Raw genomic sequence first — 288,358 nt, forward strand, 5'->3', positions numbered from 1 at the left:
CTTGCTTGAGGAGAGATGGTATTCAAAAAGATACTGCCAAGACTGATGTCAAAGAGCGTACTGCCTATGTTTTCTTTTAGGAGTTTTATGATTTCAGGTCTTACATTGAAGTCTTTAATCAATTTTGAGTTAATTTGTGTGTATGGTGTAAGATAATGGTCTACTTTCATTTTTTTGCACGTGGCTGTCCAGTTTTCCCAATGCCATTTGTTGAAGAGACTTCCCTTTCTCCATTGTATCTTCTTAGCTCCTTTGTCAAAGATTAGCTGTTCATAGATGTGTGGGTATACTTCTGGGCTCTCAATTCTGTTGCATTGATCTGTGTGTCTGTTTTTGTGCCAGTACCACGCTGTTTTGGTTACTGTAGCTTTGTAGTATATTTTGAAATCAGGGAGTCTGATACTTCTAGCTTTGTTCTTTTTTCTCAGAATTCCTTTGGCTATTCAGGGTCTTTTATTGTTCCATATAAATTTTAAGATTCTTTGTTCTATTTCTGTGAAAAATCTCATTGGGACTTTAATAGGGATTGCATTGAATCTGTAGATTGCTTTAAGTAATATGGACATTTTAACTATGTTTATTCGTACAAGCCATGAGCATGGAATATCTTCCCATATTTTTAATGTCTTCTTCAATTTCATTCAATAATGTCTTATAGTTTTCAGTGTATAGGTCTTTCACCTCAGTTAAATTTATTCCTGGGTATTTTATTCTTATTGTGTGATTGAAAATGGGATTGTATTCTTGATTTTTCTTTCTGTTGGTTCATTGTTAGTGTATAGAAATGCAACTGATTTTTGTACATTGATTTCATACCCTGAAACTTTACTGTATTTGTTAATAATTTCTAATAGTTTTTTGGTGGATTCTTTAGGGTTTTCTATATACAGAATAATGTCATCTGCAAATACTGAGTTTTACTTCTTCCTTTCCAGTTTGGATCTCTTTTATTTCCTTTTCTTGCCTAATTGCTCGGGCTAGGACTTCCAATACTATGTTGAATAATAGGGGTAAGAGTGGGCATCTTTGTCGTGTTCCTGTTCTCAGAGGAACAGCTTTCAGTCTTTCACCATTGAATGTGATGTTGGCCGTGGGTTTGTCACAAATGGCCTTTATTATGTTGAGATACTTTCCTTCTATACTCATTTTGTTTAGAGTTTTTATCATAAATGGATGTTAGATCTTGTCAAATGCTTTCTCTGCATCTATTGAGATGATCATGTGGTTTTTATTCCTCATTTTGTTAATGTGGTGTATGACATTGATTGATTGTCGGATGTTGAACCATCCCTGTGTCCCTGATATAAATCCCACTTGATCATGGTGTATGATCCTTTTACTGTATTGTTGTATTTGATTTGCTAACATTTTGTTGCAGATTTTTGCATCTATGTTCATTAGTGATATTGGCTTGTAATTTTCCTTTTTTTGTGTTGTCATTGTCTGGTTTTGCTATCAGGGTAATGTTGGTCTCATAAGATGAGTTAGGAAGCATCCTGTACTCTTCAATTTTTTGGAAGAGTTTGAGAAGGATAAGTATTAAATCTTTGAATGTTTGGTAGATTTCACTAGAGAAGCCATCTGGTCCTGGAATTTTGTTTTTTTTTTGGGAGGTTTTTGATTACTGTTTCAATCTCTTTACTTGTGATTGGTCTATTCAGATTCTCTATTTCTTCTTGATTCCATTTTGGGAGATTGTATGATTCTAAGAATTTATCCATTTCTTCTAGGTAATCCAATTTGTTGGCATACAGCTTTTTATAGTATCCTCTTATAATCCTTTGTATTTCTGTGGTATCTGTTGTAATTTCTTCTCTTTTCTTTCTGATTTTATTTATTTGAGCCTTCTCACTTTTTTTCTTAATGAATCTGGGTAAGGGTTTGTCCATTTTGTTTATCTTTTCAGAGAATCAGCTCTTAGTTTCATTGAGCCTTTCTATTGTTTTTTAGTCTCTATTTCATTTATTTCTGTTCTGATTTTTACTATTTCCTTCCTTCTACTAACTTTGTGCTTTGTTCTTCTTTTTCTAGTTCTTTCAGGTATAGTGTTAGATTGTTTATTTGAGATTTTTCTTGTTTCTTGAGGCAGGCCTGTATTGCTCTAAACTTCCCTCTTAGTACCGCTTTCGCTGTATACCATAAGTTTTGGTATGTTGTGTTTTCATTTTCATTTGTCTCCAGGTATTTTTTGATTTCTTCATTGATCCAGTAGCTGTTCAGTAGCATGCTGTTTAGTCTCCACATATTTGTGACTTTTCCAGGTTTCTTCTTTTAGTTGATTTCTAGTTTCACACCATTGTGGTCAGAAAAGATGCTTGATATGATTTCAATCTTCTTAAGTTTATTGAGGCTTGTTTTGTTTCCCAACATGTGGTCTATCTTTGAGAATGTTCCATGTGCACTTGAGAAGAATGTGTATTCTGCTGCTTTTAGATGGAATGTTCTCTATATATCTATTAAATCCATCTGGTCTAGTGTTTCATTTAAGGCTGTTTCCTTGTTGATTTTCTGTCTGTACGATCTATCCATTGATGTAAGTGGGGTGTTAAAGTCCTCTAGTATTATTGTGTTGCTGTCAATCTCTCCCTTTAGGTCTGTTAACAGTTGCTTTGTATACTTTGATGCTCCTGTGTTAGGTGCTTGTATATTAATAAGTGTTATGTCTTCTTGGTGGAACATCCCTTTTATCATTATATAATGTCCCTCTTTGTCTCTTGATAACTTTTTTGGCTTGGAGTCTCTTTTGTCTGATATAAGTTTGGCTATACCCACTTTCTTGTGCTTGCCATTTTCTTGGATTTTCATCTTCCATCCCTTCACTCTGAGCCTATAGTTGTCTTTAGAGCTGAGATGGATCTCCTGGAGGCTGCATATTGTTGGCTCTTATTTTTTAATTCATTCAGCCACTCTATGTCTTTTGATTGGTGAATGCAATCTATTTACAATTAGAGTAAATATTGATACATGAGGGCTTAATAATGCCTTTTTATCTTTTGTTTTCTGGTTGTTCTATATTTCCATTATTTCTTTTTCCTTGTATTTCTGTCTGCCAATTCAGTTTGGTTGTTTTCTGTGACAGTTTCCTCTTTATTTATGATTTGTGACTCGGCTCGGATTTATTGTTTTGTGGTTACCATGAGGTTTGTATAAAAGATCTCATAGATTAGATAGTCCTTTTTCTGCTGATAATATCTTATCTCCATTAGCCTCTTCCCCTTGTTTTTGTTGTCACAAATTATCCTTATGTTGTGAGTTTGTGACCAAATTGAAATGGTTATAGTTATTTTTGATGCTTTCTTTACCTTTAGCCTTTCTATTATAATTAAGTGTTTACTAACTTATTCTGATATAGAGTTGCAATTTTCTTATTCTGTCTGTATATTTGTCACCTTGCTCAAAGCTTTGTAAACCATGCCTTTTTGTTTCAGGTAGGAGGGCTCCTTTCAACATTTCTTATAAGGCAGGTCTAGTGATGAAGAACTCCCTCAGCTTTTGTTTGTCTGGGAAAGCTTTTATTTCTCCTTCATATCTGAAGGATAACTTTGCTGGATAGAGTATTCTTGGCTGATAGTTTTTGTCTTTCAATATTTTGAATATATCATTCCACTCTCTCCTCGCCTGCAGAGTTTCTGCTGAGACATCTGCTGACAGCCTGATGAGCATTCCTTTGTAAGTTATTTTCTTCTCTCTGGCGCCCCTCAATATTCTTTCTTTGTCATTGACTTTTGACAGTTTTAATATAATATGTCTTGGAGAAGGTCTTTTTCCGTTGAGATAATTAGGGGTTCTATCAGCTTCATATATTTGTATATCTAGTTCCTTACCCAGGTTTGGGAAGTTCTAAGCTATCATTTCTTTGAATAAGCTCTCTACTCCTTTCTCCCTCTCATCTCCTTTTGGGATACCCATTATCCTTATGTTGCTTTTTCTAATTGTCAGATATTTTTCATAGAATTTCTTCATTTTTAAAAAATCTTAGTTCTCTCCTCTTCCCACTTGAATCATTTGTAGATTTCTATTTTTGAGCTCATGAATTCTCTCTTCCATATGGTCAGCTCTATTTTCAGTGCTTTCTACTTTATTTTTCGTCTCATTAATTGTGTTCTTCATCTCTAGAATTTTTTTTTTTTTTAAGAGTTTCAATCCCTTTGGTGTAATGCTCTTTCTGTTCATTGATTTTATTCCTGAGTTCATTGAACTGTCTTTCTGTTGTAATTCATTGAGTTTCTTTATGACAGCTATTTTGAATTCTTTGTCAGTTAGATTGCATTCTTCTGTGACTTCAAGTTTGGTTTCTGCAGAGTTGTCATTTTCTTTGTATTCTGCAATGTTACTGTAATTCATGGTATTTAATAAACTGATCCTCTGCTGGCACATTTGTGATAGTAACCACCTTTCTTATTTGGGTAAGGCTTTTGTTACTTTGGTTCTGAGCTACTTCTGGTTGTATTTGAGAGCCTGCACTTTTCACCCTTCACTGCCTCTGCTAAAGGCATGATCAGTGCCTTCCTTCTGCCACTTGTGCCTCTGGGGTTGCTGGTGCCTTGCTGCTTAGATGTTGATGCAGTCACCACTGTGGTCACCAGGCTGCAAGCACTTCTGCTGCTTCTGGGGTCACCTGGTTCTCATGTTCCTCTACTGGCTATCTGTGGGCTCTCCATAAGCTCAAGTGTTGCTGCCCCATGCACCACCTGCGCCACTGTTTCCAGGTTGTCTGGGGGTGCTGGCAGCACCACTGCTGGAAGTGCTCAGTTCATGGATGTCACTGTTGCTGCCAGGGGCCCATGGTCTTGTATGCCGCACCTAATGCTGGTAGAGCTGGTGTCAAGGATGCTGTCACTGGGGGCCAAATCATGGGTTCTGCTATGGTTCCTGAAGCTTCAGGCCACAGGTACCACCTGCCATGGCCAGGGGGGAGCAGGGGCTAAGCCGCAAATGAGTGTCGTTTCTGCTCGTGCAGTCCCTGGTCGCTGGTGTGCACCGGGGTACCCTGATACCCCAGGTCAGGGGTCCCCTTCTCAGCCAGGAGAATATGAATTTTGGATACTGTTCTCACTGCTGGAAAGACTAGTGCCACTGCTGGAGGAGGCAGAGGGGGCTGGGTCAGTGGCTCCACTTTGTGTCCTGAATCCTCAGGACATGTGTGCCAACCGTCACTGCTGCTGGCGGGAAGGAGCTAAGCCGCAAGTGCTGTGTCTGCTCCTGCAGCCTCTGTTCACTGGTTTGTGCACCAGTGTAAGGATTGTGCTTTGGATCACTGTGCTTGGAGGGAGGGAGAGGGCTGCTCCCCAGTTCCACTGCCTCCCAGAGGTCTAGTTCACCCATCTTCAGATATATAGACGCAGGGATCTCTTTGGTGTTCTAGTGTGCTGTGTAGGAAGTCCACTGTTGATCAATGGAAGTACGACTAGTTGTAACTTAGAGGGGAGAGACGAAGGGAACAAATCACTCCACCATGATGCTGATATCACTCTCTCAGCCCATATTTTAATTGGGTTATTATTTTTTGTTATTGAGTTGTATGAGTTCCTTATATATTTTGGAGATAAACCCCTTATCAGATATATGGTTGCAAATATTATCTCTCAATCTGTAGGTTGCCTTTTCACTCTGTTGATTGTTTCCTTTGCTTGGCAGAACTTTTTAGTTTGACATAGTCCCACTTGTTTATTTTTGCTTTTGTTGCCTGTGCTTTTGGTGTAATATCCATGAAATCATTACCAAGACCAATGTCATGAAGCTTCTCCCCTATGTTTTATTCTAGGAGTTTTACATTTTCAGGTTTCTCATTTAAGTCTTTAATCCATTTTGAGTTGATTTTTGTGTACGGTGTATAAGATACAGGTCCAACTTCATGCTGTTACATGCGGATATTCAGTTTTCCCAACACTAAGTAGTTGAAGAGACTATCTTTTCCCTATTGTGTATTCTTGGCACCCTTGTTGAAAATTAGTTGACCATGTATGTGTGAATTTATTTCTGGGCTTTTTATTCTGTTCCATTGGTTTATATGTCCTTTTATGCCAGTACTATATTGTTTTGATGATTGTATGTTCAGAATATATTTTGAAATCAGGAAGTGTGATGCTTCCAGTTTTGTTCTTTCTTAGAGTCGATTTGGCTATTTGTGGTCTTTTGTGGTTTCATATGAATTGTAGAAGTGCCTTTTCTATTTCTGTAAAATATGTCTTTGGAATTTTGGAAGGGATTGCAATGAATCTGTAGATTGCTTTGAGTAGTATGAAATTTTAATATTGTCTTCCAATCCATTAACATGAGATGTCTTTCCATTTGTTTGTGTCTTATGTAAGTTATTTCATCAAAGTTCTTGGTTTTCAGTTCATAAATCTTTCTCCTCCTTAGTTAAGTGTATTCCTAAGTATTTTATTATTTTTGGTACTATTTTAAATGGGATTGTTTTCCTAATTTCCTTTTCAGATGGTTCATTGTTAGTGTATAGAAACACAACTGATTTTTGTATGTTGATTTTGTATCCTGGAACCCTACTGAATTAATTTATTAGTCATAATAGTTTTTTTCATGATGTCTTGGGGTTTTCTATGTATAATATCATGTCATCTGCAAAAAGGGATAATTTTACTTTTTTCTTTCCAATTTGGATGCCTTTTATTTCTTTTTCTTGTCTAATTGCTCTGTCTAGGACTTCCAGTACTATGTTAAATAGAAGTGATGAGAGTGGGCGTCCTTGCCTTGTTCCTGATTTTAGCAGAAAAGCTTTCCGTTTTCCACCATTGAGTATATTAGCTGTGTGCTTTTCATATATGGTCTTTATTATGTTGAGGTATTTTCCTTCCATTCCTTGTTTGTTGCGTTTTTATTGTGAATGGATGTTGAATTTGATCAAATGTTTTTTCTGCATCTATTGAGATGATCATGTGATTTTTATCCTTTATTCTTATAATGTGATATATCACTTAATTGATTTTCATATATTGGACCATTGTTGCATCTCAGGGATAAATCCCACTTGGTTGTGGTGTATGATTCTTTTAATGTGCTGTTGGATTCAGTTTGCTAGTATTTTGTTGAGGATTTTTGCATCTATATTCATCAGAGATATTGGCCTATAGTTTTCTTTTCTTGTGGTGTCTTTGTCTGGCTTTGGTATTAGAATAACGCTGACCTCATAAAATGAACTTGGAAGGGTTACTTATCAATTTTTGGGAAAAGTTTGAGAAAGGTTGGCATTAATTTTCTTTAAATGTTTCATAGAACTCACCAGTGAGGGCATATGGTCCTAGACTTTTCTTTGTTGGGAGGTTTTTGATTACTGATTCAATCTCCTTAGTAGTTATGGGTCTGTTTAGGCTTTCTATTTCTTTATGACTTTGTTTTGGTAGGTCCTACGTTTCTAGGAATTTATCCATTTCTTCTGGGTTACCCAGTTTCTTGGTGGATAACTGTTCACAGTAGTCTCTTATGATCCTTTTTATTTCTGTCATCAGTTGTAATATCTCCTTTCATTTCTGATTTTGAGTTTTCTTTTTCTAGTCTAGCTAAGAGTTTCTTGATTTTGTTTACCTTTTCAAAAAACCAACTCCTAGTTTTTCTATTTTTTAATTTTCTAATTAGTTTATTTCTGCTCCCTGTTACTTCCTTCCTTCTCCTAACTTTGGGCTTGGTTTGTTCTTTTTCTAGCTTGTTGAGATGTAAAGTTAGGTTGTTTATTTGAGATCTTCTTTTTTAACGTATGCACTTATTGCTATGAATTTCCCTCTTATTATGTAAGTTTTGATATGTTACTGTTTCGTTTGCATTTGTCTCCAGGTATTTTCTAATTTCCTTTTTAATTTCCCCTTTGACCCAATGGTTGTTCAAGAGTGTGCTGTTTAATCTCCACATTTTTGTGAAGTTTCCAGTTTCCCTTCTGCTATTATTTTCTAGTTTCATTCCATTGTGGTAGGAAAAGATACTTAGTATAATTTCAATCTCTTAAATTTGTTGAGACTTGTTTTGTGACCTGACATGTGATTTATTTAGCCTAATTCCATTATCTCCCACGGGAAAAATAGGCAGAGATATTAAGCAACTTGGCTGAGATCACACAATTAATTAGAGGTCACACAATTACCAGAAATTGACACCTAACGCAATGCTCTTCCCACTGACCACACTGGCTTTGTGTTTTCTAATTTCAGCCATGTTGATTCAGGCACAATTCATCATGAAACCTTTACTTTCTAAAGCAGATTTCATTCTAAAGATTTAGGAATATAAGCAGACAATCAAATCCATTAAAAGATATAACTACCATCAATTGGTCCAGGTAAATAAGGAGTTCTCATCCAACGAAAATGTTGGTTGGCTGCAGGGACTTGACATTTGGCTAGTTTATTGAATTTCATAGAATAGATTATAGCATTTTAAATGAGCTTTTACTCTCACTCTATACAAGCAACTAACAGGAGAACCAGTTAAGCATCCTGATGCTTTCCATCAGCAACACAGGGTGATACTCCAGCTTGATATCCATCCAATCCAAGAGGTGCACTGTTCCAAGCGAATAACCTAATTCTAATAAACAGACTAGGACTTGGAGACTATCAGAAATAAATTAAATGCATTTAAAACTGAGAAACATCTACCAACTGAAAGCGTGGTGCATAACTGTCAACAGTCTTATCCTGAAATATATAGTCACAAGTATATTTGCTATGTATTTCTTTTCATAAAATAATGTTATCATTACATGGTCATCAGCATAAAACATATTAAAATGCTTTAAGTCATAGAGGCTGTGATACAGAGCTGTGCACAAGCAATGATAGTATATTTCTTCAAAGATTAGGGTTTAGAACTACATGAATAGCAATGGGCTATTGGGTTCATGCTCATTTGTTTTATTTAAAATAAAAGTAATTTTGAGAATGTGTGACAATAAGTTCACAATGGTTAAAGCCTACAAATTATAGCACTCCCCAAGAATTTAAAATATATGGCAAAAAAGGGAGTCTGTGGCCACATAAATTTGGGATGTACTAGATTATTTCCAAAGGTTATAAGTTTATATGGCCTTTTTGTGCAGAACATTTTCTGGGACTTAAGATTTAAAGGTGACACTTTGGGAAATGTCCTACAGGGGAACAATATAAACCACTATCATTTACTGAGCACTTATTATGCACCATCATGCATGTGTATGTTACCTTCGCATCTATAAGGAGTAGAAGCACCATTATCACTTATATTTTATACATGAGGAAATACTTGCCCATCCATTTAACCCAACGGCTCTAAATAGAGGAACATTTCCAGACTGTATGCAGAAATCAACCTCTGGAATTGAAAAAGGTCCCAAGTTTTATTAGAAATATGTCACTAGATGGTAGGAATCCAAAGCCTGTGAAATATGCTGTGATGACACCCAGTTTGCTGATCCACAGCATTTCCATCATGTTAAATAACAATTTTGAGAACTCAGCAAGCTCCCAGAATTATATATAAATTTCATCTTTAACCCTGAACTTGCACTGCAGAGGCATACAATCGATAGAATTGTTTAGTTGAAGAAGAATTTCTCAAGCATGGAACATGGATAACCTGCAGAGTCCTCTAGATTGTCCGAAGTGTAAACTCCTGGAGAGACCTAGAAACTAGAGCATTATCACTGGCCTCTGTAGATGCGGCTAAGGAATCTGCATTTTAAGCAAACACCTCAGGGCACTCTGCTGTAAGCTCAAGTTCGAACGTGGAATTAGGCCAGAAAGAGTCCATTATATCTCTTTTAACTAATAAGAATAACCTTAATATTCTTCAACTAGAACCAGTTCAGAAGACAAAAGAAGGAATAGTCCATTTGGGCATTCCAATGCATGTCCCATTATTGGCAGTGAGTTCAGGGGAATTCAAAAGTTTGACAACAGTTTTCTCAGGTTTACAGCTTTGGCAGCCATAACCACCAGGGTCTCATTTTGCCAGCCACAGACACATTTTGTGCTCTGGGAGAGAGGACTTCCTTCCGCAGCTGTTGACTGAGAAACCCACTAAAGACGCACAAGTCATAATTTTTCCCTCTGTTCCCAAAGGCACATTTCAAAACTTATATAAAACAGTCTTCATAATTAAATAACTAGAAGTAAGACCAGAATAAAATTAAGTCAAAATTAAAAACTCCCTTACGTTTTAGGAAGTATACCTCCAAATATACAGTGTTTATCTCTGGGTGATGGGATTATCAATAACTTTTATTCTTTATACTTCCCAGGTTTTAAATTTTTTACAGTGGCCCTCTATTGGTTTTTATTTTGATTATGAAAGAGTTTTAATTTACAAAAGTACTTTTTAAAGAAAGTGGATTTTGAGGCCTCAGAAAAGCATTCTAATCTTTCATAGCATCAATTCTATTCTTTCAGAAATAGCATTCTATTTTACATTTTCACCCTAATAATGCAAAACAGGCAGTCGAAGGGCTGGTCTGGTGGTGTAGCGGTTAAGTTCGTGCATTCTGCTTCAGTGGTCGGGAATTCACAGGTTCGGATCCCCAGTGTGGACCTACACACCACTCATCAAGCCATGCTGTGGCGGCGTCCCATGTAAAGTAGAGGAAGATGGGTACAGATGTTAGCCCAGGGCCAATCTTCCTCAGCAAAAAGAGGAGGGTTGGCATCAGATGTTAGCTCAGGGCTAGTCTTCCTCTCTCTCTCTCTCTCTCTCACACACACACACACACACACACACACACATAGCAGTCGACTCTTAAGAACGTGAGGTTGTCTTCTAATCTTTTTAGCAGGCTTATGCGTATGTTCTCTTGATCCAATGGCAAGTGCAAGTGTGAGAGAAAGGAATGAGCTAAAAATGTAAGACTTTGGAAAACATCTCAAGGTAAGCAAAAATGAGAGGATCCTGAATATTTTCATCTGAAGGACTAAGAAAGATTATGACACTGCGTTTCAATTCTAAGATGCAAATTTTTCACAATCTAACATCTCTGAATTTAGGATGTTATCTTTTTGTTAAATAAGTTTTGAGATATAATTCACATACCATCAGTCACCCTTTTAAAGTGTACAATTCAGTGGCTTTTCATGCAACCACCATGACCATATACATTTAGAACATTTTTGTGTAATCATGAAAGTAATCATGTAGTAATCACTCTTTATATCCTCTCTCTCCTCAACATCTAGCAACCACTAATCTACTTTCTGTCTCTGTGAATTTGCCTCTGACATACAATATGTGACCTTTTGTGTCTGGCTTCTTTCACTTAGCATGTTTTCAAAGTTCATCCATGTCACAGTACATATCATTACTTCATTTTTATAGCTAAATGATATTCCATTATATGGATATATTTTGTATTATCCATTCATCAGTTGATGGACTTTTGGGTTGTTTCTACTTTTTTGGCTACTGTGAATGCTGCTGCTATGAAGATTCATGTACAAGTTTTTGTGTGAACATGCTTTCAACTCTCTTGGGTACGTACGTAGGAGTGGCAACACTGGGTCACATGGTAACTGTATATTTTTCCCTTTGAGGAACCGTCAAACAGTCCCAAAGCAGCTGCCCCATTTTAAAATACCACCAACAGCATATGAGGGTTCTAATTTTTCAACACTTTGCCAACACTTGTTATTGTATTTCTTTTGACTTTAGCCATCCTAGTGGGTATAAAGTAATACCTCATGGCTTTAACTTGCATTTCTCTAATGGTTAATGATGCTGAGCATCTTTCTGTGTGCTTATTTGTATATTTTCTTTGGAAAAATGTTTTCAAATCTTTTGACCACTTTTTAAGTGGATTGTCTTTTTATTGGTGAGTTATGAGAGTTTTTTACATATTCTGGATAAAAGTCCCTTATCAGATATATGATTCCCAAATATTTTCTCCCATTTTGTGGGTTGTCTTTTTACTATCTTGACCATGTCCTTTGATGCACAAAACATTTTAATTTTGATGAGTCCAATTTACCTATTTTTTCTCTTATTGCTTGTTTTTTGGTGTTGTATTTAAGAAATCATTGACTTATCCAAGATCACAAAGATTTACTCTATATTTTCTTATAAGAGTTCCATAGTTTTAGCTCTTTGATCCATTTTTTGCACTTCATTCTTTTGCATGTGGATATCTAGTTGTTCCCAGCTCCATTAGTTGAAAACACTGTTCTTTCCCTATCGAACAGTCTTGGCATCTTTGTTGAATGGGACGTATCTTACAATTGTAACTGGTTATATTTTTCTATAACGTCTCTTAGAATTTATGGCATCTTAGATTCAATAAAGCACAGAACACAACTTCTGAAATAAAAGCCTATATAAATGTGCATTTTCCTTTTTTTTGGAAATAAAAAATTAATTTCCCTCAACAATATTAAGAATCCTTGAATATCAACGTGATGAGAAAAAAAGCTGTCATAAATACATACTTTTTCTTACGAAAGATATTAGTTTAAGGCTTGAAGGCTTACACACAATCTCTCGTTAAAAGCGAACAAAGACTGTCATAAAAGTAGCAATATGTCTATAGCGATCAGGAAGAAAATCCATTAATTCTACAAGCCAGGTTAAATTCTCCTGTATGTTAGATTTGACAGTGATGTAATGTTACAAGAAGTAGTAATATAAACACCAATGGAATTTATTTAATTAAAAAACTAAGGAGATTTTCAGAATCTACATTTAAATATGTATTGTGCAGAATATAAAACAATAATAAAGTCAACTGTTTGGGATTAACTAGGAAGTTTGAGAAATGCAAAAATCAAGCATACTTTTGTATCAACTCCCTACTGAATGTCCAGATGAACACCGTGACAACTACGTTTGAGAAAAGAACTCACAAACATACTGAGATCCATTTAATAGTTTTTGAAGATTTTCCCTGTAAAATGGCTTGTATTTCCACAGATACAATAGTGAAGAAATAAACTTTTCAATTTGACATGAAATATAAAAGAACAGTTTTACAAATATATTCATAAAATTTACTGCTCATAACACTATACATGGTAAATATGACCACCCCCTTAACTTATAGACTATTTAATACAGAGAAGCACTCTGTCATCTCAGCTGAAAAGAAAACAGACTTCCCTTTCCAGTTGTTTAGAAACAGTTAAATAGAACTGGAAAAATATTTGTTTTTCCCCCATCTTCCTCTAGGGATTCTTCACGAGGAGGAAAACTGACTTGAGAGGAAATAAGTTTTACTAAAAAGAAATACTGAAACTTCTTTTGTTTTACTGCTTCAGTAATGCTTACATTCCTTTAACAGATCCTGGAGCACCTCACCGGCCTTTGCCTGGGTCATAAAGAAATGATAACAGAGCTGCGGTCTGCGTCCAGCACTGAAGGAGGACCTTCACCCCCGCAGCCCAGGAAGGCTGATCAACCCGGGGACAGGAGATCGACAGCCAAGGGAACGGAGCTGGATCTGCCTTAAAATCAAGGTTCTGTGGTTTGTCTACCAGAAATTCCACTGTTACGAGGCAGGATTGCATGAAGGTAACTAGTTTGTAGCCAGCATTAACAATGGTGTGATCATACATCCTTTCATGCAAATCCAAAGAACAGAATGGCTTTAAAAAAGAAAAGAAGTTGATCAAAATCATAGAACTGCAGGTAACAATTCTGTAACCTGTGTTACACTTCAAGGAGAAAACGTGCTCCTCTTAAACTCTCAAAAGTGCCCAAATAACAATACTGAGCTCCCAAATAACAGGAGTTTTTTTTTTTGTAAGCAAAAATAAAGCATTGAAGCTTTATGAAGAGTTCTCCTCAACTTTCCTAATACAGTATATGTAATAACTTAAAATAATTTCCCTATTATTACTGGAAATAAATTCTACTACAATCACGTGTATGCCATTTCCTGGCATATTTCTGCATCCAGGTTCATTAGTCTCCTTAATGGAGCCCATCATTTTTCCAATGGCTTTCTCCTTTCTTTAAACCCTAACCCTGAAATTCTATAACCAGCTATATCACGTGGCTTCCCTGAGGCACAAAGGTACCAAACTCTATAATTACTACTGAGGAATGATAAATATGCTATTTATATTAAAAGCTTTTAATTCTTTTGGGCCATAGTTGGGGGGGGGGGGGACAACCCAGAAAACCTAATACTTACTCTGTAGTGTGAACTGTAGCCCTTTTTGCAAAAAGCAGAACCAAATAAGGGAAATGTTAAGAGTTGCAGCATGCATGACCCAGCAGCACCGAATATTAATAATAAAAAAATTCCAGACTAGAAAAATATTCAGAGTTGTATCCCATCCACTCTGAATCATTTTTTTTCTGTAGTAAACTGACGTAAACAACTGAAAAAAATAATATCTATGGGAATACATCACTGGGGCCTTACTTCTGGAAACCTATTCACAAAAGGCATTTTGGTCAGGCCACGATCAGCGTAACTGGTCGGCATCTTCCTATGTACACCCCTGGGGGAGTGGGACGCACCCTGTAATGGGATGGCAAGCAAGACATAAAAACAGAAGTGACCTTTAGAAGTTACCTTTTCTGAACTTATTACTCTATTTTGGTGAGCTCGAGTTCTTTATTCTCACAAACTAAATTGCTCTCAACTCTGAAAAAGAAATCTCATTAGCCAAAATTATAAGGAGATCTTACTAGAAGTGGCCAAGGTGAGCGTGGTTTCCTTTTTGCAGACTTGCCACCTCTCTGTGGCTCCTTAGGCAGGGCGGGAGGGACCTCACCTGGAAGTCAAATAACAAGATGTGGCGTGGATAGAGGGCGGTTCACTGTTACCCCTTCCAAGAGCTTGGAATTTTATTACCCAAATTTCAACTTACACTTAGCTATCTGAGTTTACTAAAAGTCAGAAACTTTTCAGGTTGGAAGATAACTTTATTTTTGGGCATATTTTGCATGCAGAATTACTAGATTTATGTATAGTTCTTGAAATGGAAGATTATATCAGAGCATAACTTTCTGGAAAAAAATTTTTTTGATAGGTAAAATCCAGCCATTCTGTATGCAAGACCCTTTACCTTACAGGATGTTTTTAGGGTATCAAGATTCCTCAAACCACCTTCTACCCATATAGCAAGAAAAGGGACCGTGTGCCTCCTTTATCATTTTGTGGAGCCCAAAGAATCATAAGTGAAAAGACACACTCTATCAGTGAAAGCCAATCATTGGAGTCTCTGGCTAAATCACAGCCATTCGATATATTACTCTAGGCAATTCCATTTTTCTCTTTCATTTTTTGTCTGCAGGTAGAGTAAGCTATACAAGTTGAGTAAGCTATCGATAAGAGGGCTGTTGTTGGATTTTCACACCACTTAAAAATTACCAAAACAAAAACGCCTCATCCTAAACAATTCTCTCCACTAAAAAGTAAAGCTATTTTAAAACTGAGAGGCTGAACTTCTTATATATAAACTCAAATTAAGCAGCAGTATTCCAGAGTAATACATCTTACTACTTTAAGGAAATGGACATTCAAAATGGGTTATAACAATTGCAAACAGGCAAAATATTTGCCAGTAGGCAAAACATGGATATACCAATTCAAGTATGGATCTAGTATATTAGAATCATATAAATTATATATGTTTACAAAGGTTAAAAAAGTGTAGCACGAATCTGCAATGGTCAATTTACGAGGATGTTAGCTTAGATAAATACTTGCTGCATGTGGCAGGAATCTATGTCAGCTGAGCCAGCTCTGTCAGTCTCAAGTCCAAGGATCCTGACACTCTGGGAGCAGTGACACTACTGGTACCCAGCAGAGAAAGAGCATCCAAGAATTATTATTCAAAATGAAACGAAACTAACAGAGAGGGATGGCAAAGCTCATATGAAATTCTGATTTAATTATTCCTCAGTAAACACTCATTTGCTCTCTTGAAATCAGGAATTTCAAATTATATCTGCAGATGTACCACTTGGCGTTGTGTATATCTAATGATCACATTTAAATTTAGTTTGATTTGCAAACATTTTCAAAACTTGCAGGGCTCCATAAGCTGCACAGGAAGGTGACAGATGGCAGAAAGGGAGTAACAAAAACCACTCTATCATTGTGATATGTTGCTTTTAGGCTCACAGAATTTTGGCTTTCTTAAGGAAGAAAAAAAAACTTATGAAAACCCAACAAGTGGTTTTAAAAAGTAAAATCTTATTTTTAATCACTCTTTCTTACACAACTCACTAAGCAAATAAACTTGATATTATGTACCTAGGCCATGTTTACTGCTGCAATAATCACCCTCAGTTAAAGAATTTTTAAAAGTTGCTGCATTTTAATCAACCAAACAGTTCTGGCTATCTATGCAAGATGAGTATCAGGGACAGACCATATCAGGCAGAAAGGCAGACTAAAAAACTACGGAAAATTCTCTGTTTGAAATGCCAAGGTATTCAATGAATGTGTGTATAAAGTAATTAAATTCCACCGAAGTTAAAAAAAGAAAACATGACAACATAAGAATATTCTCTCTCCAAAAAAGAAAAATAAATCAGAAAAAAGCCCCAGATTTCAAAACCACCACTTGTGCCTAAAGGTCTCCTGTCCACCACCAACATTTTGTGGAGCCCCTTTGGTATCGGTCAGATTCTAGCCTGTATCAAGTATTTCCAGACACCGAGTGTCTTCCTCTCAACACCCACACCATGCAGCAAGGAAGGGTGCACATTAAGAGCCAACAACTTTTGAATAAATTTCTTCTACATTTGTAAAATATGATTTAAAGTCTTGTCCAAGTCTACAAAGGAAAAGACTTGTTTAAAAACCCAAGGTTAAAATAAAAGCATGGCATTTTAAATCCAATTATTACAAAGATAGTATGGTTTAATCAAGCAGACTTCAATGACGATGCCACTGTTTGGAGCATGCAACACACCACTGGTATCTGTTAAATTCCTGGCATGTTTCATCATCGTGTCCCCTCTTTTTTCCCAGCCTCAGGTTCCCCTCCCCTTAATAAACAGCATTATAAAAAGGTAAAATCTAGAGTTAGTGGTAAAATCTTCACAGTAACCTGTTAATAAAGTCATAAACGGCTGTCAAGGGCATCAGTCAACTGGACCTTGGAAAATTAATTTGATGCAGTTCTGTTCCCCAGCCAGCTGTGTGGCACAGAAAGGGCAGGCAGCGTGAAATGCGTGAGTTCCATGAGGCAGCGGAATCTGAGACCAGTATTTTGCAGACTTCTCCGAGCACACATGTCCACAAGGGGTGAACGCGTGAGTTGGAGGTCCTGCGTCTACGTAAAACCCGGCCTCGCAGCCGAGCCAGAGAGGGACGTAGGGGCCCACAGTCCTGCACATGGGACACTCCCTCTCGTTGGCCTCCGTGTCGCTCCGGTGGCCCCAGTTGTGGTGGCCGTGCACGTGGCCGCAGCTGAGGTAGGCCCAGGGCTGCTTTTCCTCTACCACCTCCTTCCTGCTGATGCTGGGGAAGGCCAGGGTGTTGAGCCCCACGGGGCACTGCGGCCGGGCGGCGTTGATCTCCTGCCGCAGGGCTTCTATGTGTTTCTGAGTTGGGGCCTGAAAGAGGCCGTCTGCCGTTCTCCAGAGGAGCGTGGCCCCGCACAGGTCGATGAGGGAGCCGTCCTGCAGGACGTTGGTCTCACTTTCCACCTACAACAAGTTTGATAAATATGCCTTAACAGCAAAATTCAGCAAATCACTCTAACATCCTTTCCTCTCGAGATAAACAAAAGCCGTCTTTGAAGTAAACACAGGGAGGCAGTTTATCTCACTACAAACAGGTCTGGGGAATAACTCATCCTCCCTGAGCCTCAGTGTCCTCATCTGGACGTGGCATATAACACACACAGGCCACATGCACAACCTAAGCACAACACACAAGCTTCACGTGTGTAATTAATGCAGTGGTTACTTTAACGAACACAAATCTCCTCACGTTTTTTTTTTCCTCCTTAAGTCAATAACACAATTACTCTTTGATCTCATAACAGATAGCAGAGGTCCTACCAGTCCATCCAGGGAAGGCTCATACCCATCTCGACCAGAGCCAATCCAGTACTGCAGTGGTCCAAACGACTGCTGGGGACCCTGAGCTTCAGACAATCTATCTTTTATCCTGCACTCCTAAGGTCTGGAGCAGAGTGCTCACCGTGAGCCCTCATATTCAAAAGGACAGCTGTGCTCTGACCAGGTGCTGACGAGACTGAGGAACGCTGACAAGCAGCGCAGTCAGACAGGGTCAGCATGTGCTCTGAGCCCTTGGGGCAACAAGACCAACGAAACCTCTCCCCACCCCGAGAGCCTCGTTCTTTAGAGTGGGAGGCAGACGTGCTCGAGGTGGCAGCCAGTGATGGTCACAGAGAGCTGTAAGTGCTGTGCGAGGCCATGTCACCACAGCGGCTGAGAGCACGGACTCCGGAGCCAACTGCTGGGGTTGGATCCTGGCTCCATCACTGACTAGCTCTGTGACCTCGGGCAGTTACTTAAGCTCCCTGTGCCTCAGATTCCCCATCTACAAAATGCAGATAGGGGGATTGCGAGGGTTAAATAAGTTAATACAAATAAAGTTCTTAGAACAATAGCTGGCAAGCAGTAAGCACTATGTAAGCATTTGCTACTGTTACTCTGATGATGATAGAAGGTCAAGAAATGGTTTTCAAAAGGGTTTTCCTTGAACGGAGATTTGAAAAAGATGCTGTCAGGAGTCAGTGGGTGCGAGATAAGAGAGCAGAAAGAGGCACGGAAAGGCCACACAGCACGAGCATCGAGGGAACAACACGGGGTGTAACTAGGCTCAACAGACAGCTGAATGGAGCTGGAGGGAGCACAGGGCGTGCTGGGGCGGGACACCATACCCGGGCTGGAGAGGTCAGCCGGCCTCCTATGCCCCACGGTGGTCAATACAGAGTTCTAGGCAGCTATAAAAGAACAGATCTGCCCTTCCCAAAGGTCCCTTCTAGAAGCGTGGAGGATGGACTGGATGGGTACAAGACTAGAAGTGGGGAGACAGTGGGAGCTCCCTTTCCAGGCAAAGAGGGCGGGGTCATCTCCACAAAGAGAATGTCAGTGGCAACAGAAAGAGGCACAGCTATCAAACATTGAGGAGTTAGATGCAACAGCCCTTAGCTCTGCATTTAGGAAGAAAAACTTTTACATTTCTGCTTTACTGTCTAGGTAGAATGTGGCTTTCCACGGACAGGGAATCTAGAAGAAATGACAGATTTTGGGGAAAAGACAGTAACTTCAGTTTTGGGAGTGTGGAGTCTGAGGGCCATGCAGAGTGCCTGCCGCGGGATGCGTAAGAGCCTCGTGCACTGCAGCGTGGGACACAGCTGGCTTGGGAAAGCACATCTGGATTTATCAGCATCTGGGAGAAGCCCCAGGAGCGAATGACACTGCACAGGCAGGGTCCTTAGGAGTCAGAGAGGACCAAGGACAGAGGCAGGGGCATCCCACCGAGGCTGGGGCAGAGGCAAAGAACCATATAAAGGGAGAGACAGGTACGGGAAGAACAGAAATTTTGTCGTTCTCTGACTCCAAGGGCTTTGCTGGCTCTCCACTGCCCTCAGGATGAAGCCCAAACTTCTTGACAAGCTTCAAGCATCATCTGCGGTGCGGCCGCCCCACTCCCTCCTGCAGGTGCAGCTCCGGCCTCTGTTACGGTGACCCAGGGCTGCCCCGGCAGCGGCGCAGAGTTCCAGTCTATGAATGCGTTCAGTTTGACTGCCCCCAGGCACGTGCATGAGCGACCTCAGCCTAGAATTCTCCATCACAGCACAGCCCACCCCCTGAGCAAACTCCTGCTCATCATCCAGGTCTCACTTGGACGTCACTTTGCCCTGAAGATTTGTCTGATGAAAAAAGAAGCCCCTCCCTAATAAGACAGTACCAAATATTAGTAGTTAGAAAAAGTTCAAGTCCCAACTAAAAGACAAGTCTTAATACCGTACAGGACGAACATGGTGACCCCTTTCAAATAAGCTTTTGTAAGCCTGCTGAAGCTCCCCATGCCCCAGCATGCCCCATGGTCTCCTCCCCTCTCCCTGTGCTCAGGAGCTCCCTTCCAGTGCTGACCACAGGGCATTCTCAGAGGAGCTCTCATCTCGGCACAGAACTGTGTCTGAGAGAATAATCCTGATGTGGTGAGAACCTGGGTTTGGTAGGGCCACGCTGCTGAACACCCCTTCTTTCCTCCTGCAAGGCAGTTCTTGGTAAACAATAACACCTTATCACAAATTTTGAGTCTATGGTCTTTTATTTTCCACATATTCTTGACCCCCATGTCTAAGATAGGTGTCCCTCCAAGGGACTCCTGTACCTTCTGGTACTTTCTCTATGACTGTGGTCAACACACAATATCCTAATGATTTGTTGCCTCGTCTGTGACCTTTTCCAGACGACATGGTTCCAGGGCAGAGCCATGGGCATCCTGTTCACTGCCGGAGCCCCAGCTCCCAGCCCTGGCTCCGTCGTAACAACTAACCAACTATGGACTGTTGCTGTGGACAGCACGGCTCCATCCTTACTTAGTTCCCACAACAATCCTATAAAACACGCACTAGTATTATTCCAATTAAACAGATGTGAAGCTAGGCAGAGAGAGAGCAAGTTACTGATTCAAGGCCACAGAGCTACTAAGTCGTGGCACCAGGACTTGGGCCTCCGGCCTGACTTCAGAACCATCCATATACAGTGGTGCTCAAAGAGCAGCCTGTTTTCCCTCGTAACTGTATTTCTTATGTGCTATCTCTATCTGTGCAGTTTTTCTCCAGAATACAGTGTGTGAGAGGCACCATGGTGAAGATACCACTGTGTAGAGGCAAGGGTTTAGATTTTACTTTTTAAATTATACCAAAAAAAAAAAAAGGTAAGGAGAAGGCACCAGGAAGGGACAGTGTTGTGGAAGAGACAGTGAAACAGAAGGGCCCTACACATCAGACAGCTGAGTGTCGCGGAGAGAATTAAACCCCACCCACCGTGCACACGCAGGTGACTTCACCTTGCATAACGCCCCGGCTTCCTCACCTGTGAGTGGCAGCAGCGTCCACGCCGCCTCACAGGGCTGCTTGAGTAACGCCCGGGCGGGAAGGAATGGCAAGCACCTGGCGGAGCCTGCACGCAGCAACACTATGCCTGCTTTTGTCATCTCACTGAGATAGGCAAGCAAATCAACTTCACTGAATTTACTTAATGTTAGACAAAGCCAATATAGTTTAATAGAACACCTCAAATATAATTTGATAAAATACTCAAGCGTCTACTAGAGCAATATCATAAATGTTACTGATATTATCATCAACTAGGTAAAGGAATAGGACACAAAATCCATCCACCCACTTATTTACTCAGGGGGTTAGGCTCCTGAAAAGACATTTCTCCCACATTTACTTCATTATGTTAATCAAGTACAAAGCACCAAGGTTCCCTAATTTGCTGTAATGATGAAAAAACACGGTGATTTGTTGTTAAAAACACATTAGTGTTCTGATTCACATGAAATGCTGAGTGTGGGACTGATCCAGAACCCTCTACCAGCACTGGCTCCACACTGAGGACAGAGGCGTCTACCACGGTCATGACAAACCACTTCTGGACTGCAAGTGGATCACTTGATTCTCCATATTCTTATACTAAATTGCAATGAAGACTACTGCCAGAGACTGTTTCCAAAGTCTAATCTCCAGATACACATAATTGATATCAAATGCTACCAGCAACTGCACAGGACCAAAGAGTCACACGCTGAAACAGAAACACAAAGAATCAGTAGGTTTTCATCTAGGACAGAGGCCAACTGTCCTCCAGGTTAACAAGAGGGGACTGCAGGGAGGACGGGTCCCTTCGTCCCCACAGCATCATTTCCTACAAGCCCGAGATCACACTGACGGAAACCCGGAGCCCTTCGTCACTGGCTGGGTCAGTCAGACACTATCAAACAGTACAGCACAGCTTTACGTCCATCTAAGGAGCTCTTAAAGGGACAGCCTCAAAATGAGTCTAGATTTAATACAACCCATTAATACGAGCTATTTTTGGAGTTGCTTCTTTTCAGGAGCATTGCAAGCTTCTCTGGCACACACAGCTGCCTGAGCTGGTCACTACACAGTCACCAGAGTGGGCAAGAAACTCATCCTGTGCTGTGCCCTCCTGGACAAACAAGCCCTTCCTGGACTCCAGCCTTTGCTTTATATTCACCCAGAGAGGCAGATGCTCTAGTGTGAGCCATCCCCGGTGACAGCCAGATGTGATTCCCCACAAGGCAGCCAGGAGTCCAGACTATCAATCAGGGGGACTTGAGTTTCAATCCCATCTGCTGCCACCTTCTAACTCTCTGGTGTTGGGCAATACTTAACTTCTCTATGCCACACCTTCCTCATCCATAAAGTGGAACGATTCCCCTTCCCTGCAAGGGCTACGGTGCAGATTCAATGAGCTAATGTCTCTGACATGTTAAGGCAGTGCCTGCACCCAGCAACCATTTCCTGACTTCTTCCTGTTGCTGTTATAACGATTAATAACCAGTTCGGCCAACCGAGGTCAGTTTTGTGTAAAATTATCAGATCATCACACAGAGAGTTATTTGGAAAAACTACTTTTGCATTCTCTTCCCTATTTATAATCTTTTGAAAAGTGTTTAAACAAAGTTTATTCAATTTGCTTGGCCTTTCTTAGAAAATGTTTCTCACACTAAAGCCTTTTGTCTTAACTTTCTATTTTAATTGTGCAGGATTAAACTCTGGCATAATGATTTGCACTAACCTCTCGAAAGATGGGTTTTTGAGGTAACATTATATAAATTTCAGATGGGTGGGGGCAATTACTAATGGGTATGGTTTTTGGGGAAGGGTAATGAAAATGGTCTAAAATTGATTGTGATGATGGTTGCACAACTCTGTGAATATACTAAAAGTCATTGAGTTGTTCACTGTAAGTGGGTGAATTGTATGCTATGCAAATTATATCTAAATAAAATTGTTAAAAAAAAAAAAAAAAAAGAAAATGCTTCTCAGTTTTACTCAGCTGTGATGCTACAAGACTGGGCTTGATTGTAAAATGCAGAAGCTATACCTGTAGCTGGATAATGGTGTAAAATAGAAATTAAAAAAAAAATTCCCTAAAATCAAACATCAATAGAGAATAACTAACCAGGTTAGTAAAACCCCATCTTTCTACATCTTAGAAATATATGGTTATCATCTTTCACTCTGAAAAATGTTAGATCACATCCTCTATTCCCTATATTTTTTCTATGGGGGTTTTGAAGAAAACATTTGTTCTCTCTTGTTCTAGCTTCTACCTAACAACTAATTAAAAGTACTGGAGTGGAAAGTTTACTAAGAACCTTTTGGTATTGGGCCACACAGCTATGGCAGGATCAGAGACCCAAAGCTCCCCATTTAAGGTATAACAATTATTCTCCATAGACGAGAGGGTTAAAAAACCAACTGCTTTAGGGCATTTGGGATAAGTAGTAATATTTATAGGAGAATATTCAACATACCAAGTCAATGCACTATGTGAATTATTCCAAGCAAAAGCTGTAACTATGATTTTAGTGAATTACACAGGAAATTATGTATTAATTTCTTACTACAAACTCAAGTGGGAAAAAAGCTAACTTAATTATCTCCACAAAGTCTAGTAAATAATTCTGCAATTCATAATTTTCACTGATTAGTCTTGGACCGCTCAGGATTTTTCCAAATTAGTAAAGTTTTATACTAAAAATAAGTTTATTCTTCTTAAAGTGAATTTAAGCAGAATTTTGTGGTGAAGTATATAATAAATTAGGCATGCTCTTAAGGTAGTTATGGAGCAAAAGATCATTTTCTTCCACTGTGGGAAAAGCTTGATCATTAAAGGAAATAAGGCCACATCCCTCTTACTTTCGGGGCTTGCAGAACTCCCCCTCTCCTGGGTCAGGTACACAGCACTCATACCTGCAGAAGGTTCTGAATTTCAGGGGAGGAGCCAGGTTTTGGCAGTTTGGTGCCTTTTCCAGAGTGAAGTCCACTCACCAGCTTTCCCCGCTGCTGGGCTGACCTGGTTTCTCGCAAGGTGTACACGTCTCCGCAGACGGAGATCTCACGCCAGACCCCAGGCTGGGACTCCTCAGTGAAGCCCCCTCGTGGGTGCATCACCAGCACGCCGTTGGTAGTGAGCCCATCCATGTGGCCGTCGGGGTTTTTCCATTTTGCTGCCTTTTCCTGGAGAGCATACCACAGAACAGAAAAAGCATGCTCATCCTTCAGTGCAAAATGAAGGCATTCTAGAATCTCTCTGAAATACTGGGTAGGGGCAGAGGGGAGGAAAGGGATGAATTTTCATTTTCTATTTAAAGCTAATAATCAGAAGGATAAAATACACAATTAGTCCAACGATATGAAAGAAGTGCTAAAGTGGATGAACGACTGATCACCGGCTACACGATATTTGTCTCGGGAGCTTAAATGCCCGGGCCTCTCTCTGAGAGTCTTTTTTAAAACCCTGGGTAACTCCAGGAATCTGGTATGTATTCTTCAGTTCTATTCATGCAGTGCTTTCATCCGATTATTTAAACATGCTTTATATGAACTCATTATCAGGGAAGCATGCAGAGGAAGAGGGAAAAAACAGAATTTTTATTAAACACACAAAATTCCAAAAAATGTTCAGTCAACAAGTTGTGGCCACTATGTTTTCACACAAATTGGTGTTTCTATCCTCAAAGGTGGGAAGGCACAAGCAACCCGATGCGCCGGCAGGACAGACACTCTCGCCCGCCTGCACCACAGCAACTTCTCTCCTTTCTTGGGGACAGAGCCAGATACTGTTCACGTGACTCAGGGGTAAATCCTGGTTCAGACTCAGTCCCGTTGCCGATGACTGGTTTAGGGGAGGACAGATGACTGAGCACTGGTCAATGAGACAGGGCTGAGTCTCCTGGGAGGCTTCCTGGAAAGGTTTCTCTGCTCTAAAAAGAGACGAGGCAGAAACGGTGCCTGACTGCCCCTTCAGCTGGAAGTTGTCGTGCAGCAGGAGGTGAGTGGCAGTGCAGGAGCCCCCTCCCACCCACGAGAAGACCTCGCCCTGGGGAAGCTGATGCACCAGAGAGGCAGAGAGCGAGACAGCAAGAACCTGGTTCCCCGGATGTCAGAGAACCCCCGAATTAACCACCCCCGCAGCTGACCTTCCTTGGCGATTCTTGTAACTGGGAGAATACATTTCTATTATTATTTAGGCCATTTTGAGTGTTTTTTTTTTTTTCCTGCAAAAATACCCTGATTCAAAAGGAACTATATTAAATCTGGATATCCACTAAAACTTTTGGGTTTCATTTACCTGGAAACCCTACAAAGGCAGAGACTTTTAATCTGTTTTGTTCTCTGTAATATGACATCTATAATACCCAATACAGAACACAGCAAACACCCAATAAAAATGTTTGAATGAACGAATGAATAACTAACATTTTCCTTTGAACCCTAATTTATCTAGATTTGACCATTTATTTTTCTCTCTGAAATAGACCCCCTTAAATCTACCATATATACATTATGTACAACGTTAATATATATACTTCAAAAAAGTAATTACTGTGCAAATCATAATATAGCAAATATAACAAATAATAAGCAATGACTTAACTATTGTCAGATTTTTAATAACAGCTTTTCAAACTGACCATCTGAAAACTAAAATCTCAAAACCTAACTGGAGGCACTGTGTGAAGCAAATTTTTTGGCCATAATTAAATGTTATACGTGATAACAATGGGTGTTTCTCTTGAAACAATGTACTTATTAATAGTACTTACTCCAAGAAATATGTTTTTGGAAGAGTCGAATCCGGCTGCAAATATCCGTGCCGTGTACGGCTCGTTCCGGTCACAGACGATCCTGCAGGCAAACCTGGAGATGGTGCTCTGTGTAATCTGCGCCTCGTCGTTGTTCTGACCGCCTGAAATTGTGTCTGTCACCACGAAGTCGATAGGGCTTTCTGTTGATCGGCCCACCTAAATAAATCAAATATATTTGTGATTCACTTGAAAAAGATCATGTCACCATATTTTGTTCACTCAGGTTCCCTTTAACATTCATTATCTCTGCTCTGAAGGTCAGAATTTAATTAACAATATTTTCATTTCTGCTCCTTTCTTGTTGAACTAAGGGAGATATTATGGTAACCAACCATCAGATTTTCAGTGTTAAGAGAAAAGCTCAATTTTCTGTTCTTGAGGAAAAGAGACCTTACCCCAAACAGACTTTATCTCTTGGATCAAGTAGAAACATTACTTTGACAGCAAACCTTGTTTTTTTTTGGTATTTCCAGGTGGAAAAAAGCAAGATTTTAAAGGAAGCCAACAAACAAAGGAGCTCCTGCCCTGACTCTTGCCCAGCTCCAGTGACTGGCTTCCCATGGAGTGAGTCCACCAGTGACTGAGAGCACAGAGGAGAAGAGCCCTAACCAGACAGAAACCACCGGGTGTACATGTGAACAACGTAAGCGCCATAACAAAGTTTGGGATGCAGTCAAACGAAAGATTCAAAAAGCTGGTCTTAACATTTCAATTTTGGATTTTAAAAAACTCTCTTGGAAAAGTCTAAAAAGTTGCCAATACTATTATATTGGCTTACTTTCCTTGGTAAGTTTAAATGCTGCCAGAAAGAAAACACATTATTAGGAAGATCTTGGAGTTCTGAGAAAGCTTTTCACATTCAATAAATCCAGATAAGACAAGGACTGCTCTGTCCTGTGAACTGGGAAGAGGGACGTATTTGTTTAGAAATAAGGAGGTCCTCAAGACAGAATATTAAAACGTTTACGGCATGATGTTCTGTAAATCTCTAACTAGAAAACAATGACAAACATATATGCCAGAGACTTCTCAAATTAAAATCATCTACATGTGAACTAAGCATTTCTCACTAAATATGATATTAATGTTCTCTCCTAACAACAGTGACTTGGATTCTGAAGCTGCCAATGGGAGGAACACACAGAGGCCCCAGATGTGTAGATATAAGGCCCCCAAAGTCAATTTCTCAGGTATCTTTAATCTGATCTCAAAATTCTATCTAGAACATAAGCAATGTAGTACATTTTTTATCCAAATGAATAAAAGTGGGAAAAAACATATATCTGTCTATCTTGTATAATTTAGCTCTGCTCGCTTCCTGGAACAATATTATTCAATTTCTTTTGTAAATCTCACATTCTCATGCATAGACTATCTTTGTAAAACCAACAGACAACAGACATCTATTTTCTCTTGTTTTTCACACCCTTAATTTCTTGTCCTAATGAAATGTGCCTGGAATAAACTCAATTGCTGGGTTCACTGAAGCTCATCAACTTGAATAGATGTATATTGCCTGAATGTATGCATTTCAGGTTTAGAAAACAAATAACTTGTTAAAAAATGCAACATGAAATCTAAATTACAGATATTATACAATCATATCATACATTTCATCTTTCTAAAGTTGCAGAATCCTCCCTCTGCCAGATTCATTTAAAAGCCAGGTGTATAATTCAGAAGCTCTACTGATTCAGACCACTCTAATTTTTTTAAAAAAGCTTTTTGTTTTCAGATTTACTCTCTTAGCTACTTTCAAGTATATAATACAGTATTATCAACTATAATCACATGGCATACATTAGACCCCCAGAAGTTATTCATCTTACAGCTAAAAGTTCGCACCCTCTGAACAACAACTCCCCACTTCCCCCACCCCTCAGCCTCAACAACCACCTTTCCTGTCTCTGTTTCTATGATTTACCTTTTTAGATTCCACATAGAAGTGATATCATATAGTATGTCTTTCTCTGACTTAATTTCATTTTAAAAAGCTTTTTTTTTAAATTAGAAAAGTAACAATTACTTATTGAAAAATATTTCACAAATACAGGAAAGTTTAAAGGAGAAAATAGAGGCTACTCCAAACTCAGGAACAAACCCATGTGGAACCTCTATTCCCATGAAGCCTACAAGTGAAATGTAAAAGTTCTAAAATTTCCTGGTCACCCACACAAAACCCTGTGCTCTCACAACGACACAGCCTCTGTCCTAATTGCTGTTGCCCGCCATGGAAGAGGGCAGAGACTTTTCAAGCTCTGTTATAAGCTCAAAGCTAAAACCATGCTCTGGCAGAATGTCACACAACTGCTCCTTGTCTAGAGAAATTACTCTTTTCTAGAAGGGCCACATTCTGAGTTCATCCCAATATATTAAATTAATGTCTTGATGAATTAACTGAAATTGAATGTAAAGCATGACATTTTATTCCAACTGGAACATAGTGCTAGGATCAATTATTCCATGTCATGATACTTATCTGACAGGTCATATAAGATTTGCTATCAATGCACTTCCATTTAAATCTAACCTGTAGAGTACCAGTATAATTTTACACTTTAGGACACAAACCTCATGTTGCTTTTGCCAGGAAAAAATCTAAGCCACTTTCCTACTGAAAACTTACCCAGTGTGGAAAACTTGGAGCCTGTTCTTTCTTTTGACTATTGGATCTACTCTACATTATTTTAAGGGCAGTCACGCAGACAAGGCAAGATGCTTCTGAATTTCCTCTGATTCTCATGTAGTGCTGATATTCGTACAACAGCCATAGGGAGAATTTTACTCCCTACTACTGTCAGTTAGACACAGCATCATTTGGCACTTTAAACTTTATATATATGAGACAAGTTTGGGTTTGCCTGGCTGTCAGCAGAAGTCAGTACGGGTAAGGTGGTACTGAAGTACCTGGAAGGCCTCCTTCACCTTTCCTGGGCCAATCCTGCCCACATCCCTGCATCTGTAACCTTACTGTCTGGCTTCCCTCATACGACAAGGATGAACTGTCGCTGCTCCTATCCCAGACCAATCTCTCCGGGGAAGCCTGAGGTCCCAATATTCTCCCCTTCCTAGGGATTCTGCTCCCGCTATCACCCCCTCTCTCCCAAACCATCGACTTCTCTCTTAATACCGGATCATGACCTCAGCTCTCAAACACATTCTGGAACCTCTCAAACTCTGTCACTTGGTGGTAAAGGACCAGTTTTTTGTCTGCTTGTTTTTTAAATTTTAGCTTGTCAGGAATACCTTTTAAAAACTACAATAAAAATGAGAATTATAAAAACAATCATCTGCTTGGATGTTGCAGGGGGGCCAAACTGCCATAAAAGTTTCCAAACGCCTCCTCTCAATTCCCACTCCCCTCATTCTGCACTGTGAACAGACATTTTGCTGCTCAGCTGAGCACTGTGTGAGCAGCACTCTTCTAGACTAGTCTCTCATCTTTAAAAACACTTTCCATTGCCTGCAAGCAACCCTCAAGCTACAGCCCCACTTCTCTGACTCACTTAACAGCAATACTTCTTGAAAAGCCTGTCACTAGTTACTACCTCCATTTCCTTACTCATCCCCTGAGCTTCCCTCCTCCACCCACTCCAGCCGAGCTGCCCTCCCCAAGGCTCTACTGAAACCACCGCTGGCTGAGGTTTCCAGGCTTACAATTAGCCAGCATGTCCTAGGGCATCCGTACCTAGTATAAAATCACGGAACCCTTCCAGGAGAGTTGGTAAATAGCCCCTTCCTTCCCTTTCCGTTCTCTCCCCTAGATAATCTCATCAAATCCCATTTATTAGACAAAAAGCCCTGATCTCTCCCCCAAGTTTCAGACTGGCACACCCAATCTCCACTTGATGTCTAATAAGCACCTCAAATGTAACACCATCCAAACAGAACCCAGATCCCCCTTTAACCCCTAGATTCCCTATGTCAATGAATGGCATCCTATCTGCTCAAGCTAAAAATCAACACCCAAGAATCATCCTTGATTCTTTACTTCCCTCCACACCCACGCTGAACCTCATGTAAATCCTTCAACTCTACCTCCAAACACATCTTCAGTCCTTCTCCTTTCCCCACCTTGGTTCCCATTACATCAACTCTTATTTGGATTGCATTACGACTGTAGCCTCCAAACTGGTCTCTCTGATTTCACACTTGCCTCCTAGATTCTTCTCCAGACAGTAACTGGAGATATCTTACAAAAATATAAATTAGATTATACCTCTCCCCTGCTTAAAATCCTCCAACAGCTTCCCAAAACTCCTACAATAAACCCAAACTGTCTACCTGGCTTACGGGCCCCACCCCTCTCAGCCTCTGCCTGCCTCTCCAGGCTCAATCTCACTTCACTTCCCTCCTCCATTCTGCTCCAGCCTGGGGCCTGTGTACTCGCTGCTCCCTCTGTCTGGAATGCTTGCTTTTTCGTGGTCTGTCTGCCTCCTCTAGAACATAGGCTCCATAAGAGGTAAGCCTGGCTGTCCATCCTCAGGACCTAGATGAGCATCTGACACATGGTAGGTGCTCCAGAAATGAAACTGATGAATAGAGGATTACGACAGCGAGCTTGGACTGTGAGACACACACACACACACACACACACACACACACAGACACATGGGCCATGTTTTAAGGAATAATAACTATTGAAAAAAATGTAGATTTTTTTAACACTTTTAACTGTAGATGCTATTTAAGATGCTAATTAATAGATGCTAATTAAGTGTTACCATCTAAAATGACTATCACCCAACTAAATTAAAAACCAACCAAACAAAACCCCCAAACATAAGGCACTGCAGCACCCATCCAGGTTTGAAGACTATGAAACCGAGAAATTAGAGGAAACAAGACCACCGAGCACTGGCTTCGGGACGTGGCCAACGTCCTACCCCCCGATCAGAAGTGGGACTTGGTAAGACACTTCATCTCTTCTTTTGGTTCTTTCATAAACTATTTAATCTTTATATTCTACTTTCACAATAGCTACACTCTTTTCTCTTTCTTTTCCTTACTTATCTCATTCTAGAAAATAATTACAAAAATCTTATTCTGATTATACTAACTCAGACTTTCTCACACTTAATCCATCCCTTAAATTCAGACCTAGTTTTTTTCCCTTGGGCAATAAAATGTCCAAGTTGTGAGCCTGCGGGGTCTGATTCCACCGTGGGAAAGGCAGCACGAGGCCCTTTTTTAGTTCCTTCTGATGTCTGCTTTTAAATGCTCAATTAGCCTAGAAATCACTTTAATAGGTAACGGCTAAAATGAACACTAAGGTCTATACTTGAAAAATATGAATGCTGCAGTGCTCTCTGCTCAGTGATTCCCGTCAGCTGTAGGTTTTGGACACAGAAACATGTTAAAATGAGGTAAAAATTAAAACAAACTTGATTTTTCAGGGCCTTCTAATTGTTGCTTATTCTACTCTGCTTAGAGTGATCTGGCATAATACTCCAACACGTCCAGTTAGTCTGCAAATGGAATTGGATTATTTTAGTAAAAATGATAAACATGTTATGTTTTAAGTCTATAAATTCTTGCTTGAATTATCACGCTTTATTTAAAGAAGTTGAGTTGGTACTTGTAGAGCATGTAGAACTCAGGAGATGTAAATCTTAATTCTGCCACTAATGCCTTTTCTGACCCTAGTTTAAGTTACTTTTCCTTTCAAAGACCCAGATTTCTCAGCTATGAAATTAAGGGGTTAGTATAATATAAATCAGTATTTCTCAGAGTGTGGTCTATGAACCTCTGAGGGTCCCTGAGACCTTTTCAAGGAGCCCATGAAGCCAAAATAGCTTCCACAGTAACACGAAGATGCCATCTGCCTTCTCCCTTCTGCTGACGTTTGCTCTGATGGCACTGAAGTGATGACATGCTTCAGCAGGAATCAAAGCAGTGTCACCAAACTGTACCAGTGGTCACTGCATTCTTCATTGCCTTGCACCTGCAGCTAAAAAAGTTAATGTCAATTTCACTTAAGTATGCTGTTGATAAAGCAATAAAAAATTATTAATTTTATTAAATCTTGAGTCTTTTAATATTCTGTGTGATGAAACGGGAATTATGCAGGAGGCACTTAGAAGTTCATAACAGTATAAAGGTTCCTCAAAAAATTAATAATAGGGACCGGTTCAGTGGTTAAGTTCCCGTGCTCTGCTTTGGCGGCGTGGGGTTCACCGGTGCGGATCCTGGGCGCGGACTTGCGCACCGCTCATCAAGCCATGCTGAGGCTGCGTCCCACATAGAGCAACCAGAAGGATGTACAACTATGACATGCAACTATCTACTGGGGCTTTGAGGAGGGAAGAAAAAGGAGGTAGATTCGCAACAGATGTCAGCTTAGGGCCAATCTTCCTCAAAAAAAAGATTACAAAAAAAAATGAATAATAAAACTACCATGTGATCCAGCAATCCTACTTCTGGGTATTTAAACGAACTGAAAAAAATCAGGATCTTGAAGCAAGGTCTGCCCGCCTCCCCCATGTTCACTGAAGCATTATTCACAATAGCCAAGATATGGAAACAATCCATCAAGGGATGAATAGATAAAGAAAATGTGGCCTATACATACAATGGAATATTATTCAGCTTTAAAAAGGAAGGAAATCCTGCAACATGCGACGACATGGATGAACCTAGAGGACATTATGCTAAGTGAAATATGCCAGTCACAGAAGGACAAAGAATGCACGATTCCAGTTATCTGAGATATCTAAAATAGTCAAACTCATAGAGTAGAACAGTGGCTGTCAGGGGCTGAGGGGAGAGGGAGTGGTTGTCCCAGTGGTATAAAGTGTCAGTTCAGCAAGAAGAAGACATTCTAGAGATCTGCTGTACAACAGTGTGCCAATCGTTGACAACACTCTACTGTGCACCTAATTTGTCAACAGGGTAGATTTCATGTTGCGTTCTTACCACAAAAAAAAACAGTTAATAACAGGTAGCTGAAAAAACCCAGCTAAATCTTTAATTCAACCTGCATTTGCAGAAATGAGAAGGAAGAAAGTGAACAATTTGAGCAGAATGTGACTGTACAATAGTGAAGAATACACTATTTATGTCACAGCATGTCACTAAAGAATACCACATGAAATTACAGGTGCCATCAAAGTAAGTCGTTGGTTTAAAGTGGTAAAAAATGCACCACCACCAACTGAAAATATTCTTGATTCACGTTTTTAGTATTGAGAATCCTCTCTCTCTATGTAAAATAGTAGCAAAAAATCTTATAAATTGAAGCTGTATAATTTTGGAAAGTACTAAAGAAAAGAAATTATGAAGAAGTCCCATAAAAATATTGACGACAAAGTATATGCATATACTTATTTAAAAGAGATTTTCTTGGCAGAATGAGAAGAAAAGATATTCAGAAGACTATATAATGAAATGTCATGGAGAGTACAACCACTGCTAATATTTTGTCTAAATGTGATGAATCTTACTTTTGAGTTCAAACTGGCACCTAAGTAACTATGTCTATATCTATGACTATGACTCTACCTATCTAGGATTGTTTAGTTTTTTTAAAAATAGTTAACGCATTCACATGGTTCAAAAATCAAAAAGTGTGAAATAGCTCCCTGCATACCACCTGCCAGTCCCCTTCCTCACAAAGGCAACTGCTTTATTAACATCTTGTTTATCCTTTTGGGGATTTTTAATGCATATAAGCATTATTTAAATTATTCAACAATACTAAGTTAATAATTAATCTACTATTTAGTATTTAATTTATTAACATTTAACATTAAGTAATCTTAATTGAATATAATACTATCAATGGCTCAATATATTTAATAATATTAATATTTAATTCATTAAATATGTTTGGAGCTCTTTTCGTGTCTGTACATAGAGCTTTTTCTTGTTCTGTTTTACAGCCTTGGACCCCTCAACTGGACAGCAGTACTCGAATTTACTGAACTGGTCCCCTACTAAAGGACATTTAGGTTGTTTGTGATCTTTTGCTATTAAGCAATGCTTCAAGCAATAACTTGCTACAAATGTCATTTTGCAGGTTATGTAGGTATCTCTGGGGTAAATCTCTGGGGAGAGAAGAGCTGAGTCAGAGAGGGTAGGCATTTTGTATTTTTCATAGGTATTTCCAAATTACTGCCCCACAGAGGTCACACCAATTCACAGGATATAGGCTAGTGTCTGCTTCCCCCACATCGCTGACAAAACCTTTTGGATTTCTGCCAACCTGATAAGTGAAAAATGATATCTCTGTGTGATTTCAATTCATATTTCTCTTTTTATAAGCAAGGGTCACCTTATTTTTTTATTTTCAAGAGCCATTTAGATCCTCTATATCATGATGTCAGTTTCTACGACACCTTTTTGGCATTTGTTTCAACATCATTTATTTAATACTTCAACTCTCCATCTAGAAATGCAAAGGCTCATCATTCCCAATTCATTTGCTTTTTTCCTTTATTAGCCTTAATTTTAATTTTATGTTGTTTCTAAAGTACCACATCTTGGATATATTAATTCTCTTCTTTTTAAATTAATTGATGATTTTTTTTCCTTTATTACTTCCTTCTGCTTTCTTTTGATGTATTTCTGGACTTTCTGTTGCATATCACTAAAACTATTTCTGAACCTATCCTATACTTTCTTAATTACTGTCAATTTCTGAAAGGAACGTTTTGAGATAAATGTTTAATTCCTTTATTTCCTTCCCTCTAAATAATGAAAGCACTTGAGGCTTTACATTTTCTTCTGAGTACGACGTCAGTCACATCTCATGAGTTTTGCTATATAATGTTTCCATAGTTATTTTTTTTTAAAGCCCATAATTGTAGTTTTGATGTCCTCTTTGACTCAAGTGTTATTTAGGAAGTATTTTGATCATGTTGGCTTTTAAAAGTGGCTGGCTATAAAAATTTTTATTCCTTATTATTAAAAGTTATTAAAGTCTGTTTTTATTGTATTGAGATCTGAGAATGCAGGCTTGATAACTTCTTTTTGTAATTTCAGAATTACATTTTCTCTTAGTCTTTAAAAAACCAAACAGAAATAATTTTTATATTATTCCCACCTCTTTCCCCTTGGACATCACCAAACACTACTGTGCTAGAAGTTCTGATTACATGTCAAAATATAGAATTGAAGGAAAAATGCACTGAAATTTCTATTAAAAAAGAAAGCTGTTACCTGAAACATATCCGTATCTTTGTCATGTGTATACTCGACCACCACAGTCTGATTCCTTGACAGAGTGTATGAAATACTGTGTTGACCTTTGCAGCTTATAGCCTAATAATAAAATAAAAATATAAAAAAAATTCATTAAAATTTCATTTCAACAACTTAACCACAATTCTGTTTGTAGTTAAGAGATATCATTCTACCAGCAAAACCCAACACAAGCTGGCATTTTCCTAATGATCAGACCCTGTCCCTGTGCTGTGCCCTGACTTACAGAGGAGCTAACAGTCACAATTCTGGTTTTACCGAATATTCTACCTTAATGTGAACAAAGTTTTATTTAAGTCAAATCAAAGTTAATTTACTAGTCCACAAGACTTGATTTAATCCTACTCCTGGAAAACCATATATTTTCTCCATGTTACCTTAACTCAGTGATAGAATTTTTAGACTAATATGATTTATTTAAAGTTTTAAAATTTATTTCACACTACAACAGTAAGTCAATAACATTGTACTATCATATTTTTTCCAAGTGATAGAGATAATAAGCATAGTAAGAGAATCATTGAAAAAAACCGTCGATGTTCTAAAAGGATTTCTGTATAATACGTCCTATTCTAACCAAGGATAATCATACATAAACTCTGTTCTACATCTCATTTAAATTTTGCATAAGGAGTTGCTTAGCCCAGATATTTATTGAATTAATAAATAAGGTAGCTAAGTTAGTTTTTTCTATTTCTAGACTAGACTAAAGCTAATTATCTTTTCCAAAGAATCTAGAAACCAGTAATACGATAGAAAATATTGTTATTTTCTCCATAATGCTATATTGGAACACATCTTAAGTTGTAGTCACATAGTTTTAACTTTTCAAATTAACAAAGAAGCTTATTTAAATTGTACTCCAAATTATTTCAATTACATTTTATCCATTCTACTTTAACCTAACTTATCTTCATTTCCATTCTTTTACATTAAGAATAATAAATAAAACTTGAATAAGCCTATCTATTAAACATTTATTGAATAGTGGCACTTAATGAAGACCAAGAAACCATTTGGAAGTAGCTGGACATATATAGCACATTAATGAAAATGCACTCTGAACCTTTGTATTTGACTAATATAATTGCTTAGAGCAATACATAGTACAACATTCCAAATCAATTTTGAAGTTTACCTGGTTAATCTCATGGTTATTTAATCATCTGCCCTGAGGAACTTCATGATTGAACTGATGTTTTGTTGCATGTGCCTCAACAAAGTACTAGAAATAATAATTTCGATATTTAATATGATTAGGAATGCAAAAAATACTTCTTAGATTACTCAACTCCATTGACAAATATAATCTTCAATGTTCATTGGTCTGCATCAGATAAATTCAATGGTATTGATATGTGACATTTTTTGAAAGCCAAATTAATTAAGAACTATTTTCAATTTAAGATAAACGGATGTTTATCTTTACATGTAAACAAAAAAATCCACTTTAAGAAAAATAATTTTATTAAACTCAAACTTATAAAACTAATAATCAAGGGTGATTATTTATAAAATAATTTATTTTAGGGTTCCTTAAAAAGTGTCTATTGCATTTAAAATATTCAGTTTACAGATACATCAACTCAAACACAACTTTCTCAGCACACACACATTACATAAAATAAGAATGTCCGTAGTTTCACAATTATCTGCAAAATACGGAGCTAAGTGTCATAACAGAACACCTTTTAAAAAGTTATACATTTTCATATGATGGTACCTTTTTAAGCACAGTGTTTCTCAAATTTCCACCAAAGTTGCCTTAAATAGAAGAAAGTTACCTGAACTCCCGGAGACATAGGGAGAGTGGCTCTAAAGTGAAGTTTCCCATGCTTAAAACATCTTATCTTGAAATTATTATAAATTTTGTGTTCTATTCCATAACATGCTGGCTAGTTTTAACATTTGAACATTTCCAAATTTGCTGGGAAATCGATGCCCCAGGAAGACTTGCTTAGTTCACCCCATGACCTATACAGCTCTGGGGGCCCCAGACACTTCCATGCCACTCTGGGAGGCACCAGAAACAGTCATTTTATGGGTCTGAAGTTGTTACTGGACCCAATTCTTCTAAGGTGCTTTATTTTAAAACTATCCTTGTGATTCAAACTATTAAAAGCCTATGCAACACATGAAAAAGGCTATTATTGATAGGGAAAGTGGTGCCAACCTGGGAACTGCCCACGAGAGAGGGGAATACAAGTTCCAGGCCATCCCCTGCCTGGCTACCCTCAACCGGGAAGAAAGCGCAGGGACTCAGAGGCCTGGAACCCTGATCCAGGACATCTTGAATGCTGAGCCCATTTAAAGAAAATTTACAATTTCAAACTTCTGCCAGTTTGTTATGTAGCTAAACGTGAATGGCCAGGGCAAATGCTTTTGGGTTAGGAAAACATTTTTTCTGAGACTTTTTGATTAAGGAAGTCCCTGCCAAGGGCTATGCTCTGGATGCCCCTGGATTTGAAGACGGGGAAGTGGGAAAAGAATTCTGCTGGGAGAAACAAGTCCCAGAGGCGGTGAGTGCTCTGCGCCAGCAGGCAATGCACCCTCTGCAGCAGGCACGGCCAAGGAACCTCAGAATTCCTGTGATGGCCACTCTAAGACGCTTCCAGTTCTGGCGGTGATTTCCCTGTATTAGTGCTAAGCCAGGAGGGGAGGCCAGTCTGTCAGGGGCCCTGAGTGCTGGTGCCCTGGGGCCCAAACAGGCTGCACCCACAGGGAGAAGCACGGTGATGAGCTGGCCCCAGAAGCCTGGATTTAAGCCAGGACTGGGATTTGGAGCAAACGGTGGCAGTCAAAACCAGGACAGCTCAGGCCACTACTGGGATCCTCAGAAATAAATGGACAGGTGTTACCTCCCTTGATTACATGAATTACATGATCTTGTTTGCAAACTGAAGTCTAGAGTAGAGCCAGATTTAGGTGGTTGGGGCAAGTTAAGAGGAGACTTTAACCTTGAAATCAATTTGTGCTTTCTTTCTGGCAAGTATAAGGCATTAAGCTTCTTTTTTGTTGGTTAGAAGTATCAATTTTTCAACAATACTTTTTAACATTTAAAATATGACTTTCAGAAATATAGCTTTTAGTAAATTATAGATTCACTGACTTGAGTCAATCATTTCAGGTATTTTGGAATAAAAATTTCGTCAAGGCACCAAGTTGTTTTGAGATCTCTTTCTGAAAAATGGGAAAGGAGAGTGGGTGAGGCCTTCTCTTCACACGCACTGTAATTTAGTTCAAACGCAATTACTGTAACACGATATGCCTTTACTACAACAATTCAACTTTGGAAACTAAGCGCTTTAAAATTGTAAGGAAAAACAGCCCACCAGCTTGCCTGGAAGACTACTGATTTCCTGTCTCCACTCTTCTACTGTGATGAGAAGGCAGGTTGCTGACTGCCCCTCACAACACTGTGCCAGCCTCAAGGGCAGGCCTGGCCTTATCTACTCTTCCCTCGCCAGCACCAAGGGAGAGGGCATGATGGACATTCAATGGCTGTCAGGTGAATGAAGGAACGGCTACACATACAAGATGAGACTTATAGCTTCTTTCCTCAGGTCTTCCCCTTCTCGCCTCTACTTTTCACTAGCAGAGGTATTAAAAGTGACATTCTCAGCTCAAATTTATTACAAGTGTGAATTTTATCAGGTTAAAAATATCACAATGAGGCAAGTACAGATTAGACCATTATGATTACAGATCTACAGAATAAAGGATTCCAACTTGATCCAGCTTAAGAAGTTAAGCACTACTCTGCAATTCCAGAGGCCCAAACCAGGCCCTTTGTGAGCCAAGACAGTTTCTTCTCAGCCGAGGATCTGTATTTTCTTAGTTTTACTCTACTTCTGTCTCGGGCTCAGCTCAGCTCACCATCCTGTACCGTTCAGGGGAACAGTTAGAACTGACTGTCCTGGTTCAACTTAAACTAAATGTCAGGGAGTCCTCTGAGCCTCCAGACTAGAGTGAACATGGTTCATAACGTTTACGGGATCTTCTTCCTTTTATAACCTGCATGCACGTACATAAAGGCACTCATAAAGATATATAGTATATAATGATACCAGGAAGGCAATCCTGCAAGATGCATAACAGGACGGATGCATATCTTCACGGCAGCCAAAGAGCTTTCATTCAAATTGTACAAGTATAAGGGAAATAATCAAATCTTTTATTTGTTAAGAAGCAGTGGGGTTAGCTCTCAATCTAAAAGGGAAAAAGCTCACTGAGAAACTAACTGGTTTCTAGAAAATATTAATTTATTATAGTTATGATTTTGCCCATTTAATTCAAGCTGTATAAGGGTGCTAAGCTGGCCTTTATCAACTGTGTAGGGACAGAAAATAGCACTCATCACCATGACAGACATCGTTAGTTACCTACCCACCGCCCTTCTCCCTGCTAGCTGAGCTGGCCTCCCATGAAGCAGCCTGAAAATGCCAATACTAGCTCTCTGGTCTCCTCTGAGGCTGCACATGAAGTCTGACCCGATCCTGACCAATGGCACTCAGGAGAAGTCTGGTGTGGAGCTCCTAGGGATAGGAGACATCAAGAGAGATTCTTTACTTTCTCTGTTAATAAGAAAGGAATGTGATGTTTGGAGTTGAGGTGGCCATCTCACAACATGAGAGGAGGCTCAAAAGACTCAAAGCAGCAGACTGAGCCCTGACATCTCTGTGTTGAACCAAATCTGGAACTACCTGTCTCCAGACTTGTGTGAGAAAAATGAGGGTTTTAGGCTGCTTTTGGTTGGGTATATTGTTACTTGCAGTCTAAAGCATCATTTTTTTCTTCTCCTGAGTTTTCTATTTCAGTCAATAGCACAACCATATTCCCAATCACTCAAACTTAAAAGCTTCATGTCATCTCTGAGCCCTCTTGTGCCACTACAAGTGGCATATACAATTAGCATTATTACCATCATACTTAATCTAATAGCAAATCAGAGCCAGGATCACGGATTTTATTTTATTAAGGCAAAAATCAAATACAAAGTAGAACAAACAATGTATAACATTTCACTTTTTCTTCTCAAAATACAAAGTAGTTGTTGGGCAATCAGTAATTACAAACCTGATTTATTCCCCAAACAAGTTTTAAAAAAATGAGTTTTACTCCTTTATAGCACATAACTTTCTTCTTTGGAGAACATTACATATAATCTAATTCATCTTCCCTTGAATCTGGGCTGCCCTTAATAACCTGCTGGACCAACAGAGCAGCTGAAGCGATATAAGGGACTTCAAGCTAGGTCAGAAGAAGCCTTGCAGCTTCCCCTTGCCACCCTCGAACACTAGCTCTTGGAGTTGTGAGCCGCCCTACAGGAAGCCTAACTACTTGGAGACCATCACACTACAAGAAGCCCAAGCTACAAGGAGAGGCCCTGGAAACTAAAATGCCATGTGGGGAGAGGGAGGCCATGGGAGAACCAAGACTCACATATGCGGAGCCACCTTGGAAATGGATCCTCCAGTTCCAGCTGCCCCAGCCTTTACTGTGTGGATCAGAGACAAACTGTACCCTTCCCAAATTCCTCACCCACGAAATTATGAACAAAATCAAATGCATTTTGCTAGGCCAATAAGTTTTGCAGTAGTTAGCTATACAACAAGACAACTGCACCAACCAGCTTTGAAGACCTACTGGTGCCAGAGCGTTTTGTCTGTTTTACGTGATGTATCACAGAGGACATTATGGCGAAGTGTGTGTTCACTTTACCTGCACCCCAGGGCACAGGACAGGTAGAGGCTGCACAGTCCCTTCACACAGAGCAGGGGCTGCGTGTCTAATGGAAGTTTCACGCGTGCCTGAATGCATGTTAAGAGGCTGTTTGTGGTCCGAGCAAATATATATTTTTACTGTGATAATATTCAGTTGTTGGATGACCGAGACGTGAAGAAAATTTTATATTAATATTTATAGATGAATATTTAAAAGGAATCTGTAAAGCATTCAAAGCATTTTCAGAGGAAGCAAAAGCCACCAAGTATGTCACATGGACAAATTTTAGTCTTTATACATTTGGAGCAGGAACAGAAGGAACACTAGGAAGACAGGAGAAGAAAATAATTAGTTACGTTAGAAGCTATAAAGCTAAACTTTGGTGGTTTCCCAGGGGGGCCTGCCTTACTAAACTGAGTCAGCCTCAGTTAAGGGAATGCAATATTTATGTGTGTGTGTGAATGTGAGTTTCAAATGAAATGAAATTCTTTCTCTTCAAATCCACATCTAATTTTTCCATTACAATGTCTTAGAAGCAAGTGACTCAAGAGTTTAATAATCCCTCTTGTCTAGACATCCTAGATGCTGACTATCTATCTAGACCGCAGTTACTGCTCCTGGGCCACATGGTGTCTGACTAAATCAAGTGGGTGTATTCTTGGAAACACCAGCACCCTGCATAGTTTCTCTCCTCTGTGAGTAAGTAGTTTCCTCTGTGAGTTTCCAACAAAACGTCTCAGGAAGAAGTCAGAGATGCTCTAATGGCACACTAGATGGGGACAGTCCTAGGAAATGTCCTGGATACTCGGGGAGCCAGCAACCTCTCTGTCTTTTGGGTTCTACCAAGAAACATAATATAAACTTGTGTTCTCAACAGCATTCTAAATATTTTATATCCAAAAATTGGCACTATTTATTTATTTGAGGTCATATTGATATATAACACTGTGTAAATTTTAGGTGTACATTAGTATATATCAATTTCTGGATAGACTGCATTGTGTTCACTATCAATAGTGTAGATTTTATCCATTACCATACATATGTGTCCCTTTATCCCTTTCACCCTCCCCGCACCCCCTTCTCATTGGTAACCACTAATCTGTTCTCCTTATCCATGTGTTTATCTTCCACATATGAGTGAAATCATGCGGTGTTTGTCTTTCTCCGTGTCTGGCTTATTTCACTTAACATAATATCCTCAAGGTCCATCCATGTTGTTGCAAGTGGGACCATTTTGTCTTTTCTTATGGCTGAGTAGTATTCCACTGTATATATATACCACATCTTCTTTATCCAATCATCCGTTGATGGGCACTTGGGTTGCTTCTACATCTTGGCTATTGTGAATGCTGCTGTGATGAACATAGGGGTGCATGGATCTCTTTGAATTGTTGATTTCATGTTCTTTGGAGAAATATCCAGTAGTGGGACAGCTGGATCATCTGATATTTCTATTTTTAATTTTTTGAGAAATTTCCATACTGTTTTCCACAGTGGCTGCACCAGTTTGCATTCCCACTAGCAGTGTATGAAGGTTCCCTTTTCTCCACATCCTCTCCAACGTTTGCTATTGCTTGTCTTATTAATTATAGCCATTCTGACAGGTGTAAGGTGATATCTCATTATAGTTTTGATTTGCATTTCCCTAATAATTAGTGATGCTGAACATCTTTTCAAGTGCCTGTTGGCCATCTGTATACCTTCTTTGGAAAAATGTCCATTCATATCCTCTGCCCATTTTTTGATTGGGTTGTTTGTTTTTTTTGTTGTTGAGTTGTATGAGTTCTTTATATATTTTGGAAATTAATCCCTTGTCAGATACATGATTTGCAAATATCTTCTCCCATTTGGTGGGTTGTCTTTTTATTTTGTTCATGGTTTCCTTTGCCTTGCAGAAGCTTTTTAGTCTGATGTAGTCTCATTTGTTTATTTTTTCTTTTGTTTCCCTTGCCTGAGCAGACGTTGAAACAGTAATCAAAAATATCCCAAAAAACAAAAATCCAGGACCAGATGGCTTCTCTGGTGAATTCTACCAAACAGTCAAAGATTTAATATCTATCCTTCTCAAACTATTCCGAAATATTGAAGAAGATGGGATGCTTCCTACTCATTCTACGAGGCCAACATTACCCTGATACCAAAACCAGACAAGGACAACAACAAAAAAAGGAAAATTACAGGCCAATATTGCTGATGAACATAGATGCAAAAATCTTGAACAAAATATTAGCAAATCAAATACAACAACAATACATTAAAAGGATCATACACCATGATCAAGTGAGATTTATTCCAGGGATGCAGGGATGGTTCAACATCCAAAAATCAATCAGTGTGATACACCACATTAACAAAACGAGGAATAAAAACCACATGATCATCTCAATAGATGCAGAGAAAGCATCTGACAAGATCTAACATCCATTTATGAGAAAAACTCTGAATAAAATGGGCACAGAAGGAAAGTACCTCAACATAATAAGGGCCACAGCTAACATCATACTTAACGGTGAAAAACTGAAAGCTATTCCTCTGAGAACAGGAATATGACAAGGATGCCCACTCTCGCCACTCTTATTCAACACAGTACAGGAAGTTCTGGCCAGAGCAATTAGGCAAGAAAAACAAATAAAAGGGATCCATATTGGAAAGGAAGAAGTAAAACTCTCAGTTTCTGAATGACATGATTCTATACATAGAAAACCCTAAAGAATCCACCAGAAAGCTAGAAATAATCAACAACTACAGCAAAGTTGCAGGGTACAAAATTAACATACAAAAATCAGTGGCATTTCTATACACTAGTAATGAACTAGCAGAAAGAGAAGTCAAGAATACAATCCCATTTACAGCTGCAACAAAAAGAATACAATATCTAGGAATAAATTTAACCAAGGAGGTAAAAGACCTATACACTGAAAACTATAACACATTATTGAAAGAAACTGAAGACATAAAGAAATGGAAAGACATTCCATGCTCATGGATTAGAAGAATAAACATAGTTAAAACATCCATATTACCTAAACCAATCTACAGATTCAATGCAATCCCAATCAGAATCCCAATGACATTCTTCACGGAAATAGAACAGAGAATCCTAAAATTTATATGGAACAACAAAAGACCCTGAATAGCCAAAGCAACTCTGAGAAAAAAGAACAAAGCTGGAGGTATCACAATCCCTGACTTCAAAATATACTACAAAGCTATAATAATTAAAAGACCACGGTACTGGTACAAAAACAGACACACAGATCAATGGGACATAGTTGAAAGCCCAGATGTAAAACCACATACCTACAGGTAGCTAATCTTTGACAAAGGAGCCAAGAACATACAATGGAAAAAGGGAAGTCTCTTCAATAAATGGTGCTGGGAAAACTGTACAGCCATGTGCAAAAGAATGCAAGTAGACCATGATCTTACATCATACACAAAAATTAACTCAAAATGGATTAAAGACTTGAATGTAAGACTTGAAACCATAAAAGAAAATATAGGCAGTATGTTCTTTGACATCGGTCTTAGCAGTATCTTTTAGGCACTCTTTTTATCCACTTTCCGGTTCTCTCTCAGAGGTAATTGTTCCAAGGGTAGGTGAAAATTTGTTGCATCCATGGGAGGAGGTGAGTTCAGAGTCCTACGCTGCCATCTTCCCAGCAAGGATCCTGGCATTCTTTAATAAGGTGTAGTAGAGTAAGTACAGGCTATCTGGCCAATTATCCTGCATGTTTTAGGCAAGTTTATTTTCAACCACTTTCACTGTTAATTCTAATCTGTAAATTAATATTTCAGCTCATCATCCAATTTAAATATATAGCTATGGAAAACTGTTGTAGAAAGGATCTGATAAAATGGAAAAATAACTACATTGACCTCTCACAGCTGTTCTGGTTACTAAATACAAGCATCCTGTGACAGAGTGTATTGCTACAGAAACATTTTAAGTGGTATGTAAAAAAAATAATGGAATCTGTTTTATAGCAGGACTGAATGAGGCCAATGAATCGAACCATTTCTGTTCAAAAACAACTTCTGATATTTATGTTTATGGTAGAAATGTGCACATTTATGAGCAAATGAATGAGTTTGCTGTGAGCTGTGCAGCAGCTTGGAAATAACTGCTGAATGATTTTATCACCTGGAGCACAGTGTACACACTGATGCTGGGACAGTGCGGGGAGGGGGGGTTCTAGAGGGCATCAGCATGTATGGGCCCATGATAGCCAGCCCATGAGGTCACTGGCATTGCATTGCCTCACTGCAACATCCACTGATGACCCAGCACACGCCTCAGCATCTGGCAGAAGAACAAATTCATGGCAGATGGTTGTCTCAATGTGACTACCTGATTTATCCTGCTGAGCTCCAAGTTTACACGTACTTTAGGAAAGGAGAATCAGACCACGTGTGGACACTGCAGAGATCAACTCGGCTAGTGAATTCTGATGCTGAGGAAACAACACATGGGACCCCAGGTTTGAATCCTAGTTCAGTCACTCACCAACTGTAACCAAATCACATAAGCTCTCTGAGTCTTCAGTTAGTACCTCTACAATTCATCAACAGAGGGAGTCAATGTCAGTAGCACTGCTTTCACTGTATTCAAAGCAAGGAACAATGTGTAGCATGGCGTTGTCTCTCCTCAGGTACAAAGCAGTACTTGGAGCACTACTTCACGACCCAAAGGGGTTTACCATCAGTTCCTGGTAGGCCATGACATACGCTTTGGAGAGATCACTCTTCTGTTTAGCTTTAAATATATGGTAGATATTGACTGTACTAATTAGAGATAATCCCTGTATGACAAACATGTTTTTCCAGAACTAATGACTTTTATGCCAAGCTGACAAGTATAATTAGGCAATAAACCCTCAATCAGTCTGGTTCAAATTGCTACAGGGAAGATGAGGTCTCTGCCATCCTTGTCAATTTACGTATAAAATATGTATGAGCACTATTTCTAAAGACAGGAGGTGGCTAGAGGAATTCATAATTTATTTTGCATGAACAAAATACTCTGTCTTTTCAAGGAGCCATAATTCAAACAAGTGCCAGAACCATGGCTACGATTAGAAAGTCACAAAATGCTAACCTGGATTTCATCAAAATCAACAGTATTTCACACAATAAATAAATCAAAATGATAAGCCTATTTGTTAGAGGCGATGACTTTGAACTTGGCATGGGGCCACTCCCACGCCCATCAGGGATCAGCTCGCTGAGCTATTCCATAAACCTTGGCAGAGAACCTACTGCATGCAGTGCTGGACAGGGCTGGGCAGCAGCAGTCAAGCAATCCAGCAAACACAGGTGCCACAGAGCGTCAGAACGTCTGAGGAGAACATGTTTCTAATTTGGAGTCACTCCTAATTACACTGAAGCTAGATCTGGTCGGTGGTACCAGTCACAAGAGATGCGCGACTCACATATAGTATGAAAAACGTGACACACTGAGGGCTGCAGTTGGAGAGTTGGGCAAGAACACCTTCAAGTGCCTTACAGAGATCTGTCCCCAGGAATTCTACTGAAAAGCTCCCTGAGGGCAAGAACTCCTGTGTTTTTAAATTAGCCTTCAATTCAGGCAGGATATTCATGGTTAACAGTACAGACTAGCTGAATTCCCCCTCCACCAATGACTGGCTGTGGGACTCTGGGCAAGTCAGGTAAGTGCTCCGTGACTCAGTTTTGTCATCTCACAAGTGCTGGTCCTGTGTCCAGGAAGGTCATTGCTGTCTGGGGGCAGAGATACTTCAGCTACTTCTACATCCACCCAATTTATCACAAAGGGCTGAACAAGTGAAGCTCAGATTCAAGTTTGCATAGATTATTTCATTGTACTTTTAAAGCTTTTTAAGCTTACTTAATGTGCAATCTCCTCTTTCAGTTATTTTATTTGTCTCATTTCTTTTGGAAAATAGAGATGAAGTGCAGTTTTTCCACATAGAAATGCTGCGACTAGGACACACGTCTACACACAAACATCTTCACATCATCAATCACATTTTGTGCATTAGTCACCATAAACGACAGTCTATTGCCAGCGGTGACTGTGAAAGAGCACACTTGAATGCAGACCCTGGAGCCATCTCCCCATGCTGGCTCTGCGTGGCGGCTCCCACGAAGCAGGAGAGCAGGAGGAAGGGGAGCGGTCCTCCAAGGACAAGGCAATCTCAACCCCACAAAGCAGATGTCAGAACTGCCAGCTACCCCAGGGCCTAACCCTGCAGCCAAGACCACTCCATGATCAGCTGCAGAAGGGTGGGGGCCACACTCATCTGGTAAGAGGTGGAGAAATTGACCTCCAACAAGTGCTTCTTCAAAACACAACATATTTGTGAAACGCCAAGTACTGGAGTGAAAATTAAAACAACGATGAGATTTCTCTTCATTGCACACCTTAAAATTAATAGAGAGAGAAACCTAACTGCAGTCTCACGTAAGAACAGGAGTTGGTCAGCTTTGTGGGGAGATGTTTAATTAGTCAATGGAGGGCCGGCCCTGTGGCTTGGTGGTTAAGTGCGCGCGCTGCGATGCTGGTGGCCCGGGTTCGGATCCCGGGTGCGCATCGAGGCACCGCTTCTCCGTTCATCCTGAGGCCGTGTCCCACATACAGCAACTAGAAGGATGTGCAGCTACGACATACAACTATCCACTGGGGCTTTGGGGGGAAAAAATAAAATAAAATCTTTAAAAAAAAAAAATTAGTCAATGGACAATGCTTTCAAGGACGCGTGCGAATCTGTCTGCCCCAACATCTAACATTTACTTATCTGAACATTTAAGTATTTGTATACATATGAGCTACACATAGTCACAGAAAACAAAGCTAACTGAAAGAATGAACTCTAATAAATATGAATTATAAATAAAAATAAAGCATCTTGCAAAATGACTAAGTTGAAAAAGTAAAATTCATTGTTCAATAATTCCGTTTACATACTTTAAAATAATGCATTTACTGGGTAAAACAAGGTATATCTTGTTTCTAAAGAGATCTTGATAAAAAATACACAGGTATCCACCGTAAACTGTGTGTTATAGTGAATCCATAGCAAACGCAAGCCCTAATTTGTTGCCATGAGCAGGCAAACCTCCAGATGCTATAAATTGAATCTGACATAAATCGATTTTATACTAAGATACACAAAGACCTGCCATATAATTATTTTAATATGTAGGCCAGTTTATCAGCTGTCAAAATGATCCCTTGAGTACTGAAGAATAAAAAGACTGAAAGTTTATCCTTGCTCAAAATAAAATACAAAACCCAATTGATTAATTATAGTGATAGAAGCAAAAGCGCTCATTTAAAAGAAGTAAAAAAATAGGAGAGGTTGTTTTCAAATTTTTCCCTCATTTTACTCGGATTTTTATTTTAAGGCTTGGCATAGATGTAAAATTTGTCCATCTGCTGAAGAATCTCATTTTCTTTATGGAATAAAACCAGTTTAATAAGGCCACATCATAGTTATATAGAAACATGAAAATATTTACTTTCAAAAGACAATATTTATCTTGGCAGTTGGTATTTTTAAGATGTTGAGCCTGCTGGAATCATGCAAGTTCCAATCCTAATACACAACATTTTGAGTAAGACAATGGCTGCCTTTCCTTGGAAGTACAAGGAAACACACATGTACCGAGCCCGTGTACCTGCCACCACCAGGCAAGCCGTTCGTAATGCTTTTGTAGAAGTTTGTATATATATTTGAATGTCACTCAAGCCTCATTCAACTGAACCTCTGAAAAGGGCCCTTATTATCCATGTGTCCTTGGCCATATTCTGATCTACTTCTTAACCGTAAAGCACTACAACTACCCTCAAGAGTTGTTGGAAAAACTTGATGATGTTTGTAAATTACCCAGAGTACAGTGCCCAACACGTAATAATTACTATATTCAGCTATTTTTATTACTAAAACATTCATAATCTCTATCAGATAATTTAATACTTAATTTTATATGGTCCTCGAGGTTCCTGATTGATTTGTAAGGCAAAGTGTATTTTTAATTACATAATATGTGCACAAAGTACCAAATGTTACCAGTGAACAGTGTGCTCCTTCTAATTCGCATCTTCATCACAGAAAAGGCCACTATCACTAGCTGCACGTGTATCCTTGCAGGGAGAATCTACGTCTGTGCTAGCACAGCACATACGTAAGAAATGATGTCACACTGTACAGTTGTGCTCTGCTTCTTTCACTTCACAATAGAACTTGTGGAACGGTCTGTATCACTTGGCTATTAGCACTGTCTCATTCTTTTGGATGTTTGGATGTAGCCCAATTTATCTAATCAATCTCTTTTTAAATTTATTTAATATAAAAATAAAAAAATTTTTCTATTTTACAAGCCAGGCTGGCTGCAAAGAATATCCATGTATTCATTTTGCATGTAGGGGGAAATATCTATAGGATAAATTTCTAGAAATAAAATTCCTGGATCAAATAGTATGTGTCCTTTTAATACTGAAAGTTATCATCAAACTAATTTTCACAGAAGTTATACCAATTTAAATTCTTACCAGATGTATATGAGAGTATGTTTCCCTACCCTCACCAACACAGGGAGTTAGTAAGTGTTATGGTCTGCCCCGCTTGGCATGTGAAAAATGATGTCATTGTGCTTTTAATTAGCATTTCTACTATCTTGGAGGAAGCTGAACTGTTTTAAAGTGCTTAAAAGGCATCTCTTTTTCTTTACAATGAACTGTTTACATCCTTTGCCCATTACTCTTCTGGGTTATTGGTCTTTTTCTTACTGATTTGTAAGTATTCTTTATATTTTAAAGAGATTACCCTCATTGTCTGTGATATGAGTTGCATATTCTCCCACTCATTTGGATTTTAACTGTATTTAAGGTGTTCTTTTGCCATGGAGACTTTTTTAGAAGTTTATACACTGAAATATCAGTATTTTTTTTTATGGTTTTCAGATTTTACTTCATAATTAGCAAGGCTTTCCTCTCTCCCCAATAAAGCTAAGAATTTTCCATTCTTTTCTAGTACATTTACGATTTTACTTTTTACGTTTAAAAATATTATTGAACACTTATCTGAACAGTCACGAGTGCTTGTTAAAAAAGATAATAGTTTCTGTTTTCAGCATATAAAGGTCATATTACACACAAGCCACACAAAATATGTTTCTCTTTTTCCTTGTATTTCCTGTACATATTGTTTAAAAAAAGTGATGCTGTTAATGGATGAATAAGCATAACTCTTAGACCTGCATCGGGTTGCACCCCTTTTCATTATACAGAACTCTTCTCTGACTTAATACTTACTTTTACCCTTAATTCAATCTTAATACTAGGATTGCAACTTCTACTTTTTTTGTTTGCATTTTGTTAGTATGCTCCATAATTTTACCCTCAATCTAAATCACTTTATTTTAGATGTATCTTATACACAGCCTGTAATTGTATTTTTTTTTTTGCTATGTGATTCAATTCTTTCAATGTATTAAGTTTAGAACACTTACATTTATTGGTAGGTAGAATATATAAGCTATACTTTCTGTTTGTATTGCTATTATTGTCTTTTATTAAAAACAGCTTTCCTGGCCGGCCCTGTGGCTTGGTGGTTAAGTGCGCGCGCTGCAATGCTGGTGGCCCGGGTTCGGATCCCGGGTGCGCATCGAGGCACCACTTCTCCGTCCATCCTGGGGCCGAGTCCCACATACAGCAACTAGAAGGATGTGCAGCTGTGACATGCAACTATCTACTGGGGCTTTGGGGGGAAAAAATTAAATAAATAAAATCTTTAAAAAAAAAAAAAACAAAACAGCTTTCCTGAGGTATAACTGAGACACAATAAACCACATCTATTTAAAATGTACAATTTGATAAGCTTTGACACGTTTATATACCTATGATATCATCATCATAATCAAAATTAGGCACATATCTATAACCCACAGAGGCTTCCTCACCATGCCCCTTTGTAATTCCTCCTTCCCTTCCAACCTCTTCCTCAGGCCCAGGCAGCCAATGATATGTTTTCTGTCACTATAGACTAGATTGCATTTTCTAGCATTTTATAGAAATGGAATCTTACACTATGTACTGTTGTTTTGGTCTGACTTCTTTTAACTAACATCTTATTTTGAGATTCACCTATATTGTCGCAGGTATCAGTAACAGTTCATTACTTTCATTGCTGAGTAGTATTCCCTTGTAAGATATGCCACAATTTGTTTATCCATTCATCTGCTGATGGACATCAGGTTTGTTCTAGTTACTGGCTATTGCAAATAAAGCTGCTTGAACATTTATGTACAAGTGTTTGTATGAACATGCTTTCATTTTTCCCAGGTAAATACCTAGGAGTGGAATAGCTGGACATATCGTAGATGTATAACATTTTAAGAAACTGACAAATTGTTTTCCAAATTGGCCATACCATTTTGCATTCCTTTTAGCAATGAATGTGAGTGCTATTTGCTCCATAGCCTGTCAACTCTTGGTATTGTCGTCTTTATTTCAGTCATCCTTATCAGTATGTAGTGGTATCTCATTGTGGGGTTTTTTTGTGTATGTGAAGAAGATCAGCCCTGAGCTAACAGCCATGCCAATCTTCCTCTTTTTGCTGAGGAAGACTGGCCCTGGGCTAACATCTGTGCCCATCTTCCTCTACTTTATACGGGACGCCGCCACAGCATGTCATGACAAGCTGTGCGCCAGTGTGCGTCCGGGATCGAACCTGGGCCGCCAGCAGCGGAGCGCGTGCACGTAACCGCTATGCCACGGGGCCAGCCCCTCATTGTGGTTTTTAATTTGTATTTCCCTAATGACTAAAGACATTGAGAATCTTTTTCTGTGCTAATTTGCCATCTGTATACCTTCTTTGGTGAAGTGTCTGTTCAAATCTTCTGCCCATTTTGAAAAACTAGGTTATTTTCTTGAGTTTTGAAAAGTATATATTATGAATATAAGTGCTTTATCATATATATGATTTGTAAATATTTTCTCAGTCTATAGCTCATCTTTTCATTCTCTGAACAATTTCTGTCAAAGAGCATAAGTTCTCAGTTTTTATGTTTAATTTATCAACTTATTCTCTTACAAATCATGATTTGGTTTTGTATCTAAGAAATCTTTGTCTAAACCAAAAATCACAAAGATTTTTCTCCTATGTTTCCTTATAGAAGTTACATACTTAGGTCTATGATCCATTTTGAGCTAATTTTTGTACACAATAAAAGGCATGGATCAAAGTTCATATTTCTGCATATGGCTATCCAAATGGTCCTGCACCATCTGTGTAAAAGGCTATCCTTCTTCAATTGAATTGCCTTAGCACCTTTGTTGAAAATCAGTTGTCCACATATGTGTGGTCTATTTCTGAACTCTATTCTGCTGATCTTTTTTTTTTTTTTTTTATTGATGTTTTAATGGTTTCTAACATTGTGAAATTTTGGGTTGTACATTTTTGTTTGTCCATCACCACATACATGACTCCCTTCACCCCTTGTGCCCACCCCCCCCCCCCCCCCCCCCCGCCCCTGGTAACCACAGTCCAGTTTTCTCTGCCCATGTGTTGGTTTATATTCCACATATGAGTGAGATCATACAGTGTTTGTCTTTCTCTTTCTGGCTTATTTCACTTAACATAATACGCTCCAGGCCCATCCATGTTGTTGCAAATGGGACGATTTTATCTTTTTTTATGGCTGAGTAGTATTCCATTGTATATATATACCACATTTTCTTAATCCAATCGTCAGTCGAGGGACACTTAGGTTGCTTCCACTTCTTGGCTATGGTGAATAATGCTGCAATGAACATAGGGGTGCATAAGCCTCTTTGGATTGTTGATTTCAGGTGCGTTGGATAGATTCCCAGTAGTGGGATGGCTGGATCATAGGGCATCTCTATTTTTAATTCTTTGAGGAATCTCCATACTGTTTTCCATAGAGGCTGCACCAATTTGCATTCCCACCAGCTGTGTATGAGGGTTCCTGTTTCTCCACATCCTCTCCAACATTTGTTGTTTTTTGTCTTGGTGATTATAGCCATTCTAACGGGCGTGAGGTGGTATCTTAGTGTTGTTTTGATCTGCATTTCCCTGATGATTAGTGATGTTGAGCATCTTTTCATGTGCCTATTGGCCATCTGTATATCTTCCTTGGAGAAGTGTCTGTTCATTTCCTCTGCCCATTTTTTGATCGGGTTGTTTGTTTTTTTCTTGTTCAGTTGTGTGAGTTCTTTATGTATTATGGAGATCAACCCCTTCTCAGATGTATGTTTTGCAAATATTCTCTCCCAGGTGGTTGGTTGGTTGTTCATCTTGATTCTGGGTTTCATTTGTCTTATAAAAGCTCTTTAATCTGATAAAGTCCCACTTGTTTATTTTTTCTTTAGTTTCCCTAGTCTGGGTAGGCATGTCATCCGAAAAGATTCCTTTAAAACCAATGTCAAATAGTGTGTTGCCTATATTTTCTTCTATGAGTTTTTATAGTTTCAGGTCTCACCTTCACGTCTTTGATCCATTTTGAGTTAATTTTTGTGAATGGCGATAGCACATGGTCCACTTTCATTCTTTTGCATGTGGCTGTCCAGTTTTCCCAACACCATTTATTGAAGAGACTTTCCTTTCTCCATTGCATGTTCTTAGCACCTTTGTCGAAAATTAGCTGTCCGTATATGTGTGGTTTTATTTCTGGGCTTTCAATTCTGTTCCATTGATCTGTGTGTCTGTTTTTGTACCAGTACCATGCTGTTTTGATTACTATTGCTTTGTAGTATGTCTTGAAGTCAGGAATTGTGATGCCTCCTGCTTTGTTCTTTTTCTTTAGGATTTCTTTAGCTATTCGGGGTCTTTTGTTGCCCCATATAAATTTTAGCATTCTTTTTTCTATTTCTGTGAAGAATGTCATTGGGATTCTGATTGGGATTGCATTGAATCTGTAGATTGCTTTAGGTAATACAGACATTTTAACTATGTTTATTCTTCCAATCCACGTGCATGGGATATCTTTCCATTTCTTTATGTCATCATGGATTTCCTTCAATAATGTCTTGTAGTTCTCATTGTATAGGTCCTTCACCTCCTTGGTAAGATTTATTCCTAGGTATTTTATTCTTTTTGATGCAATTGTAAATGGCATTATCTTTTTGAGCTCTCTGTTAGTTCATTATTAGCATATAGAAATGCAACTGATTTTTGTAGATTGATTTTGTACCCTGCAACTTTGCTGTAGTTGTTGATTGTTTCTAATAGTTTTCCAACAGATTCTTTAGGGTTTTCTATATATACAATCATGTCATCTGCAAATAGTGAGGGTTTCACTTCTTCGTTACCTATTTGGATTCCTTTTATTCCTTTTTCTTGCCTAATTGCTCTGGCCAAAACCTCCAGTACTATGTTGAACAGGAGCGGTGAGAGTGGGCAGCCCTGCCTCGTTCCTGTTCTCAGAGGAATGGCTTTCAGTCTTTCCCCGTTGAGTATGATGTTAGCTGTGGGTTTGTCATATATGGCCTTTATTATGTTGAGGTACTTTCCTTCTATTCCCATTTTATTGAGAGTTTTTATCATAAATGGATGTTGTATCTTGTCAAATGCCTTCTCTGCGTCTATTGAGATGATCATGTGGTTTTTATTCTTTGTTTTGTTGATGTGATGTATCACGTTGATTGATTTGCGGATGTTGAACCATCCCTGCGTCTCTGGTATAAATCCCACTTGATCATGGTGTATGATCTTTTCAATGTATTGTTGTATTCGGTTTGCCAATATTTTGTTGAGGATTTTTGCATCAATGTTCATCAGCGATATTGGCCTGTAATTTTCTTTCTTTGTATTGTCTTTGTCTGGTTTTGGTATCAGGGTGATGTTGGCCTCATAGAATGATTTAGGAAGTGTTCCATCTTCCTCTATTTTTTGGAATAGTTTGAGGAGGATGGGTATTAAATCTTCTTTGAATGTTTGGTAAAATTCACTGGAGAAGCCATCTGGTCCTGGACTTTTATTTTTCGGGAGGTTTTTGATTACTATTTCAATCTCTTTACTTGTTATTGGTCTATTCAGATTCTCCATTTCTTCTTGGTTCAATTTTGGGAGGTTGTATAAGTCTAAGAATTTATCCATTTCTTCTAGATTGTCCAATTTATTGGCATATAATTTCTCATAGTATTCTCTTATAATCCTCTGTATTTCCATGGTATCCGTTGTAATTTCTCCTCTTTCATTTCTAATTTTATTTACTTGAGCCTTTTCTCTTTTTTTCTTAGTAAGCCTGGCTAAGGGTTTGTCAATTTTGTTTATCTTCTCGAAGAACCAACTCTTTGTTTCATTAATCCTTTCTACTGTTTTTTTGGTCTCAATATCATTTATTTCTGCTCTGATTTTTATTATTTCTCTCCTTCTGCTGGCTTTGGGCTTTGTTTGTTCTTCTTTTTCTAGTTCTGTTAGGTGTAATTTAAGGTTGCCTATTAGGACTTTTTCTTGTTTGTTAAGGTGGGCTTGCATCGCTATGAGTTTCCCTCTCAGGACCGCTTTTGCTGCATCCCATATGGTTTGATATGGCATGTTATCATTTTCGTTTGTTTCCAGATAGTTTTTGATTTCTCCTTTAATTTCATCAATGATCCATTGGTTGTTCAGTAGCATGTTGTTTAATCTCTACATTTTTGTCACTTTCCCAGTTTTTTTTTCCTGGTTCATTTCCAGTTTCATAGCCTTATGGTCTGAAAAGATGCTTGTTATGATTTCAATCTTCTTAAATTTATTGAGGCTTGCTTTGTTTCCCAACATATGGTCTATCCTAGAGAATGTTCCATGCGCGCTTGAGAAGAATGTGTAGTCAGCTGTTTTTGGATGGAGTGCTCTGTATATGTCTACGAGGTCCATCTCGTCCAGTTTTTCATTTAAGTCTAATATTTCTTTATTAACCTTTTGTCTGGATGATCTATCCATTGCTGTAAGTGGGGTGTTAAGATCCCCTGCTATTATTGTGTTGTTGTTGATTTCTCCTTTTAGGTTTGTTAATAGTTGCTTTATGTACATTGGTGCTCCTATGTTGGGTGCATATATATTTATAAGTGGTATGTCTTCTTGATGTAGTGTCCCTTTTATCATTATATATTTCCCTTCTTTGTCTTTCTTAACCTGTTTTATCTTGAAGTCTACTTTGTCTGATATGAGTATGGCAACACCCGCTTTCTTTTGTTTGCCATTAGCTTGGAGTATTGTCTTCCATCCTTTCACTCTGAGCCTGTGCTTGTCTTTAGTGCTAAGATGTATTTCCTGAAGGCAGCATATTGTTGGGTCTTGCTTTTTAATCCATCCTGCCACTCTGTATCTTTTGATTGGAGAGTTCAATCCATTTACATTTAGGGTAATTATTGATATATGAGGGCTTAATGTTGCTGTTTTGTCACTTATTTTCTGGTTCTTTTGCATTTCCTTTGTTTCTTGTCCCCTTTGTTTCGGACTGCCAATTCAGTTTGGTTGTTCTGTCTTATGATTCTTCTAGTTTTCTCTTTGTTTATCATATGTGGTTTTGCTTTGATTATTTGTTTAGTGGTTACCTTGAGGTTTGGGCAAAAAATCTTGTGTATGAGATAGTCCATTATCTGATAGCCTCCTATTTCCTTATACTAAGTCAATTCAGTCACTTTCTCTTCCCCTTCTAAGTTGCTCTTGTTATACCTTATTCTATCTTGTGTTGTGGCTGTGTGTTTACAGTGATGAGGTTAAATTTATTTTTGGTGAATTTCTTCCTTTGATCTTTGAGTTTAGTATTTAAGTGGTTGCTAACCTATTCCGGTAAAGATCTACTATTTCTCTGATTTTGTCTACCTACTTTTCTCCTTCCTCCAAGCTTTGTGTTCCCCTTCTCTTCTTTTTTTCAGGCCTGAGGGCCTTCTTGAGTATTTCTTGTAGTGGGGATCTCGTGGCCATGAACTCCCTTAGCTTTTGTTTATCTGGGAGAGTTACTATTTCTCCATCATATTTGAAGGATATTTTTGCTGGATAGAGTATTCTTGGCTGAAAGTTTTTGTCCTTCAATATTTTGAATATATCATTCCAGTCTCTTCTAGCCTGAAAAGTTTCTGTTGAGAAATCCACTGAGAGCCTGATGGGAGTTCCTTTGTACGTTATTTTTTGTTTTTGTCTAGCTGCCCTTAATATTGTTTCTTTGTCGTTGACCCCGGCTAGCCTTACCACTAGGTGTCGTGGTGAAGGCCTTTGTCTGTTAATATATATAGGTGTCTCGTTGGCTTCGCTTACTGGTATTTCCTGCTCCTTCCCCAGATTTGGGACATTCTCAGCTATTATTTCCTTGAATAGGCTCTCTGTTCCTCTCTCCCTCTCCTCTCCCTCAGGAATACCTATAATTCTTATGTTACATTTTCTAATAGAGTCAGATATTTCTCGGAGTCTTTCTTCATTTCTTTTTAGTCTTAGTTCTCTCTCTTCTTCCATCTGGAGTATATCTGTATTCCTATCCTCTAAAGTACTAATTCTTTCCTCCATATTGTCAGCTCTGTTCTTTACAGATTCCAGATTCTCCTTTATCTCCTCCATTGTGTTCTTCATCTCCATCAGCACTGACTGGTTTTTCTTTATGATTTCAATCTCTTTTGTGAAGAAACTCCTAATCTCATTGAATTGTTTGTGTTGTCTCGTATTTCGTTGAGTGTTTTTATGATAGCTATTTTGAAATCTCTGTCATTTAGTTTATGGATTTCTGTGTCTTCGGGGTTGATTTCTGGGTGCTTGTCATTTTGTTTCTGGTCTGGTGATTTCATATATTTTTGCATTGTGGTTCCTGTGTTGGTTTTGTTTTTCCTCATCCTGGAAGTCTCTGGTTGCAATTTCCACCTGCCGCCACTGTCTGGTGGTAAAGGGCTGTGTAGTCTAAGCCCCCTGCGCTCTGCCCCGGTTTTTCTGCTGCGATCCGCAGTTTTGTTTTTTTTTTCCCCCCGCTGCTATCCACGGGTCCAGTCGTTTGATCAGGACTGCCTCGGATCGCTAGGTCTGGTCTGGTCTAGCTGCAGACTCCGGGTTGCGGGGAGGGGGGAGCTCTCTCTTTTGCCCTCTGGGTCCCTGCCGTGGGGGTCTTCTCGTTTGCCCCACTTTATCCGCTCTCTGGGGTGCTCAGATGTTGATGGTAGCCCTGTGGCTCCTCTGAGTCCTCTGTGCGGGAGTTTCCCACTGGCTGAGAGAGTCCGAAGAGCCACGGTTTCCCCGCTGAGGGCCGCCCCTCCCCCCTCTCTGGGAGCCGCGCGGACCCGGGATCGCTGATCTGATGGGGAGGGAGCGGAGTTCTCCTTACCTCTCCCCACTTCCTCCGGGGGCCCAGCACGTTCCGCTCTCAGATGTGCGGCAGTGTGGATCCCTTCGCTCTAGCTTTTCACTGTCTGGGATTCCGTTGTTGGTCTGTGGCTGTTGCTTTTGTTGTATCTTGTCGGGGAAAGAGTTCACGGGAAAGCTCACTCCGCCATGATGCTGACGTCACTCTCCCTGCTGATCTTTTTATATATCTTTACATCAACACCACACTGTCTTGATTATTGCAGCCTTAAAAAAGTCTTGAAGCTAGTTAGTGTGAGTATTGCAATTCTGTTCTTCTTTTTCAAAACTGTTTTGGCTTTTTTATGTTTTTGTAACATAAAAAGTTCACATGAAAGTGAACATCAATTTCTAGGGAAAAAAAAAGACTGCTGGAACTTTTATTAGGAGTGTGTTGAATTTGCAAATCAATTTTGGAAGAACTGACACCAATATTGAATTTTCTGATCTACAAACATGGTATATATCTCTTCATATTTTTAAAGATATGCTCTATCTCTCAGCAATGTTTTGTAGTTTTCAGTGTACAAGTCTTGCATGTCATTTTTAGATTCACTCCTAATATACAGCCGATTCTTGTTATCTGCTGTAGTTATGTTCTACAAAGTTGCTGCAAACGCTGAGTTAGTGAATACCTAGGGGAAATACAGGGTTAGGTTCCTGGCAGCCTCTGGTCACAATATTATTTTCAACAGATCAATACAAAAGTTGTTTTATGTGTGTTTCTGTTTCAAGACATCTTGTTTAATATACATTTCTTACAAAACTTGCTTACAGTATGAGAGCTGAAACAAAAAGGCAGAGTGTCGCAATGTTCAATCTCCACTGGCCAAATTTTTCACCAGTTGCTCATGCCCACAAATGACTGGGAAAGTGCCACGAGCACTGATTTTGGGGTTACAAATAAATTTTAGTGAGTAGGCTAATTTGCAAATATGGAATCTGCAAATAATGAGGATCAACTGTATTTTACATTTTTGATATAAGTGGCATTTTTTAAAAATTTCAATTTCTGAGCTTTTGTAGGGTCTTTTATAAAATCTTTCACATTATGGTCAGTGCTTTCTTTGCCTTATGTTCTGGATTTTATATGATTACTCAGAAGGATTCTATTTCTACTCTTGTGGTTACTTTTATGTATACGACATGGCTGCACTCATTTACTCTCCACTAAGAGCAATGATAAATGAGAATATTTTCATTTCCTCTCTGCCATTCTCCCACACACACTTTTAACTGACTTTACAATGTTTATTGCTGTTTTATTTTTACCATTAAATATATCTGTTTTAAATGATAGTTTTTGCCAGCAATCTATAAAATCTGAGGATATTAGCATGTGTACACTACCTCTTGCCTTTTCTCCTCTTCCTAGATCACTTTTTATTTATTATTTCTACATTGTTAGAATTTATAACATTTACACTCGGTTCTGTGGCAATAACTTTCTGTCTTAGTCACACAAAGTGAAGTCAATGCTCAGATGCCAGTCTCTTTGCCAAAGTTTCTCCACTCACTTCCTATTTGGCTGAAATATGTCTTCTGGTAATTTCTTCAGTAAGAGCTCCTAAAAATTCTATATCCTGAGTTCTTACATGTCCATCAATATTTGTTTGTTGGCTGCATAGTTATAAGAAATTTGGGGTAAGTAAAGAAATCTTGGGTCACTAGATTATGAAACCCTTGGGCAAAACAATCAGCACACCCAGCCTAGGGCAGTAACCTGTGAACAATCCCCAGGTGAAAGGAGGTGCTAGGAAAAAGGGATACAAGGCATTATACACAAAAATGCTTTCCTCTGTGCACATCCTATCTTAAAACTTTTACATTCTGGCTATATCTGGTAAGAATATCATCCAAAGAAATCAAGGATTGGGGCCGGCCTGGTGGCACACCCAGTTGGGTGCACACGCTCCGCTGCAGCAGCCCAGGGTTCGCCGGTTCAGATCCCGGGCGCCCACCAATGCACCGCTTGGCAAGCCATGCTGTGGCGGCATCCCATATAAAGTGGAGGAAGATGGGCACGGATGTTAGCCCAGGGCCGGTCCTCCTCAGCAAAAATAAAAAGAGGAGGATTGGCAGATGTTAGCACAGGGCTGATCTCCCTCACAAAAAAAAAAAAAAGAAAAAAAGAAAAGAAATCAAGGATATTATATAACACAAGAATCAAGTGGTGACGACAGCACTAGGACATGACGTGACAGTGGAAAGAAGGTCAGTTCAGGAGGAGGACACTTAGTTTGAGGCTCAATCCCAACACCAGCTAACTGAGTCCTTAGGCATGTTACTAAAACTGTACAGATGCGGTAAAGGAGGAAAGCAGTGGCACAGATATTAAGTGCCGTTTTCCACTATAAGAATACATTCTATGAATGGTGAAGAATTATCTTTATCATCCCATACCCAACCTCAGCTATTATTAAAATTAGTTTATATTCTTTGAAAATTAAGGGCTGAAAGACAAGAATAGGAGGTAAGGAACATCTCAGAGAAAATAGTCTGACATGAACAATGTGCAGATAATCCATTTACAGATAATAAAAAAATCAATGAGAAAGTAAAATGGTTTGATATTGAGTACACTGGGGATTTAGATCTGCTTTGGTTACTAAGTCAATCAGATTATTACTACTGATTAAAAGGTCTACCTAATGCAGTAGATAACACCATGTTTACTCCTTTGGTGAGGCTGTGGAACAAAAACTCTGAGAACTGCAGCTAAAAATGACCAGGGTCAATGTTGTGTGATTATCCTCGCTACCTAGCTAAAGGAAGACAAAGGAAAAGACACATTTGCCTTAGGACTCTGCCTGAGGATTGCTGCTTAAAATAAACCAGCCTCGCCTCAATATTTTTAGGGAAGAGAATATAAATAAATTCAGGAAATAAAATAAATGTATTGCTGTCCAGTGGATGAAGCCTGTGCTGAATGGTAACCCCTACAGAGGCCACCTATCAAAGCAACTTTTCAAGAATAAAACTATGTGACCAGAGCAGACAAGTCTCATGTATGGTACCTGGAAAGTCAACACTCTTCAGTCATATACTTATGTGTTAAATTTCATTAGATTAGTAATCTGCATGTATAAAATCCTCTGCTTGGATAAAACTCTAAAAATAAGAAACTCAAAACAGATTTATAAAATAAGATGAACATCTGCACCTTAATAACCAAATTAGTAATAATTTCTGCATATACAGAGCTTTCTCAAGGTAGAGTATTTTCACGTGTTATTTTACTTTATCATTTGGTGCACACAACAACCATGCTGTTGATACAATTATCCCCATTTTGTAAAATAAAGAAACTGACTTGGAAAGGATAAATGGTTTCCTTAGTGAATGGGCGAGTCTACACTGCACTGCATACTCTCTTCATTATACTTCATTGTCTTTTTACAAAAGAATTTCCAAGTTCGGGGGAGGGGATTTATATAAATTTTCATAACCATTTATAATTTATGAGATCATAGTTTTGGGAATCACCTGGAAAGCAATGTAGTTCAGTTGCCTATCAATTCCTCTTTCCATCCCTGAAAGGAAGAACCGTAAGAGGAGTGCGAGGACAGCCAGGCAAGCATGGCATCAGGCAAGTGAAATGGATAAGAAGGAGCTACGAGTCATCAAAATTGTCAGCTGGGGGAGAGCAATTAAGCAGGAGAAATCAGGAAGGCCAATGAATTTAAGCCATTGGTGCAATCACAGTATACACTTTAAAGTATTAACACAAGTTGAAATTGAGGCATATTATTCAGAAGTTTCTATAATCTCCTTAACAGCATACCATCCTTGCCAATACCATCCAGTCCAAAAAAGTGCCAAACGTTAATAACCTGGGAAGCTTTGTGCTGGGTAAAAACCTATTTCCCTGTAGCCAGAACATTCATGGAAAAAATAACATTCCAATCTCCATACAAGAGACCTTCATATATCTAAAGACAGCTGGTTTGCACCTCACCTCCAGTATTTCCTTCTGTTAGTGAAATATCTCCTATTTCTTCCAATTTTAGTCAAAATAGATGGCTTCAAATCCCTTTACTCTACTGGGTATCCTACTCTGAACACAGATCTGTTCATCTACATTTATTCTGAAGTCTCCATAACAGAACATCGCAATCTACATATGGGCAGACCAGAACAAGCAAACCATTCTGCTTGTATCACTTCAGTGTGAGACTGTGTTAGCTTCTTGAGGTACTCATCATACTATTGACTCCCAAGAGGATTACATCAAACCCTCAAATTTAGCTTATGAAAATCTGTTTTGCATGTACTTTACAAATCAGATTTATTCAAGTATATTTTACATTTAACAAAGTTCAACAATTTTAAGTACAAAATTTGACAAATGAATACAGTCATGTAACCATCTCTTCAATCAAGATACAGAATAGTTGCATCACCCCAAACAGTCGCCTCATGACTCTTGGCAGCCAGTCCCCCTCTTCCTTCCCAAGAAAACTTGATCTGCTTTCTGTCACTAAAGTTATGTCTTTTCTAAAACATCATATAAATGAAAACTTAATGTGCAGTCTTTTGTATTTGGCTTCTTTAAATTACCAAAATCTTCTGGGATTTATGTATAGGCAGGCTGTTCCTTTTCCTTTATTAGCAGTATGCCATTGGATAATTACCTTGTCTGAGAACAAAAAGTTTGACTTCTTTTTTTTCCCCCTCAAACGACATGCATTTTATTTCTTGTCCTTGCTATACCATACTGCTAGGACCTTCATCACAATGTTAAATAGAACCAGTGAAAGCAAACATTCCTTCCTTGTTCTCAATCTGAGGGAGAAGAGCAATCTTTTACCAGTAAGTACAGTTACCTGTAAATTTTTCATAGACACCCCTTATCAATCAGGAAGTTTCTTCTACTCCCAGTTTTCTGAGAGATTTCATCATGAATGACTGTTTAATTTATGAAATCCTTTTGTGTATCTATTGAGACAATCTATTGAGACAATCATATGGTTTTCTTTTTAGTCAGTAGGTATGATGAATTACATTGATTTTTGAATGATAGCCCACCTTGCATTCCCAGGATAAACAACACAAAAATCTTACAATTTCCTCCCTCCTGCTCTTGATGTTACTGTGAGACATTTTACCTCCATATATGTTATAAACCCCACACATAATTAACTGGTTAACGCAACATTAATAATCTTTTAGAGATCAAAAATAAAGAAGTGTCTTTTATATTTGCCCTCATTTTTACCACGTCTGGAGTACTTTGTGTAAATTCAGATTTCCATCTGGTATCTTTTTTCTTCTGCCTGAAAAACTTCAACATTTCTTGTTGTGCTGGTATGCTGGCAATCACTATTTTCAGCTTTGTTTGTTTGAAAGACATCTTTTATTTTCCTTTCATTTTTGAAAGATATTTATGCTAGGTACAGAATTCTAGGCGGATAGTCTCCCTTTTTGTCCCCCTCCTTCTGTCTTGCCCTTCCAGTACTTTAAAGATGTTGATCCATTGTCTTTCGGCTTGCAGCAATTCTATGTTTTGTCATTTGTATGTTCCCCTGTACATATTGCCTCTTTTTTCTCTGGATGCCTTCAAGATTTTCTATTTATTATTGCATTTCAGCAATTTGATTGTGATGTGTCTTACTGTGGTATTCCTTATATTTCTGCTCTTTGGGGTTCATTGAGCATTTCGGATCTTAGATTTATCGCTTTCATCAAATTTGGAAAAAATCTGGCCATTCTTTTCTTTCCTCCCCCCTCCCATTTTTCTAAGATGCCCATTAAACATAGTTGAGAGCACTCGATATTTTCCACAATTTGCTGTGGCTCTCTCAATTTTTTTCAGTTGTTTTCTTCTCTCTGCCTTAAATTGGATACTTTCTATTGCTATGTTTTCAAGTTCACTGATCTTTTCTTCTTCAGTTTCTAATCTGCTGTTACCTCAACTGGGGTATTTTCTCACTTCAGACATTTAATTTTTCACCTTTGGAAGTTTCAGTTGGGTCTTTTTTGTACTTTAATTTCTCAACATGTTTATGTTTTCCTCTATACTCCTGATCAATGGGATATATTTGTAGTAGTTGCTTTAATAGACTTCTTGTCTATTAATTCCATCTGTAATTTCTGGGTTTGTTTCTATTTAATTGATTTTCTCCCCCTCAGTATAGGTCGTATTTTCTGCTTTTCTGCATTTTTGGTAATTTTTTATTGGATGCTGGACACTGTTAACATTATGGTTTTGGGTGCTGGATTTCGTTAAGGGTGTTGGACTTATTCTGGCAGGCAGTCAAGTTATTTCGGGTCAGTTTTCTCTCTCAAGTCTTGATTTTAAGCTTTGTTAGAACAAGTCCAGAGCAGACTTTGATCTAGGGGTAATTTAGCCTCATTACCTAGCTGATTCTCTTCTGCAGACTCTACCCTATTTCCCTTGTATTATGAGGTCTTTCCAATCTGCAGGTGGAAACATAAACTAACCCCCAGCCCTTTCTGAGCCACAGAAATGGTCTGACCTGCTGCTTCCCAGTGGTTCTTTTCCCACCCTGGAGTCTCACTCCACACATGAGCAAAGCAAGACTCAGCCAAGGGCTCAAGGGGCAGCCCCTGCAGCTATTAGAGCTCTTTCTCCCTGTGAAGCCCCCTTATCTCTGGCATGCTCCTTCACAAATTCTAGCTGCCTCAACTGTAATCTCTAGCTCTTCAGCTCAGTGAGATCACAGGGCTATTTGGTTCCTCATCCCTGAGCTTGGGCCTGGAAACTGCCTTCAGGCCGTAAGATGGGGGGGCTTGCTCCTTACTTCCCTTCTCTAGGGATCACAGCCCTGAACTGCCTGTTGTTCAATGTCTGAAAACAGTTATTAATAATATATTTTGTCCAGTGTTCCATTTGTTTACAGCAGGGGGAAGGAGGGAATTTCTTTAGCAGTTAATTCTTCATGGGTAGAAACAGAACTCTGTTTTGCATACATTTAGAAAATCTCTGGGGTGGAGAGAAAGAGAGAGGGGGGAGGGAGAGAGACAGAATCCAGTACACTTGAAGTGATGACAATTTTAAACTTAGGCAATTCAACTTCTTGAATTATAACACTCAATAACATTAAACATTAAGTAGTACTGCAATCTAGTTCTCTCTAATCCTATTTTATTTTCTTCTGAGCACTTAATAAAAGCTGACATCTGTTTATTTTACTTGATTACTGTCTTTCTCCTAGCTCACATTAGAAAGTAAGCTCTGAGAGGGTAAGAATTTTTTCTATGTTGTTCATTGCTTTTATCTCCAGTACCTAGAACAGTCCTTGCCACACACATAGTACACAACCACTTTATGACACAATTGTGTACATCTATTCTTTGACTTGGTAGGTACCTCTCTCACAGTAGAAAACCCACTTATTTGTTATAAATCTAATTTTGGTTAGATAATATCCTATTTGCCCTCGATGTCTGCTATATATTATTAAAACAGGGCCCTGTAAATATGCAGGCAAATATTAAGAAAAATATAAACACTCAAATTCATATTTTGAAAGGAAAAACAACACTATATTCTTTAATGTTTGTCAAAGTAAATGACATGTAACAATACAAAGCATCCCATGTAGCTCTCCACACATCTGGCACCTTCTAGTAGCATACACCAGTATGAACCTGAAGATGGAAGGCTACATACAGAGGATAAATGTTGTCAAAAGTTGCCACTTTAAAAGGTATGACTTCTGTTAATCAGAGCATACGGGATGAAGGAGGAGAGACCTGTCTGAAATCTACCTGTGATAAAATCTTGTGTTATTTAAGAAGTTACAGGCTGGGTTAATGAGTGATTTCATTTATTCTATATATTACTTACTTCCCAAGAAGTTCTAAAGTTTTTTGCTTTCTAACCACATTTGTGTTAAATAAGAAAAGCAGATTCAGCCTCAACATAAAATCTTTGCTAAAAGATCCAGGGAGAAATTGAAGTTTATATATATTTTCAATCAGATTTCAATAAATGTTTTTTGGATACCCCCTTTCTCCAGAATTACACCTGGCTTCTGAAATTTCTAATTAATTTTTATTTTGAAGTGAATGATATTTTTTGTCTTACCAAACTAACTCCACCACGACTACCAATACACATAAAACGTTACAGGTTAGATCTGTTTTCACAAAAATAACGTTACGACTGTATTTTCTATGACATCTTTCCAAGCTCGTTGACTTGGCCAAGGACAGGACTGGACTGCAGTAATTTACGTACAACAGGTGCTCCAATAAAGACTTTGCCGGGCCGGCCCTGTGGCTTGGTGGTTAAGTGCGTGCTCTGCAATGCTGGTGGCCCGGGTTCGGATCCCGGGTGCGCATCAAGGCACCACTTCTCCCTCCATCCTGAGGCCGAGTCCCACATACAGCAACTAGAAGGATGTGCAGCTATGACATACAACTATCTACTGGGGCTTTGGGGGGAAAAATAAAATAAATAAAATCTTTAAAAAAAAAAAAAAAAAAAGACTTTGCCACATTAACGAATGCAGTGTTTGAATACCTTCGCTTTGGGCAATCTTACTTCAAAACAGGGCTGTGCTACCATTAACTATGGAAATAATGTTAAAGGCCTAAACACCTTTCTTCAAGTCTGGCTACCCTAACAGCACCCTTATTCCTTTGCTATGGCGACTATTTACTTGTCTATAAATTGTCAGCTCCTTACTGTCTCACTAGCACAATGTCGGGCACAGAGAGCACTCAGTGTTTGCCAAACAAATAAATCACTGAACTAGAATACCCTATCCTCTCAAGCATTCTAGATGCCTGAGATATTACCCTGTGTGATTCTCAAATAAAGTTAATTAAAAATTCTCAAAGCTCTACCTCATAATCCATTTATGCCTCACTATGAAAAAACCAGGAGAATAATGGTGCACAAAGCTTGGAGTCTCAACCTGCCATGTCAATCTAGACAGGAAAACAAGATGAATATGAAGTGGACAACTAAAATATCACACATGTGGCTAGCTACTCTTGATGTAGCAACCCCCAGAGCTTTAATGACTCTGTCTGATATGCTATGCTAGCTTTAAACATGAAATACATTAAAAATTTACACCTAATGGTCCCCATCATTTATGCTTAGAGGGCTCTTTCCAAGAGTTGTAGGTGTCAAAAACTTAGGTTTTGCCTAACAACTGCAGAGGCTGCAGGGGAAGGTGGGACTAAAGCAGGACGTGGAGTCAAACGGTGGTCACATTACAAGTCCACTACATATCAGCTCTGAGAACACAGACATGTCACTTAACCTCTCCGCATCACAACTTCTAGGGCTAACGATACCCACCTCAGAGAAGTGTTGCAAGTGTTAAACAGAGTGCCCAGTGGAAACTATTCCTACTTGACCCTAAGTCACTTAACCTGTATACTTTACAATGTTCTCAATCGCGAAGCATCAATAACTACCTACTTACCTTTCACGGTTTTTGTAGGAATGAAGCGAAATAAGAAAAACTTAATTTTTTGATAAAAGTGCTACACAAATATTATGCTATCTTCCTAGTAGGGTAATTCCATTTGCAAATGAAAAGAGGTACACTAAGGTTAAGAAGTACAAACATCAACTTCTGTTTCAGGAAGAGCGCCTCTGTAGGTGACCTTTCACAGGCCAGTGCGTCTGTCCCCCACTGTGAGGACTGTGGGCAACTGAGTGTTGGCTACTGATGGTTAGCAACTGAACCCTTTTCTGGGGAAGGTCCCTTGGACTATCTAGTTCAGAAATGGTGGGAAATGATGCTCTTCTCCCATGAGCAGCCTGCAGCCCACAACTGTGAAAAAAGGCCATGCCCCAGCCTCAAGGTAGGGCCACTATGGGGTCCCCTGCTTCAGAGCCCCTGGGAGATGAGGCTGAACCTAGACTTCAGCTAAGAGCACATATTCTTAGCTTCTTCCTTGGCTCTCTACTGCTCCCCTCACTTCCTTACTGTTTTCTTCTGACAGCAATTCCTCAATCAACCATTTATACAGGCTTTGCTTCTGCAGAACCTAATGTAAGAAACCACCAATATCTTCTAGTATTGACTCACCTAGGTAAAGTCTGACAACCATAGCAAATGGAAATGTTGCCAGGCTGGCCCAGGCTTTCATTAAGGCCTACCAGTACATCAGGACAGCGCTCCACAAGTCTAGCCAATGCTGGTAGCTACTGGAAATAAGCCAGAAGCCAAAGTTTGGGCAGAGCACATGGTATCACAGGTGGGGTAGGATACACCCTGCTTAGAGCATCCTCAGAAAGGAAGACAGATTTTCCAAAACCTGCAGGTGAAGGAGACTTTTGCCCCTTGGAGAATACCAGAGCACTCATACCTTACTTCCTACATGAAACACCTCTCTAGTCTGTTCACAGAAGTCAAACAAATCTCCCAGAAATGCTTTCCCTGCCTCAAAAGCATTTAAATGACATCAAGATTCCCATATCCACAGGGCCCGGAACAGCTGTTGACCACAGCAGGCACTCAATGACCTTTGGCTGAGTGAGCCAATGCACACATTCTAATGGGACAGAGCAGGAAGGGTCTCACTCCCCGCTGCTGTTTCCAGTCTCCACCCTCTCTGAACTCCTGCAAAACTGAACACACAGGCCCATATGCTGCCCCACATGATGTTTAAGTCTCTGGCGTGTGTCTATATATTGCCTCTTTCCACGACACACTTGGAGCCCCTGCTGTGTGCCTAGCGCCAAGATCAGGACTGAAGCTATCAACACTCAGTTAGGCATGGTTCTTGTCCCTGAGTTACTCACACAGGTCCTTGCACCTAAGAGATTGCTCCAGAAGGATTTGTTGAATTAAACTGACTGTGGCTTGGAAGAGTTGGATGACGATTCTGGGAGGAAGTGGTCTTTCAGTGGATGCTGAGGTAGCAGGATTTAGAAAGAACGAGGAAAAACGATGTCTTGGGGGAGGGGAAGGCATTCACAGCAATGGAGACAAGACTTGTAAATACGAATAACGAAGCACTGTGATGAGCGCTGATGGACAAATGTATAATGTAAGTAAATGATGCCAAACAAATAGGGGACAATTAACTGCCTGGGGGACTTGGGCTTACTTTTCTTTCCTCCCATTCCCACAGGTGCCTGGAATAGAGTAAATGCTCAATACTGTTTGAATTTTAGTAGATGTTAATTCCTTAAGCTTAGAATCCTCAAATGTGAATTTCTGCGAAGTAAAAGATACCCATATCAATCTTTTGAATCCAATAAACATTTCTGAGCATCAAATACTCCATCTCCCACAGCCAAGTTGCAGAACTACGACAGGGATGAATTGATGAAAGTACTCAGACCTGCATGGGAAAGGCCCAATAGAAGCATAAATACAGAAGTCAAGGCAACAATTGGGAGAGAAGGCTGTGCATTTCACCTTTGAATTGACACTTAATCATACTTATGAGGTATTCACTCAGAGGAAGACCCTCTTACAAAGTGGTGTGGTGAGCACAGACAACTAGCACATGACTGTCCTTCCCACAGGCACTTAACAAACTTCTGCAGGTTTGAAACAGCTAAGCCTCGGAATAGTAAGGAGCAGCAACAACGCTCTCAGGTCTCTGTTCCTAGCCCCAGCGAGAGTCATTCTCCTTCCTCTAGTCCTCTAACTGGCCTCCCGCTATCATCGATGCAAGCCCAAACTCCTGAGCTTGGCATTCGAGCCTCTCTGGGATTTGGCCTCACATGGCCCCTTTGGCCCAGTCTCCCAACGTGTGCCAGCCACATGCCTTCCCGCTCTTTCCAAAGCCTCCTGGCTCTTCCACATCTCTCCACCTCGGCCCACTGCTCAGCCTGGATGCCCCTTTCCACAATCACCCCTTAACAAAATGGCAAGCCCTGCTTAGAGGCCACCTCTTGCGTGAAGGTTTCCATGACTCTCTTGATGATCAGAATCAAGCACTCCCTTTTCTGGGCAGTTATTTTATTTCTCTGTGCCTCAATTCCTTCAACTAAAAAGTGGGAATAATGATCTGTATTCTGTCACTTCAGAGTTCTGAAAAGGTTCAAATGAGATGATGTATGTGATTCTAGTCTCTAAAATCTTAAAAAGTTGAAGAATGAATAAAAATGTACACAAAACTTAATATTCTCAGTTTACTATATTCAATGAAGCCACATATTTAGTTGGCTCATATGACATGCTCACTGCATACTAACAGCATAGTAGACACTGAAAATTATTTTTGTACTCCATTTCACCTTTTTTGGTTAAATCAACCCAATATTCTGAAAATATATTTTAACCGATATTAAATTTGATCTTGCTAAAAAATTTCCAAATGGAGCATCAACACCGATGCCAGTTATGTCACAGCTAGCCTAACAGAATCAAAATAGCACTCATACTTGGTGTGTGTGTGTGTGCAATAAAACTGAGGGCATTTTTAGACATTTTTCAGACATTTGCCAAACTATAGACATCTGTTGTTTATATTTCAAGTTTCCCCAAATATAGAGTAAAGCATCATCCTTCCAGACTGGGTAGCAAAGACTACTCACTTCCTCAACAAGATTCCATGAAGGCATCTGACAAGGTCTGTCATGACATTGCTGTACATACAATGGAGAAAATAATTCATACCTGGGTGAATGATTATGCCTAAAAGATCAGTTTCAACCTAACCGGAGCTCTCTGGTGGCAACTACAGGTTCTCTCCTAAACTCTGCTGAATTCAACCTTTTTAACCCATAATTTTCAAGATGTCAAGGAGGGTAGCTTGATCACAATAAAAAAATGAAGTAAAACCAAAGACAGTAAATCCACTGGATGACAGAGTCAAATCTATCCAACAGCAATATATCATAAACATAGGACAAATCTACCAGCACAAAATGTTTTTAAAGAGACAAATGTAAATTTGTATGAGTAGGCTCCGACAATCAAGTCTCATAAACAAAGATACGTATGTGGACAGACTGTTCCCTACACCATTATTTGTAATAGCATGAAAACAATCTAAATATCCATCAACGAAGAACAGCTCAATAAATTACCTGAATATAGTATACTTTAGCTATAAAAAGAAAAAAACTACAGTAGATTGAAACCAAATGACATGGAAGAATGACTACGATAAATTTTGGGTGACAAAAGCATGTTGAGGATATTATAAATAGACCGTCCCCATTCTTGTTTGTTTTTAAAGAATTCCACATACTTGTGTGTTTTCTTTTTTAATTTGGAACATCTAGACCATTGCATTTAATTCATTACAATTACTTACACATAGTTGTGTAAGTTGTGTTTTATTTACCTTCTTACTCTTTGTTTTCTATTTGTTCTACTTGCAATATATTCCTGTTTTAAGTAACTTTTTAAGCTTTATTTTGTATGCAGCAGTTTCTTTATTATTCTATGATTTCTTTTTATTCTAGATATTTTCTTCTGACCTATTTTTCATCATACTGATTCTCTCTCACCTGTCTCTAAACTGCTGTTAAGCTTATCTGTTCAGTTTTCTTTGTTTTTTGAAAAAAAATAAAAAATTTTATTAGCCTGATGTGGGGAAGGCCTATTTTTTCCTATTTTCAGTTTTATTGAGATATAATTGACATATAATATTGTGTAATTTTAAAGTGTACAACATGTTGATTTGATCATATATATATAGTGAAATAATTACCACAATAAGGTTAGTTAATATATCCATCACCTCACATAACTATTTTTTTTGTACTGAGAACATTTTAAGATCTACTCTCTTAGCAACTTTCAAGTATATAATGTTGTTAACTACAGTCACATGCTGTCTATTAGATCCCCAGAACTTATTCATCTTATAACTGGAAGTTTGTACCCTTTGATCAACACCTCCCTATTTCCCCCACCCCCTAGAAAACACCCTTCTGTTTCTATGAGCTTGGCTTTTTTTTAGATGGCACATATAAGTGATATTATACAGTATTTGTCTTTCTCTGTCTTATTTCACTTTGCATAACACCCTCAAGGTCCATCCATGTTGTTTCCTATTGCAGAATTTCCCTTTTTTATGACTGAATAATGTTCCCTTACATGTATATACCATTTCTTCTTTATCCATTCATCTGTCGATGGACACTTAGGTTGTTTCCACGTCTTCGCTATTGTGAATAATGCTGCACTGAACATGGGGGTGCAGATATCTCTTCAAGATTGTGATTTCATTTCCTTTGGATATATACCTAGAAGTTGGATTGCTGCATCATATGGTTGTTCTACTTGTAATCTTTTGTGGAACTTCCACACCGTTTTCCATAGTGGCTGCACCAATTTACATTTCCATCAGCAGTGCACAATGGCTCCCTCTTCTCCACATCCTCACCAACACTAGTTATCTCTTGTCTTTATGATAATAGCCATTCTAACAGGTGTGAGGTGATATCTCATTGTGGTTGTGATTTGCATTTCCCTGATATTAGTGATGTTGAGCACCTTTTCACGTACCTGTTGGCCATTTGTATGTCTTCTTTGGGAACATGTCTATTCAGTTCCCTCGCCTATTTTTTAATTGGATTATTAGTTTTTTTGCTATTGGGTTATATGACTTCCTCATATATTCTGGAGATTAACCCCTTATCTGATATGTGGTTTGCAAATGTTTGCTCCCATTTTGTAGGTTGCCTCTTCATTTTGTTGACTGTTTCTTCTGCTGTGCAGCAGCTTTTAGTTTGACGTAGTCCCACCTGTTTGCTTTTGTTGCTGTGCTTTGGTGTCATATCCAAAAAATTGTTGCCAAGATCCATGTCAAGGAGCTTTCCCCCATGTTTTCTTCTAGGAGTTTTATGGTTTCAGGTGTCACATTTAAGTCTTTAATCTACTTTATGTTATGCTTCTTACATAACAAAAAAATCATTCTAATCAATGCAGGTAGACCACAATTGTCCTGAAGAGCATCTGATGCAGAGCAACAGAGGGCCAGAACAGAGGAGGAGATGGGAAACAGACAGGAAGAAGGGTTGAAAGAAATGGAGCAATTTGCCCTAGAAATGATGTCTTAGTGGAGGATCAGTAGCTGACTTTAAATAATTAAACGACTATTAATTTAGAAGAAAATGTGACTTTTTTTCTGTTTGGCTTGGCTTTGATGGACAGACCCAAAACCAATATATTAAAGTTACAAGAAAGAGGAATCAGATTCAGGTACAAATATATAAACCTTATAAATAAGAGTCACAGCTGTTGAAAATGGAACTGAGCTGCCCAGCACTGGACCTGCCATCCTTCCCAAGCCATGGCAAGCTTCATGTCCTCTGCTCGCCCCACTAGGGAAAGATCCCAGAGAGAATGTGCCAGGTGTTCTGCAGAGATTTGTGCCTACTGAGGAAAGATGGACTAGATACTCCTCAAGTCCCCTGTCACTGTAAGATTTATAGGATCTATGACATTCAAAGGAGCTATCAAGTTCAAAAAATCAATTTAGTAAGTACTGATATTTTAATAAGTGAAATTGTCTGGCTATTTTCATTTTTATAGACGAAGAAATAGTTCCCAAAGGAAGAAAATTTGCCTTCACAGATCAAATAATACAGACTGAACACCAGACCAGGAGAATAATTCTCCAACCTCTAAGGCAGTACATCTCAAATTTTGCCAACTATCAGTTCACTTAATGGGCATATGGTACACATGCAGATGACTAATTGTAATCAGAAATTTTTATATACTCATACTTTTGGAATATCAATAAAACATAATATTTTAAAATTAATAATAAGTATTCCACATCAGCACATTCTTGCATCTGGGTTCAATGATGTATTTAACTTAAGCAATAGTCTGGATCCAAATCTAAGCCAATTAATATATTTCAGTTTAAATAAACTAGAACACCATAACCACCTGTGCTCTACAGACAGCTGGGAACAGCTGCAACGTCTTGTTCCAGCAGGTAGTAGAGATATTTGCATTAAGGATGCACCCAGGGATTATGGAGAAACTTCTCATTAAAGGTTTCTCCTGTTATCTACCAGAACCTCAAAAGCAGGGAGATAGAATGTTTCAACTTGGGAGGAAGCGGTGAATGGATTCCATATTCATCTTTGGTGTGCACTTGCCTCAGATTTTTATCTATGCCCAACATGTCACTGCACTTGCCTCAGATTTTTATCTATGCCCAACATGTTTCTGATAAAGTCAGCACATGCCAGTAAAGAGTCAAAGTCTTGGAGACCAGCTCGTCAGCAGCAGCAGCCCATTTTTAAAAATTCTCAGTATCTTATTTCTGTCATTGACCAGGAAGAGATAGATTAAATTAGAAAAGATAAAAATACTTAAACAATACGCCACCTGATTATGCCACCTGTTTAAGCCAAGTGATATCACAGAAATGGTTTTTACTCACAACAGGACCATGAACAAATACTTTATTTCACATCTTATTTCAAAAAGATCTCCTTGACAGCTAGCAAAATTCAGCGTAGAAAAGCTGAGATATTCACTTGCTGAACATTTCTTCATACAGCCCAGTGGAAAATACACATTCAACGATGGAACTTGCATCACCCTCTTGGCAGAAAAAGTGGAGCGTGGATAAGCGTTTGCAGAGTGACATCTTCCTGCTCTGTCATTAGGAATGTCAAGGAACCTTCCGATCAACATCAGAGCTCACGATATTAAACGAGAAACTAAAAAATCTCTCTTCCTGAAGCAAAGGTTTTCAATGACAAGCCACTGCACACTTCCCCTGAGGTGTGTTATCAGATGTGTTAAGGGCTGAGTTGCACTCTGCGTATCAGTGATCTCAACAAGCTATAAAGTAAAGCATGATCCCCACATGTGACTGCTCTCTCACAGGGCACACCGCTAACATCGTGGGACATGCAACAGCAGCGACTGATAAAGGGATTTTGCCAAAAGCTCGTTCCTCCTTCCCTTTGAGTATATTTGCTATCAGCTTTGGGGTTGATGTTGCAAACTTTTCAGCAAATCTGCTTTTGCTACAAGGAATGCAACTCTGAATTGATGCCTCTGAGATTTTGTTCTGTTCTGGGGCCCTTAGCAACAAAATTCATCAACTTCACCCTGGAAAACATTATTCTGTACTTGATCTGGGAAGACTCAACTGGTTTACTAGAAAGGCCACTGTCTTTGCATGAGAATGACTCAGAAGTGTTAAGTGTTTCATGCCACTATGTGACAAAGTTTCACAACAGAGAGAGCACTGGATACTATGGACAAATGAATGACCTGCCTAGTAAAATCCAATTTTCAGAGTCACTGTGGTACTTTCTAATCACAATTTTTCTTTTTCTGTCACTTGAGTGAAATTATCAACTTGGCAGATTCACTGGTCCCTGGACATTAAGATTCACATTCTATAATTACAATGGGTTTCTGTTCACTTTATGTTTATAACGTTATTTTGAGCTAGTATTGTATTCCTATCCTCATTGCTCGTTTTATAGTTCAATGAACCACTTCCGAATTACTGATCCATTTTTGTGAACTGGATAACGAAAACAACACAATAGTAACAGCAAAAAATGAAAGGTTAACAAAATAAAAAATAATAAAATAATGTACACTGCATGCTTACTATGTGCCATGCACTAGTTGACAGATTTCCCATCTATTAACCGATTTACTCTTCACAACCACCTTAGGAAGGAGGCAGTGTCATTATCCACATTCTATAGACGGGAAAGTGAGGTGTGACTTCACTCGCTCAAGGTCACAAAGAGCCAGGATCTGGGACCAGGCGATCCAGCTCAAGAGCCTGCACTCTTCCCAGGCTACGTCCCCTCTCAATAGGAGAGAACACACTCGCAGAGGTCAGGGCCTGGGAGGTACGCCGAAGCACTGGTGCAGTCCTTGTGATCCAACAGCAGTCCCTGGAAGGCTGCATTAGAACTCGCTTGCCCTCGGAAGCCCTGGGTAGCTCCTGCAGGGACTTCTCTGCAATAAGCCATCCCACTCCCTCAGACGTGGCGTGTGGCTATAGAAGTCAACAGCCACGGGGCTGGAGACCACACTCCTGATGATGGCTTTCCACCCTGTGCCTTCAGTCACATGGGGTGGAAATTACACAGACTTCCTTGGCGAGTAGGTTCAGGGTTACATGACCTACGAAGTCATTCTTTCTTGATTTTTCAGTTACATGTTAGTTTTGACTTCCTATTTTGTAAGGTGAGCCTTTAGCTTTCTCACACAGACTTGCTAATATAAAATAACTTTATTAAATCAATATTCACTGTTTTCATGGTTATGACTATGTATGTAATGCTCACAGCTGAGTCTGTAGTATACCATGAGAATATTGCCTTTCTTAATAACTGTCGCTCCTGGAATTAATTACACCTTTGTTTAAGTTTCCTTCGTTTTCTATTTGCTTATTATGAATTCATCCCCATACCTTCTGACATGACTATAAAACGCCCCTCTACAGAAACCCTCAGGTAACCTCTCAGTGGTTCCTCCTGACCTCCACAGCCCTCACACAGAGCCCTTCCTTGCAGAGGCCGCTGCAGTCCTTCTCGCTGGGTCGGCTGGCCACTAGGACCACCGCACAGCCGTGGGCCTTCTCACCACCCTGGGAATGCCCTTTGCTTTCCTCCTGTGTTGGAGCTCTTGTTTTCTGGATCACATGTCTGCCTCTTCATTTTCCTCCCTCATTTTTTTTGACAAGTCTTTTTTATGTTTTTGGGTTTTTTTTGTGTGAAATTTTTGTTGTACATTATTGTTTGTCAGTCACCACATAAGTGCATCCCTCCACCCCTTGTGCCCACCCCCCACTCCCCACCCCCGTAGCCCCTGGTAACCACCAAACAGTTCTATCTGTCCGTGTGTTGGTTTATCTTCCACATATGAGTGAAATCATGCACTGTTCGTCTTTCTCTTTCTGGCTTATTTCACTTAACACAATACCCTCCAGGTCCATCCATGTTGTTGCAAATGGGACAATTTTGTCTTTTTTTATGGCTGAGTAGTACTCCATGGTATATATATACCCCATCTTCTTTATCCAACCATCAATCGAGGGACACTTGGGTTGCTTCCATGTCTTGGCTATAGTGAATAATGCTGCGATGAACATAGGGGTGCATAAGCCTCTTTGGACTGTTGATTTCAGGTTCGTTGGGTAGATACCCAGTAGTGGGATAGCTGAATCATAAGTTATTTCTATTTCTAATGTTTTGAGGAATCTCCATACTGTTCTCCATAGAGGCTGCACCAGTTTGCATTTCCGCCAGCAGCAGATTAGGGTTCCCATTTCTCCACAGCCTCTCCAGCATTTGCTGTTTTTTGTTTTGGTGATTATAGCCATTCTAACGGGTGTAAGATGATATCTTAGTGTGGTTTTGATTTGCATTTCCCTGATGATTAGTGATGTTGAGCATCTTTTCATGTGCCTATGGCCATCTGCATATCTTCTTTGGAGAAGTGTCTGTTCATTTCCTCTGACCATTTTTTGATTGGGTTGTTTTTTTGTTATTCAGTTGTGTGAGTTCTTTACCTATTACGGAGGTTAATTCCTTGTCAGATATATGGTTTACAAATATTTTTTCCCAGCTGGTGGGTTCCCTATTCATTTTGATCCTGGTTTCATTTGCCTTGTAGAAGCTCTTTAATCTGATGAAGTCCCACTTGCTTATTCTTTCTTTTGTTTCCCTTGTCTGAGTAGACATGGAATTCAAAAAGATCCCTTTATGGCTGATGACAAGTAGTGTACTACCTATATTTTCCTCCAGGAGTTTTATAGTTTCAGGTCTAACCTTCAGGTCTTTGATCTATTTTGAGGTAATTTTTGTGTATGGTGAGAGATGGTCTACTTTCATTCTTTTGCAAGTCACTGTCCAGTTTTCCCAGCACCATCTATTGAAGAAACTTTCCTTTCTCCACTGTATGTCCTTAGCTCCTTTGTCAAAGATTAGCTGCCCATAGATATGAGGTATTATTTATGGACTTTTGATTCTGTTCAATTGATCTGTGTGTCTGTTTTTGTACCAGTACCATGCTGTTTTAATTACTAACGCTTTGTAGTATGTTTTGAAGTCAGGGATTGTGATGCCTCCAGCCGTGTTCTTCTTTTTCAGGATTGCTTTAGCTATTCAGGGTCTCTTGTTGCCCCATATGAATGTTAGTATTCTTTGTTCTATTTCTGTGAAGAAGGTCCTCGAGATTCTGATTGGGATTGCATTGAATCTGTAGATTGCTTTAGGCAGTATGGACATTTTAACTATGTTTATTCTTCCAATCCAAGTGCATGGAGTATTTTTCCATTTCTTTGTGTCATCATTGATTTCACTCAGTAATGTCTTATAGTTTTCATCGTATAGGTATTTCACTTGCTTGGTTAAATTTACTCCTAGATATTTTATTCTTTTTGTTGCAACTGTAAATGGGATTGTCTTCTTGAGTTCTCTGTTAGCTTGTTGTTGGTATATAGAAATGCAACTGATTTCTGTAAGTTGATTTTGTACCCTGCCACTTGGCTGTAGTTGTTGATTATTTCTAATAGTTTTACAATGGATTCTTTAGGGTTTTCTTTATATAAGATCATGTCATCTGCAAACAGCGAGAGTTTCACTTTTTCGTTGCCTATTTGGATTCCTTTTATTCCTTTTTCTTGCCTAATTGCTATGGCCAGAACCTCCAGCACTGTGTTGAATAAGAGTGGTGAGAGTGGGCACCCTTGTCTTGTTCCTGTTTTCAGAGGGATGGCTTTCACTTTTTCCCCATTGAGTATGATGTTGGCTGTGGGTTTGTCATATGTGGCCTTTGTTATGTGAAGGTACTTTCCTTCTATACCCAATTTGTTGAGAGTTTTTATCATAAATGGATGTTGGATCTTGTCAAAAGCCTTCTCTGCATCTATTGAGATGATCATAAGGTTTTTATTCCTCGTTTTAATGTGGTGTATCACACTGATTGATTTACGGATGATGAACCATCCCTGAGTCCCCGGTATAAATCCCACTTGATCATGGTGTACAATCTTTTTAATGTATTGCTGTGTTTGGTTTGCCAATATTTTGTTGAGGATTTTTGCATCTATATGTTCATCAGGGATATTGGTCTGTAGTTTTCCTTCTTAGTATTGTCTTTGCCTGGCTTTGGTATCAGGGTGATGTAGGCCTCGTAGAATGTGTTGGGAAGTGTTCCACCTTCCTGTATTTTTTGGAATAGTTTGAGAAGGATAGGTATTAAGTCTTCTTTGAATATTTGGTAAAATTCTCCAGAGAAGCCATCTGGTCCTGGACTTTTATTTTTGGGAGGTTTTTGATGACTGTTTCAATCTCTTTACTTGTGATTGGTCTATTCAGGTTCTCTATTTCTTCTTGATTCAGTTTTGGGAGGTTGTATGAGTCTAAGAATTTATCCATTTCTTCTAGATTGTCCAATTTGTTGGCATATAGTTTTTCATAGTGTTCTCTTATAATCTTTTGTATTTCTGTGGTATCTGTTGTAATTTCGCCTTTTTCATTTCTAATTTTATTTATTTGAGGTTTCTCCTTTTTTTCTTGGTGAGTCTGGCTAAGAGTTTGTCAATTTTGTTTATCATCTCAAAGAACCAGCTCTTTGTTTCATTGATCCTTTCTACTATTTTGTTTTAGTTCAATTTCACTTATTTCTTCTCTGATTCTTATTATTTCCCCCGTTCTGTTGACATTAGGCTTTGTTTGTTCTTTTTCTAATTCTGTTAGGCATAGTTTGAGGTTGCTTATTTGGGCTTTTTCTTGTTTGTTAAGGCGGGCCTGTATTGCTATGAGTTTCCTTCTCAGGACTGCTTTTGCTGCATCCCATATGAGTTGGTACAGTGTATTTTCATTTTCATTTGTCTCCAGATATGATTTGATTTCTCATTTAATTTCATCAATGATCCATTGGTTGTTTAGTAGCATGTTGTTGAGTCTCCAAAGCTTTGTCAAATTCCCAGTTTTTTCCTTGTAGTTGATTTCTAGCTTCACAGCATTATGGTTGGAAAAGATGCTTGTTATGATTTCAATCTTCTTAAATTTATATAAGCATGTCTTGTTTCCCAACATATGGTCTTTTCTTGAGAATGTTCCATGTGCGCTTGAGAACAATGTGTAATCTGCTGTGTTTGGATGGAGTGCTCTATATCTACCTGTTAAGTCCATCTCATCATGTTTTTGGTTTAAGTCCATTATTTCCTTATTGATTTTCTGTCTGGATGATCTGTCCATTGATGAAAGTGGAGTGTTAAGACCCCCTATTATTATTGTGTTGTTGTTAATATCTCCTTTTAGGTTTGTTAATAGTTGCTTTATGTACCTTGGTGCTCCTGTGTTGTGTGCATATATATTTAAAAGTGATATGTCACCTTGGTGGAGTGTCCCTTTTATCATTATATATTGCCTCTCTTTGTCTCTCATTACCTGTTTTATCTTGAAGTCAACTTTGTCTTATATAAGTACGGCAACACCTGCTTTCTTTTGTTTGCCATTAGCTTGCAGTATTGGCTTCCATCCTTTCACTCTGAGCCTGTGTTTGTCTTTAGAGCTGAGATTTGTTTCCTGGAGGCAGCATATTGTCGAGTCCTGTTTCTTAATGCATTCCACCACTCTGTGTCTTTTGATTAGAGAGTTCAATCCATTTACATTTAGGGTAATTATTGATATATGGGGGCTTCTTGTTGTTATTTTATTGCTCTTTTTCTGGTTCTTTTGCATTTATTTGTTTCTTGTCCTGTGTGTTTCGGACTACCAATTCAGTTTGGTAGTTCTGCATGGGGGTTCTCTTAGTTTTCTCTTTCTTTATCGTGTGTGATTCTGTTCTGATTATTTGGTTAGTGGTTACATAAGGTTTGTATAAAAAATCTCGTGGATGTGATAGTCCATTTTTTGATGGCCCCTTATTCCCTTAGACTAAGTCGATTCGATCCCTTTCCTCTTCTCCTTCTAAGTTATTGTTGTCATGTCTTATTCCTTCTTGTGTTGTGAGTTCGTGTTTAACATGATGAGGTTATATTTATGCTTGGTGCTTACCTTCCCTTGATCTTTGGTTTTATAATTAAGTGTTTGCTCATCTATTTTGATAGAGGACTGCAAGTTTTCTGGTTTTGTTGACTTGTTTTCCTCCTTGTTCAAAACTCTAAGTCCCCTTTCTCTTTTTTTTCTCAGGGATGAGGGCCTTCTTGAGCACTTCTCGTAGTGGGGGTCTTGTGGCAATGAACTTCCTTAGCTTTTGTTTATCTGGGATAGTTATTATTTCTCCATTGTATCTGAAGGATATTTTCGCTGGAAAGAGTATTCTTGGCTGAAAGTTTTTGTCCTTCAGAGTTTTGAATATATCATTTCACTCTCTCCTAGCCTGTAAAGTTCTGTGGAGAAATCGGCTGAGAGCCTGATAGAAAATCCTTTGTATGTTATTTTTTTTGTCTAGTTGCCCTTAATATTTTTCCTTTGTCATTGACTTTTACCAGCTTTACTACTATATGCCTTGGAGAGGGTCTTTTCATGTTGATATATTCAGGAGATCTATTGATTTCATTCACTGGTATTTCCAACTCCTTCCCCAGGTTTGGGAAGTTCTCAGCTATTATTTCTTTGAACAAGTTCTCTGCTCCTTTTTTCCTCTCTTCTCTCTCTGGAATACCTAAAATCCCTATGTTGGATTTCCTAATTGAGTCGGATATTTCTCGTAGAGTTTCTTCATTTCTTTTTAGTCTTAGTTCTCTTTCCTCCTCCATCTGGAGCATTTCTGCCTTGCTGTCCTCAATATTGCTAATTCTTTCCTCCATATTGTCAGCTCTGATGCTTAAGGCTTCCAGATTTGTCTTTATCTCCTCTATTGTGTTTTTCATCTCTACGATTTCTGATTCATTGTTTTTTTTATAGTTTCAATCTCTTTTGTGAAGATACTCCTGATCTCATTGAATTGTCTGTCTGTGCTTTCTTGTATTTCAGTAAGCTTTTTTATGATGGCTATTTTGAATTCTCTGTCATTAAGGTTATACATTTCTCTGCTTTCTGGGTTGACTTCTGGGCGCTTGTCATTCTCCTTTTGGTCTGGAGGTTGAATATATTTTTGCATAGTGCGCCTGTCAGTGTTGGCTTACTTTTCCTCATAGTGAAAATATATGGTCGCAGTTTCCTCTTGCTGCCACTGGGTGGAGGTCAAGGGCTGTGTATTCTGGCCCTCATCAATCTGCGGGCACTCTTGTTGGCCACTGGCTGATATGAGGCATGGCTGAGTGGAGGCTGCTGGGTGGGGAAGCGTGAGAATAGCTGGAGCTGGAGCGTGGGAACAGCTGGGACGGGAGCACAGCTAGGCCGAAGCAGCTGGGGCTCAGGTGTGGGTGGGTTGAAGCTGCTGTAGCTGAAGTGCCACTGGGCCAAAGAAGCAGCAGCTGGAGCACTGCTGGGCTGAAGAAGCTGGAACTGGAGTGCACTGGGCCGAAGGAGGAGCTGGACTGCCGCTGGGCCAAAGAAGCTGGAGCTGGAGCGCTGCTCCTTCCACTTCCTCTGGGGATTCCAGCTCCTCAGTCCTCGGGTGTATGGCTGCCTGGGTGCCTCAGACGTCCCCTGTGTTGTGTGAATAGCTTCTGTTGGAACATGAATGTCCTTTTTGCTGTGTCTTAGAGGGGGAGAGTTCAATGGGGGAAGCTCACTCCGCCATGATACTGATGTCACTCCTCTTTCCTCCCTCATTTTTGTGGGGCACATCCTCAGCAGCTAAATTTCTTAGTCCTGTATATCTAAGACTGTCTTAGCTCTACTCTCACAATTGATGGTTTGGCTGGGTATAGCACTGTAGGCTGGAACTCATTTCCCCTCATCAATAGCATATCGCTTTATTATTGAGAAGTTAAATGCTATGTGAGTTCTGATTTTTTAAATATAACCTGATTTTCTCATCTTCAGAAATTTTGACTATCTTCCCTTTATCTCTGGTGTTCTGAAATTTCATAACGAAGTGCCTTGGTGTGAGTCATTTTTTATTTTCAATGTAATTCCAACAGAATGTAAACTCCATGATGGCACAGCACCTTGTCTGCCTCCCTCCACTCCTGTACCTCTAGTGTATTTAACAGCACCTGTCACAGAGCAGGTGTGCAATACATCCAGGCAGGAAAAAAGGACAAGGCCTTGCTGGGCCCTTTTAATCTGGAGGCACATGCATTTTCCTGAGTTCTTTGTAACCTTCTCCCCCACTACTACTTCTGGAACTCACATTAGCTAGGGTATTGAATTCTTTTTTTTTTTTTTTCTGGTGAGGAAGATTAGCCCTAAGCTAACATCCGTGCCCATCTTTCTCTATTCTGTATGTGGGATACCTCCACAGCATGGCTGACGAGGAGGGTATGTCCATGCCTGGGATCTGAACCCGTGAACTCAGGCCACCCAAACAGAGCATGTGTAACTGTAACCACTTGGCCACGGGGCCAGCCCCAGGGTATTGAATTCCTGAAGTGATTCCCCAATTTTTTTCTCCTCATTGTTCTACCTTCTGGGAGATTTCTTTCACCTTTATCTTCACATCATTGAAAGTTGTTTTAACATTTGGTTACCAAATGTTTACTTGTTAGTTCTTTCTTTCTTGTAGGCTTAACTCTGAGTAACCACAAGTTTCATTTGTTTCACTGAAGGGGCCAGAATTTCAAAATTTTGGTATTTGTAAGGTCTTTTTCTCTAGGTCTGGTCAGTTTCCACAGAGAAGAATCCTCAAATCTTCTGGCTGATGTTATTGAAGGTCACCCAGTTACTCAGTGGTCTAGACATGACTCCACCTGCGCTCTGTGCTCTAATTGCTTTTCTAGAGGCCTTCCCACATCACAGGTGCTGACCAGGGATAGTTTCTCCCACAGGTACATGGGGGACAGGCGGTGGCTGGCAACCCATGGAGCACTGAACTCAGAATTAGAACACCTGGGATCTAGTCTGGATCCTCTACTTACTGTGTAAACTCAAGTCCTTTCACTTGGCTGAGTCTTGGAGTCTTCATTTGTTACATAGAGATACAACACTGTCGTGTGTGTGTGTGTGTACATACACACACATATATGATGCACATAATACTCTGTCCACCTCTCAGAGCTCTTGTGGAAATCAAATGAGAAGAAAAATAAGAACGTGCTCTACAAACATGTTGTTATCAGTACTAATAAGGCAGGTTGAGAAGTGGAAGTCTGCAGTATACTTAACCAAAGAGAGCATTATGGGGTCCCAGTTTCCTCTTGCATTAAATCAATGCTTGCCTGTCAGACAAGACCACCAAACTCAAGTGACTCACACGGAGTTAGACAAAGTCAGGCTTTTTCCTGTAAAGGTCATCAAGAATTTTTACAAGCAGATATTCTAAAATATTCTTTTCTTGAGGATTATTTCCCTATTCTCAATTAGAAATTGAGAATACTCTTTACCTTTGTAGACTATCTAAAACTGAGAAAGGCAACTCTTTTGCAGTTTTGAAACTAGACAGACCAAGATAGACAATAAATATCATTCGTGGTTTAATAACTAATGTTTTCCATTATTTTAACCCTTTTAGTGAGATGAATTTATACTTTAATATCTCTAGGTCAATAACAAATGCTAGCATAGAAAATCCTCTCCAAAAAATATGTGATAAGATTTAGAGTTAATTCATGCTTCCAATCAAAATCAATGAAAAAATAATTTTCACCATTAACATAGAGCATGCTTAATTTACTGCTTGAATTGCTCTAATCACTTCAAGGAAGTGTTCAGCTCCCTTCCTAACTTGTTACTCTTCTAACCTCTTTTATCTCTAGGAAAGTATTTTTTTCTAGTTCACTAAACAAATGCTTTCATGTGAACCTTAAAATTAACTTTAACCACAAATCCTCTTGGTTAATATCTTTGTCAAATGTCTTCACAGGCCCTGAAACTGCCACTCGTGTGGCTTTTAAACACAGGCTTTATGTCCTTGTACAGTGAGTTTCATGAATCCCCTTAGTCACTGATTAATTAGATGCCAAATTCATTGTCTGAAATTTAGAGCAAATCTTGTCACAAATGTAATCACAATGAGTTTACACAAACTTAGTGAACCCCACTCAAAAGTCAGGAAATCCTAACAGGAAAAATTACTTAAGAGGATAGAGAGACCAAGGTTTTATTTTGAGAAGAGCAAAATCATTGTAGAGATAGATTAAGGACACCGAACACCTTTAACTGTTACTACCACTGCTAGAACAGCCTTCTACAAGTATTTCTGACACGAATGTAAATTATAACTAATAGATTTTTTTGATATATTATATACCAGAAGACTAAAGTCAGCAGGAAATCTAATTCACGCAGTCAATATAAAACAGCAACTGACATCAAATGTTGGATAAAATGAGATGTTAAGAACTTTACTTTCTTCCCTTAAATTAAAGATAGTAAATGAAACTCCTCTGTAAAATATCTTTTAAGAGTCACGATAACTGCAAGAGGCTTATTAATTCAACAGACTTAGTTATTATTAATTATAATGGAAAAACTACCAACTTCTGCTGACAGAGTTGATGGGCAACATATCAAGTCAAGTGCTAGGTTTAAACCAACAACTTAGAAGTTTCTAAGATTCTAGACTATTTTCTATTCAAGTAAATTATTCTTAAGCAAAGATAAATAGAATCATATCAGGGGCTTAACATGCCCATCCCAAAGGAATTAGATAACAGCACATCATTTACCTTTTTAAAATGCATATTATCCATAATTTCAGGATGAACAAGATCTGGCTTAAAACAGATCACATGAAAAAGATCAGGGTGGCGGTAGGAGGGGTGGGGAGTGAGGAGGGAGGGAGCACTGATTATCAGCTCAGTGAATCATAATGAGCCCTGTGACAGAGCTCCTACAGAGCTGCAGAGAGCACGGACAGAAGTATTGGGCAGTCCAGACAGGACACGGTCAGGTCGGGCCGTATTCAGCGTACCTGATGCGGCTGTGAATATGCAATGCCTGTGGAGCTGACAGACCCGACACCAAATGGAGGGAAACCATCAGCAATCCTGACGTGTGGGGATGGAGATCTCACACCATGCCACACGGAAAAGGGAGATTTATCTTGTGCTGCTTCAAGGAGTAGAATATTCAACAAGCGGCAGAAATTAAAGGTAACTAGAATTTAGTTCCATGTAAGAAACAAGGATCTAAAAATGAAAGTTGTCTGACTAGAATGGAATTCTGATCAAGCGTGCACACTGAATATTAACATGGGGTCTGGATGCCTCTCCCACATGACTTCTGTAAAAGAGATGCCAGCCCTGCAGTGGGAAGTGGACAGACTGACGGGATAGAGCCTCAAAGCAATCTTAAGAATCAACTGAGGAGTTCTGTTTCTGGGGGTTTGTCCATGTAGGTACTCTGATCGATCCTCACATTAAGAACTAAATATGTTGGGTAAAACACTAAAAATAGATAACTAGATATGACCTGGCTGGTTACTAAGGAATGTTAGACACCAAAGATTAAGTGAAGACAGGAATCACAAGAGGTGAACAAGGGACTACAAGAGGTCTCTGCCTCAGGGGCATCTGCTGGACCAGGCAGACTTCCGCTTGTGTTTCGTAGTCTCATAGTGGTGCTGGAAGCAGGATAAAAAAACAAAACAAAACAAAACAACCTACCTAGGGCCTGCCCAAAGTGGGGCGTCTAATAGGACATACCAAAGGGCCACCCCCTCAGTGTCCGAGAGAGTTAGAATGGAGCGACACCACAGGACTAGAAAGACAACTGCCTGTCTCAAACCTTGGGGCTAAGAGAAAGGGGGAGATCCCTGCACCTCCAAGAATTCAGAACCCCAAGCCAGCCCTCATACAAGTTTGTGGCCAGAAATAACTTCATGTCCAGACACCCTTTAGCTGAGAGTTGAGTTTCCGGTGGTTCTGGCGGTCGGGAGGGCCTCTAATCACCTGGGAGAAGCCACCATCAACTCTGGCGTCAGCAAGTTCCCAAAACTCTAAGATGTGAACTCACAGAAAGAACTAAAAAAATACACACAAAAGCAAGGCACCATAAGTAAGAGCCAGCACAAACAACAGAGAGAAGAATCAGAACTGTAAAAGCTTTGGCTCTGCATTTATCAAAAACAGAATTGAGACAGAAGGCATGTACAAACACGCATCTCACACACATCGCAAACCTGGCTAAGACTCTGGCTATGCTGAAACCTCATTCACTCATCAAAAGCCTCTTACAATTAGAGCTTCTGTCAAAATTAATACATTAAGTGTAATTAAAACCTGAGAATAAAAATCTCTTCTTGGTATGCATTAGACTACAGCTTATCTCTGTACAAAGAGCTGTAGCTCGAATAATGCTACGTAAGTACTTGTACATAAATGCCCATGCGCATGTGTTTTAAGTCAACATCAAGTACACTTATTTTGAAACACTAGCTTAGTTAAAAGTGGTCAAATTTATAAACTCTAAAAATTTAATTCAATCAATCTCATAAAAGAGTTGACTAAAAAAAATCACAGCCAACACAAAATGTGTTCAAGTCACACATGAACTCTGCAGCAGATACTGCCACTTGGAAACTGTAATGCTCCACTCCAAAGCCCCTTCTCACTTTCATTGCAAAAGCAATAGAGGAAAAGGCGGGAAATGGTCCTGATGGTATTGGTTCTAAGTCAGAGTCTTCAGCTAATTGAATGTGGGACTAAGTCAAAATTCAACACTGGAAAATTTCACTACAAAACGGAGAAGTTCACCCAGGCTTACAGTAATAAACAAGTATCTATTTTCTGTTTCTTGGACTCTCCGTTATTCAATGCTCTTTCCTTAGCTTCACACTTTAGTGCTAACCTGCATTTATCTAACACGTGTCAGGCAAAATCATCCAAGGACAGCATCACTCTCATTCCACTGGTTTCAATGACCTCATAAAAAGATAACCGATGCCGCTAGAAATTCAGGACCCTGGGATTGCCTCCTATGTTTCCTTCTCTAGAAAGGCTTGTCATGGTCCAAACACTACTAATACTACTATTAGTCTCCAAGTTGATGGTGATGAATCAGAAGGATGAATAAAAGCAGGTTTATTCGACTATCTGTGTGATGCAATACACATGGGAACAAATGTTAAACTAGAGCTTCAAAACTTTCAAATGTCAATCAAGTTTAAAAGGTTATCCAGCTACAGCTCCTAATGCAACCTCTTCCCATATTCCACTAAATATCTAGAAAGACAGAAAAAAAGGTTTGTATGTGGGGCGGGGGGTGAAATCCTACCAGCACCAAAACAGAAGCAAAAGCAAAATCCAAGGACTGAGTTAAACTACTGAATCTGACTCCTTGTAATCATAAAGCTAATGAAATTGAGTCCAAAAAAACCCACAATGAAGAACTAACCCCACCACCCAGAAACAGGGCATGCCTTTGTGCCTGAAAGTATGCAGAACTGCCTCTCCCTTCACTGTCTTCCCCGTGGTTTACAACCAGCTATGGGATGAGCCAACAAGAAAACTGGGCAGACAGCTCTCTTCTTCAAGGGATATGTTTATGTATTAGAAATGCCATAAGAAAATGAAAACATTCATCTTCCATCTTTTCATAATACTGCAAGATTTAGATCTCCATGAACACGACACTCCATGAACAAGTACTACTTATACCACTACTGCCTGAGCGGCCAGGCTTGGACTGCGTGACTCCAGCGGGCCAGGCTCTGCACACAGGTGACCACAGCAGGGCTGGCAGCCTGAGTCTAGGGCAGTTAGTCTACAGGCTGGCCAGTGGCTCTAGCCTGGCTCTAAAAAGTCACCCAAGTGTCACACAGACATGCTGTCCCTTAGCTGATGAAAAGCTAAGATGAAAGATGAAAAGCTGAAAGAAGATGCCAGCTGGCAAGGTGAATTAGGGTTTCAGAAGCCTAGGAGGGCCACATCCAGGCTGAGGGCACAAGTGTGGAGAACCTACATAAGCAGAGAGGCAGAAGGAGAAAGGAGACCTGGGCAGAGTCACAAAGAGAATCAGCAAGAACTAGAGAGACCCAGCTGCACCTGAATTCTCCCTCCCACGACCACAGGGATATCTTTACCACGAAGCCCTATGCCCTGCCAATCCCATTTGACCAGCTCTAGTGAGTTTCTCCCGGCATCAAAAGAACCCTAACCACAACACAGCAACCATCCTGGGAATCTCGACCTGTAGCCATCACCAAGGCTAGGATCATCATCACCTGATATACTGATGACATACAGAGTATTCTCTTGAAGGAAGGAGAGAGAAGCATCAGGATAAACACTTGAAAGGGCCCACGAATACTTCATTCAGTGGATGCAGGAAATTATCAACTGCTGGGCAACAAAAGTAAATATTCATGTTCTCTTTCAGCAAAGACAGGACAGTTTATTTTGGGAAAAGGCCCCTTAGAACACATGATTGTATAAAAAAATCCAAAAGCAGTTTAGTAAGTCTTGTCAAAGTTACCACAGCACTACTGAAGAGATGATCGTGTAATAAATGGATAAATCACATTAAGGTTTCTCAGTCTCCCTTTAAGAACAATACGCATTTTTAAAGATTTCTGTGAAAGTCCCCAAATACGTGGGAGGTATACTCAGACACTATATTTATCATAATAATATTTTTTCCCAAGGTCTTGGTACTACTGCTTCTGGAGCAGGTCACGTCATTCACTACAACATGAGCCTTCTTTCAGGAAGTTAGAGGAAAGGAATATTAATCACCAAACCTTGAGGTAAAGATAATCACTTTTTTCTGATATACTTTTCTAAAGCCTTGTCTCAATTTTCTTAGATGTGAAACAAACAAGACACCCTAAGAAAAGGGAGTGAAGTGTGGAAAGGAGAAGGTTTATACGCTAATCTCCATTGGGAAAATCACCCTTCCGATTCTCTGATATCAAACCTGGGCAGCAAAAGGCCCCTGCAAACACTCTGCTTGTCCCCCTTAGACAGATCCCCATTCAGTTCACATGCTCTGCATGCCCCAGACCATCTCCATTCTCCATCGCCTTCTGCACCTTCATTTCCGATGTCCCAACCAGCTGGCAGAAAGCATACCCCTAGGCCTGACCAGGTTTTACTTTTTAAATCTAAACGCAATGTAAATTTAATAAACTAAATTTTTTAAATCCAGTTTTTCAAAATTTAAGTTTATAATTCTGCATTTTCCTATAATACATAAAGTTATTGATTATTTTAGTCACAATTACAAAAGCAGGATTAACTGAATAAAAATGAATAAAGGATATAAAATTTGTGCATGCTTGGAAAAAAAATAGGATTTTTTAGATATAAAGAACAGAAGTCTAATTTTTCAGGTTTTTTTACCAGTCTTTTCCCTTCCAATACGTGTGGATCTACCCATAGATTCCCAGTGATAAATAAATGGCAAGCAATAGGATATACTGGAGCATATGAGGAAGCCATTTGGGGTAAAACTAATTTGGCCTGAGTTTGTTTTTCCAAAAGGGCATGTTGCCTGAATTGTGTATCTGCTTTGCCATGTCCCAAAGAGAGGAGTAAATGCTCTTAAGATAAGAATGCAACTTCCCCCACACTGGCATTTCCTTAAGGATAAGTGTTTCTCCCTAGGCTAGGATTTGATTGCTGCACCCATCCTGTGACCACTCAGCTTGAGACCACAGACCTGACACCAGCCACGCCCATCAAGACACCAGACCTGCCCCCGCTGTGTCCATCAACAGCTATTCTGGCAGAGCAATCTGGCAGGGCAATCTTGTGGTTATTGTAAGAGGGACATGGCAATCATATGTGATATATGCTCTTTGAGGGTATATAACCGCTCTGTACACCCCATTTCTTTGGTCCCCTTCCTTCCTTGGGAAGGAAGCCCCCGGGCCATGGTCCTCAAAAGTTGGCTCATAATAAACTCACCCCAATTTTGATTTATAGATTGATTATGGATTATTTACGTTGACACCAGAGTGGCATTAACAAGTGGTTACGTGCTACTGAAAAATGGAGAGCAGTGACCACAGCAGGGTAAGTCACTATGACTAACAAGCATAAAACAATGTCCCTGTCATAAACTGGAAATGTTTAAATACCAATTTTAAATAGAAATGTTGTATTTTACACATAACTATTGTCTTCTCTATCATTTCTTCCAATGAAACAGTTTTATAGGATGGGGGGGCTTCAATGAAGCAAGGTCATCTTCAATTCAGATCAAATCATTAAAACATTGCAGTATGTATATTAGTAGTGATAAATTATTTTGGACACCTAGAAGCAATGATGAGGTAACCCTTTGCTTTTTAGTTACATTTCTAGCAATGGCACAGATCCACTGCACAGTTTGGATCTGCACTTCTTCTGGGAGAGTCTTAATTTGATGCTGACGCTGTACAGATTTGCCAGTCTAGCTTCTGAGTCCCTCTGACACACCTCTACCATTTTCCAGCACTTCCTTACTTTTTGGCACAACATGATATTCAGGCTCATCGTATACTTTTCCTCCTCAGGTCCTGGAATCAGTCATTTCTCCAAGGAGCCCTGGTTCCTTTCAGTGGAGAGTGGTAGTCAGCAACCAAGATCTGCATGCTAGGTGTGCCTCAATGCCATTGGAGTGTTGCTGCTCCCAAGTTCAGTCAGTGAACACAGCTAGAGACTACACATACGTATACAGATACATCTATAATTGTTTCTGTCTGTCTATATTCACTGAAATTCAGGAGTTCCTATCGATATCTCCAAGTCCAATCAAACGCCACAGCATTCATTCTCGTTTTCTCCCTTCCATATTTGTAATTCCCTTCTCAGAAGTGAGAAATCCGGCTCCCCTCATCCTTGATATACTAAGTATTTAATCAACCCCCCATTAGACACTAATTAGATACATTAGATCAATGTATCTAATCTCTCATTGCCACCACTGAGTCCCCAATCGCAGCGGGGCACCCCCCTCACTCTACTTGGGCTCGAACACTCTAAGCCAGACTAACATTGCCACACCACACACCACCCAGGCCCCTTCTCACCCCTCTCAGGATCTGACACTCCTCACACCAAACTGGGCCACAGCTGCCAACTCCCACATGGCTGCCCTCCTCAGGCTCTGACACCTGTGCTCTAACAGCTGTGCTGGGCTGCCCTCTCAAGCAGACACCCTCCTCACCCCAGCTGGACCACCATGGTCCACAGCATCCTCCTCCCTGCACAGACGGCTACCCTCCCTGGTCCCACCTAATGGCTTCTGGGCTGAATTGCTCAAGAAGCGGAAGAGGAAGAACTTAGCAATAATCTCAGTATAAAAGAGGAACAGTATAAGAAAAACGCCAAATTGGTGCAACTCTGAAATCTCTGCAGGTAAAATTAAAAAATAAAATATAGGTAATGACAGGTAGTTATTTTTTTTTTATATGAAAGTCACATTCCTGAAAATTTCCACAAATGTTTAGCTTTTATACAGGAATCACACTTTAGAGCAACTTATCACACTGCAGCGAGTTATTTCACAAAGCAAACAAGTCATTTTGTAGTGTGAATAATCCCACCTAATGTATCTGGTCTGCAAAATTTGATTTTCACCAAACATGATCTTTTAAAGTGCTGATACTTGAGGTCAAGATATAAAGTTCACTAAATACTTGTCAATGTACTCCAGAATTTCACAACTTATGCCTAAACAAACAAAACACCATTCTATTGTAATATAGAAGCCCCAGAGCATAATCTTTTTTGTTGTTTTTCATTAAAATGAATTAAAGGGTACATTCAGGAAGTTTTTAATAGATCACAGAATGTAATCTTAACACAAGAGTCAATGCATTTACGTCTGGAAGGGGGAGTTAAACTAGGAATTCATAAAGTAATTTTACTGCAAACACATGCAATCAATAGAATTTTAGGGACATTTAGTTATCCATATATTTATTTAGAAACGTGGTCTGAAATCCATCCAAGTGGGTTAGAAAAGGCACTATCAGATAAAGAACAAAGCACCTCTTTACCCTAAAAATCCTGGAACCCAGGGAGTCTGGCAGACAGCAGGGAGCCATCACAGGCGGAGCAACCTGGTCACCGTGAGGGCGGGCGTGGAAGGCCAAGAGGGAGCACTCGCCTGTCAGGACCAGGGAGCGTGTGCAGGAGCCTGGGGCTGGATCTTGGCTGGGGCAGGAAGGAGCCCCGGAGAGGCAGAGGAAGGAGACAGGTGGGTCAAATCTACACCCAATAAGCAGAGGAAATGAGGGAGACTGGAGTTAATCACAAGTTAATTCGCCTCACCGGACCTGACTTTTGCGGCCCAAGGCAGCTTTTCTAACGTGTACGCGGTCTTCCCCTGCAACCATGAAGAGGGCAGTCAGTTCCTACACTGGCAAACGGAGTGCAGACTAGTTACAAGCATCGAGCCTGAAACCAGACTGACTTCAGACCCAGGCTTCACAGTGTATTAGCTGAATGACCTTGGACAAGGTTTATAATCTCTCTGTGCCTCAGTTTCCACATGACATAGGGATCCTAAACACTGGAATGGGGACCAGAGGAGCAAGGAGCCCCTCCCCACCCAGGTGAGAGCTGGACCACAGAAGAGCAGCTGTGGTGAAATGGTTCAGGGGGCACCCCGAGTCGGAAGGCTTCTCTGGATAGGTTTTCCCCAGTGCCCCTCTTAGGTAGCTTCCGCCTCCTTCAGGACAAGAAAAATAGACCAGAGAAGAACCAAAGCAGACGAAACCTCTCCTGAGAAGGGAATCCTGCTGGAGTCGTGACCACGGCACCTCCTGCTCCTCCTCCTCCACTGCGGCCTTCCTGCCATGTCCGCTGGAGGACAGCCCAGGCCTTCACATTCACACAACCAGCACAGGACCTCACTCAGCATACGTTCAGGTCAGGTCAGTGATGGACCGTACCCACATCACTCAGGGAGTTCCAGGAGGGGCTCAGCACATCACAAGCCTCGGCCAGGGTCTCTCTCTAAGGCCCGTTCCTCCTCTAGCCCTTAGAGCCTTGAGGTCACTGTCACTCCTCGTAGTTTTACCTTCTCCCACACCCTGTGCTCAGTTTGAGCTCTCAGACACCTAGATTTCTGGAGAAGCCAGCCCCTTGTCCTTGCTTCTACTAGTAGTGACCTGATGCCCAACTCAGCCTGGATCTCTGGAGTCCCCAAGTTCATGCAGCGGACACTCGGAGTTCTTCGATGGGCCTCGTCCTTTCCCTGTTTCCCAGGTCAGACCTTCGCCCTCTCTGGTCATCTTACCAAACACTGATTACAAACGCCTGTGCACGTTTATTCACTCTCCACGTACTAAGCACTCCGCGTTGTGGCGGGCTCCGGGGACACACACACTTCTGGATACACAGATGTCTGTAAGTACCGAGACCTCCAAATTAGGCACAGCTGAGGGGGAAACCAATTGGCAGATCAGTGATCATGGAGCAGTGTGACGTCTTCTTATGCGAGTCCGGAGGGACCCAGAGAAGGAAGCTACGGCAGACGGGGTGGATGGGGGTCCAGATCTTGACATTTTGATTCAACTGTCCTTTACATACACGGACATTTTCATAAGTCTCTCAAGTCCAAGGAAGAAAAGATTACCTTCTACAATACAATAAGCCCTGCACATATGTAGCAAAACCTTCTCATTCCATGTATACATATAGAAATTAAGCTATTACACATAAAATATATTCTTAAATTCTGAGTTGCTTTTGTGGGTTATTAATGAAAACAAAATTCAGACAACCTACAGTAGGTGGACCTTATCTGAGCTCAGTTTCTAAAATGAAAGATACAAAATACATTATATTATGCGGTAGGAATTCTATCCCTACTGAACTTTGAACAGATGACCCTTTTCTCAAGAGCAACAATTTTACCAGCTTAGTTTCAGAGTGAACTATTATTCACGAGTTTTTAGAAAGTCACGAGGGGGCAAGATCGTGGTAGACTTTCCAAGTTAGGAGATTCCAACTTAACCAAAACCTGTGTAGAGCACACTCAGTCACAGGCAACAGCTGGTGAGATATGATATTTGGGACAGATTAAGTAAATGAATGTCAGAGCAGGAATCTGCTTTCCCCAGTCTGAATCACAAGTCTCTAGATCTGAAAGCCACATTACATCACTTTACTGAAGTATCTCTATGACAGAAGACAAGGCCCTCTGAATGAAACCAGCCCATTCAAACGAGTAGCTAAAGCCATCAGGTATTATCTGGGATATTTCTGAACCTGTTGTGAGTTCTAAAGCAGAACTTTTAAAGTGCATACACAAATTCCTCAATCCCCTTTTTCTCCTTTTAAAAGCCAGATTCCCACATAAGACCGATTTATATTGTCCCATCATTTTGCAGACTACCTATGAAGTCATTTTTTTTCTCAGAAATACACTCGAAAGTTATGTTTTTCTCATCATCCTCGTATATTTACATTTGCCAAAATGGAGGATGGGTGGAGGAAAACAGGTATTATACGATACAAACTGGCAAATTAATCTCCTTCTGGAATTTTAGCAAACAGCATTGAATTTTTTTATGAAATTAGAGAAAATGATTTCCAAATATGACGAAAGAATAAAAACTCTGCTGTGATTTCCTTCACCCTTCTGCAACTTTAGAAAGTCACTGAACATGGTATTGAAATCTGCGTCTGGCCCTCCATGAAGTTAATAAGTGATCAAATATTAAGACGGAAAATCATCAAGATGCGTATCCAACTTATAAACAGGCTCTTCTATAGCTCGATTTTCCTTTCTCCACATCCAATCCACAAGTGCTTCCATATGTTGCTTTCCTATTATTAGGACTGCACCTGACTCACCATTTTGGCCTTTCTCTGCACATCTGCAATCCACAGGATAATACAGGAGTAGAGACCAGGGGCCAGCTTTCACCATCTCTGGGCTGAAGAAGACTCAGTGGCAGGGAATCAGTTTGTTCTAGAGATCCCCACATACGAATCGAATGTCAAAAACCAACGCATTTCACACCATCCTCCAGTGTCTCTAATTCCTTTGCCCCCAAAGCCTTGGGAATCTAAAAATAAGCTCCACCCTCTAAGGATAAGCTCTGTATTCAAGCTCTGCAGTGAGAGACATCAAGACCCAACGACAGGACCTAAGGGTAAGGAAGGAAAGACTCCCCTGGTGGCAGGTGGTGTTAAGACCAGAGTGACTCTCCTGGGTTCTACAGGGGCCTCCCTTCTGGTTTTGACCATAGGCTCTAGAGGTGAAGGGGGCCGTGAGCATCAAGGGCCACTGTGAGGACCAAGTCACCTTATGTGCCTTGAGGAGAGGCGGGCTGCAGCCATTCTCCCCCGCTCCCGTTCTGAAATGACACCTTGGATTGTTTACCAGTTCCCAATCTGTCGTTTTAACCTGTACCGGTTCTTCTACATTCGCCCTCTGTCTTTTCTCCATGAACATCCTTGCCCCTCCGTAACAGCCCCCCTCCCCCCCAATGTCTCCTGCCATGTAGAGTTAGGCCAGGCTTGCAATGCACAAGGCAGCACAAGGAGCTAAAACGCAGCCTTCACTCAGCTTCCTGAGGCACACACCCTGGTGAAGGGCTGTGTCCACCAGAGAAAGGGAGGCCCTTTTCTATTTTGCACACCACCACCATCCATTCACCAAGGCTTGTACCCCAGGGGCAGCACCTCCCCAGAGAGGGCGCCATTTTCTCACTTGTATGGACTAGGGTCAGCTCTGTTCCTGCTCCCTTATGCCATCGCTGTGAACTAGAAAGATAGTTCTCCCATCAAAATGAATTCTTTTTGAATTATCTTTGATAAAAATATTATTCATTTTAAAGCATATTATGTTAGTATGTCTTTTCTCATGGACAAAGAGTTCCTCTTGAAGTCAAACAGAGCTGTTTTAATTCTATTTTGGACTGGTACACAGTCACAGGAAGAGCTCCAGCTATTAGCTGTTATTACTCTTACCTTTTAAAACGCCCTTCAGTGCTGGCTTTACCTAGCACCTCAAATACTTTTAACAGTGACGTGAGGGAAATCTACCTTAGACAAATTAGGAGAACACAGTCTTTCCTGCTTCTGATCCATATCCAACAAAACGATTGCTGAAATCTGAAAAAAATCTATCACAGCTGCAAAGTGTATTTAATTAAGCTACACATATGCAGACCAAGGGAAAGCACATCTTGTTATGAACATTAAATGAGGTGACAGATAAAAGCGTCTAGCATAATACAGTAGGAGCTCAGTAAACTTTTTAACAAAGTTAAGGAAAGGAGGCAGAAAAATTCAAAGGCCGTGCAAAACTAAAAAAGGATGGCAGCCTAGGGCCACTGTGCCTGGAGGAAACACACCCCAGCACAGAGTCACTGTTCCTGCAGTCAACGACTTCTTGCTCTGTATCCTCTTTGTGGGAGGGATGATGCAGGAAGCTAACCTTCACTGAGTTCCTCCGGTGGAGGCCACGCTTATCAGGATATGTATGTTAAGCTCATCACAATTCTATTAGCTGAGCACTGTTACCTCTCTTTTTATGAAAAAGGAAACAAGAATGATTGGTCTCAAGGAAGGAAATAACCACTCAAAAGAAGGTTAAAATAAAATTTGAATGCTGACACCATCATCTATTTATAAAACTCATCTATATAGAATCACTCATCCACCAATGGTTTCAGACAGCAGAAGGCTTCCTGCAGTAAAATTTTCCTTTGCTCATCTACACAAATGAAAAATGGAGAATTCTTAAAAATAGTATCTCTGGCACCCCTGGGTTTGTGTTTCAGTCTCGCCCCTCCAGTCGTTAAAGGTCTTGTTATCTCTGCAGTCAGAGGTTTTAGAGAAGATGCTCAGTCCCAATTTGGGATCTGGCAATGAGAAGTCTTCTGTAATTTGTTTTATAAAATGAAATGATTACTCCTGAGCACTGTGGGTAGGTGCAGATTGGGGCACTGAAAAGACGTGTGCCTATCTCCAGCTTTCTGCTTCAACAGTTAGCAGGCAAACCCTTAGCACCTGCTGCGACCACCACAGGTTCAGGGCAAACTGACGCCAGGAAGCCACTTCTCCACATGATCTTCTCTGGTCAGCTCACCTTAACCTGCACCCACCATCACTCCTTAACCTGGTCACCGGAGCTGCTCCTTTCAATATCTCAGGGACAGAGCAACGCTCCCCAGGCCCAGATTCTCCTTGGGTAGGCCTTTCCTCTCCTTCTCAGTTGCCTCAATTAAATGTTCCACACGGAGTTGGTTCTTTTTAGGATAGGATATTAAAAGTCTTAGGTGTAGCCTCTGAAACTTCAATGTCCTAGAAAGCATGGCCAGTGTGAGAGTGGGCTTTGTGTCGGGTCTGTTTCTGCTGTTCATGCCACAGACTCGCACAGGGCCTACCTGCCCGTCCGATTTCTAAACTAGATTACGCACGCCTCATCTCCTTCACAGCGCTCTTATAAGAACAGAATCACGTGTTTCTGAAAACTGCATAAATGTACTATCTGTATAACTTGAACTATGCATCTGTACATACGTTCCAGAAATCCTTAAAGGATTCTGGATTTAGTCCCCAAAGTTGGCACCATTTGGTGACATTTCATCCTTCCTAGTCCCCATTTTCATGCACGCCTCCTCTAGCTCCTCCTCCTCCTGGTGGCGGCTCTCTACCAATTATTTATGTGGAGAACTGGATTTTCAAGCTATGCTCCTACCCTATCCTCTTCAATCACTGGGCAGATTTCTCCTTCCCCCCTTCTTTCTCCTTTGCATTGTATACTCAAACATTTCCAACCAAAAGAGCTAAAATAATGATTGTTGCATCACATGGTTTTGGCAAAATCAGCATGCAGTATTGGAATCACTTTATACAGTGTTGTCCTTTCACATAAACTGTTATATAAATGCCAAAACACAGGGAGGGTACTGCTTAGATTTTCTGGGTGTTGTCTCCAGGGTGAAAATTTAGACTTTTTTCAGAAGAAAACTACAGATACATGCTGTGTCTTATAACTATGTTGCTTCAAAACTATCATTTTGTTTTCAGTTATTTTTCCCCCAAATACTAGCTTCCAGCCAGATTGTCAGCTGTGTGTAAAACAGTAAAATGCTCCCCTGTCTGTTTGCCTTTGCACAAATGAAATTAAACTGATTTTAAAGCTGCAGAGAGTTAAACCATTATTCCGTGGCATGGCGCACTGGTGACCATGCTCTGTCACGGGGAGTCGGCAGCTGGGACACATCTGTGGCATGCTCTTGTCCAGTGCCATACGAAGAGAGAAGCAAGGAACAAGCTACAGCTACAGGTCTGCAGCCTACAGATAAGAAGCGTGCTGGGGGAAAGAGGAAAGTTCTCAGTGTCTGCTGTTAGCTTGCTGTTCACCTGGACTGCTTGTGACAGAATTCCCATGGCAAGCATTAACAGAGCAATAAAAAGTGTTAGCAGAACACTTACATTATCTGTTCTGCAGCGTGAGTTTTTGCAACCCGAGCTTCTTTAAGGAGACTGTATTCATTAAAGACACTACAAGGGACTCTTTCTGTAAGGATGTCAGCTGCCTCCAATCCACTGTGGAATGAGACAAGATATAAGCGTGTAGAAATAAACAAACGAATCTAACTGAATAAAACAAATGTATGTCATGTCACTTTTTTGTTTACCAACCTAAGTATAATCTTGCTCATCTGATTTTCTTTAAATTGGCTATAGAAATGAAAATGGAATAATCAGTCAGTGAAGAATTGTCTATAAACAACAAATGAGGCCTGGGAGTAAGGCTAAGGAGTCTCTTATGAGCACTTGGCAGCTCAGAGACCCTTGAGTCAACTTTCTTGCTGATCCTGACTGTTCTAGCCTGTTCAAGATTGATGGAGAGGTCTCTGCAGAAGGTGAGATATGACTGTAAGAGCTGAGAACTAAGGGGTAAAACAAATCATCCTGCAGTTACTGGGAGTGGAAAGCATGATAAAAGAATAGAGACCTGAACTTCAAAAACAACTAGAATGTTAAGAGTTGAAAACAGTTTTTACCTTTAGGCAAGTCAACTTTAACAAAAAAAATCTTTGAAGAACTAAGAGACAAGGATACTCAAAACGGCTCGTATTTGAAGATACCTTCACTTCTTAGGAATCTGTTTGCTATTAGAAAAGAAGGTGAAAGTCCAGGCAAAAGCAGCACAAGAATGTTGTCCACTGCTTTAACATGTGCATAGCATCACATGACCACCATGATCCTTATCGTCTTTGAAAACTAAACTCGCATCACATTTAATTTTGACCAAATTTTCAGTGTCTGTGAACCATAGTGCATGCTACAGACACGCCACAATTTCAGACCAACAGCTTTTTGTAGCTTAGTCTGTAATCTTCTTGGCAAATCAAATCCTTTCCTCCCTCCCTGCTTCTCCCGTCCTCCCTCCCCCACCCCCTCTTCCTCCCTCTCTCTCTCTCTCATATACACACATGCTGTCTTGGATCTGATTTTCTAAACATATTGCCCACAAAGACAAAGCAGAATAAAAATTTCCATCTCTTGGAAAAAATAAAGGAAAGCTTCTGGGAGGTAGAAGAGTAGGCAGCAACAAATTAGCCTTAAAATTTTGCACAAAACATTAACTTCTATACAATAGAAGGTTTCTACACAGTACTCAAATATGTCCAAATTAGCAACAATTAAAGAAGTAACAATGTTGGTTTCAACACCAATCATTTTTATTATCACAAGATCCACCTGGAATAACTTCTCTGCTCTCCAGCCATAAAGGCATAAATAAAAAGAAAATGGGATTCTTGGTTTATATTTTAAACATTAGACTAATTTTACCTGATTAATATCAGAAGAGGAAAAAAAAATACCTAAGTGCAAAAGCAACTAGCTATTAAAAAAACAAACAGATTACATTCTGTGCAAGGAGCTGTCCCAGAAAATAATGAGAGTGCATGGCTACCGAAACGCCAAAGGCAGGGGCAGAGTTAGTCTGATCATTTGTCAGACCACGGGCTCTGGAGTCTGACAAAACAGAGGTCACAGCCCAGCTCTGTCCCTTCTTAGCTGTGTGTATGGAGGTTTCTTCTCTACACTTGCTCTTTTCATCTAAGAAACAGGGATGGCTAGAAGACTACCTGATGTGGTGGCTGGGAGGACTGATAGGAGACACCGTGTGAAACGTGCTTAGCGAAGTGCTTGCCTAGCAAATGGCCCTTAATGAACAGTGGTCTTGATCAGCCTGCTGAGCATAAGCACGGCACACAGCGTTTGCTCAAGGAGACGCTCAACAGTGATGGGAACCACTGGTAAAGGGTGGGCACATCTACCAAGGAGAAATCGCTCCGTCGACCCAATAAGAGAGAACAGAGATGCCTGAGGAAACATTCAAATCTCCAGGTTAGAGGATGATAAAATAAATAAATTGCCTTTGTCTATTACATGCGTTTTTGGGTTTTGTTTTTCCTGTAATGAAATACGTGTCTACCTTTCAGTGTGGAGAATAAAAGTGTATCAAATGTTTTGCTTAATACAAATGTCAAAAATGGCACGTGTGAAAGGCTTCCTGATACTGTGAGGGAGGGGACAGAGTAATCCCTGCCTCGAATGTCATTCAAAAGTGGCAGCCGGTGTACCCCTGGCCAAGCAAGACGTCTTCCCTTCACAACCCGAGGAGCCCTCCTCCTACCGTAACAACACAACACTAACCCTGTCTGTACAGGTCCCCGGAGCGGAGGGCTCGCTGGGCTGCACACCCTCCAGCCACACTTACAAGCTGGGTGGATCTGGGCAAACCCCTCACCCTCTTGAGGCCTCAGTTTCTTCCTCTGTGAAAAGGGGAGACACACCGATAATATTTCTGCCTCACAAGACTGTTAACTGCTGTCAAGTGAGACGTGTGTGAAACCAGAAAGCAGCAAAAGAATGTAATGAATTCTATTATTAAAAACAACAACCTTTTGGGAAATACTTTCCTTAATGTATTTAATACATTATTACACCCACAGCGAATGCTTAAAAAAAATTCTAGAATTCAATTGAGATGCTGACAAAGGACTGAATAACTTAGGACATGTTTGGAAATGATTAAATTCTTAAATTATTATATAGGTAAGCAAAATTTTTCATAGGGACATTGTAACATTGCATGCTAATCAGCCCCAGGAGAAGCAATAACTGTCAACAGCTCATGGCAAAGGGCCAACTGTCTGCCAAGTAAGTAAACGCCTAAAGAAACTGAGTTAGCTTTTTCAGAGGACCCAGAACACTGAGCCCTGATGACATGAATCCTGATAGCAATGGAGCTCTAAACATGGCCCCTGCCTTCAGAGTTCTGTTCCTTTCTTCCCTCCGCATTAGATTAAAATGAATGCAGTTACAACTGGTTTATAACTGCGTAGCAGTGTTCACTGAAAAACTACCAACAACTGTATGAAAACTCAGACACTACAACTAAGACAATTATACATCTGAAAAAAATGATACAAATTATGTGAAATATCTGTCTTTAGGAGCAACTATGTTTTTGCAGCATGTTGGGTATGAATATATGTATTTTACAAAATAGTCCTGCTTGACTATCCAACTACACTAGCTCACACTCCACTGAACAAGTAGTTTAACATCCTGTTATAATAAACTTGGAAATGAATCTAGAGAACAAGCCTGAGCACAGGGTAACTCTATAACTGGCTGATAAGGGAGAAAAAAACAAAACAGAAAGGAACCTTAACAAATAATACCAAAACCAAACAGATGCATGGAGTGTGACTCCAAGACCTTCAACAGCCTCCCCTACCCCACTCAAGAACCTACACACATACACGTAATCCAAACCAAATAAAACATGATTTCATGGGTACATAAAAAGCAAAAGTGTCAGCAACTGTATAGAGGTTTTTTGTTTTTATTTTTCCATGATGCTGATTAAACAGCAAAGCAAAATTAAATGCTACCTTGAAAGCTTAGAGACGACATCTTTGTAAGAGATAAGCCAGATTAAGCAAGTTCTTGAGCAGCATTGACAGGTATTTCCCATATAAAAATAAAATTATGACATTAGCACAAATGTGACATATATTCCACAGCATCATAACAACATGAAATGTGGCTACGAAATAAAACCGCACAATTTCCATAAAGCACTGCAGAGCCCTACCCTGCAGTCACACTGGGTATGTTGTAAGCCACTGACGGAGGCTCACGAACATCAGGCACCTAAACTGCACATCACTGGTGACCGTGACAGGACATCAGGCACCTAAACGCCACACCACTGGTGACAGTGACAGAACATCAGGCACCTCAACTCCACACCACTGGTGATCGTGACAGGACCTGAGGGGGATTAAACCACTGCAAGTTCAATTAAAAATTATATTTACAAAACTGGGCTACATTTCAAGACTCTGATTCTTAAGGTCCAGTTAATTTTGAAAATAAAATGCTCCTTAACTCATGCGTTCTGCTACCAAAATGTGTACTTCAATTAAAATACTACCATTTAACACCAACGTGAATTTTCAAGGACTAATGTAAGTTACTTCATTTCTCATCAATTCTTTTAGTCTTGGTTCATGAACTAATGATGTTTTTAAAAAGCTATAAATAAATCTTAAATCTAGAAAACAAGTCGTTTCCTTCTACCCGCCTATTTGAGGAAACCAAAAATCGCGTGAAAAGAACACCCAAGTATATCCACTAACAATGCAGTCAGCAGCGTTTCCCTCAGTGGGTTTGGTTTCTCTGTGTGCTGTTTGGCTTCGGCAACAGCGTGGGAGGGTGTCTGTCCTCAAATGCCCTCTCCCGAAACCCCTTTGTGCTCCATGAAAAGGGTTTCGCCTGCAAGACACGTGAGAGGCTATCACTACAGAATTATTTCCTATTGAGTAAATACACTTCTGAGAAGAAAGAGAACAAATTCAATTGCTGAGTCTTAAAATAAATACAACTGATAGAGATCTATGTTGACATCATCTATATCACCAAGTGAGACCATTACACACAATCACAATTGGGCGATGCATGAACAAGACATGCTGGCATCTTGAAGCTGAACAAAAGGCAGATGTAAAGCAGATGCTAACTACTGACACCTCTTCTTCTCAAAATACCGATCAACTGTGTGTGTGACTATTAACTCCAAAACTGTCAAAATATATGTTTAATTGAAACAGTTACTAAAATTCCCAACACCTCTAAATTTTAAAACAATCAGAAAAAAGAAGACGTTCAAGTAGGGAACTAACTCCATGCAGTCACCCATTCAGGAGCCTACTTATCAAAGCTGGTAGCACAGCACTGCACTGTTCATCTCCTTGGCATTTCTCCCCAGGCTGTGAACCCTGAGGGTAGGACCTGCCTTAACTGACCCATCCATGCCTCCCGCCCAGCTCCCCGACACACCACAGGTGAGAGCACAAGTCTGAAAGGACACCCTCGGTGTGGCATTCAGCATGTTCTCAACATCTCCCCCCAAGACTCCCCTTCCAAGCAACCTTCTCTCCCACTAATCAAACACAGTACTTCAAAACGCTGTTTTTGTGTCCCTCAATGTCTGAGTATCTTACAGATGCAAAATATATATTAAGTGTTCCACCAAAAGAAATTGAATATCCCTCTTCTGAACTTTAGGAGTTGTATGTCCACCAGCCCCTCCAGAGCTGCCCCTGACGCATAACCGCAGCTGACTCCAAGGTCAGGTCCCTCTAGGACATGCGGGCCTGAACCGGCTTCCTGCCAAGAGAACAAACCGACGAGAAATCACTCGATAAAATTCATCCCACTGGACACATTCACGAGGGGGACTGGGAGGAGGAAGAGAGACTAAAAATAAGGATATTCTAGAAAGCCAGCATAATGGGCATGTTATCATTTTCGGATACTCTAAACAATACTCCCACACCCAACAATCCAACTGGTGAGTGCCATCAACATCCAAAAATGATTCAGAGAAAAAGCAGCATCATTTCCTATCCCAAACTCATCCCGGCACCTGTCAAAGGCACAGCACAGGGCTCAATGCCTTCTACCCTCTCACCCTCTTCACTCACACCCAAGCTCCACGCCTCATAGTGGCAGACTCCCGTCTCTGCTGGCTTTCCTGGTCCCTGAGCTAAGGTGAGAAAATAAGACAAATTTTCTAGCTCTGCATCCCAATTAATTTAAGAATATACTTCCCTGTGGGTCCCAATTTGGGATCTATGAGTTTTACTGAATTATAGTGACATTAGCTCAAGCCTTGCAAAGGAGTCCTTAAAAATTACCACTGCATGAGGCACATATTTGTCATTCAGAAAATTGATATAACCCTCAGGAGAAAACCAACTAAATAAATAAACCTGAGCTTTTTGCTGGCATCTTCCTACCCATTATCAGCAACGCTCACCCCGAGCCCCTTTGTTGCTAGTTCAATGCCCCTCTCTCTACTGCTGGTAGAGATGCCCCTGCCATCCAATTCCAAGCCAGGCTCCTAGAAAGGGCACACGCAGCACGCATAGACCAAGAACCTCTTGACTCCGCCTCCCAACCCATCTTTCACCCCCAGCACATCTGGCCATTGGCCTCCACTTTATTTCTTAGCCACGGCTCGTGCCTCCCCTCTCCTGAAGGGCAGGAGTGTGGCTCAGCCCCGGGGGACATGCCCAGACTGGCCACTGGAACATGTGTTCCTGTCCTGCTCCAGCCTCCAGAACACTTGCAGGTAAGACTACGAGTTATGATGAGTTTTACGGCTCTCCACAACAGCTGCAGACATTTACTGCATGAGCTGGGCAGTGGAGCTGCCACCTGTGGGCCTATGACAGAACACTTCCAAGTCAGAACCTCGTTCCTCCAAAAGCAGATTAATAACGCAGCTTCAAGGAGCTCCAGCTGTCCTCAGAAAGCCAGTCACCTGCCACCCCTTCCTCATCTCATATACCATGTTGTCCAACTCCCCTGCAGGCCCTTGGCTAGAACTGCACGGGGTCAAGGTCCCAGGCACAGAGCCTCTCCCCGGAGGCCAGGGATGAGGGACCCAGCCTGCCAGGGGAGAGAGGAGGGGATGCCTGAGACAGATGTGCCTGGTCAGCTAAGCGACTTCGGGTCTTTGATTTCAATGCTCCACAGAATTAAACTTCTACTTCTGGGAAAGGCAGCATGCATGCATTTGTATGGATTCTGAGGTTTGGTAGCATGAATTTTTCCTCTTAAAAGAAGGAAAAGAAGTGACTTAGCTAGATCTATAGTAAAAAATAAAAAGCCTTTTTAATAGTGTCTCTATCCCACATCCAAGTTGGAATTCAGCCATTTGGCAACCTTACCAGCTGGAAATAACAAATACAAAAATAACACATTTGTTTAATACTTTTATAATAAAATTCTCTAAAACTTGATGTAAGTCAAATGCCTATCTTTCTTATATTCACCATCTATCCACCCAAAATATACTTATTTCTCACTAGATGCCAAGTACTATGATTAGAGCTGAAGATACAGACATCAAAAGAAGATGTTCTGTACTCTAACAAGGTTGGAAAACTTATCTGAAAATATGTACAATACAAAACACGAGATGCTCCATAAGAGATGCACACTAACCCCGCCTGTGGGTGGCAAGGAGAAGAGGTGACAACTTGAGGGCAGGCTTCACAGGTAACAGGCCACAACAACGCTGTGAGATCTCAACTCAGAGGTCTACCCACCAACCACAAAACCCCAATCACCTCATGACCCCATGATGACCTTCCCAGTGGCCAGAGGCAGCCAGCCAGCAACTATGCATTTGGTGGCACTCACAGTAACCAACTGGAGTTGCCTCCCAACTGGAAGCTGCCTCTTCCATTACCAAGAAGGAGCACAGTACTCTGCAGAGGTGACGGAGCAAACGCCCAAAGACCTAAGATTTTTATCGTGGCTTCTCAGCTAGTGTTGCAGGATAAAGAATGACAGGTGGGCTAAAAAAAGCTTCCGAATGGCTTAGAAATCTTGCATACAAAATATGCTCCGAAAGTGTGAGCTGCGCCCACACTTGGTAGTTACTTAAGACCAATGAAATGAGCAATGCTTACCACCAAAAGCATCAATAGTTTATTCAAATTATTATTAATTATCTAGAGAGAAAAAGGTTCATTTTTCACTTAGGTGGAGGGACAAGTCTGAAGATGTCCAGCCAAATAAGACACAAACAGCTGAGTCCTAGCCCCCCTACTTACTGACCATGGGGCTCCAGACCAAAGACTTGAACCCTAGGCACTGCCTGCCTGGCACTCTAAATCCTGCCAACATTGGGGCAACTTCAACATACTTGGTGGCCAGATGAAACCTTAGCCTTTCAATTCTTTGACCTCATTAATTGCAAAGACTTTCACTCTATTCACCAGCTCTCTAGGCCATTCTCTGGGCTTCATCACCCCTTTAAGTCTGGATATCTTAAATTTGAACCAATCTGATCACAAATTCGTGTTTCAACTCTTTCACTTAGTAACTCTACAACATTTGTTTTTGCAATTCATCAAGCCCTCCCTACTGGTCTCTAGCTTTTTTCCCCTCATTTTTTATTTTTATTTAAGAAATACATGCACATAGTCTAAAAAATCCAATCATTTTACAAGGCTTAAAATGCAACACAGAAGCCCCTGCCCCACTCCTTCTTCAAAACTGATTTCCCCATCCCAGAGAAAACACTTTTAACTCTTGTGGCTGTTTCTTCTCTTAATTTTTCCTGTAATTCTAAACAGCACACTTTCCAATTTCACACATTACACTGATGGATCGCTTTCCCTCTTCTTCCTCCTGCACACCCCTCCCATCAACATACATACTTTTCATCTTTCCAGTAGGGTCACACTACCATTTTTGGTTAAATATTCACTGTAGGCGTTATTCTGACTATGTTAACATTGTTCAAAGCTGAGCCCTGTAGTGAGCTACAGCTAAATTTCCTTTCTTGTTCAACTTGTTTTCCCTGGAGCTTTGCTTAACTTAGCTTTTGATTTGCTGATTTTGTTTATATCTATCATTAATTAATCCCCTGACTCTCCCACAGAAGTATAACTCTCTCTCAATGCAGTCATATGCATAATCCATTGGTTCCAATTTTTTTCTCAGATATTCCCTCTTGTAAACCTTCAGCCTCCTGCTCCAATCTGGATAGCATGTTCTCTGGGTCTGCTCCACAGCTGCCGTCCTGGGATTCTCCCTGTCATCCCTCTTCCTTTCTCTTTCGTTGTATGTCACCCGGATCCCACGCATTCCTCTTTATTTACTCCCTCATTTAGACAGAGCACCATCTCTCATAACTTCACGAGAAAGGGCACAGAGCAGTTAAATTTCTGCATCCTCTCATATCTGAAGATATCCCCATATCTAATTGATAGTTTGACAGGAAATAGACTTTAGGTTGAGAATCATTTTCACTCACAGTTTTGAAGACACTGCTTCACTGTGTTGCTGATGCAATAACCACTGTTGTTCCAACTCCTGGGCCTGTATGTGTGATGATTCTTCTCTCTAGAAGCTAGTGGGATTCTTTCTCTCTCTCTGGTATTCTGACTTGCACAACGACAGGCTGTGATGCGGCTCCTTCCCTCCATTGCTGTGTTGGGCACTTAGTGTGAGAGTTCAATCTGGAGACTCACTTCATCTGTTCTGGGACATCGTATCCCATTTTACTCCTTTATTCCTTTGGTAACTCCTATGCTTCCCATTTGCTTTCTCTAAGATTCATACTAACTGAATATTAGAATTCCTAGACTGATCTTCTAACTTTTTTTCTCCTCCTTAATTTCCATCACTTTTATTTTTCTGTTCTACATTCTAGGAGGTATTTTTATTTTCCAAACCTTTGATTTGTTTTCATCTGGCTATTATACTTTTCTCCTCAACATTTTGAAAAAACTTCAAAACTACATAAAAAGTTTAAGAAAACAGTACAATGTTTAAAACAAAGTTTAAAAAAACTGTACAACAAATATCTATATATGAATACCCTTCACCTAGATTTACCATTTATTAGCATTTTACTACGTGTGCCCTCTTTTTACGTATTCCTTTTTTCTGTTTTGCCAAAATTTTGAAATGTGCCATTTCACCCCTATATACTTTAGAACGCTTTTAAGAACAGGGACATTCACCCTGTGTAACTGCAACACCATTATCACTCTCTTCTGCTACGTGACAACCAAGCTCTACAAGAGGTCATGTCTTAAGGGTTAGTTGCAATGTGGAATCTGAAATCACACCAATGAGCTTTTCTTAGTGTGTTACATTCAGATTCATTGGTCTAACTTATACTTTGAATAGATCTGTCAACTATGTGTAAGTAGTATATGTACCATGAGTTATGTATGTAACATTCATTGGTCATTTGAGAAATATTGATTTACTGAGTTATGGATCTTCCAAATATTGACATACTATATATAACAAAAAACCACATTTATTAACATCACCACTAAACTCATCAGAAAAGTCTTAAGTATCAGGAACTATCGAGCCTTGATGGCAAATACAAGTTTTCCAAAATCCTAATCTTTGCTTGAAAGCTTGAATTTTAACAGAGGCAACAAAAGCACTTCACAGTTTTCCATTAGAAAATGGGTGCCAAATACCCAGGTCTGAATAACCACGTTTATATGCCATTCTTTCAAGTAAAAACACTGTTTCATTAAAGTGGCCAGTTCAGCGTGCAAGGCAAACACGTGCAGGGTGTTCTTCCCAGAGGTAACTGTCATGCTGTGGCATGTGACAGACAATCTTTCTATCTCCTTCCCATTTCATCATGCATCATAAAAAGACGTGTGTACTCAAGGGTCGAGAATTAATCAAAACCATGCTTACTGCTTCAACAAGTGAAACTGCCTTTTTTTACCTGCAGGTGCTTTGTGGGGATGAAGGAAAAATGACCACAGTTTGGAGCCACCACTTTGATTAGTGCTACAGTGCCAGCAGTTTTACTCACCCCTGCTCTCACACCGTCAGGGCAAATGTCCACACGGAGGGAAAAGGCAAATGCTACAGTACTCCAACAGCCTCCCTCTCCTTACACCCTCCAGCCAAACGGAAACACTCTGATTCCTGGAGCAGATCTGCTGTGCCTCTCGCAACAGTCATTTCCTCCCTCCTCCCCCGCCCTCCACTCATTTATTTTCCAAGTCTTGGATGTCACCTCCTCCAGCAAGCCCTCTCCAACTGCCCTGAGCTGAACCGGGGTCAGGTCCTGCTGCTCACACTTCCACAGCACCTGTGCGCTGAGGTAGGGGAGCGTTAGTCAGGGGCTCCTCAGAGTCCCTGCCCCACTCGCACCTGCCCCTCTCCCGGCAGGCGCTCAAGAATGATTCCTTCTTTGCTCACCAGACTGACTCCTCAACTGTGAAAGCTCTCTCTATAAACCTGCCTGATGCAACTTGATAACACAGCACTTTGAATGTAGGCACCAAAGCCATGCCTGACATGCAAGAAGTGTCTGGCTTTCATTGCCAAACGTCCAAAAAAGATGAAAGTTTTATGTTTGCCTTGTGACTCCCAGTCCTGAATTCCTAACCATCTCCAACGTGCCTGTCATCTGCATAAGGGTTCAGACTCCATCCAGAAAGAAGGCACGATGGCCATCTCCCCAGGACGGCCGAAGGCAACAGGGTCCACTCCTGGTCGGGGCACTGCTCTGCACAACTGGACCTGACCATGCAGGCACCCTCTACCCTCTAGCCAGATAAGAAAGGACTCGCTTGTCTTCAAGTCGTCCCTTGCAGCGCTGGCTGGTGCTGATGCCCTGCAGGGACGGCATTCGAGCCCTTATCAGCCTGTTGCTAGCAGTCGCAACACCCCTTTCCCCCACTGGGTCTAGGTGACGCTAAAGCGCAATTGTGCTTTATCCACACTGGGTAATACTGTGTTTCTGTGAAAATACAATCCGCTGAAGGAAAAAGAACCTGCTATAAAACCAGGCCTTGTTCCCAATGTGTCACAGCAATACCACGTCCTAGTGGGACTTCTGATTTTCTTGCTAGGATCTTTTATTAAACTATAAGTTTTGGGAGGGTAGTGGGCATAATAGTCCCAGTACTTACCACAGTACCTGGAACATACTAGGTACTCAAAAAATATCCCGTGAGGCAATTAAATGCAATAATGTACATACAAGGACTGGTACACTGTCAGGGGCCAACAGTGGAAGCTGTTCTGATTTTGATATGACAACAATGACAATATTAGGGTTTACACAGAAATTATTTAGTAATTTTTTGCTCTACTGGCCTTGTTGGCAATGTGCAAAGAATATTATTTATTAGGACCTAGCAATCTTAGCACGTGTCTAAGGGCAATGAGAGATGATGCAGTTCACGAATCTTAAAATCCTATGTTCGCCCTGCTCTTGGGTGGTGTTATGAATTTCTACCATCTTCCCAGGATTTCGCTGCAGACTCACAATGCAACAGCCATGTGATCCCTGAAAACTAAGGGTTCTTATTTGAAAACTTCTGGAGCACATTTTGATTAGGCACAGCCAACACGCTTTCACACACGGCAAGTCCTTCTCACATCACGTGCAGCAAATCCCTCTGAGAATAGCAGCAAGTTTAACACAAGTGGAACAAGTTTAACACAAGGAGCACTACTGATCTTGGAACTGCAGAAAACACTTGACCGAGTTCCATATCAAAGGTTAACAGCCAATGTATTAGAGCCATAACCTGAGAGGGAAATTGGTATTACATTGATAAAACACTGAACAGCAGGAAACAGAAAATGTTCAAGGAGGAAGGAGACAAGTCATGGAACGCTGCATGGCCTGGTGATAAACGCCAGGATTTTTATGTTATTTTCAACCAACTGAAGGGAAACCACTCTGTGCATTCTAGGAATGTAGACCCATTACAAAAACAAAGTGGCCTTTAAAGGAATACTGGAAATAGGGATGCCACATCCAGCCTCACACAGGAAAAGGACCGTTCACTCAACTCTGAAATGACACCTAACTGGAGCGTCTGGTACGACCAGAACAGGGACGTGAATTGGAAGGAAGCTCTGAAAAGGCTCACAAAGTATAATCCATCTGGTGAAGGAGAATGTTGTAAGATGAGGACAAGCAGAAGAGATTCCTGTTTTTTATCAACTAAGAATAACTTTTTAAAAATTTCCTTGAAAGGGAAATGGAAGGGTGATATCCACATTCTAATATAACCATTGTTTTTCTCCGATTAATTCTAGTAACAAGTCACAACTAATCCGTTTTACTCAAGAGAAGTTATCTGAGGCAATGACTCTGTAATCCGAAGACTAGGAGGTTCTTGAAGTTACCATTTGTTCTAATTAGGTCACCTTCCTACTGCAATACCCTAGTAAATGAGGTGTTATCACTTCAGTACCCAGCCTTTGCAAAAGAGAGTAAACTTCTGAATAGCTGCCATGCTTCCTGCTGGGAAAGATTTGCTCTCAAGCTAGCTGCTATTTGGTAGGTTATCTGTGGTCCTTTCATGCATCAAAATAATGGCTGCTGATTAGTCCACAGGAAAAAAAATCCAATTCTCTAATTACCCCCTTAAACACTCATGATACTTAGAATAGCCTTTTATTTCAACTGCACTTAATTAACTGCTCCCCTCCCTCTCTCCACTACTTCCTGACCCCAAGACTCAGCACCAGGCACTGGGCGTCCCTGGACACAGGTGCCCTCCCCCAGCCACCAGAGGCCCTTACAGCACCTCCTCTGAGTGGGGCAGTACTCCACAAGAGCACATGCCACATCCTCAGCTCCACAAGAATGCTATCTGAAGATACAAAAATTTATTTACTTTCAAAACCACTGAATGGTTTTGCTTTTAAATATTCATTTTAATTTTCTATTGAGTCATTACCTGTATCCATGCTTCCCCTTCCTCCCGTTACAGTGGAGGAGGATTTCATGCTGGCTCAGGCCACTCCTCCTGCCTTCTCTAGGATCCTGCCCAATTATCCCCCTGCTGGATTTTCACTCTCCCCTTCTCCAGAGGCTAGTGACTTTTAGCGTGTTCAAGACTCTTCCATATTAAAAAAATATGAATAAGCCCTTCTTTGACTCCATTCCCCCACCAGTATCACACTTTCACCTGTTCACAGTCAAACTACACGAATTTCCTACGCTTGCTCTCTGTCGTCACCTCCCACCACCTCACAGTCCATTGGATCTTGTCTGTACTCAGTTCTCCATGTTCCAGTGGAAAAGCATCTGTTAAGGTCCCCCAGGACCTCCACACAAATAAATCTGTGGGGCTTTTTCAGTCTTCTCTTTACAGCCTCAGAGCCTACTGCCCATCCTCTGGTCTTGAACCCCTTCTCCCCCACTCCTCTCTTCCCAACCTCTGGACCCTTCTTCACAGACGCCTCCCTCTCTACCAGGCCCTTCAAATATACCCAGTGTTCTCCTCTTATCAGTTTAAAAGCTCTCCTGAGGGGCGCACAGTCTCTCTTTCTCTACATACTATCTTTATGCCAACTCCCCAATCTGGCCCAAACCTCACTTTTGAGCTCCAGATCCATACGTCTTACAGCCTTCTGAACACCAGCACTTGTAAGTCTCACCGATGCCTCAAATTCAGCACATCCAAACTAAAATTCTCTTCTCCCATCCTCCTCTCCCCCAAAACAAAAAGACCCCGGCCCTTTTCCAGGATTCAGGCCGTCCTTCCCTGTCCTCAAGTCAGAAGCTCGGGAGTCATCCTGGCCTTCTTGCTCCCTCTCATGCACCACATCCATCCAATCCGAGGACTGACCCAAGCACCCAATTAATCTACTCTGTGCATATCACTCCAATCTGCCCACTTCTATTTCCACTGTCGCTCCGTCTAAAACATCACATCCTCTTGCCTGGATTGCTGCAACAGCTCCTAACTGACCTCCAGGTACTCACTAACCTTTGCATCTTTGATCACTTCTACAACGCCAAAGCAATCGCCGATGTGGCTGTTGTAAAATGCACGGTTGATCCATCGGTCCCCTGTTGGGAGCCCTCTAATGCCTGCCTGATATTCGGAGCTGACAACTCCTTTGGGGAGCTCAGCTCCAGCCTCTATACCTCACCCCTCCCAGAAGCAGGAATCGCCATCAGCCTCCCTGGCCACAAAGTCTTTGCACTGGCTCTTGCTTTCTCATTCCACACTTCCTCTATCCTTCTATCCAGTTCCCCATTTAACATAGTTAACTCCTAATCTTTCTTCAGAAGACTCAGCTGAAAAGTCACTTTCTATAGAAGCTGATTCTCTCTACTCTTCAGAGGAGGGTGAGAGCTCCTGTTATATACAGCCATAATCTCTTTCAGAACCAAACCCATAATCAGTCATATGATCTTACACCAGACTGCAAGGTCGACTAGCATGAGGACTGGATCTATCACCAGTAGCTGGCACAGTACGGGTTCCCTTAGCAGGTGCCCAATAGATCTTGTTGAATAAACTATAAAGAAAGTAAGTGGCCTCATAAATATCATGTTTTAGCTGTTTCACTGCATTTTGAATCACTTCTTTGTCCTTCATTGTCCAACTCTGAGAAACAAACATTGTTTTTATAATAAATCAAATAATTCCCAGAAAAAAATGTTTACAGATATAGAGGACATCCATATATATACATCTCACACACACACACATTATACATCATACATATATACATACATCAGATAAATGGATATATACTTTATACACACACATATCAAAACATTAAAGATCAGAGATCTGAAACTCACCCAGCATCCCTGTTTTCTCTCAATTAGAAAAAATGCTCTCTTTCCCTTGATCTTCAGCCTGATACTAGGGTCGCCTTTAGCCCTTTTCACTATGCAGAAAACCAGATTATTTATTCACTGGAATGACCCATAAGTCTAGAAAGCCAAAACAGAACTACTAAAATACACATCAAAAATTGACACTGAAGGTTTCAATTTAAGAGGACTCTCTCAATAATTTAAACAACAATTTTAGCTTAGTGATAATTTCACAACAAAAATTGGACTAAGTCTGATACAGCACAATCATCAAATCATTAATCAACAAATGTCACTCATTATTTTATAGTAAAAAGTTTAAATATGCTATTTAATTTTTCTAAGTCAACATACACCGTTCACTTATTTATTCATTCAACACTTTGTTGAGCATCTTCTGTATACCAGGCATTGGCCATTAGGATTCAGCATTAAAAGATGAGCAAAACATACACAGTTCCCATCCTCAAGTTCTGTCATGTACAGAAATCAGGTCTTCCACCAAATACTATATTCCAAATCTAATAACACTATTTGTTGTAAGATACATCACAACTCAATGTACCACTAAAATACAAATAAACAAAAAGAAATGCTGCTAATTAAACTACAACACAATGCTAAGATGTCAAACTTTGTAAAATCATACTCTAATTTCAGAGTTTTTATTTTTATTTTTATTTTTTTTTTTTAAAGATTTTATTTATTTATTTTTTCCCCCCAAAGCCCCAGTAGATAGTTGTATGTCATAGCTGCACATCCCTCTAGTTGCTGTATGTGGGACGCGGCCTCAGCATGGCCGGAGAAGCAGCACGTCGGTGCGAGCCCGGGATCCGAACCCGGGTCGCCAGCAGTGGAGCGCGCTCACTTAACCACCAACCCACGGGGCCGGCCCTCAGAGTTTTTAAAATGCAAAAAAAATATTCCTTAGAATCAATGAAATCTGGTCTTCTAATCTCAAACTCTAACTCTTTTACATTTTTAACAGCAAGTGTGTTTCGATTTCCTTGATTCCTTCCTTGATTTAACAGCAAGTTGTGTTTTGATTTCCTTCGTGGTACAAGTGTTTTACCACAAAGTTAGAGAAAGTTTTAATCTCAGAACTGACCTTGAGGGGAAAAGCCATTACATACTACTCAATTTAACAAAAAGCTAGGCCAATTCTCCACCCCAACTGATCATTCTGAAATAGTAAAACCTACAGAAAAGATTAGAGAGTCATAATGATATTCTTCACTTGGATTCATAATTGTTAACATTTTTGCCACATTTGCTTGCCCTCGCTCTCTCTCTCTCTGTATACATATATATATTGTGCGTGTGTATGTTTTGTGGAGAGAGAGAGAAAGATAAAGAGATATATGTGTACAAACATACTTTTTTGGGCAGAACTATTTCAGAGTAAGTTGCAGACATTATGATCCTTCATTCCTAGATATTTTAGCAATTTCCTACATATTCATAATACCATTACCACACCCAAGAAATTAACCTTCATACAATAATTATCTACTTTATTCCATATTAAACTTCTGCAAGTGTTTAAAAATTGCACTTTAACAGCATTTTTAAAAAATCCAGGATCCAAGAAATGATCACACACATTTGGTTGTCCCACCTCTTAATCTCCTTTAATAAAGAACAGCTTCCCTGCTCTTTACTTTTTTTTAATGTTTTGGTCTTCCAAATGACATTTTGAAGAGTCCAGGCCAGGTGTCTTGTAAAATGTCCCATGATCTGGATTTGTCCAGCTGTTTCTTAATGGTCAGATTCAGGTTAAAGATGATGTCAAGAGCATGTCTCAGATGATATGTTGTGTACTTCTCATTGCATCATATCACAAGACACATCCCCCAGAAGACATGGCCATGTCTCTACTCAATTACACTGCAGTTAAGCCCCATACTACAGGGAGCCCCCACCTCTTCCCCATACCCAGATTCCAAGCAGCCTCACATGAGAGCAGACATCATGTATTATCAGACATTCAGGAAAGCCTCTAATGAGAGAGGCAGAGACAGAGCAAGCAGGCTGCTGGCTGTGAGCAGACATGGAGAGCAACAAGTTCTGAGCAAAGTGCACAAGTGGAGGTTCCAGGAGGACTGTCTCCACTAAGAAAAAGAGAACTGACAGGTAACTGATGAGTCAGATGATGCTAAGGGGAGATTTACACTTCTATGACAGATAGGAGGTATGAAGTCATTCTAGAAAAACTGAAAACTAAGCAAAAAGAAAAAAAAAGCAATTATTAACTAAAGGATTATTTTTACATTTCGGGCAAAATTTCCTAAAATAATTTTTTGCTAAAGGGATGATATTCTATCTACTTTTCCTTTCCATTTTTACAATCATCCCCATTGTTATTTGGTGACAATGAGAGAGTATTTCTTCATAAAAATACCTTATATGGTCCCAGTTGGATAATTTTAAGTTGGTTAAGTGTGTGGGCTTTGGAGACTGGCATTGTCACCTATTAGCTGTGTGACATTGGCAAGTTATCTCAAATGTCTCTGTGCCTCAGTTTCTTCATCTATAAAATGGGTTGTGTTCATCTATTCTCATTGGGTTGTGAGAATAAGATGAGTTAACACACACCAAGTGCTTAGAACAATCCCCAGGACATAGTAAATGTTCAATACGCTTTTACAATCATAGTGAACATTATTAGCATTGTAAGGTTAAGAAGGCTGTTTTAACTTCAAAATGACTCAGCAATAAGAATTCAGCTTTTGTAGTAAAAGAGTATGTACTGACTGACCATGGGTTCACAGGATTATTGTAAATAATTAGCTAGCCGGATTCTTGGTTAAACATCCCTAACTGCATCACGGTAAACGGCAGTGCAACTGGACTCTCCACTGAAACAGCAGAGACGGTCGGCAGCTCAGAGCACCCCACCACTCCACGGCACGCTGCGGTTTAAACGGATGAGAGCCTATGGGAACTCAACAGTTCCCGTGCAGCCTGACAGCACAATGCAACCGAATTACACAGGGAGAAGCATTTTTTTTTCCTTAAAAAATAACATCTATATGGTAGGCCCTTAATAAATGTTGGCTGAATGCATGCAAAATTCGCTGTACACAGGAACATGAACTTTAAAAGCAGAGTGACACTGCTATACTTTTTAAAATCCCTAAACCATTCCTGGCTAACTGTCACCACTGGGCACGTTATTGTCTAAGACTCCAAGATGAAAGACTGTCTTACATTAAATAGAAGGTATCTTGCAAGCCTACTTAAGAAAAATGAAAAAATCTGTCACAGGTTCCAGCTTATCTTTCTCTGCATTTTCTACATTTCTCCTAAGTAATACCCTCATGGAAAAACAACCAGAAATCTAGAATCATCCTTTGATGGAATGATGCAATGTGAAGAACTGCATGGAAACAGGACTTAGCGCCAGCTTCATTTCACAGCTTCCTCACAGAGGCTCCGAGTGAGTGAATCGTGCATGTGAGTCTCAAGCAGCGAGCAAGTTACAGCCCTCCACATTCACAGGCCAGTGCTCTGCCTTGGGTTTACATTTAAAGAATGAAGCTTCACGTTATTTTATTTGGTGTTTTATGCCTAGATCAGACATATTTTAATATTAAAGATGACTATGTGTACCTTTTTGATGTAAAAAAACAAAGTCTGTGAAATCCAAACATACTTGTGAAATCCTTAGACTGTTTCATTTAATAATGATCACTGATGGCCTCTAAACCAGGCGAAATCTGTTAGCCAGACAATTAGAATGTCTGAAATGCAAATATAAGATAATTAACAAAAATGCCAATAGTTCTGCTAAAGCCTGCTGTGATATTAAAAGCTAGTCTAACAGGAACTTTAATAAGGAGAGAACTGAGTCAGAAACTGAGTTACTCTCTTTAAGAATCATCTTTGCCTGAACTGTAAGCTGTTCACTTACAATCATCACATTCCAAAAATATAAAATCCAATATTTCAACACATAGGAAATGTATTTTTGGTTGAACGGTGGTCTTAATGATGATTTCACTATCTTTTAAAGATTTCTTTCCTTCGTAGTCGTCACTTCCAGTTCCAGATTGTACCCTACACGGCCACAGTAGAGTGCGGTAGTGAGGTAAGCAGGCTGGAGCCTCCACATCAGCCGCTCCTCATCAGCTGTGTGACCTTGGCGAGGTTACTCAATCACTTTGTACCTCAGATGCCTCATCTGAAAAATGGAGAGGATAAAAGTCCTACCTTGTAAGACTGTTGAGAGGAAAAACAAGGAAATATATGGAAAGCTCTTAGTGTAATATCTGGCTGACAGTAAGCACTCTATATTTGAGTTCTCATTATTATTATGGCATTGTGGTATTGTCATAGGAAAGAAAAATAGCTAGAAGTACATCCTGTTTTCCTCAAGCAACAATAACAACAACTATTTGGGAAATGAATTATCAACTAGATTACAAAGAATATAAATATTTACGTTGAGGCATTGAATTCTCGCTTTAAATCACCACTCCCTGTTTTGTATGAACTCTTCGTTAATCACTTAAACTGCTGACTGCCAGAAAACCTCAGCTTGATACAGACTGTTGTCTACCAGGTGAAAATACCAAGTGTTGCCATTCAGGTGAGGTAGATTTCCATACTGAAGGTGAGCTGCAGGTACACTCAATCCACATCAAGGCTGCACAGATTTTTCGAGCACCAGCTGTGCACACGGCACGACCACAAAGCCGCAGCACAGCAGAACTGAATCCCTGGACCCCAGTACGCTGAGTGAAACTGAACATAAATGTTGGGGAAACAGCCGAGAGACTGGTTTATCATGTACGTTTCACATATTTTCATTTACCAAAACAACTTTTATCTGTCTGTATAGCCAGTAGGGTTTGGGTTTAATCAGAATAAATGTGTAAAAACTGGAGATTAAACTTAATTGTTAACACCGGGGTTTTCACTCATACTTGCCAGTGATAAATCTCGACTCGCTGCTAACCACACCCTGAGAAATCAGCAGGAAGAACCGTGAAGCATTGAGTGGATTTAATTAGTGTATTATTTTAAATATAATCTTTCATTTTGATGTTCCTGATAATAAACAATGGTTTTCACATAAGTTCAGGAATCTACCTCCTGTAATGGGTTGGACCCTTTCATTCTCATAATTCTCAGTTCTTTAACTGGATTCTGCCTCAGCAGCAACATATGAAGATGTGAAACGATCCAGACTAAACCATCTCGGGTATAAACACAGAAATGGAACAGAAGGAAATGGCTTCTCTTAGAGCCCAAGCAGAACTGAGACATTCAGTTTCCAAACATGTAAATGTGGAGACATTCAGGACAGTCACAAAAGATGATTCAGAAACATCACGTGATCACTCTCACGAGAAAGGCCTTAAGCAGCAACATAAAAATTTTTGGCTCACAGATGATGGTAATAAAATTGTTTTTGTTTATAGAATTACTGTAAGAAGAGAAAGATATGAGCTAAAATTAATGAAATTTAAGAAATAATAGAAAAAATAAGTGAAGTCAAAACCTGGCTCTTTGAAAAGAGTAAAATAAAAGATAACATCTAAGCAAAAAAAGAAAGGAAACGAGAAATAAAAATATACAATACTAGGAATAGAAAAAGGGATATCATTATAGATATAAATGATTTTTTAAAATGGGTATATTACATATAACTCGAGTTATATGTACATATATATATGTACTCGAGTTATATTACATATAACTCGCATCAGTAAATGCGAGTTAAATCAGTAAATCAGAGCTAAGGGAAGATATTCAAACAAAATACAAAATTACTAAACTTGATCAATGACTAAGTAGAAAACAAAAACCAATAACTATATGCATGGATATATAAAAATCAATAGCGGGGCCGGCCCCCTGTCTTAGCAGTTAAGTGCACGTGCTCTGCTACTGGCGGCCCGGGTTCGGATCCCGGGCGTGCACGGATGCACCGCTTCTCCGGCCATGCTGAGGTGGCGTCCCACATACAGCAACTAGAAGGATGTGCAACTATGACATACAACTATCTGCTGGGGCTTTGGGGAGAAAAAGGGAAAAAAAGGAGGAGGATTGGCAATAAATGTTAGCTCAGAACCGGTCTTCCTCAGCAAAAAGAGGAGGATTGGCATGAATGTTAGCTCAGGGCTGATCTTCCTTACAAAAAAAAAAAAAAATTAATAGCATTCTACTTTATGAACAACAAAGAACTCTAAAACCTAACTTTAAAAATAGATATATTTTATGATAGCAATCATAACCATAAGTTACCTAGGACTAAATTTCTTAAAACAGACAAGATCTCTGGGGATAAACTTTATTAAAAATCATAAAAAGTGACTTAAATAAATGGAAGTCATGTTAATGGATAGGAAGATTCAATATTGTACAAGTTTTACCCCAAATTAATCTATAAATTACTTGCAATTCCCATCAAAACTTTAACATGCCTTTTTTTTCTGTGTGTGAGGAAGATCAGCCCTGAGCTAACATCCATGCCAATGCTCCTCTTTTTGCTGAGGAAGACTGGCCCTAAGCTAACATCTGTTGCCAATCCTCCTCCTTTTTTTCCCTTTTTCACCTCAAAGCCCCAGTAGATAGTTGTATGTCACAGCAGCACATCCTGCTAGTTGCTGTATGCGGGATGCCGCCTCAGCATGGCTGGACAAGCAGTGTGTCGGTGCACGCCCAGGATCCGACCCCAGGCCGCCAGTAGCGGAGCGTGCACACTTAACCACCAAGCCACGTGGCCGGCCCTCTCTAACATGCCTTTTGATGGGACCTAGAAATTTGATCCTAGAATGCATATGGAAAAGGACCAAGAATAGTCAAGACACTCCTGAAGAACAAGGTGGGTGGGACTTACCTTACCAAACATTAGGATTTAACATAAAGGTGTAGTAATTAAAATAGTGTGGTGTTGGTACAGGGATAAACAGACCAATGGAAGAACACAGAGAGCTATATATGTGGTTCCACATGTTTACGTAGGAATTTAGTATATGACTGAGAAAGTTAATGGGGAAAGTGCAAAGAAAATTGGTTAGAGACACAGAAAAATAAAATTGGATCTTTACTTAGCTTATAACCTACACAAAATAAATTCCACAGGGCTTAAAGTCCTAAATATGAAAATCAAAACTTTAAAACTTATTAAAAGACAATACCAGAAACAATGTCTATGACATTAGGGTAGAGAAAGATTATTTAAATAAGAGATACAAAAGAATAAGCCACAAAAAAGGCGGGGCGGAGAGATAGATTTATCTGACTACATTAAAATTTAAAACCTTGAGACTTCTGACTTTCAGCATGATGGAGTGAAGAGGTCATCAAAATCCTCTCCCCAAATCAACTATCAAGTCTGATAACATCCAGTATTTGTAAGAATGTGGAGAAATAGAAACTCAGATATTGCTGGTAGGAATGTGAAACACTATGAACATCTTGGAGAACAGTTTGGCAATAGTTAATGGCACCGAGGATGAACACATTATGTCCTGCCAAACAACTCCATTCTAGGTGGTGGTCTGGAGAAACTACTACACGTGTCTGAAAGACGCTGCTCTGCCCCACAGTAAAACAGTGTGTGCCCGCACAGCAAGAGGCAAAGGGATCTGGGGAACAGAACAGAGAGCCAGAGTTCCAAAAAGATTCTATGGAAATTTAACATATGGGAACAGTGGGAAGTCAAGTCAGCAAAGAATGACTGTTGAATAAAGGGTTGGAGCACAACTGCTTCTCCTAAAAATAACACAGTTGGACCCCTTACCTCACACCATATAGATAACCTCTCATCCCTACAGATTACGTGCTCAAATGCCTTCACCACAGTTCTTGGCTGTCTCTAATTATCCTTCAGTATCCTCTTCATCAAAGTGAAATTCCGTCCATCACTTTTAACCACTCCTGTAAAAAGCCTTCCCTCTCTGTCCTGCTTGTCAGACTCTAACCCAATTTTCTTCTTTCTTCACAGCTGTAGCCAAGCAGCAAAATATTTACACTGGAAAAACAAAGATAGACTAGTGTCCCTTTAAATCAGTCTCACCCATCAAGTAGGCACTCAACACTATTCTAGCCGTTCTGTTTCTCAAGTCAACTTTCTTCTCCACTCTGCCTCCAACCTCTTTCTTCAAACTTCCTCCTACTACTCCATTCCCTTGTATAGTGAGCGGTGAGAACAAAAATCCATCAGACAGGAGCTCCTCATCCTCTGCAGCAAATATGCACACCTTACCTGCAGCTGGGCCCTTTTCCTTCCCTCCCCTTCTATCCTGTGACTGCCCTCGACACAGGCAGCTGTATGCACTCTGAGATACATCTCTCTTTCCTTTTCCCAAGGACCTGTTCCTTCAGTTACACCCTCTCCCTCCTCATCACTAATCTTCCACTTCACTGGATCATCTTCATCAGCCCTCCTATCATCCATCATTAAAAGGTGAAAAAGAAACCCTCAAACTATCCCTCCTTCAGTTTTGCTGTTTCCTGTCACTGCACACCTCTCCCAGAGTTGTCACAGGTGGGTTCTTCACGTCCCCATGTCCTGTTCACTCCTCAGCCCACTCCATTCTCCACTTTGCTCCCGCTACTCTGCCAAATCTGCTTTAGCCAACGTAATCACCAATCTGCAAGTTGTCAAATCTAACAATCTTCATCTTCTTGGACCACTCGGTAGCATCTGATGTTGTCAGCTACTCCCTTCTGCTCTAGAGACGCTCCTCTCTCGGCTTCCAGGATGCCAAGCTCTCTTGGTTCTCCTCCCTCTTTGTCAGTCCTTTTCTAAAGGCTGGGTTCTCCAGTGCTCAGCCCTAAATCTTCTGCCCCTCTCCACACTGCTGAGTTCCAAAACTGTATCTCCAACTTGTGTGCTCAACCCTTCCACTCATGGCTCACTGGCACCTTGAACCAAACAGGTCCCAAACCAAACTCTTGAACTTCTCCCTACACCCGCCCTTCTCTGTTGCCTTCACTTCACTTCAGCTATCCATTCAATTTCAATTTATTTCCTCTTAGTGAGTCCTGTTGTTTCTGCCTTAAAAACACATTCACTTCTCTGTATTTCCACTGGTACCACTTCTGTTGTATTAGTCAGGGTTCTCCAACAGAACCAATAGGATGTATAAATATATATATAGAAACAGTTGGTTTTTTTGTTTTGTTTTGTTTTCTGTTTTGTCTTTGAGGAATTGGCTCATGTGATTATGGAGACTGGCAAGTCCAAAATCTGCAGAGTGGACCAGCAGGCTGGAGACCAGGGAAGAGCTGATGCTTCAGTTCAAGTCTAAAGGCTGTCTGCTGCAGAATTCCCCGTTGCTCAGAAAGGTCAGTCTTTTGTTCTATTCAAGCCTTCAATTGATTAGATGAGGCCCACCAGCATTATAGAGGGCGATCTGTTAGTCAGAGTCTGCTTATTTAAATGTTAATCTCATCTAATTACACTCTCAAAGAAACATCCAAAATAATGTTTTATCACATATCTGGACCCCATAGCCCAGCCAAGTTGACATGTAAAATTAACCATCATACTCATCTAAGCCACCTCATCTCTGGCCTAACCTACTGCAGTAGCCTCTCCCTGCTTCCATCCTTACCCTCCAAATCAAAGCAAGGAAACTCTCTTCATTCATAACTTTCTCCCTAAACCCCTCAACAGCTTCCTACAGCACTGAGATTAAAACCAAGGCCCCTTACCAAGACTAGAAAGGTCCGTTACTTCTGGACTCGCATCACATCCCAGGCTCCAACTCTCGCTAACCCACCCTCGAGTGCCTCAGGGTCTTGGAATAGGCTGCTGGCAACACTTTCCCTGCCTTCCCTTCGCAAGGCTAATTGCTATGTAACCCTTCAAATCTCAGCATAACTTACATTTGTGTCCCTGGCCTGCACAGCGTTCTCCTTACTGTTTCCTTGTCAGCACTGAGCATAGAGGAAAATCACATACTTGTTTGGTTACTTATTTACTGCCTGCCTCTGCCACTATAATCTCCACAGCACAAGAACCACGTCTGTTTTACTCATCCCGGCACAGAGCTCAGGGCCTGGCACACAGGAGATGCTCAATAATAATAATTTAAAAACAACAAAAAATTCAAATGGAAGAAAAATCTAAATATTTTTAATCATTAAAGTATTTGAAAAAATAGGAAAAGATATACAAATCTTGGGATAGATGAGTATTTCTTAAGCACAACAGGAAACTTACAAATCGTAAGTGAAAAAATTCCAGATATGATTACATCAAGGTTAAAAAATCTCAAATATGGGATTAGACACCTTGAACAAAGTTAAATGACAGAGAAAATATATGCAATGTATGTAACAGAGGTTTTACAAATTAAAAAAAAATCAATGTAATTTAGAAACAGATAAGGAATTGAAACATTAGATATTTAATAAATGCCAGGAAATTAACAGGAATTCCAATTTTAACCCATCAGATTAGAAAAAATTAACTGACTTTTTTAAATTAAAAATGAAATATATTTTTTAAAGATTGAAAACAATGATTTAAAAATAGTTCTATCGGGGCCGGCCCTGTGGCTTGGTGGTTAAGTGCGTGCGCTGCGATGCTGGCGGCCCGGGTTCGGATCCCGGGTGCGCATCGAGGCACCACTTCTCCGTTCATCCTGAGGCCGAGTCCCACATACAGCAACTAGAAGGATGTGCAGCTACGACACACAACTATCCACTGGGGCTTTGGGGGGAAAAAATAAAATAAATAAAAATCTTTAAAAATAGTTCTATCAGTGGCTTTTCAAATAGGCTGTAGTGTGCAATCACAGCGCAGCGGGCTGGACTGCTTTGGCGAGAGAAAGGAATGTGGGAAAGTGAAGATTTTTTCCTTATGCCACATCTGCAATGAATCCACATAGCTTGTTTGAAGTAGAAGATTACACATTTCCAAAGCAAAGATTACCAACCCACAGACAGTGACATAATTACAGTCTCATCACCAGACAGCAAGATACCAAGGCCTAGAATTTTTCTATGGTTCAAATTTCTCAGTAAACACAGACTCAGAAGTACTTTCTTCAGAAATGAAGGCCAAACACATTAGTTTCAGGATTCATGATGTGCACCAAAAGGGAAAAAAAAATGCTTTGGAAGGAAACAGATACAGTTATTTTAAGGAAGGAAATTACCCCTAAGGAATCTCTTGCTTCTCTCTAGCTTTTAAATTCACTCGGTATTAATTATATTTATAGAATATAACCTCTACAGTCCTGGAAATTATACTTAAAAATCACAGTTAATATTTCAAGCATTTCTGTATTCTATTTTACTCATCTATTAAGATAAGTAAATGCCTAATTCTATCAAAGCTCCCCCCACACCCCCTAGTAATCATAAATTGATATTTTGGAGTCAAATAAAAGATATCTTCTCCCAACTGGGAACGCACTTGTGGAAATGGCACTCTCCTGTCAGGAGCGCCACCCACATTCTGTAGACAACTGCACGTGCAAACCGCAGCTTTTCTCGGTCCTCAGCCTCTAAGAATGGCATCCAAAACTGCCAATGGGACAGATTAGGCTTTTTGACATCTGGTTCACATTTTTCTCCAGCTTTATTGAGATATGACTGACATATAACATTGTTTTAGTTTGATGTAGTACCACTTGTTGTTTTTTGCTTTTGTTGCCTTTGCTTTTGGTGTCAAATCCAAGAAATCATTGCCAAGACCAATGTCAAGGAGCTTACTGCCTATGTTTTCTTCTAGGAGTATTATGGTTTCAAGTCTTAAATCCATTTTGAGTTGATTCTTGGATATAGAATAAGATAGGGGACCATATGAGGGGCAGTCCAAGATGGTGGCATAGACAGACCTTGAACTCACCTCCTCCCACGGACACATCAAATCTACAGCTACATATGGAACAATTCCCTCTGGAAAAAACCTGAAAACTAGCTAAATTACTCCACAACAAAGGATAAAAGGACCACATCGAGATGGGTAGGAGAGGCAGAGACACAGTCTCACCAAAAACCCCACCTGGGGCATGGTGACACACGATAGGGAGGGATCCCACAAGTCCAAGCTTCTCTCAGAGGAACAAGGGATTTGTGCCCCACATAAGGCACCCCAACCCTCAGGACCTGCACTGGAGAGATGAGCCCCCAAAACATCTGGCTTAGAAAACCAACCAGGCTTACGTCCCAGGGACACAAAGGGCTACAGGGAACTGAGATTTTCCCTTTAAAGGGCTCAAGGGCAGTCTCATTCACCTGGGACCCAGAGCAAAAACAGCAGTTTGACAAGCACTCAGCCTATACCTGAAGGAGACTCATTCGCTCATCTTAAAGCATGTGCACACAGCTGGGACTCTCTGGAGACGGGGTGCTGGTGAACACCACTTTTGCACTCTCCCTCCACCCTGCTAGCTCAGGAGGGCCAGCTGGCACCATTCCGCCCCCTTGCTAAGGCAGCCTGAGGCCAGTGGTCAAGGAGCACTATCTGGCTGCCTTGCTGACGCTGAAGAGCGTGGGCAGCTGCAGCAATCCCTGCTCCCTGGCTGGGGCAAACAAGCCAGCAGTTATGGCATTCTCCCGTCCCTCGCTGAAGCAGGCAGGCACGCACAGACAAGGCGCACCCCGCTCACCCCCCTAGTGATGGCACTTTCCCCCTTAGTTGAAGCCTGCGACCGTGCCCGCCCCCTATGCTCTCCAGCTGCCCCACACAATCCACCCAGGGGATGCCCCTCAATCCCCTGGCCCTGGTGGCCAAGGGGGCTTCTGTTCCTGGGCTCCACTAGACAACAATCAGAAACACAGTTCTTGGCAGGCTACCATCCCCAAGAGACTGCACAGACAGCAGATAAACACACCCCCAGTCTTCCTGTGAAAAAGGCCTATTTACTTATCCTGGAGCTTCTGCCTGAGGGACAGGCTTCAGGTCTGCCACACACCTACAGGCCACAGAGGCACTCTCAGAGAACACACGCAGGAACACACAATACTTGCACATTCCCTTGGCCTCGCTACAGCTCGACGACAATACCTCCCAGAAAGGAGCTTATTATACCACTCTTCTGGAGCCCTGATTTCTGCAACTGTCGCCCAGCAGACACCTTCAAATCTCCTGGTCTGGAGGCCAGCAGGGTTTACAACTGCAGCCCCACAGGACTGTATATATTGGCATACTTTAAAAGCTGCGGCCTGAGGGTCTGGCTTCCAGTCAGCCTGAAACTAGCTGCTGACTGAGATCCTCCCCTTGGAACACTGACAGGTCTTGCCACACCCTCAACAACGGGGACCTTTATCAAGAATAAATCAGGCTGCTTAGACAACCACATAGGTTCGAGAGACAACCAAGAGCTAGAGCAAGGTTGAACAATAAGGTTCACCTCCCACACAGGGCCACTCCTTCAAGACTGGGAGAGGTGGCTGCTTCACCTAATACACAGAAACAAACACAGCGAGTCAAGCAAAATGAGGAAACAAAGGAATATGTTCCAAACAAAAGAACAAGACAAAAATCTCAGAAAAAGACTTAAATGAAATGGAGATAAGTACTCTACCTGATAAAGAATTCAAAGTAATGGTGATAAAGATGCTCATGGAACTTGGGAAAAGAATGGATGACCACAGTGAGAACTTCAACAGGAGATAGAAAACATAAGAAAGTACCAAACAGAAGTTAGAGTTGAAGAATATAATAACTGAACCGAAAAATGCACTAGAGGGGTTCAACAGCAGACTAGATCAAGCAGAAGAATTAGTGGTCCAGTTTCATTCTTTTGCATGTAGCTGTCCAGTTTTCCCAACACCATTTACTGTAGAGACTATCCTTTCCCCATTGTATCTTCTTGGCTCTCTTGTTGTAATTAATTGACCATATATGCATGGGTTTATTTCTGGGCTCTCTACTCTGATCCACTGATCTGTGTGTCTGCTTTTATGCCAATACCATACTGTTTTGATTACTATAGCTTCGTAATACAGTTTGAAATCAGGGAGCATGATGTCTCCAGCTTTGTTCTTCTTTCTCATGATTGCTTTGGCTATTTGAGGTCTTTTCTAGTTGCATACAAATTTTAGGATTGCTTTTTCTATTTCTATGAAAAATGCCATTAGAATTTGGATAGAGATTGCACTGAATCTATTGTTGGCTTTGGGTCTGATTCACAGTTAAACAACCAAAAGATCTCTGTGGAACCACTCCAAAATCTAAGAAACGGTTTAATATAAGCTAAAATAGCAAAGGTGGGGAAGTTTCCTCTGACGAGCAGTCTACAATATTTTAATACAGAAGGAGGTGGCATTTAGAGGAAAGGTATCCCACATGTTTCATTAGTGCTAATTTTCATAAGTGAAAATATCCCCACTGCCTCTAAAGCCTTTAGCTAAATTGCTGAAAGGTCTTTCACACAATAATTCTGTTTTATGGCCATTAAAGCGCCCAACTAGCTGCAGAACTGCCTTAGTGAACAGATGCTGTTGAAAACTGCTTCAGCCTCAAAGCAGCTGTGAGGTGAGAATCGATGGCGCCACGGCGTGCCGAGGATAAGAGAGGCCGGGGTGCCTCCCGAGAGTGGCCTACAGGGGAAGGGGAAGGATAGCTCCATCCAGGCGTCTCCACACCCAGGTCCCTCACGGGAAAACAAGGCAATGGTGAACCAGTAAGAAGCAAACATCAAGACACAACACAACACGTCAAACAGTGTGAAGACTGAGACACAAGATTTTTAGAAATATGGTGTTTTTTTTTTTTTTTTAGGGGGAGGTCCCTTTTACAGGGATAGTTACAAGGAATACCAAAAAGGAACTATGTTCATTTTCTAGACTACTTATCTCTGGTTGCATGTGTCGTTCCATCTGCATGGATGCCTAAGAACATTTTTACTGAAAGCTATAGAAATATGTGTCAAGGAAAAACAGTACATTAATGAGCATCCAGGTTATAGTTTCAGATTTAATTCTCATCAGCAGAAGTGAACTCTCCTGCATTCATCAGGGCCACCCCTGTCCGCAGGGAGTGCAGGGATGTCTGAATTTCACACAGCTGGCCCTTAGATTCTAATCACAGGACCAATGCTCGGTCCTTATTTTCACATACGTAAAGGACAAGATCTTAAACGTGCTAATCCCTTACAATTCCCACTGACTAAACTTTGAACAAGAGAAAGGGGCGCTGGTGGAGAAAAGGCAGCTGGAAAGGTATGGGGTCACCTTGGGCAAGACGTCACATTCTGTTCTCCGGACCTGGGGCCTTATCTCATGTATGAAAGAGAAGGATTCCAGGTGCCAACGGGGGGGAGTGATGCACTGAGCAGCAAGATGAAGGAGAGAGCGCTGCATGTTACCTTAAAGGTATTTTAGTACTTCATGGCATCCAACAGGCAGGAAGAGACTATGGCCTGGAATGAAGAGAAAATTATGTGGGTTTCATCCATCCTCCATTCAAGAATCACCACAAATGGTGACACGAGGGACCACCAATGGAGATGGGGAGGAGGGGAGCACGGGGTCGGTGTAGACACAGATTCTGCAGGATCTGGGGGTCACAATGGGGGGTGGTGCCTAGATATTAGGGGAAAGAAAAAGTTAAGCATGATAGGAAGGTTGTCACTTAGACTATGAGGTAGGTGGTGATGGGACCACAATCAAAGACAGGAAGTTCAGAAGAGAGTCGGAGGGCGAAAAGCACGGTTAGGAGCAGATGCTTAGGACAGGAACAGAGGTACAGTCCTGGCAGGGAGAGAGGCAGACACCAGAAAATGCTCATGGTCAGTGCTCCACATTTCACACAATAAAAGCATCTTACACCCAGTTGTGTTTTCATATGTGCTTTTTACCACATTAGACCCCACAAAGTTCAGAAACAATGACTACTTTAACAAAAAAGGGCAAGGTGGTAAAAGACTTTTATCAACTTCTCAAACTGAATTAAGAACTCAACAACAAAAAAACTAACAGAATTAAGAGCCTTAAGCTCAACGCAACCAAGCAATCCTAAAAAGGGCCTGTAACTCTAGGCCTCAGTTTTTGTACTGGAAAAAGTGACCAGACTGAACTAGAATCTTCCTAATGTAATATTACAGAAAAATGGTATCTTAACCGGGGGCAAATTATACACTCCTTTATTTTGATAAAAAAGGAAGCTGACTTATGTTCTAAAATCTCATATTAAATTAAAATATTCTTCTCAACTGAAAAACTCCTGTTTCAAAAGTGTGTTTTAAGAGTCAGAAACTCAATAAAATGTTACAAGAATACCTGTCATTAACATATTTGGGATTAACTCCATGGATTTTTTTAACCTATAAACTGAGTGCAATTCAACTGCATGTACCATCAGAGGAGATATTTTGCTGACAAATTATTTTAAGTCTCTTTTGGTAAGTGTGACTACATGTTTGTCTGCAACTGCTTCTCCTCTTCCCTTTCCATTCCCAGATCTTAGAGAAATTGTTTTCCTCCACAAAATCTCTGCTGCTCCTTCTCTCCCATCCAAGCCCCAGATCCAACCAACGCCCTCCCCAGCACTGCTTTTTTTTATTCTATGAAATTAGCAACCACTGCCACAATCAAGATTTTGGCAAAATGAATTTGTCCTTGCCAGATTAGATCATGGGTAAAATTCAAGAAAGAGGGAGCTTCTATTGACTAGGGTAGTAGAGAAAACCAGCGTTCCTTCCAGCCCACACTCCCATCCAAAAGCCTCTCACCATTCTCTGCCCTGGGCTGGGGACAGTCTTAACTGTGCCTCCAACCCAGGAAAGAGAGAAGCTCTGAGACCAGAGCTGAGAGCAGCCCTTCCTATTCCAGGCCAAAGACAGATTAACCCCATATCAAAAGTCAATTTGTAAAGCATCGCCTCTATTTCCACAAAGCCTGATTTCGAGCAATGGTTTCTGCTAAGCAGCGCACATTAGTGAAGGAAAGGGAACTTGTCAGAAGAGTCTGATATCAATTCATGCTGCCTGCCAGAGCATGCAGCAATTCGGCTTTTAAAAATGAAGATTAACATCACTAGTCATTAGGGAAATGCAAATTAAAGGTACAATGAGATATCCCTTCAAATCTGTTAGAATGGCTATCATCAAAATTATAATAGATAACAAGTGCTGGTGAGGATGTGGAGAAAAGGGAATCCTGTGTACTATTGGTGGGATGCAAACTGGTACAGCCACTATAATAGTATGGAGGTTCCTCAAAAAATTAAAAATAGAACTACCATATGATCCAGCAATTTCACTTCTGGGAATATAGCCAAATGAAATAAAAACACTAACTCAAAAAGATATCTGCACCCCCATGTTCACAGCAGCATTATTTACAAAAAGCCAAGACATGGAAACAACCTAAGTGTTCACTGATAAATGAATGGATAAAGAATATGTGGTATATTTATACAATGGAATATTATTCAGCCATAAAGAAACAAGGAAATTCTACCATTTGCAACAACATGGATAGACCTTGATGGCATTATGCTAAATGAAATAAGTCAGACAGAGAAAGACAAGTATTGTATGATCTCACTTATATGTGGAATCTAAAAAAATAAAAATAAAAAAACCCAACCTCATAGTAAAAGAGATCAGACTTGTGGTTACCAGAGGTGGAGGCTGAGGGGAAAGGGAATTGGAGGAAGGGGGTCACAAGGCACAAACTTCCAGTTATAAGATAAGTAAGTACAAGGGATGTAATGTACAGCATGATGACCATAGCTAACACTGCTGTGTGATATACAGGAAAGCTATTAAGACAGTTCATCCTAAAAGCTCTTATCACAAGGAAAAAATTCTTTTTCCTTTTATCTTCTTTCTTTTCTTTTTATTGTATCTATATGAGAAGATGGATGTTAGCTGAACCTACCATGGTAATCATTTCACAATATATGTAAAACTATCATGCTGTATGCCTTAAATTTATACAGTGATATATGTCAACTATTTCTCAATAAAACTGGCTTTCTCAATTATGATTTCCCCTTAGGTCACCATTCTGTGACATGGTGAAAAAATAAGAAGCAATGCAAGGAAGGAAAGATGTGATATGATACCCCATATTCTTATAAGCAGTAATAATAATCACGGCTAACATTTATTGAGAATTTACAATGTGCCAGGCACCATTCTAAAAGCCAAGAACTTTACATGTATTAACTCACTTATTCCAACCTATGAGTTGAGTAATATTATCTTTCATCACTTGAGAGATGAGAAAACTGAAGGAGAGAGTGATTGTCACTTGGCCAAAGAAAAACTGGCATTCCTTGGGATCCTGCACTCTGAACCAGATTCCATACAGCCTGGAGCTTACGAGTCTAAATCAGTGGTCCTTGACTAGGGTCATCCTGCCCCCCCAGGGGACATTCAGCTATGTCTGAAGACAGTTTGGGTTGTCATAACTAAGGGCAGGGGGTGCTATTGTCATCGAGTGGCTAGAGGCCAGGGATGCTGCTAAACATCCTACAGTGTACAGCACTGCCCCACAACAAAGAACAATCCGGCCAAACTGTCAGTAGTGCCAAGGTTGAGAAACCCTGATCTAAGATAATATTCCTAAACGTCTTAATAATCTTTTTCTCCTTCACCACTGTTCAACGTGACTCAGTGGAGGGAATAATGAAGAGCAAGAAACACCCAACAGAGAAATACATTAGTGTGACAAAAGACTAAGTGGAAGAAATTCAGTAAATTGGCGCTAAAAGCTTTATTCAATTTTTCAAAAACAAAAATACCTTCCCATTAAATAAAAATAAAAGCATTATATTCCAAAGAAAACAAAACAAAGGTAGGAACCAGAGTCAAAACTTCTTTAAAAAACTGATTTTATATCACACCTCAAGTAAAAAGTTCTCAAAATCACAGTTTGGGCTGCCCAATTTTGAAGATTCTAGTGGGGTAGTGACTGCACTAGAGGAATTCTTGTTCTCGTCGAATCTCACAGGCACAGAGGGGGACAAGGACAGAGAGGAGCTCCCCATGGGTACTAGCAACACCCCGCAGGTAAGCAGCTGCTGCACTGAACGTCAGCACTGAACGACTTCTGCTGCCTTCTCCTTCACCGCACGCCCTCCCCAGTCAACGCTTCACAGCAGAGTCAAGGCCTTTGTTGCCAGAAGCTGACTACCCCAACCCCCCCAACCATCCCCCACTGCACCTTGCCCCACACCCCACCTCCTGTGACTCACTGCTACAAAGCAGCCACACTTCATTTTCCCACTCAAGGACTCCACCCGGGTGTCGGGTAAAGATTAATTTTCACAAATAAGAAGAAAACACTTCAACCAATTTGACTATCTGGAATGCGAAAAATATGTATTTTCTGAGAAAAGCTTTCATCTGTCTCTGGGCAAAAGTTATTAAACTCCTTTGCACTTTCATGAAATCATGTAAATTAACTGAGAAGCAACCGATTCTAAAAATCATGGGCGACTGTTGTTCATTCCATCAGTCACTGAACATTCTCCTCAGGGGCCCTGTCTGTAGAGGTCAGGCCTGCTCTCAAGGAGCTTACAGTCTGCGGGGAACAGAGACTCACTGGGACAAGCCTAACGCAAGGCAGAGGGAGTGACACCAGACCACAGAGATTTCACAGAGCGGGGGTATCTGGGGACAGTCACTCAACTTTCAGAATAAAGTTTTGAGGATGCTATTTTTTGTGTAATTAAGTAAGGAATTAAATATGAAGGATGCGCTTACATTTTTAAATACTGAAATCCAACTACACAGCCAATGAGAATGAGCCTCTACAGCACTTGAAAAGGGAATCATGCTAAAGTCTTCTCAATTCCCTGATTATGTTTACGTTGATGGTTCAGTTTATGCTGAGCAAAGACTGCACACTGGAGGAGTAGAGAGCGGCTTTCACAAGACCACAGGATTCCACCACGTCTTAATAACCTCCTTGCTCTGTAACTAAAAGAGCAGTTACCAACTCCCGAGAGCCTACCTGGCCAGGAGGTGTGTGTGCTGTCCATCCTGTCTAATCCTCACAGCACTCTGAAAGGGGCCAGACACCCAGAGGAACTCTGGCGCTTGTCCTATCACACGGCCAACAGAGAGAAGAGCCAAGAGTCCAGTCAGGCTCATCTGACATCTGAGTCAGCCTTCTTCCTGCCTCCTCCACCAGGCAGCCTCTCTATCTCACAAATAGGAAAACTCGGCATGCAGGCCCCTAGCTGTAACAAAGGTATAAGTTTCTCAGGAAAGGAAAAGAACATACCAAAAAATTCAAAGTTTAGTATAAAATCAGAGTTCTTCACCCAAATACTCAATTCTGGAAAATCATTACTGTTTTAGCAGGCTAACCATTTTCTAAGTGAGGACACATCTCTCACTTGTGCAACAAGCAGCTGGTTTAAACCGCTGCAAGCTACAAATGTGAACGTTAGCAGCTGTCACCAACTCCCACTTGCTGTAATTTCACATCCTCAAGTGAAATAGCTAACTTTCAAAAGTCCCTGTGATAATTTACAAAAACTTAACTGAGGTTTCAGTGTGATTAAAACTTTAAAGCATCCTGGATGACAGAACAAATATTCACACAACAGAATGCTATATAGCAATGAACAAACTATTATTATATCCAACATGGAATATTTCACTCACAATAATGCTAAATGAAAGAAATCAGAAACGAAAATGTGCATACTATAGATCCAATCTATGTAAAGTACAAAAACAGAGATAATTCATCTGTGGTGGTTACCTGGTTACTGCTGGCAGGGGGGCAGTGACTGGGATGGGGAGCAATGGGTTCTTTGGGGCTCTGGCAATGCTGTTTCTTGATCAGGGTACTGTTCAAACGGGTGTGTTCACTTTATGAAAATCCATCAAACTCTACACTTATGACTCGTGTACTTTAAAGAAAGTCTTCTTAAAATGAAAAATGTTAAGATCTGTTTACCAGAATGCCCATTCTTCTGCATTTTAAAGGAACCAAACTTAATAACATTAGTTCAACCTTGCTCATAAAACATATGTATAAATGGTATTTAGAAGTTTAAAAAATGGTATTCTTGGATTTATGATACTAGGTCGCAGAGTAAAATAATAAAAATGATTTTTTTAAACGTCTGGGGAAAAAAATCACTGATACTCATGTTAACAATTTCAACCAGGCACTATTAAAAAAAACTTTAAGTTTTTCATCTAACTATTCATGTGAAATAAAGGTTTAACTCTACATTGAAATACTACAAAATTTCTCCTTTGTTCAAAAAGCAAGGAATGAAACTAACGTTGGCAGCGTGAGGAATGCACGAGGAAGGAAAACCGACTCAGGCCAGACGCGTTTCACTAAGAACGCCTTATCAAAATGTTCTAATTGGTTAAGTACATTTTCCAGTGAGGAAATACACTGATTTTCAAAGTTAGTGGGTTCAATAATTCAGAAACTACACATTATTAAACCTTCGTTGCTATGATCTAAAGAAAATGATAAATTTAAATTGTAAAGTTAACAGAGGAAACCTATATTCGAATCATGAAGCTGCAGTTTTAATTTTTAATCTGTCAGTCCGTTTTAAAAGTGTTTTAAATAATCCAACTGCCAATAATTAAGTATGGATAACAAGTTTCATCATATCATGAACCCATTTATAACTTCCTATAACAGATAATGAATACTTTCCAGAGAAACCAATCACTAACACTATTAGCTAACATGGATCCCTCACTACCACGTACCAGGCATATGATATGTTCCAAGCGTTTCCCTTCAAGAGTCACTTCCTGGAGGCAGATGGTGCTACTATCTGCAAACATTTGATGGCTCTCCCTACAGAAAGATTACGGATCCCCAACCTCTGAACTCAGTCAGCCACAAGACTCGCTTTAGCTAGTGAAACGCAAGCACGTCACTTCCAGGCAGAAGCTTTAAGAGCTATATTCTTTCTCTTACCTCCCTTCTTGATCTTTGAAATACAGATCAAGATGCACCCTCCCTCTGTGTCCCTGAATTTCCACAATGAACACAACCCCCGTGCTAATCCATGATGGACATGAAATACGAGTAATGCTTAAGCTGTGCTGTTGTAAACCCACTGAGATGGGGAGTTGTGTGTTACCGCAGGATAACCTGGCCCATACTGACTGACACAAATCTCTGTTTCATACAAGTGGAAAGTGAGCCACAGAAAAGTATCTTGCCCAAGAGTCTACAGCTAGTAAATGAGGGAAATTAAGAATTCAGGAAGTCTAAACTCCAAAGCCCATACTTTCATTCAATTCTTGTTTTCATAATTTACAAAACTTAACTATTTCTTCTTAAAACTCTCAATAACAAACATGTGATTCCTAAGATCAGAAGGAGAAAAGATCAGAGATGCACACAAGATGTGCCTGTGGGTTTGCAGAATACCAACACATTAGTTATTGACCCATCAGAACAACCCACTGTGCCAGCACACGAACAAGGCAGGTCACTCCACTTGGTTACTCATTTGACAACTGTGCTGGGCAGGGGGCATGCAGACATGCAAGACAGTCCCTGCCTTGAAGGAGCTTGCGGCCCAGCACAAAACAGTAAGCCAACAACTAATGCAGCGTCAGCGCACTTGTGGAGATATGCACACGTGTTCTGAACTTGAGGAGTTCACAAAAGGACTTCTCACTGAGGCTGGAAGTGAGGAGTGTCAGGGAGAGTTTCTAGGGGGAAATGACATCTGAGCTGTGTTTTAGATGGTTTAGATGGTGAGAGTACAGGGTAGTATACGAGGCTGGAGCATGTTCTAAGAAATGAGAACATCAAAGGTGTGGAGGTGAGGGAAAACACAGCCACCTGGGGAATTTACCTAGAACGTGAGGCTGGAATGCAGACAAGAGAGGGACGGTCCTGCAGGGCTCACCCGGCAGCAGAGCGAGGATCAACAGCAAAGCAAGAAGGAGCTATCAATCTGAGAGTCCTGCGTCCAGGGCCCCTGAGCTCCCACTAACTCTAGCTTTGGTAAGACAACGCCAAAGGTTCCTGAAGCCACTCATTCGCCCCTCACCTGTGACATGGGTGTGATCAATAAAGAGCTTTTAAGTAGGCGTCCTTGTGACTCGGTAGCACAGGACTTCAAAGAGGCTCCAGTGCTTCCTCACAAAAGACAAGGGCAGTTGTGCACTTTAATGTGAAAGGCAAAGGTGTAACAAAACAGACCACAGCAATTCAAGTCAGTCAATGATACCTCTAGGACTCTCCCTGAAGGCTTGACATCTTTTCAGCCACACAGAACTTATCTTGATGTACCTTTCGTTACTTGCTGTCACAAGCACCACTGCAAACAAACCAACTACTTAAATTCAAGCCTCCATCACTCTTCCTTTTGTAGAAAGGGCACTCTCTCCAGAGTACCTGATTTCGGACTGGAGAGCTTATCCTAACACTGCTAATAATCCTTAAGTCGACAAAGCAACTTCCATTTTTACTAACAAGTATCATATACATTTATTTTATCATTACAGCAATCCTAGTTCAGAAATAAATGGATTTTCCAAGTCACACTCTTGGGATATGGGAGAATCAGGAGCAGGATCTAGTCTGGTTCCTCTCCTTCAGCACACTTTCCACCTGCTACCTACAGCAACAGACCGATATTCCTGGGTCCCGGGCAACACACCTGGCTTAGTGACCTGAGACTACTTACCGGCTTCTTGGAACTTCTTCAATTCCTCCCTGTGTAAAAGAGGAATCAGTCTAAATGAAGTTCCTTCCAACTTTGTTTTTAAAAAGAAAAGTTACAGCAAAAGATTCTCTTCCTCCAGGAAAAGACAGGACAGTTGTAAGTGCCTGAATCAGTCATAATTCAAATAAGTTTGAGAAAAGGCATAATTACAAATACAAGTATTCTCCCACACTGACATGTTAAAAGCAACTCTTTAATAAAATTGTGTTTTAAGGACAATACAAATTAAATATGATTTTTCCAACTAATACATGAATCAAGTCAATAGTATAGTTATTATATATCAGTAATGTAGAGAATTACACTGATAATTAAGTTATTGAGTGCTAGAGTCAGGTATTCCTGCTCCAACACTTGGGATCCAAAACAAGCAAAGGAAGAAAAGAAACAAAAACTTCTTTCCCTGCCTCCCAATTCTTTGATGGCTTCTCCATCCTTCCGTTTCCCCTAACACAAGGTTGAGGGTGCTCAGTAATACAAGGTACTTGATATTTAATTTCCCATAAAATAGTATGTCTAAGTTTTCTTGCTGCTGTAACAAATTACCACAAAACTTCGCAGCTACAAACAACATAAATTTATTATCTCACAGATCTGTTGATCAGTAGGCTTGGCTGGTTTCTTTGCCCAAGTATCACAAGGTCAAAATCGATGGGTGGGCAGGACTGTGTTCCTTTATTAGGCTCTAGAGAAGAATCTGCTTCCAGGGACATTCAGGTTGTTGGCAGAATTGAGTTCCATGTGACTATAGGACCGAGGTCCCTGTTTCCCTTCTAGCTGCCTGCGACAACTGTTCTCAGCTTTTAGAGGCTGCCCACAGTCCTTAGCTCATGGGAATGAGCTAAGGGAGGGCAGCAGGTTGAGTCTTGCTCATTCTTCAAACTCCCCTGCCCCTTCTTCCCTCACATCTCTGTGAGTCTTCTACCTCCTTCTGCTGCTTTTAAAAACCCTTGTGATTACACTACTGAGGGCCCACCTCAATAGTCCAAGATAATCTCCCTATTTTAAGTTCCTGAATTCCATCTACACAGTCCCTTCTGCCATGTGAGGTAACATATTCGCAGGTCCCAGAGATTAAGGCATGCGCACCTTTGGGGGGCCATTATTCTGCCAATCACATCATAAATACAGAAAAGAAGACATAAATGTCTCTTGCTATAAAACAATGAATAATTCTGCCCACACGGCACAGCAGAGATTTAGATTAAATATCAATGAACAGAAAAGATGGCAGCAATGACCTTGTGATTATTGTGTACAAACAAAAAAACCCATTAGTTGTTAGTGCTCGAAACAATGAAAAGTATACGTGCTAGAAGAAGGGTTAAAGAAAACAAAAATGTTAAGTGTCAAACCATGTTAATTACAGAAACTAAGAAAAATGTGATATTCTGAATCAACTCTTCAACTTTCATAATTATTCACAGTAGGCACTGTGAATCACATTTTACATTAAAATTTGAAGTATCTTAAAACCTACCTTAAAGACTCTCACACAAATCTGAACAGAGAAATAGAGATAAATAATTATGCTGTTTCAGATGTTCAACCAGTACAAGTCAAGGTGCCTAGCTTAACCACAGCAGTAAAAATCTCAACATTTTATTTAGGTGATTTCAAAGAAAATGTACTTCAACAGGAAAGCCTACTGTTGCTAACTTTGTGAACAACAGAAGTCAAAGCTAAAGCGAAAAATAAGAAAGGAAAAGAACAGCTCACAAATTACTAAACTTACACTATTTGCAATGGCAAAACTATCAAAAACTTTAGAAAAACATAAAAGTACTGACTAGCCAAAATCTACAGAAATGTAGTAGCTAATAATAATCAACTCTCAATGTTAAAACTCACACTATGTAAACCATGAGATAATCAACTAATCACATATATATTTATTAAAATTATTCATATCAAGAGTGATAATATTTAACAATTAGAATTATAATAAAAGTTTATATAAATCAAAAATTTTAAAATATTCCCATTTATTCTCTAAATAATATGTACTAAATAGTATAAAACTGTACCCAAGTGATGCAAGTTAGAGTACCATTCACCAAATCATGCTAATAATCTCAAAGTCATCTGTTAATTGTTAGAAATTACTGATGTGATCCTTTATTTGATGTATCTGTCACAAGCTAAGCAATGTCTGAGCTATGATTTCACATAACAACCAAACTCTTCCAATAACTTCCCCCATTGAATGGAAAGAACTGGTGAATTGAAAGTTGATATATAGAGATTTTCCCACAACATAATATTGTTCATGGCAAATCTTCTTTATCTTCTGCTGAACTAATATCAATTAAACCCAATTTTTTTCTATCCCTAATAATATTGAGATTTTTATATTCACTATTTCTATTATCATGTAAGCCATGAAAACCACTTATTGGACTGTCATATTCAATTATCTAGCTTAATTTTATAAATTTTGTTCACCTTCAATCTATGGTGCTTTGAAAACATCAACTGTCCAAATTCCAAGAATCAATAAATTAAAAGGATGTTATTAAAAGTTAATTGTATTCTTCAGATTTGTCACCAAATAAGTGTATTTTCATGTCACGTTGTTGAATAATTTAATAGTTTTTCTCTTGGAATATTTTGCTTTACTTCAAATTTGTTTGTTTCTCTAATATTCTCTATCACAGCTCCCTGTATTTGGTTTTATATGTTCTATCACCTATTATTTATCAAATAAATCTATCCATTTTAATAATTGAAAATTTTCTCCTAAAACCAAAAAAATAAGAATAGTTAGAATAGCATGTAATAAAGCCAAATCTCTAAAAAGTTTAATTATCCAAATGCTATCTCACAATTTCTATTAAAGTGAATATTCAAGTCTCTATATGATTTCCAAATGGAGTTTGCATCAATAATACCACATGCTGCCCATCCAAAGGCAAATAATTTATTACTTCAATTCCAAGTTCTTAGATATATTATTTAACTCTGGCATTTATTTGATATAAGTATAAAAATATCAAGAAAAAATATTAAGTGGTTTATTTGGTTTTTATCATTCTATGGCATCATCTAGATAGAGATAACTAAATACAAAAAGACAGCATCAAACGAAAATATCCAAAAGTTTTCCTAGAATTTCAGCTGAGACAACGTTCTTCTCCCTAGCACTATACTTGCACCATCTGTACAAAATACATAAGGTTTTCATGTAAATATTTTTCATTGAAACCATTTTTCCTGAATGTGACAATCAAGTTTAATATATTTCAGATATTGTTCCTTCTAGCTCCACGAAATCAACAAAAACATCACCTATCTTCAAAGATTTGAATATTGCATTTTAAGTAAATTATTAAACCACTTCTATGTGAAATGGCTGGAGCTTAGTCAATGATGACTGAAATTTTACTGCCCTGATTTGTAAGTTTTCCAAAAGGCTATTTTCTCATCTCAATAGACATGTTTTGCAACAATGAGGATCATAACTCTAAACTACCACGATATATTCATATAAAAACTATTTTTTGAAGTCTTAATAAATACTTTAAGTCAGAAAATTATTTTAAACTATACAATATATTGTGTTAGTATTTCATAAATACTTTATCCTTTGTTTTAGCAATATCAAAAAAATTTGATAAATGTTTTTGGAAGTTACTATTTCAACTTTTTGGAAAACTGATTCATGTTTATATTTTTTTCCAGCTTTTTTGGGATACACTTGAGGTATAATACTTTAAGTTTAATGTATAGAATATGTTGATTTGATACACATATATTGCAAAATGATAACCACTATATCCTTAGCTGACACCTCCATCATGTCACATAATTATCATTTCTTTTTTGTGGTTAGAACATTTAAGATCTACTCTCTTAGCAACTTTCAAGTATATAAAATAGTATTATTAACTATAATCACCATGCTGTACATTAGATTCCTGGAACTTATTCAAATTATAACTGGAGGTTTATACACTTTGACCAACATCTCCCCATTTTCCCCATCCCTTAGCCCCCGGTAACCACCATTCCAGTCTCTGTTTCTGAGTTCAGCTTTTTAGATTCCACAGATAAGTGATACACAGTACCTGTCTTCTTCTATCTGACTTATTTCACTTAGCATAATGCCCTCAAGGTCCACCCATGTTGTCATAAATGGCAGGATGTCCTTCTTTCTCATGGCCAAACAATATTCCATTGTATATACATAACCACCACATCTTCTTTATTCATTCAACTGTTGACTGACACTTGGGTTGTCCCGTATCTTAGCTATTGTGAATAAGGGGGCAATGAACATGTGGGTACAGATATCTCTTCGAGATAATGTTTTCATTTCCTTTGGATATATATCCAGAAGTGGCATTGCTGGATCACATAGCAGTTTTATTTTTAATTTCTGAAGAACCTCCATACTGTTTCCATAGTGGCTGCACTAATTTACGTTCCCACCAACAGTGCACAAGGGTTCCCTTTTCTCCACATCCTCGCCAACACTTGTTATCTCTTGTCTTTATAATATCCATTCTAACTGGCATGAGGTGATATCTCATTGTGGTTCTGATTTGCATTCTCCTGATGATTAGTGATGCAGAACATCTTTTCACGCACCTGTTGGCCATTTGGATGTCTTTGGAAAAATGTCTATTCAGCTCCTTTGCCCATTTTTTAATCAGATTGGTTTTTTTTGCTATTGAATTGAGTTCTTTATATATTTTGGATATTAACCCCTTATCAGAGATATGATTTGCAAATATTTTCTCCCATGTTGTAGGCTGCCTTTTCATTTTGTTGATGGTTTCCTTAGCTGTGCAGAAGCGTTTTAGTTTGATGTAGTCCCACTTGTTTATTTTTGCTTTTGTTGCCTTTGTTTTTGGTGCCAAATCCAAGAAATCATTGCCAAGAACAATGCCAAGGAGCTTACCCCTTATGTTTTATTCTAGGAGTTTTATGGTTTCAGATCGTACATTCAAATCTTTAATCCATTTTGAGTTGATTTTTGTGTATGGTATAAGATAGGGGTCCAGTTTCATTCTTTTGCATGTGGTTGTCCAGTTTTTCCAACACCATTTATTGAAGAGACTATTTTTTCCCCATTGAGTATTCCTGGTTCCTTTGTCATAAATTGACCACATGTGTGTGGGTTTATTTCTGGGCTCTCTAGCCTGTTCCACTGATCTGTGTGTCTGTTTTTATGCCAATACTATACTGTTTTGATTACTATAGCTTCGTAATATAGTCTGAAATCAAGCAGCATGATGCCTCCAACTTTGTTCTTCTTTCTTAAGATTGCTTTGGATATTTGGGGGTCTTGTGTGGTTCCACACAAATTTTAGGATTGTTTGTTCTATCTCTATGAAAAATACTATGGGAATTTTGATAGGGACTACACTGAACCTGTAGATTGCTTTGGCTAGTACTGACATTTTAACTATTAATTCTTCCAATCCATCAGAACAGATTATCTTCTTATTTATTTGTGTCATCTTCAATTTCTTTCATCAATGTCTTATAGTTTTCAGTGTACAGGTCTTTCACTTCCTTGGTTAAATTTATTCCTAGGTATTTCATTCTTTTTGATGCAATTGTAAATAGGATTGTTTTCTTAATTTCTCTTTCTGACAGTTTGTTACTGATTTTGTATCCTGCAACTTGACTGAATTTGTTTATTAGTTCTAACAGTTTTTTTGTGGGCTTGGTATGGTTTTCTATACACAATATCACGCTATATGCAAATAGAGACAGTTTTACTTCTTTCTTTCCAATTTGGATGCCTCTTCTTTCTTTTTCTTGACTAACTGTTCTGACTAGAACTTCCAGTACTATGTTGAATAAAAGTGGCCAGGGTCTTGTTCCTAATCTTAGAGGAAAATCTTTCAGTTTTTCACAGCTGATTACAATGTTAGCTGTGGGCTTGTCATATATGGCCTTTATTATGTTGAGGTACGTTCACTCTGTACCCAGTTTATTGAGAGTTTTTATCATAAATGGATGCGGAATTTTGTCAAATGATTTTTCTGCATCTATTGATATGCTCATATGATTTTTATTGTTAATGTGGTGTATCCCATTGATTGATTTGCAGATGCTGAACCATCCTGTATCACAGGAATAAATCCCACTTGATCATGGTGTATGATCCTTTTAATGTACTGTTGAATTTGGTTTGTTAATATTTTGTTGAGGACTTTTGCATCTATGTTTATCAGGGATATTTGCATGTAGTTTTCTTTTCTTGTAGTGTCCTTTTCTGGCTTTGGTATCAGGGTAATTAATGCTGGTCTCATAAAATGAGTTTGGAAGTGTTCCCACCTCCTCACTTTTTTGGAAGAATTTGAGAAAGATTAGTGAAGTCACTTGGTCCTGGACTTTTGTTTGTTGGGAAGTTTTTGATTATTGATTTAATCTCTTTACTAGTAATTGGTCTGTTCAGATTTTCTATTTCTTCATGATTCGAGCTTGGTAGGTTGTATGTTTCTAGGAATTTATCCATTTCTTATAGGTTGACCAATTTGTTGGCATATAATTGTTCATAGTAGTTTCTTATGATCCTTTGAATTTCTGTGGTATGTGTTGTAACATCTCCTCTTTCATTCCTAATTTTGAGTCCTCTTTTTTTCTTAGTGCATCTAGCAAAGAATTTGTTTGCTAGGTGCACTAAATAAAATGATAAATAAAATGTGTCTACTTTAGTTATCTTTTCAAAAAACCAGCTCTCAGTTTCATTGATTTTTTTCTATTGTCTTTTTGTCTCTCTTTCACTTATTTCTGCTCTGATCTTTGTTATTTTCTTCCTTCTACTAATTTTAGGCTTGGTTTGCTCTTCTTTTTCTAGTCCTTGAAGTACAAACTTAGGTTGTTCATGTTTATATTTTTTGTTAAAATAATCAAGTTGTATTTCATTCTAGAAATACAAATTCTTTTTTTTAGGTTTGTATATTCTGGGCTGTAGTTTATTAACCAATATTTCTTTCTTTATTCTGACAGATTCAGAATATTCATGTTTATGATAGCTAAAAGGACAAAACTTATCCAAACTTTGTTGCCTCTTCATTTACAATAAAATAAAATTAAATTAATTCTTGAACTTATAAATATCAAAACACCAGACACTACTAACCCAAGAATTATGGTGCAATAACATAAAAAAAACCACAGTAAAAACTATTTAAAACTCAGCTGTTTAAAAGCTGTAGCAATTAAAAAGTCTGAGGATAATGATAAATGGATGATTCTCCTAAAGTACAGAAAGCTCCAGCTTCATAATGAACGCACAGTGGAGATACGCCACCCATTGCCACCAAGACCCAGGCTGGACAGACAGACAGACAGTGAGTGCTTTAACAACAGACCCCACTACAGCCTACAAAATTAGCTTGAACTAATGAGTTTACACTGAAATTTATATTAGTTTTACCACTTCTCATAATTACTATTACATTCTTCATTGAGCGATAAGGAAGAGTTTCAATATCTTATCAACCGGTAGAGCCAACAGCTGCAAAGCAGTCCTGGTTGTAACAATCACATTAAATAGCCCCAATTTTTCTCTAAACTGTCACTACAAGACCATTGATATTTTCCATTCTGAAATATGCCAACTGGAACAAAGTGATATTCAGTTACTGTTTAAAAGTGAAAATACCCAAAAAAGGAGATTTCAATAAAGCACAACATAAGACAGGAAAACCATGATGAGGAATTTTCCACAGTAATGTTGCTAAATTTAAACCATGTCGCTAGCAAAATATTCACCTATCAGGCACCATCACCACCACCACCACCACCACACTATTCACTGGTTAAGTAAGAGCAGAATAGTTGCCCCACATCATTAAAAAGTAAATGAACAAACAGAAATCACCTTAAATGCTCGGTCATATTATGCCACTCCCTCTGCTTAACACCCCACAGTGTTTCTCCTTAGAAAAAAGTCCAAAGTCTCCAACCAGGATCACAGGAGCTCCAGATTTCTCTGTTCTCCTGGATAATTCCTCTTTACCTTTCAGCTCACAGCTCACATGCCACTGCCTCAGAGATTCTTCTGTCTACCCAATCTAAACTCTGTGCACCCTTTTCCCACAGCACCTTATTCTTTTCCTTCACTGTGCTTTTCACAATGTGCGATTAAATGTGTAGTCACATGATTACTTATCGTTAGCCTACTCATTAGACGATTAGCTCCACGCAGACATGTTTTGTTCACTGCAGTATATCCAATACCTAGCATGATGCTTGGCCATAAAAAAGTGGATAAACACTTGTGAAATATATGAATGAGTGAATAAATCACTAAATGCCCTATGTCTATGTAACAGAACTGCCAAAAGTAAAACAGGACTTTAGGTTTTGTTAAAAATTATATAACAGGAAAAATACCTTTAAGTACTACTATTCCAAGAGCAAATATGTACACAAATAAAGATTACACAATAGTAGCACATACTTGCCATCCTCATCTGACTAGCTGGGACACTGGCACGCATGGAAGACCCAAAGGTCCCCTTTTCCAGCAGCAGAGGGGTACTCCCTGGTCTGCTCCCAGATTGTGGGGCAGAGGGAAGGAATAACATAGTTGAAAGACCAAGTACTCAAATTCTAACAATGGTAACCACACCCACCCATCTAGGTCTCACTTTTACGATCCAATCAAAGATGACCCTTTCATTACCAATACTGCAGAATCAGAAATTTCAGAGCAGACAAACCACTGCTGACTCAGGTCAAACAACTTCTGCCAAGAACCACCACACACCATGGCATTGTGAGGGGAAATGGAGTGAACAAGAAGACAGACAAGAAGAACAATCCAGCAGGGCCGGGGAAGGGCCCAGAGCCAGGGACTCACAAAGAGCGGTGCCAAAAGGCACCAGAGAAAGAGAATCTGGGGTGAAGTCAACATATAACTGGAAAAGCCAAGTGGGCTAACAACCGTGGCAAATAAGGACAGGGTAAAGGGCTGGATGTCTTGATGAGATCAGATAAGAAAGTACATGCATACACAAGTAGAAGGAACTGGAGATTATGGTCACTTTCAAGTGAAAGTGGGCTATAAGTTCCACTATACCCGTGGGGAAAGCGGAACAGAAGGGACAGGCTCCAAAACTGAAAGAGTTAAAGCACTGTGAACCATGGATGCTAATGCACGGTTTAATGGGGTCAGGTAAAAACAGAGATTGCGGTAGGTACTGAGTCACTGAAATATGCAGAAAGAGAACTGTAGGTCGGTGAGGTCAGGAGAAGCAAGGGAAGAGGTAGTTTAAATTAACAACGTAGGGCTGAAAAGAAGAGACTGAAATGGAAACAGAATGAAATCATTTCTAGCTCTATGAACTGGAAGAGATGGAAAGAAGAATAAAAAGAGTCTACTGGTGAAAAACCAGGATTCAGTTGTGAGGCAGCAGGAAGAGCATTCGAAGAAAAGGCTCAACATATGACACTTTGTCTAGGGGCCAACAGAGCAGCAGGAGTGGCAGGGCAAAGCTGACCAGGGATGGGAGTTTGAGAGAGAACCAAAGGAGTGAGGGATTTGTGACTAAGGTGCTAGGTTCAGGTAGGACGGAATACTACATACAAGGCCCTCAGTATACAGGTACCAAGATGAGTAAAATGCCCAAGGGAAAGGCAACATGGCGGGTATTCGGTCAGCTCACAATAAATATGTCTGGTCTACTCTTTTCCCTTGGCCATGATTGACTGACCCAGGTTAGGCCTATCAGATTCTCTTTCTTGAAAACTTAAAACCCTTAAAAGAAATAGAAGGTAGCTGGAGACAAGTCACTTTATAACACCCTTGAGAGAATTTCTGTGTTAACTCTTGTTGATACTCCAGTTCTCCTCTCTCACAAAACCTCGTTACTCAACTTCTCCCAATTCTGAGAGCTGTTCCTACCCTAACTTGTAATAGTTTCTCCATTTTTTCTTTTTTTTAAGACAGAATCATTTCTGTTGCTTATAACCAAAGTATCTTACCTGATTCAACATGGCTCCTGCCTACAGCCAACTCATTCATTTTATAAAGGAGGAAACTCAGGCCCTGAGAATATATTTTTCCCAGGTTACAAGACCAAAACCCAATTTTCCCTACTACTAGCACAGTGGGCGATATTTTTAAACACAGATTTAGACAGACAACTACCAAAAGATTTATAAACTAAATAACTTCAGGTAAAATCTAGGTGTAAAGGTAAAACATAAAAAGCTAAAACTGGAGCAGATGGAGGTAGGTGAGGAATAAGGAAGAGCTATTGATTTTCCATAGTAGCTACTGGAAGATATATTTCATATTCTATCATAACATAAAGCCTGAGTAATCAATGATTTCTACAAAAAAAATTTAAATATCTGAAGCCACTGTATCAACATAAAATCTAAGATAAAAAAAAAAAGTACAAAGGCACACAGCCAGAGGCAGCAAAGATAAATGTCAACACAGAGACAAAATTACAAGGACCACGTCTATAATATCAGAATATCTCTGGCACTCATCACACGCTCAAACACATTTGTCTTGGATATCCTTCTCCACCAAAGTCTTTGGGCTACGAAACGTTTCTCATACTTCCTTGACTGTCTGAGATTCTGTTGCTGTTCCACTTCCTCCTCCTCTCAGATTCTTTGCAAGGCTGACTTCCTCTGTCTTCCCCATAAGTGTCCTTCCCTTCCTGAAACTTTTACTTTATTTCCCTTTCTCTAGCCAAAAATTTGGCCGCTAGAGATTAATCTTTCCTGTTTCCTTGGTGTCTGATGTTCTGATCTAACATTCCCTCATCAACACAAGACAATCTTAATGGGTACATTCTAGCAAACTTTTTCCATGGCACTACTTCAGAAACAACACAGGAGCTTTTTTAATAAAAACATTAACAAAGGTGATCTGTTTCTAAGACTGAGTATAAATACCATATGTGCTTTAACGAAGCTATTCATTTCCTTTTGAACCACGGGTTTTCAGTAAAAATGGGAATCAAGTCTGTTATTTATTCCAGATGGTCCAAACCCATTATGATAAATAAACATGTACAGCCAGTGCCCCATATGAAATACTTCAAGTAAATACAATTATTTTATAGAAAAGGAATCTATGTTATAGATTAAAGAATTTAATTAAAAGAAAATTTGTCATAAATCTAATAAGCAGAATATACCAACCAGAATGGAAACTGTCTTCTCTCCTCTTATATATCAGAAAACAAATGAAATAATCATAAGAAATTAACATTTTACATACTTCAAACTTGAGAGGAAACATGAATAGTAGACTTCTTACAGCACTCAGCTCTGTTTACTTCCAATCTTTTAATAATTACAAAAATTCAAATCCGTGTACATGTAGTTTATGTGAAAACACCTACTACTCAATTAAGAGAAGGAAAATAACAACTCTTGATGAGTTGTATAGCAAGATTTAATACAAAAACTCTCTTTAGGATAAAGAACATCATTTATTTTTCAATCACAACTATTCTAAATTGATATACGCTGGTTCCACTATATCCTAAAGCAGTGGTTCATCACGGGGTGAGGGGAGGAGAGGGTTTGCCCACCCCACCCCCAGGGGACATTTGGAAATGTCTGGAGACATTTTTGGTTGGCAGCTGGGGACTGGGGGGTGTGCTACTGGTATCTAGTGGGTCAAAGCCAAGAATGCTCTAAATACGCTACGATGCATAGGACAGCTCTTCACAACAAAGAATTATCTGGCCACAAATGGTTAAGAAAGTCTGTTCTACAGAGAAAGAGGACTGAAAGGACAAGGAATAACAAGGAGTAGCTGTGAATGCCCATCTGCAAAGGCCCTCCCAGCTCGCAGGAGCCACCTACCTTGGAGGCCTGCGGAGTGGATATCACGTGGACCATGCTGGGTTTGACGCCGTTAGCCTTCGGCCGCTTATAGAGAGCAAATCTGCTTTTCCTCCGGCCTCTGTCTCCATTAGGTAAAGCACCGTTGTACCTATAAATGGAGATGAAAGAGTTCATTTATTTACAGATTTTAAAAGTTTTAAGAATAAAAGTGAGATAGAATAAGAGAAGAGATAGGAATGGTCATAAAGAATTGCCCACTAAACACCCCACAAAAGGAATGGGCTGCAGAACCGACTTCAGCTGTAATGAAATTCCAATCACTTCCAGAAACTTAATTTGAGTGATCTACAAAGTAATTATAGGCTTCCTATTCTATAAAATCAGACTCTTCAAATCTTTTGGAAAGAGACAGAGTATAAATAAGCAAATGAGAATTCTGCAGAGGCCGTACTAGTGCTGGCTCAATTCAGCCAGCGTCATTCTAATGGACCCCTGAGAAACACTCAAGAAATATTTTTAAATGAAGTAGTTAGAAAGTAGCATGCTAATTAAACTTCATCTCTCATTCTCAAATCATGTTAATGTAAGATCTTTATTTGTAAGAAGACCAAATTTAATTACTTGCATTCTTAAAAGTTCTGAATTCTCTACATCCATTCCCACTTCTATTTGAACCTACACTGTCAGGTTAGCAAAATTAACTTGCAAAAATTAAACATAAAATCTGACTCTGCAAGAAGATTGCCCATAAAAAGGCCCAAAAGTAAAAAGATGAGTTTTAGTCCACAAACTGTCAAATAACTTAAAAAGTCACCTGGAAAACATATAATGTCCTTAAGCAGATTTCCTGCATTAATACCTTAAGCTAATATCAGTGTTTAAGAGACACAGGATTGCAAGGTAGTGCTTCCATTTTCAACTGTACTTTCTGACTCTGGATGCTCTGACCGTTGTCTCACGTTGCCACACTGACATGAGTATTCCCCACCTCCCCCTTGGCAGAAGATCTTTTCAAGAAGAGAACCCAAAGAAGGGGAAGGAATCATTTAAGACTGACATGGATAATACTACAGCTCCAAGGCCCCCTCAGAACACCAGTCAAGGGCAGCACACCTGGTGGTCCGCTCCTCTCCTAAAAGTCTTGCCTTTGCCACTTGTCCAGTCACATCCAGAAGAGCATGGTGGCCCAGAAGGCAAAGGGACCTGAGCCTACCGAGGACATCAAAAGTCAGAACAAAAGCTTTTGGGTTTGTTTTACATTTCAGTAGCTACAATAGGACAATGGATTTAAATTATCACCAGAAGTTATTCCTACTATGTTTTGAATTTTTCCATTTCCATCACAAAGAAAAGTTAGCTACATAAAAATGTCTCTAGAACACAGAGATAGTTTACTTCAAGTCTATGCCTCTTCTTTTTCTGAGGCAAGATCATAATAATGTACATTATTTTCTTAAACATATTTTTGATGGCTACTATAATGAACGTATCGATGAGTAAACAATCATTATAAATTCACTTTAATATATTTCCACATCACTTAAATCAAGATGACCATTCTGTATTAAGAGAAAAATATGTGAATCAATTAAAGCCAGGGCTCTAAACAATTTAGAGGACCATTTTCACCACTGTGGCCTAGAGGCAACTGGTAAAAGATCTAGCCAGGTTTGCTGCCCCTCAGGGTTCCCGGCTCTCTGCCGCATCTTTCTCTCCACCAGACACTGCTGGGCAAGAGCACCTAACGAGGAAGAGTGTGCCAGAGCTTTTTAGGGGTCTGCCACAACAACCCTCCCTTCTTGGGAGTCTATCCTTTAACTTCCTACAGTGAGCCCTGGCACCGTGTTGGGATGAAATGGCCAGGCCAGCGCCCTCCCCATCACCCTGGAGCTGAATGGCCGGAGGTGGACATCTGGCCCAAGATAGTCAATGACAGTCTCGTCCCGGAAAACACAAAACTAGGACTGAGAGACAACCAGCCAATCTCTGCGGATGGCTGGAGCTGTAAAACATCAGCGCAGGCGCTGTGGGGACATCACAATCTGTCACGTGACGGAGAAGCAGAGAAGCGAGGACTGGAGCAGATGAACAGAGACAAGCAACAAGAAGCGATGGAAAGAGGATCCTTAAGGGCTTCTACTGGCCGCTTCTACTCTGATCCTTGTTCATGAAATTCTTCTTAGTTTCAGCTAACTCAGGTTGGTTTCTGCTACTTACAACTCCAAAGCCGTATCTAATATGAAGGGAAAAACACAAAAACCAAAAATGTCAGCCTTAACATATGCAGAAACATTTTAATTTAAATTGCCTGAGCATAGCTGCTCAGATATTACAGGTTAAGCAAATGATACACCAGTCTACTTGCAGACTGCCTCCTTACTTAGTAATCTAGATGATGATCAGTGAACAATCCTACTGGAAATAATGAAGGTAACAGTGGAAAACCAGTGCCATGATGAGACAAGTTTCTAATTAGGTTAAGCTACATGGTCACTCATTCAACATTTATAACTCCAAGTACTAGAGCTACAATGATGAATTTCTGCTTCCCTGTCTTCAGAGCTCTCCTCTTAAAAGCAGAGAAAGGCACAAAGACAAGTGGGATAAAACACTTATGCAACAAGATGCACTAGTCCCACAAAGCACATGGGAAAGAGGCATTAGGGAAGGCTTCATGGAGGAGACACCACTCGAACCGTCTTGAAATGTGAACAAGACTAAATGGGGAATGTAGGGCAACAGTATGCACAGAGGCCAGGAGGAGTGTAGGCAGGTCAGTATGTGAGAGCAGAAAGTTCAAGATGAGAGAAGTAGTGGGCTAGGAGGGTAAAAGGTAGGAGGGACCAGATAACAGCCTGGAACTTCACGATAAGGGGCATGGCTTTTTCCCCTAAAGGGAATGGTGAGTTGGTAAGATTTAAGCAAAGGACTAACATGACTGGATATAAAGTAATCGCTGGGGCAGCACAGTACAGGATGGATATACAGGTTAGAGACAGGAAGATCAGAAGGGAGAACTATCCTAACCATAGGCGGAGTGTAAGTGGGTTGGATGGGGCCTCCCAAAAGATATGTCCATGTCCCAGAACTTGTGAATGTGACCTTATTTTGAAAAAGATCTTTGCAAATGTAGTCTGGGATCTGGAGACGAGATCATCCTGGATTACTGGGGGGCCCTAAATCCAATGACAAGTGTCTTTATAAAAGACACACAGGGAGAGAGAGGAGATGACCGTGTGAAGATGGAGGCAGAGACCAGAGTCAGACAATCACAAGCCAAGGAACGCCTGGAGCCACCAGAAGCAGGAACAGGCAAGGAAAGTTCCTCCCCTGGGGCCGCTGGAGCCTGGCCGACACCTGGATTCCAGAACTGAGGCCTCCAGAACTGTGAGAGAATAAATTCTGCTGTTTTAAGCCACCAACCACATTTCTCGTAATTTGTTACGATAGGTACAGAAAACTATACCAGCCTAGACCAAAGCAGCGATAGCGGAAATGAGTTGGAGGATTAGACAAAAAATTTACAGTTGTTTCAATGCTTGGTGAACATCAGCAACTCCAAGGAAGCTTTATAACAATATGCATGCCTAAGTCTCAAGAGATTCTGGTCCAGCAGTTCTGGGACAAGGCTCCAGGCACGCATGTTTCAAAAGTTCCACAGGTGATGCTTGATTGAAGCCAGTTGAGAACCTCGCTTTTAAAGGAAAAAAATCAATAGTACTTCATGGCCTGTCTGGCTGCACAGAGTGAGGGACAGAGAAAGGGAATGTCACAGAGGCTTCTGGTCTAGGCCAGGGTGATGGCATTATTAGAAAAAGGAACAGGAATTACAGGAGCACCCAGGGGGAGACACTTAGGAGACAAGAGACGTTATGGACTTAGGTGCCTTCACCACGCAGGTGTAACACTTAAAATCATGAGAGCAAAGGAGACTGCTCAAGAGAAAGGTGCAGAATAACGAAGTAAAGAAGGACAGACCCTGGGAAATATAACCACTTAAAGAAATAATCCCTCTTAGTTGCTACTAAGCCAGGGGAAGGTTGCATCACCAAAGACAAGATGAAAGAGAATTTCAACAGTGTTAATCAGTTAAGCGGCCATTAGCAGAACAAGAAGGCACAACCATGATTTGGAAAAGAGTGGGTCATTGGTGACCTCAACCATCTTCAAAACAAACAAGCAAAGCAAAAACAAACAAATCCCTCCAACCTTGAGCCTCACTCTGAGCCTCCACTCTCATTCCCATCTTCTCCCTACAGCCAAGAATCTTGAAAGAGCACTCTACACCCACTGGCCCACCTGCAACACCTGCCGACTCATCACTCCACTGTCACTGGACCTTTGCCTCCAAATCTAAAAGTACATTTGGTCACGTGTCACACACCCACCATCCCAACCACTCTTCCTCCTTAGAGTCTCCCAATGGCTCTCCTATCAAGGAACACAGTGTGGCAAATTAAAGATGGCCACAAATTCCCATTACTTCTCCCATTGAGAGGTGAATCTAATTCTCCTCTCCCTAAACCCAGGCTGGCCTTAGTGACTTGTTTACCAACAGGAGGTGGAGGAAGTAACATTCTGAGACTTCCAAAGCCAGGTCTCAAAAGCCTTGCAGCTTCTGTCTAGGTCTTGTGGGAGCCTTGAGCCGCCACGGAAGAAACCTGGGACCCACCATGCAGGGGAGGCCACACAGAGGCGCTCCAGTTGGCAGTCGCAGCTGAGCCCAGCCTTCCAACCACCCACTAAGGCACCAGTTGTGTGGGTGAAGCCATCTTGGACCCTCCAAACCAGCCCATCATTCAGCTGACTACCACCAAGTAACCCAGTTGATACCACGTGGAACAGAAGAATGGCCCGGCTGAGCAGTGCCCAAACTCCTGGCCCATCATGCAATAAATAAGACAGTTGTTGTTTTAAGCCACTAAGTTTTGGTGTAGTTGGTTACACAGTCATAGATGCCTGGAACAAGCCCCAATCCTTCAGCACAGTCTCCCTCTCCCCGCTTCATGGTGTCTCCTTTGTCACCTGACCTAATTCAAGTCAAGCACTGTGATCTCCTCCTTAACACTATCTCCCCCCTCAATCTAACCTCTCCTCCCCCTAGGGAATGTGAAGTCCATCTCGAGCACCTGACACAGGGCATGGGGCACACGGTGGGCACTGAAACCCTCTGAGCCAACAATGTGACAGGAGGACCATCTTTTGTATAGCGGAATAGAGCCCAGGCATAAAGATGCAATTCTGCTTACAAGGGCAAAATGTTATCATTCCTTTTTTCCATGAAAAAAGGTCAGGATGTTCCCTGGCCTGGCAAGCTTTTCAGCTAGTGAGTTAGTAAAAATAAGATTTCCAAGTGGTGCTGACACACCTGTTCCAGCTGCTGAACAAGGGTACTTCAATTCAAACTCACAAGTTGCCTTTCAATCGTCAAATTTTAAAAAAAATTCTGGAGACTTAAAAACAACTTATTTAGTAAATGTGTGATGAAAATTTTACTTTTCATATATGCAGAGCAAATAGTTGGTCTTAATAGTAAAGGTATTTGGAAGCTGCAATGGACAATGAAAAACCTATGTAAGAAACCTCACAAAGTAATAAAGGTTTTTCTTGGTTTAAAATTCAGAGTTCAAACACTACTGTTTTTTTAAATAACATTTGCTGTGCACTTACTATGGGCCAAGAAAGCCTGTGAGGAAGGCGTTACTCCTCCAGTAGAGAGACAAAAGCCTGGCACAGCTGAAGTGCACACACCCCGCAGGGCCAGGGAAGGGCAGGCAGGACCCGGATCCACACTGGTTCTGACTCCGGACGGCACACTCTTTCCAACAGACCACCCTGACGATGCTTAAATTCAAGGCATTTCTTGGCATACAACACAAAGACACATTCTTGAGAAGACGCCTGCCTCCTAAAAATGCATTTGTGGAAAAGAATTTTCCATAGGAAACAGCAGCAAGAGAGTGGGTGCTAGGGGCTCCCAGTCACATTCTGGAGGCATCACATTTGATCCTAACCAGCCTGAATTCACGGAGCAGCACATACATGCATGTGGGCTGCAGAAGGGGCGGGGCAACGGCACTGAATGATCACATTTCAGAGGCAGCCCGGCTTCTCATCACAGACTGAAGGCTCTGCCCTCCCTGGGAGGCAACATCTCTGTCATGTGCACAGATAAGTCACGAGCAATTACTGCAACCAAAGGAGACTGTGCCCTGCAGAAGAACAGGACAGCAACATCAGAGACAAGCGACACAAAGGCAGGGCAGAGCGTGACACATCCCTGCACCGTGACATGTGTCTCAATGCAGTGCACACTAACTCACCACGATAGTGAATGCACTATTGCAATGTGCGTAAGAATATGCACACAACCAACAAGTGCCTGACATTGGCTCTACACCATTGCAGTCCCAACTCCTTATCATTTAACCTACCGTATGGACCTGGACTTGCCCTGCCCGAATGAACTTTATATACCAAGCCCAACAATGTTTATTTCTCTGGGTCTAGGAAATGCTGCATCTTGAGGGTCTCATAAAATAAACAGTAGACTTTGATTTCCAGCCAGAGAACTAATGATGGCAGCACCATGCAGTCCATCCCTGTGGAGATGACCTGCCGCAGCTTTTCAAACATCAGTTCATTCAGAAAATCTTCCTGGGCTTGGCCTTAAAATGAAACTCTCAATTCCCTATTTCTGGTTGGAAATGGTCTTTGCTCCAAGTAGCTACTTCAGATCTACTGAATATGAAAATACATACATCCATTCAAGAATGCATCAAGTGAAGCGCAAGGGGTGAGTCAGGCCCCAGGGCTGGGTGCTAAGGGGCTAAGGATAGAAAAAGACATCTTATCTCTTGAGAGACGCAGGTGGAGAAGACAGACAAGATAACAGAACTACAAAACAACACTGATAAATGCTAATGAAAGTGACTTAGAAAACACAATGGAAAAAAATAAATCAGAACAGGAAGTTTTGAATTAGGACAAGGCGACATGTCTTGGCATGCCCTACACATGTGATTCCAGTCATGGGACCTTAAGAAGAGTTTTCTACACCAGATCTGTGTGACAACACAGGTCAATCTTCCATTTATCTTACACCACTTGGATTGGATGCTCTTTGAGAAGTTTCCTATTTCTTTGTATACCCACCTTCACCTCTGCATGGTACCTTAAAACTGAAGAGGAGCTCAATAAAACCGTCACCACATAACTGTGGAAATAATACAGTGGTGTAAGGATCAAGCCAGCCCCAGGGGTCAAGTGGTGAAGATTTGGCGTTGTCATCGCCACAGCCTGAGTTGGGGAACCAGACCACGTGTTCCCTGTCAGTTGTCATACTGCGGCAGCTGCCTGTTGCTGTGATGCTGAAAGCTATGCCATGGGTATTTCAAATACCAGCAGAGTCACCCATGGTGGACAGGTTTCAGTGGAGCTTCCAGACTAGACAGGAAGGCGGCCCCAGGCACCCACTTCTGAAAAATTAACTCTATGAATAGCAGCAGAGCATCGTCTGATATAGTATCAGAAAGTGAGAGGATGGCACAAAAAGACCAGGCAGTGTCTGCTCTGCTGTCCACAGGGTCGCTAGGAGTCAGAATCCACTCGACGGAACTAACAATAAAGTAGGGCTCAAGAGACAGGAATTCTAGCTCCAACGCTTTTCCTAGGTGTGAACTTACCTCAGATGGGCCTGTTTCCTCAGCTACAAAGTTAGCAACACAAAGTTACCAATTCAGTTTAAAAAGAGATTCCCAAACCTCTTTCAAACATTTCAATTCAATATGGACATGGAAGGCATTTCATCCTACTAAATACAGCACCCTGTTTAAGAAGGGTGAAGGCTGTGGCCGTCACTTAACGACTGGCTTTCATGTGCTGCTGCAGTTCCAAGACTGAAATCTCTATGGCAGGTGAGACGTGGTGATTATACTTAGGTTGCCTTCTCCTTACCTTGAGGTTTTCTAGCTTCCCCATACCAAAATATGCCCCAAGGCGAAACATGAGCAAGTTTTTTCTATCAGGAACACAGTACCACCCCACACTCAGTAGGTTTTAAGCCGTTCTTCCAGGGCTGATCCACCAGTACTCCCGTCCAGCCACCCTGCAGCAAAAGGCAGGCAAGGAGACCTATCCTGGCTCTGCGTCCAACCCCACAGGACTTTGCCTAAGTCCCAGAACTTCCTGGAACCTCACTTTCCTTCCCCATAAAGTAGAAAGGCACAACCTTCTCCAGGGTGGATTTTGGTGCAGAGTGGTGTTGGGAGATGAGGCAAAGTTCTCCAGCTCAGGAGAGGCCCTGACCCCAGCCTCACCTACACTGACCCCTGGGCAATCCCTCCATTCTTTCCTGCATTCACTCAATTCCTGTTGACTCTGGAGGGTCACACTTCCCTACCGGCTTCTTCCTCCAAGAAGGCCACACAAAAGAAAAAAACACACAAAGCAAATCCAGTCTACCTAAAAAACAAAACTGTTTATGAAAAGAACAACATTTATTATCTAATATTTAGCCATTGGCTTCTTTTCTCCTCCCTTTTTCATTTCGAATTGGTACTGTCATTGAATCACAAAAGAAAAAGTTTTTTACTGTACTGACTCTTTGATTTCTGAGCATTGCTGGAGGGCCGACAGCACAGCATTTTTCACTGAATACTTGAAAGTATGCAAAGCGTCAGGAATAGGGAAGGCTCCTTATGTTACTCTTAAATTCTGCCGTTGGCTCCAATAGTCCAAAATATCTCCGATTAAATACATATTAATATAACATTAGTGCTTTATGTCAAAGAATCTATTTTTTGCCCTATAGGTAAAAATTATTTTTAAAGTATTAACCTGGAGTATTTTTCATTCCTAAAAGAAGAGAAACTATCACATGAAGAGAAAAAAATCAAAGTGTAGCAAGAAATGGATTTGATATAAGGTTTATACAATTCAAGAACAATCAGGTGAAGATTTATCATTATATCTTATTCTTGAATTAGTGCCATCTCATACTCCACACTTCTTTTTCTATTTTACCAATTAATAATTTTGAAAAACAGATTAATCCCACATATTCCTTTTTTATCACTTTGACATTTGCTTATTTTAACCCCTTATCATCTAAATTAAACGGCAGGTGCATAAACTCTATGTGGTAGACTGAAATACTGGTCCTAGTCCTGTGCTCCTCCCTGAAGACTTTTCCTCTGCCATGACTACAGCTCCAGTTAGCTTCCTTCCCTTGACTCTGGGTTGGGCCATGTGACTTGCTTCGGCCAATGGGATGTTAACAATCATGATGCAAGCAGGTGCTTAAAATGTGCTTGGCAGCTGGGATTACCCTCTGGTACCTCTGCCATAGCCATAGGAAGAATAGGTCCCAGGCCACCTGCCAAGAAGATGAGAGACACTTGGAGGAGATCCCAACCACATAAATGCAGCATGAAGCAAAGCCACCTCAACCAACCCATAAACTCATGAGAATAAATGACTGTTGTTTTAAGTCACTGAGTTTGGGGATATTGTGTCAGACAGCGTTATATGGCAAAAATTAACGTCATAAATTTCAAAAGCAAATTAACTTAAGTAGCTTCCTCAGTGTCTACAGACTTTTGGCTAAAAACACATAAAATATCAAATACATACCCATCGAAAGTTTTATATATAAAGAACAGTCTTTCACTCTGAAGGAAGATGTCTAAAATTAGAAAATTCTAAATGTGCCCCTTTTTAAATTGACTATAAGAAAATGGGACTTCTTTTAAAAAAGCATACTTCTTAAACAAAGAGGAATATGAAATATCAAATTGTACATCTTATTTTTTCTTTTCCATAAGTCATAGGTCAAAATCTGTGGTCCTTCAAATAAGCTATATAATGTGTGAATACAAAAGTCTTAATCTCTAAAAATCAAATTTAGACATAGAAGAATTAGGATAAAATCACTAATTATTTAGCAAAGCACTGATTCTTTTAAATCTGCTTATACACAACTTCTACTATAGTAAGAGGCATCTAAAAGTTGAGCATCTCCAAGGCTGCCTAAAAAGGAAGCATCTTACTCTAGCACTGGGCCCATCATCTCACATGGACTAAGGCATGGGCATTTCAAACAAAGAATTTGATGGTACAAAGAAATCTGATTACTGGCCCAAAGTCTGAGTAAGCCAGAAATCAAAACTAGCATTGGAATCTCTTCCATATCATAACTTATTATAACTGTTTCTAACCACTAAAATAATTACTTCCAATCTCTTCTCTTTTTTTTAATTTCATGGCATGCCTCTTACTACTCCTAAAAAGAATCACACTAATGTATGCTTTACTTCACTAACGTTTGTTTACTTTAAACTTTTAGAGTACGCATAGGGAATTTTTAGAAGGTCCTAGAAATATGGACTCGCCAGAGCAAGCAAATCCAACTTTTGAACATTACTGGGCTAATTACTCACTAAAGAGATATACAATTGATGCTGTGTGCAATAATTAAGTTCTCAAAACAATTTGTTATAGAGTTTATTAGCTTCATTCAATTACCCAAGACAGATTTTGGGGGGTGAGGGGGGTGATTTCATACCAAATATAAACACTTTTTAATGAGCTACAAAGCATAAAGCCATTCGTAGCTTTACATCATGCATATTGATGCTACAGAGATTCACTCTCTCTCATATAACTTTTCTAAAGAAGACTTTTCTATTTCTAGAATACCTACATAATATAATAGCTGAAACACAAGATTAAAAAATATTAGAAATAAAAATGCATAAAAAATCAAGTTTATTTCACAAAATGGAAGCACTCTCTAAAACCACATTTTATAACAGCATAGTAGTAGGTGAATCAGATCAATTACACAAAAGGGCTTCGGAACCTCTCTGTAGTAAATGATTTTTTGTAACAACCAACCCTTCAGTGCTACACAGAAGCATATTATCTAGAAGTTAATTTTGGTTTGGAGCATTAACCCCCAGTTGCAAAAGGAAAAGAAAAAATCTTTATATTCACCATGAAAATACATTATCATTTACTACAAATAATAAACTACTTTTAATGGATACTAGCAGTCAGTCAACAGCCATGTACATAATCTGAATACAGGGAGTATCTTATCAAGAATCCAAGAATCAGAACGCATTAGAAGTTCTCCCTCAAACTCTCTCAATTTATAAATTCTTGAAATATAAGAAGATTCTTAGGAAATTTCTAGCCATATTCAGAAAGGCAGTTTGAGACCTACAAATGACCTCAGATATATACTGATTCATTGTTTAGATTTGCATTGTCTTATATGGTAGCCACTAGCCACATTCAGCTATTTAAACTTCAATTCAAATTAAATAAAATTAAAAATTCAGTTCTTCACACTAGCCACATTTCAAGTGTTCAGCAGCCACAAGTGGCCAGTAGCAACCACAGTGGACAGCAGAGCTACAGAACCTTTCCATCACCACAAAAGCCAGATTTGACAGTGCTAGTATAGGTGTTCAAGCAAGCCAAATCAAGACGCATCCTTAGGTTACCCAGCCAATTGGTAGTAGGATCCTGAATCCTAGTTCAATTCTGTCCTCAGGATTTCCAGAATTTGGCAGTTTTTGGGCACTGTGTTTCTAAAAGAGTTCCTCGGAATAATGCCAGAGTCTAGAAGACATTCTCAAACTCCATCTCTCTGCTTGAAGATGTTTTTCTATCTGGTAATTAAGAAAATGTCCCAATTCCTTTCCAGGGAAAGGAAACATTCTGGTATCAAAAAGTATATTTTGCTTGAGGCCAAAGCATTTTCTCTAGGGACACACTCTGGAATTTGCAATGTAAGTTGTGGCAAAGTGTGATTCACTTACAAAAATTCACTTTATAAACAACTTCTCAATTCAGACTAATACAGATACTGAAAAGGCATTTGACAAAATTGCTCATCCATTCCAAATTAATGGTTTTAAAAGGCAAGAATAAAAAAATATTTCCTTCCCATAATTTTTAAAGGTGAAACAGTAAAAGTGTTTGTATTAAAAATCTGGGAAAAAAAAGGATGTGAATTTCATTACAGCCAAAGTCTGTTTTGCAGCCTGTTCCTTTTGTGAGGTGTTTAGTGGGCAATTTCTTATTACCATTTTTACTAAACACTGTTCTAAGCCTAACCAAAAACAGTGAATTAGAAATAAGGGGTTTTAACTGTAGGAAAAAAAGATATAAAACTAGTGTTATTGCTATAATAATTAAAACAATGTATTACTTGAGAACAAAAACCAGAACCAATGGAACAGAAGAGACACTCCTGAAATAGACCCTTGACTACACAAGAAAGTAACAAAAGATGAAGCAAGGACCACCAGTCAATAGGAAAGAAGTTGGATTATTCAATCGTGTATGGAAACCAACTAGCTACTTTGAAATATAAAAACTGTTTAGAGCCTCATCTTACAGTCCACCACAAAATAAATTCTAAAATACTCAAAAGATAAATGTGAACAATAGTCATAAAACCAAAAAAGAAAACAAAGTTGATTATTTATCATATCCCTGACTTAGTAATAAAGATAAATAATAAAGATAAATGTAGTGGAAAAAATTACCAAGACTGATACACTTAAATATGCAAACATCTGCAACTTGTGCATATCAAAAATTATAAAATCACATATCCAACAAAACTAGAAAAAACACTGGCAATAATATGACAAAAGCTTAATATCTTTAATAGGTAAATGTTTCTACAAGTAAAGGAAAAAACACAGACATCCCCATAGATACATAATAGAAAAAGAGCCAAAGAACATGAATAGAAAATTCAGAGAAAAAATAATGGTTAATGAACATTTTTTTAAATGTTCAATCTCATCGGTAATTCAAAAAATGCAAATTAAGGCAAGACTTCATTACTTGCCAATAAAATTACCAAGCTGTTGAAATGACACAGCACCCTAGTATACCTCCGGTGAGAATGTTAATTGGTACACTAAAAGTACTCATGTTTTTTGACCTAGTAATTCTAACCTGAGGGATCTATCCTCAGGACATAATTCTGAAATGCAAGTCAAGTTTTATGCACAAAGATGTTAACTATGTCATTATTTTTAGTGGCAAAAAACTGCAAATAACCTAAATGTTCAATAATAACGGATTAAGTAGATCATGTAATTCTGCATGATAAAAATATATTTACCACAAATTCTTAATAGTAATGAAAAAGGATTACGAAAACCAGAAAATACAAAATGTACGTATGGTATCATCTCTAATATGTTCAAAATATTTAATATTCATAGGAAAAACTGAAATAAATATACCAAAATATTAAGTGATTATTGCTAGACTGTATGTGATTTAATTCTTATTTATATTTTTCCATACTTCTAAATGTCTATGTTGACTATATTTTTTTAAACCATAATTAAACATTTTTTAAAAGCATATATTTCGTTAAATAGGGTGGCCTCATTCTTTTAATTTCTAATGGTATTGATCAATTTATATCTGAAACAAGACCCAGAAATAAAGTCAGGCCTGAGGATGGGAAGAGGATTTAAACCTACACTCAACAGAAAGCAACGATGTGCCTACACAGTGAAACGGCTGCTTTCAGACACTGTTTATGCATGGATTAGCTTGGTTTTTCACAGCAGGGGAAGCTGTTACACTATAGAATACCATGCACCTATCATTCTGGTACTTTTTAAATTTTTTTTTTTTTTTTGTGAGGAAGATCAGCCCTGAGCTAACATCTATTGCCAATCCTCCTCCTCATTTTTTTCCCTTTTTCTCTCCAAAGCCCCAGTAGATAGTTGTACGTCATAGCTGCACATCCTTCTAGTTGCTGTATGTGGGACGCGGCCTCAGCATGGCTGGAGAAGCAGTGTGTCGGTGCGCGCCCGGGATCCAACCCAGGCCGCCAGTAGCAGAGCACGCGCACTTAACCGCTAAGCCACCGGGCCGGCCCCATCTGGTACTTTTTAAATGTTAAAAATTCTCCAGTTTTCTACTTCTACTACAAGTACTCTTGACATAGATATACTTAATTCTTTTATGTAGAATTGTAGTCAAAATTTTAACTCGTAATTTATCATTAGTGTACAAAAATGGTTTCTAAGGCCCAAAGACACAGACTTTTGAAAATTTTAAATCTGAAAAATCTGTTACTGGATTAATTGCTAGTGGAAGAGAATTCTCAGCACACTAATGAGGCCATGTCAAGCCTTCGTTCCTCTCCCATGCGCCCATCCTCCTGATACTGACTCTCCAGATGAACAGGGCACCAGGCTCTACATCCACACCTTGACTGATGACAAGAGCAGGAATTGCAGGCAACACACAGAATTAGCAGCCTGATATGTATTAAAATTTGAGTAGATCAGGATTTTTCATACTGCCAAAACCAGTATATACAGAACCCTGTTTTCCATAATAGTTACAGCAGGACTACTCAAAACAAACCAATAAACCAAAAAGATCATTTTCACATGTGCTTGTCAAGTGAACTAAAGAAAGTTAAGCAGGTTTTCCTGCTCTCATCCTCACAGCTCTTTTTTTTATTATTATTTATTTATTTTTTTGGTGAGGAAGATCAGCCCTGAGCTAACATCCAACGCCAATCCTCCTCTTCCTGCCAAGGAAGATTGGCCCTGGGCCAACACCCGTCCCCATCTTCCTCCACTTTACACGGGACACCACCACAGCATGGCTTGACAAGTGGTGCATCGGTGCGCGCCTGGACCCTCGGGCCACTGAAGTGGAGCGTGCGCCCCCAACCACTACGCCACCAGGCTGGCCCTCACAGCTCTTAACATGCTAACACACCCTATAAACCTCCAAGTGTAAGATACAGTATGCGGTATTTCCCAAATCTATCTGACCTAATATGCTACTGTCATGCACATGAATAACCATTTCCTGGAATAGTGCTCTAAGCAGCAAAGTTTGGGAACTGCCAATGTGTACATACCATGCGGCTCACTGTTACTACAAACACATGGGATAATGTCTTGAAGAAAAAGCAGAAGGAGTTAGAAATAACTGGATTGCATATTGCCTTTCCCATTAATACACCTTTTCTAATCGACATCAACTGGAAATGGATTTCAATATATGAAACTTCACTTTACAGCCATCTTTTAATGACTATATCTACTATAAGGAAAAATGAATGTTATAATTATAAATTAATATAGTTATAAATAGAATGTTTCTTTTAATTTACTTCCTTGGTATATTAATGACAAGCTACAGCAAAAGAGGAGCTAGAAATGAAAAATTGAGAGGTCAAAACCATAAACACAGCTCATAAACCTTTCTCATCCTGACCCAAGGGAGGCCTACACAAGACCTGTGCAAGACAGTAGCCTAAAAGTTCCTGGGACCTACAGTCACTATAATAAAGCTGTGGCCACCCAGCAACCTCAGGTAATGAGGCAGGCTAGGGAGCCCCTGTCTCTGGTTTTTCTCCCATGGAAGAGACTGTTCGTTGTCCCCCAATACTCATTCTCCCTTCTTCCTTTTAGTAAAATAATCATCACAATCACTGACATGTATACAATGCTTCCTTTGTGCCAGGCACTGTCCTGAATGCTTTACATGTATTAACTTAACGCTATCCTCACCATAACCTCATGAGGTAGGTACTCCTATTACCCCCATTTTAAAGACAAGAAAATAGGCACAGAGAGGTTAATCAACTTCCCCAACGTCTCATAGCTATTCAGTGGCAGAGCTGGGACCCTAACCAGTCCATCTGAGGGAAACCCCCTCAGGTTCCCTTGCAGCTAGGTGTGTCATGTGAGTGTTTGGGACAATGAATAGGATCATAAATGATGTATACAACTTCTGACTCCTCTCCTTAAAGTTGAAACCACTTTCCCTGACCCTTCTCTTCCCTGAGGGCTGGAACACAGTTGGGAGACAGGACAGCTTGTACTGTGTTACTCCCTGAGAGTAACAACGTGAAAAAACCTGGGTTCCTGAATGACCTTGAAGACTACAGCAGCCATGGACTGCTCAATGTTGGGCTATTTCACGAGAAAGGAAACATCTACAGTCACGTGCCATATAACGACGTTTCAGTCAACAACAAACCGCATATATGACGGTGGTCCCATAAGATTAGTACCATAGAGCCTAGGTGTGCAGTAGGCTATACCACCCAGGTTTGTGTAAGTACACTCTACGATGTTCACACAATGACGAAATCACCTAACAACGCATTTCTCAGAACATATCCCCACCATTAAGTGGTACATGACTGTATTAAATTTCAGCTATATTATTTAGGCGTATTTTGGAGTATCTTTGCTAAGAGGAACTTAACCTCATTTTGCTTTAGCCCAAAACTTGCTTTGTTTTCTTAAATAAACTCTATTAGTAATTTGTTTCTTAATAACTTGGCTCTCAGCTTTGGTCCAGATAATAACTCTAATTTATTAAATGCTTACTTGACGCTTACTTGACACTGTTCTAAGCACTTTACATGTATTAACTCCTTTAATCTTCTTAACAAACCTATGTGTGTGTGTGGGGGGGGGTCTGTTAACATCTTCATCCAATAGAGGAGAAACTGAGGCAGTGGTTAAGAAACCTGTCCACCATCACAGAGCTAGGAGGTGGCAGAGCTGGGGTGAAAACTCAATCACTCTGATTAAGTCCAGCTGAACGGGTACGTTCACTGGTTGAGGTATTATCAAGTTCATGCAACAGGTTTAGCAAGTTCAGTCCCTTGAAAAACACACAACACTTACAATACAGAGTGTGGTTCTAAAACAGGTCTGTGTAAAGCACTAAGGAGCATCAAGGATGGAGCACCAGGGCCAGTTCAGTAGGGGGCAAGATAAACCAGGATCAAAGAGAGTTCACAGAGGAGACAACTGTACAGCAATGCGTTGGACTGGAAGTAAAAATTCACCAGGTAAATGGGGGAAAGGGACAGAGAGAAAAGGAAAGGACTACATATGCAAAGGCTATATGCCATTAAACCCCTGCAATTGCTCCCAGAATTAGCACAGATGCTTAAAAAAGGCTGCACAGGGTCCTGTGAGTGCGTGTGGGCAGACAACACTGGCCCAAAACTGGTCAGCAGCACGCGATTTATCTTCAATCTCATTTTTCACCTTTTCCTTCTAAGCTCCAGCTGTAACCATGGTAAAGGTTCTTGAACCTCTCATTTCCTTAAGATCTTAACACCCAAAGGGCAGAATCATTTAATGTCCTTAGACTTCGGTCTTCTTCTCTGTAAAGTTGCATCAGATTTCTCAGGATCTAGAGTTGAAGGAACTTTGGGCATCACCTAGTCCAGCCTCTCCACTGCTGCCAAGAGTCCATTCTGCTATCTCTGAGACAGAGGGCCAACCAGCCCTCCACTGACGGAATATGGCCACAGGGGAGGTCAGCTCATGGTGGGCCCATGTCTCTGTTAAAAGTTTTCCTTATGTTAAATTAAATTTAGCTTCATCATGTTTACCCAGTATTTGTATCAAGTCTTTTCAAGCTACACAAATGAGTCTGCCCCCTTTCCTACCTGACAGCCTTTCAAATATTTAGAATCATAGAAATAAAATGTTGTAAGATATTTCCCAAGTACAGTCATGTGTGGCTTAACGACAGGGACCCATTCTGAGAAATGCATCATTAGGGGATTCTGTCATTGCGTGGACATCATAGAGGGTCCTCACACAAACCTAGATGGGTTAGCCTTCTACACACCTAGGCTATTCAGTACTAATCTTATGCGACCACCATCAAATATGTGGTTTGTCATTGACCGAAATGTGACACATGACTGTGCTATAAACACCTCAAAACATATGTAAAAAGATATTTAAACATTCTTATTTCAAGTATCTACCCCTAAAATTCATTAATAAATAAATACTCCATTCAGTATTGTGTCAGATATAGGCTAATCTGAAAAAATTAAAGTGACTACCGAATGTATTCAAAAATGGTTAAAAAAACTAAAGAGTAATAGATAATGGGATCAATTATGAGATTATATTGGATCAATCAACATAGATGGCATTCATTAAAATACATCTTCATTCTTAAACTCTGTTTAAATGAATTTCTTTACTTTGGCTATACGTGGGGAAATGGTTTCCTTCAAGCTGGCGTGCTGGCAGTTAACACTGGATCTTAATGTTAACCAGCAAACACCCCTGACAGTTACATAGAGCTTTCTGCCAGGGATATAATTCCCATATTATTTCCTCCTCAAACTGTTTTGCCTTTGAAGAGATCAAAGCACTTCACCTTATTTATCCTTACACCTGCCTTGAGAAGGAAGGTAGCAACTATAATTACAGAGGTCTAAGTTATTAAAGTTTCCTCTTAACAATATGGGTAATGTGTATCCCACAGATTTCTAGAAAAGCCATCAATCTTGTCCTCAATGTAGCTAGGGCCAGCATAGAAAGTAATAGGGAAGGAGGACCTGTTAAATCTCCCACCACCACCAAAAAAGAAAGATGCCAGGAAAAATGTACATTCCATACACCAGAGGAAAGACATAAAATGTCCTTTAAAAATAATAAAAGTACAACAAAATATTTGCATTATCCCCTGAAAGATACTTGAGCTCTTAAACCAAGAACAAAAATATAAAGTATGCAATATTTTAAATAGACATCTTAAAAAAAAAATCGAGAGATCCTAACACCTTCACAGATGCTACAAAGGTATGAGAAGTGATATAATCTGGATAGGAACTGCGGCAATCCACTCCTGACAGTGAGGTAAAAACTCATCTAGCAGAATGACAAAAAGATTCTTCACAATTGTGATGTCATTTTAAAAAAAAAAGTCAAGGGTGGGCTCCAATCTCCAAGGAAACTGAAGACACACTTGGTGATGGAATATATTCTTAGGTTTCCTCCCTCACAGCACTGTTTTCATGGACTCCATGCCCCCTCAGGTAGGCATCATTTTATAAAGCATAATTCCACATGTGATTACACCCGGTAAGTTGTAGAAATAAGAAAGGACAAAGAATGAACTGCAGGGTGCAGCATCTCCAACCAGAATAAAGCAGAACTATGCATGAAAGAAAGTTAAGCAGGAAAAGGTACATTGTATGCAAAGCCCTCACTTTTCAATAACCATGGATATGTGGTTTAAAGATTATCTAATAGGTTCACACATTTTGGCATCTAACTTCACAATTCTTGTTTCAATTTTATTACAACTCTGGTTTAAATGTTTTATTTACCTTCACAGAAGGATGCGTATATACTAATTATGGGAGGAAAAAAAAGACAAACCCTAGTATAAAGGATTTGGGTAAAATATAAGTCCACATTTTCCGAGCATGAGGACTTCTGATTACTGAAACGAGTAATACAAGGAGGTGGTGTCTCCTATGCAGCTCGTCCCAGCAGGGGGCTGTGGGTCTAAAGCTCTGGAGGGACGGAAGCAGAGAGCATCGACACCTCCTCCCGATGCTCGAGGACGGCTCGCTCTTCCCACAGCCACCTGCCACCCCCACCCACCTCCTCGCAGGCTCCTCAGCTCTCTCATCTGCGAGTCCTCACTGAGTGCACCCCAGGTGCCCCGCACTGTGCTAGATGACAAGGTGACAAACACGTAAGAAAAGGAGCATATGACCCAGCAGGGGGCAGCGCAGCTCACACTGATACAGTGCTCTGGGTCAAGTTCCAACAGAGAGGTCTGTAGAAGTGCTGTGAGGCACAGGAGGAGGGGGCGGGGAGGGACAGGCATCTGGGAAGGTTTCGGGGAGCCTGGGCACCTACACTAAGTCTTGGAAGGATGAACTTAGGTGTTCAGAGTGGACAGGGGCAGGAAGGAGAGTGTCTCCCAGCAACCACAGCAGGATGTGCAAAGGCTGGACACTCCAAAGAGGCAGGGACATCTGAGCAGCCAAGAGCAGTTCCGTGAGGCTGCAGGCCGTCCATGGGTCCGGAGGCCAACGGGGCAGGCAGGGCCTGCACTATGAAGGCCCTTATAACACAGAAACTTCATGCTTTATCCCACAGTCAACGCACACACATTTTTACATAAACCCTAACAGGGTCACGTAAATTGCTTTTCACTGCTAACATCTCTCCAGCAGCACGGTAAAGGATGGACTGGAATGGAGAAGTGATGAAAAGGCATTCGAAGGCAACAGACGTGGTGGGGACAGGGAAGAGGAGTCAGATGGGAAGAAAAAAAGAAAAGTTTTAAAAATTTGGTGACCCATACGATGCAGGAGGTGAGGGAAGGATCTAGGCTGACTTCCAGGTTCTGGTTCACGTAGCTTGTAGCGCCAGTTAAACAGAGGGAATCAAGGGGAAGGAGGCAGATTTAAGGGGGAAGAGAGATACTGATCTTGGTGCTAAACTTCATATTATGACCAAAGGTATGAAGTAATCTGTACTTCCTGTCTAATGCTATTAAAACATTAAACCTCAACCTGCCTGTTCCTGGGCTGTTTACACATAGAACATTCGGTCTTGTACCAAATCTGATTCCAAGTCAGCCTGTCACACTAATGACACTGTGGTCAAAATACTCCCCAGGTAATGACATAACAATACTCTAATTTTCCTTTTCAACACACACTCAAACCACACACTTAGAAATATCCACTCATCCTCCTACACATTTCTGGCTTTTCGCTCACTTGCTAAAAGCTGGGCCAGAGTATTCCATCACAAGACAGACAGTTATGGGGGTTTTAGCCCAGTTGGAGATCACTATAGACGTATTTTTCCATATTTCAGTGTCTGACAAATAGTTCACATAAAACCAGAGCTCATAAAGAGAAAAAATAATATTTATATTAAACAGAAAGAAAGCAATACCCTCAGAATGCCATCCTACACAATTGGTGCTGGTGTAGGAATTTAGAACATCAGTGGGAGACAAAGAAGCAACCCATCCCACCACAGCGACTGTCACATCTTCTCCTTCCCTCTGGCCCACATGAAGTGCTGCTGTACACCATAACCGTAAGTGACAACATCATGGCCTGGCCAATAAGACTATACACTCAGTAAGATGGTACCGTGTCCTTGGAAAACAGTTTGGCAGTTTCTTAAAAAGTTAAACATACGCTTATCATAAGACTTTGTAATTCCACTAAGTATCTACCAAAGAAAAACTAAAACATATGTCCACACAAAGACATGCAAGCAAATGTCCATAACAGCATTGTTCGTAACAGCCAAAAAATGGAAACAATCCAAGTGTCCATCAACTGGTGAGTGGATAAACAAAACATGGTACACCCACACAATGAAATATCATTTGATCATAAAAAGGAATGAAGTAATGATACATGCTACAACACGGATGAAGCTCGAAAACATTATGTTAAACGAAATAAGCCAGACACAAAAGACTACATACTCTATGATCCCATTTATATGAAATTTCTAGAAAAAGCAAAATTATAGGGACAAAAAGCAGATTAGTAGTTGCCCAGAGCTGGCGGGGGAGCAGGAATTCACTGCAAAATGGCATGAGGGAACACTGTGGGGTGAGGAAAGTGTTCTAAAAGGAGATCGTGGTGATGAATTTATAAATGCATAAATACATTTACTGAACCAGCAAACTGTACACTGAAATAGGTAAATGGAACAGTGTAGAAATTATACTGCAATAAAGCTGTAAAAGAAGAACAGACCACTCATCAACAGAAAAACGAAGACTTTAATCTCAGAGTATTACAACACAAGCAAAATTTCTCTCTCAGCATGTAAACACGAGAATTCCACGATAAGGATTGCTAGAATGCTACCATCAACTTCAAAAGTTCTCCTCTGTAGCATATTCCAACAGTACCAAACCAGGACCTCTACATGCTGTTAGTTCTCTAATTCCTTCTCACCCTTCAAGTTTCACCCTAAACGCTACCACCTTCTCCTACCATCCCAGTGCACCTTGCACATGCCTCCAGTCCAGCACTGAGTCATCATATGAAACTATGTTTGCACATCTCTCTCTTTACAGAACTAATGTTTCTCTAATGGGGAGTCACGGACATTCTTGGGGGTTCATAATATATCAAGAAGCATATCTGCTATCTTCTTTTTCAGCATCCCAGTTTGCTCTGCATTTAGAATCAGGACAGGGCAAACTATTACCACTTTAATTGTCTGGCACTAACAAGAAACCAACAGAGGCAGATCTACTATGCAGATGATGCACTTGGGTCAACAGAAGGCCAAATGAAGTCACACTGCACTCTACAAGAACAAACACTTCAGCAGTTCCAAAAGGGAACTGCTGGTGGGAACTGCTGGTGGGAAGAGTGAGTCATCCCACGGCAGGAGAAGCATGCCAAACTCAAAAATCTTGGCCCTTATGAGCCAATGCAATATCTTGTATTGCAAATGGCGCTTTTGTCTTAGCAAAACAATATCATCTACATATTAAATTAATACAGTTAATTTGGATTTCAGTGACTTTGTAGTTTTATATTTCATTGCAAATTGGCTGTGGTTTATCGTGGTAAAACAGACATAAACATAAGGTGTTTATTCCTAGTTAAGTGGCTGTACATACCTAAGTAACATTATTACAAAAGTAATGTTAAGTCAACACTGGGGGTGAAAGATGATTTTTTTTCCCTTTCAAACAGAACCATGTACTACTGAAGTTAGAAAAACAGTGCACTAGAATATATATGCTTTAATAGCAGAGTCCATATCTTCTCCGCTCTATAGCCCAAACACGGCACAGGAGAAACACTCATAAGATATGGTTGAATAAGTGACAGTTTGCATTATGCTACTATTCCAAAAAGAGCAAAAACGGTAATTGCTACTGTCTGGTAATGCACTCAACTAACCTGTTTTGAAGTTTTAAACTACAGGAAGTTATCCTTTTCTCAAAGATAGAAAAACTGACCAAGCAAAACTTATAGGAGTTGGGGGAGAAAGGAGGGACAGCATGCATTCTGTGAAAGGAATGGATTTCTGTCTTTCAGTGAACTATTTCAATATTAACCCAAAGTAAAGAGAACATTTGTAAAATATTTCCTTGGAATCCAGGATTTAACGCAATGCCCATCTTCTGGTCTCTTTCTACCCTCTTTCAAGCTGGGTCTTCCACCTCATTCTTTTCTCTCAGTGGAAACCCTGGCAGAGGGGAAGCTGGTACTAAAGAAATATTAGGATGGATGGCCTTGTTCACTTTGCTCATTCAACAGCTGTACCAGGCTCAGCACCAAGTTCTGGGGATACAGGGCAAGAATGAACAGGGGACCAGTGAGGATGACAAACAATAAACCAGATTACAAACAACAGGGGAAACTGGAGATTCTGACAAATGCTATTCTCTAGTCACCATTATGCATATAAATTTTACATAGAAAACAATGTTTAAAAACCAAACTGGGATACCGCATCTGTTTCTCACAGAGGAATGGGTTAGCGATTCTGAAACTACTTCATGCACATCCCAGTGTGCCGGTCAGTTTTATGAGTCAATTTGGCTAGACTATAGCCCCCAGCTATGTAACCAAGCTTAATCTAAGTGTTGCTGTGAAGGCATTCTGTAGATGTGACTGAAGTCCACAATCAGGTGCCTTTAAGTAAGGGAGATCATCCTAGATACTCTGGGTGGTCCTGATTCAATCAGTTGAAAGGCCTTAAGAACAGAACTGAGGCTTCCCTGAGGGAGAAGAAATTCTGCCTGTGGGTGGCAGCTTCACCCCACGCCGGAGAGTGCCAGCCCGTCCTTCCTGATGGATGCCCTATGGATTTCAGACTTGCCTAGCCAGCCCCCACAATCACATGAGACAATTCCTTGCGATAAATTTCCTAATATATAACTTCTGGTAGTTCTGGTTCTCCAGTTGAACCCTCAATGATACAACAAGACTGAACAAATAACTAAATATACTGTAGATAATGAGAACCAGGTTTCTCACTGTCTAAGAAAGAAGTTATAAATCAGGAAAGAGGGGTGGCTAGAATGAACTGTGCAGTGTTGGACTGGAATCAGAGGTATCGGTACGAACTAATGGTTTTTAATATATATATTTACACAGACATAAAAATATAGAAGTGATGCAAGCGTAGGTTAGTGTATACATGTTTTTCCTAGCTCTGTCCACAGAGAGGGCCTAGGAGCAATGATATCTCAGCAGCAATGAGCTCACTTAGCCAGATCTCGGTTTCTAAATATCATTATCCAATAAAAGGAACCAAGGCTCCTCGGAAAAGTGGATGATACCAGGGTAGTGGCAGAAACAATACAAGATGAGCCTGAAACTTCTTGTGGCACCAGAAAACAAGGAAGCGCTCGACAGAGGACAGGACATGCCACAAGGACAAAGCAGCCAACCTAATGGAGCCCCACCCGCCCGAGCCAGCACAACTGAGCAAAAGAACAAATAGTAACACTTCCGGATTACAGCCCTCAAATAAAACAAATATCCAAAACTTGATTTTGATATGAACAACAAATACATAAATGGAGAAGGGGCAGCTCTTCCTTAGAGAAGAATTTCAATTAATGAATGCAAAAGGAATGAAGGAAATACAAAAATAAACATTATGCAAACATCACGGTAATAACTATTGCAGGAAAGATCCACTGATGGATGCTAAAATCAATGGAGGCAAGTTTAAGGAAAAACATGAAAATTAGTCTCCAAGTGTCACCCTGAAGACATTTATAAATTACGAAGGAAACAACAGTAACTTTACAGAGGAGAAATTATGCAGACATCACCTTAGCCAAGTGACCAAGGTAAAACATTTCATCTTCACGTTCCCCTGCCGTGCCACACTGAGAAGACCACACTACTTCTGTGGACTTCTTGACAAAACTGCGTAGAGAATATATTAGACCAACCCAAACTGAGAGACAACCTACAAATTAACTGACCAGTACTCATCAAAAGAGTCACCGTCAAGCCATCCCACTACTGGGAATCTATCCAACAAACCGGAAATCAACAATCCAAAGAGGTTTATGCACCCCCATGTTCATTGCAGCATTATTCACTATAGCCAAGAAGTGGAAGCAACCTAAGTGTCCCTCAACTGGATCAAGAAAATGTGGTATATATATACAATGGAATACTAGTCAGCCATAAAAATAAAGACAAAATTGTCCCATTTGCAACAACATGGATGGGCCTGGAGCGTATTATGTTAAGTGAAGTAAGCCAGAAAGAGAAAGACAAACACTGTATGATCTCACTCATATGTGGAATATAAACCAACACATGGACAGAGAAAACTGTATTGTGGTTACCAGGGGCAATGGGGGTGAGGGGTGGGCACAAGGGGTGAAGGGAGACATATATATGGTGACGAACAAACAAAAATGTACAACCCAAAATTTCACAATGTTAAAAACTATTAAAACATCAATAAAAAAAAAAAAGAAAAAGAGTCACCGTCATGAAAGATTGAGGAATTGCCAGAGACTGGAGGTCTAAGGAGACACAGCGACTAATACAATGTGAGATCCTGGACTAGATCTTAGGACAGAAAATAGACATTAGGGAAAACCTGGGGAAATGCAGAGAAGGTCTGCAGTTTAGGTACTAGCATTGCACCAGTGTTGATTTTCTGGTTTTGATCACTGTTCTATGGTTATGAAAGTTGATCACATTAAAGGAAGTGGAGTGAAGGAGGTACACGAACTCTCTGTACTAGTTTTACAATTTTTATGTAAGATTAAAATAATTCAAAATAAAAACCAAAAAAATACCTGCAGTTCAAAAAAAGATATCTAAATCTGGCCCTATATTTTTAAAATGTTTTAAATATAGTACAGTAGTCTGGATCTTTCTAATTTAAAATAAGAAGACTGTGTACTCCTATTTTTACTAAAAATAAATATTATAAATACCAATCTTTAGTGTTTTTAAGAAAGCATGCCATTATAATCTCATCCTCTTCGTTTAAAATGAAATGAAACTAATCTTGAAAAAGGAAATCAAACTAAGAATTTTGTAAAGGACAAATGTATATGTCATTATCTGTACATGAGTGTGCAAAGAGAAGGGCCTGAAAGACTCATTCATTCATTCATTGCTTGATAAATTTCTACTAAGCCCTGGCAATATTTCAAACACATGTCAGCTCTGGGAATACTAATGTGACCTGGTCCTCATGCTTCGCAGAGCTCACATTCTAGGGTGAGAGACAGACAAAAACCAAGTAAATATAAAATAAATGCAAACTAGGATATGGTCTACAAAGGACACAGGATGCTGATGCTGATAGGGAGACTAAGGGGTGGGAGAAAGCAGAACACATAAGCATATACGCCAGATCACCAGGCCTTGGAAGCACTGAACAGTTCAGGCAGCATGTGCTATGATGTGAGTCATGCTGGCCCTCCCCATGCCGTGTGGGTATACCCAGCAGAGGAGCAGGAGGGGATTCGGGGACGGCCAGGGGACACTGCATGGGTGGCAGCTGTTTCCTCTGTGTGGTGGGACCCTGAATGCCTTACTTTCCCCTTCATACATTTCTGTATTTTCCACCTCTTCAACAATGAACACGTTAAAGCTTCCTTAAGAAAAGGCAATTACTTGTAAAAAGAAGTTAGGAAGTATCTCAATTTGCCACTGCTGTATCTGGAGATTTCTAGTAACGTTGCGATTTCCTATTGTAATCCTTTCGTCTAAGAAGAGTGTGTTCAGGGAAACGACAGAACAGAAAATGATTTCATGTTCATATTTGGGAAGAAATGGCTCTATAAGCAACATACTCCAAAAGTTTCTGAAGTCTAAAATCTCTTGGCTAAGAAGCTCAGTTAGCTGAGAAGCTACCACTTCTAAGCATTAAATTCCTAACTCTCTGAAAATTTACTGACCGTAAGACATCCGAGGACCATCACTGGTAAAGGGAGGGAATTCCTGGCATAAGCCCCACATGGTCTCAGACGGCGCAGTGGGTGGGACAAAGCCCCCGTTAGAGATAACAGCATTCAAGGTGTAGCACGCCCCAATTCTGCCCCGCAGATTTTTAAATGGGTAATATATTTATTGCATATTTACTTGAAGAAAGCTTGAGTTTGTTTTAAAGGGTGAGCAAAAATTTAAAAGGCAGAACAGACACCAGGGTCAAGTTCTGCTCATGAGCTCACAGCTACCCCTTATTTCAAAGGCCACCAAAGAGGGATGGACAAGTTCAGGTCATAGTAAATTAGACACCACCACTCATGAAAGAACTCTCCAGAACTGGGAAGATCAGAACTGTGCTGATACCGTGCTGAAGGGCTCTGTGCAGCACACCTGGCACTTGTTTAAGCTCTGTCAATGCCTTCGTACAATGCTACAAAGAAGTTTCCTTGTAATAAAATGCTTCAGATCCCCAAATATGGCCCATGAAACAAATTATCTCCTAAAAACTGTGAGGCAAATTCCACCTCAGAAAAATCTTAGACAAGAGAGGACAGGTGTTTATTTCCCTAACTGGCCATTCACAGGTCAGCCGGTCCTCTGCATGTTGCTGATGCGAGAGCACCGAGGCCTCAAGCAAGATTCTGGTCTAACAGCATCTATTCTAATTCAACTTTCCAGATCTACACACATAGTAGACAGAATAATGCCTGAAAAGTGTTAAGCATTTTCATTTTTGAATCAAATTATATATGTAAGTGGAGTGATTATGCTGTGCACCTTACACTTACACAGTGCTGTATGCCAATTATATCTCAGAAAGAAAGGAAAATAAAACAAGAAACAAGTTATACTTTGACCTCATCCATGGGAACCCCAGATTTACAAGGGAATGGTTCACGACTATGCAACTGCCATCCCAGCCCGGTGGTCCACACCTTGGCACCAGCCTTTTGGGTTCCAACCGAACCACACAAGACTACATTCCTACATCACTGAACTAATGCTCTCTTCAGTTGACAGGACCACTACACAATAAAGTACAAGGGGAAAGAGGATAGAAGCAAACACTCAGCTGGTGCACCAAGTTCCACATGCTCTGGCCAGCACCCCTGCCAGGCTCCACACATCTACCCATTCTCTCAGCCTCTACCCCCCAACGCCAACACTTCCGTGTCTATGGAGCAACTGTCATCTCCTGATAACAAGTGAACCTCCCACTTGTCCACTACACCTCATCGGCTCTAGTTCTTGCATTGTCAACTTCTCCCTGTCTTGTGGTTGAACAAAAATTTCAAACTGAAAACACTACTGAGTCCTTGGCATCAAGTTAAAAACTAAAAATAATTTTAAGCCTTGAAGATTCTCTTTTCCTGCTGTCATTCCATAAGGAGAGGCTGACAAAGATCCACTTAAAGAGGGTTAGTGATCTTGCAGAGGGCTGTGCTGCGTCTGCACATAACCCTTTAATGTAACAGTCTTTACGTAAAAACTCAAAAGTAACCCCTTTTCAAAGAAGGAGTCAATTTCAAGATTTGCTTAAACCTAATGTCCTTTTCTTTTAGATCTTACTGTAAAGGTAAAATTAAAGATACACTATTGTTGTATTTACTGTTGCTTTTACTACTTTTGAAAAATTAATTTGCACCTAACAAGAATATATTCAAATGGGATTCATTTAAAGCAACCATTAGTACTGTTTTAAATCATTTTAAAAGGCTATCTGGGATTGGAGGAAGGAGTTTGTTTGTGTTTTGGGGGTAGGGAGCCGTTATCAACTATTCTTTACAAGCCCTAAAAACATTAATGGGGAAGATGCATCAGTTTTGTACAATCACAAACTTTTCAGATATAAGCACACTCAGCCAAGACACCCTGCTCTGAAGGTACACGTCTGAGCCATGATGCACGACTATTACACCCGGGCTGCATTTTCATTTCACTCAGACACACACTAAGATGTTAACAAGGGAGGAAGCAGAGAAGGTGAGAGGAGGAAAGGCCCATTTTCAGACAACTAATCATTCATTTCTGATGAAAGCCAATTTAAGCAGCAACGAAATGCCCCACCAACAAGAAGCTTCAAATACCAAAATCCCAGCTCTCTCATTTAACAACGAAGCTCGTTTGCAACACTCCTTCCAAAGAAAGGAGCCTGGTTTTACCAACTAGAAAGCTTGCCAAATTGGGGGGCGGGGGGGGCAGGGGGTATAGGATGACTCAAGACTTCGCTGGCCCTAGTGTTTCTGTTCATCTGTGCTAGTGGAATCTCACTGGTTCCAAGAATTATATTTTTAGATAATTAATTACAAAAAACATTGCAACACGGAAGAACAACAGCAAAAGCAAGCTGAAACATACAAGGCAGTACATGCATAAAGAAAGGCCCTCAGAGACTTGACTTAAAAGTCAATCTAAGATTTAAAAAATACACCAAAATATAAACGTACCCAAAGAAGAGGGAAAAAAAAGGAAAGGCAAACAATGGCAAAAGAAGGAACGGATACAGGAAAAGGAGTCAGGTTGCATAAGAAATAAACTTTCTTTTTTTTTGGTGAGGAAGATCAGCCCTGAGTTAACATCCGTTGCCAATCCTCCTCTTTTTTTGCTGAGGAAGACTGGCCCTAGGCTAACATCCATGCCCATCTTCCTCTACTTTATATGGAACAGCCCACAGCATGGCTTGACAAGCAGTGCATCGGTGCGCGCCCAGGATCCGAACCTGCGAACCCCGGGCCACCGCAGCTGAGCGCGCAGACTTAACCACTGCAACACCATAGCACTAAACAAAAAACTACAGGGTACTCTGCTTACAAAATTAGCAATTGCATTCAAACTACAGATATATCAATTTTCAATATAGTTTCATCATTAAGACAAACCTTGAAACTACTAAATACAAAGAAAACACAATATTTTTCAGTCCCACTCTGCCCAGCAGCCCCAGGTCTCTCCCCTACCACCCCACCCTCCCTGACCCATTTGTCTTCCTTCCCTGTCTCTCTCCCGCCCTCCCCCAGGCAGCACCAACCAAGGAAAATGATTGGGTATGTAATGCCCTGCCGTTCAGGGTGTCTGAGAAGCTAAGTACCCAGCTAGATAATTAAGGATTCTGTGGCTTATCCAATGAGTTCACCTCCACCCAGCTGTCCCTGCAACTGTGTCGCCAACATTCAGAAAAATCCCTCCAGCTCCCTGTCGGCAGGATCAGCTTGAATCACTTGCAACGCCCATTCTTTCTCACCACCTCCGCACATGTTCATCAACTTTGTCAGCAGGAAAAAGGGAAAGCCAGGCTGGGAAAAGGCACCTGAGAAAACAAACACACCAACAACACAGGAGAAATAATTGTTTCAACATGAACTAAGTATTTCCATAATCATGCTATGGAGACTTCAAACTAGTTAAATGAATGAACAACAGACATTACTAGACTGACAATATATTGAAAACAATTTGCTGACTGTATCTTTTAGTTATGCCACAAATTAGTTACAGTCAGAAATAAAATAAATGCTATTATTAACTTGGTGGATCAATTCTTTAAAATTTAATTCCATCATTAGTCACATCTAACAGTAAGATCTCCCTGTTCCTTAAATGTGCCAAATAAATCATTTTACAAAGTTTCTCAAGTCAGAGCTTTACAAACTCAAATTTGGCCAATACTCTATTATATAATATTCCTGTTAGGCAGCTGCCATTTCATAGTCTTTCCCTGTACAGATATTATAGAAAATAATAATTCATGAATATTTGTCAGTCTTTGAAAGACAAAAAGAACCACAGAACCACTTGCACTTTGATTTGATTAAAAGGTTGTAGGGCATTCCAGAGACAGGAAATGCTCAAATCCTGGAAAACGCCTTTGCTAGTTCCACGGTAGGACTAAACTCCAAACATAAGTGCTTTGTGTCAAAACCTACATAAAAATACTGTTTTGGGACTCAGCACTTTTTGCTAACTATATGTACAATTTTCAAAGAATACTCCTGAAGTTACCTTTACCTCCTCATGAAAAATAACTACTCTAAACAAAAACAGCTGGTTCTTGGAGAAAGCAATTTTCTGAGCATTGTACTGCTCTGGTAAGCATGGAAGAAACGAAGGCTGCGGTGGGGAGGGGGCGCAGCGAGGGCACGGGCCTGGTCGCTCTGCAGCCTGACACTCGAGAGCCACAGGCCAGCCTCTGGCAGTGGCCATCTGCAGCCAAGGTGGCAGCCACAGGGCTGCCCGCGGGAAACCCGCATCCTGGAGCCTCCCAGAAAGTGTCCAGGTGAAGAAGCGATGGTAGGCTGGGAACTGCAACCAGGGGCAGAGCAGCTCGTTGTCCCCACTTCAGATTGAAATGTCTGGAATCAAGCAACATTCCCGTGAGAATGATCCAAGCATCACTCTTTCTGAACTCACTGCAAAGATGAATCCACGTTTTCCTCCCTAAACAAGGCACACTAGCAACTTCGATCAACTCAGAAGAGTTTAAGATCTTAAATCCCAACCATCAACCTCAAATTGTATCACACAATCTTGTTTTTAAACAACTGATGATCAAATTAGAGATCACACATGAATGTGAGCAGTCATTCTTCACACACTAATGATACTGCTCAACACCCTGAACAGGGAAGCATGCCCAAAGCCACCTTTTCTACACACATGCCCAGCAGAAGACTCACCCCTGAGACATCCTGGAGTGGCCAGGAACTGGGGCCAGGTGCCCTGGAGGGACCCTGGAGAGTCTGCTGTCCTGCCCAAGGATAGGGACCCAATGGCCCACTATGCTCTGGCAGCTCAGGTTTTCATTTTTTTCCTCCACTTTAACCCAGACATGAAGCAATTATTTGTTACATGGCCCAAAAAGCTCTTTGTTCTCTTATAACCCACTCCAACGGCTGAAAAGAAATTTCTCAAATTTCACTTGAGAAAATCATCTCACTGTGCATACCCAACAGTCTCTCCCAAGGAAACAGAGGTTACTGTGGGATTCTTATGTGAAGGAGAAGCCATAAACCTCTTTTGGAAAGAGGTTACAGACCCCATCTTAGACTCTTCCCTATAAACCTGATGACCTCACCTCTAGCGCAGCCAGTAAACGAACTGGGTGGGTGAAATTCAGTTTATGATGCTAACACCCAGTCACATTCCCCAGCTGATCTAGGACCAGAGAGCAGGTGGCATGACACCATCATCTCTACCCAGAAGGCAAGGACGGCTGGACGCAGACTAATTCCACACTAGCAGGTACTCCTCCACATGAGTCTCCTCGAGGAAGACGCCACAGGCAAACTGCCAAGTGTCCCTGGAAAGGAATGGTCTCAGAGCGCACACCTACAAGAAGAGGAGGAGGAAGAGGGAGGGAAGGAGAAAGAGGAGAAGACAGAGAAGAAAGACACACATTCAACTTGAGAGTGAGACCACTGGCAGGTGTCCCATATAAATTCCATGCTTTACTCATCAAGTAAAAACACTTGGCACTGAACAAATTACATCAGATGCAACAATTACCAAGATCAGTGGGCTCAAGTAGTCAATTATTATTTTTATTCTTATTTAAACAAAAGGCATCCCTCTAACTGAACAGCCCTGCAGAATGATATATCATATATGACATCTCTAGCTTTGCTTTCTGGACCCAATTCTCCTCAGCTGAAACTCTGATTTAATCTCTTTTTCAACAGCCCAATGCATTAAGAGAAACCACCGGTTTAAAAGGTTAAAAATAAAACCTGGCAGTTAGCAGTGATGCTTCTAAATTACATGCTCCACAGAAGCAAATACGTTACTGTGTTGCCACACTATCTAAATCCAGAGCCTCTGGGCATGACCCAAGACACTCCACCACACCACCCAGGAGATACTGAAAAACCCACAGAACTGGAACGAACCAATGGAACCCTTGACCAGCAGCAAGACCTTCCCTACAACCACCCTTACAGAGAGCCAAGTTACCTTTAACATGATTTTCACTTTTAAAATTTTATTTATAGGAATACAGTGTTTGAAGAGGATTTCCGAGGATTCCCTTGGGTCCCAGTTTTCTCTACATTTACACTGTTATTCAATGATAACTAACGTTCAGAAGGATCAACAAAGCAAGCCTAACCCATCAAAGAAAGATTCAAGTAGACTCCACATATTATATTTGGAAAAACAGAATCATGAACTGTAATTTTTTTTTTTAAAAATCCTCCACAGAGATTTCTGCTTAATCATCAGTTAAATCTAAAACTTCGATGGTCCATAAGTATGACACTCCCAAAGCACTCTGTTTAACTGAGATCTTCACTGAGGGTGGTATCTACTGGCTAAATTTTCAGTTTTTTTTTTTTTTTTTCTTACCCAGTTACTTCTGGTCCAGAAGAGACAAGAGTTCCAGCTTTTGAAAGATATTCTATCAGAAAATAAATTTCAATTTAATAATGGTCACCACGTGTAGCTAACACATATATAACAGAAAGCCCAAAATGTCAGCTCTTGGAGAAACCTCACTTTAGACAGATCTTCAGTAATAAACTGACTCATCAACCAACATTCCACCAAAATTTCTGGGCTACCATCCCTAAACATTACTTCTCACATTGAGAAAATATCTACAATTTCTTGATCATTTTTTCATTGAGAGCAGGTGCCCATAATACACCAGAAAGAAAATCTACAAGGCAAAATAATCAGCGAACTACTCACCATAAGACAGTCTTTTATTATAATCCAGTCAAAACTAAATGAACACATTCATCAAGCCATTTTACAAAACCACAATTCATAAACCATGCGGACTGCAGCTCACCCCCAAAGATTTGTGCACACTGAGAAGCAAACCCCTCCCTTCTACTTATCGGCCAGTCATGAGGCAGCACACGTGCTCACAGAACCAGATTTGTGTATGTTTGATATTTAGAATACAGTTCTGGGGTTGCAGAGACACCACGAAGAACAAGAATCTTGTTAATTCAGTATAATTTATACCACCACATCGCTCTCCATGTACGTAATTTTTTTTAATATCACATTTTCCTTTTAATTTGTTATAAATCCCATGAATAACCTGAATTTTAGACATTTCATTATCTATTATAATCCTTATAAGAACCGGAGTAGGAATGGAGAAGGGAGATAAATATTCATTGGAGAATTCTACAAACTGAAGGCAGGGAGGGAAACTGGATTACGGGGAGGGGGCAGCAGAGGAAAAGAAAACCGGGGAAGAAAGAAGCTCATATTTCCCTGCTACACACAGTGCTCTCCAGCAAAAGAAACAGAGTTAATGACAAGATTGCTGGTTCCTCGTGATATTGATTTTTAAAAGAAAGAAAAGGAGTGAAAAATAAACTCAAGTTGGCTTCCAGGGTACCCCAGCTGTCTTGCTTCAAATATATAACAAGCTGTACTCAACATGGTATGATGGAGGGAAAAAGTCCACCAATACCAAGTAGGGACATGAAAAAAGAACACGTCGAAATTGGCTGAACAGGAAACATCATATACACATTATAAGCATAAAGCTCTCTAGAAATCAAAGGAAGCATGTTGGAGAGAAGATGATGCTTGCAAACCCAGCCGGCATACAAACACAAAAGCCAGCAGATAAATAACAGGAAAAAATCATGGAAGGAATACTTATCTGTGACTTCAGACTGGAAAGATAAGAAACCAGAGCAACTAATTCTGAGTAAAAATAAAGATTTATCACTGTCAAAAATGTTTGGATTTGTTGACTTTTCTAGGGAGTTTTAATACTACCTGCTAAGATCACTTACAGCTGGAATTACCAGCAGCCTCAGACCACAGCCCTGCACTCGTCCACTTGAACGCCTTCTCTTTCTTAGTTGAAAAGCAAAATTTTAAATTCACCACCATCTCATTTCAGGGCCAAAGAGTCCGTTGTCAATGAGGGTCCGTCATGTTTACGTGCTGAAGAACTTTGCAACTCACCTTGGAAGACGCAAACAGGCAAATACTTTTAGGAAGCTAATAAAAAATATATAAATAAAATAAACACCTATTTAAAAGTAAATAATCTATTCTTAAAAACCAGAGCATGGAGCAAAGAAAAGTGGGGAGGGGCCATCCACATTAGAATGCTCATATTTCCAGGGCAGCATTTCTCCATCCATATCCTTGACCATCCACCAAGTGGCAGGGTACTACTCAAGGTGCTGGGACAGAGCACAGGTGAGTGAGACCCAGGCCGAGGGGGCTCCTTAAGGAGGAGATATTTACAAGGCACGGAGAGCTCACTAGAAATAACTGCTCCTGGCTGGAGGAAAAGGCACCACGCTGAACATGACACCTGAGCTAAATCCGAGAAGGTGAGCAAGGAAGTAGCAGGCAGAGGGAACTGCATGTGCAAAAGCACTGAAGAAGAAAAGAGGAAGAAAGTTCTTTGAACACATAATGGAGGCTGGAAAGTAGGCCCCCAGGGCGAGGAAGTAAGTTATCTGGGGCTTGACTGAGCATTTCACGTACAGAATTCAGTATCCTTCAAAGTATCCTTTTCTCTGAGTACCTAAGAAACTTATTTCTAGAAGCCATGCCCTTAGCATACATACTAGTCTTTCAGAGAACTTCTGAAGATCTCAAACAGTGGATAACATTTCTGTATTTCTCCTCCTCCCATATATCCAGTTAGAACAGAGAGAACTTTGAAATCACAGGGCAATTCTTGATGCTGCAAATGCCCCCTCAAAAAAAAAAAAAACAGAATTTGTGTTAGATAACCTATTAACATATCTGCTCTGATAAAGAAAAAATATATTTGGCTTACTTTAAACGTTTTTCTAGCATTAATCAAATTCTCTTAAAATGAAGGTCAGTTAGCTATTACTTTAAAAAGCAGCACATATCCTATGTATATGAAGTATATAAAGTATTTTTGTACATGGACCAATAACAAAGTGAATGTGCAAAATATGAAAATAATATCAGCATCATGGGTGATGTTTCTTCCTTCTTTCAAAATTTTCATTAATATTCTTTATACATCGTCTTTTTAGCATACAGCTTTTTAAATTAATTCCATATTACCTGAATATAAATAGTCTGCTTTAAAAAAATTTCCAATTACAAATTTATCAGTAGAGGAAAGCTAAATGATTAGTGTTAATGATTAGCGCTAGCATCCAGAAGTTACAAGAATCTATGACACGTAACTTAAAAGCGGTTTAACTCCAGCAGAAATTTGGGTCAAAGAATTACACAAACAAAATCGGAGAGTAGCAATTCACGGTAACTAACATGGTGAGTATTCAACTGGATAAAAAACCCAATTAGATCAGAGAAAGAGTCAGTTCAACTGAGCTTTAAGGGCCACGGAGAGCCCTCCTCCTGAGGGCGTGGAGCTCTATTGTCCAAATTTGATCTGAATGGAGCTAACAGGAAAAACAGGGGCAGGCATCCTTCAGGCCCTTAAGGAACGGAACATAAAGGGAAGTGTAGTCAGGCAAAGCCATCACGCAGTGAGGAGGGGCCGGCTCCCCACAGGGCTGTCGCCTACACCATTGTCTGCCCCATCCCAGCCAGTCCAACGGGGAAATCGCCAGCATTTCTATTGTTATAATCACAACTTCAGAACCTAACGCCAAACATTAAGAGTTACACCCTTCAGATTGTTATCAAAAGTTATTACTGATGATGTTATAAGATTTATAGGCTTTGAGAAGTAGAATATACATAAGTTTTAGAATCTGAGACCTAGATTCAAATTCCTGAACTTCAAAATCCTTTACTAACTATGCAGGCTCATAGGAGTCACTCAATCCCCCAGCATCTCCACGTCCCCATTTTTCCAATGGGGATGACATCATGTCCTCTGAGGCCTGCTGACATGGAGCACCTGGTATATGGCAGGGGCTTGGGTCCCCTTGCAAGCCTCTCATACCATGCAAGGGACCCCAAGTTCTTACCCCCTCCTACAGTCAGTCAATTGTACAGTAGCTGGGAGAACCCAGTAAGGGGAGAGTCCCTCTGCTCAGGCGTCATCACTACCTACGAAAGGAGAAGCAACTCTACGCAGCTGCTCCTGAAGACCTGGGTTCTTCTCTTCCACGTGGTCCCCCCGGAGCTAAAGAAGCCTGCAGGCTTGCCACCACAGCTAAACTGCACTCGGCACAACTGAGGAGCAGTTTTATTTCTCCGACAACGCCGAGTCTGTATGCTTAATTATCTGGGACAGGATTTCCAACTAATAAACCCGAAACATGAGCTCTGACAGTCATGGTGGGGAGACGAGGGCAAGCAAATTACTAAGGTGATGAAGATTTGTGTCTTTTCTCTCTCATCTGGGGAGAAAGCAAGTTGTGTTATTTTTTAATATTTAAAACAGTAGCACATGGGCAGACAACCACTATACGACAATAATTCAATTGAAGGACACTCTAGTGTGCATGAACACTCAGGGTTCACCCTTGTGTAGCTGATTACATTATCAGAACCTCCTGATTGAATTACTTCCCTGCAGCGCTTCCAAGTCTCTGCTCTTGCCCACAGAACATCTAATACTGCTTATCAAGATGCTGCATGTGTCCTTTGGCATTTGACCATCTCATATCTGAGGATGCCTGTTTGTTAAGAGAGTTTTTTCCGAAACTCTGGGTCGCGTACCCCTCACCGCGTATATAACTGAAAAGGCTTAACTGCCCCCACGGGAAGGCTGAAGCTGTAAAGCACGAAGCTCCACCAGCTTCCAAAAGGGTCTAAGTCAACTGCTTCAGCAAAGCCTTGAAGCTGGCATCTGGTCTAAGTTAACATTTAGAGTAAGCAAATAAAAGGCACTCTTCCTGGACTGCTGTTGCCTCCGCTTTTCGGATCAGCTAACCTAGTGCAGCTACAGCACACGCCGTTCTAAGTGCTGCTGGTGAGGAGCTGGAGAGACGCAGCGAAGGTCTCTTCTCTTAATCAATACCAACAGGAGGAACGAGAGACAGGAAAGGAAAAGTCAGCATGCAGGACATTAGTATCCAGCAAAGACTCCCCTGAGAAGAGAAGTGCCTGAAGCCCCTTTTCCAGGCTATAAACAAATACAAATGCTAGCTGAAATCATCACCAACAACGGCAAAAGAAAAAAGATTTCAGGGGTGCAGGCCACAACTGAGACTAGAGAGATTTTCTCGAGGAACGAAGACTAACTCAATGAATCGGCTTCAAAACTAGAGAAATGAACTTTGGATTATTTTGGATTACGACAGAGATCTTCCTTGAAGCATTAATCTAACTGTACCATATTCAGGTAAGTAAGAAAGCAGACAGGAGGAGGATTCGTGTTTTTATTCCCTAGAGATCACACATTTGATTTTTTGGAAAACATACTAGGAACACGATACATAAGTGGGCAAAGCACATCCGTAGGTAATTTCCCCAAAAAAGTTCAAGTGAGTTGTAAACATTAAAAAAAAAATTAACCTTACTAATAACTTCACTGCATGAAGTTTCCTATCACTGTGTTTAAGGAGACTACTCAGTACGGAAAGGATTTGACTAAAAACTAAATAAACAGGGTGCAAAATTGCACACACACAGTAGAGGCAGGATTTACAAACAACGTATTGGCATCAGAAAGGCCTGGATTCAAATCAGAGCTCTGTCACATAACAGGCAGTTTCAGCGATGCTGGACAAGTTTTTCAACCACCACGTGTGGCTCATGTGGCTCATCTATGCAATGATGAGTGATGGTGCCCACCCGCCTCGATCAGAACTTAAGAAGTCATGCACGAGCAGCACTCTGCACTGGACCTGACTAAGAGTAAGCACTCAATACAGGATACCGAGACACCCACCATCAATCACGACCCCTGCACCGGCTTTCCGTGCACCTCCCCCAAAGAAAGAAGGAACCCAGCCGCTGAGTGGCAACAGCCTAGCTGAATTTCCTCATCCTTGCAGGAAAAAAAAAAAGAAAGGAAAATCTCAGATCCCGACGCTTCCTCTTCAATGGTGATTTTAAACTGTGGGCTTCTGACCAGGGACCTCCACTGCGATTGAAAAGGAGCCAAGCGCCCTGAAGATGAGGCAGAGGTTGACGCAGCACCAGAGGAGCAGGGCAGCAGGGCGAGCAAGCAGGGCAGTGATCCGAGACCCTGCACCTACCGCAAACATCACGAGACTCTAGACCCGCTGGGCTCGGCTCCGCTCCCCCGGCAACAGGACCCAGTCCCCACACTTCCGCTGCTGGCACAGCTCAGCGAGAGACAGCCAAGAGCCCGGCTGCACTGACGACCTGGAGGAAGGGCGCCCAGTAATCCCCTCCAGGTGATTCACTGGAGGGTCTGCACACCCAGCCTCCTCGGAGGCAGGGCAGGAGGGCCGGGGGCTGCAGGTCCTTCTCGGGCGTTCGGGGACAGCACGGCTCCGGAGGACAACTGGCTGAGCGCCGAAAGGTTCTCTGATCCCTGAATGCTCTGCGGGGTGGGGTTCGACCCAAAAACATTCATCAGTTCCAGCACAAGTTTCCAGAACACACTACTGAGTGAATGAATGATGGCTCTAGCCCACCATCGCCATCTCACAGAGGAGGGCTGGACCCAGCCTGAGCCACTGTCCCTTGGCAGGGGAGGAGACAAAGGTGGGGGCAATGAAGGACAACAGAGAAAATGTTTGGAGATATCAAATAAGATCAGTCCTAGGATTAGTTAGCTCACCTACTCTGAAGGCCGAAACTGTGCGCCACCTCCCCGTAGAGTAACTCCTCGAGATGCCCTCCTGGCTCCGGATCCAGGAGGCCTAAATCCCTACAGCGCCCAGGCCGCCTGTCGTCTCGAGTCTCTCTCCTTACACTGGCCCTCCAGCCCCTTAATCTTCAAACTCACGGATGTCTCGCGGCTCTGAACCTGTAAACGGGCCTTCACACACACTGCTCTCTCCCTCAGGACCCTCAGCCAAGTCCTACCCACCCTGCCCATCTCAGCTTAAACAGGATCCCTCCCTCCAAACACAAACAAGTGCTGTCCCCTACAGTACATCCCATAAAGCCCTGTACTTCTTGGCAGCACCCTGCCAGGCTTAATTTGTTTAAAGTCCCTCTTTCCTGATAGACTCTGAGCTCCACGAAGGCAGGGCCCACTCTGGGATTACCCACTGTATTCCCAGCACAAGAATTTGTTGACCAGCTGATAATACTCCAATTTCACCTCATTCCCCAAGTACTTCAGCCTCCAGCCAAATCCCTCAAGGTTCCCATAACCCCACTCTTTTACTACTACTGCTCTATAAAAATCCAGGTCACCCCTCAAAACTCTGCTCACAGGCCACCTCCTCTAGGACACCCGTCCCCATCTCTCAGCAAGACACATGCCTCTGACCTTCACCTCATGGGAAGAATCCAGCTTCAGAGCAATCCAGACCTACTTTCAAATCAGGCTCTGCACTGACCAGGTGGGAGACCTCAACTGGAGCCTCACTTCCCAAATAATAAAATCTAATTCCTGGGACTGATGAAGTAAAACACCCACCAGAATCTGGCACACAGCACACCTGAAATGACAGCTCCCTCCATCCACCCTCCTCTACACCGGGCGCAGTCTGTTGTTAAGTTCTGTCTTGCCCTTAGAGGGTACACCCCTGGAGGGCATTTCCTTATGTGGTTCCTAAATGTGAAGTCATCATCCTCATCAAAGTAGCAACAATACGAGAATCATCTCACACTTACTGAGTGTTAATGTTCAGTGTGTGTGTTTAGGTACTACTTAATTTCTAGTATGTACAGTGGATCCCATTTTTATTTAAATATATCCATCCAGAATACACATGCATTAAAATATATCTATCTATATATTTGGTAAGATCTATCTATATATTTGGTATCCCAAAAGTCTTCATGTAGTTTTAAACTTTAAAAACTACAGAATTATAAAAAGCCACGAACTTACAACACACTTCATTTGGAAGTTTATTTAAATTTCTTTTACACTTAGTTTATAAATTTTGAATGCAAAAGTTATAATTTTAAATGTTTCAGTCCCTCTGATTAAAAATGGCAAACGTTAAAATTCCCCAAACAGAATCTGGGGAAGTTTAAGAAGTTAACATTCACTTCAGCTACTGCAGGAATCTTCTCTCTCTCTCTTTTTATAGCAATGTGCTCAATTTGGAGGCAGTACCTGGTGGATCGTACGCCTGAAGGTCTCTCTCCACCCTGAGCACCGTGCAGGTGGCTGTCACACTTGCTCTTTCTATAGAGAGCACGCTGGTGCCCCACACTTGCCACGCCAGAGCGATCTTCGGCCTTTGCTTGCTTCTTCCCCAGCATGTAAGTGGTCTCAGTGTGAACGAGACATGTCAAGTGTTTCAGGAACTGTACTACTTCTTACTGCTGACAGTCACAGACAGGTGCAACGGATACAAATGAGCTTTCATCCTGTCAGTTCACGCCCGACTGCAGTGTTGAAACACTCTTCTGGCCCATTCATCGCCCTGCACCTGCAGGATGCTAGTACAGATTACCTCCCCCACTCAAATCTCTGTTAGTTCTATTATTTCATGTCAGGGGGCCTTTAACAGCCTGAAAATCTGTGTCATGCATGAGCTGTCCTGGGTTAAAGCAGTTTATGCTTAAGGCCACCAGAAGCACGCTTCTCAGCTAAGCTAGACCATTCTTCAACTGCCGTGCTCTCAATGAATTTCAGGAGACAATATTGATGATGGAGATTAACGAATGCAAAGGGACTCGTAGATGACTTATACATGATAAAGATGTTCCACAAATGCTTTTGTTAGCTAAGATTTTCAGATCATACAGTACTTAATATTTGAAATAACTCATCTAAAAGGCTGAAACTGTGCTTACCAAAATAATCAATAAGCTAAAGGAAACAAAACAACTCAACAAAAACTTAGTGAATTCTTTCACATTAGTCAGATCTGACAACTGAACCACACTGTGGTAAATGTAGTACTGCGGTGTTGGAGTTGTCTATTGCTGTGTAACAAAACACCCCAAAACACAGTGGCTTAAAACTACAACTGGCACTGACAATTCTTTAATTTGGGCAGAGCCCAATGAAAAAGGCCCATCTCTGCTCCATGTGGTGTGCACTGGGGCAGCGTGATGGGCCAAAGGATCCAAGATGGCTTCAGTCACAGCTCAGCTGCCTCAGCTGCGTGGCTGGAATGGCTAGGGGCTGGCCGGGCCTCCTCCCCTCTTGCAAGCTCTCACTCACCAGAGCTAGTCTCTCCAGCAGGGGGGTCAGACATCTTTATATGGCAGCTGCCTTCTAAGAGGCTATGGACTATGTTATGGACTGAATTTATATGTTGAAGTCCTAACCCCCAGTACACCTCAGAATGTGACTGTATTTGGAGAGGGTCTTTAAGGTTAAATCAGGTCATATGGGTGGGCCCTAATCCAATATGAATGCAGTCTTTGTAAGAAAAAGAAGGGCCACCAGGGATGGGCACAAACAGAGAAAAAGCTATGTGAGGACACAGCAAGAGACAGCCATCTGCAAGCCAAGCAGAGAGGCCTCAGGAGAAACCAAACCTGCTGACACCTTGATCTTGGACTTTTAGCCTCTAGAACTGTCAGAGAATAAATTTCTGTTGTTTAAGCCACCTAGTCTGTGGTATTTTGTTACGGCCACCCCAGCAAAGTAATATAGGGGACAAAAACGGAAGCTACAACACCCTTAAAGCAACATCCAAGTCACAAACCTTCACTTCTGCGAAGTGGTCACAGACAGGTCAAAGCAAATCACAAAACCAGCCCAGATCCCGAGGAGGGGATTCACCTCCTGATGGGAGGTCCAGCATGCACACACTTAAATATTGCTGGCCATATTTGAAGGCTACAGGGGAAGAATATGGCATGAAGTCAAAACTCTGAGTTCTCCTATCTGATCTCCAACTGCCTGCAAGACCAACTGGGAAAGCTGGGTCATGTGTACCTCAATAACATGGCCTTTAGGTACAGTTCCTTCACTGGATGGCTTAAAAGGCCAACCAACTGAATGCTTATTAAAGGGAAATTGTTCAAGTATGTCAAAAACTAGGAGAAGCATCAACTGCTGACAAACACAGTTTGTCACAGGTATATGAACTGTGGCTCGCCTGCAAACCTTATACGTAGCTATAGAGCAAGAATACAGATTCCATTCTGAATGCCATCCAAGAGCGTGTGATAAGAAAAGCATCCAAACTATAATGTAATCCCATGTACTACAGCAAGGACCCAGCCTGTGGAATTTTCTGGGATCTGATGTGAAGCATACCCCTTTGTGTCTATGATCCTTGTACAGAAAGGGCCTTTCCTCAAGGTAATCAATCAATCAATCAAGTGCTCCAGAAAACCCTAACTGCTCACCCATCACAAGTTTTGATTAGAATCCGAGTGTTCCATAACTGTGTAGCAGCAAGCACGACAAGGCTAGGTGTGGACGGAGAGGAGGAGGGGCCTCAGAGGCTCCTGGTAAGGTAGTAAACAGCCGTTTTATACCGACAGCCTAGAAGCCAAACACGCAACTGCCTGCTTTGGCTGGATGCTATTAAACCAGTACTAATTAGAACAGAAGGACAAAGCTTGAAATAATGATTCTTATCCTAGAAACAGATTCTGCATGAGCAGAAAAGCAGGGAACAGAGTGAAGTTTCTGAGAGTGAGAAGCATTATGTGGATGGCTGGAAATAAAACCTCGGTTGAGAATGACTTGCAATAGTCTTAAACCTGCTATTGAAAATACCCCTGATGCATATTTACTGGGTTTGTCATCCAAGAAGCTTCTATGGCATAGTATTTCCAGCCATCATTAACAGGCACTAATGACCACAGCCTTTCAGCGCCACCGCGGTGCACTGCAATGCGGCTCAGAGCAGCTGGTGGAACCCAAACAGATGGCCGGCTTCCCTTCAAGGCAAAACTTTCTGCAGGTGACAAAACGACTGTCAGGTGACTGAAAAAAGAAAAACAAACAAAAGTTGAGACTGGAGTATCTGATGTCAGTAAAGTCTGTGTTTAGTATCACAGGGAGCCTTGAACCGGCCCTTCAGGTTGGGAGGACTGTTTACAAAACTGGAGCTGTGCTACAGAATCCGCGTGTTCCCTCCAAATCAAGAACCACTGACTGAGCCCGAGACACCTCTGTGTGCTAGCGAAATCCATTCCTCCAAGACACTCGGTGAGTACCTACTATGCACCGGAAAAGGTGTGCCTGGCACTCCAAGACGGGTGGAAGTCGGGGTCCCTGCCCTCAAGGGGCAGACTTGGAGGGAAGACCAGATAGTTTCAATGAACTCAAATGAAATGCCATTACTCTGGGCACGTGGCAGGCTGCACAGCAGACTGAACCACGTCTGTGTTGAGGGATGTTAAATATATGTCCTTGTATTTGTTTACACTTCTATTTTCCCTTTGGTAAATTGTGTATATACTTTGCCTCCTTAACTAATAGAATACTCAGAATCCTTTGGCTGTGAGAGCAGAACCCACTCAGGGTGGTTAAACAGAAACAAGTCAATAAAAATTGAAAAAGTTGGGGGTTCTCAGAGGACACAGGATTATTTTCTCAGAAAAGCTTTTCCTGGTTATTCCGTCTACAAGGGCTCCCACCACCTTCTCCCTAGCACTTTACCGTGCTAGTCCCCCACCTTGCCCACTCAATCACTTTCTTCCCCCTTTCCTGCTTTATTGTCCTCACAGCACTCTCTGAAGTTAAATTTTGTATCTACCAGTGTGCTGGCCCATCTCTCTCACTAACGGGAAGCTCCACGTGGCAGGCTGCTTGTCTAGCCCATTTGCTACTGTACGTGGCACAGGGCCTAGAGCAGAGCTGGTCCTCAGTCCATATTTTTAAGTCACTGAATGAATGGCCAGTCACACACAACTTTGGGCAGGGCGTGCAACTAGGTTTCACGCGGCACAAGAACCAGAATCTGGAACCAAGACAGCTTCTTGCCTGTCTCACGGGCTCCAGCCTCAGCGTCTCCCCAACCCCTGTTGCACCCCTTCTTGCAGAAGTGTTTTCTTCACACTTGTTTCAGAGCTGAAAACCCCGCTACAGTCTCCCATGCCCTTAGGATAAAGTCCAAAATTCTTCCAATAGTTTATGAGCCCTTCATGACCTGCCCCCCATCCTCCTTTCTAACATTATTTCATTCAACTTCTCTTTTCTAACCATATCAGGCTTTCTTCCATTCTTCAAAGGGGCATGCATGCTCACCTCTGGTCTTAGAATACTGTGTATCCTCTTCCTGGATCACTCTTTCCCTCTCGCCGCCACCTGACCACCCTCTTCTCATCCTGGCACAGGGTTGGGTGACCCTGCTAATGTGTCCCCATCATAGCTTATCTCTATAAATTGCCTTCTATCTCCCCAAGTCGACAGTAGGCTCTGCAGAGGCAGGGACCATACCTGTCTTGTTCACCACTGCATCCCTCAGTAGTAGATGCTTAAATATTTGTAGAGTAAATAAACTAACGGTCTATCAGTAATGGCTATTCACTAAGGGGTTGTGACAAGAATAAGATCGCGATTCACAAGGGCAGGGAACCTATCTGCCATGTCCAGCTGTTCCCCTGTGCCTGGAAGAGCGGACTCCCAATAAATATTTGTTGGATGAACCAATTCCTGGCTTGCCTGATGTAACTCCACCTCTTTCTCTCCCACTTGAGAAAACATATCAGAATTCAAGTGGGTGAAAAACGACATTATTAAAGGGCCATCTCAGAATCATTTGAAAGATCCACACTTTATTACTTGTCATCAATTACTGGCCATGTACCTCAAAACTGATCATTATTGAGACAGTGGTTGAGAATAGCTGATTTAGACAAAACTAAGAAATACGAAGCATCTTCTGCTCTCATTATTTTATTTTCCAGAAGATGAAGGTGACAATAAGCTCAGTAAAAACTAATCATTCTTACCATCACTTTTCTTTTTATAAAATAGATTCTGTGCAACCCCAGGAGAAACTAAATTAAAAGACACAAAAAATTCCTTTTCAGTTATTTTTCTCCCATACCAATGGGAGAAGTTGCTGTCGTCTCTATTCAACAGTCAACCCACTGCCCCACAGACTTACTTCAGGGCGGCCACTGCTGATCCCAGCACAGCAGACATAAAACCACGGCCCTGATGTGACAATACTGGTCTCCCTCCAACACAGCAACCAGTATGTTTTTGGTTCTCCTGGTCTTTTGTATGTACGCGTTTTATCTTTTGGATAAAATATGTTTGGTAAAGTTGCTGGGACCTGAATCAACTTGGTTTTATTTCTGTTTATACAAAGCATCCCCAAATATTGATCACATGATGAAATACAACCAAAAATGAAAAGTCCGAATGAAGGTTTCAATCTTGGTGTGTTAAAGAGAGAAACAAATAAATCTGAGAAAGCCAGACGAGAAACCACCCAGACAGCCACAAACTCCAAGCAAGACTAAAGTTAGTAAAGGAAAATATAGCAACCCAAAGCCAGAAACCTCATGGCCTTACCAGCCTACAGAATTAGACACTCCCTCCACACAAACAGATCGCCCCACACGCTGAGTGACAGCAAAGATTCTATTAAAAAAAAAAAGTTCAAAGACCTTTTAGTCTATAAAGGATACTAGTGTTTGATGTCTTTGGGCCCAAATTAGAGAGGAGGCTGAGAAAAGGAAAAGTATTGGTTTTTTTTTCAAGGTTTCTTATTACTACCAAGGGGAGGGCAAAGTGCCAAGGTCAAGACAGAAACAGCACAGAGAAATCAGGAGCCGCTTGTTTAAAAAATAAAGACCATAAACTCTTCAAGCAACAGTCCTCCTCGTCTTATCTGATAGAATGCTGCACCATCTAAGGAAAAAGGCCGCCCTCCCGGACCTCTGGCCTGTTGCAGTTTCCACTAAAATACTTCATTTTTCAGTCATATTTATAAACCTTCATTTGTACAGGTTCTTAACCCTTTTTCGTGCCAAGGATCCCTCTCGCAGTCTGGTAAAGCCTACTGAGCTGTCTCAGAAAAAGGTTTTCAAATGCATAAAATAAAAGATAAACGATTACAAGTGAAATCCATTATACTTAGTTATCAAGATAGTTTTAAATTGTGATACAATAATATATGTACTTCTGTATTAATGTATTAAATAACAAATTCAGCAGCGAGTCTATTTGTTGCCCATACTCAACATTGAGTGAAGTCCTAAATTTCAGTTTGCGTACAGCGCAATGAAAGATGTATTTCTTTTTCCTGTCCAAGTTCAAGGACTCCCTGGATTCCATCTGTGGACCCTAGGTTAACAACCCTTGGTTGAGAGAGCCAATAAAAATACATTTTGTGAAGCATCAAATGAAAAAGCCTTGCAAAATGGAATGGAGCCAAACTCCATTCCACTGTGAGGTGAGGGGAACTAAAAGTAAGCAGTATTTCTCCAAAAACCATGATGGCCATTAGTCAGCAAGAGAACTGCAGGCTTCACAGTGAATCCAGAAAAGGATTCGGCTCCCCTCATGCAAGTGACAAAAACACCGAAGCTTCGAGGAACAATGGCACTGCTGGGATCTGCCCTTTAGTGACAGCAGGGTAGGGATCCAGCTCAATTATGATCCTGAACAACTCTCCTTCCCCCTAGAGCCTTGGTTTCTTCATCAGTAAAATAAAAGGGCTGAACATGTACCTGACTTCTTAGGCTCCTTCCAGTTCTAAAATTCTTTCATCAGGTTATCTCTTCTGACGCTGGCTATTTCAGCCTCCTAAGCTTAATTTCAAAACATCACTGTCTTTCTTAAACTTGGAACAGAAAGTTTTACCAAATTTGAACACCCTCATGTACAACCTAACACCAAGCCTGTTTTGCACATATCTACTTCATGAAAAGCAATCATATCTCTGGTCTTTTCTGCTATTAAAACACAGTTCCCGTTGAAATTCTAGCACCATCACCTCAAGAATACACAAAATCAACCCACGCCGGGCTGCCTAGAATATGTTAACTATACAGTTTCTACATTTCAGCTAAGGAACAGTGTGACAGGGTAGAGACCAGGAAGGCCCTTGACAACTACCTACTAAACTGAGACAGGGTGGGGGACTAAGTCAAACTACAAAGCCAGTCTGCAAGAAAGCAGGAATTCAATGCGGATCTCCTGACTGTACCTTCAGGCTCTCCCCAGCACACTGAACTGCCTCTCAAATCCTGACACACTTCTTCAACTTTGACCTGTTAGCAGGTTCAAAATAAACAGCAAAAAAGACCCAACAGTTAGACCAGTCATTTTCTCTACTTTCAACTATGTAATGGGCACAGCAAAGAGTTGTGGCTGTGATACATTCACTGGTTAGAATCATGAAATCATTAAATTCCACTCATCTGCCAAGAAAGTGATGACCCTACTAAAATCCTAACTACCTGGCAATTCCCTTAATGTTGTGTAACATATCAAAAAGCACAGTATTTGTATATGGATAGACATATACATATATAGCTCCTTATACAGACATATATATACACACACACATCGAGATACCTACATATATACGTATATAGCTCCTCAGTCTACTCTACAGGATTTCTCAGCAACATTTTACTATAAAATTCGAAAGAGAACAAAAAGGACAGTCACACAACAGTTAAAAACAAAAAGCGTTGTATTTTTTAAGCAAAAGTTTCTATCAATATCAATATTTGGCATTTTTAGATCTCCAGATTAATTTTACCAACAAGAAAATCTACTAGAAATTCTGTTTACCAATATTTATGTCCTAAATGATCAGACATGCAAAGTTGATATTAATTTTTGATTGTTACTGTTGTTTTAAGAGGAAAGGCACAATCTCGAATCCTAAGGGTGGGATATGAATTAATAAGGGTCTCTTTAAAGTCTACCTACCTTCTCACTCTTTCCCCTGCATTCTCCAATGTGTTAAAATTGCTAGGGAGTCAGAAACCTACTCTCCAAAAAAAAAGAAAGACCACAATTCTTCTCAAGCATTCAGAAACCAGACCAGAGTCTTCTCAGCAGTCTGTTCTCAACTCACATTCCCCTTCCTCGGAGAGACGTTCTCTGACCTCCTGGATAAAGCAAGCAATACCTGCATGGAGCAGACATTCTCCAAGTTAACCCACTTCTGTTGAGAACTTGGTAACACCCCAACTTGTCATTCACTATTCATCTGTTTACATCTTTCCTTCTCTTTATGCCTGCCACTGCACACTAAAATGAAAGCTCCTTGTTCATGGCTGGATTCTCAATGCCTAAACAGTGCTGGCACATTGTAGGTGCACAAACAGCTGCTGAGTGTCTGGCCCAAAATGTTAAGTGCGTGCCAACCATGTCACCCTCTGTCTCCTAGAAAAGCATCAGGTAAAGGATAGAGCACGTGCAATCAGCAATGTACTTACATAGCCTGCTTTAGGGTAAGCCTGTGATCAGAGGACAATCCAGGGTATAAATCCTTTTCCCAGCTTTGGAACGCCCTGCACTTCCAGCTACGAACACAAAACCTCTCCAGGCCCACTCACACACTGCTTTTCTGAAACATCTCAATAATGATTTCCTCAAAAGGAAGTAACAAATAAAGTTCTGGCATAAATTAATCTTCCGAGTCAGGTTCACAATGTTAAACATATTCTGAAGCCAGCCACACAAACAAAACCAAACTCCACAAAATTAGGTTGGGCTGAGGTTACATAAGACAAGCCAAATCTGGCTTTTTTCCTGTCATTCTTTCCTCCTTCCAGTGAACCCTGACATCTGTCTTTGAACTAATGTGTAATTAAGATGCAAGTGAGAAAAGCGCCTGTCTGCAAACTGCTTCAAAAGATATAGACACTTCCAACAGTACTCCACTTAATACTACAGCAACAAAGTGAGGAGGGCTAGACTTTGAGCTCTACTATGCCTAGAAGCTTTTCTTAAAAATTCTTCTTTAAAATTACTTTTAAACACGCTTTTCAGAGTTCCCTGAGTTCGTCCACACCCGCGACTCTTCAGACGTGTGCTAAGCCTGCCTATCGGCACCCCCGACCTGGTGCCGAATGCAGGTCTGTCAACAGACAAGGACAAACGCGCGGTTCCCAGGAGTAGCACATCCAGAGGCAAAAATAACCCCTTCTCCTCCAAACCCAAGCTGCTCCCTCTGCCGAGGTCCCCCATTCCGCGCCCCCTCCACCGCCCGCTTCGCCCGCGTTAATCCCGCGGAGCCTCTCCCCCGGATTATTAAGGGGAAACAATAGAAATGTCACAAGGAAACTCGGGAAGTAGAAGAAGTCTCTAATTGCTGCCGTCTAACGACTGCAGATAATTACTATCTTCAAAACGTGGTTTTCACAGCGGAGCGGGAGCCGAGGCGGGCGAGCACCCGCCGCCGGAGGACGTCGGCGAGGCCGCGCCGGCGACGGAGGACGGAGGACATGCGGCCCCGGCCCCGGAGCCCGCCGCCGGCCCGCCCGGGTCACAGACAGGTCACTGCCCGGGGGCTGCGGCCGCCCGCCGCGGCCCCGACACAATGTCCTGAGCGCCGCCCGCCGCGCCGCGCTCGGGGCCCGGGGCCGGGGGTCCCGCGGGCCTCCCGGCTTCGCCAAGTGGGGGTCTCCTGCGACACTGCCCGCTGCCTGAGACGGTGGCGCCTCAGCCGGCCCCGACCCGCCCTCCGCGGCCGGGGCGCGCGGGGAAGTCGAGCCCCTCTCCCCGCGGTACGGCCGAGGACTCGGTCCCCGAGCGCCGCGCCCCGCGGGGCGTAGGGTCGCCCAGTCCCCGCCGCCGCCGCGCCGGCCGGCCCAGCTCCGCCAGCTCCCCCGCGCGGAGAGCGCGTCCCGGCGCCCGCCGCAGCCCCGCGCGCTGCCCGGGCACCCGCCTCCGCGCCCGCCGCAGGCGCCCGGCGGTCCCCAGAGAGCGCCCGAGCCGCCCCACCGCCCCGCTCAGGGATGCGGGCGCGCGCCGCCCGCCCCCGAGCTCCCCGGGCCGGGGAGCCGCGGACTCACCCCAGGACCACCAGCTCTCCGTATTTCACCGGCTCCTTATTGGGGGCGCAGTGCTCTTCCTGGCCGGGGGAAAACATGGAGCCCCGCTCGGCCGCCGCCGCCGCCTCCGCCGCGATCCCCGCCGAGTCCGCGCCGCCGCTACAATCCCATCCCGAGAAGGGGGTGAGCGCGCCGGGGAAAGGCACGGCGGCGAAGGGGGCGCGGGGCGGCCAGTCCCGCGGCTGCTCCGTCGTGGCTGCGCGGCTGCCCTGCCGGGCTCCCCGGAGCTCCGCGCGCCGCGGCCGCCGCGAGCCGGACTCGGCAACAACTGGGCCCGGGCAGCAGGGGACCTGCCCGCGCCGAGCGCCGCCGCCGCCGGAGCCCCGCGGGAGGGAGGGGGGGAGGGAGGGAGGGAGGGAGGGGCGGCGGGGGAGGGGCGGCGGGCCGCGGGGCCGCCGCGGGCGCCGGCAGGTGGGAGCCGCCCCGCCCCCGCCCCGCCCCCGCCCCGCCCCCTCGGGCCCCGCGGCCCGCCGGCCCGTGTTATGTAAACATAGAGTAAAAGGGAAAGGAAGTCTTAAAGGAGCAGCTCTGTTTTTCTTTTCCCGCCTCCTTCTCCAAACTCACAGCGCGGGGTCCTCAGCCCTGGCCGCCGGGGCTGCCGCCGCCGAAGGCTGCACAGGACCCCGGAAGCGCAGCGGTCGGGGTCCCGAGCCTAGCCTAGTTGTCCCGGGTTTAGTAGATGTAAAAAAAGAACTTCCTCTCCGGGTGTAAGAGCATTTGCTTTCGCGATGTCACTGTGTGGCTGCAGACATCTGGAGGTGTCGCCCACACGCACCTGGGTGTCTCTTCTTCCAAAACCAAGTCCCGCAAAGCTTGAAGACGTCTAGAAACGTGGAGCGCTTTGCTATTTGGTGGTGGATTCGAAGGCGTTTTGAAGGCACTTGGAGCACCCCGCCATTGTACAGGATGCAGCCACCCGGTTTGTCGTCAGCAGAGTTCCAAATGGTTTAAAAAGAAAAGTTGTTTTCTTTTTTAATCCATACTCTATCCACTTTTCCCATACCTTTTCTCAATCCCCTGAGGAATTTAAGAGGAAATTACCTGGGTGAACTTTTTAATGAATATAAATGTTCCCTTATTACCAGAATTTAATCAATGCACTGTATTTACTTCTTTATGCTTTTCTAAATAGTTACTACTATGGTTTTGAAATATGTTAGAGTGTGTATAATAGATTTACTGACTGCTGTTTTTCATCATGCAGGATTTTATTGTTTTACCGTTTTTTAAGCACTCATAGCATGCTAGAAACTCTACATATTGTTGCCAGTCGCTGCCTCTCAAGACTGTTAAATATTTAAAGAAATAAATACTGCAAAAGCTACCCTATATATAAACAGTGACTGGTTGGCTGTGACCCTAAGGAAAAGGCTAGGAAAAAAAAAATTGCATCTGTAACCTTCCATCTCCCAGTTCAACACCCTTTGTCTAACATTCTCTGACAGGTTGTTACTGTAGTGACGTGATGCTTCAGGAAATTTTGCTTCAGTTAGTAACTGATTTTTTTTAATTAAGGTTTTAGGAATAAATTATTTCAGAGTAACTAAAGCCATGCCATTGGTAAGCCACACACACACAAAAATTTAAACAATTATTTCAGGTAACTATAGAAATTCTATACTTCAACTGAATACAGCTGTTCTGCATATTTTACATATTCTGTGTATTTTATGTATATATATTCTGTTATAGTTTTAACCAACAGTCCTTCACTGAACTGTTAAATGCTTTCTTATCACTAGTGTCTAGGCATGAATTTCTGTCTGAATTTCTGCTTGATTAATATTGTCTTCATCTATCTACTCTATGCTCCTACCTGCTATCTAGATGTGTGACTGGCGAAGATCTACCAGACTCATGCTGCGGTTAGGCAGCCAACCATTGCTATAGTCCCTGGCTCTGTCCTTCTAACTTCTCTAGGCTTGTTCTGTTGCTGCTACTGCTCTCTAAGCTACGATTACCTCCTCCCTCCTCCTCTCTTGGCATGCTGTGCTTTTGTGCATTGCATTACACTGTTCTGGCTCCATTTCCTCCTTGCTGTGCTCTGCATCTGCTCTTAGCAAGATGGAAACAAATATTTATTAACTTCCTACTAAGTTCCAGACACTAGGCTGAGAGTTTCCCATAGGATGTCCCAGTCTTGGAAGGCTGTCCATTCTATCTGCCGATGGTGCCCCTGACTTCCAGAGGGAAATCTCTTTCTACTTTCCCAGCAGGTCTTTAAACGTGTTTATAGTGTTTAGTCAGGTCTGTCTTGATCAGAGTTACTTACAGGAAGTGTTGCTTTGAATGAGTTTTTGTATCAGTGGAGGCCTTTTATCTTAGGTAGCACAGGGCTAGCAGACCACTTTTGTGAATCATTCTGAGCCCTGAACACCTCAGGAATGCATACAGGGGCCAGGAGTGGAAATCCAAATGAGCAAGTGGGCTGACTGAGGACTGTGGCAAATTGGTGAGCCTGTGCCATCTAAAAGGGGCATCTGCCACTCATCTCCAGCTAATTGTTGCCATGTAACAATACCAGCTCACTGTTGCTAAATTTAACTTTTTTAAAGAAAGCCCAAATCCCAATTTTTATGCCAAATCTCCCAATTTTTAACTGTCAGCAACTCATTCAAATTTGTTGTTTTTTTTTTTTTTTTTAACACAGTGTGGGCCCACCAAAACCATGTCTATTTTCTAGATTGAGCCCAAGGTCCCCAAATTTTCTTTCTCTGACTTCAAGGAAACATGAGTGAAGGTAAAAAAATACTTCTCAAATGGGATCAAATGGCGGAGCTGGGAAGGGAGCACAGTGGTGGGGCATAACTTGGTTTTCTCAGAGAATTGGTGGCTTGTATCCCTATAGAAGCCAGCTTGCACCTTTCTCTGCCCATCTCTTATTAGAGTTTTCTGCTCACAACTTAAACCAATTAGAACATTACCACCACCCCCCAGCTAGTATTAGGAATCTGATTGTAGCATGGATTTCTCTCTTCTTGAATGTAATTGTTTTAGTTAGTAGCTCCAGGCTGGTGGAACAATCTGGCTGTGCCATCTGCCAACCCACTGAAAGCCAGGGTGGGTTTGGCTGACCTGGCTGCCAGGGCAGACCCTCCCCTCCCTCTCTGCTTGGCTTTTCATTTATGTCTCCCCTAAACCACTCTCCTGAAGAGGATGACACATCCACAGCATCCCAGAGGGACTTGATGCTATTTCTTGGACAACCAGAGGCCGTATGTTTACTACACAAATAAATAATATAAGGCTGTCTCTTGATTTCTCCTCCTGTTATATCTACCTCTTTTAAGTTAGAATTAAAAGATTTAGTGAAAAAGTTTATGTTTATCTTAACCATACCTTAAATAAAATCAATCAAATACCTTCCAGTATTTCTAGAATGAATGGTCTAATTTTTGGCCACTCTAGCTTCTACTTTACCTGTTTATGTTTGCAAAGACTAAAGAGTAAGAAGATACTTTCAGAAATATATGTTTGGACAAACTGATCATTTTTTTGTGAAACCTTAGATCATATTTCATTTTTAAATTATAGCTTTTTTTTCCTGATTGGAATAGTAACATGAGCTCTTTATCAGAAGTTTGGAAAATGTGAAAAGAAGGATTTTTTTAAATCTTATTTTAAATCATCCATAGTCTCATTACGCAGCAACAACCCTACATAACATTTTTGTGTATTTCCTTCATCTTTTTAATTTTTAATTTTTTTGACATAGTGGTGATAATACTGTATATTATCACTCTATGCCCAGTTTGTTATCCTGCCTTTTATTTCACTTAATATTATATTGTGAGCAGTTTTTTCTTGTCACTAAAACTTCATCAACATTTTTGTTATTTCGTCGTATAAATCGACATTTATTAACTATTCCCTTCTTATGGAACATTGAGAAGATACTAATTGGGGTCTTATAAATAATAAACATATTTATATTTGTTATTACTGTATGCGAACAGATTCCTACAAGTAAAATTATTACATCAAAAGGTATAAACATTTTTAAGACCATTTGAAGCATATTTCCAAAGAGTTTTTCAAAACGATGTGCCTGCCAATTTATACTGTAACTAGCAGGAAGTGAGAGAGCCTGCCTCAGGGAACTCTCACCAGCATTTTTTAAACACTCACTGATGTGACAGGTGATAATTTTTTATTTGCATTTCTTTGCTATTATAAGGTGCATTCACTTTTTTTTATTGTGGTAAGAAACACATAACATGAGATCTACTCTCAACAGAGTTTTTAGAGTACAGTCCAGTATTGTTAACTTAAGCACAATTTTGTACAGCAGATCTCTAGAACTTTTTCATCTTGCATGACTAACATTTTTTACCCATTGAACAACAACTCCCCATTTCTCCCTCCCCCCAGCCCCCAGCAACAATCACTGTACTTTCTGCTTCCAAGAGTTTGATTGCTTTAGATACCTCATATAAGTGGGATCATGCAGTATTTGTCCTTTTGTGATTGGCTAATTTTTTAGCAAATTGTCTTCAGGATTCATCCATGTTGCAGCATCTGACAGAATTTCCTTTTCTTTATGGCTGAATAATATTCCATCGTATGCATATACCACATTTTTTAATCCATTCATCCATCAATGGACCTTCAGGTTATTTTCACCTCTTGGCTGTTGTGAATAATGCTGCAAGTGGGGTTTTTAAATTATATGGTAATTCCATTTTTTAATTTTTTGAGGAACCTCCATTCTGTTTTCCATAGCGGCAGCACCATTTTACATTCCCACCAATAGGGCACAAGGGTGCCAATTTCTCTACATCCTCTCCAACATCTGCTGTTTTCTGGGCTTTTTATCATGAACATCCTAATAGGTATGAGATGATACTGCATTGTGGATTTGATTTGCATTTCCCTTTTCATGTACACGTTGTATTTGCATGTCTCTTTGGAAAAATATATATTCCATTCCTCTGCCCATTTTTTAATTGGGTTATTTGGGTTTTTTTGCTATTGAGTTGCATGAGTTCCTTATATGTTTCGGATATTTACCCCTCATCAGATATATGGTTTGCAAATATTTTCTCTGATTCTGTAGGTTGCCTTTTCACTCTGTTGATTGTTTACTTCGCCGTGCAGAGCTTTTTAATTTGATGTGGTTCCATTTGTCTATTTTTGCTTTTGTTGCTTGTGTTTTTGGTGTCATATCCAAGAAATCATTCCAAGACCAATGTCCTGAAGCTTTTCCTCTTTGTTTTCTTCTAGGAGTTTTACAGTTTCAGGTCTTATGTTTAAGTCTTTAATCCATTTTAAGTTCATCTTTGTGTATAGTATAAGATAAAGGTCTGATTTCATTTTTTGTGTGTGAAGATGTTCAGTTTTCCCAGCATTATTTATTGAAGAGACTATGCTTTCCCTATTGTGTATTCTTGGTGTTCTTGTCAAAGGTCAGTTGACAGTATACGTGGATTTGTTTGTGGGCTCTCTGTTCTGTTCCATTGGTTTATATGTGTATCTTTATGCCAGTACCATACTGTTTTCCTTATTATAGTTTGTAATATAGTTCAAAATCAGGAAGTGTGACACCTCCAGCTTTGTTCTTCTTTCTCAAGATTGTTTGGGCTATTTGGGGTCCTTTGTGGTTCCATATGAATTTTAAGTTTGTTTTTTCTATTTCTGTAAAAAATACCATTGGGATTTTGATAGAGATTGCATTGAATCTGTAGATTGCTTGGGATAGTATGGACATTTTTAACAATATTAAGTCTTCCAATCCATGAACACAGGATATCTTTCCATTTATTTTTGTCTTCTTTGATTACTTTCAGCAATGTTTTGTAGTTTTCAGTGTAAAAGTCTTTCACCTCCTTGGTTAAGTTTATTCCTAAGTATTTCATTGTTTTGGGGGCTATTATAAATGGTATTGTTTTCTTAATTTCTTTTTCAGATAGTTCAATGTTAGTGTGTAGAAATACAACTGATTTTTGTATGGTGATTTTGTATCCTGCAACTTTACTGAATTCGTTTATTAGTTCTAATAGATTTTTTTGTGAAATCTTTAGGGCTTTCTACATGTAAGATCATGTCATCTGTAAACAGAGATAATTTTAGTTCTTCTTTTCCAATTTGAATGCCTTTTATTTCTTTTTTTTGCCTAATTGCTCTGGCTGGAACTTCTCATACTATGTTGAATAAAAGTGGTAAGAATGGGCCTCTGTGCCTTATTGCTGATCTTAGAGGAAAAGCTTTCAGTTTTTCACCATTCAGCATGATGTCAGCTGTGGGCTTTTCATATATGGTCTTTAGTATGTTGAAACAATTTCCTTTTATTCCTAGTTTGTTGAGTGTTTTTTATCAAGAAGGATGTTGGATTTTGTCAAATGCTTTCTGTATCTATTGAGATCATCATGAGATTTTTGTCCTTCATTCTGATAGTAAGGTGTATCATGTTGATTGATTTTCATATATTGAACCATCCTTGCATCCTAGGGATAAATCCCACTTGGTCATGGTGTATGCCTCTTTTAATGTGCTGTTGGATTGAGTTTGCTAGTATTTTGTTGAGGATTTTTTCATGTATATTCATCAGGGATATTGGCCTGTAGTTTTTTTTTCTTGTAATGTCTTTTTCTGACTTAGGTATCAGGATAATACTGGCTTCATAAAATGGTTTGGAAGTGTTTCCTCTTCTTCAATTTTTTTGGAAAAGTTTGAGAAGGATTGGTATTCCTTTTTAAGTGTTTAGTAGAATTCACCAATGAGGCTATCTAGTCCTGGAATTTTTTTTGTTGGGAGGTTTTTGGTTACGGATTCAATTTCCTTACTAGTAATAGATCTGTTCATATTTTCTATTTCTTCATGATTCAGTCTTGGTAGGTTATATATTTCTAGGAAATTGTCTATTTCTTTTAACTTATCCAATTTGTTGGCATACAATTGTTCATAGTACTCTCATAATCCTTTTTACTTTTGTTGAAGTGGTAGTAATGTCTCCTCTTTCATTTCTGATTTTATTTGTTTGAGTCTTTCTCTTTTTTCTTAGTTAGTCTAGCTAAAGATGTCAATTTTGTTAATCTTTTCAGAAAAAAAAAAACCTTAGGCTTTTGTCAGATGAACCCGTTTTAAACAGGATCCACCTCACTAGGACCTGTACAATTGAAATTTTGAATCTAGTGAAATATTAAATATTTATTTCTGTTATATTTCCAATTTGTTAAGTTTGAACAATCCAATGAGTTCTTTTTTTCTCATTCTTTTAAAGAGGCTTTAATTATTTCAGTAGGTTACCCTGCAGATGGTAAGCAATCCAAATAATACAAAAGACTGAAAATTGTCTTAATCCCACTTTCATCCCATAGTTCTCCTCCCTAGTGGAAACCACTGTTATCAATTTCTTGTGTATCTTTCCATTGCTATCCTCTGTGTATGTGTATGCTTGTGTAAGTCATCTCTAAGGAAATACAGAGAAATGGTAGCACACTATATACATACACTATTGTATAGCTAGCTTTTTTTCACTTAACAAGGAGACCAGGAAAGATGACTGCATGATAAGATGGAGTCGTCTGTGTGAGATCTGAGGGATCAACAATATTCTATCCAGAAGGTACAGCAAGTGCAAATGCCCTAAGATAGGAATGAGCTTGGCATATATTAGTTAGGAGCAGAAACAACCCCATGTTGCTGGTGCTTACTGAATGAGCAGGAAAGGGGTGTAAGATAAAGTTGGAGAGGTAGGTAGGAGCCAGATCATACAGGGCATCAAGGTAATGATGTGAACATTTGATTTGCTTATCTTTGATATTGGAAGTCTCTTTGAGAGTTGGGTATGTTTGTTGAAACAATGAAAAAATAAAATCATCTAACAATTTTACCTACATAGATATCATGAAACCATAAAATGCTTTGCTGAAATCAAGCTACACATTTTAGAAGCTACATGAGAAATGATTTTTTAATAAAAGAATTCATTTTTACATTCTTAGCCCAAGGCCAGAGTGTCTGCAAACAATGAAGAAAGCTTGTAATAAGGAGGCGGTCCTGGAAGAGGGCCTCCTTACTCTCCTTTACCGCTGAGACAGAGACTTAAGGAAAGAGCTTAAGTTGAGGTGGGAGAAAGGCATCTGAAAAGAGTGGAGAAAGGGCTAGCTTAGGAGACAGAGACCTCAGTTCTACATCACTTAATCTCTTTATGCCTGCCTCAATTATCTCATCTGTGAAATAGGAATAATAATTTCCTGCCATATATCCCACAAGGTTTTTGAGAAAATCAAATGAGATAATGCATGTGACAGTAACCTGTGTACTGCAAAGTATTTAAATACATATAGTGTTGTCATTTTTTTTTTCTTGATGAGGATGATTGGCCCTGAGCCAACATCTGTTGGCAATCTTCCTCTTTTTGCTTGAGGAAGATTGTCCCTGAGCTAACATCCGTGCTAGTCTTCCTCTAATTTGTATGTGGGCCACCGCCACAGGATTGCTTGATGAGTGGTGTGTGGGTCCGCGCCGAGGATCCGAACCCTCGAATCCAGGGCTGCTGAAGCAAAGTGCATGAACTTAACCACTACACCACTGGGCCAGCCCATGTTGTCATTTTTTGAATAAAACTATAAGAAAAATATTTTGTGAGGGAGGATGTGGAAATATTAAATAATAATGAATCATAAATATGTGTTGAAAGCTTCTTATACTTGTTTTTGTGCAGCCCTGTAATAATAAGTCAATTTGATAAATATTTATTTAAGACCTATTATGTTAAGGCACAGTGACAGATACAGCTAGTAGCGCAGCTCCAAATAGGACAGCAGGAAACCGAGAGTCCCAGGGGCTCACTTTGGAGGTAAAATCCTGATCCTGGAATGAGGGCCAGAGAGGGAGAGTGTGGGACTCTGGCTGGCAGAGTCAGCACAATCTGTAGCTTTCCTGCTAGTTGTGAAATGTTCCAGTTGCAGCAACCAAGATCCTGGAATCTAAATAAGAAATGAACCCAAATGAGAAGGCTGCCAAACTGTAAGGTGCTCTACAATAGCATGATTATGAGGGAGTACTAAAAGATCAGCTGATATCAGGAAGTTGGATCTAAACTTTTGATCCAATGTTTCAACCATCTCCAACTTGCTTATGAATGTCCATTTGATCTTAAATTAACTGGATGCATTCATTTTATTCTTACCTTTTTATAATCTTTTAAATTCAGCCATTACAATTGCACATGTGAAGTGACTGGGTGTGTTTAGCTGCAAAATCAACATTCAAAGCAGAGAGACCTAATCTCCATGACCACGTGCCAGTTCACATGAGAAATCCAAGGGCACACTGATACCCCCAGCTCAGCACAGATGGAGCCAACTCCCACAGTCAACAGTTAAAGTAGGAACAAGCACAGATAACAGGTAGAAGTTATAACTACGCCCCTAAGCTAAATAATAAGACAAAATGACATTTTCATTCCTTTTAAAAGAGCTTAAACCAAGTTTGCAGCTTAATCACAGTAATGGGGGAGTTAAACACTTTAAGACCCACAAAATCAAAACTGTTAATTAACTAAATATTCACCTGCCTGGTTAGTTTAAGTTCCTCTTAACCTTTCTCTTTGCTTGGTCACTGGTCAATTACATGAGGGGTCTTTCCACTCTTGTGTTCAGTCCTTATTTTGTGATTAGCTAGTCAATATGCCAGAAAGATCTGCAGCTGACCAAAAACAAGCCACAAATACCCAATAGGGCAGTGAAGAATCATAACCAAATGAGCCAAATTTATTTCTTCTATGAACTTATGAATATTTTATTAAATGTTAAGTATGTCCACTTCTACATCCAGACAAACAGATGCTAAAAGCAAATAAAAAAAATTTTAAATTAAGTCCTTTGCCCTCTCCCTCCTGGTGTAGGCATTTTAAAATTCAATCTTTCTAGCGTTTATCACAGACTCTCCATATGTTTGGTACTATACATCATATTCAATAGAGAAGTTTCTTGCACTCTAAAATCTTTTTATAATAAAATCATATGGATGTTAGGTTGAAATGTCTATAGCTCTAAGCATATTTTTTCATTCACAATTAGAGATTTTATTAAGCAAGTTTTGAGGATAATGATTGTACCAGCTATCTAATACTGCAAAACAAAACACCCCAAAACCTAGTGTCTTAAAACAAAAGCCAAAAACCACCCTTGGTCCCATCAGCCAGGGTTAAGGGTCAGGGTCATGAAGCTGAAAATAGTGCCATGGGAGCGAGTTTTGAGGAAGACAGGCTGTGCACTGGGAAAACACCTCCCAATTGTCCACTACAACTATAATTCCAATGGAGAGAAAGCAGGAAAATTTGAGTGTAAACAAAATGGTAAAGTATAGAATGAATTATATTTAGTACTATGTGTGGGATAAACATGAGTCAGAAGAGCACAGCCAAAGAAGATACATGAACCGAAGCCGGCAAGGAGCAGTAGAAGGGGCCAACTAGATAAAAGGAGAGAAGGAAGTTCACCCCAGGTGAGACCACTGAAAGGTTTCGATATAGCAGGAATAATTTAAACTTGAAAGAGAGAAGTCTGGTTGCAGATTTTGAGACAGGAGGTGATGAAGTCAACATGGCAGGAGAGAAATGGACGTTCAATCACTTGAAATAAGTGAATGGACAGTGAGTTTCCACTATGTGTCGGACCCTGTGCTGAGCCCTGGGCTTGTTTTAATAGGGTGGTTCCAGAGCATCTGAAGGGTATACACCACCAGGAGGGCTGCCAAGGGACTCTACTTCTGCTTGTCACTGCAGAGAGAATGACAGCGACGTCAGAACAGTTCAGTGACCAAAAAAAAAAAAACCGGCAAATTAGAGAGGGGCATCACCTTTAGTGTAAAATTTCACTTTTCATTCTTTAGTTTTCTTTGCCTATAATTGATGATAAAGTGTGGGTAACATTATACTGCCTTCACAGAGGCTTGAGAAATGCAGTTTGGTGTTAGAGTGTTAAAACAGAACTAATGTCAAACACGAGCTTTATGGCTGATCATCACATGGCCTTCAATAAGTATCTCTCTCTGTGCCTTATTCTTGAAGTGCAGTAGATAATAATAACAAATAACATGAATCAGTGTTTATTATGTGCCAGGCACTTTTATCCAGGCTGTACACAAAATAACACATGTAATCCTCACAATGCAATAACCAAATGAGGTGGGTACTGTGATCATAATCCTGCTAATATAGATAACGAAATTGAAGTATAGAGAATTTAAGTGTCTTGACCAAGATTATCAGGAAGGTTAGCAGTAGAACTGGGCTTTAGACTCAAAATATCTGGTTGCAGAATCCACGAAATATGCTATGGTATCTCTTAATTACTTTTTAAATTTTTAAAATTTTAATTTGTACCCATTAGCAATGTTGGCTAATGTCCTTTTATATGTCTGTCATTGTCAGCAGTTTTTGTCATACATACACTTCTAATAAGTAGGGCCATTTAACTAAGTGGATGTACCCCCCGTCCCAAAGTGACAAAAAGCACAGAGCCAAATATGCCTATTCACAATATACTGTGTGGAGGAATCATAACGTGTCCTAGTCGACCTTCCAGTAAGAGCTTTAAGCTCTTGAGGCCATTTGAGGACCCAACACTCTCTGTGAGCATGCACAACAGCCATTACTCCCCTAGTGGAGGCCAGTGACTAGAGGCTCATTCCCGGTTTGCTGCTCTGCTGCCTCAGCACCACACACACATACACACTCTACTTAGGGTGGGTGAGCCATTTGGTCTCCTCATTGTAACAGAGGGACTGACACATCCAGCTTCCACCCCAGCTACCAGAGTGACCACTGTCCATTGGGTGACTAGAAGCTTACTTCAACTCCAGTGTCCTCTGACTTCTCACATTTAGGACAGGAATTCATGGCTTTGCCGAGGAACCACTTGCTTGTAGAGGGATTGGAAAGGCATCCCAATCATCCCTCAATCTGCTCTCAATAGACCCTGGACTGGAATGGTCTAGTCACCTTTGAGTAACACAAGTTGGTCATTCTTCTGTTGGTGGGTGTGTCTTCTGTAGCTGTGTCCTTAGCCAGTTGCTAAGTTTACGGACATCAGCACAGGTGAGGGAGAGGTCCAAGCACTTTGCTCTGGGAAAGCAGGCCAACATGCAAATGCTTTGCGTCGCTGCTAACCCCAAATTTTCTCAAATTTCATTATTGAAAGGATCAATGTCAGTATCATGAATATCAAATTATCAAGTTTCATCTTCTAATGTAAGTTGGCAGCCTTTGGCCTTTCTACATGAACCCAGGATAAGATGGTGTTGAAGTTAGGCCTTTTCAGTTAGAAGAAATGGAGAGCCATTTGTGATTCTTTAAGAAAAGGGAGGTTTTGCTGTAATCTCCACGTGGATTAAAACCGGAACTGGGGCAGCTCTAGGGACCGGTGGGCTGTTCCTCCCTCAGAAGATGTCTGATTTCTTTCTTTTTTTTTTTTTTGTGAGGAAGATCAGCCCTGTGCTAACATCTGCCAATCCTCCTCTTTTTTTGCTGGAGAAGACTGGCCCTGGGCTAACCTCCGTGCCCATCTTCCTCCACTTTATGTGGGATGCGGCCACAGCATGGCTTGACAAGGGGTGCGTCTGTGTACGCCTGGGATCCGAACCGGGGAACCCCAGGCCGCCGCAGCGCAGGGCGTGCACTTAACCACTTGCGCCACTGGGCCAGCCCCAGAAGATGTCTGATTTCTAATGTTTGCTGTCTTTCTCTTTCTCTCTCCAGGCGCATTTCCTCTGCTGACTGTTTTCTTCCGTCTTTAACTTTTGCAGAGCACGTTGGAAATCAAGGCGTTTTATGTTGTAATGATTCAGCTTCTGCTCCTAATAATACTTGCTGAAGTCCTTCTCTTGGCGTTTTTTTAGTTCACATTCCTGAGAGAAGACATATGATTGGCTCAATATGTTTTTTGAACATCAGATCAGGGGTCACAAGTCAGCCTTAGACTGGGTGGTCTCTCCTGGTCAGTCAGCTGTGGTGATGAGGAAGAGTCAGAAGGGGGAAAAGATGGCTACCAATGGCTCTTCTCTCTCTCTTTCAAGTAGAGATTGCCTTACTAGAAGCTACTATGGGCTAGCAGGTACCAGAAACATGTCTCGTGTAGATGGGGTATTTGAGGCTGAATTGCAGCAAGCTCTTGGTAACAGAGTATTAACATCATAAATTTTATATAATTAAATTAAAATGGCACCATTTAAAAAAATTTTTTAATGTTCAAATTTATAGTCGTTTCTAGTCAGTTTTTATTTTATTCTTTCAGATGTAGGATGACCCTATTTTACAAAGTTAATTCTTCCATAAATTCATGTATTACTTTTGAAGAAAGCAGATTTTTAAATAAGTAAATTATCAAAGAAAGGTTCAAGACTACTACAATCTCTTTCATCTTCTTAAGCTTCAAAAGTATCCCAGCTTTTTCAATCTTTTCCCTGGAGCTTGCTTTCCACTATCTCCAACCTCACTTTAATTTAGGCCAAATGATCATTACAACTGAAACTGCCAGAAGCAACAAGAAATGTTCGAAGGATTTATCTTTGTTATTTGGCCTCTAACACAGGACCTACAAGGTCAGGATTCATCAAGTTATCATCTAAGCATAATTTGTGGGAAAGAAACAGCAGAATCAGAGATGAAGATGTATTTTAGCAGTAAAAAGTGAGGTAGTATTACGTACAAAGAATAAGAATGAATTTTCATCATTTTTATTTTAAATGTTCTCATGACAATTAATCTAATCAAAATATCTCCTCTTCCAAAGACAGATTTCCATGATAACTTTTTTTTTTTTTAAAGATTTTATTTATTTATTTTTCCCCCAAAGCCCCAGTACATAGTTGTCTGTCATAGCTGCACATCCTTCTAGTTGCTGTATGTGGGATGCGGCCTCAGCATGGCTGGAGGAGTGGTGCCTCGGTGCGCACCCGGGATCCGAACCCGGGCCGCCGGCAGCGGAGAGCACGCACTTAACCGCTAAGCCACGGGGCCGGCCCCATGATAACTTTTGAAGCTTCTTTTTCTAGACATATCCATCATTTCCTCTTGCCCATTTGGAGAACTTTTCCTCCTAACAGCCCTGAAGGGATATGACTCATCCCAGTGGGTAATTGGACCAAGAGTGGGCATGTGGCTCAAGCTAGGCCATTCAAATTCTCTCTCCTAGAAATTTTGGAAATTGAAACATAGAGACTGAATCAATTGACATTTTAGGCTCCAGAGCCAAAAGGTCATATAGAATTAGTAATAGAATTGGCTTTATGGCCAAATTTAAAATGTAGCTAAATAAACAGTTAAATGCAGCCGAAGTTATGGGAAAGCAGACCCTAAAAGGCCTGTAGAAGAAGCTGATTTCCATAGGGAAGATGGAGTTGATGTGCAAAGAGGTAAAGATGAATATTCTGAGAAACACCAAGAGAAATTATCTGCCTGTAGATATTTGAATTCCCATAAGTCCCCAACTGTATCATCAGATTCATAGGATTTCTTCAGACCTTTACAATAAATTCCTCTTTACTTCAACTAGCTTGAGTGTGTTTCTCTTGTAAAGAGATTAAGATAATTTCATTTCTTATGTGCATACTTTTAATCTAGATGAAGACTGCATTTAGTATGACTCGAAAGAAGGGGATGACCTTCACCCCTTCCAGGGCTTCCTGAAGAAAATTGAAGGTAAACACCAAAGCATGTATGTCTTAAGTATTTGCAAAGTACAGCAGTTTCATGCAGAATGGGACTTGATGAGTAACTGCTGTGACTGAGATGAGACTTAATAGAAAAGCTTTTCTTAATAAGAGGGATGATTCAGTCATTGTAATCATTCAGCAAATTACATCGTCTCCACTCTATGTGCTAAGAACTGTGAACAGTTCTAGAGCCCTCAAGGAGATTAGGTGAGTTATAAATAAGGTTCCAGTGGGGCTATGAGTAAATCACAGTTACTATATAACACCCTTCAGTCCACTGAATGCTAAGGATGATTTCAAATGGAGAGCACTGGGCTGGAGAATTGGGGGGTTTGAACCACATATAAAAATTTCAGCCCTTTCTTGCTTGAGTTTCTCTGACAAGGGACTCCAAGTTTAAACAAAGTCCTGTGAGCAAGTTTCTGAGATAATTCTGAACAAGTCAACAGACATCTACTAAAAATGTACTATATGCTGGGCACTAAACATACACTAAGATGAAAAGGGCTTGGCTCCTTGTCAAGGAGCTTTTGTACTAGAAAGCGACCTAAGATAAACACATCCAAATGACTTTTATACCTTGATAAGGGATATCATTCACTCATTAGATTACTGTTTGTATTGATGCCTGAATGCTGTGTTGGTGGATTCTGTAACTGTTTGAAACTTTTGTGGCTTCTCCTTGATCTCCTGTCATTAGCTTAAATTCTATTCCATGAAGAACAGATATGATTCCAAATTAACGTCATTATAACTTGGTAAGAGCACTAATAACTGAAAACTCTCAACTTGCTTTGTGGGTAAAGCCTAGGAAAGTCCACCATGTCTTAGCCCTAGAAAGCATAGTGTCAGTGTTTAAGCAATGATATATTTGGTGCCATTTTTTGTTTTTGAAGAAAAGGGCAAACAATATAACCCTCTGAATCTACAGATCATGAGAGACTTAAAACATCAGTTGTCAGTACAGGAAGTAAGTCAAAAGAGAGAAATCTGGCACAAGAGCTAAAGCAGCCAGTCACATTAATGGAATAAAGAAGACTATACAAATATCTTTGGATCCCAAACTCAAATTGCCTCTTTCTTGCATGGCAGCCCAAGGAACTCTCTTAGCATCAGTTAAGGGCCCCAGCACAATTGGAGTTGGAGACTTAGAGGGAGAAGCACAAGATGAGACAATATTTAGAAAGCATCTTGCAAAGACACAGTCCTCCCTAAGTGCTTCATAATCATAATGTTATGGTTGAGTGCCTATCAAATTATAGCTGAAGACCAAGCAAAACACAGACCTTTTCAGAGCAGTTATTACTCACTTAATGGTCTGATAGGGCAAAGGATAAATTCTTGAAAATGTCAGGTATTCAATAAGTCATATTCTCAGAGAGAGAGAAAAAAATCCTTCCAGAATTCAGGCTTATTACCTAAGATAAAAGTCATGGTTCATGTCCAGCAGGAATTTACAAAGACAAACACAAATGTTGCAGTATTAGTCTCCAAAGCTCATCATCAAACCAAGAACCAAACTGTTCTGAATCATTCAGCTATATCCCCAAATGCCATGCTATGGAGAAGCAAAAGACTCTATAGGGAATTATTTCGAAAGGACCTTGACACAGAAACCTTCGAGAGTAGGTAGACCCGAGCTGGGGAAAGATGGAAAGAGCAGATAAGTAGAATACATAAATTGCTAAATCTGGTTTTGAATCCCAGGGCCACCATTTGCCAGCTCTGTGACTTTGGGCAAGTTACTTAACACCTCTGAACCTCAATTCTCTCTTCTGTAAGATGGCAGTAATAATAATATTGTGAGAGTTAAGAGAAGTAATATGTGGAGCATAATACCTGGCATGTGGTGAGCAATCAATAAAGATCAGTCCCCATTTCCTAGGATGGCCTAGAAAAAAATGTCAATTTATAGTTTGCTTTTCATTATACTTTACCTATTTCTCCCATTGGATTGGAGAGGCCAATATAGTGAGTGGTTAAAGCACACAGCAAGTGGAGATGAATTGCCAGGGCTCAAAGCCTGGTTTTGTTGATTTCCAGCTGGGTAACTTTGGGCTAGTTACTTAACCTCTTAGTAACCCAGTTTCCAGAAGGATGAACTGAATTCATGTAGATGCTTGGAACATTATTGGGCACATAGTGAACACTGTAAGATTGAGTTACTCTCATTATTACCATTTTGTTAACTGTACCCTGACAAAATATAAATCCCTTCAAGGAATTTATTCCAATAAGTTTTTCCCCCCCAGTTGTCAACTCATGTCTTGGATGAAAAATATTATTTTTTTGATGAACAGAAAATATGGTTCTTTTCATAATAATTCATGGGAATAACTTGAAAAATAGACATTTTAAATTATATTTTTCTTTTACGAGTGGATGGGCAGGGCCTGGAACTGGTGTTTATGTATTACATGTCAAAAACATTTGCATGGTTTTCCTTCTCCAACACATGTACAATTTTTTTTTTCTAGAACTAGAGTTCCCAAGAAGAAATTCTTTTTTTGTAACTGAAGCAACAAAAGTCTCTCTGGTGTTTCCTAACTCTGAAATAGAAATCATTTGGAAATGTTAAAACAGCTGTATTCAATTATCGCTGAGCAATTTAAATAGCTAGTGGTCTCAGATTCAGAATTATTCACAGCACCTTGTTAAAGTGGTGAAAAAGTCTCTATCAACTAAATTTACATATGTATTTGAATTCCTTTTCAGCCAGCTGTGCCACTCACTTCGTGGCATCTCCGTGGAGAGTCTGGTCTCACATTTTAAAAGTTGGAATTCTTGTAGCTAGGTAGAGACACACACACTCAAAGATAGGGTTTGCTCTGTGTTAAGTAAGGACACAGAATCCCATTTCTTAAAGGAAGCTTTCCTGAGAACAACCATCTGTCTTTTTTTCTCAGGCTATCCTGACTTCAAACCAGAAGTTGTAGTAAGAGCTGGCCTGAAACGTTTCTGTCTTGTCAGCTTCCACCTTCTGCAGGCAGCTCCGTTCTGTCCCGTCAGTGTCGGAGAGGCTGTGTGCCGACCGTGCAGGACACAGGGGCCGGGGTGCTGAGCAGTGACAGAAATGGACCTGTCATGTGGTCTGAAAATTCTCCAAGCTCACTTCTTAAGTCTTTGAGCCCTTTTTCCTTGTAAGAAACTTCTTTTTGCCTGGACCCCTCCCCACTACTGTGCAAATGGCTTGTTCCAGTACCCCCTCCCCTCAACCAGGGGCTGCAGCTTACAGTATGAGCTTTACTGTTAAAGACTCCTGGATTTGATTTCTGGATCCTCCACCTTCTAGCTGTATGACTTTGGGCAAGTTACTTCAATTCCCTGGTCATCAGTTTCTTAACTTTAAAAGTGGAGACAACAATATACCTACCTTGCAAGATTCTTGTGAGAATTAAAGAAATAATGCATCACAAGCACCTAAAACAGAGCTTCGAGAATAACTGAATGTTCGCTGCCTATTAGCTATTGTTTAGAATAAATGAATGCATATCACAGACATTAGAACAAAGAAGAGCTTTAGAGTCCAGATCCCTCTTCCTAAGATGCCCTTGGCTTTCAAAGTTATTCCAGGAGTGCTAGGAATAGGCAGAGCTCTCCGAAGTGAATCAAGATACCCCAAGAGATCGCCTGAGGCCCTGATGACAGACTTTGCGGAGGTTGACCCCTCACGGGATGGTGCATTACAGTTTAAGAAGTGCTGTGTGTTAGCTGCAGCATCCAGCATGATTAGACAGTGGGAATGGTTGGTCTAACAGAGAGCATCCTCCCACAGGCTCAGGAATCGAGATACACCCTCGCTTTCTGTTTGTCGTAGTGAGGAACTCCGCTGACACTATAGTAACTAAAGGCACCTACATTCCCATCTGCCACAGGAGTTGGCTACCCAATTCAAATGTACACCTGTTCTTTAGGGAGAGCAGTATATCTCACGTCACATTTATGTAAGGGGCCAGACCTAAGATCCAAGTGGCACAAGTGTGCTGAAGCAGCACTAAAGTGATTTTCTGTGCCACACACAGCAGCGAGTGCCAGGGCTCTGGGAATGAAGGCAAGGAAGGTGCTGTTTGTCTTTCTACCCATTCTGCTTTTCTGCCCCTCCCCTCCTTCCTCAGTGCCAGGACAGAGCGTCCCAGCCTCTATCAGGAGCCCCCACGTACCACCAGTGGAACTCCACTCGCATCTTTCCTCCTCCACAATGTCCCAAGCTCCAAGACGGCTCTCCTTCAGTTCTCAGCAGAGCAACACTTGCATTATTCTTTACAGGAATTTGTTCTCTGGTTAGACTAATTCACAGTAAGCTGTGAATGACCAACTAGTCTTGGGACTTGGAAATCCAGTGCAGTGGGTTGAATTGTGTCCCCCAAAAAGGTATGTCTAAGTCCTAGCCCCCAGTACCTGTACATGCGACCTTATTTGGAAAAAGGGTCTTTGTAGATATAATTAAGTGAAGGATCTTGAGATGAGACCGTCCTGGATTAACTGAGTGGCCCCTAAGTCAAATGATAAGAGTCCTTATAAGAAGTGGAGAAGACAGGGGCACGGAGAAGGACGTCTGAAGACAGAGGCAGAGGTTAGAGCAAAGCAGCCACAAGCCAGAGAAGGCCTGGAGCCGCCAGAGGCTGGAAGAGGCGAGGAGGGATTCCGCCCTAGAGCCTTAGGGAGGAGTGCCGCCTGCTGACACCTTGATTTTGGACTTCTGGCCTCCAGAACCGTGAGAGAATAAATTTCTGTTGTTTGAAGCCACACAGTTTGTGCTAATCTTTTTATGGCAGCCCCAGGAAATGAATATACCCAGTAACACAGACCACCGCAATCCCGGGGGCCCACTGAGCACGAGTACTTTCCCATACATTATTTCAGTGAATGTTCCCAAGGAGGGAAGAAGTAGAGGCCTGATCTTGCCTTGACAGATGAAGAACCTGAAGTTCAGAAAGGTTCAGTAACCTGCCCTGTCACAGGGCTGGGACTCAAACAGTTCTTCTGTGCCTTTCCATTCCGCCAGTTTCCCTAAGGAACAACTGTTGTTGGTTTGAGTTTTAAAGAGGAGCCTGTGCTTCCAAATGCATAGCTGACTGGTAAGCACTTTTCCTTAGTGCCTTCCACTTCCCTTACTCTGCCACTCTGTCTCCCGAGTTCAAGGCCCTGCGTCCCAGCTTCACACTGGCTGACTCAGAGAGAAGAGGGAAGGAGGCATGGCCGCCTCAAGTAACATCAAATATAAAAACATATTCTTTTTGCAGTGTTTCTACTTCCCTTTCCATGCTCCTTTGTCCAGGCTCAACCAATATCACATCCTAGCCCTTCTCTAATTTTTGAATGAACACGTTAGCAGTGGTATTAATTCCATCATTGTCATCTGTGCTTAAGAGTATTTTTTAATTAAATGATATTATCACATTTTGGTCACAGTTCCCCATCTGATTTTCAATAACAATTATGCTTCCACTTATATATTTCAATGTGTCTTAGCAATGTTTTTTTTCTGGTGGACTCACTGGGATCCCCTTTAAATTTCCCATGGCAATCAGAAGCTGACATCAACTCACACTCTCATTAACTCACAGAGGCTCTAGGCAGCTAAGATATCAGCAACACCTATCATTTTTTCCTTCTTGTGCTGGTCCTTTTCATCTCCCTCTCTTTGGAGCTGCTCAAGCGTTCCAGCATCTCTGTGAGGCTGAGAGGTATTGAAGTTGGCACATATTTATTGAGTGGCTCCCCTGTATATAGCACTGTACTCCAGTTGCTATAGAAATAAGCCAGAAAATCTAACTCTGGATTCTTATGTCTCACATACTCAAATTTAGATGAACTGTGATGTGGCTACAAAAAAATTATGCCATCTTCCATGAGAGGGAAATGCAAGCCTGCAGTTTCATTTGGCGCTTTAAACTGATAAAGCTGTCATGTGAAGACAGAATCATTTGTCTGTTCCATCTTATCTTCTCCGGACTTGAGGGAGCTTAATTTATAGTGAAAACTTAGTCTTGGGTGTTCTAGCTGCTCTGAAACTTAATGGAGTGGGAGAGAAAGACAGAAGAGAGAGGGTCACTAAAGAGTGACATGGCACACTTTCCTAGTGCTGGAGATGACTAACTCCTTCTGTTTTTCTAATATTATATCACGGAAATAGAATTCACTGGCAGACTGGCCGAGACTGACTGCTAAGCCCAAGGAGGGGTAGCACAGGTGAGGCTGTAGTCTGAAATGTGTACTAAGATTCAAGGAAGAAAGTAATAAGGAACCAAAAACAACCACTGAGTGTTGAGAGAGAAATAGGAAGAATGTTCTATCTCTGATTGCCCTTCTTTTGAGCCAAGCTTTCTTAGTTTTTCTTGAAAAGAAACTGAAAATCAATCCAGTACACACACCACTCTTTAGCTTTCGTTACTGTAAAGCACGGCTTCAATTTGAAAGAGGCATTGCTGAGAATAAAGCCATTGAGAAATGCTAGATGGGATGGGAAGTGGGGAGAGCAGAGAACAGAAAAGGAAGAGCAAAAAACTTTTAGATCTCATAGAAGTAAGTCTTTAAAATGACATTTTCCCTTTAACCCATGACGAATAGGAAAAACCTGAACTTGAGAAAACACTTGAATAAATTTGAGAGCGAAATTGATCTGCATGAGAACAGCAAGAAAGGACTTCACATATTACTTCTCAGTGATTTGCATCCTAGCATTTAAAGTCACTTGGTTGACGGGTGCAGGCTTTTGAGTACCACAGGTTACATACCTCAACCAAGAAGGTGCGCAAAGGTTACAATCTGAAGGGTTTCACTGCGATTTGGATGGGAGCTTGGAGATATTAACTAAAGAAGTGTAGAGACCATCACAATTATCTCTGCTTCTATTTTCTTTGAAGAAGGAAGAGGATCACGTTGTTTGAGCTTCTAACTGCACAGGAGGAAGGACAGGACAGCTAAGAGTTTGAAAAGACAGTATGAGGAATTTAAGTTGGTTGTTAAACTGAGAGCAAGTTTCTCACAAGAAGCTGGAGGGGTTATTTGAAAGACGTTCAATAACTAACTAAAGCCTTGGCCCTAGCAGCCATCTTGGCTCTCCCCTCCTGGTCATGTGAGTCTATAAAATAGAGCAGCAATGTTCTACACAGAGGCAGTAAAGATTGTGACTAAGTGCTTTTCCTATGGAATCAAATAGATGGAGGTTCAACTTTCATAGCCACTACCTGACAGCTGATTAAGCCAAGCAAGTTATTTCGCCTTGCCAAATTTTAGTTTCTTCCACTGTAGACTGGGGCAATAAATACAGTGTGCACCACTGGGGGTTCTGTTGAGAACTAAGTGAAATACTGTTATTACATACTGTAATAAATGCTAAGCCTTGTGTCTGGAACATAGCAAATATTCAATAAATATTAGCTAGTATTGTTGCTACCATGATTGTTACTTCAAGAGAAGCAAGATAATAGCCTAAACTACTTCCTTCTTCTTTTCATTCATATTTCGTGCCAGTAGGATATAATAACGGATTTAATATAATAACTAATATAATCATACAGTCACTGTCCTGTTACTACTTCAACTTCTTCAGGAATTGCAAGTGAATGTCTCCTAAAGCTGCCTACACATTTCATGTCCAGGTTGATCTTTAACCTGGTGCTACAATATTAACCTAACCTACCCATTCTGCAACACTTCACTGGACCAATGTCAGCTTGGGCTGCACTCCACCAGGAACACACTACCCTTTCACTGTTAACTTGCAGTTTCTCTCAGGTCTTAGGGCTTTCAAAAGCTTTCAAAATTGGATATGGGCAATTTCATTACTAGTGGTCTGTAGAGTCAATTTTAAAATCGTTCATCTTTGTAAACTCAAAGGTGCACCCATCAGCAAAGGTTCTTGCCAAGTTTCATTATTCTGGGCTACAGAGTGAATGGATATACAGGCAAAATCCTTCTCATAGCGATAAGACCATAACGACTCCATTAACGGAGAAATGGTTATCTGCTGCAAGTGGTACACGACTCGCATTCTTACTGGATTTTTTTTAAAAAATGTCGCTGAAAATGAGTTGCTAGGAGTTATTAGAAGCGTCCAGCTAATGAGGGTTATGCATGAAAGCTCCAAGAAAAGCCAGGAAGAGATTAGGTGACATGAGAACAATCAAAAAAAAAAAAAAGAAAGAAAGAAAGAAAAGAAAAGGAAAGTGGATATTTCTTTGCTCAGTTTTTTAGGGAAAGGGAGGAAAAATGAAGTTCTTTCTTACTGGAATCCATACGTGGGATCTGAGGAAAGCCACACACTGTTTTTTGTGTGTGTGTGTGTTTGTTTTGTTTCTTTACTTTTTTCTGGTTTCTAATCTCAGGTAAATATGACTAAACAGGAAAATGTGAGAAATTGCTGTCTCACTGAAAAATAAACAAGCAAACACACATAGAAACAAGGAGAAACAAGTTTCCTAGTTCAGAAAGCAATATAAGAACAGGGAGGCTCTCCACGCTTTCTCCAAGAAAAGGCAGTCCCCAGAAAACCAGCGTTTGGAGGCCTGGCTCCCGTACAGCAATAAAAGGTGAACAGAGGCAGATGAAATACAGGGAGGCTACCTTACCCCGCAGAGCTAAGTTTAGATCTTGCTTTCTAAAACATTTTCTGCAGGCTTCAGGGTTGCAGGGAGAATCAGCTTTGCAAAGAAAATAGAGAACTCCTCCTCAAATTTTGGGGGGCTCTTTAAGCAGCCCCATGACAGAAACACCATGGAGGAACATCCCTTGTCCATTAAGCCAAGAAAAATAACTGCCATGATGAGAATAAAAATCTTTGTAGTTCGTTTTCCCGTGAAAAACCAAGTAGGAGTTCCCTGTGAAAGAAAAGCCTTTGCTTAAAATTCAGTCATTATTATCTTCGAAGCAGATGGGGCCAGAGTCAGCTCAAGCTTCCTTGCGTGCAGACACCAGCCAAATTGGCCACTAATTAGCAGTGCACCACACTGTTAAATGGCCTTCTCCTTCCATTTGCAGGCCAGAACCTCGGTGACCTGCAGGGCACCACCTGAGACCATGGCTCGACAGTCACCGCCTATAAATCGTCCCGCCGCTGCCACCCCGTCAGTCGCCGTGCACTCGGGGCTAACAAAGGAAGCCAGAGGAGACTTTAGTTTTTCTTTATTTTTCCATTCTATCTCCTCCAAAGGAAATTCCAGTTTCTCAAAGGTCATCGGCCAAGTAAATAAAAATATGTTTTTAACTCACCACCTATTTTCTCTACTTAATATTTCTTATGTCTTTCTCACAGAAAGGATATGTGAAGGAGATTTTTCTCTTAAAATAAGGGCAAGGAGCATTTTTTGTTTTCACTTTTTTTCCGTGCCCTCGTGTGAATCTTCCAGCGCGCGCGTCTCTGCAGCGTGCTTTACGGCATTTGAGAGAGAGGATATCCGGTCAACGCCCCGCAGGCAGCAGGACGCGCGTGGCCCGCGGCGGCTGCCCTGTGCTGCTCCTCCGCTCGCCGCCTCCGCTGGCTGCGGGCACTGCCCCATGCGTCGGTGGCAGCTGGGCCTGCAGGTTTGCGTCTCAGCTGCAAGGCCCCTGGCCCGTGCCTTTGGCCCCCAGGATACGACTGGCTCTGTCAAGTCCATGAACACAAAACATTTACGTTTTTAAATCTCTTTTTCAGATGCACCACCGTTAAGAAAAACGTTTCAGCAAATCCAAAAGTAGCACAAAGAGGCAGCTGTGCTGGTCAGGGAGCAGATTCAATTGTCCTTCAGACCATGTTGTGTGTGGGACGACTGGGAAGGTTTTACACGGAGACTATCTTCACAGCACCGTCCACACTTAAAGCATATTCAAAGTCAAAGTAAGTGATGATATGTTCCATCGGGGATGTCCTAGTGCAAGCCTTATGTTACCACCCAAACTCAAATTCCTTGTCACCTCTAACCGGCTCTTGGGATTAAAACCTTGGAATTCTAATATTTTATATTTTTAAGAAGAACAGATAGGTTAACTTCATCTCTGAAAACATGAAGATAAGAATCTTCCAACATTATTATAGTTTTTTTCTTTCTTTATAGTTTTCAAATCAAGACCAAAAGCAAATATTTAAGATAAATCAGGTAACGATAATAATACTTAACATGTAGGGAGCACTTAATATGGGTCTGAAACTATGCTACGAACTTTATGCCCATTGCCTTCTTTAATCCCCAGGCAATGTTGCCTTGGATACTTAGTATTATCCTCATGTTAGAGGTGATAACAGTGGAGATCAGAGAGATTTAGTAACTCACATAAAGTCACACAGCTTGGGTAGGTCCCTCTGATCTCAGCATCTGAACACTTAACCACGACAGTTGCCTACCTGCCTTTGACAAATGGCAAATAATTGTCTTTCTAGAACTTTTTGAGGAAAAGCTTGCTTAGGATGTGTTTAGCAACCCCATTATAAATAAATAAAGGGCTATGCTGGCATGCTTCAGCCAATCCCTTCCCACAGGTGTTGTATAAACATGGCCGGAGATGAGTCTCTTGTGGAGAGCAGCTGGTTCTGGCTGTCGGCAACATCGGAATTAGCCAGAGCAGTTGCTTTTGAGACTTCATGGTTAGCCACACTTTCCTGTAGTAGTTCTGGAGACAAAGATCCTTGGACAAAATTTAGCAATCACACAAACCAAAAAAAGCAGAATTTTTAGGCAGGTGAACAGTTTGCAAGGAAAGAATTGTGAATCTCAAAGCTTAGGGTTATTTATGCTTTCCTGCTCTCTACTCTTGCCTTCAAGGGATAGTTTAGCATCATATTAAATCAAAAGGCATCACAATGAAGGGAAGGAAAAGATGAAAGTGTTTTGACACTGCAGACCCTGAGTCCTATTTCCCAATACAAATTATTGTGAGAAAGATCCTGATTTGGACAACAAGAGCTCACTTAGTTATTTTAAGAGATGTGTGGTTTCCCCCAGAATCTTCAGAAGAACTTTCTTGCTGTTTTCTCCTCAATGCTCAGAAAAATAAAGTCCCTGAAATGAGACAAAGGTCAGCCACCAACACGAACTCATCTCTTTCCCATCTTCCTTCAGGCAGCTAAAATCTTCTTTCTTTATTGAAATGTTGCGCTCAGTAGAGGTTTAAACAAATTGTAAGAGACCATTTATTTAACGGTTTGACAGCATAACCAAATCTCCTTGTAGACAGGCTTCCATTATAAGATTCTGTTCTCATATGCCACAGAGGGAAATTCATATTCATAGGAGAGTGGAATCTTGTGTGAAAACCTGTCACGCTGATGGTACAGCCTCCACAATTAAACTGTTTACTGGGTTTGTAGTGGCACAGCTATATTACTATATTCATGCTGAGTATCCACCATCTCTGCTTGGGAAATCTCGGCATTGAATAAGATAATAGGGCTGGTCCTATGCAAATACTACCAGTGAATGGGGACCACTTAGCAGAGATGCCTTTTCTTGCCATAAGGAGCATTAGGATTGGAAATGCTCCTTTCTGCCAAGAACTCCAGAATCATCCTGTCACGAACCATTAATTCAGAGATCAGTGTTCCTGTTGGCTGCTGACCACCAAACCCAGAAAGTTGTGTTTAATTTGCTTTTTGAGTTCTCCCCCTTGAACTGTGCGAGAGTGGTGCCTAATTGCAGTGCCCCGGAAAACGTTGGCACCGAAGCTAGAGAACGATGCAGCACTTCTCACGGCCGTGAGTGGCACCACGGCTCTGTCCCAGGCAGCTTCACCTGAAAGCAAGGACAAGATGAACATGGCTGACCGCACAGGCTCTTGAGGGGGAGTGGGCATTACTCGGCAAACTCAGAGCTTTCTATAACGAGAGTCAATATGGTCTCCCAAAAGCCTGCTCGTCGGCACAGTAAAAGGAGGTGCTGCTTTCTTGGAAATCGGAGAGCGTATACAGCAGCAACGGCAAGAGTTGATGCCTATATTTTTTCTTATGAAATGTACACATGTGGCCCGCCTCCTCAGCAATGACTCTCTTGGCTTGAGTCAATGAACCAATTTCAGTTGGGGGATCCATTTCTTACTCACTCCTAGTCTAGGACGGCTAGACTGGGCTCCACCCCTGGCCTTAGGCTAGAGCTTATACCTGGGCCTAAACCAATCAACATATTGTATTACGCCTGGTTACAGGTTGATTCAGGAGGTTTATACATGAATTGATGGTTGTTTGCTAATACTGGATGTACAAAGGCTTTGCTATTTCTTGTTGTATTCAAACTTGGAAGGATGTAGCCCTAGGAACTGCTGGAAGACACTTTATGACTACATAAGTCTTGAGATTAGACCTGATATGGAGGAAACTGATGTGAAGAAAGGAAAGTAATCAGTTTATGATGACATCATGTAAGCCTGATCAAGCCAAACCTGAAGCTGATTTCCCTTGGACTCTCCAGTTTTTATTCAAGTTTTTATGTGGGCTGATTTTAGTCATGTTATCTGTCACATACAACCAAAACAATCGTAACTGATTCAGCTTTTTAGAGATACGTTACTTTAAAAAATTCAAAGGACAATTACCCAAGTACTTCATGTATGAGCATAGTCAAATTTGCCCTTCACTGGAGTTTTATATTTTCCTAAAAATATTTTGGGGACAATAACATTCTAAACATATCTTATCAAACTAATAGAGAATAGCAATAATAAATGTTTTGCACTGGCAAAGTGTTTTAGTTTACCAAGAGCTTCAGAAACATTACCTCATTTGCTCCTCATAAACAAAATATGAGCTATATAGGACAAGGTTATGATCTTATCTTACAGGCAAAAGGGTTAGACGAGGTCATGTCAAAAGAATGTAAGAGGAACTGATCTTAGAGATCATATGGCCCAAACTGCTGTATTACAGATGCAGACACTGTAGTTCCAAAATGCCGAGAGACTTACCTAACATCACACAGCTAGTCATTTAATTAATATTTTGGGGAAAACACTTTTTGAATTTCTTTGTAAGTTCAGCTGCTACATCATATTTATTATCCATAAATCTCCTCTACCTGGGAGCTTCAAGTACAGCTTCCTTCCTCAAAGAAAGAGGCCATGTTTCACTCAAAAAAAAAAACATTAAATCTAATACAGTTCATGTTTCTGAGCACTGGAAACGTGACTGGGTCACAAACTTGACAGAACAAATTTTCCCATCCGTATCCATAACCATAACCAAGACTGTAACGCAGCGCCTCCCCTCATTGCCCTGAGACGTTACCCCATCACTTTGATGTCATACGTCACTAAGGAGTGATGCTTCCCTGCTTGGAGTATGTGACCATCCTAGTGTTATTCTTAAAGTTAGAGCCACACAATTGGTTCTTCATTGGCGGCAGGAAGCTCTCTGCCTGAAAGCCTGCCGTCAGCACACAGGTAAGAAAATGCTATCCCTGGAGATCTCGTCCTTGATCACCAGGGGTAAAGTTACGACTGGGTGATATCTTACTCAGGTCTGGCATGAATGTAAATACTCCAGATCACTAGATTTCTGCCACCTTTCCCCCAAATATCTTTTTAAAAATTTGGTGATGATCTCTTAGGCTATTCAAATATATTCAATTAATAAAAACTATTCATTCAATCTTTCAACAAATACTATGTGCCAGGCACTGTTCTAAGTGCTGGAATAAAGTTGTCAACAAAATCGAGAAAAATTTCTGATCCTGTGGAACATACACTCTAGTGGAGAAGACAATAAACAAGTTAAGTAAAACATATAGTTAGATAGAGATAAGTGTTAAGGAGAGAAAAAAAATGAAGCAGAAAAGTAGGATAGGTTTTCCTGAGATGGTTATATTTGAGTGAAAAAGGAAGTGAGGGATCTGGCCATAGGATATCTGGGAGAGGGGCAATCCAGGCAGAAGGAACAGCAAATGCAAAGGCCCTGGGGCAGAAGCATGTCTTGGGATGTTTAAGTAACAGCAAGGAAGCCAGAGTGGCTTCATTGGGGTGATTGAGAGGGAGGTCAGTAGGAAATGGGTTCAAGAGATAACAGGGCATCATTGTGTAGACTTGGCCTTTATTCTGCAGGAGATGGGAAGCCCTTGGAAGGTTTTGAGCAAGGAGTGTCTTGATTGGACTTTATGTTCTAACAGGATATCTCTGGCTGCTGGATTAAGAAGAAACTGCAAGTGGGGCAAGAGAAGAAGCAGGGATACCGTTGCAGTAGTGAAAGATGATGGATAGTTGGACCAGGACAGTAGCAGGTGGGTGATGTGAGGACGTGAATGCTGTATATATTTTGAGGGTCGAGCCAACAGCATTTGCTGCAAGAACAGATATAGGATATGAGAGAGAGGAAAGAGTCAAGGATGCTTTTCAGATCTTTTGGCTGAAACAAGGGAAGAATGGAGTAGCCATAAACTGAGGACAGGAGAAGTTGGTTTCAGAGAGGATGCTAGGCTCTCATTTTTGGGCATGTTATGTTTGTGGTGCCAATTAGACATCCAGTTGGAGTTGTGAAGTGGGCAGATGGTTTTACGAGTTTAAGGGAAACTTCACCCTAAAGATACAGTTTTGGGAGTCATCAGCACACAGACGGTACTTAAAGCCATAAGACTGGAAACATTTACCAAGAGAGTAAATGTAATTAGAAGAGTGACACACCTGAGGGCTGAGCTCTGGGGAAGTCCAACCTTGAGAGTTTGGAGAGATGAAGAAGACCATGACCAGTGAGGTTGGAAGAACACCAGGAGAATCTGGAAGCCAAGAGAAGTGTTTCATGGAGGAAAGGAGCATTGACTCTGTCCAATTAAGGTCCATTAAGATGAAGTCTGAAAAGTTATGTTAGATTCAGTAATACTGTAACTTATTGGCAACCCTGAGCAATGTCACTGGAGGGGTGGGGTCTCCAACATGCCTCGCGTGGGTCCAGAGGAGAGGGAGAGAGAAGCAACTGTAGGTTTCAAGAACAGATGCCTCTTTCAAGAGGCTTTTCTCTAAAGGGAAGGAGAAAAATGGGCTATAACTAGAAGAGGAAGTGGGGTTAGAGAGGATTACTTTTAAGATGACAGATGTAACAGCACATTTGTATATTGATGGAAGGATCCTGGGGAAAGGGAACACTTGAAGGTGCAGGAGATGGGGAGAATGTGGGAGCCAACTTCCTCGGGAAGGACCGAGGCACGAGACCGTGCCCGGATGGAGTCACTGGTCACCAGCAGGAGCAAGGCCAGCTCATCGTAGCGACAGGAGAGAGAGCAGAGGGTTGGTAGATACAAGTGGTAGGTGTAAGATATAGGTCGGTTGCTGGATGTAAGCCAGAGCCTTGCGACAGTTCTCCTCTGCTGGCTCTATTCTCCTGCTGAAGTAATGTGCATTTCAGAGTCCTTCCTCAACATTTTTGCGAAGCTAAGAAATGTCAATGTGGAGGATTTTGTGACAGGGAAACCTAACAAGCATTGTGCTACTGTTATTAGTTTTGTGCCTAACTTCTCATACTCTGAAGAGTAGAGGGTTCTACTATCATAGGGCCAGGCCTGTCTTTCTAGAAACAAATTCCTGACAAGCAGACTAGATGGTACTGAGGAAGTCTCATATACCTGATTCCATCCCTCCTAAAAGGAAGAGACACCAGACCTCCCATTATTTGGTTTCACGTGCGCCTGCCTTTTCTCTCTCCCGTGAACTCCTCTCTGTCAGACCTCTTCTCAGATGTTTGGGAGAGCCTGCTATGGAGGCAGCAGTGGTGACCAGCCCACCGAAAAGAGACCCCAGGGGGATTCTGGGCAGATGCCTGCACCTTAGTGGTTCTCCCAGGTTTACGCTGGACTTGTTCCTGGCCATTTCTTTCTCTGCTTAACAAAAATAAAATAATTTCTGTCATTTTTTTTAAAAAGACCTGCTTAAATCTCTGAGAGAGGACTCTATGGAATGATGTTGGATGTAATGAACATGCTCTTTTCCCCTACTTGGAAGCTGAAATTTTCAGTGTCCGGCCAGGTAGGGAAAGGAGAGGAAACGAGCTTTGTTACCTGCTCTTTCTGACAGCTGTGTGGTAGATATTACGTGCACTTTGCAGATGAGGCTCAGAGAGCATGAGTACCTCGCCTAGCACCCTGCACCACTGCGTGGAGGACCCAGGCGTGAACCCAGGCTCTCAGAGCGCAGGCCAGGCTGCTTTCACTGGACTTTGCTCTCCGGTCACCTAGGAAAGGGCAATGCTGTGTCAGTCCGTGAGAGCACATTTTCCTGCCCGGGCCCTACGCTGGCTCTCCAGGTGATCCAGAAACTCCTGCTTCATGCCTGTTCTGCAGGGATGATGCTACAAAGAACCTTTTGTCATACCGCGGGCATTCGGAACACTGCTTTCTGCCCAGGTGACTTTTAATTTATCAGAAGTCTCTGGTAGATAGATGCCCAAACTATTTGGTTACTGTTTTCTGAGCCAAAAAATCAAGAAGTCTAGGCACTCGGCTGGAATGTGGATCTGCTTTTTTTGTCTTTGGGATTCCTTACTTTCAAAAACAACTTCCATCTTACCCCATGGCAGTGTTGTTTCCCTGCCCTGCATTCTGTGTCCTAAATATACTTCCTAGGCATTCCAAGTGGACATTCATGACTGTTTACAGATCAGCTTTTCCGAGCACAGGAGCTGCAGTGGCATCCTGTTTTCTATTTTCAGAATCCCAGCCCCTATCACTAGCTGTCTTTAGTGGGCAGATGGAGGCCAGCCTAGGAGAACATCCTCAGCTCCTCCACCCCAGCAGCAGATGAACGTAATGCTCATCCTGTCTTCCTTTCTTTTCTCTCAGAGGCAGCAAGCAGTGTCACTCATCGTTCCCACGGTAACCTTTTTATGTGTGTCCTTGGTCCCACTTCCTCCCATCTCCTTGGGAATCTCCTCTCACTTTTCAAGCTCACATTCAACCTAATGTCTAAGAAGCTCCTTTTTAAAAAAGAGTCTTCCTATTTTCTTAAGTTACCGCCCCATTTCTCAAGTTTCACTGCCACACTTTTTGGGAGAGGCGTCAAACTGGATACGTGTACTTCCTTTTACTCCGACCTGTCCCAACCGTTCTACTGACATCTCTCCCTTGCGATGTCCCCAGGGGGCTCCTAACCACCACGGCAGATGGCGTGGTCCAGGTCTTCCTTCTGTTCAGCATCTGCAGAGTTAAGAGTCAATCCTGGGTACAAGTCCTAACTCCATCACTTCTTAGCCGTGTCAGGAGCTTTAATATAATGCCTGACACATACTAAATAGTCCACAATGTTAGTTGTTATTCTCCTCATAACTATTATTAGCCATCCCTTCTTTGGGAAATTCTTTTGTCCCTTTGGTTCCCTGCCACTGAACTCTTGGTTCTCCTCTAATCTCTGACGGTTTTCTCTAAGCCCCCTCACTGGCCTCTCTTCTTCCTCTCTTCCTTAAACACGGGCAGTCTCCAATCTCTGCCTTCCAAGTTTTTCTTTTCCCACCATGTTCTTTCCCTCGGAGCTCTGACTGCCTCCCACAGCCTCCCTCTCCTTTGGTGCATAGGTACATCTCTAGCCCCCAACCACTGCTGTTCTGATTGGCTGGAGATCTGTCTGCTCCCCCTCTTCTGGTAGAGGCCCATCCTCAATGCCACTTCCTTCAGGAAGCCTTCCAGTCGTATACACGCTTGGTCAGAATTCAGCTCTTTCTTGGGAGGCCCCTCTTTATGAAGATTCCCATTTCTGCACTTATTATTATCTGTATTATTACTTTGAACTCTGCTTGGGTGTGCATATTTCTAACTCCCTCATTAGGCTGTAAGCCCCAGAGGGCAGGAACCATGTTTTAATCACCTCTTACCCCCATGTGCTGAGTGGGGTGTATTTCTCATGGTGACTGAACACGTTTGAGTAGACAGCAAGGGCAAGTGGGCTCTAGTGAGTGTTCAGACACCCAAGCAGCTTGCAAACTTGACTCCAAGCTATGGATGGCTCAGGAAAGGCAGGCAGCATGAAAAGGAACTGCGTGGATGGGACAGAGGATTACAGAACCCGGGCGAGGACTGAGACAGGAGAGCGGAAGGAAGGCCAGGGAGTGCTTAGGAAAACGGGGAGCGAGGAGAGTGAGCAGGACGGCAGGGTGCAGGTGGCAGGAAGAGGGGCGTCCTATCCCCTGTCCCACAGCTTTGTGCCTTTATTTCTCTCATGTAGTATGTCTGGCCCAGGGAGAAGAAAACCAAACTTCACAAGAGTAATGGAAGCTTATTGTTTATAAAGGTTTAGAAACATCTTGAAACATGAAGTATAAGAAAGAGACAGAGAGATTTTATTGTTTCATATGTAGTGTTTAAATATTAAAGTGAGATAAACATCTTTAAATGTAACTAGAAAATATACCATAAGACTCTCCTGTAGTTTTCCTGATGAAACACTGCAAATAAGATACACTGTCCACATTGACTATAAACGTCTATTGAATAAATTTCTAAATGACCAGATGAAAAGCAGTAATCAATTATATATAGAATACATAGTTGCACCTCTTTGCTTTACTTAGCAAAAGAGGGGGAAGCAGTATATTAAATTCATTTTTAATCTGTTGTCCTCTCTTTCCTCCATTCCTCTTCGCATTAACAGTATACAATTTATTTAATTAAGCTGAAATCCCACAGGCTGCTCTCCTAATGTGATCATTTAAACACAGGCCAGATGCACACACTATACTTGGACAAGACCTTCTCCACTCTTGAGAGCCCTCCTAGAATGTTCCATGGACTGTTTTAGAATTTTTATTTTTGAAAACTGGCATACGAAACATTTTCTACAACAGAAAAGAAACCAACAACATCTTATTTGCAGCAGAAGAAAACATCGTTGGGATGATGCCTCAAAAACACATTTGGGTGATGGCAGATCACAAGACACTTGGCTCTGGAGTCAAGATATCAGGTTTCAAACAAAAATATAAAGACTGGATATGAATAAACCCTCCTGAAAGCTCACGCTTCTCTAGTGGCTGGGGATTCAGATGGGGGATCAGTAACACTTGCTGATGACTCCAGAGAAACAAGGATCCCATCTGCAAACAGATGAAAAGGAGAAAATTTTCCTTGGGTGCTTTGCTTGAGACGTGTTAGAAACAAAATAGTCTATCACATCTTTCTAACAGCATCGGCTGGTACTCTCTTGCCAACAATTCAATTCGTTTAGAATGTTAAACTTGGAAAGTTGCATCATCTGTCTCAGAAGTCCTCAGGCTTACTCCTGCCTAACTGCCTAGTGGGAAATGGCAACTTGAAAGTCCAGGGACGTCCTAGCGTCAGCGCCCATCCTGTCTTTTTCGTCTTTGCACCACCAGGCGGAAGGCAGTGCAGTCAGGCAGCTATAAATGGCAGCAGGCCTTCTTCAATCTGGTCTCAAACAGACGTATGCCATTGTCCCATCTAGGTCTACCCTCCACTCTGTTCTGCTCCACTCTGTGCAACAGGGGGCCTACCAGTACAGACTGCACCAACTCCTGCACTGGCAGGAGACTGGAGGGTGAGAGAAGAGTGAGGCCTGAGTATTTATTTCCCTAGCCCCTCCTGCCAGATTGCAATGGCTCGGCTGCTTTACCTCCAAAGGCCACAGCTCCTGTCAAATGCCCTTTCCATACAGCCACTCCTTCTGGATTCTCCAAACCACTAGTCCCTTCAGGCCTAGGAGTGGCAAAGGTTAGCGAGAGTCCCTGTGTTAAACACCTCTAAAGTTACCGATTTGAGTATACCATCTGCTTCTTGCTGGGTCCCCGGCTGAAATGTGCCTAGCCAACAGTGATGGATTATTGATGGCTTCTCCCTATAATGCTGTATTGAAGATTTGAAGACTGACACAGAGATCGCAGTACGAGTGCAGTGATTCCTTGTTCTTGTTGACCTTGGGTGTGGGAGGAAGGAAAAAACAGCAAAAAATCTATATATTTCCTATTCCTGCTGTAGATCTTTATCATTGTGGGTAAAGGCTGGGCCATGAGTAACTTCATTCTAGAGTCAAGTCTTTGATCTTATAATTTAGTCAAGGCTTATTGATGGTTTTCATTTTCATGTTGCAGATACTCAAATGTTAACACCAATATCAAGAAAGAGAATTATTTATAACTAGGATGACATTTTAAACTTCAAAATCCTATTGTCCTGTGGAATGTACAACTGGAGGATGAGATTTTGAAAAAACACTCCAGTTTGATTCCATTTTCGTTCCACAGTCTATCCTTGGTCTGTGTTTTAGTGTTTCTCCTTAAGTCTTCCCATTTATAACAAGAAGACCCTTATTTCTTTAGTAATCAGTTCTCTTAATTTCCCACTTGAAGTTATTTAATCCTCCTTGAGAAAGCAAGTGTGTCCCAGAAACTAGAGCAAAGAATGGGAGCACACTGATCAAATTCTTTTCCTTTAAGTCAAAATTGACTTTTTTTGTGCCTAAACTTGTCTTTTGGCAAAGTGAGAGACAACGAAAGTTAATGTCTCTGCGCTGTAATGGACTGAGTCACACAAAAAACTGACAACGCCTCCAGATTCATGGTGATCTCAGCTTTATTACAAAAAGATTTCCTGGTTATGTCACGCAGCCCTGTGCCCTCTAACGGACAGATGCCTCAGAAGGTAGTCTCAAAAATAACTCTTTAATATTAAAATATATTTGATTATAAATGAAATAAGAGGAAACGTATTCATCTGGACATGAGATGTAAATATAGATTTTTTTTAAAAAACAGGAACGTGTTCTTGAACTGTCAGCATCTCTCAGCCAATTGTTTGATGAGTTATGGTCCTAACTGTCAAGACTTTGCCCAGATGATTTATTATTATTATTTTTAACACTAAAACAAAACTCTTACTGTTTCTAAGGCAGAACAGGGATTTGGATCACTGAAATAAAGAGCAGGACTGTGGAGCTTGGTGGATATGATCCACATATCTTTCCCATTCACTATACATCTAGAATTCATTCATTCAAAAACATTGATTAATAAACAGCTAACTGTAGTGCAGCATAAGTATTGTTATTAAGGTTTGGACCACAAGCTGTGGGAGCACAGATAACGCAGCAGTTAGTTTCAGAGCTAGGGGTGGGTAGTAAGGGAGACTCACAGTTACATCGGGCAGTGAAAGATGAGTAAGAGTTCACCAGTTAGGCAAGGGGTGAAGAAGGGATTCTAGGCAGAAAGAGCAGCACATGTGAAGGCCCAGGAGTGCGAGAATGCCTGATGTGACCAGGGATGGAGACTGTGCCAGACAGTTAAAAGCTCTGTGTGCCATGCCCAGGAGTCTGGACTTTGTCCCAGGGGCAGTGGGGAGCCTTTAAAAGAGTTTGACCCATAATCACATTTGTACTTTTGAAAGATTACATTGTTTGAAATTTGAATGGACGGGAAGAGGCTTGGAAACCAGGTTGGAGGTCACTGTGAGAGTCAAGGTGAGAGACAGTATGGATTTGAATTAGTGCAATGGCACTGGAAGGGAGAGGAGAGGGATGTATCTGACAGATACCTTAGAGGCACAGATCAATAGGACTTGGGCTTACTGACCAGCTGTGTGTGTAGGGGGGAACTGAGGGAGAGAAATGAGTCAGAGATGAGTTGGAAGTTTCCAACTACTGAACCAGAGGAATATGCTTGTGGGGAGAGAGAATGAATTCAGTTATGGATTCGCACAGTTTGTGGTTGCTGGGGCCATCCAGATGGAGTTATCCAATTGACAGATAAAATATGAGGCTGGAGCTTGGAAACCAAGCCAGAGATGAAGATGTAGATATTGGAGATCCTTATTTCATCAACATCGATGCCATGGGGATGGATGAGATCACGTAGAACAAGAAGAGGAAAGGAAAAGGAAAAAAATAGAGTCCAAAAGGCATGTCCTGTTTTCAACTGTGCAGCATTCACTTATTTTTCTAGTGGTAGTTCTTCGATTATCCTTTGGCCAGCCACCTTTCCCTACTCGGTGTAATTCTGGTGAAGTAAATCTTCATGGTGTCCTATCCACAGTGTGCTTGCCCTCTGCCCCAAGATGGGCAGAGTGTGCATCTCCCCACCTGGACACAGTGATTTGATCAGCAATGTGGCAGTGATGGGTTAGAGCTGTCTGCTTCCAGCTCACAAGTGGCATCACGATGGTAGCTTAAAATCAACAATGGTGGAAGTATTTACACCAGAGAAATGGGTAGACACTGCAAATCAGCCCCTACCCCACAGAAGTCAGTTTACCGGCTCACTCCAGGGTGTGGCCGTAAACCCATGCAGACCCATGAATCTCTTCCCAGAGATTTCATATATAGGTCCCAGAGGCTTGTGCACTGTGAGGTGTGCCCATGTCAAACTTTCTTTCTGTGTATAGAACCCACCTGAGAAGGAAATCAACTTACACAGGCAGGGAAGGATGAGAGATAGAGAAGATACAGAACCTCAAGCATAGAATTTGTTGCTGTTTTGTTTTTCCAAATTTTTAAAAATTTCTTAAAATTTTAAAAGGTAAGGTACTTATAGAAAATTCTATGTAATATGTGTGTTCAGTTAACAAATAACAAGAAAATAAACACCTGAATGACTACTGCCCAGGTCAATACATAGCATGTTATCAGTTCCCCACAAAGCTGCTGTATGATCTCTCCCTCCTCTCCATCTTGACCTTCGTAATAATCATTACTTGGCTTTTAAAAACTGTTTTACAACCTATGTATACATTCTTAAACACAACAGTATCTTCCTTTCTTCCTTCCTTCAGTCTTTTCTTTCTTTCATTCCTTCTTTCTTTATCACTTAGGGGGAAGCCAGAATTTAGGGAAGCATTTTTTCCTTGGGTGGGAAAGTAGGCAACAAGTTTATAAGTTGAAATGAAAGAGCCAGTGGAGAAAGATTAAGGATACCAGAGATAGAATAAGTTAGAGCATGGGTGTAGGGAAGATGGAAGGACATGGAACCCAGCATACTGACGGAGGCCTTAGCTTTGGAATTGAGGAGGGAGAGATGCCTCTTTCTGATACAGGAAGGAGGATTGGTGTCTACTCATCAATGCCCTTGACTACTTTAACATATACAAGGTGCAGCTGAAAAATAGTGATCTCCTCCAATTTCGTCTTAGCCCATAAGCTGTGCTCTGAGCCTCTTTAGGATAAGGCTTCGTATCCCTGGACTTTGGAGTTAGTGACCTGGGATCTCCTCACCCTTCCTCCATCAGCCTGGCATCTCTGGGCCCAGCTCTTTGTCTTTGGCCCTAGTTCCTGAAACCTGGTGCTCCTTGACTTTCTCCCTGGCACAGTGCTCTGGCAGTGGCTTTGCCCCATGGAGCCTTGGCCTATGGCCCAGCACCCTTTACTCTGGCCTAGTTGGCACTCTTACTTTCTCTTGTCCTAGTTTTGTCTCTAAGGCAATGAGCCCAGTGGTGGGGTTAGGGTTGGGTGGGGGGGCATGTTTGGCAGAAGGGGAGCAAAGTAGATAAATATGAAGGTGGGGATACAGGAAGTGGAGTTGACAAGGTCCACGCCTGTGACATCCTTGCTGAATCTGTATCCTTAGCCTGTGAGACCATGTCCATATCAAGATTTATAGGCCTTCTGAAGGCTGCTTGCCCAAGAATTCTTGAGATCTCAGATTTATTTCCCAGCCTCCTTCCCACTTCTGATAAATTGTATGTTTTAACTGCCTTGGCTGCATCAAAAACGAAGCATTTCCACAAATTAAACATGTTCTGGATTCCTTGCCTTGTCTCTGAGCTTGCTTTTGAAATACTAATTGGCCAGAGAAATAAATGCTTTGTGTTTCCAAAAAAAGAAACAGGGGAGACCTAGCTAAAGATAGCTAGCTCGGGGGGGAGATTTTTTTTTATTTTTGTAAGAAGCTGCAACTAAATGTCTGTGTATTCCAACAACATTTAGCAAAAGCTGTATTCTGTCCTTGAAAGTGTGAAAAGCACTGAATGAGAAGTCTCTTCCAGGGCAGGCGACAATGAAAGGCTTTGGGCTTTGGAACTAGAGATGGGATTGTATAAAATCCTCCTCTCTGCAGAAGCAGAAAGCCCAGTCGAATGACTCCCGGCAGTGCCCTGACTGAATTGACAAGGTGGGCCTGGGTGTATGTGCCGTTTTAGCTGAGCTAACACCAAAGCTTTTCGTCTCATCCTAATGGATGGCAAAGGTCGTTCTCTCCTTTCATTTGATGAATGGCTGTGATGCCACCACATTTGTCTTATAACTGCCAGCAGTTCTCGAGTTAGTGATAATGACGTCTTCCTAAGGAGGAAGTCAAATGCTCTAGTGAGTTTCTTGAAGGCCACTGCTTCTGTCCACCTATTTAACATACAGTTTACAGTCAAAGAGGAATCCCGCTGGCCAGAGGCACACAGTAATAGGATATGAATGCAAAAATCTTCCCGAAGATAGCGATCCCTAAATAATGATCATAAAAACTCACAAGCATCTTCTTCCTTTCTTAACCCATAGAATAATACTATACTGAGCACAGAACTGAACAAAATGAAAAGGTCAAATTTTTCTCTTTATTTGAAAGAATTCTACAAAACTGGAGTTGTCCCCACCCACCCTTACCGCACACTATTGGGGAAGCAGTTCTGCAGCCCCAATAGATAATTGCACAGATAGGTTAGTACTAACCAGTGGCTGTTTACAAATTAATGTAGTGGGTGGGGAATAACAACATATTTTTAAGAAGAAATATAGATCTCAAGAGTGAGGGACCAGGCCATTAAGGAAAGATGTTGGACATTTAGTCCTAGAAGACAGAAAACATAGACCTAATACAGCAGAAAGCCAAAATTACGGTATCATTCTGCTAGACATCATGAGACTTTTACTCAGTGACCTCCAAACCTGGAATTTATTTTAAATAGGAATTGGAATTCCCACTCACCAGCGGGAAACCGCAAGTTCCTGAGACCAGCAGTGCCTATACTTCTCAGAACATATTTCACAGCAAGTCAGCAGCTCTACCAAAAAGGGAGTCCTGGATTCTCTCTACCAAACTTCAGACACAAAGCGGGACACAGGCCTCCTCCGCCCCTTAGTGCCTTCATCTCTGAGGGCAGCTCAACAGAATGGCTGAAGAATAAATGAGATGACAGAGGGTTTGTATTTTCGGCTCCGCGGTGTTCCTTAATACGAATGAGTGGTGCACTTGACACTATTTAAATGCAAGAAATTACAGGTGCATTTTTTTCTTCTCACTAATTGATTGATTCATTCTTTGGTTGTTTATCTTTTTAAAAAACCCATAAATTTACTAAGTGTAGTCTACACACTAGATACTGTGCTAGTTGTTAAAAAATCAAAGAGGAATCAAACAAAAACAAAACCATGGAACCAGCCCTTGAAGGACTCTTAGCATCCAGTAGAAAATGACAGATTAAAAAATGATCCAAATAACATCTTACAGATGCTATTAATGGAAGTATCTACTGGATGTGGGGAAGAAACCCAGGAGAAAATGGTCAGTCAACTGTGTGTGTGTGTGTGTGTGTGTGTGTGCGCGTGGGTGTGCACATACACATAGGCTGGGGCTGGGGATGCAGGTTGATAAGATGAGTCAAGATGAGTTGGCATCGACCAGGAGACCAGGGTGGAGAAGGGCACTTTAGAGCAGGGACCCTGGAGGCAGAAAGCATCCTGGAACGTGAGAGAGACGAGTGTAAGACTTTTCTCTTGGTTGGGACCTGGAGTGTTGGTGAGCGAATCAAATGATGGGACAAAAAAGTAGTGGGGGCCAGATTTCAGAAGGCCTTCTATGCTACACTAAGATTGGTTCTATACTGCCGTCACAGAAGGGTTGAATCACTCCAGACTGTGAACATAGCAGTGTTCTGGAAGACGCACTCCCACAGCCTGGTAACGGACAGATTGGAGGGCAGGAGGCTGAGGCAGGCAAAACAGCAGGCAGACTGTTGCACGGGTCCATCCAGGTGAGACCCAACTAAGGGAACAGGATGGCACGGGGAGAAGAGGAGGCTCCCCTGAGGAGTGCCAAGGAGGGAGTGACGGAAGGGTGAAGGAGGGAACAGCCCGGCTTAGACTCAGGTTTGGGCTTGGGTGACAGGTGGTGTCTGTGGAGATGGAGACGGAGTGGGGAGGAGTGGACGATGGCAGGTTCCCTCCACTCTTTTGAACCGGAGCTGCCTGTGGACCATCAGGTGGGAGGTGCCACAGGCCAGAGGATCTACCGGTCTAGAGCAGGGGTTCTTAAATGAAAGAGTTTACAGTCTGTGAACTTGGGTGGGAAAAAATTGCGTGTTTGTTTTCACTAACCTCTTAACTAAAATTTTGTGTTTCCTTCATGTGTGTAGGCAACAAACCACAGTGGTGTCAGCAGTACTGCTGACTTTATCATTGTTAATATTTAATATTAACAGAAAAGCATACACATTATGGAACACATTTATTTTTAATATTTTAGTAACTGTATTTCAACATGACTTGTTTCATTTGTAATCCTGTATATTTTATGTTAAGTATTTGAAAACACTGAGGAAGGAGTTTACGGGCTACAGCAGGCTACCAAATATATCCACGGACCAAAGAAAGGTCAAGAATCTCTGGTCCAGAGTTTGAAGTCTTCAGGACTGGTCAGTAATTTACGGCCTTCTGCTGAGCAACGATATGCTGAGAAGGATGTGACCTATTCCAGCGGCTCCGTAAATAGACTGGGACCGAGAGGAAATAGTTGACTGCAAAAGAAAACGAGGTTTGTGCTTGTTTGGTTAGGAAGCCTCTGGCTTCCTTCCCAAAATAGTTGACCTTTATAGATCCAGTCTCTCGCTCCAAACGTGCTCTGGGCTGCTTTCATTTATTGCTCGTGGGGAAATTGTGTAGATGAGAGCCAGGAGCCAAAGTGATGTTGTAGACTGACCCCAGAGTAGGACGCTCTGACAATGAGCATCACTCAGCAGAGTTGGAATTGTTTGTAAAAATCAGTTAACGTGAGAGGAATGTAAAGCAAATGGCAGAATTGCATAATTGTCCCTGGGAAGGTCTCCTTTCCTGAATCCAATCCTAATATTCAATATAGCATAAAGAACAGTGTGTGCAGCTGGGTGGAGAAGAAACCTGGGGGGACCGGCTCAGCTGGCCACAAGGTCAGATGTGGCCACAGGCTTTGTCCTTTCCCTGGAATCAAAGGGCCTTCCTCTGTTCATGGAGTACCTTCTTTTTCAGCCTCCTAAGGCTGAAAAGGACAAGAGGTTGAAATGGAACCCTACCTTCATGCTAACCCTCTCTCGTTCTCTAGTTCTGCGTCTTGTCACTGCTCTTGGAAGGCAAAACAACGAAAAGTGCTATGTGACTTTCAATCCTTAAAAAAATGTACAAGTCCACTTCGGAGAGTTAAAACTCTGCAAATTGACTTCTAGAAATCTATCCTACAAAAATCTCACTCATGTGCACAAGGTTCTTGATTGAACATTGTTTATGATACTGAAAATTGAATAACACCTAAAAATCTATCAAGAGGCAACTGATTAATTAGTTATGGTTCCTCCATACTTATGGAGTATTTCAAAGTAGTTGAAAAGAATACACCAGTATGGATAGATATTCAGGCTACATTTCACTACAGTGAAAAAAAATACATAACAATATACATAGTAGGACCTCATTTAAAAAGAAAGCGTGTATGTTAAATCCTCACGTATGTTTGTAAATGTCCAGATAAGGACCTAGAAGATGATGCCTGAACTTGATAGTGCTTCTTTTGTCGGCTGAGATAGGGGAGGAGGAAGATGAGAGTTTCAAAGAAAAATTTTCACTCTTTACCAAATATTTCCATATTGTTTGAAGTACAAAATTGCTTTTGAGATTTAAAATACAACTGAAAGAAAGATCACATCAACCTTCATGTGTAATGAAGTAATCAGTTTTCAATTTTAATTTGTTAAGGAAACTATGCTGTATAAGAAAAAATTCTATCTCAGTTAAGATTAAGCATAACTGTAAATAACACTGTTTTAGACAAGCAAGAACTATATTTCTTTGGAGGTAGACAATCCAGGGCTAATTAGGCAGGTCTGTTTCCCTGCAACTCCTCCATCTCAGGTGTGTGGCCTCATCTGATTGGTCGAAGACAGGCCTAGGCCCATGTTTGTTGCATCCTGTTCTCAGAAAACCGAGTGGAGGAAGGGATAAATGAGGGAGTCATTTAGGGGCAGAATCAGACCCACCATCCACGTGTATTATCGTAAATCACTCTCCTCTAGGTTCTATGAGACTGCAGTACACAGTGGGAATGTGCATTCTCTATCTGTGAGACTGCACTACACAGTGAGTGTACACATTCTCTATCTGTGAGAGTGCAGTACACGGTGAGAGTGAACATTCTCGATCTGTGAGAGTGCAGTACACAGTGAGAGTGTGCATTCTATGTCTGTGATAGTGCGGGACACGATGAGAGGCCTCTTTCTCTATCTATGAGAGTGCAATAGACAGTGAGAGTTCACGTTCTCTAACTGTGAGAGTGTAGTACATGGAGAGAGTGCGCATTCTCTATCTGTGAGAGTGAGGTACAAAGTGAGTGTGTGCATTCTTTATCTGTGAGAGTGCAGTACACAGTGAGCATGCGCATTCTTTATCTGTGAGAGTGCACTACAGAGTGAGTGTGCACATTCTCTATCTATGAGAGTGCAGTACACAGTGAACGTGCACATTGTCTATCTGTGAGAGTGCAGTACACGGTGAGTGTGTGCATTCTCTATCACTGAGAGTGCAGTGCACGGTGAGAGTGCACATTCTCTATATATGAGAGTGCAACTGACAGTGACACTGCGCATTATCTATCTGTGAGAGTGCAGTACACGGTGAGAGTGCACATATCTATCTGTGAGAGTGCAGTACACGGTGAGAGTGCACGTTCTCTTCTGTGAGAGTGCAGTACAGGGTGAGTGCACATTCTCTATCATTGAGAGTGGAGTACCCTGTTATTGTGTGCATTCTTTATGTGTGAGAGTGTGGTACACGGTGAGTGTGCACATTCTTTATCTGTGATCATGCAGTACAGGGTGAGAGTGCAAATTCTCTATCTGTGAGAGTGCAGTACACTTGGAGACTGTGGATTCCCTATCTGTGAGAGTGCAGTACATGGTGAGAGTGATCATTCTCTATCTGTGAGAGTCCAGTACACTGTGACGTTCCACATTCTCTATCTGTGAGAGTGCAGTAAATGATAAGTGTGCATTCGCTATCTCTAATAGTGCAGTACACGGTGAGAGTGCACATTCTCTATCTGTGAGAGTGCGATACCAGGTGAGAGTGTGTGTTCTCTTTACATGAGAGTGCAGTACCCAGATTGAGTGCACATTCTCTATTTGTGAGAGTACACTACATGGTGTGAGTGCACATTCTCTATCTGTAAGAGTGCCGTATGCGGTGAGAGTGCACATTCTCTATCTATGAGATTACGGTACATGGTGAGAGTGTGCACTCTCTTTATGTGAGAGTGCAGTACCCTGATCGAGTGCACGTTCTCTATCTGTGAGAATGTAGTACACAGTGAGAGTGCCCATTCTCTGTCTGTGAGCGTCCAGTACAGGGTGAGAGTGTGCATTCTCTGTCTGTGAGAGTGCAGTACACGGTGAGTTTGCACATTCTCTATATGTCAGTATGCAGTACACGGTGAAACCTTGAGTGCCCTTCGCTGACTAGACTGGGCAGCAGCAGCAGAAGCCCTCTTCTGAGTGATTTCTCTTCTTTTTCTTCCTGCACTCCACTTCCTTCCCTCTTCTCCTTCTGCGTTCCTTTTCCTCATTCTCCACGCGCGTGTGCCATAGTTCAGTTCGCCAAGCAGGCACCACTCAGAGCTGAAGAGTCTGCTGCTGCTGAGGTTGCACTGGGGTTTGCTGGATCCCATGGTAGGAGGGCTGGTGTCAGAAACGAAGGCATCTTTTTCTGAGCATCATTTGGAGAATTAGCTCTCAGAGTGAGAGACAGAAAGATACAAAGGAGAAAAGATGCGGCCATTCAGCCAAGTACGGGTTCTACTCCTGGCTGCAGAAAAAGGCAATCCAACGTGTGTGTGTGTGTGTGTGTGTGTGTGTGTGTGCATGCACATGTGCGCACACTGTTTATGTCATATGTTTGCTACTTGATCTCCCAACATCTCTCTCTCATCCAAACCCCTGAAATGTTTTACCAACACCTCTCTTTTGACGTTTTACTTTCTTTTTTTCCCACTTTATTGAGATAGAATTGACATATAATGTCATATTAGTTTTAAGCATACAACAAAATGATTTGATATATGTATATATTTCAAAATGATTACCACAACAAGTTTGGTTAACATCCATCACCTCACATAGTAATAAATTATTTTTCTTGTGATGAGAACTTTGAAGATCTATTCTCTTAGCAACTTTCAAATATATAATACACTATTGTTAACTATAGTTACTATGCTGTACATTACATATCCAGAAATTATTCGTCTCATAACTGGAAGTTTGTGCCCTTGACCACCTTCACTGATTCCACCACCTCCGAACTCCCCACCCACCCACTAATCTGTTCTCTGTATCTATGAGTTTGATTTTTTTAGTTTCCACATATAAGTGAGATTATACAGTATTTGTCTTTCTCTGTCTGATCTATTTCACTTAGCATAATGCCCTCAAGATCCATAGATGTTGTCACAAATGGCAGGATTTCCTTATTTTTTATGGCTGAATAATATTCCATTGTATATATACAACCACATTTTCTTTATCCACTCGCCCATCGATGGACACTTAGGTTGTTTCACGTCTTGGCTACTGTGAATAAAGCTTCAATGAACATGGCGGTGCAGATGTCTCTTAGAGATGTGATTTCATTTCCACTGGACATATACCCAGAAGTAGGATTGCTGGATTTTACTTTCTCTTTTATTGTGATTGTTCATGCATCTTTCTTCTCTCTCTTACTAAACCATGAACTTCTTGAGGGCAGAGACTATTTGGATGCATCTGTGTATTGTTGGCATCTAGAAAAGAGCCTGGCATGAGTCCAGAGCCCAGTGTCTATTGAAGGAATGAATGCACCAAACATTATTCAAAGCTATAGGAGTGGAGGGGTTGCTAATCTCCCCAAAAAGGCAGATTACAGCTGCACAAAGATATTGCGAGGCCTTTTTGAATACAAAAAAAGGAAGAGGATTTAAGCAGGAGGAAAATGTGAAGAATTAAGGTCACATTCTGGCACATGTTTCTGTCTCTTCCCTGGAGTCTCCCTTCATCACTGGAGATGACACTTGTCCCTTCCTTCTAGACTCCTGTTACTCTGCCAGTGTCCCAGGACAGCACTGCACTCTCTGATGGGATTAGTGTGCTCATCGTGACTTCCAGCCATATCATCAAAGCTCTCAGGTCACGGAGCTTGCCTTATACTCTCACATCTCCTGATATAGTGCCGGCTACATAGTAGATGCTCAATAAATAATTTTTCCTTTAACTGATGATTAAATCTTCGCTGGATAGGTTAAATGTAAATATGGTTAGAAAAAGATAAATAGGGACATCTAAATGGACCCAGTCTTTGAAGTTAAGTCTTCCTTTCTCTGTTTCCTTTTTCTATAGCACTTACAAGCCTCTAACATACTACATCATGTAACTTATTCTATTTTGAGGCTGTCCCTTTTCCCCCTGGCAGCTGGAGCCTCCTACAGCACTCGCGGGTGTGTGAATTGTTACAATCATTTTGGGAAACTGTTTGGTAGTATGTACCAAGGTTATTAAAGCTTACATATTCCTAACAATTCCACTCCTTAATATATATACTCACAAGAGAAATGAGTACATAAAGTCAAATAAAAGATATATTTAAGAATTTTCATATCAACTTTATTTATAAAAGCCTAAAATGGAAACAAACCAAATATCTGTCAACAGTAGAATGGACAAATAAATATTGGAATATTCCTTCTATGAAATATCACACAGCAATAAAAAGAACAAACTAGTGAGACATGTAACAACACAGGTGATTCTCATAGACATTTTTATTTAGTAAAATAAGCCAAATATAAAAGAGCAATGCAAAGGATTATATACTGTATGTTCTCATCTGCATGAATTTGAGAGGCAAAACTAGTCTCTGGTAATTGAAGTCAGAACAGTGGTTACCTCTGCATGGGGGTGGTTACTGATTGAGTAGAAGCATGAAAAGCCTCCTGGGATTTGGGAAATGTTCCACTTCTTTGTCTGGGTGGTGGTCACACTGGTGTGTACATATGACACAACTCGTCTAGCTGTGCCCTTAGTGTTTGTGCACCTTTCTGTATATATGCTGCACTACAATTTTTTAAGTTAGAAAAAAAGAACACAGGGCAGGGTTTCATTTGTTTTGTTCAACACCACGTCCCCATCACCTGCAGGAGGAGGTGCTCAATGTATTTGCTGAGTGAGTGAAGGCACCAAGTCTGGGTTTGCATCCTATTTAATCATATTTATTTCTATCCAAGTTTTGTTTGTAGCTCTTAGTTAAACAGAGTATGTGAAAACTAAAGTTCAAAGAAGTTAAGTACCTTGCTCAAGATAATCCAGCTAGTTAGGGATGGGAGCTTCCCAGGTCTATGCTCTTAAACCACTATTTTAATGCTCTACATTCTGCCTCATGAAGGGACAGGTGAGAAATATGGGAATGGGGGGTGTGGTCAGGGAAGAGGAAAGCCATATTCTTGGCCAAGAGCCATATAGGTAATTCAGGAGGCAGCCAGGGAAAGGAAAGGGTCAGGTCCAGACTCAGAGGAGCTGCTCTTGGACTCAGGCTGTCCTGTGAGAGTTCTCTGATCCTGGGCCCCGTGACAGTGGCCATAATTACTGTACTAAGGCCATGAGGGGATCTTTGCTGAGGGCCCAGAGCTTAGTGTCTTGGCATCCTTGGGAGTCAGACAAACTAGTTCTTCTGGTGGAAGCCAGCCTTGCCCACACTTCACTTTGCGCTAAATAGAACCGTAGTACCGCTGATGAGAAAGCCGAGAGGTTCCGAGGAAGTGGGAGGAATTCAGATACCTCTTTGCTGGGCTTTCCTTCCTCTTCCCTCTGCCCAGTCAGTTTCTTTTCTAAGACAGCTTAAGTAAAATGAAGAGACCCTCTACGGTTGCAAGACACAGCAAAGGCTGTGAGACCTTAGGTCTTGCAGCCCACGTGATTGCCGGTCCTGAGAATGGGTTCTTGAGCCCCTGCAGTGCTCCTTCCTGCGTCCACTGGGACAGATCCAGATGGGAGAAGGAAGCCGTGCTTGAGGGACAGGAGAGGGATTCATAGAGGCTGCAGCCGGGCACCTTCACGATTTCAGTCTCGGCCCCTAAGCAAAATGCTTAAGGGAAGGCCTGGGTTGGATGACCACAGGATCTGGTTATTTGTGTCTCCTGCATCAGAATCTAGAAGCTGCAGTTGGGAAAGAATGCAAGTTAGAAGGAATTCTCCTTGATATTATTTCCCCTCATCCCCCACATTCAATTCTTCATCAATTCCTGTCAATCATAACCTCCAAAATGTATTTTCAATTCCCGCTTCTCTCCATACCCACCTCCACCACCTAGTCTCAACCGTCATTTCTCACCTAGATGGTTGGAATATTTTTCCAAGTGCTCTCTCCTTCCACCCTTACCTTCCCAGTCCACCCCAAATCCACACAGCAACCAATGTGATGACTTCTCTTGTATCTAGAATAAAATCTGGCTTTGTCACCAGGGCCACAGGCCCCAACTGCTGTAAGCGCCTGAGAATTTTCGACTTCATCTCACTCACTCTCCACCACTCTTGCTCGTTAGGCTCCAAATATTCAGGATTTTTGTTTTTTTTTTTTAATAACAGCTTAATTGAGTTGTAATTCATGTATCATACAATTCACTCATTTAAAGTGTACAATTTAATGGCTTTTAGTATATTCACAGAGTTGTGCAACCAATACCACAATCAATTTTAGAACATTTTATGTTCCAAATCCTGTACCCATTAGCAATCACTCCCCATTTACCTCCAACCTCCTCAGCCCAAGGCAACACTAATCTACTTTCTGTCTTTATAGATTTGTCTGGTCTTATTTTTAGCTCGTGAACACACCAAGCTCCTTCCTGCATTAGGCCCTTGCACATGTTATTTCCTCTGCCTGGAAGTCTCTACAGTCTGCTCTTGAGGGCTCCCCACGCCCATCTCCCCACGTCTTGAGTGGCTGCTTCCTCTTCTTTCATGCCTAGATTGAGAAGTGATCTACTCAGGGCTTTCCTGAATACCGTATCTAGAGTCCCAACGTTTTCCTTTATCATAGCTCCTTGTTTGTTTTCTTCTTATACCTCTACAGGTGGTAATCATCGCTTTACTAACTTTTTATTGCCTGATTCTTTCCAGATGGTTTTAAACATAATGCGGGGAGTGAATATATTTCTCTTGTTCTCTGTTGTATATCTAGTTCCTACTGCAGAGTTGGCACTTAGAAGACCCTCAATAAACATTTGGTGAGTGAATGAACAAATGAATGAATGAATATATGGTGCAGTTACCTGGCATTGCCTGGAAATAAGACTTCTTGCCTTGCCTATTTCAAGCAGCACATACTGCAATGCACCATCATGTAACCATCAAGCTTTTCTACTGCTTCAAGACAGGAGTTTTGGAACAAGCTTGTTCTCAAATCATCTTTAACAGCTGGCCTGAACTGGGTTTTTTTCCCCCCCAAAAAACAAGGTTATTTGGCCCAAAGAAATTTGAACAGAATGACCAATTGCAACATGGTAGCAGAACGCTCCTGTGTGAATGGTGGGATGAGGTGTGGGAGGTTTGACTTTTTCTCCTCTTCAAGATGGCATTATCAATTGCTGCTCTCTTCCTTTAAATATTAACAGCAAGACCATCACTTACTGTTAATGATTATCTAATTATTAGACAAGACAGCAACCCTGTCCACCAAGTCTCCCTACTGCTATAGAAAGTCCATTTAGTGTTTCCTTAGTGAAAAAGCTGGGTAAGGATCGCCTTCCATCACCATCAGCACTGTCCAAGATGCAGTTATCAGCTCGGGGCAAAACCAGATTGTAAACCAACTGAAGGAAAGGATATTCTCTATTCCCACCTGAGCGGACTGCTGTCTCACCCCCACCACGTGCATGTCCAAGAAGCTTGCAAATAATAGCTCCTCAGGAACATTTACTGAATGAGTGATAACTGGTTAGGTAGTATCTCCCATCTTTCTTTCCTGCTTTCATCATGCCCTCCCGTGCCCCCTTGGACACCGCCCTTGTCAATCCTAAGCTTGCAGGCTGCCCGGATGTCTCAATCACAGAGAAAGTGAATCCGATCGATTAAGCCACACTACGCTGTGTTACGGACCTAAGCAGTGGTGTGCTGGACAGTTTACAGTGGTTTACAAGAGCCAATCCTCTGTGTCTGTTTCCAACCTGCCTTCAGTGACTTCTGGTTGGTATCTTGAAATCAACCATGATGAAATTTACACCAGAGAAATCGGCAAATGCCACAAATCAAGGTCTTTATTTTATTTTAGAGCCACTTGTTAAACCTTTACCAGTACACCACTCATAAAATTGTTCACATGATTCCCTACCCTGTACCCCCAACTCTTTTCTAAGAGAATTCCGAACCAGGATTAATTCAAAGAATGACTCACCAAGAAAGACTTAGAGACCATGTATTTACAAAGCAAATACTTTTCCCACTTTCCCGCTCAGGCTGTTTCACAGCTTTCACTGTTAAGTGTTTTTAGACTTTAGCTCTGCTCTTAACAACGTACTTCATAGTTTGCCCATACAGGCTAAAATCAAATTAAAATCTTTTTTTTTTTTTTTTTAAAGATTTTATTTATTTATTTTTTCCCCCCAAAGCCCCAGTAGATAGTTGTAGTCATAGCTGCACATCCTTCTAGTTGCTGTATGTGGGACTCGGCCTCAGGATGGACAGAGAAGTGGTGCCTCGGTGCGCGCCTGGGATCCAAACCCAGGCCACCAGCATCGGAGCGCGCACACTTAACCACCAAGCCACGGGGCCAGCCCAAATTAAAATCTTTTAGCTAACTTCTTTATGTCAGTTTAGAGAACATGAAAAGACTACCTCATGCAGCCATTTTCCAGTCCTCAAACTGGACCAGACTCGATGCTTAAAACTGACATTGGTACATATACATATATGATCACATATATAAATATAAATATAAATGTATCCTGATATACATATATATATACATATATAGATACATTTTTTTTCCACTCAACCTTTTGCACTTCTGGCTTCTGAGACCAAAACTACCCTAAAATTCCATAGGACATTACCTTCTCCTGGCCTAGTGACTCTGTAGCACAGACTCTTAGAATTTTAGGTCTACCAGAAAAATAAGAGATGATCTGATATGGTAACCAGACTGCACTAAGGATGGCCGCTGGAAGTTAAAACAATTACGACTCTCTAGGCCCCACCCAGACACATTCAATCAGCATTTCCTGGGCTGGGATTAGGTATTTCTAGATTTAGAACCTCCCCAGATGATTCTAAGGTGTCATCAGAGAGAACCACAGATCTAATCACCCCTCAATTTTCAGATGAGAAGCCTGAGCCCAGTTCTGAGAGCCGTGCTCACAGTCCCAGGGTGGCTGAGAGAAGGAAGAGCTAGTCTGAGATGACATCTCTGGTGCCCAGACCACAGACCTTTCACAGCCATGCTCCAGACCTCAAGACTTCCCCACCCCTGTTTCATAGGCCCCCAAACATGAGTCCTAGAAACAACGAAGGTTTTCCTATGGCAGGAATCTTAAAAGGGGTGGGAGTCTCACAAGGCCTGACTTCATTCATAAGTCTAATTGATCCTTGATCTTGAGTAAATGATTCCCTTATATTTTCCCAGTATTTCAGTGTTTCTAAAATTAAAGAGAGAGTCCTTGTGCTAAGATACGGTCGTGTATATTATGTAGAGACAGGGACTACTGTGTCTAATCTTTACTGTGTCAAGCGGAAGGCCTGGTCTAGGGCCACATGCCCGTGGATCCATCTATAAATGCTTGACGTGTTAACTGCCTCAGTGGGATGTTTGGAGTCATCTGATGCTGTGATGAAGTTGTGGGCTGTGAAGTCATATCCTGGGTTCAAATCCTGGCTTCTCTATTGACCAGCCTGAGACCTTGAGCAAGTTATTTAACTACTCTGTGCTTCAGTTTAAAAGAATCAAAGCATTCTTAAAGTTGCTGTGTGAACAAAAGAGGTAGTGTATATAGAGTGCTGAGCATATTGCCTGGTCCAGAACCACTCAACAAACGCTAGTCGTTATTGCTTTGTTGTATCAGCCTATCTCTGTCTCTTCAATTGAATCCTGCTGGGAGAGGACAGAAGAGAGACAAGAGTGATAAGGGGGCAGGAAGCAGCAGCCTTTGGGAATCTTGAACCAGAATCTCTGCCTTGGACTTAAGGGTGTTGGTAGCTAAGAGGAAGTTACACTGCACCCTCAAGGGTACCCCCAAGGGCAACACGCAAGAGGAGGCCTGGAGCAGTGGGCTCTGGGCTGGCCCCTTCTTCCTCCCTCAGTGAATGGCATTGATTCGCGTTTGTTTTTTTAAGAAGACTATTTTATTAGCACTAAAATTATTTATTTATTTATTTATTTATTTATTTATTTTGCTGAGGAAGACCGGCCCTGAGCTACCATGTATTGCCAATCCTCCTCCTTTTTTTTCCCCTTTTTATCCCCAAATCCCCGGTAGATAGTTGTATGTCATAGTTTCACATCCTTCTAGTTGCTGTACGTGAGACGCCTGCCTCAGCACCGCAGGACAAGTGGTGCGTCGGTGCACGCCCGGGATCTGAACCCGGGCCACCAGCAGTGGAGCATGCACACTTAACCGCTAAGCCACGGGGCTGGCCCCTAAATAACTTTTTAAAAAAGTACATTATTCTAACATAGTTAATCATTAGAAAATTCGTCAGCTTATAAAAATGCGATCTATAAAAAAACCTTTCAGAAACACAGGTATTACCTGTATTACTTTTCTTCAAAATTGAAATATAATTGACATATAACATTATATTAGCTTTAGGTATACACCATAATGATTCATTATTTGTATATATTGCAAAATGACCTATCATCACACATAGTTATACTTTTTTTTTCTTGCGACGAGAAGGTCTACTCTCTCAACAACATTCAAATGTACACTACGGCATTGTTAACTACAGTCACCATGCTGTACATCAGGCATTGGTTCTTGAGGGCAGCAGCCCCCATAATCCTCCTGTTCTCTCATCCCTCTAACTGGGCACTGGCCTACAGGACGGGGCTGCCCACTCTGAGGAGTGCTGGGACACACCAGCTCAGCAGCCAGTCACCACCTCCTGCTCCCCTGGGGCTGTTTCTCATCCACCATCCCAGTTCAGCGGAGGGCTCTGCCCAGACCAACAGGAGATGCTATCAGAAACCTGCCCCCACTCATAACACTGACATGGCTTCTGCTCTTCAGATCAGTTGTTAATGAAAACTCCCATGAGTTTGAAGCATTGCCAAGGAAGGAACAGAGAATGATAAACGTCCTGAAGCAAAATGAGATATAGTTCAGAGATGTTGCATTTGCTCTTTTAGACAAACATTTTATGAAAGACATTGGGAAAAGTGTCAAAAGCCTTCGTCTGAGTTTCAAATATCAGCACAGGATATTTCCTTCCAGTCGTCATCAGAGGCAGAAATGCATTCCCTCTTAGGGCCCCTTGTGGAGCTCAGTTTTCCTCTTCAACTAGAGCATCTTTCTAAAACTGGCTTTAAGATTGTAGAATGATGAATTTGATGCAAAGAATTTCCCTACCAGTTGGCCCTATAACAGCCTTTTCAGTTCTCCTTAATAGATGCCCCCCAACCCCACCTCTGTTCTCAGCAATTTCTCCAAGTTTGAATTTCCCAAAACCTTATAACCTAAGGAAATCAGGAAATCTACAAACATCTCAAAATAAGCATTCTCTCTCAGCTGGGAACAATCGGTTTGCCTATCCTGATGACGTGCCTGAACTGGTGATATGGTTCACCATCACCTTCACCTATCATGAAGAACTTACTACAGAATTTTTCTTAGAGGCAAACTTTAATATTATGTGTTTAATTTACAAAAAAAATTATTTGCACATAACATTTTAGGACCATGATATTTGGAGCAGAAGTTCTTAAGATATGCACCAGCCCCAAATCTTCACTTTAGAGATGAAGAAGTCAAGATCAACAAGATGAAGAGAACCCGTCCAAGGTCACAAGACAATTCTTCCAAGGTTAGAAGCAAGGTTAGAATTAGAACCCAGGACTTCTGACTCATGATTGATTATAAATACATACATAAAATAGTTTTATTGAGCAATTACTATATGCCAAACACTGTGCAAGATACTATAATAAATAAACAAGCCAAAAAGATAAACTCCTGCACTCATGTGTAGTGGGAAAGCAGATCTACAAACACAATTCAAAATGTTATGAAAAGAAGATAACAGAGGACTTGACCCTGTGTGGGGGTCAGGGACGACTTCCCTGATGAAATGGCATTTGAGCTGAAATCCAAGAGATGGATGAGTAGGAGCTAACTAGATGAAAGAGTGTGGCCTAGGGGAGTAGAAGATTCCAGGTGGAAGGGACTAAGTGTTTTCCAGGACGTATCACTACTTCTTGACCATTGAATCAGGCAAAATGCCGTTGTTTCTTCTCTTGCACAGCTACCTTGTTTTTCTCTTTCCTTTGGTTTAGGTGGGTGTAATTTGAGAATATAATGTCCAACTACCAACCCCTCTTTGTGACAAGAATCAGCAAGCACTCGCTGTGCTTAGGAGGAAGGTAAAACTAGAGTATAGAGTGACTTGTTTGATATGATTTTAAAAATTATGAAAATATAGAATTGTTTGGAACTCCTCCTAAACTCATCAAAGCATTGGTTTTCAGTTGCCTTTCATACTATTCCAGAACTGGAAAAGATTTGCCTCACTCCAAGTCTCTTGATTTTCACTGAATTCCCATTAAACTCAATCCCTTATTTACACTTTCCCATTTTCTTTTCCTGAAATACAGGGAAAAGAGCATAACTATGGAAGCATAGACATCATGATGCCAGATGGGAATATGAGCTTTAGAATTACCAGGGAGACTTCAGTATCCTGCTTTCATCTTAAAAGCAAGGACATCTGAAACGTGTAAGCGAGCTCTGCATGGAGAAGGAGGTGGGAAAGAGTGATTAGGAAAGGAGACACCAGGGAAGTAATGCTGTAGGACGTTTAGTGGTTTTCAGTCCATTCTTGTAGATGTGAACTGCTACAAACTGATTTAAGTGCCTCTCTTGTCTGGTCTTTTCATCTTTTCTTAACAACACAACCCACCGCACTTTCTAAATTGCAAGGTCTAGATGAGTTAGAAGTTGTAGTGAGACATAAGACACAAATAAGCAAGTTCACACATCAACTCCATTCGTGGTTGTGGAGTTCTAGTCCTAAATCCAAATGGGTAGAATGAAGGGCATTGGAGCTATGACAGACAGAGAGCACTTTCTCATCTCGGGAGGGGAAAGCATGGGCAGTCAATGGCCATGTAGATTTATATCCAGTGTTTATCTGTGTTTCTGTGTTTGCATTATACATATGCTCTTGAGTCTTTTAATGTGCTGAATCTCAATGGGAAATTATGATTCACGTGGGTGTTAAGTGTTATAGTTTTAAAAGAGATAGAGCATTCCTTAAGGTTCTTCCTAGTTTGAGTCTTCAAAACGCATGTAAAAATAAATATTGAAAGGATGTAGGACGCAGGCTACAAGGCTACATAGGAACATTGACTTAGGAAATCCTGAACCCACAAGAATAACAGACCACCAGTGACAATATATAAAAGAGCCACACAAGACAATAATATAATTATATAATTAGTCTTTACAGATAATCTCAAAGAATGGGTCTAGCTGAAGGAGTCATCTTCAGCATGGCCACTAACTCCAAGAATGATTAAGCCATATGGCCCGTTACTCTGACTTCACAATCATTCTTCATTTTCCTCTTCTCTCAGTTCTTACATCTGTCAGCAATACCAATCTCTCATCTCCTTCAGGATAGAAGCCTGCAGTTAGCTTTTTCCATTCCCCATTGTTAATCATCTGTACACAATCCATCACCAAGTCTGTTTCTTCCTTCACTAATCTCTTGGGTTAGTTCTTTGAGGTTCTTTTTCTTTGTCACTATCCAACTCCATTGCCTCATCACCTCAGCTGGGAGACTGCAATTGACTAGCTAGTCCTTGAGTAACCAACTCCTCTTCTGGGTTTAGAGAATTCTCCATTGTGTGAATCTTGACAGGAGGCTGTGATACTGTGATTTATAATGAGAAATATATATTTGGTCTTTGTCCCTGTTTTTAGCACAGGGCTCCTAAAACCCTTGGAATTTCCTGAGGAGAGCAGTGAAGTTGTCTTTTGTTATGTTAATGAGGTGACTTTTGGAAAGCCCGTGGGTAACCAAAGGATGGGGGCTGGTTGCCAGGGAATCCATCCACGTGATTAGAGGATTGCAACTTCCAGTACCGCCCCCCGCCTCCCCCCACCCCCACCTCCACCCCACTGACATCCGGGGAGGGGAGAAGGGCTGGAGATTGCATCAATCGCCAATGGCCAATGATTTCATCAATCGTGCCTATGTAATGAAGCCTCCATTAATACCCAAAGGGACAGGAGTTCGGACAGCTTCCAGGTTGGTGAACACGTGAAAGTTCGGGGAGAATGGCACCCCCAGAGAGGGCGTAGAAACTCTGTGCCCTTCCCACATACCTTGCCCTATGCATCTCTTCCATCTGGCTGTTCCTGAGTTATATCCTTTCATAATAAACCAGTAATCTAGTAAGTAAAATGTTTCTTTGAGTCTGTGAGTTGCTCTAATAAATTAAATCTAACCCAAGGAGGGTGTCATGGAAACCTTTGATTTATAGCCGGTTGACCAGAATCACAGGTAACAACCTAGACTTTTAATTTAATTTTATTTTTTTAATTTATTATTTTTTTTGAGGAAGATTGGCCCTGCGCTAACATCTGTTGCCAGTCTTCCTCTTTTTTCCTTTTTCTCCCTAAGGCCCCAGTACATAGTTGAGTATCATAGTTGTAGAGCTGTAGCTCTTCTATGTGGGACACCACCTCAGCATGGCTTGATGAGCGGTGAGTAGGTCCACACCCAGGAGCCGAACAGGCGAACTCTAGGCCACCGAAGTGGAACTCGAAAACTTAAACCGCTGGGCCACCGGGCTGGCCCCAGCAATCTAGACTTTTGATTGGCATCTGAAATGGAGGGCAGTCTTGTGGGACTGAGCCCTTAACCTGTGGAATCTGATGCTGTCTGCGGGTAGATAGTGTCAATTGAACTGAATTGTAGGACACACAGCTAGTGTCGGAGAACTTCTTGGTGGTGTGTGGGACCTCCCCCCAATACCACCACCACCTGTTGGAATTGGGTTTAGAATCATTAGAGGCAGAGACTGCTCCCTTCTGTAGAAGCCAAAAAGGGCAGATGATTTGTCTCCCAGCCTCTCTTGCAGCTAGAGCTCAGGTGTCTGCAGTCAGAAGCCCCCCTCCCAGATGCTAAATCTGGGGCTATAATGCACAGGGTGGAAACAGTGGAGAACTCTTTTGCTGCAATGGCAGCAGTGCCAGTGGACATCTTCAGTGCCATGCAGGAGAGCTTAGCCTGCTGGGTCAGCTACGGCTACTGTGCTGGTGCTCAGCCAGACCAGCCCCATGGGGGAGATTTGACTGTGGCTCTGGCTGTGTAGCCCCCTTCAGTTCTGCTGAATTCCTCACCTGGTTTTCTAACTTCCCAGCATTTCTGTGAGTTATACAATCACCCATTTGAAAAATTCCTTTCATGCTTAAGCTAGCAAGAATTGGTTTCTGTTCTGAGAATCTTCAATGATAGTCCAGTCTCTCTATCTGCCCTGGCCCCCAAGCTATCACCCCTATCACTGCCAAATTCTCCTAAAGACTTCTCCTTTATCATATCATTTACTAATATATGCTAGAGAAGGTACAGTGGATTCTACATGAAGTCAAGCTCCTTAGTTTGTTTCTCAGCGTTCTGATTAATCCACCCTCTCTCAATCTAACAGAACGGCCATTTTCTCTGCTGTCTGTCTAGCCAGCAGTTTTCAAAAATGTTTTTATAAGATCCATAGAAATAAACACAATTAAGAACCAATATACACATACAACTGAAGCAAACACTTCATGAAAAAATACTACACGTTATAAACCTGATAGTTTCTATTCTGTCCTCTTCCTTTTTTTTCACTTAAAAAAAATGCTGGTTGACACTCAACAAACTGATTTGTAAAACACAGGTTTAGCCTATACTTGTGGTTTTCAGGCCACCCACATTCTGTTACCAGTTTATGACATGGGCAGGAAGTACATAAAGGAATTAACTCAAAACCTTCAGTTAATCCCACTTTTCCTATTAGGGTTTCTTATATTTACACAAAACTTGCAGGAAAAAATTACAAAATTGGCATCCTGACAAAGAAGGCCTATGAAAAATATTGTTCTCAGGACTACTGATTAATACTTGGATACATAATTAAATCAATTACCAAAAAAAAATTTTCTTTTTAAACTTTTATTTGATTTTGTGATTTTGCACATTACTATGGAAGAACAGTTTGATTCCACACTCACAAAGGCATTTTTTGCCCAGAGTTCGTCTCTTGGAAATAGTCCTGCTCTGGTTCAGGGGTTAGGGCATTGGCCACCCCAATTTCACCCAGGATATTTCTCTACAGAAACTAACAAAACACGTGTGTAACAAATTGCTGACATTTTTCAAATGAATGAGGTTGACTTAGATTAGTAAAATGATCAGACTAAAATGATTAGAAAAAAATCAAGTCTACAAGGGTGGGAATGAAGGGTTTAATGATCTACTGAAACCACTAAGGTCTGTTTATTGCAATCCAAAGGTTGATTGGGAGATGGCAATGGGACTGAGGACGGGGGATGGCCTCTAGGAACAGAGTTAGGTGGAAGCTGACGGAAGACTACAACCCAGGGCTGCTAGGGGCACAGCTGAGGTCCTGCCCCGGGACGTCCTCTTACCAGCTGCTGCCCTTTCACAGCTCACACTCCCTTCCACGGGGTTTCTGATGTCAATGTAGTTAGTCCTTGTGTCTGGTGGCCTGCAGCCTTTGTGTTTTGCAGCCGATTATAACAATCTGTTTACCTTTGTGAATATCTAATAGATAGTAGATGTGCTCCCTTGAGGTTAGAACTACATACTGAAATAACAAAGGAAAGATTTGTCTTTTCAGTTGGTTCCACAATGGTTCATCTTCCAACACGTCGTTGTATTCATCCATCTTTGTGGGCTGGAAAGCTAGCCATATGGAATCAGATACCCAGAGCAGAGTCTCCCCTCAGGAGCTTGGGAGAGCATGAATAATGACCTTCTCCCCCTTCCTCCTATTGGCTGAAATCTCTTATTAGACTCCTGGCTGTTTCCAATCACCTTGGAGTTTTCTGCAGCTTTCTGCTTCACAGCTTCCTTTCTCTTCCTTTCTCTCTCAAAAGGAGCACAGAAGAGGTGCCAAGAGAAAGCCAAGCCAGAAATTCCTTGGTAAACAGAAAAATGCATCCTCTATCCTGCCTCCTGATGGTCCCATTTCTGCTTCTTTTACTTACCCCTCTCAGTCTATCCTCACATTACTTTTCAGAGCTTCAGGCTTTTGTTGCAGTTAAAAGTTGCTGGTATTGGGGAGACTGGCATTTATTTATTTTTTCTTTGTCTAATCCACAGGGACATCTTTGCCTTTCTCTGCACTACCATTTGAGGGTGGGGGTAAAGTAAGAGAAGTCAACTAATGGATCATGGAAAAGAACTCTGGAAATTGGAAGCAAGCAATAACAAGCATTCCTAATGCTGCCCCTCCCCCCGTAGAGTGGGAGGTTATGTAGAATAGAGGTTAAGAACCTGTAGTCAGATGACTTGGGTTTAATCCTGCTCTGCCTCTATCTCCTTATCTGACCTTGACACATTACTTAATCTCCCAAAGCCTCAGTTTCCTTTTTTGCACTACAGTTATTATTATTAGTCCCTGCAAGGACAAAGGTGTGTGTTCTACCCTCTAGGAGCTTGCACTGCAATGAAAAGAGTACTCAAGACACATGTCCTACATCACTGTCATCCCAGTGTTTCACAACTGAAGATGCCATGGCCCTCCAGTCCCTGGTGAGATGTGAGAATGTGGGTCAAGTGCTTTCCTTAACACAATTAGGCATTGTGGGCCAGGGAGCTCACCTTTCCCTCCATGGTTTCTCTCATCTTTAAAGACAAATGATACCCTTGGCCGTCCAGGTTGGTTGATTTCCTGGTGATATGACACTAACCTGAGGTTTCAAAGCAGAGTCTTTTCATGTCAACAGCATGTATGGCACACAACTGGCATGCTGTTCAGAAGCAGTGACCCACATGCTGAAAATTGATGCTTCTGGTGGCAGATGAATGGATTTCATTCTCCAGAAAAATTTCTCTTTTCAAAGTGAGAGGGAGCTCTCTTTCTTTCTCTCTTTCTTTCTCTCTCTCTCTCTTTCTTTCTTTCTGTCTTTCTTTCTTCCTTCCTTCCTTTTTTTTTCTTTCTCTCTTTCTTTTCTTTCTCTCTTTTCTTCTTTCCTTCCTGCCTTCCTTCCTTTCTTCCTTCCTCCCTCCTTCCTTCCTCCTTCCTTCCTTCCTTCCTCCTTCCTTCCTTCCTTCCTTCCTCCTTCCTTCCTTCCTTCATTCCTTCTTTTCTCCCTTCCTCCCTTCCTTCTTTTTCTTTTCTTGGCCTGCTTGCTGCCAGAAATCATTGGATTATTTGGGACATCTTTCTTTATTTTTATTTTAAATAAGCATTGTTGACATCAGCTGAATACTATGGCTTCTGGCAAAGTATCTAGATAGTGTGTTTAATTGGATCCTGGCATTGTTAACAACTCATGGGTCCAGTGTTTTCTTCTTTTTTCACAAATCTGGAGGACATCAGAGTAAACTAAAATAATTTCACCATCTGCAAAAGATTTCACAGACAAATAGTACTTAGCTGAGAAATCCCTCGATAAATTTGCCAGTAGAACAATTCTCCTCACTGGTACGAGGGCGGTTTCTAACAGGAATCCTTTGTGCGTTGTAGAAGGCAAACACACATGCATTTTACATGAGCAAATTCTAAACCAACCGGCCAAGATTTTTTTTCAATTACACTTTCCCTAAAATAACCCCCTTAGATCAAGTTCTCAAAGGTTTTCTCTGCATGATTGTGAGCTGCTCTGTAGAGCCCTCAGATGGATGGGGAGGGAAGACTGAGAGGCAAAGTTTTCCGTGTAACCACAGTTACTTCTCGCATTGGAAGCTGCCTATTTTTGTGCTCTCTAGAGAGAGAATTGCAGATGATTTCTATGTCTGTCTCAAAATTGATCATGTGTTACCAAGTTCAGACTTCAAAAAAACTCAACAAAAGGAACGCAAAAATAACGCATCATTCTTCTCAGCCCATCAGCCAGTTTGCTCTGCACTTGCGTGTGCTAGCCGTGACATTACTTGTTGGTATTTATGACGAAATACTACAAATTTAAAAGTAGCAAGAGGAGGATACTATGAGGACAGCTGTGTTCTTTGTGTGAATCGATTCAAGGCTCTCATTCATAAATCAGCTAGAAAGTTTGGTTAGTTGCGTTTTTTTAGGTGATAACATCGTCAAGTCTGGGTCTAGTACATTCCAATTTGTGTTACCATTTAAACAAATTGTTTATAGTCCAGATTTCCCTCTTTGGGGAGTAAAAAAAAATATTTAATATTGTAAAACTAATCTTAACTTTGTTTTTACTCTTGCATAATTAGTGGCCCTTTTATCAAGGGGAGAAATGCTTTACATAAAATAATATTGAAGTCAATAAATGTAGAAAAGTTATAAAGAAGTGGAAAATAAGAAGACAGAAGTACAGAGGAGATTGAGAAGAAAGGGAGGGAGGGGGTGAGAAGAGAGAGGGGCAGAGAGAGAGGACATTGGTTGTGTGAGCCCTGACAAAGAGCAGGAAAAAAAGAATTTAATGACTGGACTTAATGTCACCACTGGATCTCATCGGTGAGTACAGCATTACAGACACTGAGAGTTTATCCAAAAATCCTTCAAGTTCCGATACAAAGTTTTCAAATGCTTATCCAAACCCAGCGAGCCACATCAGAAAGGCCCGGGTGAAGATTATTCCTAATATAAGCCACATGGTAGCTGGGCTCTCCCTACCCCTTGAGATCTAGATAAGTTTGGCTTAAACCCTTATTCTGTGCCTCGTAGAGGTCCAGATCTCTGGACCACTCTATGGCCTATCTATTCATTTTCTTAATGCTGTCTTTCAATGAGCAAAAGTTTTAAATTTTGATGAAGTCAAATTTATCAGTTTTTCTTCTGTGGTTCATACATTTTAAGTCCTAACTTACCAGTCTTTGTCTACTCCAAAGAGTAGGTGTTTTTAACATAAGATTTCAGGCAATTTTAAATTGAACGTTGGTCATCCCTGCTGGCCTCCCCTCCAACAAGGTTTCACACTGGCCACTCCGTGCAGAGATGTTTCAGACCGACACCACCCCCTGCCCTCACTCCTACCCAGATGATCCCCTACTCCAAGCCCCGGGCTCCAAATCCTTCTCCCTCTTATACAGAGCCATTCTAACTTCTAGAGCTCCAGGATTAGCTTTGTAATACTGAAGCCTATAAACTGTCCAGCAAGTCAGAAGGATTTTCCAAACACAGTTGTAATTTTAACAGCATTTTCCTCTTCCTTACATTATCGAATCAGCTCAAACTTCTGGGCCAAGTTTCCCATCAAAATTTTGGGATTTTAGCTAAACTTTGTCTTTTACTGAAATAATATCCAAAGACTTCAACATCTGGAGACCTCAGACACTTGCTCTCTTTACCCATTGTGTCCCTACTTCTGAGTATGATGTGGTGTGGCTGAATATGAAATGAATAAGCTACTTCTCCTCCTGGTAACACCTTTGTCTTCCGGTCTTAATGACATTCAACAGAATAATCTCATGGTCCAGAGTGTTACTTGGTGACTGTTCCTCTCATTTCTAATTTCTGAGACCATTTCACCCATGTCTACCTGTGGAAGATTCTAGGCATTGCAGGGTTGCTTTATAATATAGGGACTCCATCTCAAGTTGCTATTCTCAAGAGTTGAACTCCAACTTTAATAGATTCTTTAAATCTACCCCCAACCCCAATCCTTCTCTTTCAAAAGAGTTGGCTCATCTTACCTTCTCCAACTAATTTCTCCCTTCCCTAAACTACTGCTTCACTTATAATTCACTGAGCCTAATTTGAAATATCTGGATAATATCATCCGGCTCACAGAGTTCACGTGATAATCAAACAGAAACGCATGAAAAAATAGTCAATATGCTTGCAATACAGAGTCCCCATTAGACAGGAACCGAGCCCCGCGGACCCTGGTAAGTAGATTTGAACGCTGCTCCTCCCTTTGACCTTTCCTTTTATAGCCACTAATTCACATGGGGACTGAAAGCCTCCTCAGGAAAACAGAAGACTTGCATGCTGCCCGCTCTTGGGACTCATCACACAGCCACGTCTGACGGACTGGTTTGGCCCCAACGGGAGCCAGAAGCACAACAGAGTCTTTAGAGAGAAGTTATCACAGGGAGGAGCAGTCTGGCCCAACGAGCCAGGATGGAGAGCTGATTTCAGGAATGGCCTAGCAGCTGATACCAGAATCTTCCTGACCTAGTCCAGGTGACAGCACTTTTCATTGTAGAAAAAGGGCTTAGTTGTGCAAAATGGAGTGAGCCGTATATTAAGCAGTGTAGCACTTTGGGGCTCAACAAACCTTACTGACAACCCTCCCTTCTGTTTCCCCATCCCCCTGCCTGGGCAGAACACAGAAGAGCATTCTTCCCTCTTTGCCAGAATGGTGACAAGATCTCTGGCCTCAAGGTTCAGTGGCATTATTCCAATTTCCTGAACAATGGGTGCAGTGGATTCCCACCTTCACAGGTGGCTAGAGGGACAGGAGCCAAGTTCCGCCCCTATAGGGGCACCTCTGTGGACCTGCCAGCACCGTGGGCTGCAGATTCCCAGCTCAGGCCCCTGACCACAGTGGCCCTGTGAGTCAGTGAGAGGCTCAGTCATCATTGCTGCAGGGGCCCCTGCATCCAGCTAAACCTCTCAGGATGGTTAAAGTCCATTTTATAGTCCTGGAAATGAAGTATGTTCTTGCTCCTCCACACAAAAGCAGAGACTCAGAGTCTACACCAAAACCAAGCACACGTTAATCCACCTGCTGTCCTCCCATGAGCAAGTGGCGGGAAGGGGAGGATTCACATAAGATAAAAGGACTTGGCGCAACCTGGTGGTGAAGAGGGTGTTGTTTTGATAGCCTGTGGGTTCCTGGGAAGCTGGGTCCTTCTTCATCCACTCGGGGAGGAAATAGCCAGAGTGCTAAAAGGTCTCAGTCGCTGCAATAGCAGTAGGACAGACCAGGTGACTGTCCCAATTCCTCAGAGTGCTCTGGGCCCTTCCTTTCAGTCATTAAGGCTGGGCTGCTTGTCACATCATAGGTGACCAGAGGAAAATTACTCACCCCTTAAAATCATGGCTACAGCCCTTCCCACTCTTACATTTCAAGCATAGCATTACCACCAACATTCAAAATACTACAGGTTGCATCAGCCATGGACATATATCCCATAAACAAACTTCAGCCATACCAGGGCACAATCTGACGCCCAAAGAAAGAAAATCTCATTACAGAGTGGCATTTCCTTAGGGAGACTAACCCCGCAAAATGGGAGTGTGCTATCTTGGCAGACCAAGATACTCTGTGCTCCCAAAAGGAGCTTCTACCTCATTCTGTGAGGCGTCGGTGAGGCTCTCCGGCTTCCAGACCCAGCGGCAGCACAGCCATTTCAGCTTTGGATGTGTAGATTTCTAACACTGTTATTATGATGGAATTCAAATTATGTGCAATAGGTTGTATTTGGGTATTAATTCCCTTTTGTATTTGTTTTATAAGCTTAAAATATGTCAGAGTTCTCAGAATCCTGTAAAACAATTGTGTACACATCCAACAAGGAACAAATGTTGCTGTTTTAGATTTTACCTCCAGGGTTTTTTTAAATGTAAACAAAATGGGATGTAATGATTAAAGTGGAGGTTCCTGTTTCCCTCTCCAGCACTATTTATTGCCTTTCCTCCCCTCCTACAATCAACTTCTACTGTTGTTTACCCTTCATGTCCATGTCTTTAATCTTATGTCTATTCATATTCATGAACAATGTATAGTACTGCTCTGCGTTTTTAAACTTTTACGCCAAAGCTATCATACCATACACATATTTTGGCAACTTGCTTTTTTTCCTTTATATGTTTTTAGACCTTTCCATGTTGATACATATACGTCTAGTTCATTCACGCCTTATGGTCTTACTACACAAAATCCCACGGACCAGAAGCAGCAGGATCACTATGGAGCTTCTTAAAACGGCACCACCTTAAGCCCCACTCCAGACCTAAAGATCCACAGATGGTTCCTTTCCACGTAGAAGTGAGAAAAAAACCCTGTTGTATTGCATTGCATCATATGAGAACTCCACAATTTACTTATGCTATATAATATACAAATACATTATAATATATGTGTAAATATACTTACATTTATTGTTCCCATACAGATGGACATTCAAGTTGTTTCTAATTTTTTGCTCTTAGAACAATGCTGCAACGAATATACTTATGTCTTAAAGTGCACGTGTAATACTTTTTTAGGGTAATTGCCTGAAAGTAGAAATGCAAAGTTGAAGGTATGTTCCTCTGCTCATCTTCAACTTGATATTGCCAAATTGCTTTCCAAAGAGGTTGTGCAAATTTTATACTCCCTTTCACCGTGTATAATCCTGTTCTTGACAACACATGATATTGCTTAGACCTTTTTGAATTTTGCAAGTCTGATGAGTGTAAAATTATATCTCATGATTTTTTCTGCTTTTTATAGCTTTATTGAAGTATAATGGACATACACTAAGTTGCATAGAAAGTATACAATTTGATGTTTTGGCATACTTATACTCCTGTGAAACTATCACCATAGCTGAGATGATGAACATATCTGTCACCACCCAACATTTTCTCATGTCTTCCCATAATCTCTCCCTGCTGCTCCTCTCCCCGACACAGTCTAACTTGCAGGTCACGTGCAGCGTAGGAGCCTTATACCAACCTGCTTCCAGTCACTCCTCCAGGCCATTGTGTATCGTTTGCTCTCATCCATTTCACTTCTACATTTGTTATAAACCTCACAACACGTTGTTATGATTTTGGTTTTAGATGGTCAGTTATCTTTTAATTTTTTTTTTTTTTTTTTGTGAGGAAGATCAGCCCTGAGCTAACATCCATGCTAATCCTCCTGGTTTTGCCGAGGAAGACCAGCTCTGAGCTAACATCTATTGCCAATCCTCCTCCTTTTTTTTTTTCCCAAAGCCCCAGTAGATAATTGTATGTCATAGCTGCACATCCTTCTAGTTGCTGTATGTGGGACGCGGCCTCAGCATGGCCGGAGAAGCGGTGCGGCGGTGCGCGTCCGGGATCCGAACCCGGGCCACCAGCTGTGGAGCGCGTGCACTTAACCGCTAAGCCATCAGGCCGGCCCCTCAGTTATCTTTTAAAACGGTTAAAAATAAAAAGAAAAATTTGTTGTATTTACAAGTGTGCCTCATACCTTTGTGTAGCTTTAGATTTCCATCTGGTGTTTGTTTCCTTCTGCTGGAAGGACGTCCTTTAACATCTCCAGAAATTTGGGCTTCCTGAGGAATTCTCAGCTTTTGTATGTTTGAAAGTCTCTCTTTTACCTTTGTTTTTGATAAATATTTTTGCTGGCTATAGAATTTTATATTTTGTGTTTTACTTTTAGTATTTCAATAATGTTGCTACACTGTTTCCTGGCTTGTACTGTTTCTGGTGATTAAATCTGCTGTAATTTTTAGTTTTTGGTTTTTGAAAATAATACGTCTTTTTTGCTCTAGCTACTTTTAAGATTTTCTCTTTATCACTAGTTTTAAGAAATTTGATTATGATGTCCTTAGTGTAGTTTTCTTCATTTTTTTGTGTTTGTGTTTGGGGTTTATTGAGCTTCTTGAAACTGTAGGATTATAATTTGCACCAAATTTGGAAAAATTTTGGTCATTTTCTTCAAGTGTATGTATATATATACATATTTTTTATTCACTCCTCCTTCTTGGACTCCACCTGTATATTAGGCCACCTGAAATAGTCCTACAGCTCACTGATGCTTTGCAGTCTTTTTTCTCTCTGTGTTTCACTTTAGTTAATCTGGTTTCTATTGCTGTATCTTCAGGTTTACTAATCTTTTCTTTGTCAGTGTCTAATCTGCAGTTAATCTCACTCAGTGCAGTTTTCATCTCAGACGTAGTTTTCATCTCTAGAAGTTCTATTTCAGTGCTTTTTTTTTTTTTAAATATCTGTCATGTCTCTACTTAACATGCTCCATCTTTCCTCTACATTCTTGATTACATGCATGTAGTTATAATAACTATTTTAATGTTTTTACCTACTACTTCTATTATCTGTGTCATTTCTGGGTTGGTTTAGATTGTTTGATTTTCCTTCTCATTATGGGTCATGTTTTCATGTTTCTTTGCATGCCTGAGAATTTTCATTGGGTCTTAAAACATTGTGAATTTTACTTTATTAAGTGCCAATAATTTTGTATTTCTGTAACTAATTTTGAACTTGTTCTGGAACACAGTTAAGTAAATTGGAAACAGTTTGATCCTCTCAAGACTTGCTTTTTAGCTTTGTTAGGCAGGAGTCTTTTGTTTAGGATAATTTTCCTCATTACTGAGGCCTCTACCTAATGTTCCATGAGTTATGTGAATTAGAAGGTTTTTCCACCTGGCTGGCAAAACTCCAGACTATTTCCAGCACTACATGAGCCCTGAGACTCATTTTCTCTAATCTTTTCTGGTGGTTCTTTCTCCAGCCTCGGGTACTCTCCTCACACGCATTCACTAATCAGTTCTCGGATGAAGACTGGAGAGGACCCCCTTCAGATCTTCAGAGCTCTCTCTCTCTGTGCTACTCTCTCCTCCCTGGGGTGTTCTCTGCAAACATTAGCTGCCTTGGCCTCCCTCAGACTCTCAGCTCTGTCTTCTCAACTCAGGGAGACCCTCAGGCTCTGCCAGGGATGTTCCTCCAGAAGCCTGGAAACTCTCCAGGAAGGAAGCTTGGTTGATCCTAGGGTTCACCCGCATCTCTCAGGGGCAACTCTGCATGTGTCCAGCGTCAGTGATACTTGATATGTTCTGGATATTTGTCCTTTTTAGGCTACATGTATTGCCAATATCTTCTTCCATGTTGTGCCTTATATCTTACCTTAGTTTATGATTTATTGTACCAAGGTTTTCCATTTTAGTGACCAATTTGCCAATATTTTTCTTTATGAGCTGTGCTTTTTGTGTCTATATAAGTGATCCATTTCTCTCCTGAGATCATAAACAGATTTTTTTCTATCTCTTCTTCTAATAGTTTTGAAGTTTTGTTTTATACAGTCACATTTTGGGTATAAATGTTAATGAAATTACATCTGTACTCATTGGCTTAGAATCTAGAGATATCTGAATTACAAATGTATTAACAGTATTATCACAGTCTCGTACAATTTAGCGTTATAACGATCTCTAAAATTTTTGCTTGCTTATTTGGACCAACTACTAAATAGTGAGATTAGTTAGTATAAAATAAATGAGGAAAATATATATTTTATCCTTCACCATAGAACCCCAGTTTTCATACCCTGATTGTGGCTCAGAATCACCCGTGACATTTCTTCAAGATACTGATGTCTGGCCTCCACCCAGTGCTCCTCAGTCAGAATCTCTAGCAATGATGCTCAGGAAGATAGGCTTAAAAAAGCTGCAAGGGTGATTGTGATCTACAAGTTGCTGAGAACAATTTCAATCAAATTATGTGCTCATAGTATTTCCTTTCAGTTAGTTGCCATTAATTGAGCAACTGTTATGTGCTAGAGACTGTGTGAAGTGGTAGAAAATAGATATAACTGAGGCATAAACCTTGTCTATAAGGAGCTCACAGTTTAGGGGAGGATGCTGACCCAGAAACAGAAAATTTTACATAAATGTAAGTACAATGTCACAAATGCAGGATAATCTGCACGGGGGCAGTGGCAGCAGAAGAGAGGCACTCAACCCTGAGTCAGGGGTGAGAGGGTCAGGGAAAGAATCCTGCCAGAAGTGATACTTGCACTTGGTTGAAAGAATGAGCACTGGATGTCTGGTGACAGGAGGAAAGAGGGAAGATAGTATGGGCAGCGAGGACAAGGAGCAGAGGTGTGGAGAATACATTCCGGGGAGCGAAAAGTCACTTAGCGTTCCTGCATCTTAAAGTCTGGGAGAAAAAAGGCAGAGTATTAAGGCTGGAAAGGTGTGGCAAGAGCCAGATAAAAGAAGCCCCCAAACACCTGAAGGAGATCAGATTCTGACCTGTAGGTCAGGGCTTCTCAGACCTTAGGGTGCGTATGAATCACCTGTGGATCTTGTTAAAAAGTTGATTCTGGTCATAAGGTCTGCGTGGGGCCAGAGGTTCTGCCTTCTCTAACAAGCTTCCAGGTGACGATGCCCATACGGCTGGTCTGTGGAGCATATATTGGGCAGCAAGGCCATGTAAGAAGTCTACAATGAAACAAGACCAACTAATCTGAGGTCGATGTGCTGAAGAGGCCACGTGTAGGTGCTCAGTTGATGGTGCCAGCGAGCCCAGCCTTTCTGACTTCAGTGAAGCCATCTCAGGTCCTCCAGACCAGCTCATCTGTCATCTAAATACCAACAGGTGACCCCAGCTGATGTGGAGCAGATTGCCCAGGCAAGCCCTCTCTGAATTCATGATCCATGAAATTGTGAGATATCATAAAATGGTGGTTGTTTTAAGCCACTAAGTTATTGTGCAACTAAGTTGTGTTGTATAGCAAATAGATAACGATAGCAGAATTTGGTCTAATAGGCACTAGCTGTATATTAGAATCAATCAGGGAGCTTTTTAAAAATACTGATTCCCAAACTCTATCCCCAGAGATGCTGATTCACTTGATCTGAAGTGGGGCTCAGGCATTGATTGTTCTAAAAGCCCCCAAGATATGTCTTATAACAGATTTTATATAGATTTTAATTTGCTGCCAAGTTTGAGGCCTTTGCAATAGGATGAAGAACCATGACAGAGCTTTAAGCAGGGAGCTGATGTGATCATGTCTGTGTTAAACCAGTCATTGTCAACTATATGGAGGATAGATTTGAGGGGTTGAAGACTGGGGCTAGGGGAATCAATAAGGAAGTTGGTGCAGAAATCCTGGCGAGAAATGATGGAGGCTTAAATTGGGACAGTGATAGCAAGGCTGGAGAGGACAGGATGAATGACAAAGATTCAGAAGACAAATAGATTGTTCTAGAAGATTGGATATGGGAGGTGAGGCAAAGGAAGGAGCCCAGCACATAGGTTAGGAAAGCAGCCTGGATGCCTGGGTGGATGATGGTGGCACGCACGGCAATTGGAAGCATAAGAAGAGAGGCAAGTGTAGCAGTGGGGTGAGTTCATTTGGGGATATGCTGACTTTGCATCACCTGGAATGTCTAGGTGGGGCTGTCTGGCAGGCAGCTGGATATATAAATCTGAAGCTCAAGGGAGAGTTGTTAGCTACAGATATTGATTTGAGTGGCATCATCATTCAGATAGTAATTGAAACCAAGAGAATGGATGTGACTGATCTCCCAGGGATGGCTGTAAGGGATACTCAGATGGTCTAGCTTGACTCACATTCCACTTTCCTTTTATAGTGTTTTCCTATTCTGCAAAGATGAAAAGGCCTCAAATGACACTTGGCCTCAAACGTCTGAGATTTGGAAGGCAGATGTGAAGCAGAGGCCACCTCCCTCAGCACTTTCTGCTGGCAAGTAGGGTCCTGTATTCATGAGTGGAGAGGCAATTGCAGTGCCAGATTCAGATGGCCAGAGGACGGCTTCTTGGATCCCATGTCCCCAACTTCCATTCCACCCCTTTACACCCACACCGATTTTTCCTGTGGCCTCACAGACTGTTAGGATCCTCCATCTTCTTGCTACAACTCTGTATTCATATCCTTAAAGTTAAATAAAATTTTTCTTTTTGCTGTCAACATGTTTTAACACTTTAAAATCACCTAAGCTACTTGATGAAAATTGATGAGAAATTGATGCAAAGTTCCCATCCCCAGATAGTCTGGTCTAACAGGAATAGGGTATGGTCCAGGAATCATTGTTTTTGAACACATTCCAGGTGTTTCTAATACATAGCCAGGCTTAAACCACTGGCTTTTGCTAACATGTGTGTAATCTTGATTACTTTGTGCAAACCACAAAAACTTACTTGTCTGTTGCATCTTCACTCTATGGATCCTGAAGTGTGGCGGCTATCTGGTTTTCAGAGAAGAAACTGAGGGACAGTTATTTACCTTGATTTATACTCTGGCTGAAGTAAAACTTAGGCCAACGGAGGCTTCCTGAATTCTACAGCTGTATTATTCATGTTTATACACCTATGAGCAAGACTTTTGCACTAAGTAGGTGCATAATAAATAATTGTAGAAGGAATATTATTAACCTGAGTATTTTGTAGAAGATGGGTTTCTAAATTTATTAAATCTCCATAAAGCATTTTTATAAGTATCCATTTATTTTATAAGTATCAATTGACAAGCTAGATTTGGGTTTGATCTGGACTTAGGGTATGAATATAGCAAATGAATGAGATGAACTAGGAGTTGAATCTTTTTTTCATGCCAACAGCATCTAATCAGGCTAAGGTCCTTCAAGTCGGTATTCTGATTAAATGCCCCAATTACCAGTTAATTGCTAGAGACTAGATGCAACTGACTCATTTATCTTACAGGTTCCAAGTTGGAAGCCTAAAGCAAACAAGAATAATTCTAGCTCCACAGTTAGTTAAGCGCCAGGCTAAACCTGACCAATGTCGCTGTAAAATATGCCTTCAGGCATCAGAACCTTAGCATATAGCACCAAAGAGATCTAACATTAATAGGGTGTTCTGAAAGAGCACAAGCACCGCAGAGAACTAAAATCCAACGGTGCAAGCCACATGGATCCACATTTTCCAAGATAAATACTTCACATGACTCCTTAATTAAAGCCATTAATGATCATTAACCTCTTGGGGAAAGTGACTCATTCTGTTGGTAAAAATACACTTGATTTCATTTTGGTCTATTGTCTTCTAAGCTTACAGATGGACCATCTTTCCTTGTACACACACATACTCATCTGACAACAAAGAAGACAGAAAGCTGTAGATGGCCCTTCTTTGTTGAGTTTTGAAAGATTCAGAAATTTGATGCTGTATCCTGATCTTTCCCAAACAACCCTGCTGCTTTCTCTGAGGAGACACGGCCAGCACACCAGTTCTGTTGACGTTGCCTTGGACGACCAGTGATAAATCATGCAAGGTTTACTCACTTTATTGGCTTGCTCAGAAAAATCAATCCAGGGACTCAAATTTGTTGTTCACCAAAATGCATGGATCAATTAATATGCATTGTTTACTCCTGGGTCTTAATCAGATTTGAAACAAAGACACTGTATTATGACACCTGGAGGTAGTAAGATGTGCACAAGCTCCCAGCATGGAGGAAGAATCTTTCCATTTTCTCATTTTAAGTATAGATCTGATGATGAGGAAGAACTTCCTGTGAGTTTCATTGTCCACGTAATTGCCAGACTGACCCTCCCTTTCTCACCGATGGAGAATCTAGGTAAACTCCATAGGCAAGGGATGGATGAGCTTCTTTTAGCCCGAGGGGAAAAGCATCACAAGGGTTTGGGAGCCTGTTTAATTAAAGCAGCGTAAGCCTTGATAAGGGGCTGTCAGTGAATATTCTGTTTAAAACAGATCTAGGCGACTCTCTTCTTCTAAAAGCCATCCTGGCCACTCCTCATATGTCATCACCAATTTCTGCGTAAGAACCCTGGATAATAAAGACACAGGTAACTGTTCAGCACTGAAGCTTGAGTCCACTGGTAGGGTCTATGTCACCTCCTTCATTAACCAGAACTCTAAAATCAAGTCATATGAATTGTTGTCTCTTTTGTGTGGTGTGGTAGATGCTGTGGTGTGGCATCTAGATTCCACTCTCAGGATCTGGACACTCCTGCCCACATTTTCCTGGAGTATTGGCTGATGAAGGCTCACAGCTAAGATACTCTCCAGGAATTGCCAGCGGCTGGAGGGAGCTGCATCAAACAATGTCACGCCCCCTCCTTTCCTAGGCTGGTCAGCGTTTGTGTGTGTGTGTTGGTAGTAGTGGTCATGACAAAGCCTAGACCCTGGCCTCAATTTTGGGTAACTCTCAAGGGCTACCCAAGCTCCAGAGCTCCCTATGGGATCAAGAGAGATCTCTGTTCAGCTTCCTCATAGTTCACCTTCTCTCTCTGCCCGGTTCAGCTTCCCTCACTTCCTTACAGGTACTGCTCCCCAGAGCACCCCCAATAATTCTCCTGCAAACAAATCTCCATCTCAAAGTTCATTTCCAAGGGGACCCAATCCAAGCTACATCTCCAGCATCCTTTGAAAAACTGGGTGTAACTCAGTTCCTGGAAACATTCTAGATCATTTGGATCTGGTATATGCAGACAAAGAATCACCAAGTTGGAAAACCCCATTGATTTGGGTCAAATTAGTGCTTGTCATCCTTTAGACATCACTGAATTGGGCTCATTTAAAATAATATGGTGACTTCTTTGTTAAATGTAGAACCACACCTTCATTTATTTGGTTTGTAAAATGTTGTACATCTATCTATTATACCTTGCTTAAAGCAGATTGAGTCTCTCAAGTGCTGGACGGAGCAAATTGCTTTCAGCTCTCAGACACTTTAGGAGCATTCTGTAAAAACTGATACACTAACTATAGAATATTTTCCTCTAAAGCAGACCAACAAAGAGCCTTGTTTAGGAAACACTTTATCAGCTTAGTTCTGATTATTGTGTATGTTTAATCAGTGCTTTATTTTAAAAATTCATTTGTTAGTATATCTCTCTTTTCCTTTCATTTACTTCAAGTTATTATCATATTACTATTGTGACTAGGGATGTCTAAATTAACACTAAAATATCATAAGTCAAATCAGCATATATATGCCTTCAGCTAAGGCATACTGAAGACCCACTCTGCCCCAAGCTCTTTCTGTGTATAAACTCACATAATTCTTACATGAGACAGGTAGTATTATTATCACTATTTTCCAAATGAGAAAACCCATCCAAAATCACAAACCTGGAAGGAACAAAGCTAGATTTTGGACCCAAGTAATTTGGCTCCAGAATCTATGCTCTTAGCCACTCCACACTACCATCTCCTCAATATCTAGAAATCTAGGCTTAGAAAAGAAAACAAAGTGTTAAAATATTTTGGGAGTTTATAGAAAAGAAAGATTACTCTTATTTAGGGAACTCAGGGAAGACTTCATAGAAGGGGTGAAGTTTGAAGCAGGTCCAAAAATATAGATAGCATCTACAGGTTATAGCGAAACTCTTTCACCTTTAAACAAGGCCCTATAAAAAAACCTGACTTACCAGCAATTTCAGCAAAGAGAAAATGGGCAGAAAAACCAAACCCAAAACAAAAATACATAGCCAACTGCTTTTCTCCATCTGCTAATAAAAATAAGTCATTGTGTGCCAGGTACTGTAAAGGATATAAATGACTTCTGATGTATGATCAATGTCTGCAAGCACTTATAATCCAGTTGGGTAGATGAGACTTGAACTGGAAAGGGTAACAAGGAATGACTATAAAGCTCTATATGGTGAATGCCCAATAAGGGTATAATTGAGTGAGCGGGTAAGAGAGAACTGTCCATTGTCTGCAATCCTGCCCCCCAACCCCGTCCTCAGGATGTATTTCCAAAGGCCCATTAAAAGACAGTTACATGAGACTTGCCAGAGGGTGAGAGTTTACTAGGAAGTATTTGGAGGGGTAGAGGTAGAAATGAGCCAGGATGTAGGAGGAATGGAGAATTGATGGGATTGAGTTTCTCAGGTCCCAGGGCTTTCAAGACATAATCTTTATAGCATTCTGTGGAGACTGACAAACCTAGGAGGAAAATGGCAGAGTGGTGTTCTTACGGGAAGGCCATGTCTGGTGCTCTAGAGCCCACAGCTTTTTCAGAGACTTCCATTTTCCAGGTGGCATGGGAGGCAGAACTGACTGCTATGAAAGGACCATGTGCATCTGACCAAGCACAAGGGGCATCTCAGCAGGACCCAGTGAGGAGAAAAGACAGACTATGCTACACTGTGTAAGACCCCTGGGGCCTTTGAGTAATGGGGTGGGGTGGCGAATCCCAATACAAACTGAGATTGATTTATTTTTGTCATCCTGGCCAGTGGCTTCCAAGTCATGTAATTTAACATAGAAAAATAAAATAATGGCATCTTAGTATTGGGATGAAGTCATTACTCAGTGATTTTTTTTTCTGTCAACCCAGTATTGTAGTGAAGCAAAATTCACACCAGCTTTGGGCAATACAAATACTAAGTTTTATGGGATTATATCAAAATCATCACTGCCTGAGCATGTCAAGAAATTTCATGGAAAAAGATGAGACTTAATAGAATCCTTGAAGATTGAATAAAATTGAGAAAAATAGAAAGGAGGAAGTGGGAAACATTTCAATGGCATGTGCAAAAACATAAAAATGGGACCTACCGTTCCTAGCAGACAGGATAGTTTAGGTACCCTCAAAAAGCACGGAAGGCACCATGATATCTTTGAGATGGCACTGAAGCTCTACGCAAGAAAGTCCATATCTGTTTCTAATGAGTCCCCAACACTTCTCAATGTGTACTAGACTCATTTAGGCTGGAGCTGAAGAGTCAACTTACCATTGTGCATCAACCCCTCATCCCTCTGAGAAGTTCTCTCCAGATGTCAGTGATGGCAGCAGTGGCTGCCCTTCTTCCGTTTCCACACCTTGCTGTGCCACGTTCTGCAGAAGGAATCGGGGTGAACATGGGCTCCTCCAGTATTCCTCTGCCCTGTCATAGTCCACCATGGTTAAAACCAGAAAACACCGCACATGAGGCAGAAGTGAATTGTGCACCCACCCTGTAATAACAACTGTGGACTGCAGTCCTCATATGTGTGTTCTTTTTGCAAAGTTAAACAGCTTTTCCTTCTCACCAGTTAGTGAAAAATGCTGGAACCGCTCTTTTCCAAACCACCTATTGTTTCCATTAAGGAGTTGTTAACCTGTATCAGCTGGGTGCATAACCTGCAAAACCCAAATTTTCCTATGTAAAGTATCTTTTTATTTGATAAAGAATGAAGAACCATGGACCTATATTCTATATAAATGCCATTTTAAAATACCATTATGTCTAGTATTTAGCTATAGGAATTGGTGACCATTTAGAAAAACCCTGGCATTTAATTTTATCTGTGCTTGTTCAATCAGGAGAAAGTATATGCAGACACATAATGTCCTTTACTTCCTCTTCTCTGTGTCCCCACTCTATCTCCTTCTTCCTCACCCTCATTCCCTCCTCCATCTTCTGATTGCGTGTCCAGGCCCTGGTCCGTGGTTTCAGGAGAACAAGGAAAGCAGTCTCTCTATCTCCTTAGAGCATCTTTTCTGGGCACCTCAATAACAATGAATTTGCTCCCTTGCCCTATGTTTTTCTCCTATTTTTTTTTCTTGCTCTTTGTTTCTAATGATAATTGACATTATTTTCTAGGCAAATCATTTTCTGTAGCACAGAGCTACCAGTCCCTGACTTTGTTGAGTAGAAAAACTCTTTCACCCTGATAAATTACACATGGGAAATGTATAGGGAGATATATTGAAGATGGATAGAGAATTTTTTTTTTTTTTTTACTGGGAAAGATTTGCCCAGAGCTAATGTCTATTGCCAATCTTCCTCTTTTTTTTTTCCCCTCCCCAAAGCCCTGGTACATGGTTGTATATCCTAGTTGTAAGTTGTTGTAGTTCTTCTATGTGAGCCGCTGCCACAGCATGGCAACTGACAGATGGGTGGTGTGGTTCCACCACCGGGAAGTGAACCTGGGCTGCCGAAGCAGTGAGTGCCGAACTTCAACCACCAGGCCATCAGGATAGGCTGGCTCGGATAAAAGATTTTTAACAATGAACAGCTAAGATATAAATTAGTGTCCTGGGATGTTCATCCTTGCTCCTAACAGATGCTAAGTTTAAAGCTACACATGTCAGAATGGGGGCAAAATATCCATGGGGCAAAGGAGATGTTCTTTTTAAGAAAAGCCCATTGGAAATGATCTAGAAATAGTCAGAGAATGATTTTCCATGGGCTTCTTGAAACATAATCAAGAATTATAGAGGGAATGCTAACCTCACAAGTTTCCTCATTTTGGGAGAGATGTCAGATATCCATAAATGGCACGAACAGATAATTCCAACTTTAATCCAATGGTAACTGAATGTTGCAATTAATACCATTTACGTTCCTCTGAAAGTTCCAATTGTGGGGGGCACACCCATACATAAACAACCAGGATGAGCACCATAGCCCAATTCTAGACCCCAGAAGTGTCAGGGACCTCTACAAACTAATATTTACATCAAATAAATGCTAAGGGGTTTATTTGGGATACCAGAGTCCTGGCCAACAGAGTGTTCTCACAGGGACTGAAAGGACAGACATCAGACTACTCCCTTTGTCACTGCAGATGCTGGACAGAGAGCCGGCTTGAGCGTGAGACTGACCCAGAACTTTTCACTCCTTTCCTTGAATAGAGCCCAAGTACAGCCCTGGAGGAAGGTGGTCGCCCCACCACAAGGAGTGTGCAGCCTGGCTGGGACAGGTAGCCACAGAGAAGCAGAGTGGAGAAAAGAGGAGGCTGAGTCTGAGGGCTTGACAGTCTCAGAGAGAGCAGGACACATTAGGCGGGGCCACATGCAGTCAGCGCCCCTGTCCCCTGTCAGTGACCTGATGAGCCACTCCTCCCAGGAGGAAAGAGGAACAAGGATCCCTCCAAGCAGCTCTGGCTTGGAGAGTGGAGTAGAAGCCCTGTCTCTTTCAGGGGACTCCGATTCCCCAAATAGAAACCCCTACAGAGCAGCAGGTATGGTTTCTTTCTGTATTAGTCTGCTAAGGCTGCTGTAAAACAAAGTACCACCAACTGGGGGGCTTAAACAACAAAAATTTATTATCTCACAGTTCTGGAGGCCAGAAGTCCCAAATCAAAGTGTGAATAGGGTTGGTTCTGTCTGAGGACCACGAAGGAGGGAGCTGTTTCAGGCCATCTTCTCTCTATGACTCTTCACATTGTCTTCCCTCTATGCATGTGTCCAAATTTCTCCTCTGTATAAGAACACAGTCATATCAGATTAGGGCCCACCCTAATGACCTCATTTTAACTGGATTATCTCTACAAAGACCCCCTCTCCAAATGAGGTCACATTGGGTATGGCTTCTTGCTTGAATCAAGTTCCAGAAAAAGTGAGGTTAATAAATATGGCAGTTCATCAATTTATACAGCACTAGCCAGACAGAGAACTGTCAATACTCCACGGCACAGGTGCACTGTTGGGAAGCACAGCTCATGCTGGAGAGCCCAGCCACGCTCCTCCTGTTGCTGCTATTTCCGAACAAGACTTTGGGAAAGGCACACCTGGCTTCTTGAATGCTTTTGGGCCCTACACCTCAAACAGAGTCTCTGTCTGGAACATGAAGAACGGACTTGTTTGCACGTGTTCCCCATCAGGGTTGTTCAGCAGTCCAGAGCTTCCGTCTCTAAATATTTACAAAGTACTATTTATCAGAATGAAAGAGAATGTTTCTGCTCCACAGTGTTGGGCATATGGTAGCAGCATGAAACAGAAGATAAATCATGCTGGGTAATTCCAACTGGATTTAATGCCAGGAATAATTATTTTTAATCAGATGGAAAGTTCCCTTGGTGATACCAGACCATCATTGGAAAATAATTTTGTCTCTTCTCATTGTCTGATGCTATTTCTATAAACAATCTCCTAGGGGCTTTTGAAATATAACTTTATATCTTTTCTTTTACCCTTTCTCATTCTTTCTATTGTTGGGGGAAGAGGGAGAATCTCCCTCTGCCCTTTTCCTTAAGGTTCTTATGGCTGGCCAAATAATTAACAAAACAGGTTAACAGGAGAAAATAATACCAAGTTTAATAACATGTATACATGGGAGAAAGCAGGGACACTGCGTTTCTCAACACAATAGCAGAAATTCTCGTCTTAAATACCATGTTCAACCAAAGAGGATGTTGGGGGTGGGGGTGTCAGTTACAGGAGATTATCACTAAAGCACTGTAAACAAGAGTAAGGTTTATTATGCAGTTTTAAGGCCTCACCTTCCACACTGATAAGTTTCTAGAAATGAGGTCATCCCCCCTCTTCCCAATACAGAGAGGGAGATACCTTTACAAATGGAGACTTCCCTTGTAAATGATTGTCTGGCAACTCCTTGCAGGGCCAATCAGAGAATGTGGCCAGAGAGACAGAACTTCCAATAAGATGGGCTTGTTGGTGCCTTTTCTATTGTAACCTCTATCCTACATTATCTTTATAGCCGTCATGATAATAACTCCTTCCTGAAACAGATCTTTTGTTTTAAATTCTTTAGGCAGTTTGGGAGGGGAAACTCAAATATTCTTCCTGAGTTCCCTGAGTCCTTATTGTCTTCAGCTCAAAATAATCCGCATACCAGAGTGGTGCCTCCTGGGGTAGCTTGCCCTGAGCACCATCACTCTCTATGGGAATGTTCTATCAGTTCTCTAAATGCTGGCTTTTATTTACAGGATGCCTATAAAATTGCATAAAGCACTTGGGGCATAGCAAATCCTCCCACAACTATGTGGAATTTCAACAAATTTCTTGGTTCTCTGTGCACTTCTTCCCTCCTCCCACCCTCAAAAAGTGGGCAACAAAATATAAGTAATAACCCGGGAGCATCCCAGATCAGGTGCTGTATGGTTGGTGTTTGGTGTGTGCTGGTGGTGTGAGGCTGGAGAGAGGTTAGATGTGTTACTGGGGCAATGAGACCCCAGAGCACACCTCACTGCAAGGGCTGAGTGTGTGTGCACACCACCACACCCACCCACACCTCATGAAAGTATGGAAGCACTTCCTAGCCAGCTATGGTCTGGAATTTTTTAAATAACTGGTAATTTAAAAAATACCTGGCTATTTAATTCCATTCACTTGTAGGTGTAAAAAATGTGTGAAGGATACAGCTAAAAATCCTGTTTTCAAGCAATACAAAGAGGAGGTTCGTGTACATGAGAATTTTATATCAACAGGTGAGTAGGGGGAAGGCCATGTCTCTGAGGTACCCATCCTTTGGTTCTGGCTGCTGAATCTGGGTCTCAAGCAGGGATTTCCCTTCTGGGCTTCATGCAAAGCTGGGGTGACACGGAGACCCGGGTGCCTCACCAGCAGAGTGCAGGCCAACGTCAGAGCCTCCGGTTGCTCTCCCCAGGTTCCCAAGCTTGCCTGTCAAGCCCCAGTCCTAGATCGAACAGCAGTGTTTTTGCTAACAAACAAAGCTGATTTCCTACAGGTAAGAGGAAGAGCTGTGAGAACAATCTCCTTAAAAGGCAGCAGTAGGGCCTTTGACTACAGGGAGCTTAGGAGTAAGTGTGGGTGACTCCTGGTTCTGGATCCTCTCGTAGGCTCAGCTCCCTGGTTCTGGGAAAAGTGGCCTCTCATTTGGCTCCTCCTGCTCCAAACTGTAGGCTAACTGTTGACATCTAGACTCTCCGGGCCACTGAGAAACTAGGTTATTCCTACTGCTCCCCCGGGTAGGCTGACCTGGGCCCTGGGCTGCTGCTGCCACTCCCAGGTCTGCTACTCATCCTCCTGCTACGAGACATCCAACAGGGCGGCCTGACACTGGGAGTCCTGAGAATGTCCCAGGCACCACCAAAGGGAGCTCTGAGGGGGCCAGTGTGAACATCTGTGACCTCCAGGTGCACTCTTACCTATGACTGAACTTCTTGTGATTGTGTCTTCAGCCAACAATCCATTTCAGCATGCGCCTTTGCCACTAGAAGAAAGAGAGGCCTTATCACTTTTCCATTCAGAGCTTTACTATGATGCTCCAGGGGTATAAAAACCTCAGGGTCAGCAAGTAAAAGAAAGTTAGACATTAGCGCAGGCACTGAAAAGTAAATGATGGCTGGGTGACAATTCCTTCCTCAAGTCAGTGATTTCCAATTCTTTGCTTTTAACAGAAATGAAAGAGGAATTGTCTGTCACCTGATACATCATTAACAATAGCTTTGTATAGTAGATCATCATGTGATACTTTTTGGTAAATAGCTCAGCGGAATGAACACAATGGGGGACCACACTATAGCAAAACTCTATTCCATCTACTTCTTTAGCACTTTTCTTAGATACTTACAGAGGAGTTTACTATATGCCGGGGACAGGTTTTTGCACTTTACATGCATTAATCTGTTCAATCCTCATAACAATGCTGTAAGGTAAGTTTTACTATTATCTCTACATTACAGATGCAAAAAGAAACTCGGAGAGGCTGATTACTTGTCCAAGGTCACAGAGCTAGTAAGTGACAGGCTTGGGACTTGAACTCAGGCAGACTGGCCCCAGCGTCTGTGTGGGTAATGGTTGTGCTATGCTAATATTATTTCTCAGCTTATAGCAATAAAAGCAATAATGTCAATAGAATTGATGCTGAACCCTAACTTATTTTAGCAAGAAGTATATCCATCCACTGATACATGAATGGGTTGAAAATTTTAAAATCCCTGTCCATAGTGAGATAAATTTCCAATAAAATTCTATTTTTTATTTAATTACCAAACTTTAGAACATATTCTTACGTTTTATTAACTTGATATTGCTAATATTTATAATGATGACTAATGCAGAAGATATTTTATCATTTAAAGACTTTGTCACAGAGAATTAAATAATTAAATTTCTATATACATGCATTTTTTAGTTGCAAAGTATAACAGAGTAATAAATATAAGAGTTTTAAGAAAAAATACTACATTAAGATAAATTTTTGTGGCAGGAAAGTTGAAACAGAAAAGGAATGATATAAAATATCCAATTTTTAAAGCTGGGCTTATGTATTTTTCTCATTTTTTATTTATCTTTGCTATATCTTTGAGACAATATTTTTCTTATACATAACACATATATGTATTTTTTAAAAAGTGGGTAATATTGGGTATCAGATTACCATGGTATTTAGATTTCTTTGAATTTTTTAAAACGACTTTATTAAGATTTGATTGGCATACAAAAAGCTATATATATTTAATGTACGTATACAACTTGATGAGTTTGGAGATAAGTATACACTTGTGAGACCATCACCACAATCTATGCCATAAACATATCCATCACTTCCAAAAGATTTCCTTTGGATATTTTTAAAAGGGCAATGCAAAGGTTTATTTTTAAATGTCAATATTTAAAATATGCTGAAAATTACACCCTTTGCAATGATTTAGTCTTATGATAAAGTTTTGTTTGGGGGGGGTTATACACAATCTTTTGCTGTACCATGATGTTTAACATTTTTTAAAAATTATTTTATTGAGGTCATATTGGCTTATAACGTTGTGTAAATTTCAGGTGTACATTACCATATATCAGTAGCTATATAGACTGCACATTGTGCTCACCACCAATAGTCTAGTTTTTATCTGTCACCATACATATGTGCCCCTTTACCCCTTCCACCTTCGACCCATCCCCTTCCCCTCCAGTAACCACTAATCTGTTCTCCTTATCCATGTGTTTGTTTATCTTCCACACATGAGTGAAATCATATGGTGTTTGTCTTTCTCTATCTGCTTATTTTGCTTAACGTAATACCCTCAAGGTCCAACCATGTTGTTGAAAATGGCATGATTTTGTCTTTTTTTATGGCTGAGTAGCAGTCCATTGTGTGTGTGTGTGTGTGTATACGTATATACACACACACACACACCCCATATATAGATACCGCATCTTCTTTATCCATTCATCCATTGATGGGCACTTGGGTTGCTTCCATGTCTTGGCTATTGTGAATAATGCTGTTACGATAAAATTTTTTAGATGTCAATATAAAAACATGCAAAGGGTTACATAGTTTTCCAAAATTATTGTAGGTGTTATGTGAACAAAAATGTTCAATGACCACTGCTCTGATCTATGGGCATCTCCCCTCCACTCCTGTGTGTTTTAGTTCTGTCACTCCTAACACATCCTCATTTAATTTCTTAATTTTATCAATGTTTATTAAGTGTCAACTATGTGCTAGGGAGGGTATCAACATGCCAATGAACAAGACAGAGACATTACTGATTTTATGAAATGGTGTGATGCTAATTCCTTCTACTCATCCTCGGTGGCTCCTGGGCCTCCTTTTCATATATTATTTTTAGTTGGGGCCTGGCTCCCCTGCATATGTAAAACATTAAAAATTATTTAAATATGAAATATTTCAAACATACATAAAAGTATAAGGAAACAAAAAACGCATACTTGTGTTCTTACCACCCAAATTTAACAAATCTTACCATTTTGCTCAAACTGCTTCGTATTAAACAGTGAAACAAAATAAGAAAGTATTACATACACGGTTGAAGCCACCTAAGTACACCTCCCTAATTCCATATGCTTTCTCCCTCCTGACCTCCTCACAGGTAAACTCTATCCTGAATTGTGTTTCTATTTCTTAAGAAACGGTTATACTTTTACCTCATATAAGCAACATAGTGTTTTGTATGTTTTCAAACTGGATAAACATATTATCAGAAACAAAACAGATTTTGTACGTATGGAAAATAGATTTTGTACATATCCTACAACTTTTTTTGTATTCAACATTATTTTTTTTGAGATTTATACAGTTTATACACATGATTCTAGTCAAGTCCATTCATTTTTCTTTGCTGTCAATATTTCGTTGTATGACTAAATCACATTTATTTAACCATTCTTCTTTGGTGGACATTTAGGTTGCTTCTCACTTCTCATATCACAAACAATGTGGCAATGAACATTCTTGCACATGCCGCCTGCACACATTTGTGAGAGTTTCTCTGGGGTCTACATTTTCTCTGGGGAAGTGGAATTGCTGGGTTGTAAAGTTTGTACACTTTGAACTTCATTAAGTATTGCTAACTTGCCTTTCAAAGTTGTTATACAAGCTTACACTCCAGCAGGATGTGAGCATTACACCTCTATCCTTTTGGTGGATACCCTTGGATTTTTTAGCTGAATACTCATATTAATGTTTTTCTTCTCCTGACACAAGGACCTTAACAAGTTTTAACTACCCGTTAACACTCCCCACATCATGTTATTTTTTTCCTAGAGTTTTAGTTTTACCTTATTTTAAAAACACAAAAGATTAATTCTTTTTAAAATAAATAACACATTTGATTCAATTTGCAATCATCAATTTTCCATTCTGTTTCCCTGGGTTCACTTTTCTTTTTGTTGAAGTACATCCTCTAATTGTTCTCTCGGTGAACATCAGTGGGTGATATATCCCATCAGTCGCACGTGTTTAAAAATGTCTTAGTCCCATTCCTGAATGATATTTTAGGTAGGTATATACTTGTATTTTGATAGTATTTTTCTACTCTCAATGCTTTGAAATTATATCTCCATAGTGTGCTGGTTATTATTTCTGAAAAGTCTAATGTTTCTGAAAAAAAGCCTCTGTTAGTCTAATTTTTATTCCCTGGGTTTGGTAGCTTCCTGTTTATCCTTGACATTCTGCTATTTTACTATAACATGTCTAGGACTGGACTTATTTTCATTTATCCTATTGGGTACCTAAAGTGTATGTCTTCTGAAAACTCATGAAATAGTCTCAGCTATTGTCTTTAATTTTTTTAAGTTCATTTTTTATCAAAGTAAAAAAAAAATACATGACCATAATTTTCCAAGTAAAAAATTTCTGTAAGACATATGATGAAAAACAGCAATTTTCTGCCTCACCTCTCTCCAATCCTGATATTTTTACTCCTTGGGAGCAGCCACTTTCCTCTTTTAAATATTTTAGCTGTTTTTTCTAGAATTTACTTCTATTATTGAAAATAACATTCATATACTACTATTTACTGATTTTTTTTTTGTTTTAGATTTATCTATTAACTTCCTAACATGGAGGATAAGAATTTATTCCTCTTAAACCCTGACCCTCAAACACACATTGTGCAATCTCCCTCCTTCTGATATAGTTATATTACATGTTTTGTTAAACCACACCGAGTATTTACATGATTATAACTATTAACATATTATTGAAATGAAAAATTCACTAGAGGTAATCAATAGCAGCGTAGATGACACAGAAGAATGGATCAGCGATCTGGATGACAAAGTAGGGGAAATCACCCAAGCTGAACAGAAAAAAGAAAAAAGAATTTAAAAAAACAAGGACAGTCTAAGGGACCTCTGAGACAATATCAAGCATACTAACATTAGCATTATAGGTGTCCCAGAAGGAGAAGAGAGAGACAAAATGGCAGATGACTTATTTGAAGAAATAATAGCTGAAAACATCCCTAGCCTAGGGAAGGAAACAGACAGGAAGCACAGAGAGCACCAAACAAGATGAACCCAAAGAGGCCCACACCAAGACTCATTATAATTAAAATGTCAAGAATTAAACATAGGGCTGGCCCCGTGGCTTAGCAGTTTAGTGCGCGCGCTCTGCTACTGGCAGCCCGGGTTCAGATCCCGGGCGTGCACCAATGCACCACTTCTCCAGCCATGCTGAGGCCACATACCACATACAGCAACTAGAAGGATGTGCAACTATGACATACAGCTATCCACTGGGGCTTTGGGGAAAAAAAAAAAGCAGGAGGATTGGCAATAGATGTTAGCTCAGAGCCAATCTTCCTCAGCAAAAAGAGGAGGATTAGCACAGATGTTAGCTCAGGGCTGATCTTCCTCACAAAAAAAGAAAAAAGAAAAAAAGAATTAAAGATAAACAGAGATTCTTAAAAGCTGCAAGAGAAAAGCAGCAAGTTATGTATAAGGGAAACCCCATAAGACTATCAGTTGACTTTTCAGCAGAAACCTTACAGACTCGAAGGGAGTGGCATGATATATTCAAAGCACTAGAAGGAAAAAACTTACAACCAAGAATACTCTACCTGGCAAGGTTATCATTCAGAATGGAAGGAGAGAGAAAGAGTTTTCCAGATAAGCAAAAACTACAGGAGTTTATCACCACCAAACCAGCCTTACAAGAAATGTTAACGGGACTTCTTTAAGTGGAAAAGAAAAGGCCATAAATAAGAAAATTATCAAAGAAAAAATATCACTAGTAAAGGCAATTATATAGTAAAGGTAGTGGATCAACCACTACCTTTGATTTGAAATGCAAATCAAAACTACAGTGGGATATTACCTCATGCTGGTCAAAGAGGTTATTATTAAAAAGACAAAAAAATAACAAGTGTTGGAAAAGATGTGGAAAAAAGGAAATCCTCATACACTGCTGGTGGGAATGTAAATTGGTGCAGCTACGATGGAAAAACAATATGGAGATTCCTCAAAAAATTAAAAATAGAGCTATTAAAAATAAGATCCAGCTATTCCACTTCTGGGTATTTATCCAAAGAACACAAAAACACTAATTTGAATGGATATATGCACCCCAATGTTCATTTCAGCATTATTTACAGTAGCCAAGACTTGGAAACAACTTAGTGCCCACGGACAGATGAATGAATAAAGAAGATAGTGGTATATATATACAATTGAATACTATTCAGCCATAAAAGAAGATGAAATCTTGCCATTTGCAACAACTTGGATGGACCTTGAGGGAATTAAGCTAAATGAAATAAGTCAGATGGAGAAAGAAAAATACTGTATGATTTCACTCATATGTGGAAGATTAAACAACAACAACAACAAACAAACACATAGATACAGAGAACAGATTGGTGGTTACCAAAGGGGAAAGAGGGTGGAGGGAGGGTGAAAGTAAAGGGGGACATCTGTGTGGTGACAGACGGAAACTAGACTTTTGGTTGTGAACAAGATATAGTCTATACAGAAGTCAAAATATTATGACGTATATCTGAAATTTATAATGTTATAAATCAGTGTTAACCTCGCTTAAAAATATATATTTTATTTAGAACTGAGCCATGTGTTATGCTGTGATTACATTTTTTCTTTTAAAATTTTTAATTTTCCCACTTGAACAATTGCTTTGTTCCTTTATTCATTTAGATTTTTATGTACCTAGAATTAAACCTACCGTAAAGCATCTGTAAATATGATCAGATACATCAGGTGGTCTGTAGTTTTATTTATTTCTTAGAGATATCTCTCCTGGATCCCTTCGATTTCCTCTTCCAGTCTGAACTGGTTGCTTCCCAGGTTATCAGCACAGCTGTCATCCAGGAATCTCCCTTAATCATCCTGGGGATTCCCTTTTTCTCTTTTCTAATTAAATCCCCTATTTCCTGGATCCTACACCTTCCTTCTTTTTGGTTCATGCTCTGATGTTGATGGAGCATATTCTCAAGTAGCTTTGTGAGGAAAGGTGCAAGGAAGTAAATTTTTTGAGACCATGCATGTCTTTATTCCACCCTCATACTTGATTGTTTGGCTGGGTATATAATTCTAGATTGGAAACCATTTTCTTAGAATTTGCTGTTGAGCAGTCTAAAGCTTCTTATTCCTGATACTTTGCACTTCAACTTTAAAAAATAGTATTTGAAATATATAAGGATCTCTTCTTAATCTCCAGGGCCCAGAAATTTCAAAATAACACACATTGATATGAGTCTTTTTCTTTTGGGGGTAATTTAGTGAGTTTTTTCAATCTAGTAACATATTTTATTCAGGATTTGGAATTGTACTTGAACTATTTCATCTGTGCCTCTTTTCCCTGATTCCAGAGCCCCTTAGTAAACCTTTTCAAAAGGAAAAACTCCAGTCTTCTTCTAGGAAGTGAGGAGGGGTGGTCACCTGGCTGTACCTGGTGAAAGAGAGGATCTAGGTATCTTACTGCTTCTTATGGACACTTGCAACCAGTTTTCCTTTTAGAGGTAATCAATCCTCAAATTTCTGAACCATTCTTGTATTTTGGGGTGCAAATAATCTTGG

The 288,358-nt window shown here is 40.8% G+C and overlaps 1 protein-coding gene and 1 long non-coding RNA gene across 3 annotated transcripts; both read right to left on the reverse strand.

Moving 5' to 3' along the window:
- Positions 1 to 12,583: 12,583 nt before the first annotated feature.
- On the reverse strand, positions 12,584 to 200,849 carry PELI2 (pellino E3 ubiquitin protein ligase family member 2). Of its 2 annotated transcripts, none has more exons than XM_087448458.1 (6): positions 200,536 to 200,849; positions 149,889 to 150,018; positions 34,922 to 35,023; positions 25,721 to 25,918; positions 23,943 to 24,131; positions 12,584 to 17,574 (listed from the first exon to the last, which is right to left on the reverse strand). In XM_087448458.1, the coding sequence occupies exons 1-6, from the start codon at positions 200,610 to 200,612 to the stop codon at positions 17,008 to 17,010; spliced, it is 1,263 nt and encodes a 420-aa protein (XP_087304584.1). In that variant the 5' UTR covers positions 200,613 to 200,849; the 3' UTR covers positions 12,584 to 17,007. The 2 variants fall into 2 exon arrangements, with proteins under 2 accessions (XP_087304584.1, XP_004426500.2); XM_004426443.3 differs by lacking the exon at positions 200,536 to 200,849 and adding an exon at positions 150,984 to 151,065.
- On the reverse strand, positions 151,114 to 182,097 carry LOC147913946 (uncharacterized). Its single transcript, XR_015556185.1, has 3 exons — positions 181,724 to 182,097; positions 179,786 to 179,959; positions 151,114 to 152,103 (listed from the first exon to the last, which is right to left on the reverse strand). It is a non-coding gene; the product is annotated as an uncharacterized LOC147913946 (long non-coding RNA).
- Positions 200,850 to 288,358: the final 87,509 nt, after the last annotated feature.

Source organism: Ceratotherium simum, chromosome 24, assembly GCF_057802395.1.
Source record: "Ceratotherium simum simum isolate JZ-2026a chromosome 24, ASM5780239v1, whole genome shotgun sequence".
Taxonomy (NCBI): Eukaryota; Metazoa; Chordata; class Mammalia; order Perissodactyla; family Rhinocerotidae; genus Ceratotherium; species Ceratotherium simum.

Coding starts and splice junctions, on each gene's coding strand:
- PELI2 (XM_087448458.1), bottom strand. CDS start 200,612: ATGTTTTCCCCCGGCCAGGAAGAGCACTGCGCCCCCAATAAGGAGCCG. Junction 150,019..200,535: donor GGAGAGCTGGTGGTCCTGGG/GTGAGTCCGCGG, acceptor CTCCATTTATAG/GTACAACGGTGCTTTACCTA. Junction 25,919..34,921: donor AAGATACGGATATGTTTCAG/GTAACAGCTTTC, acceptor TGATTTATTTAG/GTGGGCCGATCAACAGAAAG.